This window comes from Amyelois transitella, chromosome 15, assembly GCF_032362555.1.
Source record: "Amyelois transitella isolate CPQ chromosome 15, ilAmyTran1.1, whole genome shotgun sequence".
NCBI lineage: Eukaryota > Metazoa > Arthropoda > Insecta > Lepidoptera > Pyralidae > Amyelois > Amyelois transitella.
The window spans coordinates 7,564,348-7,798,667 of NC_083518.1; the positions used below are offsets into that span (position 1 = coordinate 7,564,348).

Below are 234,320 nucleotides of genomic sequence, written 5' to 3' on the forward strand. Positions count from 1 at the left end.
ACATTAAATCAAATAAAATAAGTATGACTAATATTACATATTACAAGCTCTACATGTCGAAAAATAGATAGCGCGCTCCTGTGGAAATTTCCGTCTTTGTGTCAAACAGTAAAAAGTTATAGTTTTCGAATTAATTATTTATCTTTTCTCTTTAGTAATAGTAGGTACGGACGGATACCTGAGTATAGTAAGATTTGTTATATTTATTTATTTAAAACTTGATTGATTTAAGATAAACTTATTGCGAATAGCATTCTCTACCAGTCAACCTTCAGAAAATAGCAAACAGATAACATAATCAGTCAATTCCCGATCAACATCTTCCTATACTCCTTTAGGATTTATGGATTTTCAAACCTCGGGAACAGAATCCGTGTCAAAGCCACGTCCAGGCCATTGACCCATGTGGAAAATTTTCAAGGCTTGTGATTCATTCCGCTCGTCGCCATTGTGTTTAAAAACTTGAGATTCCCCGTCCTGATCGTAAAAGTGATCTTTGATAGACTTGAGTGAATAAAAGGCCTATAATTTTCGTGTAAATTGAGGCAAGAATTTATACTGTTTAACGTAATTTAACACACATTTTATATAGACTTCGTAATTTCTAAACAAAACAAAAACTACCATAATAAATTAAAATACTTTCTCGAATAATGAAAAAAATTTACGTGATTATTTGAATGAATGAACAACTCATAACATCAAGAGGATGTAAAACTTCTTTGATTAACAGCAATAGTTCTCTTTTTAATTATTAATCAACTTATTTTACATTGCGTTTTCTCAAATTAGTTAAATTTGAACATAGACCATAAAATTTCCTGTAAGTCAGCAGCAAAAATAGACTAAAACCTAGAAACGTAGATCAGTCTGAGACGACCGCGACGAGCAAAAGAAGTTCAATCCAGTTTGAACTGGATAGAACTAGTTTCTATGATCGTCCTGAATAGTCTTTCAGTAAGACATTAAAAACTAATAAACATTTACTTACATTAAAATATTAATTAATTATAATAAATGAATTATTTATTCATACTGCAACTGTAATCTTACTTTTCGTTTTACTATTTTGCATGCTACGTCTTTTACAAAATTTGTAGAAATAAAGATGTTTAAAATGATAAATCAAGGTAATAAGCCTATAATAAACAAAGCTATGATTTACTGGAGCGAAACTGGGGTACTAGAATAAATAAATTCTTATTTTAAAGTAAGAATAAATAATTTATTAGAAGTTGAGTATAGAGTATGATAATTAAGTGGATCCAAATGCTACAAAGATAAAGCATAAGCATGCCAAATAACTACTTTTATACACGCATAAAACCTACTTTTATTCAGCCAACAGAGTCTCAAAGCTCAGACTGCACAGAGCACTGCACCGGCTATAAAACATCCCGATGCAAAAATTGCATCGTTCGAATGATACTGCAAATTATGCAAATGCATTGCTATTTACACGACATTCGTTCGGTTGGATCGTTGATGCATTCATTTCGCTACTAGCTTTGGCACACGGTTTTGTACGCGTATCTATTTATATCTTTACATCAAAACATATATCTAATAAAACGGTAAGTCTTTACATAGAAAAAAAAACAAGTGTAATGCATTATTTGTATGCTTCCGAAGCCGAAACAATACTTTTTAGAATTTTTGTATGTTTGCCTGTTTGTGTTGTGTGTTCGCGATGGAACCAAAAACGGCTGAACCTATTTTAATGCGGTTTTCGTCAATATACCGAGGAATAAGATTAAGTACGAGACAGGCCTTATAATATTCGCAAATGTTCGGCGCCGTGTGGTTCTCAGTTCTTTAGAATAGGACCACTCCATCTTTTTCCCATGGATGTCGATAAAGGCGAATAAAGGATAGGCTCATAAACTTGGAATTGTCCTTTTAGGCGATGGGCCCTGTCACTATTTGAATCTCAATTAAGCCAAACAGTTGAACGTGGCATATTGGTATTTCCGAGACTGTTGGCTCTGTCTACCTCGCAAGGGATATAGACATCATCATATGTATGTATGTTTTCTCGAATAGCTGAGAATGAAATCATGAAATCATTAATATAAGATTATTGTTAGTCTAACTTTCGGCTCTATGCCCTAGGAACGATTACCTAGGTATTTAGGACATCAAACTCGATGTACAATGACCTCGGCGGGCCCCGGCGTGTTCGCGCCAACCTTGCGACCGACCGCCCGCCAGTGCTACCAGCTCGATTGTGATTACCCAAAAGTAATTGTGTTATTTCTTAACGAAATAAGCACTTAATTTGAATGTTATGATAACTTTTGAACTGTATTCGTTGAATTTTCAAAAGAAACTATGGAAATATATTTTGCGAGGGAATTAAATCCTGGTGGTTTTTCCGAAAAGGAAAAAAAGACACATAATAATATGTCATTTAAAGAGGCAATGAAGTAGAGTATGGAGAGAGAAATAAAGAATCTTAGGTAATTATAAGTATTTCGTCAAAGGCTATTAAGGCTATCTTAGCTATATATTATGTGTGTCGAAGTACTTGCTACACAGCTATAAGAGATAAAGACGTGATAACATGTGTATGTAAGTAATTGCTATCTTATGACTGTTTATATTCTCTTATATCTCTTCCTCCTCTTTGCGTCGTAATTCTCAGTGCTGAGGGCCGAGAAATAATTTTCTCTCTCACGATACTTTTTAACAGCGTCGGACCAAAGCAGTGGGATGTGAAGTAATATCTTATATCTAATGTACATGATTTTGTTAAATTAGAATAACAAATTAATTAATAATATTGTTACAGGTAGAATTTATCGGGAAAACTCCTTAGCGGGCAACACAGCTTGCCCGCTATGGTGCGCCGGCCCGGCCGTCGCATTCATGATCGCGTTCGAATTTTAAATTTTAGAACGAGACATAATTCTTTATTGCGATCCGAAAAGTGGATCAGTGGCCATGACCACTACGGTACTGCTGTTTTGGAAATTTTGCGATCGAAATATGTAGGTACCTACTAACATAATTATAGTTCATACATGGATATTTTTTTTACGTTAGGTTTATTAGATAATAACCTTTTAAGAAAATTTCAACAGTACCTCTGTTTTTCTGTTTTCCTTTGTTATATTAGAATAACAACTTAATTAAAAATATTGTAATAATCTCCGAACGAATGACGGAATCGATCGAAATACATATGTACTAACATAAAGTTTATGCATGGATAATATATATTTTTTTTTGGCCTAACCTTTTAAGAAAATTTCAACAGAGGTTCATTACGTGATTGAATGAATTGATGAAATTTTTTACATATACTTAAGTTCTACCTTTTACCTACAGCTTCGTCCTTCGAATTCGAAATACAGGTTTTTCTAAAATTGCACGGGAACTATAGTTATGAGCTTGATTAAAAGTTAAGTCCAGACTCGTTATTATAAATGAAATAAAAATGAAAAAAAAAAAACTAAAAATCTCATGAAGGTTGGTTCAGTAGATAACTCGTAAAGAGAGAACAAACAAACAAACTTACTTTGGAAATAATAAACTTATTTGGAATATAGTTGGGATTGGTATTATTCGCTAAACATTTCAAACTGCAAAAAACAATGCTTAAACAATGGCTGCCAATGCCAGATGCGCGGATAACCTAAATAAAGACAAAATTAACGATTAATTAACTCGCCAAGTGCGTTTTCCGCGTTTTAATGTCCACTGGTTTTACTTGAACTAAGTATTTTTAGATAGCATAGTAATGATAACACACAACTTATGCGTTTAAATTTATTTGATACTAGACGCCGCCCGCGACTTCGTCTGCATGGAAACCCTGTCAATACCGCGGGAACTCGGGAATAAAAAGTAGCCTATATGTTATTCTGGGTCACATACCAAATTTCATCGTAATCGGGTAACTGAATGTGTAGGTTTCCTCACGATGTTTTCCCTCACTGTTAGCAAGAGCTACGGTTAGCAATCTTACCAATGTAAGTACTTACTACTCAGAAGTACTAGAACTCTTTGAGTGATTCCTGTGATATAATATACAAATATACAATACATTATTAGTGTTTCCCTCTTGATTAAAAGAAAATCTTTATCCATTATAATCCACACTAATAATTAAAAGAAAAGATTTGTATTTTAGTATGTTTGTAATGAATAAACTGAAAACTACTTGACTGATTTTCACGTAATTTGTCACAAAGATAGAATAGACATTCGGAAATGACATTTGGCTACTTTTTTCTGAAATTCCTCACGGTAGCGAAGCCTAGCCCTAAAGCTAGTATTATATGAGTCAGTGGTTGCGATTACTTTTTTACTAGCAGTAGCCGCGACTTCGACAGACTTCAATCTATAAGCTTTAACTTAACCGTCATGAAAATCCGTTCATTAGTTTTCGCGTGAAGACAAAAGGCGGTCTTCACGCGTTCTGTAATTAATTTGTCATTCAGTCCAATAAAGATAAAGATGCCTGTCTTTAAAAATTATATCCTTTCTTATGAAAAGTTTACTACGGAGAGACGACGTCAAATAGCTGTTGAAGTACTTACCTACATTACCCACCTGCCCGAAATGCATTATGTAATTGCATCGGAAACAATGCACCGACAAAATAAAATTCATTCAAGTCGATTTCATGACATTCGATGATTCATTTTATTGAATGTGAAAAATTGGTATGAAAATGATGAGAAGGTAAAAATATAGGAAATAGATTAAAATAATAAAATATTTGCGCTGGTAAAGAAAAGATGATGCACGCTCAAAACAGACTGTCATTTATTTTTCTTATTTTAAATTACAAAATGTTTGTCCTTTACAAAGGAGTTCGGAACACTCTAAGGAGTTCGTAACACTTCTCATCATTTTCATACCAATTTTTCACTGGCAAGAAGATTTTTTTCTAACATCTATTGCGTGTCATGTCATGATGGCTAATCGTGAATCATATAAATCCAAATAACAAATTTATAAATAAATTTCATAGACAAGATTTCACTAAAGTGCCAAAAATTATTAAAATAATTATAATTTTGAAAAAACTAAACAATAAGTGATATTTTTGTGGGAATTATTATATTGCATACGCTAGATTATAAAAATAGATGATTGCTTGGTTTTCGGACTCGTTGACTTAAGTTGATTAGTATTATAATATGCTTACGGATTTTATATAACCCGTGTAAGGCTTAATTATAGGCACCTTGTAGGTGGTATCCGGCCTCTAGTTCTAAGGTAAGTACATCTGTAAGTACTAAGATACGTTACTTTACTTTCCAATTATGTGGAGTCTGTCGATATAATTATGTGCGGCATCGCATGACTGCCGTTCACACGGGGTTCATTCCAACGTCACCGATTTCAGGGCAAGATGGTGCGCTTGCGACGTGCGAGAAAGAGAGAGTGCCTTACACAGGTGTGCGCGCAGGCAGCCGGCCCATCAGCTGTTCGCCGCGTTCGCTCGTGCCCGTTGCTCGAATGAAATGCCGCGTGCATTGCGGGCAGGCAGTGAACCCAGTGCGAGTCGATAGCTGCGAGCGGTCAGACGCGCGATCCCGCCCGTTTGCCCGCCGATTCTCGCCCGACTCCCGCCCGCCAGCGCGAAGCGACCGTACACTACCGTATCCTCGGATGTATCAGTGTGCATGTTTGTGTATCGTGTCACTGACGCGGCTGAGCTCTTTGTCTTATTAGCAGGTAGGCAAATGCTTCACCAACTTTTTTTGAGAGCCGGATACATTCGGCTCACTTCTGAGACGGTTACGGTTTATTTCTTTCGTAATTGAATTTTATATAACTCCGACACAATGGACACTTTTTGAAGTACTAGTTTAGTTTCATTGAGCTCTTTTTGTTTTGATGAATTATAGCTTTGTTACAGTTGTTGAGAATACGATGAGTAAGTATGTTATAAGTTGGAAACAAAGGTTGACTACGTTTAAAAGCTGCGATAAAGGGGCCGAAACAGGTTTCCTGTGGAAAGGCATCTGGCACGCACTAATTGATATAGCATCAAATCAACTGTCGGCGAAGTAATGAGACGCAGAGGAGGTCGGGGCACGATACGGCCGGCTCCGGGAACCATTTCACGTCAATTTTAAATGCAATCTAAGTGCGTAGTGATGTCATCGTCATTAATTCATGTCGATTGAATCACGATTCACAGTTGTTATTATAAAGTATGAAAAGTTCTAAAGTATTATCTTAGCGATACCAACCTTGCGTTAAACGTGTGTAGCCAAGGTTGCTTTTAGTTTTGGCAAATTTAAACGATTGGCCTCGATTGTGAAGTCTCAGCCACAATTGATGCAAACGACGATCTTATTATAGAGCATGATTACGACTTGTTGAGTTGTTGTCAATCGTTCAAAGAGAAAAGAGGGCAAAAGGAAGTTGGATGGCGGGGGGTCGAGAGGAGGTCTCGGTGACGCCATGACGCAACTAATTGGTGTAATATTTAATAAAACGTACTCTTATCTACTTAATCAGTTAGTCAAGAATAATATGAATAATTAGGAACCATTATGGGTGGACTTAAAAGTACCTATACCTATACACAACTTTAAAATTTACTTCATCATATAAAAGACCTAATATTTCACACAATTACTTCGACAACTCCCTAATAGGTATATAAAAAATAACTAAATTGAAACACTATAAATACCTACCTCAATCATATTTTAATTCTTTCATATTCATTACATAATACTTTTTAAGAAAATTTATACCTATATGATAATGCATTAATGTTATTGAGGCTTAAAAGTTTGAATAAATTATTTTGAGAAACAACATGCTTAATAATAATGAACTTTGTAAAAAATCCCAAATAATAAATGAAGTTCATGGCCTGTATGATCGGTTATCGACAAATCAGTAATACCTACATGAAACTGAAGCAATTACTTCTTATCATACATTCGATGATGATAATATATGAATCAGTAGTACGTGTAGTGGATTGGGATGAGTTGAACATTCACGCCACGTTCACGTGCGTGATCTTTCTCATTTTTATGATAGGTAAACTAGCTGTGGCCCGGGGCTGCGGTCCTTTGGGAACTATCTATCTAAGTCAGTTGATGTGCTTATGTTCAAACCGCTGATTCTACTGATTTTGATAGGTTTTGAAATGACATTAGTAATGTAGAATCATTTGAATATTTTATTATTTATTTATAAGAGTATAATGTCATAAATACATTACATAAATGAAGGAATACATGATTCTGATTCTGATTCAAACAATGTTAACTAACCAATATAGTTAATACTGAAATCAAATTAGCATATAAATGAAGATAAGCCGTTATGAAATTCCAAAAAATGTTTATTTTCTAAGGGTGTGTCTTGGGAATATCTAGAAAGTACTTTGAATATCTTCATAAAACCTTCAGGCGTCGAACTCTGCGTCAGGTCACCCAACTCAGCCAGACAGTCGATATGTCTGGAAAATCTTTACCCATATTATGAAATTAGGATTCGGATGCAAGCTTGACTTACCAACGTCGAGGTGTGTGTGAAATAAGTTCCGGTGTTTCTAATGCCAGACCAATTGGCTCAAAGTTATTTACTCTAAAAGTAATCATAACGTTTTGTTATCTCCTACCAATTGATGTTGCCAGTCTTTTTTCAACGACAAAAAGTTTTATCTGTTATACATTCATGGCATTCTTGAGTCTTCAATGTTACAAGTATGCTCACTTGAATAAAACATAAAAAATAAACAAAATTTTACATCTTTGTTATGAATTACTTACTGCACTTGATTCCGTAATGACCGGTTAAACAGGAAGAGCGAATGATAAACCAATGTCAAAGATTAAATGAATTTCATCAAGCGAGGAAGGAAACTAAATGGCTGAATCAAGTAGATGCAATGGCGTGCTTTGAAGTTCGCTTTATAGTAATAAACTAGTAGGTTTTTCCTAAAATTCTTATATGTAGTCTACTGAATGATATAACTCAATATAACCCCCCTGTGGTAGTAAATTGTATCTTATACAGTGAAGTTTCAATAGCGACATAATTCTCCCGAATCTCCCCGAAGATTTACATAGCGATTACACTATACCAACTTACAACGACATTAGTGAACTTCAGGTCATACAATACAGGTGTTTTTACTAGAATAAAAGGGAAGAAAAATGTATTCATACATATAAATACCATCATCTTTATCCCTTATGGGGTGTACTTACAAGGCCCAATAAAGACTTGAGGGCCACGCTTAACGAGAATGAGATGGAGATAGTAGATATAATTGATTTTGTTACAATCAAAATAATCTTTGAGTGGTTTGCTCTCATAATTATCAGAAAATATATTATTTTTAAGTTACTATTTTTGTATTGTGAACGTACGGTTCATTTGGGATGTTCACATATTATGAATTACAATTATCGATCTTTTCGGCGAATAAAAAGTAAGCCAGTATCAAAAACCGATTCACACGCAATAACTACCCGTCTAAAGCCAGACAGATGGTTAAACACTGATCAATATATCAGTCAATTTTATTAATATACCTTACCGTTACGTGTATACACTGTATCTTTGAAACCTCGTCGATATTACTGTTGTACAAAAACAGATCGAGGAGTCAGCGCGCGGTTTTGTAGCAAATTCACGACTACAGATTAAAAGAAGGCCGCTAAGCGAGTGTTCGCGAAAGCCCGGGAGAGGGGGTCGCGATCACGCGAGCGAGAAGCGAGCGAGAGTGGGACTACGCGAACGGTAGTACTTACCCGCCCGCTTTTTGAATCTCCTGCTGGCATGATGCACACTATGTGATGTTGCAGTCTTTTTTTTTTAAATAAACTTATCATATTTAATTTTTTGATAAACTTAAGTCTTACTTAAAATACTTTTTGGCACTTCACAGAGTTTATACCACTGTGATTTTTCTTTATTTATTACTTGTTTTTTTCGGGTTTGACCATTTAAGGTAAATAAATAAAGATCTGTATCTATTATATAACATGGGTACAATACTTTATACACTCTATAAGAATATATATAACTATACCTACTTACATAACCAATGATCAGTAGATTTACTTTCCGTTCTTACGTTTTGTCAAGGTGAACAAAATCTTACTGTCATCTGGGCTATCATGGCCGCAAAGATAAGATGTTTACAAGAAAACATTTAATCTTATTTACATTTAACTACTTTAGTGTTTTACTTTAGTTTTTTTGTTAATGGGAATTTCTGCAATTATTAATAGCCTACCTATGCTTCAAAATTTCTAACCTGTTGTGTATATCTGCTTCAAAAGTCATAAATCTCTCGCAGAATTTACATACATATTTACATATAGTACCCTTGTGGGGTAGACAGAACCAACAGTATTGAAAAGACTGATAGGCCACATCCAGCTGTTTGGCTCATAATGATAGAATTGAGATTTAAATAGTGACAGGTTGCTAGCCCATCGCCTAAAAAAAGAATCGCAAGTCCAATAGTATCCATGGAAATTAGATGGAGTGGTTCTATTCTTTTTGTATAAAAAATAAAATTAAATATGGATTTGAAGAGGTTATCTATGTCTATTGTCTAAGTCAATATATGGTTCTTTCTTTAACTTTCAAAGACCAAATTTCGAATGTCATGAAAAAGGGAGATTTTATATGTAGATCCCGTAATCGTCGAATATGCAAGAAATGAGTAATGAGTGTGGAGGTAGCGGGAGAGGTCTGTAAGGATCGTAGCAAGTGGAAATTCATAGTCTCTACCTACCCCAATGGGAAAAAGGCGTGATGGTATGTATGTATGTAAAAATGGTTACCAAAGATTAGACAAATCACGTTTTCATCGCACCGTTGGTTGGTTGCGTCGGCGACTGTTGACAATGACGCGGTGACGACAACAACAAAAATAAAAGCGGTTTCTACTGAATATCAGTTAACTTTATAGATATACTACGATCCAAAACAAATTTACTGCACAATATCTACTGTCGTAAATGGCTTTTTTGTCTAGGTGATAATCCTTCTTTCTTCTCGGTTACATCTTCTGACCCCCTTTGAGAGAAGTCTAGGTAGGCGTCTGATCATTATCCTGGTTTGGGTTACGTAAGTTTTAAGACGAAGCACCTCCCGCCTGACCTACGCAACCTTCCAGGGGTATCCAATCCATACTTGATCTTGGTTATACATCCATATGCCTAATTGTGCAGGTTTCCTCGCGTTTTTTCCGATCGTTAAGCATTCAAATTAACGTAACATTAGTTACTCAGAAAAGAGTCTATAGTACCAGATTAGAATCTGTAGCTACCTGTTCATCATTTTTATTTAGAGACGTTCACCACTCGGCCACCGACGCGCCATAGCGAAGTGAGCAGTATTTCAATGGAAACTGCGCGGAATGTTGCCGTCGCGGTATCGATGCGACCTTGCTAGAGTGCGACCGCAAGTCATAACAAAAACTTTACTTTTGTATCTTTTTAACATCTTTCTATTGCTTCAGTTAAAGTTTCTACGATTTATTGACGGACGGAAATATTTGTAAATAAATGAATTCAAATACAGACTATACATAAAATCTTGCCATCACTATGCCGTGTGGTTACACGTATTATAGAATAGGACCGCTTCATATCTTTTGCATGGATGTCGTAAAAAGCGACTAATAGAATGGTTATAAATAGAGATTTATTTTGTAGGCGATGGGCTAGCATCAAAATATTCGAACTATTTAACTTAGGCACTTACATACTTTGTACCCGTTATTATTGAACTTATTAATAGTATTTCATTAACCCAATTAAATATCTACTAAGATTCAAACTCAAAATAACTTAAGAGATCCATTAGCACATTTGTAGTGTAATGTTTACAAAAAGTCAAATTACTTATCTAAGTTATTTTGCCGAAACGGAAGAACTGTATGGCAGACAATTATGACAGGACCTATGTATATTTGCCACCAAAATCTAGGACAATACCTCAAAATTTCCTGCATTCAATGGCGTTCTTTTCCATCAATATTCCATACGTCCGGCCGTGCTGTATCAATTAATTGATCAAACTTGCATTGCGGCGTGGTGAGACTGCGACAGAGTATTTGCCTCAAAAACCGTAATTTTTTTAGTTATTCCGTACATTAAACGCACTAACATACATATAATTACGTCTCTGACTCTTACGGGGTACACGGACGTTTGCTTTATGGCTTAATGATAATTCAACATATACTAAATGCACCTTTATACGAAAATTAAATAGAAAAACAAATATATACGGAACAAATTGCACAGATTGAGTTAGACTAGTTCGAAACTTAGGAGATACTTACTCAAGGATACTTTTTTTTATAATAAATACAAATATGGATAAACACCCGTGTGGTTCCCGGCACCAATACAAAAAAGAATAGGACCACTCCATCTCTTTCCCATGGATGTCGTAAAAGGCGACTAAGGGATAGGCTTACAAACTTGGAATTCTTTTTTAGGCGATGGGCTAGCAACCTATCACTATTTGAATCTCAATTTTATCATTAAGCCAAATAGCTGAGCGTGGCCCATCAGTCTTTTCAAGACTGTTGGCTCTGTCTAGCCCACAAGGGATATAGACGTGACCATATGTATGTATGTATGTATGTATGGATAAACACCCAAGACCGATTCTCACTACTATTTTATTAAGCCAAATAGCTGAACGTGGCCTTTCGGTCTTTTAGGGACTGCCGGCTCTATCTATCCCGCAGGGGATATAGACGTGATTATATATCTTTATGTTTGCAAGACCCAGGGCAATCGCATTACAAAGATAACAGTATCAATATTTTCAACAGTCCCTTCGAGAATATGTAAAATCGAGCAGACTGTTTTCTGTGTCCCGTCTAAAGAGCAAATAAACAAGTTGAGCGTCGAACAACATTGGTTGTCGAGAGAGCGGGCGACCTCAAAATGACGTCACTGAGGTCACGCAACGCTTCCTACTATGTGTCAAGTCGGTCACAGTCACTCGCTGTGCATTATATTGTATATGCACACATACATATAATCACGTACGTATCTCCCGCCGGGTAGACAGAGCTAACAGTCCTGAAAAGACTGATCTGGTCATGTTCAGCTGTTTGGCTTAATTATAGAATTGAGATTCATATAGTGACAGGTTGCTAGTCGCCCAAAGATTCCCAAGTTTATAAGCCTAGTAATTGTATAAATGACAAAATCTGTTGTTAGTCAAACCTGTACATTTGGTATTCAGATGATCACTTATCTCACACTAGCTGTGCCCGCGACTTCGTCCGCGTGCTATAGTTATTTTGGGCATCATTGAACCCTCAAGGATGAATAATTTTCCCCGTTTTTTTTACTATAGCCTCGATAAATGGTCTATTCAACGCAAAAAGAATTTTCAATTCGAACAAGTAGTTCCTGAGATTAGCGCGTTCAAACAAACAAACAAACTCTTCAGCTTTATAATATTAGTATAGTTGTACTGTATTGGTTTACCAAGCATTGACTTTATAATATTTGCGTTAATTTTACCTTTTTAATTATTAGGTATGTGGATATTCTTATAACTGATTTTAAATTTTCGTGTTGAATTATACTATTTGTTAAAATAATACGGTTACGGTTAGAGGTAAAATAACAGTAAAAAAAAGTAAATAATATTTAATTTTCTCCAACAATTGTTTATAAAAATAATAAATTGTTGTTACCAAAACCGATTTAAGCACCGAAAATAAAGGTACGTCGTCTTTAACAACACAACACAACAAACATATATTATTTATAACAGCCTAAGGTTTTGTGTACCCCGTGAGGTACAAAAACGTGAAATTATAATGTATATGTAGGCGTTGGCGTGTTGGTAGTCGACGTCTGCGTGTTAACTGGGTAACTACGATCTAGCTCATATCTTATTTATTGAATTTCCTTCGCTACAGTGTTTAAGCGACCAAGCGCTGCAAGTAATGATTTTTGTAGTATACATTATTTGAGTTACATTTAGAAGATTTTATTTATTAATGTACATCAAGGGGGGGCATTACTTATTTCTCGAGAAATTTCTTCTTGTAGCACGACAGGAAAATGAATAAAAGAACATTGGCTTTTGTACATAATTAATAAAATATAAACTAACATAAAATAACTGATACTAATAAACCTAAAACATGTTATCTCTAAATATCTTATAATCCAATAATACACTTTTTTTATATCTTTAAATGACAACGTTTCTTTCTTAGACGGGTAGAGAGAGACTTTAACTTTCCACTGGAGACGAACCTGCACCTTCTTTTGCTTTATGCACATTCATCATTTTCATCAGTTCCCAATACCTTTACCTTTGACATGATTTTTTTATAAGTAGGTCCCCGATAGGACCAATGTGTGTACAGTTAACTGCATATTATGTTACTCTTCATGGAGTTCTATCACGCGGTAATAAAAGCGAATTTACAGACAATTTAGTTAGGTTGATGTGCTGTTGACTGTACTTACATGTGTGAAGGAGAAAGCCTAAGTTCCGTCTCAACGTTTTAATTTACTCCCTACCTTAGCTCGTTTTATTTAAACACTATACAAATATAATTATATAAAATATCAAAGTACACAAAGGGCATTTACTGCCCCTTTAGCACCAGTATGTCGGCTATTAACAATACAATTTATTACGTTTAACACTGCATATTTATTGTAATTACAATTTTATGACTACGCGAATAAAGATCAAGATTACAATCCGACTGATCATTATTATAATAATAAAGTTTTCCACTAGACGCTACCGGCGTTTTGGGAGTGAACTAATAAGGTAACATTAAAACTGAATTAATGAAAGATATTTCGAAATGAATGATTTTGAGTTAAAACGATAAAAATTGCAAAAACTTTGATTTTAAGTTAGTTAGGTATTTATCCATTCGCGACAAACTACAAGACGAACCTAATTTTTACTTGAAAAATAAAATGGTTTTTTAATATAAAACTAGAACTTTATAAATGTCGAGTCATGGCGTCATCATAATATTCATAGCGGTAAGCAACCCTCTTACGGGGCCATACATTTGCCTGGGCCTTCAAAATTTTGTTACACCTATAAGAATTCTTTGCCAAATACTTTAAGAGGTGTATATTATTGGCGTAAATAAATTCAGTGGGATTTTTAGAATGAAAAGTCTGTTACTGCTGAATGTCATTCACGAAAATTTGCAATAATCATTAGCCTTTTCAAAATTTTTAACTTTGTTTATCCATAAGTGATATAGACGTGACATTTTGTATGTGTGTAAGCAGTAATATATTTATTTAAAAACAAAATAATTATAGTAAGGGTGCCGTGTGGTTCCCGGCACCAATAGAAAAAAGAATAGGACCGCTCCATCTCTTTCTCATGGATGCCGTAAAAGGCGACTAAGGGATAGGCTTATATACTTGGGATTCGTCTTTTAGGCGATGGGCTAGCAAACTGTCACTAATTGAATCTCAATTCTATCATTTGCCCAAGCGGCTGAGCGTGGCATTTCAGTCTTTTGATGTGTCTGTATATGTTCTGTCGGCTCTGTCTGCCCCACAGGTGATATAAAAGTGATTATATGTTATGTTAATAATAGTTAGTACGTATATATTTTAATTATGTGTGCTCAAAAACGGTATACTAAATAAGTAAGACCTATATTGTAACCATGTTCAAGGAATAAACCAATATGATTTATGATTTAAATATATATGAATAGCTACGGAAAATGTCACTGGTTTCACATTCAACTAAACTGTAATTGGTTTTACGACACACTGCATCGGTTAGCTATTGAAATGGGATTTGAAAATATTTCTAATAAATTTGAAAGTTTGTTAGCTTGTGTTGTGTTAACAAAATTTGTGCTGAAGATTTTGCGTGAAAGATTGACAAACGTTCATCCACGTTTGTCAGTCTTTGACGGCACAAATTTTGTTTAATTTAGGTACACACTATCCGTGTATATCCGTATATGAATTGTAACAATATTATGAATACTTTTCATCCTGAAATTTCCCGGGGCGTAGCTAGTAAAGGAATATTTCCGAGGCGGAACGGAATAAATACGTCCACAGTTCGTGGTGGCTTGGTCGTTATCGCCTCAATGTAAGTACTGGCCTTGCTGGTTATCAGTAAGTCAATTACGGCACGACTGCTTCCATGATCGTTGATTTACTTTTAGCGGTGAGCCCCTTTGAATTAAATAATTACTTTTGATTGTCTCATTCGCTCACGGGGTAGACAGAATCGTGTTAGTAGAAAATATGAAATGATTTTACATATATATAGATAGGTACATTCATACTAAAGATATACTTCACAATGTAATTATTTGTACAAAAAATTATTTCTAGAAGTGGCATAATCTTTTGTTGTTTTAAGATATTTAAGATAACACGAATAATGTCCATAAAAACTTATATAAATGTCTGTAACTTAACATTTTGTTATAGGTATTTACAAAAAAGCGTAAGTAGCAATCAAAATAGAGGTATCAAATATAAATTAAAATAATTAAAAATTCAGATGTGTGATCTCTTTGAGCTATAAAAATATCAACATAAATCAACGGTGTAACTGAAAACTGCGGCAATATATTAAATGCCAGTCACTATTCGCGCTCTTTTTTGCGACTGGCAACATTTTGGCATAAAAATAAAGAATGATCGCTTTGGCCCATCTTTTACACGTGTCCGTCCTACACTTTGTACTTTGCTTTTGAATATTTACATCAACAGTTTTATTTTTATTTCAGTGAAATTGAGGTGAGCTCAAAAATGTTTGTTACCATAAACGTCACTCTCTGCTGTTACTCATTCAGATTCTTAGCTCAATAGTAAAAGTGCAGCTTTATTATTTCCTAAAACAAGCTTTATCTATCTCAAATTATCCACTTTGTGAAGCTCAATCCCATCATTAAAGCATCTAACTAACGCGGCCTTCGACTATTTCAAACTATAACTCTAGCTATCCCGTTGGGGATGAGATTTATTCATGTAGGTAAAATAGCTTAATCTGTCATGTAGTTAAATGGCGAAATTTATTTATTTCTTATTTATGTATGTAGTTACAAGATTTAATACTACAACACAATAATAAAAAATAATAATACAAAAGCTAATTAATGCACATCATTTGGATTGTTGTATCTTTTTAAATTGACTCATTATAATATTTCTTATTTGCATTAACAATTTACACAGGCAAAATTAACAGATCTACTAATAAAATAGTCAAACAGAACAAAACAGATACTCCTGCATTAAACATTCGTTTGTAATTAAGATTTAGAGCATGCGTTAATGACTTATTTCTTAATGTTCTGTCGTAGCCTTGGGTATGCGCCAGTGTACTTAGACCTACTTCAATTCTCTGCCTTCGCTAAAGTTCACAAATGAACCTAATTCATTGCTTGCTACACAACAATAGTTCGTGATTTCTCATGTTGAAACTGCGTAGTGAACGTTTCTGTTTTATATCTCTCGCGTTGTATTCTGTTTGTGGTTCGGAGGTACTGACCACGAATCGCGATAAACGACCTACAAAATGGTTCAAAAAGTGGGTCGGCCTCAAACGAGAGTCGATGGCAATTAATTTTTACATTGCGGCTTACACCAGTATTATTGTAATTATTAAAGCTTCGGTAATCATGCTCATTGTATACTTATAATCTCTCGTTCAGTATAACATTTTTCAGGGAAATTGTTCAGACTGGCATAAGACTTATAATTACCCTACTACATGTTTTAATCTGGTAAGCATCTTGTTTATGATACAATAATGTTTTTCAATGGAATAAGAAATATTAAATTCAAATAAACATATTCTATTCTAGGCAGTATTTTTTGCCAAGAGTACACCTATTGTGATAGAGATTTGATTTAAGTACTTATTCGTTTATGTACTTACATAGCTTTCCTATTATCTTTTTAAGGCGTTATATACATTTTTAATTTGGAAAATTCTAACATGTTTCAGTTAGAATGTAATGTTAATCAACTCCGCATATTATTCGTGTTTAGGGCTGCAAATGTAACAAGTGAATACACAGATATTTTATTATATGGTCAACCTATTTTCTGAATTTTTCCTATGAATAGTAATGTAATGTATTACTATTGTGGTAATAAAATTAGATCACTCGCTTTAAAATTCAATTTATAACAAAGTTACATTACATCAATTGATATTATGAAACCAAACTTACACCAAATCAAGAATAACCATAAAATGATATACGAGATATTCCAATGACTTATATTCAATACCTATATCAATGTTCTCTTTGTTCAATATTTTGCAAGAGCAGTTTTTTAAACAGAAAAAGCTGCATTTTGCAAGTAATTTTATCAAGGTGTTCTGGTTACTTAGATTACATTTTACTTGACATTTAAAGAGGTTACACCCTGTTATCCTTCACACATGAAAATTTTTTTTCATATACATATGTAGTAACTCTATATTGAAAGTTGATATAGAAGGCACTCTTAAAGGCCTAAAATTATGTTGTTACTTTTTATTCGCACCAATTTCTCACTCTAACTGAACCTTTTATATAAAGTGTATAAATTTATTAGATATTGTAATAAAATAAATAACTTACGTACCATTTTTAAATTGCAAATACCCTGTAATAGTTCTATACAATTCGGCCTCTAAATATCAGGAGAAAAATACATAATTTGGCCTTATGGACAAAAGAAAAAGATACACTAAATACTCGTACATATATTAGTTAAACAAATATTGCATTCAAATTTTATATTTTAAAGATTTTAATTCGGTTAAGTATATAAATTCTAAAATTTATGTTTCACCTTAAGTACGTACTTTGTAGGAGGTACGTACTAAAATATAAACCGAAAATCCAAAACCGTTTTTCAGTAGACTCCGGCCGATGGAGTTCGAAGTTCGGACAGATTCCGGGATTTTGGGATAGGCGGGATTGCGGGAGACGCGGGGGCGCGGGACACCGGCTTAGCGAGGGGAGGGGTCGCCAAACTGAAGGTAGATTACGGATAACGAACGACCTGCCTTTAACACCATTTTTACTGTATATTTTTCAGTTTCGTTGTTTCGCAACATTTGGTATAATGTATCACTTTCGTAAAACATCCATACTTAGTGCTTAAAACTTATATTATATCTATTGATATAGTTAGTTTCCGTTACTTTTTTATTGATTTCTTTGTTCCCTTGTCAAGTATTGGTAACAAAATTTCTTTTACTTAATAGGTATATCAAAAATTCTCAAACTTAGTTGTATTTTCCCGATGGGCTGGAAGAAACTATTCTTCTATCACTTTTTGTATACAACAAAAAAACAAAATCAATGAAACCGATAACAATTTTAATAATCAGCCCTGTTCTCTTTTATTTATACAAGAGTTATTAAACTAAGTCTTTGGCAACGCCATATTTATTTATACTTTGTTGATATAATGTTGCATTATGCATGGCGCAATGAGTAATTTATTAATAGATACTCGATACGTATAGTGCACACTGAATGGGTAATGATTGCACCATTAGCAAGGTTTCTTTTGTCAGTAACAAAAAAATATATAATCCTTGTAGTTCTTTCACGACTAATCTTTCTCTCTCATATTTGCGTGTTCCCAGTTACATCATCTATTACTTTCCGCTAAAAATCCTGAACAATGTCAGCTACAATTCTACTTCAGGTGATCCAATGTTTTTCCAACAATTCTACTCCAGTGATTGATTATCGACTGATATTGTGTGATACTCCAAAGACACGGAATTCTAACAAGCAATATTGCTAGAAGTTACATCAAATAGATGTTTTATTTTAAATGAGGTTATCGTTCCAAGGAAGTATTTATTTCGTATTCGGAATGTGTAGTCTTTGAGGTTTAAGCACGTTCCAAATGGTGGATAAAACGTGTTGTAAGTACGGTATGGCGGTGATATGATACGCGTAGGTGCTATAACTTATAAGCTGGAAATCTGCAAGTTTTCAACCAGGGCCGTAACGAGGCAGGCTGGGCTACGCGAAAAGATAATTTAACAGAGTACACACATCAACAGGCTGTTGATTACTTGAACTAAGACCAATTTTCATGATTCACGAAATGATAGGGTATATATAGTAGGTATAGTAAGTACTGTCTCATAAAAGTATTTGAATTCCGTAGTATTTTTTAGTTTATTCATTACAAATAAAAAAAAATAATTGCTTGGAGTTTAATACTCCAACCAAAACCTTAAAAATTCTTGAAAAGTAGAGATTTGCTTAGTGCATTAAAAATTGGCTGCCTTTATGTCTTAATCCTAATAAATTTAAATACCCTGTGACACTTGTCTAGGACCCATAAACAATTAGGTCGTCATTACCCGCGTAGGGTAAGATAATCCGGCTCTGTTCAAACGCATGGTGAACGTAGCGGGGAGGCAGCCCCGCTTGTGAAATGAATAACAAAATCAAAAGCAAACAAGAACATTCTCTAATCCTCAGAAGGTGGCTTTCTATTATTTCTATCATTTATAAATATTTAGAACTGTCTTCGTGATGTACCTTGTTAGTTTACAAACTTAGGTATTACGTGATCAGGTATGCTATATCTTTTGGGTTCGATTCTCAGCGTGAACAAATATTATCACTACTGTGAATCTTAATAATGTGATTAAAATAGTTTTTCTCATTACGTTACGGAAAGTTATTTGTAAAGATGTATAAGTAACTGCAACAAAATTCAAGTTTATGTAGTTTATAATATTTAACAAAAACACGAGAAAATCGTGTGAAAATTATGATACCAATTGGAAATTTTATTCAAAATTCCCAAGACTTAATATTGCTTTAGCTACTCTTTATTTTATTTTTTTGTTTAATCTTTCTGTAGTTATTAAGAATAAATTAGCAAACTATCTGATCCCTTTTTGACCCTCTTTAAGCTGGCAATACAGTCAGGTGCACATTTTTACGAGTAACAGGTTTCATTTACATTTTGATGGGTCTATCCACGTTACGACGCGAACCGAATGCCAATCTGTTTACTTAATAATCTGTGACCTTATTTTGACACTGAAGTTTGTCATTGCATTTGATTTTGGAATAAATACTATTATTACTGGCTGTTTATTTTATGTTCCAAAAATAATCAAAATAAGCATCTTTCAGGCGAAGACTACTACTACTACATTCTTCTTTTATTATCGATTACTGATTATATTCTTAATAAAAAATAAATTTTACCTACAATTATTTGAGTAGGTACATAATTTTGACCTAACTCTTCTGTATCGTGGTCATAACCGTATCCTGTGTCCCGGAAGGGGCGTATCCGGGTTGATAAAAGGAAAAATTAAAAATAAATTTAACTACGAATAAAATAAATAAGGAAAAGTATACTCATCTATTATTAAACCCAGCAGACAAAACCATATTTCGGGCGAAAACAGATTTCGCTGAACTCTGAAGTAAAGATAAATAAATAATGACGCATTCATTCTAGACTAAGAATATGTGAACAAAATTAACACTTACTCGTTTTGAAAAATGTTAATTACTAAAGGACGCCTGCGGCTTTACCCGTCATTCCTGATTTCTGGAAATTTCAAGAAAATCCCTCTTAGAGCTAACCTACACCTAAACCCTAGAGAACCTAAATACCAAATTTCAAGCCCAAGTTTCGTTTGTTTGTTGTCTCTCAGTCAGTTAATCAGTAAGGCAGTAGCAGATTATTATCCAAAAACAATTTAATATCAGATCCTTATATAGTCTAAGTTTAAGTCAATACCTAGTCGCGCAGTGATACTGGCAGCAGAATACTAAACATTAATAAATTCGTATATTAAACAATGACTTGTATTATCTCGATTTAAAAAAAAATCGTTAATGCAAACATCCCTATTCTGTAATTTTCTCGCATTGAAAGGGGCCAAGATGTAATTAATCGGGAACTTCTGTCACTACTACCGTAGGGTTGCCAACTACCACGCCATTGTAATCAATTGACGTGTGACGTGACGCGGCCGTGACCAGTTGTCTAAAAATAAACCTAATACATATATCATGATTCTCATGTCAGGTACGTGACTATTTTAGATTCTGTGATGTAAAGTAAATGAAGGAGTAGCAATTTTTCTTTCTCTTCTATATTTTAACTTTACGTATCTACGATTAAAGATGAATCCCAATGTTTAAATATCTACTTAATATAATATTAAAACTTGCCTTACATACTTAGCTGTGCTAAAAGGTACTTTAAATATTTTATTACATATTTTTATTCAATGAGTAATATGTATTGTTTAAAATCTGATAATACATAAAAAATGAATAGCACTCACATATTCACAAGAAACGTTGTCAAATATGTTAAAAACGATTTAATCGTCATAGTAAAAATATTTGTTCCTATTTTCTAAGTGACAACCCTAGGTCACCCTTCCATATCCATAGCTTCCACGGCGCAGCATGAACCAGTGAATTGTGGCCCTAATTTTAACACAAAACAAAACACTTTAAACACAACTCTAACACAATGAATTTAGGATACATTTTCCTCTATTGCCTTCTGATAATACCAAGTAGTTTTTCAAATAAATAAATTGTTAGGGTTTGCGGCTGTTAGCTATCGACAATCAAATTATGGAGTATTGTACGGTTTTTCGGCTTAGTATGTTGATTTAAAAATAAAAAAAATGTTAGACAATCATAGTCAAGTTATACTACCGCAAATATTTTTTTCCTTTCTTAATATCAAACTTAAACTCTATGTGATTTGACCTCTAGGTATGATATTTAGTTATAGACACAGTTTGATTAATATAAAATAAGTTACACTACGGGGAAAGCTGTTCTGATACTTATGTGGAACCTGACCCAAATGTTACACCTTTTGTACAAGTGATGTTCTTGAACAAGGTCACGGAAGTCAGACCGTAGAAGAGAGTTGCTCTTGTCTCCTGAAGTACCCACTTCTAGATCGCAGCCTAGGCTGATTCCAGGACAAAAAAAAACCAGAACCAAATGCTAAAAAGACTGTTTAAAATATGTACGTACTTACTCTATATTATCACCAAATTTCTCGTCATTCGACAATAATAATCAATTGTTTAGAATATTACGATAAGGATACAATATCAGTCTGTGATATTCAAATATTATCTGCCAAATGACTGATAAGACTTTTTTCGCAAACTTTTAACGTCAATAACCTAAAATGTTGTAATAACATATTTGAAACTAGTATTTTATCGGTTTTTGTTCGGTTGCGATAAGATAAGCTCGTAGGGCGCTCCCCACAAGCGATAAAATTTATTATTTGTTCACTTTCCATTGGTCACTTCACAGATTTTGATTAGGGTCATTTATAGGAGCGAATTTTTTTAAATTATAGTTTCGTATTGTACATATTGTTAACTTTATTTTGATCGAAGCATCGCTCCCGGTAAGAATTTCGAAATAAAAAGTAGACTAAGTATGTACAGTAAATTTTTATCTACATATATGTAGGAAGCATTCTTCTTCTTCTTAAATTTAAGAGCTTACTCTTATAGGTGGAGTTAAGCGGAGCATCCTATGTTTCAGAAAATGGCGATATGTTATCGATAAAAATTTGTCGTAACCTTAAAACATAACAGACAGATGGTTGAAGGTGAGTAAATAAGAAGTTAATAAAAATAAACATACATATATTTAAAATAGTTTTGCAAATTCGAATAAAGTAAAGAAGAACTTCTCGGCGAATGCATAAAAAATCAGCAATACATGTAAATCAGCAATTGTATACCATGTCCTCATAAACTTCTCAATATGATGACCTCAGTAAATGGCGCTGGAATAATATAGTTAAGCCAGATAAACTTGACACCCCATTGCTTGATTTGTATGGATTGGGAAGTGACTCTACTTTAAGTTTTTCATATTCGCTACCGTTCCTTTAAAACGAGTAATAGCTTTCAAAATCTGGACTAAAATTCAACAGCTCACTAACCGGCCCTTTGTCGACGCGCGACAATGGCCTATTTGTGTGAGTATGTTTGTTATTGATAAGTTGGACTGTATGCTTGCCTACCATACACAGTAACATAGTATTAAATTATGTTTCTTGGGTTTTTGCCTCGTATATTGGTCGTTTCGTCCTGGCGAAAGTTCAGATGAAGAGTACAAATCGGCATGCTTGAATATAAACAGATGAACGTGCATAAAGTAAGAAAAGCCTGCAAGGAATCATTAAAATGGAAAGAAAAAAATCACAACACGTTTCCGATAGACAAAGGACTGCACCTTCGTCTATCGGAAATGTGTTTTGATTTTTTGTATATATAGCAGTCATCAGGTTGAATCTGCTATTTTATTGAATAGCAGTTATGTGTATATCGAAATTCCCACTTAAGCAAAACCCGAAGCAAAATTGTGTTCAAAATAAAATCCAACTTTAAATTAAAACAACGGATTATTCCTTTTTGTTAACGAACTGCGATCTATTTCGGATACAAAGTATCGACGATTGCATGAGTATTAATGCTGGCTGAAAGAATATGCTAAGTTAACATTTTTCTAACATTTTCTTCGTATAAATAAAGATAATTTTGAAATGGTCCCTTCACTTTTATTTCATAATGAAGTAATTTCAGCAGAGCAGATTGTGGTAATTGTGTTTTCTTCCGATATAACTACTGACTGAATAAATTGGAGGAAAGCCTTAGTTTAACAAAGACTTAATTGATTGAATTGACCGAAAACAAATCTGCAAAGAATATAATGCACCGTTCGAAACTTAATAAACAGATTTATAAATTGATATTTACCTAAATCACTGAAAGAGATGAAGTTGTGATGAGAATGTTCAAATCATAATACAATGAAAAAATTTAGGAAAAATTAAAAAAATACGTATTTTAAGAAAACTTTACTTAGCCACTTGTAAATGCGCAGATACGTATAATATTGTGGACTTGAGTCTGCTTTTGACATTGTTGTAGGTACTGTTAATTTTATTGTAAGTACCTATACTAGTATTTTACCACGTTTGTTGTGCCGAAAACCTCGCGGGCACGGTTTATTTTATTACGTCTTAATCCCTTACGGGGTAGATAAAGTCAAGTGTCACAAGCATCAATGGTTATATAGGTGCAACTTCCAAATGCAATATTAAATGAAAGTGACATTTATAGTATCGTTTGTAAACATTTAGCCTATCGCCTAAAAAGGAATCCCATAAATGCCTTGATTGAATTCATTCTTTGCTGGGAGAGAAGCGATGTTTCCTCTTAGTTATATTAGTTTGTCATACCAGTATGACTACAAGGATATACAGTAGCTGATATGATACACACTTTTGACGTTATATTCAGTTAGAATAAGAAAATAGATAAACTATAGTTACCTCGCTTTTTATTATAACGTGACGGGCAGCATTAGTTTTTCGCGTAAAAAAATAGAGTCGCGCGTTAATGCCCACGGGGACATCATTGGTTAAATCGTGAAAGGTTTACAGACAGACTGTCGCATTTATAACATTAGGTACTACGAAAGTAGTTATATTGTTCTAACCATTTTTTTTAATAAATTGTTTTCAATAACCGAAAATGTTTTCATAATTATGTTACAAAAACAGTAAATTAAATTTGTAAGAGTGTGGTTGGCATAGTAATTACCTTTTTACTAATAAGATGGGAAAGTAAGATCAAAGTTCGTGATATTGCGATGTAGTCGAAATTATATCGTGTGGGCGTTCGGGAGTAGTAAATAAATTGAGTTTTAATTAATTGCAAATATTAGAAAAGAGCTATATTGGTCTAGTGGTTAAGATAAATAATGCGTTAAAATTTCACAGGGTCAAGGTTCAAATCCTATTGCTAACCGATGTTCTTAAGGTAAGAGAAAACGCAAGGAAACCTGCACATCAAGTCAAAATTATGTATAATCATTATTCCATAAGCGTTTGGTTCCCTGAAAGGTTTCGGACTAAACGTGTCAAATCTGACTTATCTTATCCATGGTCAAGGTCACAGGTATAACTTAAACGCGTCCTCTGTTGAGAGGGAGGATGTAATCTGGACTAACATATTTATTTATGTATTACAAATGTTGTTTTAGAGTTGGAATTACTGCTGGTATGCTTGGGGAATTCTGTACAGTGAGAGTACATTACATTACTATGCAGGTTTATTAAATATTAACAAATAGAGATTTTCTTATTTAAGAATTATTTCAGCCTGATCTGAAACGCAAAACAAAAGCGGGAAAGAGTTTGCGCCTGGGTAACAAGGTCTCGGGTTCGATCCCCGACCAAGTAAAGAGGAGAAATTATTGAGGTTGTTCTGGGCTTTGAACGTTTATCTTTATAAATATTTATTTGTTATGGAAATTTATGTACCATAACACAAATATTAAACTATCTTGAGTTAGCTTCATCTAAGTTGTTTATTGTCCTGTAATTATTACATTTCACATATAGATATGCTCACGCGTACCCGGAGGAATAGGAAGAGGCTGCCTACATCCTTCCAACGCATGTTGCCCTTTGTTTTCGCGGCGTGATGATAGTTAGTTAATCAGTCAATCAGTCCTTTTTTATATTTTGAGTTATGCTGCTGACTGTACCCGATGTTCGTTTCCCAGCCATTGGTATTTGATAGCTCCTCAAGCTGTATTTCGGTATCTCGGTAACTCGTCTTGGTTTAGTATTATTGAGTTACAAAAGCTGTAGCTTAGATTTCTAACTTGAAACTGATGCTAAATGAATAACTTAGATTTGGTGAGATAAAGCAGTGTTAATATATATGACTTGTAAGTATTATAAATTGTATGTATCACAAGATTTAGAGCTGTTTCCTATTTTAATGTACACAGGTTTTTTAAAGCAGTATGCTGCAGTATAAACTATTCAATTTCTTAATGATCATGAAAATAAAAGCATGGTGAATCGAGAGTCTCCTCCATTTTAAGACGATATATAAGAAGAGTAAAATCGGATCAAACGTATGTATTTTAGCAAGTAGTTACAAGGATTTAGTCTCTACTTGCCCGTTCTCGAACAAGAAGTGTGATTTAACGTTTGTTTGTACTAAATTATTCTTACTCTTCCTCTTTTTTCAGTGCATTGGCACTGGCATCGCACTTGACAATACTAACACGTGATAACACACCTACCTAATAGATATATCTAAATGCAATAAACTTAGTTCTGAAACTCTTACTACATGTTAAAGTAATTTAAAAATGCACTTAAAGCTTAACGTAATAGAATTCTAAATTCAAACGCTGAGACACAAGCGTGGGTATCGTGTGGATTGTGCCAATCAGGCCGTTCGAAATTCAAATCGAAATGGAAGCCCAACTTGGATGAAGCACGAATAATTTATGGTATTCATAGACAACAGAGTGTGGTTAGCGGGATTTGTTTTCTTTTTGTCTATGGTGTCGTTTATTACATTTTTAATAATATTAAAAATGCGAAAGTTATCGAAATTACCAAAGATACCTTACACCTACATATGTAAGGTACTTATGTTTATTATTATTCAACGTATAATTTACAAATTTACTTTTAAACGAAAAGAGTGATTTTGATGAAACTTCGCAGTCATTTATAATCATACTTATATCAAATAAGTCAGGTTCTTCTTTCTCCTGGTATTTATCCTGGTTACATCCTAACCTCTCCCTGTCTGTCCTTCATAATCTTGTTACTAATAATAATTTAAGTATAATGATAAAATTATATACATGTAACAAATTTTTTATTGGTCTAATTCTCCAAGTAACAGTACCTTGATGGACTGCGTGTACAGCGAATACAAAACAGTCGAGTTGTTATTGAAGAACTGTAATAAGTTCGCATAATTATGTGACAACTATTGTCTCGAATCCAACCAATTCTGCCATACCAGGCCATGGGAGTAATGGGAATGATATGAACACAATACACAATAAAAGACTAAGCGTTTAAAAAGTCATAGATTATAGACCTGTTTAGATAAATGCCGTTGTTGTGTATGGAGTCCATGATGTTAAGTTTTGAATCTAAAACCAAATGTCTTACGCGATATATTCTCGAGAATTAAAAGCGGGAGTTTTCGAAGGCTCTTTTTACTTACACTACGTATTGGGACAATAAACAACGTAAACTATTTTTATAATTATTAAATTACCAAATTAAAAAAACATAATAATAACTGATAAGTTGCAACAAAATAAGAATACTTATTTAAACTTTGTACTATGCAAATATTTTTTTCTACACCCAGCCAGTCTTAATCACAAACCAATCTTGCAAATAATTAAGACAAAGAAAAACAAAAATGGCCGCATTTTATTTTCAGCCAGTGTCTATTCCGGAGTCGCGAATTCCCGCTCGCTTTGTGCACTAAGTCATTAAACTTGGTAGATATGGCCACGTAACGGTTCCCAGCGAGTGAAGAGTCGACCACCGACTCACCCGTGAAGCTCCTTTGCGCATGCGGTTCTTGTACGGTATTTTTTGCGCGAACGTTTGATTCGAGATTACTTTTTCTAGTATTCCAAGGAATTTCAATGCATGAACTCCTTCTCCCACAGTAGCAAACAGTTACTTACCGAATAGTTAATTAAGTCATCAAATACGGGGAGCATCACAACCAATTCTTGATAACCGAATCAGCTTCATAGCTATAGGTAACCTTTAAAGCTATCTCCTGATTATATGGGTCTTCAATGGAATTCACTCTACTCCGTAAAGAATAAACTTATTTTATCTATCCAATTTACGCCCTTTACATTTCTTGTCACGCAGACAATTAGGTACTGGCAGAAAAATTTAGTACCAAACAAAAAATATTTTGAATTTTCGTTCTGTTTTAGGTCATTTTACAAACCGTTGTAAATTAAATAGTGTAGGAAACATCATGAATTCTTGACACAAATGCTTGAAATTGTACTCTTATTACTTAGCGATAACGTTATATCATGATGTGGTTGTGTAAGAATTTATTATTTTATGGACGTTTCCGATATCACTTGATTTCACGTGTAAGTTCTTGAACTTGAATTAATATAATATTGATTAATATTTACTTAAAACTACCAATAACAAATCGACGAGCTTACACGAAATTATTTTTATTTAATTCAGATTAAATTAAAAGAATTAATAAAGAAAATACAGGAATCGTAAAGGGTGACGCAAAATGTAGCCTCTCATCTTAAATAATTGATATATCAAGGCAAATTCAAACCACTGGGCTAGAGAATTGAAATTTGGCTTGTAGGTTGTTTGTAATTGAATTCAAACAATAAAATTTTATTCGGAGGTTTTTACTATTTTAACTAGGTTTTTACTGTTTGTACTTATGGTTTGCCCTAAAGTATACACTTTAGATCTCTATACATACATACATACATACATATGATCACGTCCATATCCCTTGCGGGGTAGACAGAGCCAACAGTCTTGAAAAGACTGAATGGCCACGTTCAGCTATTTGGCTTAATGATAGAACCGAGATTCAAATAGTGACAGGTTGCTAGCCCATCGCCTAAAAGAGGAATCCTAAGTTTATAAGCCTATCCCTTAGTCGCCTTTTACGACATCCATGGGAAAGAGATGGAGTGGTCCTATTCTTTTTTGTAATAGTGCCGGGAACCACACGGCACTAGATAGATCTCTATCACAGCTACAATCCGCGCGGCTCGGCGTGTAAACTGTAATGATCTTGTTTCTATGCATATTGCTTGCACAATCGCCGCAGGTGAACACACACTCGTACATTGACGACTTTTTATATAATCGACGTTATTGTGTCGAATTTAGCTTTTTTTTTTAATTTAATACTGGCTTGTACCGTCGTTTTTTTTATTTAGCGTCATCTACAAAACGACGAATTATCGTCTACAAAAACAAAGGAATACAGGTTATCAGCAAATACTACGGGTACCTAACCTGACACTATTTGAATCTCAATTCCATCATTTAGCCATACTGCTGAGCTTGGTCTTTCAGTCTTTCCAAGACTGTTAGCTCTGTCTACACCGCAAGGGATATAGACTCGACTATACATATGTATGTAGTATCTTATACCTACTACAAATCAACATTGCTCCTAGCCCAATCTGATAAATTCATTTTAATTTATTTAGCCGACTTTAAAAGTCTGTGAGTGCATGAAGAATGTCCACATGACAGCCGGCAGGTCCGCCATCTGCCGCTCGCGTGACCTAACTCGCTTTCCCTAGAGTGCTACCGACAATCGATATTCATAAGGCATGGGTTTTGGCTGGAGAAGAACGAAGTTCATTAACCGTGGCGAAGAGACTTAATATGTAGAGTAAATTAGCGTTTTTAAGTAATACAGGTATTAAAATTCGGAATTCGAAAATCGAATTCCTAATTCAGAATTCGAATTTAAATTCGGATAACAAAAGCACACGTAACGTTAATTTTATCTAAGACGTTGTGTCGTGCGGTGACCACGGAGCATTGTAACGTGATTCGAAAAGTCCGAGATACGTGCGCGTTTTATAGCTGTTTTATTTATAAATACTTAGTATAATGCAACGCGAAAGTTAAAATATCAGTCGAATAATAGTGGTTACTAGCTGTTGCCCGCGACTTTGTACGCTGTTTTATAAGAATACATTTCCGTTATATTCCGATGCGCCGAACACACAAAATGCGTGACCACAGTGTAAAAGAGTATTTTTAGTATCTCGTAACACAAGTCTCAAACTTCGAGACTAACTCGGTATTTTTTTTTTGGACCATGGCTTTGCAACGGCTTTTTATGTAATATGTCCCATAACTTTTTATTAATTCCTCAGATATGTTACAGGTAACATAGTAGGCGGCTCTGCAAGCCTATCAGCGCTCTATATATGTATATTCCGTAATAAGCAGTCAAGTTAAATCCTATAATGGAAAGAAAACAATAGGTTTCGGATAGCTGCGGTGAGATTGCCTACGCTTCAACGCACCACTTAGAACAGAGAAAGCGTATTTGTTCAAGTATACATACTAGTAACCATATAATGTCAATCTATGCTACTTCATATGAAATTATAAAGGGAGAAAGTACATAAGTCAGAAATGATGGCAAAAGTGACGAATACTTAAGGTTTCTTGCTTCGAGTCTTATCTTTGTATACATACTTGTATATGCATATAATCACCCTTGAGGGGTAGACAGAGCCAACAGTTTTGAAAATACTGACAGGCCACGTGCAGTTGTCCGGCTTAGCGATAGTATCTATAAGATAAGGGCATGATATGTGTGTGTAACAAAATTTATTTATCAACTTTGTAACCCTTGTATTTATTTATTATATAGAAATTTGTTTCTTTCTACTATAAGTTAATTTATAGCCCTTTATTTCGCATTTTTCGTTTGGGTAAAACAATGTTACTAATATTTGGAACATATTTTGACTAAGACAAATAAATGGAGACTCGATTGTCATTTCCTTATCCTTTACAGTAAATAATCAAAACTCACAGAAGAAAGAATTAAAGAGAAAGAAGAAAAAATTAAAGTGTAGCCTCTGTTGGATCAAAAATTGCAAAATTGTCAATTAATTTCTGAAAATATCAACAAATAATCGTCTATTTGGCTCTGCGTCCGTTTTCCGTGCTTTCACTCTAAACTTTGTAGAAATTTTCCAGACACAAGATTAATTTTATTATATTTTTGTTTCAGGTAATTGAATTCATCTGCGTATAGGATACGGCCCAGGTCAGTACAGGGCTATGATTCTTTGGCAGTGACGAAATTCAATCAAGTAAATCTTAAAAGCTTCGCAGTGCTTCCTATGTTTAGGAATTGTTATGAATCTAGGTAGTCATTAATTTTCGTCTAGTAATTTTATCAGGTTATTAGGTAATCTATTGGTTGGAAACAAGATTGTAATCATCATCCAATATGAGTTAAGTTTCCCTGCAATGGTTGCGTACCTGGCAACCAAAAAGTTCTCATTTTTTTGATATTCATGATGTTTTTGAAGAGATATGAAAAAAATTAAAGCGGTAGCTCCAACATAAGTTTCCTTGTTTACATGTTTGCAAACCAAAAATAAAGGACATTTTATAAAAACATAACCAGCGACCTGCCCCGGTTTAGCACGGGCAGCATTTATACATATAAACATACAAAGATACGGTCACGTCTATATCCCTTGCGGGGTAGAGCCGGCAGTCTTGAAAAGACTGAATGGCCACGTTCAGCTATTTGGCTTAATTATAGAATTGAGATTCAAATAGTGACAGGTTGCTAGCCCATCGCGGAAAAAGAATCCCAAGTTGGTAAGCCTATCCCTTAGTATAAACATATAAACCTTCTCTAGAATAACTCTATCTATTTTTTTTTATACGGGACAAATTACACAGATTGAGTTAGCCTCGAAGTGAGTTCGAGACTTGTGTTACGAGATACTAACCCAACGATACTATATTTTATAATAAATACTTATATAGATAAACATCCAAGACCCAGGCCCATCAGAAAAAGTTCTTTTCTCATCATGCCCTGGCCGGGATTCGAACCCGGGACCTCCGGTGTCACAGACAAGCGTACTACCGTTGCGCCACAGAGGCCGTCAAAATCTATTGAAAAAAAATACGTCAAAATCCGTCGTGTAGTTTTAAAGATCCAAGCGGAATCCGGGAATTAAGCGACTTTACTTCATAGTATGGAGTGATTGTGATAAAAACTGAAGAGAAAACCATAGATTGCCAAGTTTGGCATCTTATTGTTATAGTACAGTCAACCGAATATGAAGTTATTGAATTAAACTCTATTACGCTTCCATAGTGGTGAGTTTGCAGTGATTTTCGATAGATTGAGATGTTGATTTTACATACCTAACCTACCACTGTATTATCGGGTCGGGTCTGATAATGACAGCATAACACAAAGATTTCAATTAATAATTAAATGTAAATACGAGTAGGTGTATATTTCATTAAATCACTGGTTGCGGATAAACATGTACTTGTTACAAAGTTTATCATTAACGAAATTATGAAAGAAAAGTGCATTTTTTATCCTACTAATATTTGTAAGTATGTGATGTATGTATATATTATTCTTTCAGGCAAAATCGATCTGACGGCTTTTCATGAAATTTAGGACACAAGTAGAATATAACTTGGAATAACACAATAAGTTGATATTTTTACCAAAAGTCCCATGAGAGCAAAGCCCCGGGGCGCAGCTAATAATTTAATAAATGGATTCACACTAGTGAAAGTAATCTGCTACTGTAGCGGTCGATTACGACGAGGTATATGTGTTGTCTCTCTTTCTTATAAGTTTTAGAGATTAAATAATAAAATGAAATCCCTAGATATCGACATTTTGATATCTTAATAAATAAGCTATACTGAGCCAACTGCCAACTACTGTCAAATCCAAATTTGAATTCAGAAGTCGAATTTAACTTTAACATTAAATAGCATAAAACCGTCACGCTAAAAACTTCTGTAGAAATCTGAGACCGCCCGAGGCAATACGAATTTACTGAACATTTCGACGCCATGAATTCAATTGTTGGCGTGTGTGGCGAATTGATGGAAGATCTCTAGAAAGACATGTTTTTAATTACGCAGTTTTTGCTGCAAGAAGTTCAATATGGTATTTAAACCATCGTATAAATAGCACACCCGGCTTTATTCTCAGCTTTTGTCTTCAAAGATCTGGGAAATGTAAAACTCATATTTTAAAATGATTTGGCAGTTTTACTGTCGCCTGTGTAAACTAAATACTAACCTGGATTATGGTATCATATTTTAACATATTCAGAGGAATGTTTACACAAAATTTTATTAAGTTCAAAAGTAGAAAGTAAGACGAGCAAAATAAGAAACTTCAAATGGATTTCCTTATCAAAACTCATTGTAACGACATGAATCCATTAAATTATACATTAAATTCTTGACAGGCTATCCTTAACGGTTGTCCTTAAAATGAGTTCAATATGTCACGTCGCGATGTTTCTAACTGTTCCCTAATTGAAGCTATACACGCTTCGGTCACCGCATCGATTTTAAAAATAGACGCTTGGTGCGTTTTCGATGTACTGCCTACGCCGCGATAAACATACTCCCAATATCTACACACCGCAAACCACTTGCTACCTTATCAAGACGACGAAGGATCCCATTTCATACAACAAGTCTCTACAGAACGCTGCGGTTGAATGGAATTTCGTATGATATGCCCGCGTTGAAACTCGAGTTCAAACAAATAGAATGCTCGATTTACTTGCGAGATATTATGAATTGGTACAGATGATTTGATTTGGTAAATTTCGATTTGATTGAAATTTTAATACGTTGCGTCTTTGAGGGACAGATTTTTCAAGTATATAAGATCAAGTAGGCAAAATTATCATTAAATATTATTATTTAAATTTTGATGTAGATGTTGAAAATGCAATTTATGTCAATACAACTGAATACAAATTTCGCAGAGAATTTGCAAGCCACACCCATACGAGGCAGATTAGAATACAAACTGGTGTCTAACTTGAACGCGCTAGATTGCAGGATTATGTTTACATGATGAAAGAAAATGTTATTCCATTGGTAAATTGTGAGTTTCGAAAGCGTTATCAGAGGAGCGTTGCGACTTGCGCTACAGGTGAACTGCGCGATCCATCATTCGTGACAGTAAGTGCGGCCTACCACGTCATTTTATGACGCTTTCTTCGCGTACGATTATTCAAAATCCCAGTTTATACGTGACCTTATTGTTAGAGCTACGAGAGAAGGATATATGGCTCTCAATTATGTTGTGGCTATCTCCCTGCGTGTGGCAGACAAGGTGACCCATTGACGTGTGGGATGCTCGGTATACGTAAATGGAATCTAAGGCTTGTCTGCTTTGTTTTTAAAAGTTAATACACGAAGTAGAATAATGAGGTCATGGAACACATTTTAACAAAAAGACATAAAAATACCTATATACTTAATAAGTAAACAAAAATGAGAAGGTGCAATAATCTCCTCTACTAATAGCAATAATGATAACTGTCTGTTTGAAGATATTGGCTGTCTGTTTATGTAAGCACGTAATTGTATGCTTGAATAATAACGGTCGCGATAATGTCGGAGATGGGGACAATAGGAAAGAAAAACAAAAGGCAAAGACATCTCCACATTGAGCCAAAGCGGGCATCGTCGCGATGCGTTCCGATTCACAGGTGCGGGAGCACGCGGAACGATTCGCATGCGATATTGATGTAATCGTGATGTTACGTTCGAAAAAACTCACTAGAGCGGGGAAAGTGACGCCGCGCCTCAAGATCGTGAAAGGTACTTAGTCGATCACCGTTCTACGCAGACCCGTTCCGTCCCTCCCGAGGAGAGGAAAAATATTTGGCGGCGAGGAGCTGGCTAATTTGTCGAGGCTCTGGTTTTGGTGGCCGCCGAACTTACGACACCGCATGGCGTTCGGAATTCGAACTACTTTCGCGTAATCTGGTCGCACAAAATATGGTGTTCTAGTTAATTTTTTGGATGAAAACTGTTGAAATACCATGGATTCTTTTGACGAGTCGTTGAGATGTTATAAAAATTGCCTAAATTTTTGTTTTAATTAAGTCATAGAGCGATATCTTTCTGGAATAAATGCTGCCACATCAACTTCAACTGCGGAACTATAAGTCATAGAATCTTTAATAAGTCGAACAAACACACACAAGGAAATTAAAAGCAGAAATATTGCCACATAGTAACAATTGTTTTACGAAGTCAGTGGGGTTTATAATTGAGACGCAATTTATAGTTTCAAAACTTTTATATTAATTTTTTAATCAAACAACATTGCATTAAAATCGGTATTTTTAATGATCCTCTTTACATTCTTATCAGCGTTTGAGCCAGAAATAAACAAATCGATCTTAACCTCAACATTGTTGACTCGAGTCTGAATCTGATTAAATATCTGTCACTAGATGGCGAATTAATATATCAATTGGATCCGTTTTCCCGCGAAATAACGCACCTGCCACCCCGCCCCTCAAGCGTGGCACGAGCATCTTTGAACCTCCGTAGCAGTCTTCATAAAGACTCCGCGCCAAACTGATCCACCGATGTCACTGTTGAACTCTCAGACTAGTCTACCGATCAGTTGACGCATCGGGTTCCGGACAAAGAAATCAGATTGAAATCCTTACACGTATCCGACGACCCGTCTGGCAACTGGGTAGGAATTCGCCGAGTTGCTCTACCAGTTAACCGAGCGGTCCAGTCTTTGGTACTATATAGCAGTTTAATTTACGGTGTTGAAGTGAAGATAATAGGTGCCGTTAAATTTGCTAAAATGCCGCCCAAAAGCTACTTTTTTGTTTCATTATATTGGCTGTTAAATTATTAATAACCATTATTGATATTTTAAATAGAGGTCATTTAGTGTTGAATTTTAAATTTGGTGTATTATAATTCGTAGTTTACTGTATAAATATAATACATATTGTTATCAATAAAGTAAGGAAAATATTCAATATTCCGCAATTTAGTTTATCAAAGCTACAAAGAATTATAATTTCTATAACAGAGTGGCAAGGTTGTAATCTGTATGCACTGCACTAGTCATGTTCTTTATTAGAAATACGATAAGGAAACCCTAAGAATTAAACATTAAAATTGTTGATGTCCTTTTACTTTTTTCAATGACCTGAGTATTTCGTCCTAAGTAATGCTCGACAAAGTAACTTGCGCTATAGCTTTGGTTAAAGATTAAGTCGAATTTAAGTTAAACGGTAACGATAACGGCGACTATAATATAAAATTTTAATGATGTAACGCATATTGAACTGTTTGTCATAGTTTGGTTATGTTATCACTTTTTAATATTAGTATGGATTAAAAGGAACTTATTTCTTGAAAACATCATTCCTGTAGAAACTGTCTTTGCATTACATACAGTTTCAATCACTTTAATCTTTCTCTTATCCAAGTGTAATCTCAATTACATTCTCAGCTGTTAGCTTCAAAGCTTACATTCTGTGTAAGGATTGCCTTTGAGGATAAATTTTCATACAATAAGTAGAGTCATTTTAGAAATTAAATATTAGATTTCCAGGAATCCTAACAAAAGTATTTGACAAAAAAAAAATTACGGTCGTTGTCTCTTTGATATTTTAAGAGTTTATTGTCCTTTTGTTATTTCCAATAAAGCACAGGAACGTAAGAGGGTTCCTACTCTATGCTTAAATTCACGAGGCTTTGATGTCAAATTATTAGCAAATACAAACATTATCCGTTAAAGAATCGATACAATCTATTCCATTTCTATTATCACCAATATAATTATTTAACATTATCGTTACCATCCCCATACATTACAGTTAATGTTCCAAATTCTAAATCTCATTATTAATTGGAAACGCAATGGTTACTTATGCAATGATTGCTTTCCCCTTGGCTTCGCTAGTGCAGTGAACTCTTCCCAACCCTACTCAGAATTGTCTGGTCTACATGGCCCAGACGTCTTTACGTAAATTATCTAAGTTTTTACTGCTATGTCGCTCTGTCTAACAAATTAACACTGTATTGTTAAGAGAATTTACCTCTCTAATGTTACTGATACGAGTAACTTCGAAACTCTTTTACTGATTCATATTAGTATTACAGAATTTAAAAATAATTCTAGTGCCATATGTTTAAAAGTAAAAAATATATGTGTAAGCATACACTATTACGAGTAACTAAAAATTAAAGTAATTCCGTAGTAGTAATATTTATTGATGAATGTCAATTCGTTATTTGAATTTTGTTTTCATTTTCTTTACTTTCATCTACTCTTTAGTGAAAACGGTCAGTCATTTCAAGACAAGGGTTATAAACGAGATTGTATGTTATAATAATCGTTATAATTTATGGAGCCCCTAATCCTAAATTGGTATATTATTCTCCAAAAAAAGAATTCTCCATCATTTGATAACTATACATTCGTGCAGATTTGAAGTGATTTACCAAACTCACGGTCGTTTACTGAACCCTTTGTTTCATAAACAAAATTTATAGCGTTTCTGTTAATCATATTTTTATCATTTTATTCGAGTACTTATCAATTGTGAACTAGAAGGGCTCCAAAGTGATCTCACCCCTCACATTAGGGGAGTAAGGTCCCCTACAGACGTATTTTATTACTGAGTATGGTGCCTTCACCCGTGTGAGAACATTGCGTTTAAACAGCCTTAGTTATTACTCGACGGATATCAATATTTTGTTTAATGTACTATTGTTTGGGGTAAACTAAAAATATTCAGAGGTCGTAATGTAAGTTAATGGCTAGGTAGAAAAAACATAGTGGCAGCTTATGAGGTAAGCTTTACCTAGAAGGATTGTGAACTTCTTGAAATACTCAAACAAATCGTTTTGTTTCGTAGTTTATTTATACTTTACATAGAAACGAAAGTAAAAAAAAAGTAATTTGACTGTAGCAGCTTATGAAGAGGGATTGTAAACTTCTTTTGAATACTAAAAAAAATCTTTCTGTTTAAACATTTATGTATAATTTGTGAAAGTGTATACTTTTCATAGAAACGAAAGTAAAATAAGAAAATAAATTGCCGTATTATTAACAAGTGGTTTTCGGTGTAAGGTTTTGAGCAATTAGGAAAAGAAAAGAGGTGAGGGTGAGACATTGTCTGAAGTCTGTATAACACCTTAGTCACACATATTTATACTGAAGAGTGTCGCACCTTTTACGTACATAAATAATTTTGTCGGTGATTTGAAATAATTCACTAGATATTCGTACTTTTGCATGCAGAGTAACAAGACTCCCCTAAGTTTTGGTTTGCATCAATAGAGGGTCATGTTTCTATGGAGGCGACTGTATCTACCTACGTGATACACACACATTCACACGTCTTCTTGGCAACCACACATCGACCTTGTGATTTGCGTTAGTCGCACAGAGCGCAGATGACACACACGAGACACACTGTCTATGTGGCCACAAGGTTGGACTTTGATATTTACGTAGGCAACATTTAGTTGTATTTTTTGGCAAATCAGAACAAGATGCCACGTACGAGGGGACGGTAGCGACTACATATATCCACTTACGGCAATTCCTGGCAAAAATAATTATTCATCTCTTTCCATAATCAATCTTTTCATGCAAGTTCATCGGTTTAAGGTACGGTTGGCTTGAACTTTCTCCAGAAATGATTTGATCAAGAGTACCTACTACTTAGTTATGATCACGTATACACTGACTCCTATTCAAAGCATTAATGGTTATAAGTTTTTCAATACTGATAAAACTCTTGATGGAGAAAATGGTAAAAATCTTACATAAGCAATATTTGTTGTAAATATTACTAGACTAAATTCTAGTAGTAGCAAGCATCACACACTATGTTTTAAACGATGAATGAGCTAACGGCAGGAATGCCCTTAATAAGAACCCCAGAATATTCTAAACATTTACACTTTTCTTATTACATTAAGTAAAACGTGACTCTTTTGCAGAGGAAAATTTCTTTTATATTTTATGTCATGGGAACAAAATTTTGAGGTTATTTTGGACAATAATTAATGTGTCTATATGGTGCCGATAGAGTACCCGCTTGATCTAGTGGTTCAACCTTAGGTTCCTTAGGTTTTTTAACTAACACATAGGATTTAGTCTAAGGGGTGCACCCACAAGAGAGATTTCTCCAGATTTTCCACGAGGACAGAATTGTTCATTTTACGCAGACGGAGCTGCGGGCGAAAGTTAGTAAAGCCTAGATATAATATGAGTTTGTGTAACTCAATGCGAATTACGTTTTAGTAAAAAGAGTCAGTGACTCTGTTGGCAAATATCACCGAATGTGATATCGGTGTCTCAAAATAATATCCATTTCTTTCTAAGGTTTGAAGATCTGTGAAAAGTTTACGTCATACATAATTATTTTTGTCAGACAAAGTCTTTCGAACTAAAGGTGAACGCCCTTCGTTCTTTCTTTTTGCTACTTGTTATAAAGCTATAAGTGATGTAGAACTCAAAAGCAAAACCTTTTTGGGACTAATTTATTGCTTTGTTAAAAAAACGACTATTGTATTTGTGACTCACACTGAATTTTAATATACTGCATATCGTTTGACCAACACATAGTTTATCGCCCTTCGGGCAAAAAATTTAATTACGAATATACACGAGTCTTTACGGGGAAGACAGGGCCAATAATCTCAAAAGGCCTGAATTGAATTCAAATACAGAAATATAGGTTTCTACAGCCCGTGGCCTAAATAATCTCAAGTTTATAAGCCTAGTTCTTTTTGCCTATGATTAAGCCAATTTTTGTCTTATTATCTTGAGTATGAGTACCGTGTGGTTCTCGGTACCAATATAAAAAGAACCACTCCATCTTTTTCACTTGGATGTCGTAAAAGGCGACTAAGGGATAAGATTATAAACTTGGGATTTTTCCTGTCACTATTTGAATCTCAACTCTATCATCAAGCCTAACAGCTGAATGTGGCCTGTCAGTCTTTCAAGACTGCTAGCTCTGACTACCACACAAGGGATATAGACATGATTATATGAATAAATTAATAAATATCCTGAGTATTTTTTTTGATACTATTGTACCAAACTGAGCTATCGATACCACCGATACTATCGATAGGCCTATATGGCCTGTATTGTGCCGTGTGGTTCCCGGTACCAATAGAGAAAATAATAGGACTACTCCATCTCTTTCCCATGGATGTCGTAAAAGGCGATTTAGGGATAGGCTTACAAACTTGGGATTCTTTTTATAGGCGATGGGCTAGCAACCTGTCACTATTTGAATCTCAATTCTATCATTAAGTCAAATAGCTGAACGTGGCCTTTCAGCCTTTTCAAGACAGTTGGCTCTGTCTACCCCGCAAGGGATATAGACGTGATGATATGTATGTATGTACATATGTATATTGTAGACGATTTTGGCAGTCGACTATCGATAATTCAGCAACACTAAATCTAAACTATACAAGATGGCGGTGACACATCCAGTTACACGTGCAGGTTTTCAGATTTCTTTCTCCCAAACCGTACAAACATCGGTTAGCAATCAAACCGATTTACAACACATACATACATACATATGGTCACGTCTATATCCCTTGTGGGGTAGACAGAGCCAACAGTCTTGAAAAGACTGATCGGCCACGTTCAGCTATTTGGCTTAATGATAGAAATGAGATCTAAATAGTGACAGGTTGCTAGCCCATCGCTTAAAAAAAATCTCAAGTTTGTAAGCCTATCCCTTAGTCGCCTTTTACGACATCCATGGGAAAGAGATGGAGTGGTCCTATTCTTTTTTGTATTAACAAACTGTTATTATTTGTAACATACAAAGAGCGAAGCATTCTCGATTGACGTATTGACGTGCCGGCTAAATTCTAAGAATTTGTAGCCTCCTAGAATCCGATCGTTGTTATTATACGGCAAAAGATAAAGTCTCGCTTTGCTACTAATATTGAACTGAAGAACCCTCACCGCTTTGTATGCGTAAAACGAAAAGTTCCCGCAGGAATTTCGGCAAATAGTAAGAGACTAGTGCATCATAAGGCCATATAAAGAACTTACATACATAAAATCACGCCTTTTTCTGGGAGGGTTGGCAGAGGCTACATCTAAAGAACCTACCTGCCAAATTTTAAGTCTCTAGTCCTAGTGGTTTGGGTTGTGCTTTGATTTTCAGCTAAGAAATTTACCTTCCATTTTTATATATTTAGACATTTATTTTTTCAAAAGCCTTCTTCGTAAAGTGTCTTTGCCTGTTACCAATTGAGTGCAAAAGAATTACTTCGTAGTATTTTCATCTTCATGATGCTTATAATACGAGTTACTTGTATTTAATGCCCCGGGCTAGCAACCGTATTTAACTCTGAATGTCAATTCAATATTATATAAGCTTAAAAGTCATGTTACAATAAAGCTCTTTTTACCCGTAAAGAATATAGACGTGATATTTGTTTTCATAATAGATAATATTAACCCCAGTCATCAGCGTCCTACCACAAGTACTTACGTCACTGCACCGCTACGGCCGGCGGCGTTCGGCTGTTTCCGTACAACTTCGGGCGAGTCCGCCGCCTCACGTAACGCAGCCAAGTCTTTTTGGTCACATTTGGGAATCCGGTAATCGGTACTCGATTGCCGTACTATAAACTATCCGTACTACTTCAAGGGTGAGGGTTTTTACAATCTTGTTTTGCTTTTGTTTTCAAAGGATGACTCGTAACGTTTATTTCCTTATGGACAGTGTAACTTGTAGCCCTGCAAACGTTTATCAATCCTACTAATGACTAGTAGGATCGTATTACGTATATTTTAAATGCGAGATTTTGTAAGGATGTGAGGATGTGTGTGTGTTTTATTACTCTTTCACGATAAAAACTAGTAATCGAATTTTCATGAAACTTTGCAGTTTCAGTAATAAAGCTTCGTCAATAAGTTAACATAATCAGTTGATCATAATATAACTATCAAGTAAGTCGGTAAACAATCAGCCTTGTAAGAGTTATGTCGGCGTTCCGTTGTTCACAGCATGACAACAGCTAAGCAGTTAAAAAAAAATAGTTACGGTTCCCTTAAGTTAACATTTGATAGTACCATAAAAATAAATGACAACGAATTAGAAAATTAACAAACATAAGGTTCCCTTATCGCATCTATTTCAGGAAACTCTTTTGTGTGAGTTACAAAAAAAAACCAAACTACTTAAATCATAAATACGTACTCTTACTCCATTGTTTATATTTTGACCGCAGAAACCAATTATATGACAAGAATGTGGTCTGTCTACTTCTAGGAAAAATGTCATTTTAATCCAATGTGTATCGAAACAAAAGCAAAATAACGTTGTTTGAAAAATACTAATTTCTAATTGCAGTCTTCAACACCGTTATAATGATAATTGTAAAGAGATGTTATGACTCGTATTATATTGAAGTGCGATAATTGTTTTATCGCATGTTGATGTGTATTTTTATTTGCCGATTAAATTTAATTACATTAATGATTAACAAATGTCGAAAGATTTCCTTAATTAACAATAATGTTCGATCGATTAATTTTAAATTTTTATTCTAATTACGGATTGTTACGGATTCTACAAAAAGATTTTGTAATCAGGTCGTCGTTATATAAGCACGCATGTATAGAGTGAAAGTTCATTGTATATAATAATAACTTTCTAATTAACCTAAATAATCAGTATGATTTTAGTGCATTTTAGTATTTATTCATACCTTTTATTTTTTATAAATAGCCTGTGTATTCCTGCATGTCCTATTTCAAAACTCAATACCCAATAGCTTGGGTATGGCCATTTATACATCAGTCAGTTAATCAGTCACTTTCTTCAATAATAATATAAAGACAGAAGATATAATCAGCTACTTAAATATATAAAGGGACAATACTATACAACATAACCCACTTGTTATAATCGAAACAGAAAGTGCCGCTGACAATATTAAACTAATCAAGGCGATATACTTCGGCGTTAAGATAATATTGTTATTTAACAAGTTGATACAACAACTTACAGTTATTGTAACGATAACGCAACGCGGCGATACCGTATGACTTTCTAGTCATGTAGGTATCACGGCCATGACTTCACTCAGTCCTTCAGATGCCGACCGTTCAGCCTATTGAGAGCCATGCAATAATGGTGTTTTATAATTCACGGCGCGACACGAAATTGTAAATAGAATTAAATTGTAAGAAGACTGATTGGAAGGCGTAGAGATGCTGAAGAAAGATGTACAGAAACGCTGAATGATATCGACAATTTAATTGGAGCTGCGTAACTCGTTATGATAGTTTTCGCTTCGACCGCCTGGTTATTGTGACTTATGTTAAGGCATAAACTTGACCCTCGCACTATTAATAATTTGTGTCTTAGTTTTAAATATGTTTTGATTTTAATAAGTATGTTTGTTTGCTTCCAATTAATGGGTGTCAAAAATTGGACAGTTTTAATTATGTATATCACAACCCGATTATTTGTTTATACTGGACTAGCCGGTCTAGTCCCAACTAATAAAAAAATGTGAAAGTAAGTTTATTGGTTTGTTTGTTGTCTCTTGACGCTTTATCTACTAAACCAATGAAATTTTGCGTAGGTATATATAATTAAGAGTCTGGAGAAGGGCATAGGGTACTTACCTTTCATCCTGGTAAAAATTATAGTTCCCGTGGGATATGCGATAAAACCTGAATTCTTTTGTAGGTTGTGTGGCGCTAAATTCGGTGCTGGTTAAAGTTAGTAGCAAATAAAAAGTGTGTGCTTCCCTTCCTGCTCGGAATGTAATTAATAATCTAAAGTGCCGTGTGGTTTCCGCACTTTACAATAGGCCCACTCCATATCTTTCCCTGGATGTTGTAAAAGGCGATAAAGGGAAAGGAAAATAAACTTGGAATTCTTCTTGTAGACGATGGACTAGCAATCTGTCACTATTTGAATCTCAATTTCACCATTAAGACATATACTTACGAATAATTACTGAACGCGGCCTTACAGTCTTTTTAAGGCTCTGTCAACCCCGCAAGCGGGAGGCAATATTCGGAGTCGGTATATCGAAGACAGCATTTTGTTTCATTCAGAATATCGTATTTATAGTGGACTGAATCCTGCATCGCGTCTCGCCGACGAATGTTGAAAAACATTGGCAGATCAACTTGCTTTGTTTGTGTTGTGGAAATTTCCAAACAACACACAGGTACTTATCTCGTTATATTATCAACCGAGCCGACCAAACGGTGCTCGGTGGAAGTCAAAAATGATGTAAAATAAAAACAAAAAAAATCGATTAAACATGAAAAAAAAATAAAAAAAAAACCATACAGAAATATCAAAATCCAAAAAAAAAATATTAAATTTTCCGTAGCCAGGAATCAAACTCAGACTTGAAAACCGATCACACTAACCACTTCACCATCAGTAAGACGATCGCGGCGCCGACATTATTGATCTTTAGCGACCATCTAATTACGGGATAATGATTTTGGGTGAAAATATGGGAACACGATTTTTTCTGAACGAAAGACCAACCTAGATATATTTCAAATTTCAACGAAATTGTCAAATCGCCAAATTTTTAAAACGCAAACAGATGAATTGATTTCAATATTCAACTGCGTGGGGTCTGAAACGGCCAGGTCTGAAAAGGGTAAAACCTTAAAAAAATAACGAAGATGTAAAAATTTTTGCTTTTGTCCCATTAACAATTTTTTTTTGTAATGTATTCCCATTTACGCATTGACATCCTTGTTGGCGAAAATTATGGTAGATCTTAATTTGCTAGTCTAAGAAAAATTTATAAACTAACTTGGCTAGCTTATCTATCAATGTTTTATATCACATCTTTTAACTGGCTATTATCTAGCGGTACGTAGGTAGTTTTTATCGCTCACGTCACACAACGAAAGCAAATTCCGCTGATAATGAACATTAGTAATCCCAATCTGTGTCCAAGTTTTAGTGACTCGACCTTAAAATTTATCGGTCGTTGTCTTTATATTAACGGAGGTTTTTGGAGCAATTCTTTGTGCAAACTGCACACTGAGAACAAATGTCTTGTCATAATGATGTCATCGTCAGCCAGGGATCAAACTCCGAGTGGTTCCAGGAACCAATACAAAAAAGAATAGGACCACTGCATCTCTTTCCCATGCACTTGGGATTCTTTTTTTAGGTGATGGTAGCCCATGTCATAAAAGGCAAGTAAGAGATAAGCTTATAAGTTTGGGAATCTTATTTTAGACGATGGGCTAGCAACCTATCACTATTTGAATCTCAATTCTATCATTAAGCCAAATAGCTGAACGTGGCCGATCAGTCTTTTCAAGACTGTTGGCTCTGTCTACCCCACAAGGGCTATAGACGTGACTATATGTATGTATGTATCAAACTCCAACTTGAAAACCGATCACATTTAGCACTACAGTATCAGTAATGCGGGGCCGAAATTATCTCTAGCGACCTTTTTATATGGCAAATGTATTTTGGGTGAAAATAAGTAAAAGACGAATGTTCCTGGATGACCCATCTAGATATATTTCAAATTTAAACGAAATCGTTATAGCTGGTTTTCGAGAACGCAAACAAATGAATTGATTTGGTTGAATATTCAACTGCGTGGGGTCTTAAACGGCCCGAACATTTGCAATAAGAAAGTCTATAGGCAAAAACATAAAAAAAAAATAACAATGATGCTAAAATGTTTGCTTTTGTCTTTATTTACAATTTTATGGTTATGTATTCCATTTTGTAAACTATTAAAAATCGCCTAAAATCATATTTTAGCAATGACTCACTCAACGTGGGAAAAAAAGTTGCCTTTTCTGCGTGACCCATGGCATCTATCGCTCGCTAAAAAAAAATGTGCCTGGATCTTATTCGCAAAACGATATGAATATTGCGTAGCGGGGATGTTCAAAATGTCAGGTTAACATTTCGCACGTGCCTGCGTTCCTGTTTATTTAGTTATAAAGGAGTCTTGAGCCATCATATCTATTAAAAGCATCGATTTAACGAGCGGAATGAGACGGTACACTCGGCGAAGTACAGTAAATATGGGTCGGCGGCAGGCGAGGTTAGCGTGCTCGCGCCGGCGGCGCCGACTGGCGATCTCATGTTTGTTGATAATACAACAAAAGGTGTAACACTATTCGCATCTCATATCGCTGAATAGATTTGACCATTAAAACACGTGCTTCAATTATCTAGATCACCAAACTATCCGATTATGTTAACATTCCTTAATCAATTTCCTCTTCAAAATTACTTATCGCCTTACTTGCAGAACTATCATTTCCTTGACTGAGTTACGTAATATTGGCCGATTTGGCCCGTTATTTTGACTGAGGCCGTTGCTCTGGCTTGCGTCGCTTTCCGAAATTCGTGTTGCAAAAGCGAAAGACGTCGCGAGCGGTGGTGTCGCTGGCGCGGCGGAAGTTACGGTGAGTGGAGGCTCGCGGCCTTGGCGGCTCGGCCGAGCGCCGAAGGTGAAAGTCTTGGCGGCCTGCAATTATTGAACCTCGACCTGCCATCCTCGTGTGTTCGGGTTACTGCAGCCCGAAACGCGTGCCACGCGCCCCCGGTTCCGCATTCTGAACTCGGGCTGACCTTACCCGACCCCATATTGAATCCAGAGATCAAAGTTCAGGCACGTGGCAAATTTAGAGTGAAATCTGAATATTTAGAACTTGTAGCCAGGAAACTTCCGAATGCAGTTGATAGGTACCTTCGTGCATGATTGAATCCATCTATTTGAGGGTCAATCTAGCAGCTGTACCGTCATTGTCAACAGTTGGCTCGCTTTCAAATTTGAACGGACTTACTGTTATATAGAGATGCCAGAAAGTAAGTAGAACATACATACATACATATGATCACGTCTATATCCCTTGCGGGGTAGACAGAGCCAACAGTCTTGAAAAGACTGAATGGCCACGTTCAGCTATTTGGCTTAATGATAGAACCGAGATTCAAATAGTGACAGGTTGCTAGCCCATCGCCTAAAAGAGGAATCCTAAGTTTATAAGCCTATCCCTTAGTCGCCTTTTACGACATCCATGGGAAAGAGATGGAGTGGTCCTATTCTTTTTTGTAATAGTGCCGGGAACCACACGGCACAAGTAAGTAGAAATTATATTAAAAAGTTTAGATTAGCTCTAAATAAAAGTCATTCTGTAAATCATTGGAATGGTTCGTCGCCGCTAACATTTTCTACGGAAGTAGGCCATGGAGAAGCGACCACACGCCGCGCTGTAATATCAAACAACGTTGACAATAGCAAGTACCGATTAACAATTGTTATTCTACCGATAGCCAATAATAATGTGATGTATTTATCTACATTCCACCTCATTCAAAACTAGTACACATTAGTGAATTGACATCATTAACAAATAGCTGACGATTATAAACGAAACCATTTTAATATTTCGACACTCACTCAGAAATTAAATAGGTGTCGTGATACATTTCAATGTAAAGAACAAGATAATATTCGATTTGCAATCTTTCAAACAAATATTTAACATACGTTACATAGATATCAATAAAAAATAAAATTGCTTAGTAATTATATAATTACTCGTAACAAAAGAACAAGCACAAATCGATTAACCTTATGCTTACACAAAAATTTCCTCTAAAAATCACTATTTTTAAATGTTAGTTAAGTAGGTACTATACTATTGCAAATATCAAAAATTTGATTCATTTTATATATGTCAAAATTAGGCAGATCTAGTTAGTTAAAAAGCTAAATTTAAATCAACTGATTAACGATTTATTAAACCATACTGTAAATAAACATCAAATTGAATTATTGTCATATAGAAAATGTAATATATATAAATTGAAATCGAACTGAAATGAGCAAACATTATTATTACATGTGTTCAAACTATCGGCACATGAGCGGTTATAAACCGTTTATTTGGAGACTAAATCTGTTTTTAATAAACTTATGCGTCGCTAATGTTGTTTGACATTTAATGTTATTAAAGGTAGGTACTTCAAAATGGCGCAACGTCCTACGATCGTGTTACTATTTTTGTTAAACCCAAAGAATGCTTTCAACATTTAGCAGTCCGCTTCTATACCTACAATTTATTTTCACAAAAGCGACATCCTAAAGGAAGTGGTAAGTTATGATCCCATATTAGATTCTAAATGTTAAGGAGTACAAGTCTTTTATTGCAATAGCATATCCATCCTACCAATCAGTGTTCATCGGGAAAAATATCACCAGTGATCAACCACAATGCGTATTTAACATATTGAAAACACAAGCACGACCTGTTTTACATACGACTCAAACAAACAAGCCACCGAGCTTATGAATCTCAAATACGTATATTACAAGAACATCCATACATACACCGTTTTTAAAAATTTTCATTTAATTATCTTCGTTAACTTTCGGGTAATTTCCACTGATGGCTAACGCATCTAGTAAGACTATCTCAAGTATTCGAATATCTAATTAATGCTAAAACAATTGCTCTCGCAACAAGATGGCCGGCCTTGAATACAAATTGGTTAACTTTTTTGTACCCAAATATGCGTTATTGAATGAACTAGTTTTATGGTGTCCCTTCAATCGCGTGATGCGAAGGGCCATCTAATTTGTTTAATGGAAAATCATAATTCGCTTTCGTACTCTCCAATATGCTTTCAAAGACTGTTCAAATAATGTTACTACCTACATCATTTCACAGCCGAACCTTAGTTTTCCCCAAATTAAAGAATCATAGAGTCATATGAATTTATACGGCCTTTTATAATTAAAAATAACAAGATCCGTATGGATTGGAACCAAAACAGCTCCTATTAAATGCGTAGATGCAAAACAATTTTCGCATACACCAGCATCTTCACCTTAACCTTAGACTGTTATTCGAAAAGGTCTACTATCACCCTATAAATAAAAATTATCAAAAGGCACACGGATTACTGTAAGGATAATGAGGTATCCTTTGCTGGGAAGGGGAGCTACGGCAGGGCCAGTGCGGCCCGCGCGCCCTCTGTAAATCACCACAACTTATGTATGGGATAGGCGATCAGTTTGGCGCGCGAAGCCGAGTCAGGCAGGCGGACGGCGACTGAGCCATTTAGTTATGTAGAAGCGCCGCGCACCTCTATTTAGACAAGTGCTAAGTTGATCGTTTCATGTGATACAGCTCTTTGAAGAGCATTATGCTATAAATTAACAATTCAATTTTTATTGTGTTTCCGTTCTGTTTTCAACAAGTTTTGTTAAACTGTACAATAAAGTGGATCACATTTTTGAGGATTTTGGAGATATATCATTCAGGTAACTTTTGTTTATTTAATTTATATTATTCGTATTATATTTATAAATTATATAATAAAAATTATTTTTTTTAATGTATTAAATATGGCTTAGTTAAAACATTACTTTAAATGTTTTAACTGTCCATGCCCGCGTTATAAGGAATCTAAACATAGCACTGAACAGCTCCGTACAATATTGAAACTATATTCACAGTCAATTAAATTCGTGCTCAAGCCGCTTGACGTAATAGGTTTCCTTTTTATTACTTTTATAGTTAAAAGCCAAGTTATTACTGAAATTTATTAAGTTAATATAAAAAGGCTGTTTAGATTCTATTATAAAGTAATAACTTTAGAAATAAAATAATTTTATTTTTGAAGTTTTAGTTATTTTAAAAAATTAAGTACCTAAGTAGGTTATTTTTTATATTTAGTTGTGTAACTTTGTATGTTATATAATTTATAAATATATATAAATTGATATTTTAAATTTCAAATACGTTTAGTTTTATAATTGCATTAAATTTTTATCAACTGTGTAAGAACAATAATCAACATAAATTAAAATTATTTTATTCTCAAATTATTTCATTAGTCTATTTTGTAAAAATTTCTTTAGGTTTAAGGTATTAGATATCTTATGTAATTTATTTAAATTATTTCCTATTAACTTAAACAAATTAGGTAGGTATCAAATGCGTGTCATGTGCTTAGAAATGTGGCAGGGTGACAACACTTAAATCGAGATATAAAGAATTTATCATTTGTTCTCAAGCAAATAGTCAGAATAAAACATCTAGGCTTGTTAAAATACGTTTTTCAATCTACCTGACCGGGGCCTTTTGTTCCTTATGCCGACATCGTCCCTCTCGCTCTAACGCCATGACGCAGAGCGGGAGAACAATATCGTTTCCCGAGATTAACACAATCGGGACCCTTTACGCTATTAATTGTTTCAAAGAAATTTATAGCACTCTTAACATCATAAGCAGGTTAATATTTTATATCTTGATGACTTATTAGTACTTAATCATTAAATTATGATCAATATTGATTGACACTTATGCAAATATGTAGGTATGCAATACCTATGAAGTAATAGATAGGTTAAAAAAAATCATGAAAGCGTTACGCATAATTACAAGTAGGTAGGTAACTTTATAATTTTTTTATAGTTATGGAAGAGAAGAATGATAATTTTGAGATATTTGAATCTAATATTAATATTATTCATAGGTTTCTCTAATACCAAGTTGGAGATTACAAATTATCTTGACCGCGCCCTTATTTTGTATAAGTCTTTCTAAGCACAAGGAATGAATTCATCCGCTCAAATCAATGGTGCCGAAGATTTTTTATTCAAATTACAAATCAGGTTTCACATTTTACTGTGCTAACCATTTTAACGCATAATGATTTGCAATCGGTTCGGTATTCATACTGTGTATGGATTCAACATCTGGAATTTTATTTTGAACTTTATAACAAAGGCGATAAGCGTGAAACCATGCAGTATTTTTCTTAGCCTTATTGTTATAGTTATAAAGTCGTAATTCAAATGCATTTTTCGATGATGAATAATAAGTACTTATATCATTAATGCGAACACTAATAATAATTACATCTTTGGCTTTGTTTCGATGACTCGTGGCGAAAGCAAAGCACGGCACCTTAGCATAAACGGATTCGTTAATTTTAAGAAATAATATCGACCATTACAACAATTTTATGTCTACTGAATTTTAAATTTTTAAGAATCTCTATTGTATTTATCACTTTTGGAGAAAAAAAAAAACAATAGGTATGCCACAGGTAGGTATAAGGCTAAATGGCAGTAGAGGTGTCGGTACTTTAGAATTGTATGACACTTTACAGCTTTGGGAAACGATCCAAAATTTTGGCTTTGGGATTTGCTGTAATTTGTATATATTTATTTATCATTATGAATGTATTATACTTGTAGGTACTATAAGTAATGAATGTTGGAATGAATATATTTTTAATTTTCGCTTCATTATTCAGTAATGATTTCAGTTCTTCTAACAAATAACATGATTATTTGTCTCCATCTTTAAAGCTTAATTTGTAGAAATCAACTTATAACAATTTATCTAAAAAATAGTGATTAAAAAGAAATGAACGAGCAAATAAGTTATATAAATAAGGCAAGCTGATTGTCGTTTCTCTTCCATCACTTACATAAAATTATAATTATATAGCTGAACACGTGTCCCTGCACTCTTCGACATATTCTCGTCAGCCGGCAACATGTTTCACATGACCACGTCTAAAATGAACTCTATTGCTCCTCAAACCGACTGAATAATGAAAAAACAGTATAACTACACCACGCAACCATACCACTGCTGATTTATCGACCGACGCCATGTCCATTGTCTGTTCACTTCTAACGGCGAACACACAGCGCAGAACGAAACAAGCCTTGTATATTGTATGTTAATTTTGATTAGACCCAATAAATTACATTAGCTTTTATGGCTGTGGACAATCTCCAGTTATAATTTAACGGTAATGTTCCATACACAAAATAGGATTTTGAACTAAACGTCAAAGCGTGAAGATTTTTCCATAAAAGTTTAATGACCATTATAACTCCTGTATCTATCATTAAACATCTTATGGTACCTATTTCTTCTTTCAATTGTAAACTATTTAAATATTTTGGTTAAAACAAATCTGCTATTGGTTTTATTACGCTGGTGAATTTCTGACTCATCAATGCTTAACCATGAATGTATTTATCTAATATCCTTGAGTTTCGTGAAGGTGAGGTTACAAAGCTTTTAAAATATATCACAAAGTACTTATTTGAAGAAGAAAAAAATGCATTTTTAAAGAAAATTTTTTTAAAACGTTCATTACAACAAGATAGACGACGGAAATTTTGTTGCTATTCAAACAAAATGTGTCACTTAATTCAAAAAGAATTTCATACAAAAATATTATTCGCTAGTCGACTATCTAAATTTACTACCATATGGACGGGTCGATATAGTATTGCTTTTCTTCATGAAAACATTCCAAATCTTGCAGAAGTTAATCTCACACTTAACTCTCTTGGGGATTTCCAAACTAAAATAACCATGTTTTTGTCTGCTTTTTGTAAAATTACATTAAAATCAGTACAGAAGTTTCAGAATTTATTGGTTACCAACAAAAATGTTTTTTTTATACCTATTGATAAAAAAGTTGCATTTTTTTATCTCTATAAGGCCCATTAGTATGGATGAAGCGCTTCAATTTGATTGACTACATTGTATCTGAAATCGTGTAAGTTCCGTGGCGACCTCGATCGTGTTAACGGGGTTTGCGATGCAAAGGTGGGCGCGTCTTTAGTGTGATGCCATACAGTAGATACAACCATCCTTTTCATGGTTTTTTATGTCATCTTTTTCTTCTGCTGGTGTTCACTGATGGTGTACTTCAAATCCATGGATCACTTGTCCCATTTTTTTCTCTTTTGGCCGTCATTACTTCATTTATCTCCTATCATAAAAACATGTATCACTTTCAAGAAATGAGAGGAATGATTTAAATTCCATGTTATGTTTGTTCTTAACAGATTACTCATAGTATCTTGGAATTGGAAGTATGTAGCATGATGTTCATGAACATCACTTTTAAATTTTCCTTATTTATCTCTTTCCTATTACTGTTGTACTGTTTTTGTTTTCTCAAAGTTTCATTTCTAAGTTTAATTTTTGTCGATAATTGATTGTTCATCAAAAGATATTATTTCCATGGTATGATATCATATGAAGGTAGTAACCAAACTAGTATCTCAATTATTATAATTGCCTGCATTTTGATTATTACTCTGCAAACTCCGCACTTAGTCATCAAGTTACTAGCAACAATATGGCCTACTGCAGATATTTGGGTAAATGTTTTAACATCAAAATATTACTAATCGTCGGTACGTCCTTGAGACGTTTACAATTTATTATTAATTGAAACATTTCAAATTCCTTATTCACGTTGTCCTGAACTGCTCCAGTCTTACAGACTTAATTATTTGTGGCTTCTGAAGTTCTGACCTAGAAAGGTAGCTGCACTAGATCAACGTGCCACTCATTACATAACCCCGCCTTTCGCTGCAGTTGTTAAAATTATTTGCCGATAACAACTTTATTTTTCGCTTTTTGTGTTTCTTGCAAATTGTTTAGAGTATTTGTATATTTTGTCTTAAGTGAATCCATTTTATAAACTGTTGCCGTCTCGGAAATAATTCGGTTTTTGATCTTTAAAAAAAACATTTTTATTTATTTCATATTATTCCAAAACAATATACAAAGTTGTCACAACGCCATAAGTCTTAATAGTAATAGGATAATCTTAGGTATTATTTTGACCTCTTTTTCACCTCAATTGTCTTTCATGAATATTGAATAAATTATTATCTCCATTTAAAAATATTGGTTCACATCACCTTGACTCGGGAACGTATCAAGTGTTGCAGTAGAGTAGCGTGTTCGTTTTCTATTTCTGATAGAAATCTAACATTTTCTGAGTCTGATTTTTAAATTTCTATTATTTGATGCTAGTCGCAATCTCGCCTCTCTGGAGGAGGCTGCGCAGGAGCTCTGACTTTACCTATGACCACGATCCTAGATTGGACTATTATTCGGGATTGATTTGCAATATTAACTCATTCTGACACTATTATTTTATTTACTAAGTAAAGACTGACCTTGTGCCACATATACGATAAACCAACAAAGCTGATTGTGATGACTCAACAATGACACTTTAATACGAAAATCATTTTAAGGATTATTTGAGTGGAATGAGGCACATTTTTCTGGTAATAACTAATCTAAAACATAATGACGACATTTCATTGTTTGAAGAACAAAACGAGCTTCACGTTCGCAGGTAGACATTATCACTGTACAATTAAGGGCATGCTAACGATATAGTGAAAGATAGAAAGTAGAAACGAGTAAACTGTTACCGTATCCGTCCGCTGAGTATTTCGGTAGTTACATCAAGGGTCATGAGGTGTCGCCCACATAAAAAAATCTACTTCATTTCAACATATCCGACCTTTTTTTAGATTGACCTGGGTCCTAGATATCAACTTTTTCATTTAATTGTTATTGTTCAATTAGTAATCTTTAACATGTCTCGAATACATTGTTAATTTGTAGCTAGGAAGATTTATGATAATTTACATGCATAATGAAAACAGATAGCTCAGTCTATGCGATTTATATAAACTATGTGGCTTTTAAAACACCAATCAAATTTGCTGAGCTAGTTAAGTTCATGGATCTTATCAACTTTTCGACTGGTATTGAAAATAAATTTATATCGAAAGTTCTTATATATGTATATTAAAAATTTTCTGATAATTTATTATACAACACATCAACATCTTCAACTTCAACCAATATCTGATTTGTTTATTTAAACACAACTTTGATGCAGCAAAAAAAAATGTCTCGTTTCGGTGGCATTCAAACACATCAGTGGCTCAGCGCAGCCCGTGTCAGACAGAGAAAAGAAAGTCCAGGTAGTGGGTAGCCTCGAGCAAGCAAGATTTATTAGATCGTAAAGGATCGTAGCCGAGGGGTCGGCAACACCGGGCGTCGTCGCATTCGACGCGAAAAAAAACTAAAAAACCACCCCAAATACAGCCGGTGACGATACCAAATGCATAATGAAACCAGATGGTTAGAAGTTATGATCGTAATTGTGAATACACAGATCGTCGTTTTGTCGCTTATAGGGTATACCGTGCCAATCGTCACAAGACTAAATGGCCAGCAAGATGGCTGAATGAAAGAATTGAGATCACGTCGATAGCAGGTCACCTAAAAATAGAATTTAATGTGAAAACATTGTCACATTTTTTTTATAAAATGGTAACTTAACGATGCATTACTTATTAGGGATACTTATATTAACATCAGGTAATCTTTAGATGTATCAGCATCAGGCGCAAAAAACTAACTTACGTAACATCCTTTCGTTTGATTTACTCTGCAATATTTGGACCAAACTTTTTATCATTATGAGATAAGTACAAGGTAAACGAATAACGTGCTGATATTGCGCTGGTTGAACAAACTTTGCAGCCGTTTGTTTGTACTCTTAGGGCATTGTTATATTTAGGAACATCAGTCTAAATTCAATTTCAGTAAATACAATAAACAAGGTTCACTTGTAGTTGGTTATGGCTGAGCTGGCAAAAGCACGTACTAACGTCTTTTCGATAATAAGATTGTAAAAGAAACGTGTTCTGACCAGGAACAACTTGCAAGAACAACGTTACAGAATATTTTGCCTTTCATAAATGAAGTTTTAGGGGTCCTAGTCCTAAAAAATAATTTCATGAAACTCTCCGTTTTGTTTTAAAATACTTACCTTTATTTTATATCAATTATTATTAGCATATCGTTGATAACGAATTAAATTTTGTTAAATTATTCGTTCTTGTTCGAAATTTATTAATATATTTTACAGATTTATTAATATTAAATTTTGTAGAATTCTGTATAAATTCATGGTAGAAAAAAAGAACAACTAATTTCCTTATTGTGATACTTTATATGAGTAGATATAGTATTCAATTTTCAATAGTACCATATAATACCTCGTTACACTATAACAAGCAGTTGCAACCTACGAACTTTGGGTTTGGAGTCTATGACATGACAGTTTTCAGAAGATTTCACAATCCAAATGTCATAATTATACATGACGAAAATTGAAAAGAGCTATATGAAATCTAGAATTCCAAATCACTGTACTGTATTATTTCTAAAAGTTTTATTACATAATTGACTGAAGCAAGATTTTCCTAAACTAACAGGAGTAATTATGTAACATTTGTGTTATACTATACTAACGTAACAAATTGCGAAGGTTAGAGAGCACATTGTTAAACCTCAAGTGTCCTCAATATGTTCTTGTTATCCTGAAGGATATTTTTTCCCCGGATCCTATAAAAGAGAAACATCTCTAACACAAATTTCAACATTGATATCCTTTGTGGCAGTTTGCGACTGAGCGTCATTGTGTGACCTTACATTTATTTTCGATGAGAATTGTACTACCTTGATTGTGTTCGGTGTTCATACAGCTAGTTTATGTACAAATTCATTTAAATAATCTATGTCTTCGTTCTTGTTTCTGACAAGTATAGTTATCTGTGCAATTACTTCTTATCGCATTTTTATTTTTGATTGATCGTGGTATACTCACAAATTCCTTACTGGATCTCTTTAATTACGTCTACTCTAAGATCATCTTTTGTAAGCAACTTGTTATTTTCTTCATATTAGGCAATTGATGGGTAACACCCACCTTTGTCCTGTAAAGAGACGAGTCATGACTACTAGTCGTCAATAGCGTCTAAAATGACGGCTAGGCCTACGTCACCCGTTTCCTTTCCACACGTTCGAACGTAGTCGTACTCGAATGACGCAATTGGCTTTTTCAATGTCTTATCTACACTATGGTATGTTGTCATTCGTCGAGTGACCGTCGGGCTGCGCACACGCTGCGCGCCGTTTTATTTTTGTTTCACCTTTACTGTGCTTTTTACTTTTTGTATTCGAGGACAAAGTGACGAATTGCTCCGCCGTATTGTGTCAGTGTTTTGAACTCCGCTTGTGACATTGAAGGATCCATTTTAATAATTTATAAGATCTTAGTAGGTAGATCACTTATCATGTTAATGTCGGGATGGTTCATAATTTCTCCTGATGTGTCATCCAGGTAGGTCTAGGTTTTTTTGATACTATTACATTGTTGAAGGTTATTTTTCTTTTTGATCGCACAAAGGTTATCAATGTCGTCTATATTTATTTCATTTATCATTTAAATACGAACTCTACCAATAATAACGACAAGTTGTGAACCTGATTGGCTTGAGCGTTGATGCATTGTTCTCGGACTGACCTACTCATAAGTCGATATTGTAATGTAACATACGTAATTACGATTTTTTCTTGAAAATAACATGGTTATTTTTTGGGAATGTGAATTCTTCTTTGTACCTAGTTTTAATTTAGAACGGATACCTATATGGCTTAAAAATGATTCTGAATAACGTGAGACAGTTATATTTTGAGATGATTTGAAAATTGTTTATCCATTTCGACAGAGTGGTTGGTGGTCGCTAACAAGTGTTAATTTCTCTACGTTTTTGTTACAGAATGACACCGCAAGAAGAGCGCGAGAACGCGCGCGGCGTGGATATCGCCGACGCTTTCGAGGACGACATGTTCGGGCCGCCGCGCTCCGAGCCCGCAGCTCGACCCAAACTCTCCATGATCTCAGCCCGGCTGCGCGCCAACGAGGAGCGCAAACGCGTCATAGAGATCTGCTCACAGAAACTAGAAAACATCGAAGACCCCGGCCGTGACCTTCGCCGATCAGTATGCATAAACAACACATTCTTCAGACTGAGCGAAGAAGTCCGCAAAGAAAAGGAGGCGAGACGACGTCGCGCGAGGGAGGAATGCGACGACTCCTGGATCGGAAAGAGAAGTCGACGCTCCGTCGAAGACGAGTGCCTAGCGTTGTTGGACGCGATTCCGGAACTAGGAGACGCGAATTTGGGCTGCGCGCAGTTGGCGCGACAGATGCCCCGGCAGGACGTTCCCCTGATGCCCTCTGGCCTGCTGGTGCTCGACTCATGACCGCGCCGTAGCGCGCACATTCACACGCCTCTGTAAAGCGAACTCGGCGATTGAAACTCACCCGAGTCGCTGACCGCTGCACGACGCTCCGGCGTGGACACTACGCCACGAGCCATGAGCACGGCGCACTCGGAAACGATCTGCTCTGAATTCGTCGCAGGATCGAGGCCGCGGCGGCGCGGCTCGAATACCGGACGATGTTTATTCGTTACCGGATCGGACGTACGCTTAGCCAATTCTTTGTTGTTATAAGAAGAGTACTTACTTTGTTAGTGCGTTTTTTTTATTATTTAGTGAAAGTTGCTCAGGCGCTGCCGACGGGCGCGGTCCAATTAGTGTTCAACGATTTATTTTTACTATATAATTGAAGACTTCAGTGAGTGAAATGGGCGTCGCGACGCATCGTGGCGACGCCGAGATAGAAGGTCAAATAATTTCTATCGGAGATATAGTTATAAGTGATAATTATTATGTTATTGAACTATAAATTAATAATATAGTGAGTTAAGGTATAGTGCAAAACGACTGGGAACGGTTGCGAGATGCGCCATCAAAAATCATAAGTGATTTGAATAGTATTAAGTGCATTGTACCTACTGCCTTTTGTGAGATTGTGATGCTGCGGCAAGCCGGTTTGTGATACCGCTTCCACCGACGACGCAGTGACACCTTTAAAGTGAAACAAGGAGTGTTAACATTTTACAATTTTAAAAGCGATTTGTTGACATTGTTCGATTCTTAATTTTAACAAGCTATCTTTTGATTTAATATCATTCTCATTCTTTGTGTCCACTGCTTCGTTCGGTTGATGACTCTTACTTAATACTCGAACAATTTCAGTTATGACCAGCAATTTGCAGTCTAACAAGCAAATGTTTGGCAAACATGTAGCATTTTATCACAAGTTTAATTTTATAACATTTCTGTTAACATTTCTGTTCTACGTTTATTTTATTAGTTTTTGTTTCGTGTTACCTTATTACACCATTATTATAAGCAATTGTTACCATTATCATAATTGGTTTATGTCGTTGATAAGATGTAAGCGAATGTTCAATGCATTGAATTGTTTATTCAATATTTAAAATTGTAACAAGTGTTGAACAAAGTTTAGTTGTGCAATGAATTTGCAATCAATATTGTGCAATCGGAGTGAACAACGGCGAAGTTCCTTCTTTTGAAATCTTAATTGTCGCAAAATATATTGGTAGTAGTCCGTTTTGCCCCTCTGAATAGTAAATAGGTACGTGGAGCGCGGGGTGGGGTGCGCGCAGGGGGGGGGGAGCAATGGGAGGAGGCGGGGGTATGAGGCGGCCGTTCCCAGCACTCCTGTGATATTAGCCTAGCCTGTGTGTCGTATTTGTGCTAGTTTCCCCAACCTTGTTTTGATCGCTGTGTATAAAAATGCTTCGAAAATTACTTACCCTCTTATTGGCCATTTTATACGGAACATCCGGATTTATAGCCGTTTGACCGGCCGTAGTTGCATTTAAAAAGTCACCGTTTTTTAACGTAGACGACATATCGTTTTATAATTTGCGTTTTAATGTCGCGTTCGTAAATTGTAAATTTAAAATAAGCGCTTATAATGCCGAAGTCGTTTTTGGCTTTCGGTTTAATGCAGTCAGTTAAGAATAAATTCAGAAAGCACACTGAATTTTCAGCTATAATTTCAACCAAAATATTTTACATAATGATTACCGATAATAACGCACATATACATTTTAAGTAGATTTTTCATTGTACCATATTGTGTAAGTCACGTTGAGAAATGAAATGATAAAGTATGTTTGTAATTCGAGACCAAATCGGTTCATGGGCAAATGTTAATTTATAGACGTGGCTTCCAATTTCCCATTGGGATCGTGAGATTTTTTAGAACATACAATAATGTTAATACAGAATTTTAATTTAAGTTGTTAAAGCAGCCTATAGACCGTGGTATCTGATATGATGATTATAAAAACTTAACCTTATGTGTGATATGCCGTAACTTATCATAAGGTTAACAATGAAGTTAAGTAATAAAATCAGTTTTATATCAAAAACAAAGTAAAAGTCTTAACTGCAAAATAAAATAATTATTCGTTTTAACAAAAGGAAATCAATTTCATCATTTTGTGATGCTGAGTGTCTACGAAGGGCACTGCAGGGAAAAATGAATAGAATATTGTACACTATCAGATTATTGGATCTGCACGAACATCCGCCATTTCTCTCACACCCTACTCGAAGAAAAGTGATAGACGATGTACAAGCGTCGATGGCTGGAAATTTAGATGTTGATGAGGAAGCAATAAGAGTATAGTATGCTTTGGAAGCTGTTGTAGATTCGGACCAATTTTTAAACGATATTAGTTGCAGTACCACCAAACATGAAGAAATACTACATAAGAGTGCTAACAGTATAAATTTCAGCCCGATAATATCTGATAGATGTAAAAATATATAAATTTAAAGATTCATTTGTTTTATATTTTAAAAATCTACATAAATTATATTTTAGCTGTACCCAAGTTAACGTAAGTTGTAAAGTTAACGGAGTTCAGTCTGAAAATCCTTTCCCTCTGACCAAAGTTGATTCAAATACATTCTGATTTACTCATGCCTTATAATATAAATGATATTATGATTTATACCTCTATCTACGTCTTTCATTGTTGGTCAAACTTTTTACGAGTCAATGACTACCAAATAGTGTAGTCACGGAGATTACTGATTAATTTAACTCATTGATGAAGAGTTTTTAAATGTATTTTTTTATTGTTTGATTCCTAGTCGGCAGAATCAAGTTTTTTTAAATATATCGTCAAAGTAGCGCATACAAAAACAGTACATTGATAACCTATCCTAATGTATGCGCTATTTTAATGATTTTAAAACTATTTTACGAGGATAAGGAGGATAAAAGTTCTGTAAATGTTATCATAATTTTATTATTGTGATTAGCTGCTATTTTATAAATGTTTCCTGTACTAAGATAAGAGATCATTAAATAAATATTAAATTTAAACCTTTGTGTTATTTCGAGAACCCTGTTAATAAATTAGAAGAGAAACTACGGATTTTAGACAGATTTCAGCTGTGAAAATGTTTTCATTTTGTTGGAAGCTTAACCTTGAGATGAAGATTGATTGAGGCTTGATAAATTAAAGTTTCAGTGAATTCCCAGTTCCAATTGACCAAGGTCTACATTTCTAATCTCATTGATTGAATCATGAAATATGAAATAGAATTCATTTAAAGTACCTACTTATTTGATTATGAAATTTAATACTGCAGTTTAATCCTAGTAACTTCAGTTATAACAGGAATACATACATACATAAAATCACGCCTCTTTCCCGGAGGGGTAGGCAGAGACTACCTCTAAAACAAAAAAATCAGAAGCCAGACCAAATTTAGATATTTTGTCTAGATGTCAGCATGTTGCTGATAATATCTACTGCCTAGATAAATTCCTGTCAAGTAGAAATTTTGAAGTTGCAAAATCATGAAATGATCATACATACATACATACATGTAATCACGTCTATATCCCTTGCGGGGTAGACAGACCCAACAGTCCTGAGCGGACTGATAGGCCACGTTCAGCTATTTGGCTTTAAGATAGAATTGAGATTCGAATAGTGACAAGTTGCTAGCCTATCGCCTAAAAAAAGAATCTCAAGTTTGTAAGCCTATCCCTTAGTCGCCTTTTACGACATCCATGGGAAAGAGATGGAGTGGTCCTATTCTTTTTTGTATTGGTGCCGGGAACCACACGGCATGAAATGATCATTCGTTACAATCATTATTAGCTGTGGTTAATAATGTTTATATCTAAAAGACAATAAGTATATTGTAGAAGATACTTTTAAAATATCATAATTATACATAATTATAGGGTGCAGAACGAACTGGTGAATTGATAATTACTTGCACTTAACTGCCATCAATTATAAATGTAACATTTCCTAGCTTAGTTGACAATTGTTATCTAATGAACACAATAGGTCATTAATTAATATTCTATTATTTATACTCCTTCCTGGCGAATTTAATAATTTGCTTATTCCCTTAGTCACCTATATCGACACTCATAAGGAATAGATGGAGTGGTCCTTTTCTAAAGAGACAGGAATCACGTGGCACAATTCTACTACCTAAAAATATATAAAAGTGTAAAAATTGCATCCAAACCACATATTTTTCGATTTTCTCTATGCATCCAAAAAAATGTATCCTTTACTTGAACTATGGTTCAAGTAAAGGATTTTGTACATTTTTTTGGACATTTTTTTACATTTTTTACATTTTTTTCGGATTTTGTACATTTTTTTCGCAACTGAGACTAATGCCAGAAGTATTATGATACTTCTGGCATTAGTCTCAGTTGCGACGTCACTGGATAGGACCCCGGGGTTTGCCTATGAGTAAGTCATGAAATAACACAAATTGATAAGTTAATATCCTTTACTGAATTCACCCATAAAACATTTAAACTTGGTTTTACAACCTTATATAAGCAGAAATGTAAAAATCGTACGATTTGACGCACCCCGACGCCCGCTGTTGCCAAGTCGATAAACTTCAAATAGAACCCTTGGAAATGAGACACGAACGAGAATTTAAGTAAGTTTACAGTTTAGATACTTAAAAGAAACGTTTGAATACCTATCTTATTCATTATTAGAAAATCATTGTTTGGAAATAACAAAAAATATAGACCCATCGTAAATTCTGTGAATAGTAATGCTGATAGATTGCGGAGGTAATAAAAATTACACGAACATCTTGAATTATTATTCATGGATATTTCTGTGATTGTATTGGAAGACAATTACAGAATTTATTCAAGAAAACAAAATAAATTTGTTGTTTTCGAGGCTCTTTTTGTCATATCAGAGGTATACAACATATATGTATATATTTTGATATTAGCAGATGCATGAAAAGAGTAATGAGTGTGGAGAAAGCGGGAGAGTTATGTGACGTCAATAAGTGATTGATACCTTGTATCCAATTTTGAAAATAAATTTATTCTATTCTATTCTATTCTGAAAGACGCTGTAAGTAATCCAAAGTCTCTGCGTACCCCCCAATAGAAAACAGGCGTGATGGTATGTATGTATATTATTTAAACTGTATTAGGTAACATTTTTATCAACGCCGTCAAAACTTACAAATAACATTATACCTTAATTAAAATACAAACGTATTAAATTTATCAGAAATGTATTATTAACAAAATATATTTCGCATGAGTCAGTGCCATTCTATTATGGTATTTTTTAATTACAGACTTAACAGAAGTTTAAAAGCAAAAGCACAGTGTTTAAGCATTTTCTGTATCATTTAAATATAATTTCATTTATCTATTAAATAAGTATAAGATTTTGATGTTTTTGTACCAACTTCTTTTCTTAATATAAATGATTAATTGTATAATTAATATTGGTTTATGGAATCTGACATTTTGTCGCCTGAAGGCAGGAAGCAGAGCACTGAGTAAAACAAAATGTAACACCATTATATCCTGTTTTCTCAAATAAAAATATATTGATTGATTGCAGGTGTATGGGCTGTATGTCAATCAAAGAAGTGAAATATTATAATAATATATCTATCGACTTATCTACTTCCTTGTGGTCGTAATTCTGGTAGAAATGTAAACCCCGTCACCAAGGTGTGCATTTAATATCCATTGGTAAGGCAGTTAAATACATACACAAAATCACGTCTATATAGCTTGTGGGATAGACAGAGCCAAAAGTGTTGAAAATACTGATAGGCCACGTTCACTTGTTTGGCTATACGACAGAATTTAGATTCAAATAGAGACAGGTTGCTAGCCCATCGTCTAAAATAAGAATCCCAAGATTATAAGCTTATCTCTTATTTGCCTTTTATGACATCCAGGGGAAAGAGATGGAGTGGTCCTATTCATTGTTTATTGGTGCCGGGAACCACACGACACTTAATAAAAGGATTTAAAATTTAGTTTACGTAAGTAACTCCAGCATAATGTTACCTAATTACAAAAATAAAAGGCCTCCAAAGTTTCGAGCTCTCAATAGATGACGTCATTGGTGTAACGTAACCTTTGGGCTGTGGGTTCAATTCCCCGCCTTGTAAATCTTTTTTTTTTTGTTTTTATACTTTGTCACTTAGCGTATCATCAGCTTAGAACGTGGTAGAATTATTTGTTGTTCGAAATCATCTGATTCAAGGATTTTCGCCTAATGCATTATTTTATAATTGCTTTTATTCTTAATAACTTTCGTGGTTGAACAGATATTTATTGAGGTCTTCATTCTAAGTTTACAAATTACACACTCTTATTTGATACCTCAGGTAGGTACAGGGGCAAATTGGATCCACAGATTTATCTTCTACAGAAAACTTAGTATTCGCATATATATGTAAGGTTGCTAGGGATAGGCTTATAAACTTGGGATTCTTCTTTTAGGCGATATGCTAGCAACCTGTCACTATTTGCATCTCAATTCTATCATCAAGCGAAAAAGCTGAACGTGGTCTATCAGTATTTTTAAAACTGTTGGCTCTGTTTACCCCGCAAGGAATATAGACGTGACTATATGATGTATGTAAGGTTGCTCCCCCAATTTTTATACTTCATATTTCGAAACAACTTTACCGTTAATAAAAGCTTAGAAACGTTTAAGGCTCTGAACTTTGGTTTAGTTTCGAGAACCTTGTAATTATTTACTGTACACGTCAAACTTGAATTCAACACCCCTCTTTTTGTGACCGAGTAAAATCAGAACTGATCTTGACTTTCTTTTCTAAACATTGACATAAACCTTACCGGTGTAGAATGTATTAAATCACAGCTGGAGGACCTCGATACAAATGTATGAATTTCAATTGTAAACATGATCATGTAACACCGCGCCTCTTAGCAACTCGGGAGTGTCTCGGAGTGCATTCATTTCACCGACATATAAATAAATATATGCTAGACAGTCTATTCAAGTAATGTGTTGTGTAGTTTCCAATATTTTGGAAAAGATCATTTATTATTATTCAATGTGAGTAATTTGTTGTGTGATTTCCAATACTTTGGAACATTTATTTTTCATTCAATGTGAATTAACATACTTACATAAGGTCACGTCTTTATCCCTTGAGGGGTAGACAGAGCCAACAGTCTTGAAAAGACTGAATGGCCACGTTCAGCTATTTGGCTTAACGATAGAATTGAGATTCAACTAGTGACAGGTTGCTAGCCCATCGCCTAAAAAAGTATCCCAAGTTTGTAAGTCTATCCCTTAGTCGCCTTTTACGACATCCATGGGAAAGAGATGGAGTGGTCCTATTATTTTTTGTATTGGTGCCGGGAACCACACGTCACCATGTGAATTAAAGGAATTGGCATTCATCTAATGCAGTCTTTACTATGACCCAATATGGGTTAAGTTCCGTGCAAAGGTTGCGGAGGTCAACTGGGAGAATGAGAGTGAACAAATCTGACTTGCCCAATCTAGGATCATGGTCAACATCTCATTTTTCATGCTCACCTCTCTAGAGAGGAACCCTTTCTTAACGAGAGGAGCCTGAGGTGCGCATTGTAAAGGAGAACATACATACATACATATATATCGTCACGTCTATATCCGTTGCGGGGTAGACAGAGCCAACAGTCTTGAAAAGACTAAATGGTCACGTTTAGCTATTTGCCTTAATGATAGAATTGAGATTCAAATAGTGACAGGTTGCTAGCCCATCGCCTAAAAAAGAATCCCAAATTTGTAAGCCCATCCCTTAGTCGCCTTTTACGAAATCCAGGAGAGATGGAGTGAGCCTATTCTTTTTTGTATTAGTGCCGGGAACCACACGGCATGTGAAGGAGAACTTTACAGAACAGCCTGACCCGCGTTAGATAACGATTTCATCCAGTTGCCTGAATGAACAGAGTTTAATTGCAATGTTTTTCTTTACGAGAATTGGTAAACGCATAAACCAATGTAAGTAATTACTCATTAATAAGCCTGGTATCAAGAGAAATTGATATATGGCCGAAGTACGATTTGAACCTGCACTAGTTACGAAACAAGTCCTGCCGCTATATAACTAATGAGTATAGTACCTATCTTCACAATCCTATTTATAAGATTAAGATCTGTCAACTTGTATACTTCACGTATTTCAACTTACGTGCCGCATTCTATAAATAAAGGTTTTAAAAGCAGACAACAAAATTAGTAGTGAAATTGTTAAACCGAATTAAATAGATAGCGTATTAACTTTCGTTGCTCAGAGCACTGAGATGCATATTAAACAAAAGATTAAATTTACTTTATGTTTCAAAACGATCTCGTGACAAAGATTAAAGTTTATTTATTTAAGTACGCACTGAAAATACAAGTATAATAAACAGATTTTTCTTTTCGTTTTCTGAGCTAAATATTACAAAAATGTAATAGGTAAGTAGACATATTGTACTTCAGTTTAATGATGAAAAAAAGGCTGTAGTTCATATATTGTTTTATTCACACAAAAAAATTATTTAGGTACATTAAAAGCTTGGGATAAGTCCGCCATTGTAAGAACATATTCTTATAAATCCAATGACTGTTTTGTAATTTCTTATATTTATTTTAATGTGCAAACAAAGAGCTAAAGTTAAATAGATATTAATAATTTATTAATTTCCATTTCAATTATTCGCTTGTTTATTAAATACTATAATTAATCCTCGACAAAACGTCTTCAACTGTTTCATTTTTGCTAAACTTCAACAAAATCGGTCAAGCAGCTTTGGCGGACAAAACCAAACAAGAAACATTTATATTTCGGTACCGTTTGTTTATTCAAAATGATTCCATTTTGTACAAATTTTATTAAATCAAGGTTTAAATTAACGACTAACCAAATAACAAAAGTAATCGTGTCATTACGAAATGCTGGACGTCTGAAGTGGACCGTCCGATAACTCCCTTCGGTGCGGAAATTCCATAGAGATGAGTAGTATGTCATTGTTATTATCACTATGTCGTTGTCTCTCTCCATCATAGAGTAAATGCGATCATTCTCTCTCTCTCGGTACAGTTCGCCGTAGGTAGTACCGATGCAAGTTTAGTTTCTTTTTATCGAGATAAGTTTGAATTTAGAAAAAAAAACTGGCAGGTTATAATTACTTTTAGAGGTTTGAACTAAGGTTTTGAATATTCTATCACAGTACTTCTCTACTGTTTTATCCCAGGGTACGGGTTTAAATACCAGTTCACTCATTAAAGTGAATCATTATCCATCTGATTTCTATGTTATGTTTTCTAGAGATGAGCCCGGGGTTCACCTATGATTATTCCAGTAGTGGAAAGGCAAGAAAATTCATGGCAGATTCCTCCAGGGGCCCAAAGGCATATTGCCTAGTGGATAAAACTATAAGTATGTAAAAAGGAACATGCAAGGATGAGAAAAAAATTTGCAACTATAGACCTAAACATATTGAACATAGTGTAACGTGTAAAAACAGAGTATACTTTGTAAAAAAACTAGTTTAACCGTAGGCGACGCCAGGTGAAAGTTCGTGGATATACAATTCTATACGCTTGAAAACGGAGAATAAGAAAGTATGGGATTCCCTTTAGTATTATAATATAATAAATAAAATAAATATATTTTAAAGGACAGATTACACTGATTGAGTTTGCCTCAAACAAAGCTCGAGACTTGTGTAACGAGATAGTAACTCAATGATACTATATTTTATAATAAATACATACATATATTCTTATATTTATTTTATATATAGATACCTAAACATTCTAAACCCAGGCCAATCAGAGAAAGTCTGTTTCTCATCATGGCCGACCGGGATTCGAACCCAGGACCTCCGGTGACACAGACTTTTGCCAAATCTCATCAAAATCATATTACAGTTTTTGACTTGAAAAGTACCTATCTAACAAACAAAAATATACACGCTAATCATATGTTGAAAATGTACTTACATATATGTGTCTGTTTCATACCGAAATGGATTATTATTTATTTAATAACTTTTTAAATCAGCTCCGCCTACTGAATGCTATTGGGAATTTATTAATTCCCAATTTTACCCTTATGTCAACGGGAGTGAGCGAGAGAAAATATAGACCTTTCTTGGACCTCAGATATTAACATAAACGTTATGTGCGTACCTAACAGTCAGACATGTCAGTACATACATTTGTAAATTAGTAGGATAACTTTTAGTAAGTACGGATGGACATATTTACATCCTTATTTAGCCTAAACGAACATACTTTGATCAACTGGACGAATAGTCAGGTCAAGAGTACGCTCCACCGACCAGCTTGCATAAAGAGAGAACGAAATAAGTATGCAGGGATCGTGACAAGTGGAAACATGTTGTCTCTACCTACCATTTCTTGAAAGGGACCCCTTTCATTCGACTAATTTTTTTTGTCCTATCTATCATAAAAACCTACCTATCCTAAAAAATAGTATGCGTAACTCGTTATGCCAAATATAGTTTGGTATGGTGGTATGGTATGGTAAGGTTATGCTAATAGTAGCTATGCTCACAGAAATATGCCTAAAAAGTTATGCCAAATAATATTATGCGTAACAATTATTAGGCTAAACAAAGGTATGCCATGTAAAATTATGACACAAAATTTTATGCTACCTAATAGATACAGAACCTTTCTTGAAAGGGGCGTGATTTTATGCATTTAGGAATATTCCATGGAACCTAGATTATTCAGTGTACCTACTTGCAGTGAATCAGTGCCACATCAGTGCTAAAAATAAGGTGGCCTGTTGGGAGCAATAACACAAAGAATTTATAACTTTTACTCATGCATTCTGCCTTTTATGATATCATCGGTCTTCAGTCTAAATGGACATAATACATACGAGTACATATATCTTCTTCCTGTCGTTAATCCCGGATACATCCTTCTTTTGAAGACGAGCCCCGGGTATGCCTTTATTTATTTAAACTTTATTGCACAAAAAACAGGATTTTGTATTGACCTTTGACCAGGATTGGGTATTATTTACACGTCTTTATCCCATACGGGGTTGATAGAGAAGCTGCTAGACCACAGATTAGTGTAAAAAAACGATTCGAAGTTTATACAATAAGAGTGAAGCGCTTTAGCCCTTAATTGATTTTTACAATCTGCGCTCGAAGATAAGTAACCAACATGGAATATTGAAAGAATGACAATATCAATTCTATCATTAAGCCAAACAGCTGAACGTGGCCTATGAGTCTTTTCAAGACTGCGGACTCTGTCTACCCTGCACGGGATTTCGACATGATTATATGTATGTATGATAGGTAGATACAATCAGAGTCGCCAACGTTGACAAAAAATATAACGAGCAATACAAATTTTGACTAAAATACTTACGTTATATCCCGAAGAAACATAAGTACTGCAAATAAAAATATAAACTAAAATGTGGAAACAAATTTTTCACATGAAATCGGTATCGATTGCCTCTTGTCACTAAGATTCAAAACGCAGCTTCGTGTATTGAACATACATTTATACATATAGGCACGTCTATATCCCTTGCAGGGTAGATAGAGCCAAAAGTCTTGACGAAACTGAAATGCCGCTTTCAACTGTATGGCTATATGATGGAATTGAGATGCAAATAGTGGCGGGTTGCTAGCCCATTACTTATAAGAGTAATCGTAAATTTCCTTAGTCACCTTTTACGACATCCGTGGGAAAGATATAGGTTGGTCCTATTCTGAAGTACCGGAAACCACACGGCACATGTTTTATGAACAATATACATCATACATCGGTACAGACGTTGAATATTCTTTGTGCAACGCGTATGCATTTTAATGCACTCGGCTACAAAGTAACTGAAGTACGGACTAAAACAGGAATAACAGTCAATACAAAATAAAAAAAATAATATCTATTTCTTTTTATTCAAAACTATTCTTTTTCCATGTCATTATGAACTAAGTAAGTATCAACATTCTTTTTTACACTGAACTTAGCACATTATGCAATGTAGGTCTGTACTTTAATATATGAGATATTATGTAATTACATGTTTTTTTACGCTTTTGAATTTAGAAGTTTATATTCGCTATTGCTTTTTATTCTTTTTTTAAATTGGGCGCTCCATAGATTTTTCCTTGTGCCCAGTAACACTTTATATTTTAGAAACCTATTTCTTAAATGTAACTTTATCTTTCAGTAACCTATTTCTTAAACCTAATTCTTAAGTGAAATTAATAGTGACGTAAAGATTCCCTCACGTGTGCGAGACCTGCTCATAGAATGCTCGCCATTTTAAATAATCCTGCGACAGGAAACTATCAAGTGCAGCATGCAAAAGACAACTTATATAAAGGAAGTTTGGGATAACAGTTATTGTATAATCACCGCCATAATAACACCTAACAAACAATAAAAGATTATCCGACAATCTTAATCAATAACCACATGTTACATTCACAAAATCAATTCATTTCGCAAACCATTAAATCATGTAGGTATCGTTCTTTAAATAGACCATTTTATTGTCACCCTCCACCCCTCTCGTGATATTACTGAAATCAGATCCTGCAGGGTGGGTAGAATGGTTTATCACAGTTCAAGTTATGGTGGCCGACAATAAAAGTTACCCTCATGGCATTACAATGCGTGGTGCAAGGGGCTGGGCCCTTGTAGAGATTATGGGGTCTGCCATGGAGGAAGCCATACTTGCTCAAAACGCTTGCGAGATGCATTGTCTATTACTAGTCAATATTTGAATCAATATTTTGATGGTGGTAGATGATAGGCTTTAAGCGCAAGTTAATGGTGTTAGAAATAAAACTGTTAATTTTGTTTATCCACATGTTTATTTGAATAAAAAATGGAATGATAGACGAAAAAGGTTGCGAAATAGAAAAAAAATTGAATAGTTTATTTTTAAGTTTATTCTTAATTATGTTTAAAGTACTTCATATTTGTCCCCCTTTATTCTTTCTTACTAAATAGGTACTAATCATAACGTTAATTGTATTTTCGTCACTATTACAGGGTCTATTTACGTATTCTGACAGCACGTATGTAATCAAATTAAACTATTTATTTATGCTGAATGCTTATACATAGATTTTTGGTAATGTCGAAAGCGATCATAGTATTAAAAATAACTGGTTTCAATTAAATGGCGTAATTTAATACATTTATAAAATTCACGACTGTCAACGATGGATTTCAATTATTGATAAATACGGCACGCCACCAGATCCAAAATATTGTCTGCTGGTGCACAGAATACGATATATAAATCTGTTAAACCTTATTATAATGTTTACTATAGTTTTACACAAAAGAAGCACTAATTCTCACCAATCTTCTTACTTAAAAGATTACAGAGAACTACGTATATTCGTAATTACGAATTACTTAATACCGGTACATTATTAGGTGCTCAGAATACAGATGTTTTTACTCTAGGTGTTGTTGTTTATTCAAAGACCAAATATATCATCGAACATCACAGGTTCCTGTACTTACCTACCGAAAACACGCAATATTGTCAACTAGTATTTCCACGTGAGCGACATCAAGCTAAATTGAACCCTATGAATGGGTACAGTAACGTTCTAATTGGAAAAGGTTATCTGCAAAGCAAATAAATATATACGGAATCACAGATTTGGAGACATATGTTATAAGATACTTATGACATTTTTGATTCCGTATGGGCAAACTTCGAATCATGCTCTGGCCGGGATTCGAACACCTGATTCTATGTGTCACCATAATACCACTGTGCCACAGAGGTCAACCTACTACACTGTAGGATGGTAACGTAAATTTCTACTTTCAAAAGCAAATATTTTTTAGCTTTGGCATTGTCGCTACTCTACGAATGAATAGTTTAGCCATACCGCTAACATCGGCGTTTACGTTCGGCTTTTGTCCGTGTTGTGTCCTTCCGGGAAGGAACCCAGGGTCCGCTTGTGACCAGGATTACGTAGTGGATAAGTCAGGTCAGTCACAGAGGAAACAATAGGCCTGTTGACTTGCTAGCTAAGACTAACTTTGTTGCACTATTGCCGAAGTGATTATTCCTTTTTTAGCTTAAAACCATGGAATAAATACGAGTACAACTGATGAACTTAACATAATGTGTCCTTATGGTGTCCCCATATAAAAAAATCAAGAGAAATCCATAGTCATCCGAGTTTGTGTGTTTGTTTGTTTATCTTTCATGTCAAAACATACTGATGGTGTGGAGTACGGATGAGGCGAAAGCTAGTTCGTATTTAAATTACAGAGAAAAAAGATATTTTCATCAGTAAGCACCGTTTCCCTTCCAGGTAACGTTACTATTAAATTGAAATGTTAAACATTTTAAACGAATATTTCAAAAGAAAATCACCACAGAGCAGAAACTTGAAACTGAGTGGGTCTGCTGTGCATTGTGGAAATGCCCTTTAAAGAACTACCAAATACAGACTAAAATTTTCAGATTAAAGTTGGTCCTCGTATTACGGGTAATTAAACTACGGATAATAACGCTTTGCCAACTATTTTGGCTAAAGTTTTCTTAATAGTATATATAATAGGTTGCATTAATTTGAAACCGACAGTTAAAAAGTAGTGTTTTGTTTGCAGTATACACAATACCTTAGAGTTTTAGATTTGTGAAACTACTAGTGGACATTTTGATTATTTTTTATGCCATCCATTCATACAGTTATTTTTAAAACTTGTTAAAACTAATAACAAATTGACCAATAACACAGATTGAGTAAACCTCGAAGTAAGTTCAAGACTTGTGTTACGAGATACTAACTCAACGATACTATATTTTATGATAAATACTTTTACAGATAAACAAGTAAGACACAGGCCATTCAGAGAAAATTTTCTTATCGTATCCTGGCCGGGATTTGAACTCGAGACCAACTGTGACTCAGACAAGCGCACTACCGCCGCGCCACAGAAGCCGTCAGTTGTGTTTGCTTAAACGTTGAATAACGGGTACAAGCATTGTTTTACAATCATTTTACTTATTGTAAAAAACCGTATTGACGATTGTTCTATGGCACAGAAGAGGTAATAGTCTACTAAGGGTTATAATAACAAAATCCCATCCCAATCCCAACTAGCATTGTAAATGCGAAAGTAAGTTTGTTTGTTTCTACTTCACGCATTATCTGCTGAACCAATCTTCTTGTAATTTCACGTGGAATTCAGAGTCTAGAGAAGGATATAGTGGCATTTCATCCCGACAAATACTTTAGTTCCGTTGTTCATAAATTTGTGAAAATCCAGTATTATTTGTAGGTTAAACTAAAATCACGCGGGCGAATCTACGGGTAAAAGCTAGTATAATATGATTTATATACTTACTATCTAAACATCAACACTAGTAATATACAGTCCGTTAGATTGTAACCTTCAGAACTACTCGGCCGATTTAAAAAATCTTTTACTAATGGAATGCAATGAGATGTTATAATAGAATGAAATTATCTCCTAGAGTTGGAATGCAGACTTTTTTTATGAAGAAGTTATTCACGTTGGCGAAACTATGAACTTACATAGAACTTACATAAATAGTAAAGTTTGTAAGGATGTGTACATATATGTATGTTACTCATTTACGCAAAAACTATTAAATGGAATTTTACGATACTTTTCAGTAACATAGCTTAGACATTTGAACCACACTATAAGTTTTAATTTAAGGTGGACGAAGTCGCAGGTAACAGCTACTTGTTTATATGTTTGTTTACCTCTAATCTACAGGGTGCGGTGAGGCGTGATGTTCATTACCGCTGATTACAGTTTTGTGATTATAGCATTTATAGCTGACTAACTCGTTATATATAATATACTTTAATAGGTATATCATTTGTCAAATTTATTAATTACATACACTATTTATACATCATTAAAAATTCTATACGTAAAAATGACATATTTTTTTAGATCAACCAAACATAAAATTCTTTTATAGTCAAATCGTGAGTAAAAATCAGTTTTACTCCCTACATTAGATTTTTATTAAGATTATTTATTCATTTAGATATTCTGTCTTGAACATCTCACACGAGCATTTTATAGTATATTTATTATTATTCCACTAGGTTTAGCATCCATTCAATTTGTATCAGACTTGTAATCGTAGATTCGTACGTGACGGCCTTAATTGGAAAAACACTTTAGTAACTTCAACGAATAAATCAGTACCTATTGAATTGAGCGTAGTCTGTGAATCATAAATTAAGCTTGTGGGTTCAATTTCGTTATTGAATGTTATCAAGTCTCAGTCCTTATAATATTAATGTAAACATAATGCCTCGTTTTGGAAGAGGTGGCGGGGTAGACAGAGACATCCTTGCACTTGCGCCGAACCCTATTTCCCTTTTTGTTTTCTTAATATTGATCCTGATGTATGATTATCCCAACTAATATTATAAATGCGAAAGTAAGTTTGTCTGTTTGTTTTACGTTACTTCGTCACGGGTTAGTATCTACTGAATTAATATTTTTTTAAATACTACATATCACGTATATATTATGATTAAGAGTCTGGAGGAGGAAATAGGGTAATTATCATCTCGTTAAAAACTATAGTTCCCGTGGGATTTGGGAAACACCTGTATTCTTTTATTGGCGGCGCTAAATTCGTCGCTAGTAGGTGACGTTTATTTTGTTGCTTTTTTGTAGATGGCGTTAAATTAAAAAGTTAGTCTTCAATGAAAATTTAGTAAAATATTTCACAGCCAATCCAGTTGATTGATGTGTATATTTTGTAAACAAATTTCATGGATTTAGATTTATTACAATTTCGGAACAGATGTAGCGAAATTCTAAAAACGACGCAGATGAAGTCGCCAAATTAACTTACCTACGCAAAATTTAAATTTGCATTTTGTTCATTCACAACAAACACATACCTACACATAAAAACACCAGCTATCATTTTCCTCTTCTCCTTTTTAAACACATCATATAATTTGTCTTTGTGTTCATAACAGCGTAATTTATTTACAACAGTCCGATGTCAACAAGCTGTGGGAATGTTAAAGAATGTTTACGTATATTCATGTAGCGCCATCTCTTATTTGGAACTGGTACTAATGAAATATTGAACAGCAGTGATGGATGTTTTTCGAAAGTTTATTAATATCGTCCTTTTTACGAGATGGCGCTTTCATTAACCTCGTCAAAAACCAAATGAAAACCTTTCGTTTTATATTAATTAACCACCAAATAATAAAAACAATTAACTAAACCTATAATATAAATTAAACAGATTATATCCAAGAGTGTCGTCTTTCTTTGTAACGTGTTTGTAACTTTTAATAATAAATTTATCAATAGCTACCATAATTATATCGTAGCATGTCGTAGACTTCGTAGAACCAATTTCGTAGCACTTCTACAAAAATCAGCATTTTCTGCGCACTTGTTAAATTAAACATTAATTGAAAAAAAAAATTGCTGTCGTATGTTTTTAGTTTATTATCAGATAGATAACTGAACGCCTGAACTTCTACGATACTGATGCCCAGGGCAGAACCCGGGGCTTCAGTCTCGTAGAAATATATAAAATAAGGTCCAATCAATTTAAGGGTTATTATAATTTACAATAATTCTTTACATTGTATTCACACTTCCTTTTTCTTTGTGTTTCCTCGTAAATGTAGTGAGTTTTCATTTCGCAAAAGGAATCGGTATTAAGTTATATCAAAACAGATTCTGGATGCACTTTTATGACGAAAGTATTTTGAAACTTTATGTAGGTATATGATTCTTTCTCCATACATCTATGAAAATAAATCATCTCAATTTTATTGATAAAATAATCAAAACTTTTTTGCTCAGTTTGAGCTTCCCTACAGTTAATGTGCATATAGGCAAATTTCTTAAATAATAAACTTAATTAATTTTGTAAAAAAAAAAATTATATGCTTTTCCAACGAGCTACGAAATTATTGCAGGTCGTAGAATTTCGTAGACTTCGTCGAGATCTTCTCGTAGCTCTTCTACGAAGTGTTTTTTAGTGTAAGTGTTCCTTCACAAGAAAGGCCCTTTGTGAAAACCCTTAAATTTGTTTCAGTCTTGTAAACAACATCTTTGCTGCTGTTAGATCAGATATCAGAATAATTATTACCAAAAATGCCATCATCTTGTCTAAAATTCTGTTCCGTTTTATACAAGCTTTTTTGTTTTAAACGCATGCTCAAATCTGACACCACTCTGACTAAGGTATTGAACTCTAAAAATGTCCTATGACGAGATCTCTAAATCTGTGTAATTTGTCCTGTATATATTTATAATTTATCAATTTATTTACCGAATAGTTTTAGCGAGATTCCTGCAGGAACGAAAATTAACGGTATTTTCCTTTTACGCTAGTTATTAATAATTGTTTTCTGCTGCTTAGAAAAATTTTCTCTATTAATTGAAGTGTCGATTTAATGAACTTATTCCGAAGTAGACTCCTTGCGGCTAAAATGGGGGATGTTGAAATAATAACACCGATATTTAAATTTCTATTTATTGATTCAATTTGAACTTCGAACTCACAATGAAATGCAGCACAGTAAACACAAATTTCATCAAACCATTATTTTATTTACTTATCAAAATACGTGAAACAGTGATAGGGAACACGGAAACTGGGTTCATGCACAACTAACATCGATATAGTTGACAAACGACGAATAACGTTATCGACAAAAACTGTGTTGACAAAAAGGGACTGACTTTTGAGCAAAAGTTTGATAAAAAAATAAGTGTTCGGCTTGTTTATTATCATTAGTAAAAATACACAGCGGATACTTGATGCGGGATTAAACTTACGTTAAAATACAGTGAGTAACTTATGTAAATGCCGTACAAGCCACGGGCGGGCGTCTGCTCCGCTCACTTCATCGCGATGCAATTCGATCAGCGCGCCATCTCTTATCCTATCCCGGTATTATTTAATACCAAACGTTACATTGCTTTTCATTCGCTGATCGTATTCACGCATCGCAACAAAATAAGCGTAAAACGCCGTGACGCATCTGATATGACTTCAAATTGTAGCAACGCCACTGCGCCCGTAAATAAATATAAATTGTGTATATAAATTAGCTTATGTAACAAATAAGCTTAAATGTATATAATACTGAGGCAGAATTACATCTTAACTACGACGTAACATTAAGTGTGGTACGTGGGATTAGACACGAGCGCAAGCCCTTACTTTATACGGACGAATGCGATATATAATTATATTTTGCTTTATATCTATGTATCTGACGCTAAAACATCTATATAATGTATTACTTTTTGTACATCTACTTATATATTAACCGTACATTCACTCACTAAGCTTATTCACCTTGCCCGAGTACCCAATGTGCGTACACAACCGTTAGCCGAAAACGCCTGAAATTTACCTCACAAACTTGACTAGAACAAAGCGGTCACATGTTATATTTGATACGTTTTAATGTCCCACAGAGCTGAAAGTAGCGGATATGCGCAAGAGTCGACCAATAGCACCGCTTTCTCTGTTCGATTTTTGAAGGCTCTATGGTAAAACTCCGCTTTGCAAATCGATTATCTTCTAGATATTAACCACACTTTGAGTACACGGCGTCTCACGACGGGTATCATCGTCCCGCGGGAGAACGAAGAGATAGATACAGTTGACAAGGAAGCGAAGGGGACTGATCCATTGAAAAACAGAGATCAAATCACTATACACAAAAAGAGCTCCTACGCAAGCTGAGGTAATGACTAGAGAAGACTAGAGTTCCCCCGCGCCGGCTTGGCCGCCGTCCCTTCGCTAAATACACATTAATTATTAAAATATATTTTCGCATTTTATTACATAAAATTCACGTTATGATCTACCTACGTTAGAAAAGGAAACGAAAGCGGGCTTTATGAGTAAGTAATTTAGGTTCAAATTTGTACGCGGAGCCTATGTACACAGCGTACCATGGACGTTTGTTCCGCTCGCCCCGCCGGTAGCATCCAAAGGTCTTAATTAAAATATAAAAAATAAAAAAATGAGATCATCGTGAATTAAATTATAATGACATGCATCGAAAGGTTACAAGACATATAAAAGGAACCACTCGACGTTACCGGGGGGCAGCGGGCCGAAAACTTAATTTAAAAACTCGACTACAATGTGACACTTATGACTCCTAGGACACTAGACAAGAACTTAGACCTAAATCTTAAATGATAATAAATATTTTGGTGCCAAAAAATTAACAGAATATAAAAGCATATCACTTAACCTTAAGTATTGTTTGACTGACTGCGAGTTGTCGCAAACAAAATTTTCGACTAATCACACAAAGCTTATAAAATTAAATTGATGATTCTTTCCTCCCGCTGTCGTCATTTTAAAACAAAAGATGACACAACAAAACTCCTTAGAGACACAAAGAAACAAAACTTATAAGTAGTTCCTGCAAAAAGGTTCCAGTGGGAGGACATCTGAAGTGGGGGGTTGGGGGAGGGATTTACTCCTTGACCTCGAAGTACTTGTAGGTGGGGTTCTCGTAGCCGTTAATCTGCATGTTGGCCACGTGTCGCTCTTCAGGAGTGGGGGCCACTGCGCCTGTCTGCTCCACCTGCAGAAAATATTATCAATAATTAACGTGAAATTCTTCTTCGTCGTTTCGCTTTCGGCAAAGCGGTCGTCGTCTCAATGGGGCCGACGCTTTCCTTACAATTTCCAGCCGTTTCTGTCTATTGGCGATATAAGGTGATATAAATGGAATCAATAATGCCGTTCTCTTTGCTTTTTAGTTATCTGTTTGTGCAGCCAATAATTTAAAGAACTTTCTGTCATATGTGTCGAGTCTTCGCTCACGTATTGTCCACAAATCTTGCTGCAAGTCCGTGTGTGCTGAGATTTCTAGGACCTTGTCTATCGAGCAGAATTTTGTTGAAGAAGGCTGAAGTTATAATATTTTAGGGGTTTTTCTGGTTTCAAAATCAGAATACTTTACTACAGTCGGAATATTGTCAAGTTAGTTCATCATCTGACCTGCACGAAGCCCATAGCGGCGGGGGCGCGGTCGCGGCGCCGCGCGACAGCCAGGGCGACGCAGGCCGCGGCCGCGAGCCCCGCGCCGCCCACGCACAGCGCGGGGTACAGGGCGCCGGCGCCGCCGCCGCTGGATGATGCGCCCGCGCCGCGGACCGTGTAGCCCTGTATAATATCATGATTAAAGTAAGAGAAATTTCTATCATCAAGAAGTTCCAAAATAAAAATGTGTCTATGTAAAACGGAAGCAACTTCATAAAGTTGGCTTGTAAAAATCATATTTTGTACAAGACATTCGAATCTACGTTGCTAGTAAAGCAATAAAAATTGAACAAAAAACTTTCGCTTTTTATTATGACGTTAAAAGGAACAGCGATAGTTTTTCATGCGATAAAAACGGGGCAGGAACCTTCGTGGTGAAAATGGGACCAGGAAGGAGAAGAAAACCAAAGAGGTCATACAAGTAAATCGGATCTATATGCTAATATGTAAATAAGTATACATACAGGCTGCGAGTGCTGCAACTCGTGTTTCAGCGCATGCGCGGGCGGCGGCGGCGCGCGCTCCTCCGCGTGCTCCAGCGCCGCGCGGAGACCTTCGCCTTCCGTCTGCGAGTCATTTTATTGCGTCACATTTAGTTCCAAGTAGCGATTTATTATGAACGAAGAAACAGGTTCGAATTCCACCTCGGCCATGTACCAAAGACTATTTTCGAAGTAATGTACATTAAGTAGATCGTATTTGTACTAACCGATGCTCTTGCGGTGAGGAAAATCATAGTGAGGAAACCTGCACATTCTCACAACTGGATATGTAACCATGATTTGGTTTCTAGTGAAAAAGGTTACGGAGGTCAGATGGAAGTCGCTTCGTGTAAAAACCTGACTTACCCAATTTAGTATACATGGTCAAGGGTGTACTCCAGACATAACCGGGATTATAGTCAATTTTTTTTATGTAGTTTACACAACCAAAACGTTAAATATTTTAATTAACACCTCTATTAGTTATTTAAATGTTAAAAATATATTTATTGCACCCTTACTGGGTAGGTATATATTCCGATATTGTATCATCTTTACATTATAACATCTGCAATTCAACAACATACGTACCTCGCTCGTGGATCGCCGACTAGAAGTTTCCCCGATGTCAGCAATCTCCGGAGTCTCGCTCTCTTGAGCCTCCGTCACCGTGCTGGTTATCAGTTCCTGTAAAACAGAAAAAAATGTAATTTGTATTATGTATAGGTATAATATATTACATCAATGAAATGTCGCTTTGTAAAACTTTATTAAAAAAAATGTGATTCTTCAAATTTGAATTTAACGTATAAATGTCATGAGTAAATTTTTCGTGTAAGACCACTCTTTCGTGGATAGGATGTCGAGTAATGGAACAGGCACATCGATCTAGTGTAGAACCTACCACTAGCCAATACTTTTTAGGTTCCCCCTAAATAGGTTGTGGAGATCAGAGGGTAGTTCTGGTCTAAAATGACAGCTTTGTGGCTACTTCTTCCGTGTGTAGCCATGAGTTAACTGGTAAGGTTCTAAGAAGCCAATGAAATTGTATTGCTATTCAATATAAGTAACAACCATATCTTCTTGCGATTTAGTTATAATTCAAGACAGTCCTCAAGTAAAAAAAGGCAATGAAAGGCTTATGCGGGGCAAAGATATGAATTCCAACTAATATTATAACTGAGAAAATAGTTGGTTTTCTCTTCACGCGTTATCTATTTAACCAATCTTCTTGAAATTTTCCATACCTATATTTAATTAAGAGTCTGAAGAAGTACTTTCAATCCCGACAAAATTGAAAGACTTACCGTAGTAGTAGACTCCTGCGCATAAGAAGCCCTGGTAGTGACGTCATTGACCGGGACAGAAGCATCGGTCAGATGTGACGACGGCGAAGCAGCAGCAGAGGAAGGCGCATTGTGGGTGGTCGGCAGAGAAGTAGTCTCGTCTCCCTCACTCACTTCGCTGGCCTCATCGTCGATTTCGTCGCTCTCTTTCACGCCGTTTGATGTCTGTGGGTGTAAGTTAGATGTTAGGACATCTTTGAATTAAAAATCTCAATTCAAGCAGATCTACACTTTGCTACTGATATTCTTTAGATTAGTGGCCGGAATTTAGGGTAATTCTTTCTTACTAACGAGAATGTTAAGAACAGTCCTATACCATCAAGTGGAAACGGGCTAACTATTGTAATAGGATTTCATCAGAAAGAAATCGTTTACGAAAAATGTCTGACTTCTAATAATAGTATAATGTGGTTTCCGGCACTGTAATTGGATCAATCAACATCTTTCCTTGCATCCATAAAATAGAAGCACCACCTAACTTTAGACCGTTCACTCTAGATGTCCTGCCTCTACGTGATGAGTTAGACATCATCATACTCCAGAGGATTGGAGTGGGATTTACAAAAAATATTTTGAAGGAAGGCGCTAAATTCACGCGTCTAGGTGGTAGGTGTACTATAAACATAAGAAAGCAATAGTCCACCTTCCCACAATTTGAGTTCGTGCAGATTAAAAAAGGCTTATTGTAAGTTAAAAAATATTAGTAACCAACACCTCACCTTAGCCCTTTCACTCTGGATGTCCTGCCTCTGCCTCGTGCGTTGGTCTCGTTTAGCACTAATCTGTTCCCTGGCCGCTTGTTCCCGCTGGACCTCCGCCTCGATGCGGTCCAACAACAGCTCTTCGGCTTCGGGGGTCATTGACATCAAAGACACAGCCATGTCGTCCTTGGATTGCATTGACTGAAATTGTGAATTTAAAGGTTTAATACAGGGTGGGCCATGAATTTGTTTACATTTGAATTTGACTTCGCGCGCAAACAGCAGAGGGGATTGGTGCGGGGAGAGGTCTAACAGCTAGCTCAGTTCTTGGAAATTTAGTTGACATATATTGCTTCACGGGACCGCAGGGTGCCTTTTGCGTAAAGCAATTTTATTTAAACAATAGTTCGCTCATCACTGTGCGGCGTCTATTTCGCGTGGAATTCCATTTACACGACCTAAATGAGTCCCCAAGCTCAGTTTTAATAAAGAAATGGGTAAACAAATTCGAAGAGACCGGATCGACGCTAAATGTGAAGCAAACCGGCGGCCCACGGACTTCACGGAGTGATGGGACGTGCAGAGAGTTTCAGCATCAGTTCGGCGCGATCCAAATTTGTCGAGTATTCGAAAATTTTCGTGTTCGTTTAGAGGAATGCCAACGCCGTGATGGTGGCTATTTAAATGATATTATTTTTAAAAAGTAATTTCCATTTTATAAGCTATTAAATAAATAATTTTTGATTTAAATATAATAGTTTTTTTTTAATGATTTTTTAAAATGTTAACTAATTCCTGGCCCACCCTGTATATTTCATGTTCACAGCTCAGTTTTTGTGCTTTCAGCGATAATAAGTTATTAAACGTCTCCTTTGATGAGGCCGTAGGCCAATGATCTCTGCTGTCATCTTTAGATGGCAGTCTACTTACAAACACGACAAAAAACAACATATTTTTTTTAAATGCTCATTACATAGAAGTTCACGTATGTACCTGAACATAGTCCTCGATAGCTGTACCGATGTTGGCATACAAATGTTGTCGGCGGCGAAGTGCGGTGAGAGCGCGCTGAAGAGCGCGGTCGGCGTCCTGACGAAATATTGAAAAAGTGATTGGCTGAACCGAAACTACTTTTTACATAAATACATATTAGTCACTCCTATATCCAATGCAACGTAGACAGGGCCAACAGTCTTGAAAAGACTGCAAGGCCACGTTCAGTCTCATGAAGCCATACAGCTGGTAGTTAGCCCATCGCCTAAAAGAGGTATCCCAAGTTTATAGCTCTATTCCTTAGTCGCCTTTTACGACTTTAAACAACCAATATGAATAAGCTGAGTAGGGTCGGAATTGTAAATCTATATCGATAGATAGACTTAACAACGCATACCCTAACCACTGTCTGTAAAGATTTAAACTTTGGCGTGTAGATTCCTTATGTGGTCTAGAGATGCACTAAGAGAAGATTTCTCGACATTTCCGCGGAATTCATCCTTTTACACGGGCGATACTTCTGCCGCACTCTTCTAATTTCAATAATTCTAGTGATGATGAGTATTATTGTATGGAATAAGAGAAAAATTGGTAGAGGCGTAGATGGTGATAGGACTAGCACAAACTTAGAAAAAGACATAGTTTTACTATAAACAATGAAGCACCAATAGTATGCCGGTCTATTTTACACGCCTCACAACCTCACTAATAGTAGCAATTACGTCATAGATGCATCATAAATCACTCACTCACGAAATGGCAAGTTTTGTCACTCACACATGCAAACGACGCCACCAATGCTTCACTTTTTTTCAAGCCACACTCCGTCCACCTTTTTTTCTACGACTATGAGTAGTAGTTACCTGTAGTCTATCAGCAGCACTGGCCCGCTCAGCGGCTGCAGCCTCCCTTCCAGCAGCTGCAGCGCGGCGCCATGCAGCGATGGCTCCGCTGCGTTCCGCTGCAAGCGCTCGGACTAAACGCTGGAGACACTTCTGGACACGGTGGGCCTGTGTCAAGATACATTTAAATTAAAATATAGGCACTACATTTGTTTTTCAATTTGGAAAGTAAACTTTCAAATTGGTTTCTGTTGCTTTTACACCATTATTTTGCATCTTTAACTAATCTAGATCGAAAATTAACTCGGACCATTTAGCAAAATGTGTTTTAAGATTTATGTCTCTGTCTACCCCAATAGAATTATTGTCAATGTATATATATTATTTATATTTGAAGTTTTATATATTGGAACTACTGGTGTCAAAAATACATTGACAATAAAGAGTAAATATTATTAGAAGGTTCGAGAAGATTTTCATATTTACATTTGGTGGAGTGTCTCTCAAAGAGCGGGTGTAGCAAGCGAGCGCGGTGCGGCGACGTTGAGCGAGGTGCGCCAACACTCTTTGTTGATGCAGAGCAGCCAATCGACGACGCTCAGCAACGCCTTCTTCTTCCAAAGTCTGAAAGAAATGACGCACAGATTATTCAAAGATTTGGCCAGTTTTAGATGATATGATACAGCCTAGAATAAAAACATGTAAAGTGGTAGTAATTAATGAGGATGAAGAAAAAGGTTAATTCAAGAATGCGAAAGTATGGAAGATTAATAGTGCAGATGCAGATGTATTGTGAATGTACGTATGATCATAGAAACAATTGAAAATCGAAATAATCCCAGAGATAGCATGAAACTAAAGATGAAAGAGAGCTTGTATCCTCTCTTTCTTCTTTCATGCCATCTCTCTACTATAGAAACTAGTGAAGGCTGTATATGTGGTTGAAACTTGGCAGTCAATCGCTGGCCAAAATTCTAAATAGAAATTAACGGTACGGCAGGAGATTGGATATAAGTACGTACATAAGATGAAATAATCATGAAGGAAAATGACAATGCGAATAATTCAGACAATGGCGTGAAACAAAAGATGACAAAGAGAATGAAAGAACTAAAGAAACTAGTGAAGGCACCTGTACATTGGCTTGGAACTTGGCAGTCATGCGCTGGCGGAAGGTCTGCGCGGCGGCCGGCTCGCTGGCCATCATCTGCTGGTACCGGTCTTCAAGCTCCGACCACTCTTTCATCACTTTGGTGATCTGTGGAGACCAACACAATCCGTTTGTAAAAGTATTTCTAATTCGAAACAAAAGAAGGTTATTATAGATGACCTTTCACAAAGCTGTAATCTTCTGGATTTTGTCACACAAACTTTTATATTGAAAGTTTTGTTTAAAATTTATTGTCGTAAAATAAAAAATTTAAATCTTTTCTTGCAAAACTTTGTACTCACATTAACATTTTTTTTAGTATGGGACTGTTATAATCCAAATAAACTAATCACGGGTTCAAAAAAACTCAAAAGTAAGATGCGAAGATCTTAATTTCCCTCGGTGAACAAATTTAAAAATCATTAGGATATATGTTATTACTTAAAAGCTATGTATTTGGGGATTTCATATAAATTACCTTTTCACGGTGGGTTTCTTCGAGTCGTTGTTGGGCGTCTTTGTAGCTCTGATGTTCGGTGCGCGGATCGAAGTGGGAGAAATAAGGATCAGACGTCGCCGTTGAAGCCTAGAAGTTAAAATAGTGTGTGTGTTTATAACTATTTATTTAGCTGTTGTTCTCCAGTCCTTAACGAATAACTTAATCGATGGCATAATTGTAGTCTCTGTTACACTATTCATGTTGGTATCGAAATTCAGTTATATTTTGTCCTATGTATCTATAGAAATCTAAATAATATAGAAGAATTGTTCAGTTTTCAGTGTTTTCTTCTCACCGTAGTCGTAGTAGAAGTTGTAGTGCTGGTAGTAGTCGTGGAAGGTGCTGGTGAAGAATCAGGTCGTGGCCACGCGTTGTCGTCACCGTCTGTGTAATCATCGTCCTCTGCATCATCGTCTCGAGATAAATCTGCATCTTCATCTTCGTCCATATCTGAAAGAAGTTTAATCATTATGATTTTAGTTTTGTTTAAAGATGACACTTTATTTCATACATATATAATTTGTTTAAAAATTTGGACAAAAATTTTGTAACACAACATTTTTGTCCAAAAGTTAGTAATTTGTAATTCCTTAACGTGCAATAAAGTTTAAATTAACATGATTTTAATCTAATAACTGCTACTGCTTTATGTAATCTTGCACGAGAATATTTCATCAGATATATTTACCCATAGTTGTATGATTATCAGGAGACAAACTAAAAGTAAATATACATATATAAATGTTTTACCGTCATCAGTGTCGTCGTCATCATCATCATCGCTGAGGTTGAGTGTGTCATCATCGTCGTCATCATCGAGGGCATCATCGTCATCCAGAAGGTCATCATCACGTTCATCCATAGCTGCCGAAGCTGCTAACATCTCTTCACCGCCAGGGCTGACTGGCACGCCAACGTCCATGGGCTTATGCAGTTTAACGTTTTCTGGAACGTAATCAAATTCATTTTTAGCTTTTAGGTTATATTTAGGTAGGTACTCGTACATAGGGTAGACAAAATTAGTAAAAATCTGGCAATTTATGTTGTTAACTAATTAGGATTTTTGTAAAAATCTAGGTTGACTGATATTAAAGCAAAAGGTAACTACCACGAACTCATATAATGTGCAAAGCCGTAACCACTAATAAGTTTAAAATATCTTTAATAACTTGGGCGAAAATCTATAATCTTAACAATATTCAATATTTTGTTTCATCATGACAACTCACCCTTAAAATGCTTAGGGCAGCATACGAACTCGACTCCTGAGAACAGGCTGATCCCACATGGCAGAAGCATGGCGAAGGTCCTCAGCCTCAGGCCCCGCTGTGCGCAGGCGCGGCCCGCAGTGGCGTTCCACCTGGCGAACTGCCAACACCGGCTCTGGTTGTGGATGTGGTCGAAGAGACAGCTCTCAGGGACCAGGAGCGCGTCCGATTGGAATGGACCTTCTGCCGCCAAATAAACTTTGTAGGCAACGGTGTTATCGTAAATAACGTAAATATAAAATAGGATGTAAAAGGAAATATACATACATATAAAAAATCACCCTCTTTCCCGGAGGAGAAGGAAGCGACAATAAGGCTACAAAAACGAGCAAATCTTCAACGTTTTTCTTGGATTATACAGAGATAAAACTTTAAAGTCGACTAAGGGAAAGGCTATAACTTGGGATTTTTGGGCTAGCAACCTGTCAATATTTTAATTCCAATAACATCATTTAGTCATTCAGCTGAAAGTTGCCTTTCAGTATATTCAAGGCTGTTGGCTCTGTCTACCCCGCAAGGGACAGTATGACTATGTATGTGTGTAGATAAACTTTGGAAAACGTTTTACAAAACTCCATACGAGCGAAACAAGTGGATATTTAGTCAAACTATAAAACTCTAGGAAGCCAAAATAGGAGTTACTCCTAATAACAGTGGTTACAGTATAATCCAAGAATTTACTTAAAGCTTGTATAAATAAAAAACAGGGTTTTGTTGTATAGTTAACTGAAGAAAAAGACGGATAATTAATTGATTAAAAAACACATATAAAAAACTAATTTTATGAATATGAAAAGGTAGTACATATTGTTCAAGAATACTTTAAAGAGTTATTTATTAGGGCCAACAACCTATAACTAAGTGTAAACATGAAAAACGAAGTGTCATTACTCAGAAGCCCCTCTCAGAATACTGATGGCTTTCATTAGGTAAACATTATCGAGGTCTTAAAGAGTATTGATGGTGCTGCGAAGATTATATATTCTTAGTATTGACATTCCAAGGACTTAAATTTAAAGGCAATCTTAGAGGCTTGATTAATTATTATTTTGTACAATAATGTGCCTTGTGGTTCCCGGCACCATTACAAAAAAGAATAGGACCACTCCATCTCTTTCCCATGGATGTCGTGAAAGGCGACTAAGGGATAGGCTTACAAACATAGGATTCTTTTTTTAGGCGATGGGCTAGCAACCTGTCACATATTTAATCTCAATTCTATCATTAAGCCAAATAGCTGAACGTGGCAATTCAGTCTTTTAAAGACTATTGGCTATGTCTACCCCGCAAGGTATATAGACGTGACCATATGTATGTATGTTGTACAATAAGACTGTGATATTCACATTAAATCTGTATAAGGTTCATTTTATGATTGAATTACCAGCTTTATTTTTAAACTTTAATTTAGTTAGGTTCCCCCGCTAAGGCGGATTGCAGACCGGTGTCGCTTCTTGTAAAAACCTGACTTGCCCAATCCAGGATCGTGGTCATGACCATACCACGGACTCCTTTCCGAAAAAGTGTAAATCCTTAGCTCCGGTAAAAGGGTGAGTAATACAGAAAGGGGGCCAATAAATTTTGTAGGGAGTTTCTTAAATAAAATTGATTAAAAGATGTTTAAAAAATACATATATTTAATGATTCCCTAGATGTCGTAAAAGGCGACTAAGAGATAAGCTTGTAAACTTCAGATTCTTTTTTTAGCGATGGGCTAGCAACCTGTCACTATTTGAATCTCAATTCTATAATTAAGCCAAACAAGCTGAACGTGGCCTATCAGTCTTTTCAAGACTGTTGGCTGTATCTACCGCAAGGGAAATAGACGTGATTACATGTATCTATGTATGTCAATAAAAGGGTGCAATCTTAAAGAAAACAAACACGAGAGAAGCACACTCCTCCCATGATTCAGCTGATATCTATAACCGGAAGGTTGATAAAGCTACGAGTGGTGATGGGATAGTAATAGTAGATACATACCAAGACAGCGGAATGGCTTGACCCACCGCGTGGTCTTGCACTTGGCCGCGTTGCCCGTCCCCAACTTGCACCAGTTGCTGACCTTGACGTAGTGGGAAGCCTCCACGATGTTGGTGATGTCGTGACTCGGGTAAACCTGGAGATTGGACAAGTGCAACTTGTTATTGAAGGTGTTTCTCAGCTACTTATATGAATCACTACTTTCACTTTATTGATAAACTATGATAGCTAGGTAGTTTAGACCAAATTTTTTGCGTCAGTAAAGCAATGATTGATAATAGGATCTAGAATATTTGTTTTTGCAGGCAAACAAATAATAACTAAAATAACCTTTGATTAATATTGATTAGGTAAACAATTATTGAACGACACTCCAAGCCAAAAATAATGGTTTGGAAGTTATAGGATTCCTGAGATATGGATAATATTAGATATACCTATCTTTAAAAAACAAAATAATGATACAAATTTAAGTGCAGTGCCAAGTGAATTTTTGCTTCTGACAAAGCTTACAGTTTGTTTTACTATACTGGCAAAATAAATCTCTCGAGCCAATTTTGAACGGAAAATACTAGAAGTAAGCAATTTCTAGCTTCAAATCGAGTTCCATTATTTATTTAGGTTCAAAGTGGCTTTTATCGCAGCTTTCACAGGTTCGCGACACGAAATAATTGGTTGCTGAGTGATAGTTAATGAGATTACTGCTATCCGATAGATGGGATATGAGGCACACAACGCTACTATATGTATGAGAAAAAAAAAGATTTCGCTTGGAATGAAAATAATAAAATGTTCGTGATATTTTTATGAGATAGAGACAACATGATTGACGAAGATATAAGAAGACACGAACTGATTGACATATCAAAGCACAGGCCAAATAGCTGGATCTAGAGATATGAAATTTGACATAAAGATAACCTTCAAAAAAATCTTCAGTGGTTTAAAGGATACACAAAGAAAGGAATTAAAATCGGGAAAGAAAACTAAATTTTTGTTTCTTTTTCGTTTCGTACTAAGAACAGTACAGAAAAGATGAACTTAACATTATATTATCAGGATTTAACATTAGTAGCCATTTTATGTTTAACCACGCTATGAGAAAAAAAATTATTTGAAATTAACCTTTATACATTTACATACCCTTTATTATGTCAAAAAAAAGATATAAAATTTAACATGACACAACTTTGTTTATAAGTTTCAATCTAATGTATTAATCTACAACACATATAGTAATGAACAGCACATACATATGTATGTATTCAATTTCACGATAACACAGAAAGCTTGTTTCCTATGGAAGTTACAAAGTTGAAATTTATAGTTTTGCCGAACCATCTCTGGCGATGGGCGCAAACGACTGTAATATACGGTTATAACAAGTTTGTCTAGATATTTACGACCCTTTGTTATGTGTACAACTAAGTTTAATGCCTAACTTACGGTAGAGATCCTACATGAGAATATATAACTTCTATCTAAGAGCTCGAGATAGCAAAATTACCTAGTTCCATTTGTTTCATTTTCATTCCAAAAAAATTCTGAATGAAATATTTTATTTTATTTTGCGTTGTCTTCTCATAGCTATAAATTAAACATTTTATCAAAAAACATAATAAGATTGTTTTTACTCTTATTTCAGTGCCTAAGGAAACGGACAACCTCTTTCGATTCGTTTAGCGACTAGGTCTATTTTTATTCAAAGAAATACTAATTTCCATGTTCATATTCAATGACACATTTTCATTGCTTTTATTGCAAATTATGATGTTAAAAAAATATAAAATTTACGTTTATAATATGACAACGTAAAAGCTGATTTTGTTTAATTTCTGTACTAGAAACCATAAACGTTATCAAAGGAAATAGCATCTATTATTGGGATGAATTTTGAATACCTATCAATTTCAATAACAAGCCTAACCAGAAATTGGAATGGCAGCTGAATTGTATACAAATCAAAACTGATGTTGTAACAGTATATTTCGAGCTTAATTTTCGATAATTGCCGCTCAATGATGCGGGTAACTACATTATTGTTTAAACAAATCAGATATTCAAAGCATTGGTTAGAAAAGGCAACTAATAAATCAGAGTATCTGGTAAATGTAGAGTTAAACTTTGAATAATAACATTTTGATTGGTTTTACATAAAAACATGAACTGAACTTTTAGTGGACAGGGTTAATGAAAATATTATTTAGTTTTTTGCTTTGTCGTAAATTGCATTTAACATTTTCATCGCAAGGATTCGTAATTATTTTTTATTTTTAATTTTTAAAAAAATAACATTCTTTTTTAAATTCGGCGCAAAGTTCGAGTCAAACCGGTCACCAATATTTTCTTAGTCTTATTGTTTAAATGAATTACTTTAAAATCTTTATCGCTGTTCTATTATCTACTCTGTACGATACCTATCCTCGGTAAAAGCTGAAATATTGCGCCCAATTTTGTGGTTTTATTACGCAAACCGGAACGTGCCTATGTTCTGGCTATCAGCCATTGCTATTGGTTTTATATTTGCTTTTATTGCTATTTCTGAATAGCATACTATGCTTATAAAAGAAAACAGATTCATATTGTTATTTTTCTAACGTAGGTATAAATTGAAATCAGCGATAATTTCAGAGCTTTCACATCATTGACAGCATTTACTAGTATATTCATAAACTATATAAAATTATACGCTTTTTTGAGAACTATTAAGTTTTATTCAAATCATATAATGTAAAACTGAGTTTAAGGAAAATCATAATTTTCCGCTTCTGTTCGTCGTTGCAGCAGCACAAACTCATTTGTTGGTAAAAAGAACTGAATCAATACAATTTTACAATATAAGTAGTCTCTGAGAATCTTTATACGAGTAGTATTTCTTTCATAAATTATTATATGGTTATAGCTATAATGTACCTAAAACATAAGTTATCTCTTTTCTTTTTCATCACCAAAAAAATTTTTATTTTACTCGACAAATTACACACATTGAGTTAGCCTCGATGTAAGTTCGAGACTTGTGTTACGAGATACTAACTCAACGATACTATATTTCATAAAAAATACTTATATAGATAAACATCTAAGACCCAGGCCAATCAGAAATAGTTCTTTTCTCATCATGCCCTGGCCGGGATTTGAACTCGGGACCTCCAGTGTCACAGATAAGCGTACTACCGCTGCGCCACAGAGGCCGTCGAAAGGCTAAAGAGAACTTACCTTTTTGCAGTAATCCAGGATCTCCATCTTGTCCTTCAGACAGTTGTGCGGCTTGGTGGTAAGGTCTGGCGTCCACCGGCCCGCGGACGACATGTACTGCGGGTGGTACGTGGAGCCGGCCTCGCATAGCACCGCCACTTGAGGCTCCGCGCCCGTACTCGCCTGGGGACAAGATATCTTAGTTACAAATTGGAATTTTAGAACCGAGACAGATAAGGTTATTTTTTTTTTCTTTGTATGTTTTGTTTTTTTATCACATTTACGCGTGACATGATAAACTTGATTTGTTAGTCGCCAATATTAGCTTTAATTTTTTTTGTATTTATAAATAGCTGTGCCCGCGACTTCGTCCGCGTGGAATAGTTATTTTGGGCATCATTGAAGCCCTCAAGGATAAATAATTTTCCCCGTTTTTTTCACATGTTCCATTGTTTGGCCATTGGCCTAAAGCCTTTCTCGATAAATGGTCTATTCAACGCAAAAATAATTTTTCAATTCGAACCGCAGTAGTTCCTGAGATTAGAGCGTTTAAACAAACAAACTAACTCTTCAGCTTTATAATATTAGTATACATAGAATTGTAAAATTGAGGCATAGTGGAGCTGGGATGTAGAACCAGCCTTGTATAAGATTGTATGAATGTTACAAAGTAAAAGAAATATGGATTCTTTTGGACTATAAACATCCAAACTATAAACATCCAAACAGTAAAGCACTTTACTCGCCTCAACGTTTTTAACGAGAGTTGAAAACATTAAACTCGCTGTGTAACTGTCAGATTCGTCTAGACAAACCCTGGGGATACTATAGTACTTCTACTACAAAATCTAAGCAATAGTCTCAAGAAAATCATATTTAAACTTGTGTGCAAGATATGTTTTTATCTATCAAAACGTTGCAAATAAAATCTGAAAAGTTATAGTTGTATAAAAATCATTCTTCTTCTTAGCTATTTTTGTAATTTTCTAACGAGAACAATTGATCGTACTTTTTTTCTTTCACGTAAGTGGTTACATTTGTTTTTTCTTTTGATCCGCTGATTACGCCATAAAGTAATTCAACTCTTTTTATTCCCGATTCACAAAATTATAGTAAGTTTATCCTTTACGACATTTTTTTGTTAAATTAAATTTGAAGAAGAATTGCAGTTTTTGTAAAGAAAGTAAGTGAACATACCGTACGTACGTTCATGTACTGCACGTATACGATATTTATTTAAATTATTTATGTTTTCGTCAGAAAGTAGACAGGTATAATAAAACTTTATAATTAACCTTTGTGCGCGGAATCACAATATGCGGCCTTACAGCATTAAAAGAGCTGTATGCTCAACCAAAAGTTACTCCAGAGTGCTTATTTGAATAATTTGAATAAACATGACTCTAAATTCAGGTACAAAATGTTTGGCCAGTTTAGAAAATATTAAACTAAAGTTCAATATCCTGAAAAACCTTAAGCTAGGGGTAAAATAAGGTTCTTCATACATTACAGGCTGAGTGGGGTGGCGACGAACGTGACGTGAAATTTTATAGGTAACGCATTTTGTGAACATTGTCTATTGTGAGCAAAGTGCCTACTCATTTAATTACAAAAATGTCTTGAAAAATTTTCTGTGGGGTTTGTTCCAACACTTCTCTGAGGCTTTAGTAGCAGTAGAATAATAAGTAGGAAATATGGAAAGGGTTATAACTAGTTTAGCGAAAATACTAAATATCGTATCAGGGACATTCTGGCGATATTACAGGTTAAATTAAAAGTACACGAAACCGACGAGCCTCATGCTCGTCGGGTACTTTTTGTTATGAATACTATAGTAGGTACTTCTACTACAAAATCTAAGCAATATCATATTCAAACTTGTGTGCACGGTATGTTTTATCTGTCAAAACTTTCGAATAGAATCTGAAAAGTTAAAGGTAAAAAATCGTTCTTCTTCTTGGTTCTTTATTTTTTAAGTTAATCTTGTTTTATCACGGGGACAATTGATCGTACACTTGCATCTTTCACGTAAGTGGTAAATAACTCTTTAAATACCCGATACACTAACTTATAGTTTGTTTATCCTTTACTACATTATCTAGGAATGTGAAAAAAAAATCGATTATGGAAAAAATCGATTAAAAATCGATTTTTTTTAAGTAAATATCGATTTTTTTACGTGATTTTTTTAAAATTAATAATCGATTAAAAATCGATTTTTATAATTATACAATAAATGCACTCCGACATTACGTTTTTGTCTTCTGGCTTGGAGCCCGGAACGCGAACTGCCAAAGAATACTATCATAGCTCCATAATATTACATTAACGCCATCTGTGCATTCTTTCTGTGCTCTTAAAACAGTTTAGATGATTAATTTACTTTATAGACGGCCTCTGTGGCGCAGCGGTAGTACGCTTGTCTGTGACACCTGAGGTCCCGGGTTCGAATCCCGGTCAGGGCATGATGAGAAAAGAACTTTTTCTGATTGGCTTGGGTCTTGGATGTCTATCTATATAAGTATTTATTAAAAAATTATAGTATCGTTGAGTTAGCATCTCGTAACACAAGTCTCGAACTTACTTCGAGGCAAACTCAATCTGTGTAATTTGTCTCGTATACATTTATATTTATTTATTTATTTTATCAAACATTCTCTAGATGGAATTAGTCGATGAACAGTATTTTACCGACATTCGGTTGATATTTTATTCATTATTCGTTGCTGAAACTTCATTTTTCAAACTTGATTGTTAAAAACTTTAATTTGTGTTGATTATATAAGAACTTACTGTTTCTATTGTTTATTTTTAATGAATCTATTGATATATTTATATGGCGTTTATTTTAACATAAATTGAAAAATTAGGAAAAATCTATCAATCTAATAAAATCGATTATTTTCTTAAGAAAAATCGATTATTTGTTAATCGATTTTTCATACTTAAAAAATAAATCGATTATATAAAAATCGATTTTTTATCAGCAAAGTCACATCCCTAACATTATCCAGAACGCATTGGAATTTTTTTTTGTGCATTAGCACGAAGCGAATATGCAGGGATTTTGGCAAATGGAAAGATGTAGTCAATGATTAATTCTCTGGAGAAGAAGCAGAGAAAAGAGGCGGAGGTAAGTAAAATATTGTATCGCATGTGACCTAACTAAAGATGATTCTGGGTTGCAGCAAATATTTAGCCGCAAATTACCTAACCCTTAATGCAAACCTCAAAGTTTCCGAGATAATGCACGCTCCGGTGTCTGCACTAGACACGTCATTACAAGTTACAACTTGTCTCGTTAGACTTCCTGGCTTTGGCAGACGTCACTCAGTGACAGGGTTGCCTAGTTTCCGAATCGGGAAGCTTTGGAAATGAATCAATTAGTTATAGTAGTTATATACGAGAGTGGATCTAATTCAAGATATATATATATATAGTAAAAGTTACATGGAAACGAGACTGTCGATCATCTTTGTTGGTCTAGTTGTGAGTAGTGTACTAAGTAGTGAATGTCCATTATTGAAAGCTTCTTTCACATGCAAAAGATGTGGAGGAAAAATGGGAGAATCTTCGTGTAAAAACTCCAGTGTTGTGGACATTCGCGTACCCCGGGCTCCAAAAGGAGATGTAGCAAATGAGACTAACGCCAGGGGATGTATGTCCCTTATATCTTTCTTAGGTTTAGTTCTGTTCCAAACTTTGGACTACGAAAATTAGAAAAAAAAGTAATCCTGGTTATTACAAAGGTTTTGCAGTGAATCTTGAACTCTGAGCTACGCAGGATGCAATCGAGAACATATTCATGAAATCGAATGGAACTGGACTATAATAATATCCGTACTCTATACCTACAGAGTATTTACAAAAATGCAAATTCATAATAAATTTGAGGGCGAATCGGTCCCTTAATCGTCCCCAAATCTGCCTAAGAGGACGGCTAAGCCAAACAAGATATAAATACAATTTGAATAAGTACTCCATTCCATTTAGACTTGTACCGACTTCGCAGAGCTAAGTGCAAACTGTAGTACGAAGCGGGAAGTTAGACGAGATGTACCGAGTCTAAGAACTTGGAATTTCTACATAGCAACCATAGCAATTTGGCTATTAGGTACATGCTATTAGGTACATATGTTTTGTTATGTGTATTCTACGTAATTCATGTAAGAAATATCTAGTCTCTAGGGAAAAAAGGCTGTAATTTTAAGTAATTAAGTCTGATCGCTTTTTGACTTAGAAAATATAAAATTTGCTTTGCACTTTTGCACGCCTATGGATGTAATTGCGTTCAATACTTACAATGCAGTGAGAACATTGTTAGTTAATGCAGAACTGAACTTAAATATTTAAGTAGAACAAACTAGATTATATTATTATAAAAAAGTATAACAACTAATTTTATTACTTGTTCAGGTCAAAATATTAATACAGTTAAGCTGTAACATTTACTGCCCAACTAATGTAATCTGAGGGAACATTTACAACGTATGTTTAATAAGAATTTGGACGTGTCGTAAAATACGTAAAGGCCTATCGACATTAATCAAGCTGTTTATGACACTCATAAACATATTGCCCGAATGCATGACATGACCACTTAAACCGTAGTAAGCATGCATACCCGGCCATTTTGGTAATTAAATTAGAAATAACGTTGTTAAGTAATTCTGTCAATATTGCCAAAGTTTAGTTGTATAGTCAGTATTGTTAAAAAATATAGCGTGGGGTAGACAGAGCCAACAATCTTGAAAAGACTGAAAGGCCATGTTCAGCTGTACGGCTTAATGTTGGATTTGAAAATAAATTTTTTATATTGATTATGTTAAACAGTATTAAAAAATATAATAAATTCGTACAGCATACTTAAATTTTCCTTGTGATTACGCTGTTACGTCTAAACAGCTTAACAAATAGTATTGGAATTTTGTATTTTTTTGGGTAAAATCTTACACGAGCGGAGTCCCGGATACATAAGTACACAGGAACCTTTAAATTGGATTCGTCTAATGAAATTTTCAGCTATTAACAGTACCAGCAACGGTTATAATATGTTCCCATTGCAGCCTCTCTAGGGACTTAACTGCCCGAGGCGAAGGCCCACTAGGTCGATAACTGTTGCTATTCACCTACATAAGTGTTGGTATTCACCTGCGATTTGTAATTCACCCATTGTTTACCCAGCCATTACACAAAGGGCTAGCACGATACTGAATAAATAGCAGGTATACTGCTTCAGTGTATTGGGTTTTGTTGTTAGTAGCGTAGTGATACTAAAAGGTTCATACATAGGTATGATCACGTCTATATCCCTTGCGGGGTAAAGAGCCAACAGTCTTGAAAATACTGATAGGCCACGTTCAGCTGTTTGGCTTAATGATAGAATTGAGATTCAAATAGTAATGGGTTGTTAGCCCATCGGCTAAAAGAAGAATCCCAAGTTTATAAGCCTGTCCCTTAGTCGCTTTTTACGACATCCATGGAAAAGAGATAGAGTGGTACTAATAGTTATATGGAAAATTTTGTTAATTAAATACATACAGGTATATAGCTTTTGCTTACCCAACATTGATAGTTAACATAAACAAAAAATAGGAATAAATTTTTAGTGTATGAATAGCTCTGTTGTGTTTTATTGTAATTTAAGGCAAGAAAAATTCAGTCAATCATGAATACGAGAGAAACTAAAATTTCGTAGATGTATGTATTTGTCCACCTTTTGCTGTAATAACTTATCTATTATTTCCGCTCAAAATTTACTGTATATTTTTATTTTTTACAGCCATTTAACAAATCGACAGTCGTACATTCCTTTCCATGGATCATAATTTCAAAATTACAACTAAAATTGAAAATAGATTTTCTTAATGACCGTGTCAGCACTACATCGTTTCGTACCTATCAATCTACTACCCACTTAAAAACAAACAAGTCTTTAATTAAATCCTTTAACAAAATCCAGTCATAAAAAGAAAACAAAAATCAACAGTATTCCAGGGGCACGACTCGCAAAGTCACAATCGACACTCGCCGTTTTAATATTGTACGGAATGCACTCCCGAGAGCGGTGTCGAGGGCGACTGTCGAGAGTCCCGACACTAACGGAGTGGCCGATATTGCTAAAGTTGTTTTTACGATGCCACCAACTTTTTTAAAGAAACTGTTCTGTTTTTGAAAATTTCTATGCTTGTTTATAAAAAAGAGCATAGAAGGTAATCTGTGAGAGCTGGCTTTTTTGATTTTGGGAAAACGCAACGGCTTTCCTATGGTGTGATGTTTAATACGGAACTTTTTGAAGGATTATATCGCTAATTAGTATGTTCTATTCTCTTCTACACTCTCAGAGAAACTAAAAGTACAGAAAGATGAGAAAGACTTTGCTCCTGCATTAAAACAAATGTTCGAGAAAAACTAAAACCTGATGTTCGAGTACAGAAGAAAGTCTACTAAACTTTGTTTTCCTAACAAAAGAGATAGAATCATATATTGTACTCACAATGTTTTTGATTACTCAATCAAGAGGTGGGGCCTGATGACTTGTAATATAGGTAATAACCTAGTACAGGCGTCAGCTCCCGCAAACAGGCTGTTTAGCAGTACTCCAATCTTTGTACCTTAGTATTAAGACACTTTTTTTGTGGTGAGAAATAAATAAATGATTAAATTAATTTAATTTTTAAAAAAAGCACTACATTTGCTCTCTCTTTTACTTTGAATTTTAGCAAAATTTAATCAGTTGTTTTAGCTTTGTAACGATATACCTAATGTTACTCTCCTTGGATACTAATTAAATAGGAAATTTAAAACAAGTATCTAAATAAGATGCCATTAGAACGAAACCATTTTATATGTATTAAACGCAGATGAAACTAAAGTACAACACTCCTTTTATTGGCACTCTGGGTAAAAAACAACTAGTACTGACAGTTCCCATATCAAAGGGAGAGGTTCCCACTCGCGAAATGAGAAAAGCCAGTACATACGTATTAAGGTAGTTCTGTACATTGGGCAAGCTGCTGGTTTAGGAGCCGAGTCAGTGCCACGTGCCAGTGTTAAAAAAATTCAAACCTTAACCTTATAAATTTCAAAGCTTATTGCGCAAAATTTAAAACAAAAAGCATTATAAATACTATTTGGGGAATATTTGTACCAACGGTAACTGGCGTTGCGTACAAGAATATGATAACAATGTCTTGGTATTTATAGTGATTATTTTAATAATTGAGCTGAATGTACCTATATCTTGAAAATAAATAAAAATTTATTGTATTTGTCACAAAGAGTAAAGCAAAGAACTAAAAGAAAAGGTGTATTTGATATCAATAAGTTATTCTGCACATTTGAAGTAATTTCTTCTGTAATTTCAGCTTTATGAACGTTATCATCAAAAAAGACACTGTTCTATTAACTGTCATATCAACGCACATTCGAACCCTGGGTCTTGGTCTTGAGATTCGAAATATGGCATGTAAGTTCCTTATTAGGTTCAAGGGTCTACGTGCACCTTTACCTCACAGTAGTTCAGTTTTCGGACCAGCGTCTGTCCCAATGTGAACCTTTGTCAAAACGAAGCCGCTTCGTGCCAGTTGGCATTTGGCACGGGACTCGGTACGTGAGGCTTCCACTCCTCGGAATTGCTCTCTGGATACTCAATAACTTTTCTGTATTGATCGAAATGTACTTATGTTGATCTATTTTGTGACTGCTACTATGTTGTCCAAGCACCAATTTTTTTTTTCTATTACTTATAATATATTGAATTCAACAAGAATTCGTTATAATCAATAACGAATTCTTGTTGTGATCCAAACTTGCATCAATATATGATTTTTGTTTGTGACGAGTAAAGTACTTGACGGATTTTAACGAAATTTAGGATTGGGAGAGAGCTTCAGGGAAAACCAAGACTACCTAAATGCCGTGAAGTGTAATGTTTAAAAATAATCATGGCTTGTAAATATTTGTAGAAAATGAAGTAAATGACAAAAATGCAAATAGTATATAAAGAGAAATAGTTAATGAAACAACCGATTTCAATAAAAAAAAAATAGAAAGAAACTGATTCAACAAAGAAATCGAAAATGCAAATAGTTATCCCACAAAGCATTTAAGAAGCAATAAAATTGCTGGACTAATAAAACTACCTAGTAGTGCACCGACGGACGGACAAATCAAAACCGCTTTAAATTCCCTTTTTATGCAAATGTATGCAGATTTTGCTCTGGCACCGACACTTGTCACAAATCAAGGATAGTTACAGAAAATAACTTTCAATTGTTACCTTTGACATCCTTTACTGTGATTTTCAAGAAAATTTACGTTGTTGATTGTTTTTGCTTTACAAGAATTCTACCATATACTTAATTTGAGCTAATCTGGCCATAGACTTGAGATGCGTTTCTTCGGTCGATGAACTTCATGGATATAAATATCCATAAGTTTAGTAGTACATAATTTTAATTTTTTTTAAAGCTCAGCTTTTATCTCTTTTTTTATGTATAAATTTTTTTAGCCACTTTTATTATGTATACAAGAAATGAAATACCAAACACAAATGTCTCTTCTGTACTTTCATTTTTTTTGTACTTGTTCGAGACATGGCAAGTTGTCAGGGTTGCCACGTTTAATTAATTTTAATTAGAATTTGAACACCGAAGTTACAATTTCTATTAACATTCAAATTGTGGTTTTCTTTCAACCATAGGATTTTGAGTCAAGGTGAAAAGGACTGAAATGTTGGTAATTTATTCTTTTCACTGTAAATGTCCGACATAAGCAAATTAGTTTAGGTGAGTAACCCTTTTCGGGTTTACAAGTAAAATGTAAATTATAACCAATCTAAATCAGAAGCCGTGTAGAAATTTGGTAGTATAATACTAAACCTGTCTGCTTGTGGAGATAGTGAATTTTGATACGGATTTGCGAGGTTATTATTGAGTATTGTACCGAATTGTAAATGAGATAGCGGATAATTAATATTAACAACATTGTTCTAAGAAGGATGCTCATTATTACTCGCAAATTTCGAAATATATTTTGCTATTATTCAGTAGGGTTAAAATATTAGTTAGGTAAAAATATTTTTTTAAACATATACTTACTTTCTAATTGATCCCATCCTAATCAGATCATAAAAACTAAGGGAAAAAAATAAGAGATGTTGAAATGGGCATGACATATAGTCAATTCAAATCAAGTCAGATCAAGATAGATGAACTAGAAGAATCAAGAAGTGATAAAAATTACAAACTATCTACGTATATAAAATCATTACTCTTTCCCGGAGGAATACACATACTACATATTTCCTTGCCTAGCTCTGCATACTTCTTTCGCTTCATCCACATTTATAACTCTCATGCAAACTCGTCGGTTTAATGACAATCTATGTAAGATGTAAAGTCTTTGAAAAGGATCGAACCTTTATTTTTTTATTTGCTTAATTAAAACCAGTGTTTTTGACAGCCCTCCCGCAGTCGCGGTGAGCCGCACTTCTCGAGTGGTGGTGGAATTCTCGAGTCTCTCTCCTTACATTCTCGCACTTTTTACTTCAGCTCTCCAGTTAAAAACTTGTCGGCGAAATTTAAGCGAACGTTATCCCGGGAGATAACTGCACTTAAATTGTACACTTAGTCAAATGACTTTCAGTTAAGAAAGTACTTTTTAGATGAAAATGTTTTTCAGTTTCATTCTCTCGAGCAAAACGTTGATTTATAAAATCTGAACCTGGGCAGTTTTCTATGTTACATTTAAATAATGCCAAATATTGGCCTGAAATGTTATATTGAAGGTCAAAATAAAACTTCAAGGGTAAATCTTAGGACACAACAAAGAACATAATTAAAGTAAAGATGAAGCGAGATCGTTACAAATGGAAAAATTTAGTCTCTGCCAACCCCTCCGGAAAAAAGGCGTAATTTTATTGTTTATATTAAAGAAAGACTCATTCGCATGTGGTGGCAGTGTTCAGATTCAGGTGTCTTGGAACAGGTGAGTTTTCGAGTCTGATACCTCAACCATTCAACCTCCGTCACCCTTCATAGTACGTCATAAGTATGACAATTGAAATAAATTATAATGGGAAGCGAACTCCCAAAGTTATACATCACAAATCGTTTTACCAAAACGGTCGAATGAAATACCGAATATTGCCCTCTGGCAATTATCAAAATCCTCATATTTATGTTACGAGTAGGGCTACAAAATAACGGCGGTCGCTATTGGCCGAAATACTGGCCATAAAAATATGGAAAACTGGATGTTAGTACTTTGGGCGCCTTTTGCTTTCTCAAAATTAATTTACGGTATGAGGTTCTAATACCCTTTCGAAATTTGAAATTGTGTATTAAATTCCTTTATATGGAATGACTGAAATATAAAAATGTTCTACTAAATAAAATTCAAACGGAATTAAAACGATTGACCTTGCCTCAAATTTAAATTTAGTTAAATCCTACCTGCTTACAATACTTAAATTAAATAAATGTCCCATATTTTCCATCTTAACCCAAACATATCAAATTGACTTACAAATATAAATAATCTAACAAAGTGTACCAAATGAGTTGGTAACTTTTTACTCAATCTTACAAAAACACTATGCCTTATCACACAACTTTCTCACGATATAAATTATCGCGTCACACCTAACATTCTAACTTTGCCTTACGTATCTTTGACCCTTGCTCTAACACAGAGCTGAGACCTCCTGAGCGGGCTTTCATTCTTTTCTCTGTGTCAAAAGGCGAATTTCTTTGTGTGTCGTGAGCCGGGTGGCTCCTATAGATTTCGCCAAGACATGATAAATGAAGGAGTTGACGCCGGTCCATTTGTCTTTTACGCGAATAACGAGCGAAAAAGTCGTATTTACATAATATACGTTAGTTTGGATATTCGACCACTATGTTTCTGTGTCACTGGCTTTTCATAGAGGTCTTAAATTATCTACCTGGAGATCAATATGGCATATTTTTTGTCTCTTCATTATCACAATATTCTCACCAATAAATTATAATTATTTTAGATCATTATAATATTATATGATATCTATATTACTGGACATAACACACAAAGGTCTACAAAATGTCTCCGTAGCCAGTTATAGTTAATATTTGCTGGCGATCAGTTTTAATTTTAGTTTATATCTATATAATTTATCTGAACACACAGGTCAATTTAGTGAAAACTTGACTGTATTGAACATAAGAATTTTTGAAGGAACACTGTAACACTGACTACCGATTCCCACCAAAAACGCTTCTTTGAAATCTATTAAAAATAAACGACCTCTTCACCAAATCAATTTACTGGTTAAACACCCGTATAATTTACGTTAACTTGCTGATATTTCACGTCAAGCTGTCGATAAATTAATTTGATCGCTCAATAAATTCCTAAGGTCTTAGTTCTTTACGTGTGTGTGTCTTGTTCGTGTCAATTTAAATAATGATTACCTTTCTTACACTCACTCCGTAACTATGAAATATTATTTTTATACAGTACAATGACAGCCTTATCGCTTATAGTGATTTCTTCCAGAAAAACAATAGTTTGTAAAAAGTACTTCATTTAATAACTAATGAATTGGAGGCAGGCAGAGGGATAGGCAGAGATCTTTTTACTAACTACTGTAAAATTTTTGCATCGTTCACAATCTACCGAAGTTTACCAAAACTTTGAAGGGTTTTTGTGTGCGTGACAAACGCTCATACACTCACCATTGATGAGAAATCGATACTTTTGTAGATATTCGGTACGATATTTTAGACAAAATACGAGGTACTCTTATATCATGGTTTCGATAAATTAATGTGAATAACAAAAACAAACGGCACACTCAAATTTGATTTTGATTATATTTTGTTCTCTTTAATAAAATAGTAACTATAAAAACGAATGATACTCGAAAAAGAATGAAAAGAAAAGAATGAAAGGTTCATATGAATCTCGTAGCGGGCTTCTAAGTATATAGACTACAGCCAGTCAGCTCCCAGAAATGTTTCCACAAATCATTTTACCATCTTAAAGTATTACAAATGGTCACGTCTATATCCAGGGGGGTGACACTTCTTCGACGCTGTCATTCGACAAAGATACAAGCGCCATCTGTATTTTCGCCCCTGTACCTTTAAATTAATTGCCAGTTAATTACATAAAATTATATTTTCCTTAAATAATTAATAAAAACAAATTAAAACGTAGAATAAATTCCAGTATTTATTATATAGGTTCTCGATTTTATTATTATAAAAACAGTTATACATTTAAACGTCTGATTAGTGGCAACACGATTGTGGCGATGTGTGTTGTAGTGGCGATTCCTCCCCCCGTTAATTTTAACTCTACTTTCACACGAAGTTCTACTGCCGTTGTGTTTGATAGTTTCGTGTGCTGTTTTCCCATATTTTCACATCAAACGTCGAGTTGAGCGTCCTGTTCCTCCGTTTTTGTGTCGTATCTGGAATCCTGGTGTGTTCGTGCGATAAAGACGCTTTAAATTGTGCTGTACCTGTTGTGTAAATTTTCGAAATAGATATTTCGGATTTATGTCAACTATGCCTCGCCGTTGTGCATTTGGGTGCAAAGCCACAGGTAAACCTTTTCATAATAAGTTATGAGGGTGAAGATAAAACTAAAACAGCAGCGCAAAAATATTATAATAAACATAAAAATTATAAAAACAGAAAATAAATCATCGATGTATTAAATATCCGTTTGTTTCATTTCGTTTTATTTTGTACCTAAAACATTTTTCTATTGTATGTATGTATACGAACGATACACATAAGCGCGACGCTTTCTTTTGACGTTTTCCATATTAAATTATATATCAACGAGTTATGTTGTCATAGGTAGATATTTCACTTGTAACATCCAAAACAAGAGATATATACCTATAACAACATAAGTTGTTGATATAATTTAATATGGAAAACGTCAAAAGAAAGCAGCGTGCTTGTGTGCATCGTTCGTATACATACATACACGCACACATAGAAAGCATCGTGCTTGTGGCCTTGTGTGCATCGTTCGTATACATACACACACGCACACATAGATAGAATTACTTCTGGGGCCAAGTTACAGATGGCGTTGAATCACGCATCAAAATAGTACGCACAAATATCTCGCAAGATGTATCTCTTTCCCCGTATATATTAATTTACTCTTTGTCTATATCCCTTGCGGGGTAGACAGATCCAACAGTATTCAAAAGACTGAAATGCCATGTTAAGCTTTTTGACTTGATGATAGAATTGAAATGCAAATAGTGACAGGTTGCTAGCCCATCGCCTGATACAAGGCTCCCATTCAAGTATAACAGCCTATCCCTTAGCCGCCTTTTACGACCTCCTTGGAAAAGAGAAGGAGTGAATGAAGAATACAACTTCATTGTTAAAAGAACTCCGTTTAGTCCGTTATGCGGAATAATTCGCAATTGCTTTAATTTTTTACTCTATTTTTCAACTTGTATTTCTTTACTTCTACCTAAGCCACTCCCAAAAATTCATGTAAGCATTCCTAAAAGAGAAGCAAAATACTAATTGAATAGACATGTTTTGATCAGTTTTGTGGTAACGGTAGTACAAGTTTTGAACATGCATATCCGAATGCGGTAATGTTATTAACATAGAAGCAATTCCCGACAAACAGGGGTATTTGTACAGGAACCAATACGCAATGTTTGGGAACACATCCCGTTGATTGAAGATCTTGCCTTGGGACTTTGTGAATATATCTATTATACACACGATGATGTCTTTATCCCTTACGAGGTAGACAAAGTCAAAAGTCAGAAATGAAACGTTCAGACAGTACAAATACGTTTATGATATAGGTATGTAGTATTTGTATGTATACTTGAAACCCTATTACGATCTGTCGTAATAGGTTTTCAAGTATATATGTATATTTTTTTTTAAATCCTCATGTAATTCAATAAAATTTCAATCGTAAATTCGCTTGTCCTAAGTTGAAGTTTTAATAAAATGTATTTTAAAAAAAATACACATTTATGTATATGTATTTTTTTTTAAAAACAGTCGTAAAGCTCATAGAAACAATGGAACATCATTACTTTGAGTTATCACACTACAACCATTTCACATCTCGTATCAATAACATTGTCAGTTCATCCCAGATTCGCTATCAGAAAGGGACGGAACTTGCTGAACTTTCCCCTCAGGGGCAGAAATCTAAACTCTTACTGGTACCCTGGGGAGCCGAAGGCATATCCCTTTTCTCCAACAAATCCAATTGTAGCCCCAAACTCGGATTAACACTCAAGAGATTGACAAAGGAAATGTAAATAATATTGATGTTTGATGCGCCTTTTAAACCAACTTAAAAAGAGATTATCAGTTTGACCTGATATTCTTTTGGTGTTTTGGAGCTCTTTTGTAATTGTTGGACATATTAATATAAATAATCACGCCTTTATCCGTTACGGGGTAGCCAGAAACAACTTTGACCTCGACTCTCGACATGACCAAACCATCTAAGCGTTCCCTTTTCTACTCCTGTCACTATATCTTCTTTCGCATCACAACATTCCCCTATCACGCTGTTCCTATAAAACATGGACTAATTAAATAGATTAACGCAAAAATATTAACCAAATTTATGCGAGTCGAGTCCCAGACAACATCTAGTCATAAATAAGTTCAAATTTCTTCCATAAAATTTATTTTGACGTCGGAATGAAGGGCCTTTATCTGCGAAATTAAGTCCAATGGAAGCTAAGGGAGTTTACCCGATTTATTTCACGGAAATATTTCCTGTCGCTTTCGAAAATTAGGCCTGGATGATTGGAATTGGGGATGTTTGGAAAAATTTAAGGGGAAAAGGTGAAAGGTATTTTTGTCGTGTTCATTTGGCGATAAAAGAATTCTAAGGCTCGACGGTATGTTTGACACACTGTAGGTGAAAATCGCTTCGTGTAATCTTAGCCTCACACCCAAAACCAATTAAGTACGTTGCTAATCTGACAAAATGATTTTCCGTTAAGAACAACTCTCCATTTTATAGTTCTCATGTTGTTGTTCATGTTATTCTTAGAAAAAGCTTGGTCCTCCGTAACACGAAGAAAGTCAATTATAATTTTCTTAGTACGTTGTGCCTAATAAGGTGGTTGCCTGGAAGAGATTGCATAATGTGATAAGGCCGCCTTTTAAATATCATCTTAGCAAATCTAAATAGAGTAAATAATTAAGTATGTTGTACTTTTTACATGCAATGAAGTGTTATTCATTTATTTATTCAACTCTGTTCAGCGACCTATACTTAAGGCAAACCTACACGCAAATGAAACAGCTGTAAATACCACCACCAAAATGTTTATTGTGTGCAATCAGCTTATTTCACTGATTCTCATCGAAACGATTGTTTGTTTCAGAACGGAATAATCTTATTATGAATTCATTTTATTTGGAAATCACGAATTTGTGTCACGTTTCTGGTTGATAAAGCTGCTACTTTGTGGAATTTAAATAAAATATTGCAACTTGAAATATGTTCTCTATATTATCTGTCAGGTTGTATATTAATGATAATGCTCTAAAGGGTTAGCAAGAAAAGTTGTGTGTGTACTTAGTGGGTGGCTGCTGTGTTGCCTTCTTTTCCCGCGTATATTGTAAAAGTTCTCTATTAGGTTCTTCTTTTGAGCAATCAATTAAACTATTTTTTTAAATGTTAATTCCATCACTAAGCAATGCCGTTAAACGTTGATTTCGAGTATTATTCTTAATTATGCAAATAAAGAATTATTATTGACTATTCGCTCTGTCAGGGATATAGACTTGATGTGTGTACTATTTATGTGACTCTTTCTCATCACGTCTCATTCCGTGGTTCCGATTCCATTTTCTCAGATATCCACAGGAAATCTCAGTCTTACTAAATGCCAATAGATGATATAAGCGTAGGTATGGATCAATAGCAAAATCACATTAAAAAAAAAACTAACTTTATAAACTATTTTATTTTTGTGTTTTTAATTTTGTTTATTAACCTTAGATAGAAATAAGTATGTTACGGGATTGTCCTATAGGAAGACCGCTGACCTGTCACATCATTGCACACGGCACCGATGCAATGAATTGCGCAAGTGAAGTAAAGTGCCGACGCAGCAGCACGTGCAAGCCTCGACGCCCGCCCGGAGACCGGACGCCTCGGCCACTTGGGCTTCACACTTCGACCCATGCACTTACTTGTAATTAGTCGTAATTATAACTTGTAATTTCATTCTTTTAATAAATTAGTATTTTAAATTTTGGTTTTTTTTGAGACCTCCGACTCGCTGGACCATAATTGGCGCAGTCTTGGTAGTAGGCTCGAGCTAGGCGTGCGCGATCGCGATCAAGATTTCCGCTGGAATTCAGCCCGAGTCCCGCGTGACTAGCTGGTTCTCGAACCTTCGTCGAGCTGACCTACTCATCTCTACTCGTCGAGCTGAGGGCGGAGGAGATATCCGATCTTCGATATCACTCAAGAAGGACCAGGTATCGAGACATGATACTGTAAGTACGCTACAATTTATTCGTGGTGTTGCTTTCCCTATTTCCTAATTTCCTAGTGTAGTAAACTTCCAAAATTTTTCACCCTCGTAAATTACCTCATAGCTCTGCATCCAGGCAGGCTAGAGACACTTTTATTGATAGTAATAGAGATTTAGATTCATTAGATTTAGATAGTAATAGCGTAGAAATGGCTCAGCAGCAAATACCATTAGGACAGCCGTCCACTGGGCATGTTGAACCTGACACTATAATTAAGGCCCTTCGATTGGCGCCTGACTTTGATGGCAATCCTCATACACTGCCTCGCTTTATACAATTATGCGATCAGATTGTAGGAGCCTATTGGACGGAGGATAACCACCTCACCAATCTGTTCTTGATTAACGGCATACTAAACAAGATAAAGGGCAATGCCGCATTGACTATAAATGCGAATGGTATTCCATCCGATTGGTTAGGTATCAGAAACCATCTTATTAATAATTTCAGTGACCAAAGAGATGAGACCACTTTGTATAACGATCTAGCTATGCAAGTTCAAGGTAATAGCTCTCCTCAAGAGTTCTACGATAGGTGTCAGACATTGTTTAGCACTATAATGACGTTTGTAACCTTACACGAAAGCATCCCCACGACCGTAACTGCTAAGAGAGACCTGTATAAAAAATTGACAATGCAGGCTTTTGTTCGCGGACTCAAAGAACCTTTGGGATCTCGTATAAGGTGCATGCGTCCAGAGAGCATGGAGAAAGCATTGGAGTTTGTTCAGGAGGAGTTAAATACTATGTATTTACAGCAACGTAATGAAGGACTCCCTAAAAACTTACAAGGGTCATCCGCCTCTAAACCTGTACAGACACCAACGCCATCGCCACAAACTCAACTACCTCAAATACCTAAACCTTTCACCTTTGGTCCTATGACACAATTTCCACCTCGTCAGAATTTTAATAATTATCAACCTAAACCTAATGCACAATTCCAACTCAATCAAACTACACCTCGCATGCCTACACGCACCCAACAGATGTTCGCAGCACCACCTCGAAATTATAATGCCAATAGTAATATGTTCAGATTACCAAATCGAAATTTTAATAATAATGCCGGTCCTCGCCCTATGAGCGGCGTTAATCATTTTACACCAAGAGTTTTACCACCTAGTGGCCATGACTGGACCAAACATGGCAATCCGCCTCCCACAAATTATTTCAAATCTCGAGATGTGAATCTGAACGAGTGTTATGCTTATGATTCTGATTATAATTACTACCCCGTGTATTACGAACCAGACTATAGTGACTATAATAACTATAACTACGTTGAACCTATTGACTACGACAGGACTAACTATAATGTTTTTGACGAAAACCTGTATACTGGACAAGGACCGAGTATATCGGAAGTGACTTATAATGGACAGACAGATAACCTTCCCCAGCCATCGTCTAGCCAAGCTGAGGATTTTCAGATAGCCAGCCTTACAAAAAAGTTAAAATAGAAGTTAATCTGCAAACACAACGACAGTTACCCTATGTGCAGATAACTGATCCCCCTCTTAAACTTCTATTGGACACTGGCGCAAACCAATCTTTCCTTAGTCCCATTGCAGCAAAGAAATACTACCCTCATGTGCAATTGAATTATGACCCCTTTCAAATAACTAATATACACGGTACTTCTAAAAGTGATCATTCTATAACTTTACCGTGTTTCCAAGAATTCAATTGTGATAATGACATTACATTATTCCTTTATGACTTTCACGAGTTCTTTGATGGATTAATAGGGTTAGATTTGCTCACCCAATGGGAAGCCAAACTTGATCTTAAAGACTTAATAATAGTAACTAGCAACGCGTCCAACCCTATCAAAATGTATAACTCGCGCAACGTTAACCTCTACGAGGATATCATACCAGCTAAATCTTCTAAGTTACTTAGACTTCCTATCAATGTAGGGGACGGTGATGCTTATATACCGGAACAAGTATTGTGTAACTGCCTAATTCATGAATGTATAACCTCAGTTAAGAACAATCGCGGTGTGATAGAAATTGAAAACCCATCCGATCACGATGTTATATTATCTTTGGATAGACCCGCGAATGCCGAACTGTTCAATGTCGATAGTGCTAGCATAGATCAGCAGCCCATGTCTAAGCGAACCCAAGAGGTTCTGTCGCGTCTACGTACAGACCACCTCAACGCAGAAGAGAAAGCCAACCTACTACAGCTTTGCTCACAATACTCAGATATATTTTATATTGATGGTGAAGCCTTGACATTCACCAACCAAGTTAAACATTCTATTAAAACCACGGATGAGGTACCGATCTACACTAAAAGCCACAGGTATCCCTTTATACACAGACAAGAAGTCCGTGATCAAATTCAAAAAATGTTAGATCAGGGAATAATAAGGCCCTCGGAGTCTGCATGGAGCTCCCCCATCTGGGTAGTTCCCAAGAAATTAGATGCATCCGGCAAACAAAAATGGCGTTTAGTTGTCGATTTTCGTAAACTAAACGAAAAGACTATTGACGACAAGTACCCTATACCGAACATCAATGACGTACTTGACAAGCTAGGAAAGTGTCAATACTTCACTACACTTGATTTGGCGTCCGGATTTTATCAATGCGAAATGAATCCACAAGATATACCTAAAACAGCCTTCAATGTAGAGCACGGGCACTTTGAATTCCTTCGGATGCCGATGGGATTAAAAAATGCGCCATCAACCTTTCAAAGAGTGATGGACAATGTCCTTAGAGGCCTTCAAAATGAAATATGCCTGGTATACTTGGACGACATAATAGTCTTTAGTACTTCTCTCCAAGAGCACATCCTTAACCTTGAAAAGGTTTTTCAGAGACTCAGGGAATCTAACTTCAAAGTACAAATGGACAAGTCAGAGTTCCTCAAGCTTGAGACTGCCTATTTAGGTCACGTCATAACTCGTGACGGTATCAAGCCAAATCCCGATAAAATATCCGCAATAGTTAAATATCCAATCCCCAAAACCAGTAAGGAAATCAAACAATTTTTAGGCCTCCTCGGTTACTACCGAAAATTCATACCAGATTTTGCCCGTATAACCAAGCCAATGACCCACTGTCTTAAGAAAGGTCAGAGAATATCAATTGATAATCCGGCTTACGTTAAGTGTTTTGAGACATGTAAAAGCTTACTGACAAATGACCCCATACTTAAATACCCTGACTTTGAAAAAGAATTCATACTGACTACAGACGCAAGTAACTTCGCAATCGGAGCCATATTATCTCAAGGGCCCATAGGTTCCGACAAACCTATATCCTACGCGTCTCGTACTCTTAATACCAGTGAGACCAACTATAGCACAATAGAGAAAGAGCTATTAGCCATAGTTTGGGCCACCAAGTATTTCAGGCCATACTTGTTTGGTAGAAAATTTAAGGTGTTAACAGATCATAAACCACTCCAGTGGCTAATGAGTCTGCGTGAACCCAATTCTCGGCTTACAAGATGGAAACTGAAATTAAGCGAGTACGATTTCAGTGTCATATACAAAAAAGGCAAAAGCAATACGAACGCCGACGCACTGTCTAGGGTAGAAATTCACAATGAAGAATTAGACCAATTGTTAGACGACCTACAGTCCATAATAGGTAATCCATCAGAAAAACCACAGACATTACAGGGTTCCACAACAGCCACGGTACATACCAGTGAGGAGAACCCGATATTAGAAGTCCCCATTACCGATGAACCCCTTAATAAATTTCACCGACAGCTCGTCATAACTATCGTAGGTGACGTAAAAAAGCGACCTGTCGTAACTAAACCATTTGATACACATACCCGAGTTTCAGTACAGATTTCGGAATCAAATTTAGAACAAGAAGTTATTAATACAGTCAAAGAATATGTAAATCCTAAAGTTAAGACTGGTATGTTGTTAAACCCCCCACTTGCGATGTATTCAATCATACCTATCATTCAAAATAATTTCAAAAATTCAGCTATGAACCTTGTACTTTGTAAAAGTGAAATAGAGAATGTCAAACAGTACTTGAGGCAACAAGAAATAATCAGCAACTATCACAATGGCAAAACTAACCATCGTGGTATAAATGAATGTTTCTTGTCCCTTTCTCATCGCTACTTTTGGCCCAAGATGAAAGAACACATCGCAAAATTTATAGGAGAATGTACCATATGCGGGCAGGCTAAATATGACAGAAACCCCGTTAAGCCACAATTTAATCTTGTCCCACCTGTGTCTAAGCCCTTCGAAGTAGTCCATATGGATCTTTTCACTGCCCAAAACGAGAAATATCTAACTTTCATTGACGTTTTCTCGAAATATGCACAGGCATACATCCTTAGGGATGGTACAGCACTCAGCATCCTACAAGGGCTCCTAACATTCTGTACCCATCATGGACTTCCCTTAACAATAGTCACCGACCAGGGACCAGAGTTTAATAACCAAATGTTTTCAGAATTCGTAAGATTACATAAAATAACACACCACAAGACCTTGGCCCATACACCTAGTGATAATGGCAACATAGAACGATTCCATTCTACCCTTCTTGAACATCTCCGTATTCTTAGTATCCAACAAAAAACAGAGCCCATTGTTAATCTAATGCCTTATGCTCTCATAGCTTACAATAGTTCCGTACATAGTTTTACTAAGTGTAGACCATATGATCTAATAAATGGCCACTTTAACCCCCGAGATCCCATAGACATAGATGTTACTGGACACTTAATGCAACAGTACCTACAAACACACAAAGACCGAATGAAGACAGTGTACGAACTAATACATGACTCTACCACCGTTGAACGTGAGGCTATTATAGAGAACCGAAATAAAAATCGCGAGCCGGAAATAGAATACCAACCCCAACAACAAGTTTTTATAACCAACCCTTCAGCCAGTAGGCAAAAGACAGCCCCAAGATATACCCAAGATACTGTATTGGCGGATTTGCCGATCCATATCTATACTTCTAAAAAGCGCGGCCCAATTGCAAAAGTTAGACTGAAAAGAATCCCCAAGTCAGCAAAATTGTTGCAGGTTACTCCTAACTCTGACCGTGACACGAGCGCAAGAAGTTCAAGTTGACAGCCTGGAAGACGGACCTGGACTTTTGCCCTTCAAATTGGGACCTACTAGACTAGTAACACATGACCACTCCTTCCTACAATACATTGAGCTTAGTAGCATTGAGAAACATATTGAACTTGTTAAACACCAAATCGTAGAACTAAAAGTTAGATTACCTAATGATACTTATCAAATATTTGAACACCAGGTAGATTACTTAAGTAACAAATTAAATAAAACAACATACGAACTGGACAGTCTAGAACCCCATCGTTTACGAAGAGGTCTCGTAGATGGTCTAGGGTCTATGATAAAAAGTATAACAGGAAATTTAGATTATACAGACGCTATAAACTATAATAAGGCCATTGAATCTCTTGAAACCAATCAAAAGAAATTAGCTAGTAACTATAATACCCACGTTAGCTTAAATAAGGAGTGGATGGCTCATCATGCGAGTGTATTAGTTAGTCTAGTAGAAAATCAAAAGAAACTTAACCATACATTGAATATTCTTCTAGACGACGAGATCCATAAGAATAGCAATCTGATAAAATACGCTAAGTTAGCTCAGTTCTTATCGATCGTCACCAATAATATAGATGAACTCTCAAACGAATTACGCAGAATAGAAGATATATTGGCGTTCACTCGTACATCAAGTGTCCATCACTCGATGTTAAGAGTCGACATTTTAAGTAAGATTATTAGAAAACTTAAGGAATTATATAATAACGAACAATTATTAGATATAGATTTAAGAGACTATTATAATATCATACAGGCAGGTTCATATTATATGAATAGACAAATAGTTATAGTTTTCAAGTTTCCAATACTTTCAACAGAAACCTATGATCTTTATAAATTACCTATAGTACCCAACCAATATAACCAAATCCTAATACCCCCTCATCCTTTACTAGCAACCAACGGTAAAGAGTACATGTACATAGAGGCAGAATGCCCGAAGATACAATCTCGATACCTATGTCAACCAACAACTTACCAGCAAATTAGATCGGATTCTGACTGTATCCAGACACTCATCTTCAGACAGGCCATCGACGACTCCTGCCAGCAGATCACCGTCAATCTTACAAGAGAGACGCTAGAAAAGTTGGATGACAGACATTACATCCTAACTCTTCCACGGCCAACCAAAGTACGATTTACATGTGAGCGAGATGAATACCGAATTCTGCATCGTAGCCATCTCATTACTATTCCACGTCGGTGTTCAGTTCAAACAGATGACTTCACCATCTACAACTCTCAAGATCGCGTCGAAGGACAACCCGTCAAGATATTCAACATCCCCGATAACCCGGACCTACACATCTCATCGCAGCCAGCGATAACTCTTAATTCTATCGACCTGAAGATGCTTCGGAACATTCAAGATAGAGTTTTATCCCAGAAACCCATGGAAATGGACGAAGTGAATACAGCATCCCTATACCACACTACAGTACCATTATATGTATTGCTGAGCATCACTGCAGTCGCAGCTACGGTTATATTAAGCCGCAAATATATGAACCGAAGACAGAATCCTGGAACCACAGACGATATCCCGAAGACTGAAGAAACTTCCAGATCCACAACTATATACAGCATCCCAAGCCCTGCAAACAGAATATCGAACGCAACATTTTCGTTAAAGAACCTAAAATAGTTGCGTTTCTAAGGGTGGAGGTGTTACGGGATTGTCCTATAGGAAGACCGCTGACCTGTCACATCATTGCACACGGCACCGATGCAATGAATTGCGCAAGTGAAGTAAAGTGCCGACGCAGCAGCACGTGCAAGCCTCGACGCCCGCCCGGAGACCGGACGCCTCGGCCACTTGGGCTTCACACTTCGACCCATGCACTTACTTGTAATTAGTCGTAATTATAACTTGTAATTTCATTCTTTTAATAAATTAGTATTTTAAATTTTGGTTTTTTTTGAGACCTCCGACTCGCTGGACCATAATTAGTAAACCTAAAAAATAAAGATGCATTAGTTACGTATTTCATCTTTACTTATAATTTAATAACACGTCCTTAGTATTCTATCAGCAAGTGACGTCATTAGTTGTCTTTAATCTGCTTTGCAAACTTCCTTTAGGTTACCGGCTTAACTCCCAAATCCCCAATAGAGCTATCTATAACGTATTGGGTTTAATTTCGCGGTAAAATAAACTATTTATGTGAGACTTTAATTATTGAAAGAAGTAAATTTTTAAAATAACTGTACTATTTCACTTGCTACTGCACGCGTATTGGAATGTGTGAGAAGACATCAAGTTACTAAAATAAATTGTACATGTTGGCTTAATGAGTGTACAAATTATATCAAATCAATCCAATGATTCTGAATATTATGATATACCTACAAACAATGAGAATAAAAGTATAAAATTAATTTAATAACTTGAGAAAAACAACTGAAACAAATAAAGGCCTATTTCCGTACCTAGTGAAGGCGTACTAATTTCATCTTTTTAATATTTAGATCACGTCGTCAACGAAACGACCCCATTTAATTAATTGGATTTTATGGCGGCGTTTATAATTTCTGTCGACTTTCAACCTCCTATATCAATATTCGTGTTATTATTTCAAATACTTACAACAAAAACTTTAATTAAAAATAAAAATGAAAATTTTCCTTCCATTTGTGCCCTTTCCGTTTTGATTCCTTTGAATATGGGGACATGTTTTTTAGGCTTTGGCGCAAAACGTCTCTTTCGCAAAATGTCCCCTGGTCGCAAAACATCTCTTTCGCAGAATGTCTCTTTCGCAGAACATCTCTTTCGCAGAATGTCTCTTTCGCAGAACATCTCTTTCGCAGGATGTCTCTTTCGCAGAATGTCTCTTTCGCAAAATGTCGCGCCAGGGACTTAGAATAAAATTTGATTCTCAAAGCAAAATCATTTATTACAATTATAGAGTAATTATGCAACCTTAAACTACTTAATTTTTGGGTCCAAAACAAACTTTGAGAAAAATATGAAACACTCCCCCGTGTTGACCTTAAACATAACTGTCTTCTCATTATGGCACTAAAATATGTTAAATAAAAAATAAAAATATTTTTATATAATTTTTTATTGATTAAAAAAATAAATTTAATATTAAAATGTCAAATAAACGAATTTTGGCATTGTAATTTACTTTAGTTACCAAGTATTGCAAATAAAATATATTTTAATCATTTTTATAAATGATTAACATATATTATTGATAAAAAGAAAATATAATTAAAATGCATCTTAATTGTGGTACTAAAGTTAACTTTGGTTAATTATTAAACATTGCGAATAAAATTATTTTTATCATTTTCATAAATGATTCAAAAAATAAATTTTCGCATTTACATTAACCTTTGTTATTAATTAAAATTTGTTACATAAATTATTTTTTTCGTAAATGATTAAGAAAATAAATCTTTCATTAAGAAAAATAAACAAAAATGTACTTATTTTTTATACTGTAAGGTACTTAATTGCTAATAAAGTATTGCTAATCAAAATAAACATTGATACCTGAAATGAGCAAAATGTAACGGTATAAAAACAGTAATAGTCAAAACAATATTAAGTTATTTGAACATATATATTATGTAACAATTTTAATTAATAACAAAGGTTAATGTAAATGCGCAAATTTATTTTTTGAATCATTTATGAAAATGATAAAAATAATTTTATTCGCAATGTTTAATAATTAACCAAAGTTAACTTTAGTACCACAATTAAGATATGCATTTTAATTATATTTTCTTTTTATCAATAATATATGTTAATCATTTATAAAAAATGATTAAAATATATTTTATTTGCAATACTTGGTAACTAAAGTAAATTACAATGCCAAAATTCGTTTATTTGACATTTTAATATTAGATTTATTTTTTTAATCATTTAAAAAATTATATAAAAATATTTTTATTTTTTATTTAACATATTTTAGTGCCATAATGAGAAGACAGTTATGTTTAAGGTCAACACGGGGGAGTGTTTCATATTTTTCTCAAAGTTTGTTTTGGACCCAAAAATTAAGTAGTTTAAGGTTGCATAATTACTCTATAATTGTAATAAATGATTTTGCTTTGAGAATCAAATTTTATTCTAAGTCCCTGGCGCGACATTTTGCGAAAGAGACATTCTGCGAAAGAGACATCCTGCGAAAGAGATGTTCTGCGAAAGAGACATTCTGCGAAAGAGATGTTCTGCGAAAGAGACATTCTGCGAAAGAGATGTTTTGCGACCAGGGGACATTTTGCGAAAGAGACGTTTTGCGCCAAAGCCGTTTTTTATGAGTATTCTTTTTTTGAATATTCTAAGATTTGTCTGTTTTTCCAAAGCAACTTGCCTACTTAAAATTATCATAAATTGTTAATAAACATCCTTAAAAGCCTACTTAAAACCTTATTGTAAAAAACCTTGTACTTAGTTTGACAATGATTGACCTAACGAATGAAGAATCAGTCATATTAGTCATTAAAATTTTGCAAATGCATTGATAATTAATCATATTCCTTAACACTCAGTAAGGACGGGCCAGCGTCGATGACAAATCATCGATAACAAAACGTCGATAATTGATCGGCAGCTATCGTGAGGCTATTAGTTAGTGCCCGCCTGGCTTTGGCGGTCACTGTCGGGATGACAGGTCGCTTATTGATAACGTCTGTGTCCATTATACCACCATGATTGAGATAGGGGCCAGTCGGGTTGTTTTATTTACCGCTGGATATTAGGGATAATGGATAGTTCTGGAGAAGTTTGCAGCTATTAGATAAATCATACCATTAGACTCGGCGCATTATAAAGTTTTCGAGTCCTTTGTAAAATTTTTAGTAGGTACACACTTTTTTACATTATGGGTATGGTATAAACAAGTAATCAATTTAGATGATACATGCTTATCAAATACATATTTTTTGAAATTATACTTTTAATATTAAACAACCTATATCAAAATTGATAGCGTGACTGAATCTTATTAATCTATGACAAGGTACTAAAAATAAATAAAAGAAATTTAAGTTTATTATCAAACAAACTCAGTTAATCAAACAATAGCTTCAAATTTATTTGAATAAGTTAATCGAAATCCAATCCAAAATCGTATTTCGCAAACTAAAAAATAAAACATGTTTACATATGAAGCCACATCTAGCGCGAACGTCCAACGACCTTCGATGATTTATATCGATAGCTGACCGTGACATCTCTAACTCATTCGCCCCGTACATTTGTGCGTAACGCCGAGGATATTGATTTTGTGTGCGCGCGCACCTCACCCCCGCTTCGGGGGGCGCGTGGGGCAAAAAGGAACAAGGGTATAGCGACGATTCGAATCGAACCTTTTTATGGGGCGATCCAATCCCTAAGGTTAATGCTACGATGTGTCTGACGTTGTAAAGTTCAGTTTTTGATAATTTACCAAGAATATGATGTTGATTATTTTAACGCTGTTATGATGTATGACGCTTTATATTTTAAAATGTTTATTAATGTATGATATATTTCTATCATTTTTTTCATAATAGAAGTTGTCAAGGTTGCCAACCTTTTTCTGCGCATTTTGTACTTTGATTTCATCTGCTTATGCCTCCTCCTTTCCAATTTTTAATTCCAAATTTCAATTTCCGAAATCTTGAGCTCACCCGAGTGACTGACTACATGTGTCGTACTGTATATAATGCGAAGACAACTGATTTGTAGTCCTCAAGGAACCCTTTATTTTTTTAACTTTCTTAATTAAGGCCTAATGCCCAGTAGCGTAACATAAATTACCGAAGAAAATTATGATATTTTTTTTGTTCAAACTTATTTATACAATGAATTTACGTTGTGAATTTTAAATAAATTTGAGCAAATATTGCTTACGTTTACTATTGTTTTATATTAAATGGAATATTTCACAAGTCCCGAGGGCATTATGTCCGTTTTATTATCAAAAGGCGAGTTAATGGATTAAACTATGAGATTTATAGCTTTTGGTTTTAAATGGTTTTGCTGTGTTCAATTGTTTATTGTGATTCAACGCGCGTCCCGCCGTATTTCATGAGTATTTATCCAATTGCAGCTGAATTTTTATAGAGCCTTCAGTTATGACATATAAAATTTAATTTACATAAACATGTAATCACGTCTATATCATTTGAGAGGTAGACGGTTCTTATGGTAGTGAAAACACCGGAAGGCTACGTACTCGTATGCTATGGCTTAAATTTAATTTAAGACGATAACCAACATGGCTACATTTACACGTGCCGATTTAATTTTTCCCTAGAGTTGTAGTAGATCTTTTTTTATCTTTAACATTCTGCCACCAAGAATCATGCTGTCACTTATTTGAATTTGTTAAACATTTGCATTTTGTAAAAATTACTGATGTTCTACTGATATTTAAGAAAGTATTCTTATTTTGTTTTTGTTTCCATGTTGTGTCCTTTGATTTCTTTTTTTTCTAATTTTTACATTTTCTGTCTGTTTTTTTTTTTAATTTTTAAATGTGCATATGGAATTTAGTGTGCATGTGGAATATATCTACTTTTACCCCATCACTTCGCCTCATCGCGATTTCGGTGGATTAATTCTAAACATTTCATATCATTAGCCGTTGCAACTCGTGTGGAAATTACACCATTCGAGTTCAAAAGCATGTTTGCATAAACAGCCATCGCTCATAAGGTTTCAACCATATCTCTCCATATTGAAAACAGATAAATGAGTACGAAGAAATGATTTAACAAACATACCAACTCTTTATAGGAGAAATATTAAAATATAAATTTGAATTTTAAGTACTTAAATGAGGAATTCAAATAAATATTACTCTAATGTTTTAATTTACAAGCTATGAATAAATTACTCTTCTGTTTCCAATTTGTTAAACAAATTCAAACTTTACTGTAGCTCGTAATATATTTTTGCTATAATTAGATCTCTTGTACACATTTGTGTTGGCCGAGGGCCTTATATTTGAAAGATATAATATGTCTGCCATTCATTTCTCTTGCAGACAGAACACTTGTTTTCATTTGAGCATTATAAAGTTAAAATTTCTTGTTAAATACACAATTCATAACAATATCGCCAGTCAAAGTAAATCCCGTTCAAAGAATAAAGGACGCTTCAAAGTTTAATTATCTTACGAAATTGATTTGAGAAATGAGACGGTACAAACATTTCAACTCGTAATAATTTATGAAATTGCAAAAGATCAAATTGTTCAAACGCTGACATTTTTAATGAAATCTTTCTCGGAAGTCTTAAAGGTGCGTCTCCATTGATACGTATAAAATGGGATTTGTATAGGTTATGTTTGGACTTCTTAAAGAAAAAAATGTCTTAGTATCTCGTAACACAAGTCTCGAACATATTTCGAGCCAAGTCAATCTGTATAATTTATCCATCTTTTTTTTAACTGTTTCTTTTGTGGAAAGAGAAATGGCGGATAGCGGACCACGCAGAGATGAGAGAGATTGTTATGCCCCGAATATTGATTTACAGTTTCGAGAACAAAAAGCAATAAATAAATTCTATCTTGTTTCTAAAGACTAGCTGGATAAGAATACTACAGAATATTATTCGTCCTGGTAAAGGGTCAGGTCAAAAGTACCCGAAACCGCCGAGCTTGCATGAAGAGAGTTATGAATGTGGATGAAGCGAAGGAAATATGCAGAGATCGTGGCAAGTGGAAAGAGGTAGTCTCTGCCTACCCCTCCGGGAAAGAGGCGTGATTTTATGTATGTATGTATTATTCACCTATTGGGGTTTAAAAGCTCAATTACATCTGAGAGATATAATACCCAATGTCGCTTCTTCCCTATTGCTTTTTGTTCTTTAAATAATGTTTCTCTATGATATTATCGCGTCGCACGCAGCTATGGAGTCGCTACCTATGTTGCCCTAATTTGCGGTTGAAACAAAGACATTATGGAAATAAGATTCAAGTACCATTCTCCCTCTTTATAAGATCACATTCTTTGTAGACGTTGTGTTCGTTTATTACCAAAAGCCGATTTATTTGGGATACCAATGTAGGAATAAATGTTTATTTACAAAACAAATTGAATACTTTTTACCAGTATTTATAATAGGTCATCCTTTTAGTGTGTTCTCATATAATAGTTTCTTGATTGCTTTTTTTTCTAAGCTTAGGGTTTAGGGGTTCATTTGTCGCAAACTTTGAAAGAAAATTAAGTGACTGTGACAATTTTATTTAGTCATTTCAATACATACTTTTTTTTTAGGTACTTTAAACCCAGTGTAAAAGCCTGCGGGTTCGCGTTATTAATTGGCGATTCGCGCAATTAATTAAAATCACGAAACTCATTACTCTGGGGCGATTGTCCTCACGTCGCGCGCATGACAAATCTATTGCACTTGTTTACTCGGATGCACCGGGTTATTCAATTACACTGTATAATTAAAATGCACTCGTCATTGTGAATTATGTTTGTAAATGAAAAACGAACGACAAATTTATTAAACAGGCATATTATTTTGTTCGAATATCATTCAATGTGTTTATATGTACTTAAACCGTTTATATTTTTATATTTACTTAATCTTCAATTTAACTTAAATTTAACAAAAAGGACGAACATGACACAAATTATATTACTGGGTATTAGATCCCGAATTAAGTAATAGAATAAACATATAATATTATGGGTATTTTCAAATCAGGAAATAAGTATTGATAACCAAGTCAGGTTGGTTGAATTATAACCATAAAAAAAAGAAATTACGAGACATCTCGCCTAACTTTATGAAATGGACACAAAAATTAGTAAACTTTTTGCATATTATGAAAGTATAATAAATACTATAATAAATAATTATTAAACTCAATACTTCGAATAAGTATCAAAACATATACGTAGTGGGCGGGCGGTAAACGGTTTCGGGGCGGGCGGAAATTGGCAATTCCTGCCCTCTGTGTACTGGACGCGGAGTCAGTGTGTAAATATGGACTCTACACTTGATTGCCAATACAATTATGTTTAATATGCAGATGGGCTCGACTCTTCCTTTATTTATCGATAATTCTATAGCAATTCATATAAATAAATAGCATATCCATTATAAAAATATAGTTTATAATGGTTAATTTGGTGTTTTTGTATAGGTTTAAATTATTATCTTTTAAATAATAATTGTAATTTTATTTCGTTTAAAATAATTCATGTCTGCGGCCATACATTAATTACTACGTATAATACTTACATCCCAACTAAAATTATAAATACGTGAGTGAGTTTATTTGTTTGTTACCACTTTACGGGTTATTAACTAAATTCATCTTTTTGGAATATCACGTACATATAATTGACAGTCTGGAGAAGGACATAAGGTATCTTTCATCCCGGTAAAAATTATAGTTTCCGTGGGATTTGCTAAAAACCTGCATTATTTTCTAAGTGGCGCTAGTTTAATCGTTTTTTTTGTAAATGACGTTATTTGTCCATTTTTTGCAGTAGCGCTTAATTCACGCGAGCGAAGCTGGGGATAAAAGCTATTAAGACATAACTTAAACACGAGCGAATGAGCGGACGTACGCTTTTTAGATTAACATCACCTAAAAATAAAAGTTCCGCTATAACTGGACGCAGAGGCATATCTTTCGTTATCACCACAGAATATATTATTATAGTTCTAGGCATATTACCGCCTCGGGTTTCAAAGCACGTAGGTAACTGGGATATGTCGGGTTCACAAAAGGCCTTCTACCCGTCACGTCCATGATTCAAGGGAACGCCCAGTTTGGTGGGGATACGTCTAGGCTAGGATCTGTCAGTTAATTGACACTAGAGCCGTGTGGTTCCCGGCACCAATACAAAAAAGAATAGGACCACTCCATCTCTTTCCCATGGATTTCGTAAAAGGCGACTAAGGGAGAGGCTTATAAAATTGTGATCCTTTTTTTTAGGCGATGGGCTAGCAACCAGTCACTATTTGGATCTCAATTCCATTATTAGGCCGAGCAGCTGAACGTGGCCATTCAGTCTTTTCGGGACTATTTACTCTGCCTACCCCGTAAGGGATGTAGACGTGACTGTATGTATGTAGAAGACGCCCGCGTGGAAATCCTATCATAACGTAACAATCAATCCCGCCGGAACTCCGATTCTATATGTTATTCTGGGTCTTCAGCTACCTACATACCAAATTTCAACAATTATCAATAACCCTAAAATCTGGCTATTTTATTTAGTAATCTATATTTCACCTGAGGTAAGTAATATATTATGACTTTTGAGTATGTCTTACATAAAAAATTCTCGTGTCACAATGTTCGTTCCCGTACTCCTCCCAAACAGCTTGCATGATTCTCATGAAATTTTGTAAGCATATTGAATAGGTCTGGGAATCGGCCAGCATCTATAACCCTTAGTGATATGGGTTGTCCACCCTTAACATTTTTTTTAACTAGAGCTAAAAATTATTTATATGGCAAAACGTTTGCCGGAAAAACTAGTATTTATTAAGTGCTCTTTTTGTAAGACTATACCTTACAAAGAGAGCCATGTTTGACACACGTGCAAATATCCTTCGTATTAATAGTAGGCTACTTCGATCTGAGAGGAATCTTATAACAATATTGAAACATAAAGAACATATAAGATTTAGGTCACACTACCAGGGACCTACCTTGTTGACAGAGTAGCGTGCCAATAGATCCCGCAATGCAGGCCGTGCGGCCTCCAAAATAATTTCCTAATGCTGCCAACGCGTCGGATCTGAGTATTCCTCGGTGACTATGTTTTTTCGCATCATTTAGGGGAAAGAAATTCTCGCTTGTATTAACTTTTTGTTTTTTTTTATAACATAGATGGGCAAAGCGAAACCAACAAAATACTAGTGGGAGAGCTTCAATTAAAATAGATTTTTATCTTCTCATTGTATCAATGCGTGCGCAAATCATCTGCATTAATTATAAGACAAAATATTTATATTTCTATAATTTGCATCTTAGAGGCCACGGGAATTTTACATGATTTAAAATGAGATCATAAAGTTGTCATTTCTGTCAGACTTTTCACTCTTACTGACAAACAAGATGGAGGAACAACGCGTGAAATCGCAATTTAAAATAAGAACACGTCAAATTCAAATAATGGCACGAATTGGGCGCGAATGACCCGCGAATCTTTCGAATTATCCTCACGTGCCAATTTTACGGATACTGTTCCCGAAACCCGGATCTAAGCCGTGTCTGCACTGCAGTATGCATGCGTAAGAGTGAATCTTTAATGGCCGCTTGTTCCAGCTAGATGATTTATACTGCAGCTAGGAACGTTTATATGGAAATAACGTAGTAAAATATTGTACTCGGAAGTATTACAATTATATTGCAGAAGAGTGTTGTGTGTGTGTTCATTTAAAAAAATCAGGACATTGTGCATATTATATCGAATAAGGAAAGGACATTTTATACACGGTTTAAATCTAAGATGAATGCAAAGGCCTTTTCGTTGAACTGGTCATACCAGATGGCGTTGTTACCAACATTTTTAGTTTTTTTTTTCAGTCAAAAGCTCCAAAGAAAGATGTACTAGTAATCATCTTAAGCTCAAAATTTCTTAATTCACGTTAATGATTAAAAAACCACAGTGTTGTTTGTTCTGTGGCTTCTACATTTACGCTTTAGAATAAATAAATAAATTTAATTAATAAAAACAAAAAAGAAAACTTTTGATTATAGTTGAATTATTTTGTCTTTTTCGAATCATGTTACAATGATCCCTGTTCAGCCAAGGACAGTCGTTCGGTGTTTATAAATAGTATAATACAACGCGAAAGCTTAAAAGCTTAAAGTTACATACGTTTCTGTAGAGAAATGTACTATTTCCTCTCAACAGTCACAACAAAATAACCGCAGAATAGCGTGAACGCCTGACTGTGGGCGGTCTCCGTGTGACTGTTCAAATCACAAAACAGTGAGCAATTAACAGTGTACATTGTTGTCTAATTAGACAACGATATATAATGTTTTAGCTAAATTAATGCTAAATACTTCGTTATATTCATCATATAAATAGGCTCATTCCCAGAGCCTATGTTACTCTTGATAGGTCTTGACTATCTCTGTGCGAAATATCATCAAAATTTGTCTATAATTCGGAGTTAATTTTTTACGATTGGAAGGTAATGGTTTGGTTAAATACTAGAAAACTAAAACAATTTTTGACCATGGGTGAAAATTAGTTGAAAATGCTTTACTACAGTTTTTTCTGATTTAATCTAGGTTTTCGCTTAAGTTTCATCCTCTATTCGTTTCTTAAAGCCGTAAATATTTAGTACTTATTTTTATTCCTCGCATCTACAACTATGGTGAAGATAGATTTTTAGCTTTTATTTTATAAAACCTGATTAATATGCATAGAACTCTAATGGAACACTGCCAAAACTTACGTGTATACGTACAATACGTACGTGTGTTCATAACCTAATTTAAGGGGGTGCACACACTAATGAGTCGTAAGTGCTCTCAATTAGTACTCTCCACAGGTGAACACTCCGGCTAAAATAGCTTCACATATTGAAATTAACTTGTTTTTTTTTTCTATAGCTATTGTTCCTCTATTCCATTTTCGATAGTTGCGTAAAAGGCGACTTAGGAATACATACTTTCAACACAAGCATCCAAGCAAAGTCCGAATAATATTACTAAGTCTTATGTTTTTAGGACTTTTTATGTTCGTGAATAATACCGGTTATTTCTTTCTCATTCATGTAACACGAAAAATAATAACTTCATACTTACAAAAACAACGAACAAAAAAACATTCGAAATTACCCTCTCTTTTCTTACTAAATCCAGTTAAAAAAAACAGTTAATAATTATTAATAAATGTAAGTACATTTCCTCAGTACAAGAATGAGCTGACTCACTGTATTCTTAATAAACACAAAGCAAAGTAGATCGCCCGATCGTGCTAGTGCTAGTTCACTACTCTGTTCTAATGGGTCTGAGTCACGCCCGACTACTGAGTAGTCTGAGTACAATCAATACTACGTCTAGACAAGTACCTTGCCCTAATACTTTAGGTAAAGCAGCTTAAGTTTGGTAAACACTCGGAATTTTTAATGGATTTCGACAGCACTGATCGATTCGCGTCCGGTCGTGTTTGCTCTGTGTTAGCTGAAGAAAATTCGTAGTACAATTATCATTTTTGAAATATTTTCAGTACTATCAGTAAGTTCACTTTTTAAAAACAAAGTATAATGACCAGAATTACTGGTTCATTAATGTAATACTAAGTAAATCCTACTACTATTATAAAGGCGAAAGTTTGTATGGATGTTTGTTACTCTTTCACGCAAAAACTACTGAACCGATTACCATGAAATTTGGTATGTAGGTAGCTGAAGACCCAGAATAACACATAGGCTACTTTTTATCCCAGAGTTCCCGCGGGATTGATAGGGTTTCCATGCGGACGAAGTCGCGGGCGGCCTCTAGTATTTAATATTCTTATTTATTTTCTTACAAGGCTAACTAAATTGAAATTCTATTGTGTACTTTCTCCTACAATTTAATAGCGGCTTTTACACGATCTTTTTGTGACCAAGATTTGGGATTATTAGCGAAGATTTTGTAAGCATAGCATGTAGGTGTTTGAGCACATTAACACTATTTTCAATACCATAAAAATAGGACAGGACATTTGATTACTTGTCAACTAAATTTTTGTCATTTATTTTCTCCAAATAAACAACAGGAAGAGAAAAAATGTTGGCTACAAAAAACTATGAAGTTCACAAAATATCAATGGATTTAAATGATTAACAACATTCATTCAAATCATGTAACAAACCTTACCAGTAAGTATGCAATTAAACTGTATACTAAAGTCTAATAGCTTTGTTCATAATAGCCAATATAGTTGGAGCCGAACTCCTAACGAAACAAGCTAATTTCACGCTTATAATCGCTACATTAACGTTATTTGTGTTGTTTTCACCAATATTCACACGTGTCGAGTAATTAAAGCTAGTAACTATATTTAACTTTTTGTAGTTTAGTAAAATTTTCTTTCATCGCAAATTAAAAATAAAAATTAAAAAAAAGACTATTTTATGCATAGACGCAACCCTAGAAGGATTCATATTTCGCTGTTAATTTGAACTGTAAGCGACTGTTGAGAAAATATTTTTTTAAATTTCTACAATTGCGAAGAACCTTCCAAAAATTGACTATCAGATTTAAAGCAACAAAATAAACATGTTAAATAAGACATAAACAATACGAGTAACAAAGCCCACCTTTTATATTATGTAGAATGCATAAAAATAACTGATGCATCCATTCAGAGTACTGCCCACTCGACTAGCAAGTCTACTCGAACAATATGAACATTCTGTTATCGCTTTTCCACCACAGCGAGCACTTCAGAATAACGTTACGAGGTTGTATCTTGTTCATACGAGCATCTCTTTATTTTCCAGCTTAGTAAATTACACTGCTCGTTGAAATTCAAGTATCGCGAATATCGCAAACAATATGCTATTTTGAAACGAGTCACGTTTTCGCATAAGGGTCTTCATTCGCATAGAATGAAGTTCTATACGTCGTACTTATATGATTGCTGTTTATGAAATGATTTAATCATAGTTAAGAACTCCAAAACGTTGACATAGTTTTTTGTCTAAGCCTACTCTACGTCCCTGTTTAATTTCAATTATAATTGTTTCCCAGACTGAAACTCGCAAAGATTACCTACGTAATATAATACAGTGTTTCTTAATAACTTATATTGTTTTCAAGTTAGATTTGATCATGTCGATCAATGATTGAATTGAAAAAAAAAACATTATGATTTATGAACGTCTCGTTATAAACAGGGCAAAATAAAGCGAATGTCGCACTTGATTGGAGCAAACATATTAAAACGCAATAGATTGCAAGCAATTAGCGCTCGTTTCGGAACGGGCCGCGGAAAATGGAGCAAAACGGTCGGTGCAATTTCCGAACGAGTGGTAGCTCTCGCAGTGCTGCCAACATTTTAAATAGTACAGATAACATGGAGTAATTGGCGCCTTTTTTTACAAATATTGGTACTATGATTCACCTAGAAATAGAAGACCCTTGTGACCCTAAAATGTTTGCTATGATTTATTCGACTGTTTATTTAATTAATTAATGTACCTATATGAAACAAAATTAAGCTCTGTCTACCCCACAAGGGACATAGACGTGACCATATGTATGTATGTTAATTTGCACAAAAAGAAAAATGCTGATATTTTTTCTAATGATTATTCATCTGTTTAGGTAAAAACATGTGATCAATGTTTCAATAGACACTATCAAATTATTTCACGGATTTTCAATGCAAGTAGGCACACATACGTAACACTAGTAGTGTGAACTCGTCAATGAAATGAATCCTGTCCCATCTACGGCCTGTCCTCTACAGGCATCGTATTGCTGCAAAATAAAGAGTTCATAGAAGAAAACCAACTTTTAGTTTCTGAAAACTTAGGCTAATGTATTTTATTTTTTCAAAAAATCCCAATAGTAGTTCAAAATTGTTCTCTTTTTTATATCCACTATCCCATATGTTATATATCTCTGTCTCTTTTGTGCTGTTATGTATGTATTATTCCTAAAACGTTTTCTATCTAACTATCCGCTCTTTAACTAAAAACATATTATTACAGAATCTCAAATAATACAAGTCAAATTGGCTTGATTGTTTGAAAGTATATAATCTACATTCTATTATAAGTTTTACTAGATGAAAAACCTTTCAGTTGAGTGCTATGAGCAAGGAGAGACTGAACTAAAAAGTTATCCTTGTACACCTTCAATAGTTTGTATCTAGTGATTGAATGTCCCGATTGGCTGAGCGCGCAGTTTGATTGGATAGCCCTTGATATCGTCGATGGAAAAACGTCTACGGTCCATCTGCGATTGATTTACCATTGAGAAACGAGGTATTTTTTAATTCTTGTAGACAAAATGATATGTAAACAAAAATCTTATGTTTATCAATTTCTACAGACAAATCAAGATTTTATAAAGTAAATTTAGTATTGAGCAGGCATCTTGTCCATATTTTTAATGTATTATTTTAGTTTTTGGTTTTTCAACTAGTCTCAGGTATAATACTCGTACTACTACTACTACTATATTATCATGTTGCGTTGTAAAAATGTTTTGTATGACAGTAAATAAAATAAATAAACTAGCTAACCCACCCAGCTTTGCTGTGATTTTTTTATTACTTCATTATTATTCAATCTTTACACAGTAGCCATAAATAAAAGTGTATTGTGATTGTGTGTGTACTAACCTATCTTTGAAGTTAGATCAAATTAAAAATGAATGTGAAATTAAATGTTTCGGCGTTTATCAGTGACATTCCCAAAATATTTTTTTTATAGAACCTAGTTCAATTTCCAATCATGAAAATACTTGAAATAATTTCAGGGTACCCCGCTTTTCAGTACCGGATGCGGGCCGTATCGCCGGCAGCTAGATGTATATCCGGCTGACATCTGCTTTAATTAGTTTTCACAGTTTTCGCTCCATGTGCTCGCTGCCCTTGTAAAACGGAAATTGATGAACCTACCCTATATTTTCAAGTTATAGTCAAAATACTCGTATAGTGATTTATAGGTACCTATTACTATACATTAGCATTCGCCCGCGGCTCTTATAAGCTTTCACCCTTCATTTCTCTTCCGTACTTCACACAACGGTGTTTGCAAAATTTCATGAAAATAGGTTCTGTGATTTAACTGTGAAGAGATAACACACAAACTTACTTTCGTATTTATATAATATATATTTAATTTTTATATTATAAGTATACGTGAATTGTTACCTAAATAATTATGAGAGTAATATAAGGGCGCACGTGGCTTTTCAGTCTTTTCAAGACTGTTGGTTTTGTCTACACCGCAAGACTTGACTATATGTATATATGTATGTATAAGGGTGCACAAAAACAGTATTATACCTAATGAATGTTTATTCGAGCTATTAGAATTATGTCGATCTTTTCTATGTACAGTAAGAAAAACTTTGGGTATTTGCAAACTGATTATTTTTAATCAGAACATCTAGTTATTAAAAATTCTATGCTGCACAAGTAATTTGTAAATAATATTCGGTAATATTTGTGCTGGATAACTCTTACATTTTCTAAAATAAACACTAATGAAACATAGCAATACATCCAGTCAAAATCCAGTTCCATTCCCTGAAAAAATATTTTTTGAAAGCCCATTACGGAAGTAACAAATCTCCCTTTTATATCGACAAACCGTCCAATCCAATCACTACATTTGTCCCTAAACGATGACACATTTCCCTTTTTTAATTCCCCGGTTTTCTATAGGAACCACACAGACGAGCTGCTATTTTTGCGTGGCACTTTAAATTATATTTGATAGGTAATTCTCATTGTAAATTGCGAAGTAAATTAAGGCTAGTGAAAATTGTCATAAAATATTTCGATCCCATAACTTAAGGTCGTTATCTGTTGATCTACATACATAAATAAAATCACACCTCTTTCCCGAAGGAGTAGACAGAGACTATATTTACCTGCCTCGATCCGTTTACTCCTTCGCTTCGTCCACTTTCATAACTCTTCATGCAAGCTCAAGGGTTAAGGGTACTCTGGACTTGGCCTTTCGCCAGGATATCCCCGATTTGATCAAGGCACGTTCTATTATTTTAAGTTAATTTAGTGCATTCAGTTACTGGCATTTTAATATTTCAACAAATACCATATGAATACTCCTAACAACGTTCGCTAAAAATCTTGGTGGACCATCTTAAAAAGTCGCTCGTCTGCCGCCACCCTCACAGAAGCCGCGTACCGAGCAAACCCGGCTGCGTGCTCGCCGGGCCTATTGACTCACTCACCTGAAACAAGGGGAGAATGCGTCATACGGTGTTGCCAGTTTATTGGGTTTGCATTTTTATGTTGGCCACGGGGAACAAGGTTCTCGCGTGTAAATATATACGCTTATTTGCATGTGTCGCAAATTTTTTGTTTGTATTGAATAGTGATTTTGATTTTGATGGTGATAAGTTGGTATAATAGTTATGTATTGTTTTGCACGTATTGATAAGTAATCTATTATATTTTAAAGAGAACACTGACTGACTAATTCTGACACATCAACGGAGATATGAAATTTGACGTGTAACCACACTGCCCAAACACTGAAATTATTGGGATTTGTTTGTCACTACACGATCAATCATGAGCTAAGCTTTTGTAACAAGCAATTTTAGCGCTCATAATAGAAGGGCACTGCTAATAACTAGCCTTTTGTGCAAAATAATGAAAATGCCAACTAAAATGTCGCCTGTTCGTGACCGCTGGCATTCACTCACTGCTTCACGTGACATTATAATAATGAGATTTTTGCAACACATAAATGCTGTATAAGCATTGAATGAAACTCTAACGGTTAGGGAAAATATTATGATCGAGCCTGCATGTCCAGGAAACTGGATTTGTAACCGTGATACCTTACAATGGTTGCGAAAGTCAACGGAAGACGCTTCGTTTAAAAACCGTTACTCAGGATCGTTTTCATAGGCGGACCCCATACACTTCTTGAAAGAGGTGAGACCGCAAATTGGACTTCGGCGATGGTAGATTGTTTATAGCCTTCTTTTTAATATTGATATTTCAAATAAACCTGATGAATGGATCGTTTTCACTACGTCTCTTTCTCCTCCCGGTTACATCTGGAGAGGAGCTCGGAATGCGCCTTTTTACCATGATCCAGATTTTTAAATCAGGTTTTTATCACCTTTTTCGCTTAATATTAATTCATAAACACGGTACTATTTATTAACGGTCTTTATAAAGATTTCCATCGTGTCCAGTCTCGCGGAAGGGCGGGCGCGGCCGCACGCACCAGCGGCCCTGAACCCTTACAATGCGTCACGCGATAAAATTTCCCCGTGTGTCATCGGTCGCCTTTATATCACTGCAGTTTTCAACAATGAAAATTCTAGCTTAAAACTTTTTTTTAGAACTGTTTACCTATATGTCCGAAAAGAACTGCTAAACCCTTACAATGTTTGGCCTCCAATCTACTATTCAAATGCATTAAACGCTAAGTTAAACCTTTGTGTTAAATCGTTTATACCGATTATAATGAAGATGGCACTATGTGTTTTACTTTCTTTTGTCAATATTTAATTAGCTTTTGTCTCAGATTTACATAATTAAACTGATGATGATATGGCAAATTATAGCTAATTGTGATATTCGCGATAGCATTGAGTTTCTAAATGTAGAATATTCACAAAGGACTCTTATTTATGGCAGTTTAAATAATAATTTAAAAAAATCAAAATGTTTTTAATATGCTGGTATTTTTTATGACTAGATATTTTTTATTTGAAAATTTGTAAGTTTAAGTGGATTATTAAAATAACGATTATTTTAATTTTGTAATGTAATATAAACTTTCGAGGTAATAAAACCAACTTTTTCCAAAGTGAACAGATTTAATCGAACTTTAATAGCAGTTTCAGTTCCGTAATCTGAAATTAATGACTTATATCTTACGCTCCATCAAATACCTTATATTTTAAATAATACAAAATAAAGGTAACTTCATTATAAAAAATATTTTATCTTTTATTGCATAAATTTATGTAAGTTTTATATTTAGGCTATTTGTAGATTTATCTTTTAGTTATCTTTAATTAGTTTTATTTTGATTTATTTTAGTTTTATTAAGGAAACTTACAATGTGTTATAATAATTAATTTATAAAAGTCATAAAAATATCAGAAAATAGTAACAGATGTTTTTTATTCAATCAAGTATTTGTTTGAAAGATATGTTTTTTTAAACCGATACGTCTACATCGAAATAAGGATTTGAAATACGAGTATTTTGAAGTAAATATATGTACACATATGGGAAAAACAAAAACTTACTTATAAATCAAATTTTTGGAAAAACTTACGTAACAACGAATGAACAATGAAGGTCGTAAGGAAGTACCGCAAGTGGCTAAGAGTGACTTGTCACAGTTAGTAATGGCGTGTTATTGTGTGGTTGCGTGAAACGAACCATTATCCTTTTTGATGCCTATTGTTCGTCGTAACGATGGCCAGTAATGATCTGCTACACCCTAGGAAGTTGGTCAATGTTGGCCAATATTTGGCCAAGTTATGATCGTTATCATATGAGAATCCATTTTGGTTATAGTCTGGATCAATCAATCTACTACGCATTTGTTATACAAAAAAGTAAACGAGTTTTGTTTGGATATCTTCTTCTTAAATTAAAGAGCTAACTCTTGTCTTTGACTTTGACTTTGACTTTGTCTATATTATGTAAAGATATTTTGTATAAGGACCCAATTCTTACAATAGCAACAAAAAAGGAAGTTTTGGTTTACCCTTTAAAAGCACAAAATACTGATAATACTTTAAAAAATGTTGAATGTAGATATTTTGTCACAAAAAAGTAGAACTTCAGGTAGTAAAACATACTAAAATGTCTCTTACACTGCAACACTGCAATATTCAGGCGGCAACAAGTGCATTAAAAATGTTCAGGCACTTTAAGCACGTAAAAATCTCTTAGTGAGTCGAGTGGGATATCCCGCAGAACTGAATAGAACTTCTTTAATATCTTCTAGATAGATTCCATAGGAGGGAGAGATCTTTTTGTTATTATTTATTGTATTTGTTTTAAAAAATTTCTTTAGTCTCCTGATTTGTATGCTATTTGATAGAACTGAAACCAGTTGGCTTGGGTTATCCAATACGAGTTAGGTTCCCCTGCAAAGGTTGCGGAGGTCAGACGTGAGTTGCTTCGTGTAAAAACCTGACTCACCCGGGCTCCTCTCAAGAGTGGTGAGGATGCAACCGGGCTTAAAGTCAGGAGGAAGAAGCTATAGGAGATGAAACATTAAAGCATATAAGTAAACTAGCATTATCATCGGATATCTAGGAAGATGACATTATTAAGAGATAAAATACACCTTGTAAATAAGAATTCTGCCAAATACATTTTACAGTTGACGGATTCTCGTCTCTGAACTAAAAGATCTCGGATTCGATTCATGGTCAGGTTATGATGGAAAATAAGCTTTTCCGATTGACCTGGGTGTTGGAAAAGCTCATTTTCCGTCATGACCTGACCACGGATCAGTATTTATTATTGAAAATAGTCAGTATTCCTTAACACAAGCCCTGAACTTACTTTGGGACTAGCTCAATCTGTGTAATTTTTTGCGTATGTTTTTATTTATTTACGTTACAATACGAGAGAAACACTACCTTATACTATCGATAACAGGATTTAGAATCGTTTGGAGATTTCCACCGTACTATTCGACGTTACACCCAAAATCTCAGAGCAGCCGTTATTCATAACTCACGAACTAATTCTAGAAGGAATGGTTTTACGGCCCGTCATAAATCTCCTTAAGCGTTGTTTTAAGAGAACTTGTGCACCCCATTTTAGGTGTTTCCAAACCGGTTATAGTTCTTAGTAAGATGCTTTTGAAACAGGTTGTATATCAATTTTAGAAATTTCTGAAATTTTGGTGTTAAATAGATAAATATTTGGATATTTTATTAATTAGGGATATATTCGTGACTATATGTATGTGTGTATATGTTTATTAATTCATTATAAATTAGTAAGCATCCATATTTTTGTAGCTAATATGATAGCTTTTGTGAACTGTAAGGTACAATTATTATTTAGGTGTAAAATCACTTTGGAGTAATGAATTAGTAATTTGATTTTAGTCTGTTTGTAAATACAGGTAACGTTTATTATATAAAACTATAAATTGGGTTGTTAAAAAAATATAAGTTATTCGAGATTGTTGGTTCTATCTGTTTGTACGAGTATACGTAAATTATAACCTTCTTAGAGTATCTAAATCAATATCATCAGAAGACCAATCACAAGGTCATGAGAACGTTGACAGAAGAAAAATATAGAGGCACAGCAAAGAGATGATAGAAAGCGTTGTAAGAAATTGAAAAAAGGAAACATTATTACCTAAATGAAGTACAATAAATGAAAGGAACATCTTTCACAATAGTCCAATTATTGTGTCATGTTCCAGCGTAACAAATTACTAAGGTATTTTACTCGGAAATAGCTGAAAAAATGTTTTTGTTTTGTTTTTTTTACGCTGAATTTTATCAAGTAATAATTGTTATGAACATGGAAGAAATGTCACAATTTCTTATTTCATACTTATAGCTGGGAATACATATAATATTTCCTTACTTTTATAACTTATACTTGAGAACGCTTTTAATGACTACATAGCACCTTTCGTTTAAGAAATATATTCATATTTGTCTCTAGTTCAATGTGCAATAGAGATAATATTAAAATAAATATAACACCCAATGAATATGCTATAAAGTACTGCGAGAGTCAAGCCACGGGAAAATGGTAGTAATAAAAACCTTCTATCCAATCTGACCAACATCGACCAACTGGGTTATAAGAAGTGAATATCACAATAAGCATTCTAGCAGTTCATTATTAAAGCCCATTTTAAAAAAACCGGGCACATTCATATATAGCACATTCCAAAACGCACTTTGATCTTTTAAAGTACCAAATTTTGTAACTTGGGTATTTATCTCAACACACTAAGAAGAAGTAAGAGTATGCAAAGAATATTTTAATATAGTAATTTACTTCCGGAATAAGCAAAAAGCTGTTAATTATTTACAGAAATTTCGGAAGAAAATTTAAGACTTGTATTACTTTACCTTAATAAATTAACTTTTTTTATTAATTCTTTTAAATCTTTATTTTGCAATTAAAATAAGATAATTTCATACTTGAAGGGCTCGGTTTCAGTACGTTTTGGAGTCTAATCTCGCTAATGGATGTTTGTTTAATTTTATCTCAGCCTCACTTTGAGTTTTGAGATTACACGAAAAGATAATTAATTTCGGCAACATTTCATTTCATGAATATTTGGTAATTAACCTCGCACCTTTTACATATTACATTTATACCTACAAATATTTAGGAAATCTCAAAGATAAACTGTCTGAATGAGAGTTAATAGAAGTTGACAGATGTTACCCGAAGTTTGGTTCCCAGGGTATTTTAGGAAACATTGACCAAAATTCAGCAAAATCTGTTGAAATTTGAAAACACGATGGTTTTATAAAAATTTTGTCGTCTTAAATATTTAGTCAACTACTTGATCACAAATACGTTGAACCTCTTACTTTAATTTATAAAAGTACATTATCTTATCAATATTATACAAACTGATTCTACTATATTCGTTCCGCCTTATATACAGCTTCCCCAAAAATGACTTCGCTCAGACCTATCAATTACTGATGCGATAGCTATATTATGATACTGTAACAGACACAAACAGGAACTCCTGTAAGGCTTCATCGTTGATTGTTAATCCAATTTCGATATTCTGCGAGAAAATTGATGTATATACTTTCCTTTACATACACAATAAGGTTTCCGGGAAAATTGTACCACTGCAAATCTACCCGCCAAAGCTTGTATGATATCAAACAGCGGGGCTATTCACAAACTTGGAAATATCTTATCATCTCTCTCTTTAAGTTGAAAAAACATTGCAAGTGAGAAAGAGGAAATAAAACGTATCAACGCATCTGGAAGCTGTTCGGATTTATAGAAAGTGCATTGTTATTGCAATAGTTGGACTTTTCATCGTTGGTTTTACACCACTATGGAGAGGATGTAAATGTAGCGACTCCCGTTTGACCTAGTCCTTTGCAGGAGTAACAAAGCCGTAATATTCTAGCCGAATATAATAGCCCACAATTATGAGCCTCTTATGGTCACCACAGTTGATTCGATAAAATCTACAGGTTGCGAGCCCTATGAAGATTAAACATATATATATCCAGATACGTGGGCCGCATTTTAGGAGAGATTCCGGATGGCTACCTGTTTTAATTAAATTCCTCTCGCGCCAGTTCATATCTTCGCATGGAGATGAGTGAACGACAAACTTAATAAATACCTAAAGGAACTGTCTGAAAAACTCCCAGCCATTCAGGGATTCAAATAACTTTTAATAATGAGGCTTTTACTGCCTCCGAGCGATCAATTAAAACTGGGGCGGATGGAAGTATTTTTTTGAGAGATATTCTTAAGAAGAATGGATTTTTTTCTCTTGGAAATTTTCATGTTATTTATAAACTTTTCAGTACATAGAAGAATCAAGTGGCTACTTTTTAAATGGAAAGTATAATCGACTTTACACACATTGAACACAAATCATCCTGCCGCCTGCAAAAATATAAACTAGTAAAATTGAATCCCGCGGAATTTTTGCAAAATCTATTCCGAATTTCAAATCTTTAGACCCAGCAGTTGACAAACACATCAGTCAATCAGTTAGTCAGTGTCCTTTTTATATATTTAGACTTAAGACTCTCAATTAGACAAAGGGAACCCTAAACACTATATTCTGTAAGTTCGTGTACCAAGGAATTCCCGGTACACTCCGAAGAACTTTTTTACTTTGTTTAGTAAAACTACACATTCAGGGCATAATGTACAGTTGAATACGAGTGCAAACTGACATTTTGTACAAAATGCAACACGAAACAGCACACGAGGCGACGTCTCTGGCCTTTGTTTGATAATATTCAGCATTTGTATACAAATTATATATGAAAGTGTAAAGTAGGTAGTATAAAACAGTTGGCTGTCATGCAATGAATGAAACCTAACTTTTTGTTTGGTATTTTTGAGTTTAGGATCATGATACCGCATACCTTTAAGGATATATAAAAATAAGGCAGTTTGAACTTGATTTTTATATTCAATTATAATTTTTTTGTGAAATACTGCTATATTATTATGCTAACCCTGCTTTAACGGTGATGGAAAACATCGTGAAACCTGCACATTCAGGCACCTGGATGTGTAACCATATGAGTGACCCAGAGTGTTGAGGATGCATCCAAGACTTAAGCCAGAAAGAAGAAGCATATTGTACTAACCTAAAGGTAATATCGAGATCATGTTATGAAACACTAACTCAATGACTAATATAGATAAACATATAAGACCCACGCCAATCAGAAAAAGTCTTTTTGATCATACCCCAGCCGAGATGCGAACTAAGCAATCTTCTGTTTTAAAGACAAGAGTATTTTCTACCCCAGAGGCCATACTGCAAACAAAATTCAATTCTATAACCAACAGTAAGTACCTCCATTCCTTCCTTCTTATATTGTGGAGTCCAATATACAAGTTCTTATCAATAATCCTATAAGGAGGACGCCTTTCATACATGCAGAGGCTCACCGTTATATTCCGCTATTATGCATCCCTAGCGATATATGTATGTCATATTAAATCTTCCTTAGTATCCTATGACATTATATATTGAGATATACTCGTGTATTATACGGTAAGCGTATACTTTTGGAACTACATAGAATATTTCTTGTTAAATCGTGTATTTCTTTATGACTATTGTCCCGGTTGTATCTTCCCTTGTTTATTCTCTCATGCACTTACTGTATTATATACTATCGAACAACCCAATCGCAATTTTTATTAAAAAAAACTGCATCAAAATCTGTTGTATAGTTTTAAAGATCTAAGCATACATACAGACATAGGGAAAGACGCTTTATACTATGTAGTGATGATAAATACGAAATTGATCTTTAAACATTTATTTATTTAAACTTTATGCACGTAAAATTGTTCAACAGGTGGACTTTAAAACAAGGCCAAACTGTGATGGATGTACGGGTTGGGCGATAACTGTAAAATAATATAAACCGATAAACCATACCATAATATGAAGTTAATAAACTAATCATTTCACATAATATTTTCCGCTCGAAACCGCGATACGTGCACTCGAGCACAAAGTTTTTATCTTGTGCTGTTTCCGTGTATATATTTCAAAGAGCTACCGTGTAACTTTAGTGGCGCTTTGTACAGACAACAGCAGGTCAACCTAACCAAATTCACTGCAAATTCGCCTCTATAACCGAATCATGAGGCCTCCACAGAGTTACATTTAAGTAAATAAAGACCTGATCAACAACGTTTGTTCGTGTATGTGTACAACTTTTGACAAAACTCAATATTTACATTAATTAATAATGATTTTGCTAGTTTTTATTGTGATAAAAATCTAAAAAATCATTTTCACCCAATCATTACACGACATTTATCGGCTTTGTTTATGTTTTGTGAGTTCATTTACATATTTTTTATAATGCACGAATTTTTGATTTTTGTGATTAATTTGTTTAAATGACAAAAACATTTAATTAACGTTAAAATCTGTCTTGAATACAAAATATTAATTATAATAAAACGAGAAAAGAAAAAAATCGCGTTATCATTTATTTTGTTGGTATTTTAATTATTTTTGTATGAACTTAAAATCTAACGAATTATCAAAAGTCGTAGAACAAACTTTGTTGCTTATCATGTGAACTATCTATACATGCGAGGTTTCTAGTTAATTAAAAGTAACCCCGTATAACCGCAGAGTTCCGTACTGGGTAACTTGATGTGCGATTGACTGTACACTAAGTTTGGTGCGCGCCTGATTTTCTTGTGCTGATTTAGAATTTAACTGATATATTTTACTGGAAAATCTAGCATTAAGATTTGGTTTGTGTGTTAATACACTGACCGATGGGGTATTGTTGTGTTTTGGAAAATACTGAAAGTCTATTAGTATGCAACATACATACATACATATAATCACGTCTATATCCCTTGTGGGGTACACAGAGCCAACAGTCTTGTAAAGACTGATAGGCCACGTTCAGCTATTTGGCTTTAAGATAGAATTGAGATTCAAATAGTGACAGGTTGCTAGCCCATCGCCTGAAAGAGGAATCCCAAGTTTATAAGCCTATCCCTTAGTCGCCTTTTACGACATCCGTGGGAAAGAGATGGAGTGGTCCTATTCTTTTTTGTAATAGTGCCGGAAACCACACGACACTTAGCAATAGTATGCTATTGTGATTTTATCACATAATTTTATTAGAACAGAACTATCGTTCGCGATGTTTAAGTAGGTATAATAGATTTTTATAATGGACAGAGTTAAAAATTAAATTATTTGATTCGTTGTCACTTGACTATCACTATCATCACTACATAATTATAAAGTCCCTCTATTTTCTCTGTCTGTATGCGCTAATCTCTGAAAGTTATGGACGGATTTTGTTCCTATTGGAAATGTTGGACAGAGGGTTTTCTGAGGAAGGTTTATATCTATAAATAATACCCGTTCGTAGTCGGGGTGGGTTGCTTATAATAAATAAAAAACAGGAAAAAAAAATTCATTATACTGCTGCTCACTAACTTATTCTTAAAAGTAGACATTTTTGTCTTTCACATTTTTATTTAAAAGTCAATGTCAGTGTTTATCTGCAAAGTTGTATTGGATCTACCGTTATTCGTTGGTTTATTATTATCTTCCTATTAGAATACATTTTAATGTATGATAATTTATTTGTTTGACTGTTTAACATTACGCTACAACCCTATCCCGGAAATTTCCGACGGGATTTAAAAATAAGGGAGAACAACAGAACAAAGGTTTTTCTAAATTTCATCACACCGGCTGTTTATAAAAAGTTTCCTATTCAGAAGTTTGGTTAATTTGATAAAGTTTAAATGATTTTGCAAGTTTATTACGCAATCGCTTTGGATGGCCGAAATATCAAGACTTGTAACATTTAAGGTTAACGTGGGTGTACTATAAAAATAAGTTTAAGACAATAAGACTAAAATTTTGTTTCGTTGCGTTTTCAATTACAAATAATTATTTTGTAAAACATAAAGTTTCTTTGTTAATGGAAAAGCAAAGTAATTAATCCCAATTTTTTTGTTTCCTGCGATCGATTAATTTGTCCTAAATATTTCAAATTAAAAAAATATATACGTAAAGCTTACTTCATTTATTGGTTCTGTCTATCCCGTTAGCACTAAAGACTTGATTATATGTATGTAGGTATTAAAAAATTAAAAAGAAAAAATCTCTCTTAAACGTAAGAACAAAAACTTATGAAATGACGGTAATCCCTTACTTTCCCCGGGGAGCGGCCGCTACTCCAGAAAATTATCCCGCAGCCACATTCTACGTAATAACAAGGAAATCTCGCCTCTAAACTGCGGAATTCATTACTAATATGAGGATTCCGCCAAGGTGTACTTACCGGGTGTAAATTTATTATTCCCGAAATATTGTGGCAATAACAGGGAAGTAAGGGTTGGAATGTATTTTTATATTTACCTTAATATGTTTTGCTAAGGTGTTATGTAGATTTTTTGCAAGTATTGCAATGAATTTGAATTTGTATTTAATTTTCAACAGAACTGAAAAACTACACTAATAAGATTATAAAAAAATATATATTCATACTATTATATTAAAAAAATAAAGCGGGGCAGTTGAAATTCTGGGTAGTAAATGTTAACAGTTAATATACGCAGAACATAAGTAGAATACTTTATGTTACACTTTTTATCTTTCTAGTGAGTATAGTTGCCGGGTTAAAAGGAGGTGCAGGTTTAAAAGCTATCGCGCACGAAACAGCGAGAAAGAACTTTATTTCGTACATAAAGACTATTTTTGTGTGAAAAGTAATTATGAATCGATATACCTAAGTAATAACAATTTTTCGTAAAGAAAATATATTTCATATACAATTCCAACGAAAGCTTTCCTTTGAAAACAGTAAAGACGAGCTTATTCCAACTCTAATTGCGTATCAAATAAAATTGTTTAGGAAATTCTATTGATGTTACAAAAAAATTAATGATACGTTTGAGAGAGCTTTCATGACATATGTAAAATTGTAGGTACACGTGTTATATAATCTTGCTTTTCACGTTATTAAAAACATTTTCGAGTGTTACTTGATAAGCTTTCTACTTAATATATAAATATTATTTTCACAATAAAATAAATTTAAACGTACACTCGAAAATAATGGATTTTCGGAAACACAGAGGCAATATTCAGATTCAGTAATTGCTAATATTGATTTATGATTCAACTAGCTAACCCCACCTACGCTTTACTCGTCTCAGTTATTATTAATATATTTTCCACAGTATACAAAAGATAAATAATTGATCCACCATGATGATACCCATGATTCTATATTTAGCGAAATAAATCACCATATTCAGACATGACAAGTGCATGTCAAATTTAATTTAATTATATTCCGTAGTTTCATTCATAAGAATTCACTAGCACACAACTAGAATAAATAGAAAATACTAAAATTTCTTACATTGATCTCGAAATATTGTGAAAGTCTACACAAAACTCGTAGCACTTTTCGTAGCTCGTAGCATTTCTACGAACCAATGACGTACGTAGATGACTTTCAAGGTACACGATTACTTGAAAGAAAAAATTCTGATTAGCCTGGGTTTTGGATGTTTATATATAAAAGTAAGTATTGTAAAATATAGTATCCTTAGGCTAATTCAATGTTTATTGTAAAAAAAAAAATCTCACATGGCACTTTCCACATTATTCGGCGACTTCGGCGATTTTTTCTCATATTACTAGTATATTTAAATTTTATTTATTAACAGAGCCTTCATTCTATTAAGAAAATTGCAGGGTACGCCTTGCCTATTTCTCAGAATACATAACACTGCTATGAGAACTTCATCTGTATTTAAATAACTAATTGCAAGTGTCGTGTTTATTATACAAATCTATTGTGTATATTCACAATGTTTTAGTACTAAATAGCAATCCGCGGTTTTCACGTCAAACATCCAGGAAAATAGGCTTTGTTAATTGAGCTCACAACGTAAATTGAGCGCTTTGGCTAAATTAGTAAGGTTGATAATCACGTCATTTAATTCTAAACCGCAATTTGGCACGCGCATATAACATGAAACATACTCATTCGACCATTTATTCGAATTTGAACTCTATTTTCATGGGGTGAAAAGCATTTATTTTTAACCATAGGCAAAAAGGGGAATAGTAAATATATAGGGTGTGTATTATTGTGCTAAAATAAATAGAAGACAGATAATTATATTGTGAAATTTTGGTTTAAGTGTAAAATCGACCCTAGATGGACAAACTGAAAGGATGACTATACTAAAATATACATAATATTTCTTGGAATACGGACGATGACTCGAAGGATGACGTTAGTCACACCATCCATTCATCACACTGAATAAACGATATTTGTATTTGTATATTTGTATCCATCCATTTTTGAGCGAGTAAGCGATGCGAATGAGGTCTACCAATCAACTCAGGACGAAACTTTTCGTTATTTCAAAATCTTTCTAACCGTTAGTTATTAGTTTTTATGTAGGATCTGGCAATATAATTTTTAAATTCTTAGGGAAACAAATCGGTCAAGTAAATTTTAAGATACTGATATTTTTTGTCAAAATAAAAGCGTTCGCGAAGTGTAATATTCGCGGCGAACGACACACATGTGTTAACTTCTTTTTTCTTCTTCTCCTTACGTCGAAAAGTCAAAGTATTTTAACTTTTTCACTAATAACTCTTTTTCTATTAATGCCTTTCTTCACAACATCTATCCATCTCACTCCTAGAGTACTCTTCTGTATTCACGTTCATTTATGTACGGAGTGACGTGGTATTTAATATAAGTCTAAGTGATTACTATGCGTACACGCTGCGGCTGTTACGGCCACTATGAAGGGGTTGAAAATAAAATATTCATACAAAATTCTTTGTTGTATTCTCATAGTATGAATCATAATGCTTTGTTATTCAACATTGAATTTGTTAATTATGACAAGAAAATATATGGGTGAAGACTTGTGTTTCAATAAAAAGATGTTATAAAAAGGTAGTAGCGACCCGAGATATTATACACCTACTTTTAAATCTTCCTCTTAATTACTGTTTCTATTATAGAACTCGCAATAAAAAACGTTGGGTAGTTTTAAAGATTTAAGCATACATATAGACAGACAGCTTAAAGCGACTCGTCATATACTATGCAGTGATAGTGATGTGTAATTTATTTGGCGACGTTAAGCCAAAACAAGACGAGTGTAGATAAAAAGATTGGAAGGAGTAAATAGGGGATGTTCTGGTAAAAGGTCTGGTCAAAGGTAAGTGGCAAGTGAAAAGATGCAGTATCTGCGAAAAGTCGTCATTTCCAAATGTACGATTTTGACATCAAAATTAATACAATAATGATTTCCGAACTAACGACTTTCAAATCAAAATTAATACAATTTATTAATACAATTTTGACATAAAAATTGTTAGTTCGGAAAAATACTTTGTTCAGAAAATAAAAGCTGATATCGGCAGCGTTTCGGCGATTTTATCATATTTTCGGATAAAAGTAAAACCTGTGAAAGCTAAGCTTTTACCGGAGCTTACGACTGGACTGCCGCATTGAAATACCGCATTGCACAAGCAAACAAAGCCAAATGGCTTTATTGGCTTTAAAAATCCTAAGCTCATGGCGGTCCAAGTCCTTGAAACTCAAGTAGTGGGTAGTTCGTATACTTAAATTAATATAATTTACCTATGTAAACATTGTAAAATTTTAATGCCGAAAAGACAACATTTATCTACTGAAACTATATTAGGTATATGATTAGGTATTATATGTTTTGTTTGGTTTTGTGTTTATTGTGCAATATCTAAAACTAAGGAACACATGCTTTTAAAGTAAATTTAATTAAACAATTACTCCTCAATACTGAAAAATTTTAGGTTTAATCTTATTTTTATTCAATTAAATACATCCGAATTATCTTCAGTAACAATTCCATTGTTTCATTTGAACAGACGTTTTCAGCACCATTATTAAGAGGCGCTGCTTTTCAGTACAACCGTTATCAAAGGCACTATTTTATCTTTTGTTTCCAGCCATTATCCGATTGATATTGTTGAATGCAACCAAAAAGTTTTCATTAGCGAAAAGCCAATGTCTTTGCCCGCACAGATAAAAAACATGTTCCCTTTTTTTTCTTTACAAAAGCAGAGAGGTTGCTTGAGAAATAATGAAGCGGCGAATGCAGGTTGGGAATTGTCTCTTGTTTTCTATTATGCAGGATTATGTGTGTGCTTCATAGATAATGCGGCGCCGGGAAAAGAGCATGTCTGAGGCAAAAATGTCCCGTAAAAGCGAAAATGAGGCACAAAATTTGATTGAAAACAACGTTGCCGAGACAGAGTAAATTGATAACGTTTTTATGAAAGTAATTTTTTTTAAGATAGCATTTGTTTTTTTTACATATATAATCATAAAAAGGTGACAAATGCTAATAACCATTCATGGTTTACAAATAACCTACTTTAAATACTTCTTTGTTTGTTTATGGAATCGTTATTGCACAACAAGTATGAATTTTAACGATTTAATATGCCTTTTTTTATTTATACATACATACCCACATACACATAGTCACGCCTATATCCCTTGCGGAGAAGACAGAGCCAACAGTCTTGAAAAGACCAAAAGATTTCGATTAATATACCTACTTTTAATGCCAAAAACATTTTTTTTTTATTTTCACATCATATATATTTATCTTCCTTTATACAGAAAACAGTACAGCTTTTACGGACACAATAAGAGCAGAAACAGAAATATATTAGGTTAATTTGAAACCCTACCATACCCTTCTCACACGAGGCTAAACGTCAAACATTGAATCTCCTTCTATCCCGATTCAGTGAAACAAAGTGTACAATATATATTCGTAGTATCGTATATAGAAGAGCACAGAATTACAACTTTTGTATTAACTACGCGTTATATGTGATTTTTATTAAAGTTTAAAAGCCCGATTTTCAGAATTAAATTATATCTAATATATCATATAGTCTTGAGAAGAAAGGCGCAATTTATATGTTAAACTATTGCTTTTGCCCAAAACTTTAATCTTCAAATGCCATATATCCAGTTATTGTGTGATATTCAGAAATTAACCTGTAATAAAATTAAAATTAATCTTTTCACTGGACCGATTTCAATGAAATTTGCCAACATACATAAAAATGACATGAGGCACTATAACGCGAGTGGTGCCGAGGGCGAAATGTAGTCAACTGTGTAGTATACACATAATTTCATCAAAGTCGGTCGATCCATCGTTTAAGCCGCTAAACGAATCATAGCTCAAGAAAAAATGATATAACAAAACAATAATAAAGCATTACTTGCCCTACGTTTAACTGAATAACAATTTAATAACAAAAGATACAGCTAGCACTAACATTTAAAGTGGAAATTCTGTCTATTTTTTACTTTGTAACACTACCTCATCGGCTAAAACGCTCGGGACATCCTATTGACTATGTATGATAGTTCACGGCCCTCGCATTGCGTGAAATGAGGTTATTTCAGGTTAAGCCCAGTAGGTCAGATGTTAAGTTGGTGCATTACGTAGAGATGGCGTGGGTTCTGGAGAAGAAAAGTTTATTTTTTATTTCAAAACTATGTGGTGGGATTCTGGTGTCGGTGGAAGTTTGGAAATGATTATTAATATAATAATAATAATAATAATAAACGTTTATTATCTCTTCCACAAAGTGATCCTTATAGCTAATAGGGTGTACATTTAGTTTGCGTTTGTGGACGTGGTCAACTTTGTTTGGAGACTAGTCCCTGAAATAGGTTCCTAGTGGAATCTGTGCCACAGGTGACTAGGCCCCGCCCTCAGATCGCATCGTCTTTGGATTTACAATATGTGGTGCTAAATGGGTAAATTAGGTACTAAAAACTACAAAACTAAAATTACTATAACCTAAGTTTAAATATTCCAAAAAAGGAAGCGAAAAATTTATATAAATACTGCTATGATGTGTATAAGTGTGGTTAGTGGGCTTTGTAGGTGTTTGTAGCTAAATAGGCGATAGAGTGTGTGTGTGGTGTGTTTTATGTGTGCGAGAGTAAGCGCGTGTAGGGAGATTGAGATATTGAGTGTGTATTACCTAGAGTTAGTCCATTTTTCGCTGGATAGTCTTGTATCATATAGTTGGTCTAAGTAGTTCTTCAGTGCTGTCGTAGTCCAGGCTTTTAAGGTAAGTGGTGATGGAAGCTTTGCATGAAAATTTTGGGAGGGGATATATATTAAGTTTTGAGTTAAGTTTATTATATAGGTATGGGCCGAGGTAGCAGAAGAAATGGAAGGAGGTAGCTGTTCTCAAGGGGATGTAGGGGCAGACGGCTTTTATTCTTCGAACGTCTGTTGTTGCCAGCTTAGGATCGAATTGAACTAGGGCATGCTGCTTTAAAATTGTGTGTAGTACGAAAGATTGCCTAACCGTCAGGACGGCCCAGAGTTTATATAGATCAGATGTAGGGTGGCGGAAAGGAAGGCCTGCCGCAACTTTGAGAACTGCTCGTTGAGCTCTTTCCACTTCTATAAGCGTGGTTTTAGCTGTTCCTCCCCAGGATGTTATGCAGTAGACTACCAGCGACTGGCACAGAGCATTGTATATCATCTTCATTACTTTACGGTCAGCGCAGTGTCTTAGAGTCTTGAAGATGTATATAAGCTTCCTCATCCTTGCGGCTAGTGACTCTGCGTGGGGAGTAAAGGTCAGCGTGTGGTCCACTGTAACGCCAAGGTACTTAAAGTGTTCCACTCTTTGGAGAGGCGGGCAAGAGCAGAGCGGGTGGCTTTGTAAGGAATTGTGGGCCCGTATTTCCAGGTTTAAGGGTGGAAGAAGATTGGTCTTTAATGCGAAGGGAACATATTTGGTTTTTTTGACGTTTAGGGTAAGCAGGTTCTGTGTTAGCCAATTTTGCACCTGGTCAAAACCTTTTTGCGCTCTTACGAAGGTGTCTTCCCACGTGTTGTCAGCAAAAAATAGAGCAGTGTCATCGGCGAATGCCAGGATTTTCCCCCCCTGAAGCTGGAGGCGACATAAGCTGTCTATGTAGATAAGGAAGAGGGTGGGAGAGACACTGCTACCTTGAGGCACCCCGAAAGAAAGAGAGATTTCGTCGCTAGACCACTCTCCGATCCTGGTAATTTGTGTTCTATGGGTAAGGAAGGAATATTATGATATAACAAATCCTGTTTGGCACAGTAGTAGTATTCTTGCTTTTGAATCATCGGTCAAGGATTTGATCCCCGGTTAGGTTATAACGGAGATAATTTTTTTTTCGGCATGTGTCTCGGATGTTCAATACTATTTTTCAAAAGTTTTTGATAACTGATCGTGGCTTTTCAAAAGTTTTGCCTCTGTCTACCCCGTAAGTAATGTAGACATGATTTTTTATATATATGTACATACAATCATGTCTACATCGTACGTCATAATTTTCGAATAGTGTTGCTAAAAAACGTGAATCGATATATTTTTTGTGTGCCATTGACTGCCTCAATCCAATGCAATATTTTAACATTCAATAATTATGTTTAATTGCATTTGTTATGTTTGTTCTTGCAGTTAACATTTAGGGTTCTCTGCTCCCCTTATTGACACAGCAGAATGTTTTAGTGAACACATTTACTTGATTGTTGCCCGAGGGTCGGAAGAAATTGGTTTAAATTAGCAGCCATTAATTCGCTCATTATTTGTATCTCCTTCTCTTTTAGCCTTGGTATACCTTTTGCTTAATATAGGTTGTGCGAAATTTGATCATTTAATTTTGAAAAAGTATGTCCCGAACAAAACCAAGGTGAGTTTACAACCATCTAGTAAGTATTCTTTAAAAAATAATTGTGTAGATATTTTTTCTCATGATTTTTATCTGATGATGAGAGAGATCATTAATGACTTTTTTTAACCTGGATTTTTTATCCCACTGCTTGAAAAACGTCTTCTCTTTCTACTTCCATAAATCTCTATGTAAATTAATATTTTTCTGATAAGCATCAACTGAGAAAGAAGTAGTCCATTACTATTTATCAAATTAGTCAAACTGGCTTTACATAGTAAGATGGTTTGATAAATACACCAAAATTACATTAACGTTCCTTTTCACGCGATGAAAAAAGCGCGTGCCCGCTTCAGATGAAAGTTCCGTTCCAATCCAGGCAAGAGTAACTTTTTGTTGGGCATGTTCCACCCTAAATAACAAAAAAGTCAGCAAAGTTCCCGAAACGTCCAGAACACCGGTCAAGTTATAAAAACTGTTTTCGTTATGTTAGGAAAAACGATATTAACATAAACATGAGAGGCTCAACATCATTTCGTATTTTAATTCTAATTTTACGGTCAATTAGAGATTTCAGAAAGTATACTTTATTATATTTAGTCTTATAAAAACGATTGTGTCAAATATAATTTACAGAATGAATAAAAAAGACCTCAAGTTTTGCGGAGGACATCTAAAAATGTTATCGAGAATAAACTAGATACTTAATAGGTTTTAAAAATTAAATTGAGTTTTCTAAATTAGTTTGATTACTTATCGAGGTTATTATGGTGAATGATAAAATCGCGAGGCCTGCACATTTAGGCCACTGGATATGTTACCACAAAAATTTGGATAAGATTCCCTTACAAAGGTTAATGTCGAACATAAGTTGCTTCCTATAAAAACCTGACTACTCAATCCAGGATCAGTAATCGTAGTAACAGGCGTACTCCCGGCTCCTGTCTACAACGGATGGGTAGGCAACCAGAAATAACATCAGGAGAATGATGAATTGATAAACTATTAATTACAGAAATCGGCGATTTGAATCAACGTTAAATTTGGCCAATGTTGGCTAGCTCATTGTTTGGTTCCATTGTCCTCCGTCTTTTGTCTACCGCAAGCTTCAGTTGCAACAATACTATTGATAATAGTGGTTGATAAGAGGGAAAATAGGTTGAGTAACTCCATAAAATGTGGAGTACGAAACAGATTTCTTTTTTTTTTGCCGTAACATATTAGAAATATGTGTTGTAAGTAAGCAAGTAAGTTAAATGCTTAGTGTCTCAAATTTTAAAGCTATGTTTGTAAAGCTTTAAAGAAGAAAACGAATTTCAGGTTTGGTCAAAATATTTACAAATTTCCTATTCCCATTGCACTTCACGGGAGAAATTGTAAGAGAATGGCGATGGAATGACTAACAGCCGGCGTTCCCCCTTAATGGCGCCTTAGTCCTTAATCTGCTTCACGTTTTTGTGGCGCTTACCGATCGTTCGTAACAGTTACAGCCATAGTTTTTGTGCGAATTAGGGCTGCCGATGAATTTTGAGGGACGTGAAATTTATTAAAAAAAATAGTGCAAAGAAAATTTAATATATTTTATAAATAAAATCAGAATTTTCTTAAACCAGTATATAAACCATCAAATTGGATCGATTTTTAATTTAATTATTTAATTAAGTTTACACATATACCTTTACACATGACCACTTTTGGCTGGACGGCTAATAACTTAGTTTATATAACTCGTTAAGCTATTTTTCAGCATCGAGCTAGTTTCCACATATTTTACAACTCGATTCGAAGTTAGTCAACAATTCCCGGTTTATCCCGTGCCCGTAGAGGTGTGAGCCGACACAGCTGGTAATCTGGTTAGAGACGGTACATAAATCCCTTTATAATAACCTCTCCACACAGCGGGACTCCCTGGATGTTTATGGGATTAGGGTTGCCAGCTAGTAAAAATTGAGATTATCATGTTAGTTTTTGAACTACCTGAATATTGTTTAATTATTTTCGGAACTCAAAAGTCATTTTATAGCAAAGTGCCTATGATATTTTTGCTACATTACCATTTGTCTGGTCTCCAAGTAACTCCTAGTTAAAATCGGTTGGTACCAATATCCCTTTATAAGTTCTATAGAACATTACCATACAGCGAGACTACTTGGATACCCTGTTTAAGGGATGAGGGTTGCCAACAAGTAAAAATCTACATTATCTTGGAACTAAGAACCACTTCATGGGATAAGTCCATCCCATTGCAAGTTATTTCTTTTATAACTATGTACTGTTTACTTGTTACTGTGTAAATTTCTGTGCAATAATAACAAATATTATATGCAAAAAGATATTACAAACAAACAAACATATTAAAAAAAACCCTTGAAAATCCACGCAAAAGGGCCATGAACAAGTGGCCTTAAAATGTTGTTAAACTTAAACTTTTCTTAATACTACTAGACTACTATTCCTACAACAATTTGTATAAATCAGTTTAGATATGATACATAAATCCCTTTATAATAACTTCCAGAACTACACAGCGGGACGCCATGGCCCTGTTTACAGGATTAGGGTTGCTAGCTAGGAAAAGTAGAGATTATTTTAAAACAGGTTTCGAACCTATAACAATATACATATATTGTTCTGAAAAACTGTAATGAACTGTCTTTATTGAGCTTGCAGTAAGTTTCATATAAAACTAATTTGAAATAATAATTATGCCATCTTTTTATTTTTTGCCTTTGAGCTGTTTTAATGGAGCTGCTTTCAATGATTTTGCGAACGCAAAAAACATTTGAAAGTTTTGAAAATTTAAAACTTTGCATAAATAGCTACATATTTTAGTATGTTGCAACCCTATTGTCAAGATTCTTCCCTCTTCCGCCATATTTCGTAAACCGAGAGTTGCTGTTTGAGATTTAAGAAGGCAGAGTGCGTCCAATTTGCAATAATGTACCAAATTTTAGCTCCGTCCTTAATATATTTCGTTTCGTTTAGATTGTTGTCGACATAGAATGTGCAAAAATATATTTCTAAGTGTGTGTATTATAAATATATCAAAATGTTTTGAAGTTATTCTTTTACTTACAAAAGCATAACTATAAAGAACTAGGGACCGCGACTGCTACTATCAAAATACTAAAAATAGTATTTTAGGGGTTGAATTTAGAAAAAAAAAGTATCCTATCATATCATCAAATTTAATTGAAAACGGTCCAACGGTTTAGCTGTGAAAGCGGAACAGGCAGACTGACAGAATTTCGCATTTATAATATTAGTAAGAGCTTCATCCCTTACTTAAATTATAAAGACGCATTTATATCAAATATACCGAAACCACATACAGTTAATCTTTTTCCTCCTTTTGATATGGTTACACACAATAGGTATTGGACATATCCCGAATCAACTAGCCTTCACGCCTCAACTGTAAGAACATTTTCACGCACTCACGGCGAATTATTAAAAAAAATCCTTACTTCTGGCTTCATATAGGTATGTATATGTATTTTTCAAATTTCCAAAGTTCATATATTTGCGCCCAACAGTCATCGAGACCCGACTATTACAATATTTTCTCTTATTTACGGAATTATAAAACCTTTTCCCATACTTCCCCCTTTCAAATCGGCTATAATACATATACACTTTCATTTCCCGTGAATGTCGTAAAAGGCGACTAAGGGATAGACTAATAAACTTGGTATTCGTCTTTTAGGCCATAGGCTAGCAACCTGTTACTAAGTATTTTAATTTCAATTCCATCATTAAGCCATGCAGCTGAACGTAACCTTTCATTCTTTGCGAGACTGTTGGCTCAGTCTAACCTGTTAGGGATAAAGACGTGATCTTACGGATGTAAGTATATGTCATATATTTACGCACAACAGTATTAACTAGCCTTCGCGTCCCAACGTTAATCGCTCCCTCAGGATCTCACGTCACTCCGGATTGGGGAGCCCCTGCTTTTCACCCCTCGTGTAAACACAAATTAAAGGAAATACCACTCGTTGGCTTACTTGATAACACTTGTTAGCAAAACTTTATTAGATTAATCAAAATTAAGATATACATCAAAGATTTTTGATGAGCATATGCTGTAGTCATTTGACAAGGTGTGTTGCTCTTAACGTACTGTATTTTTTATTCAAAAGCCATTGAAAAATTGACTAGCAATCAGTGTGATAGTCAATATTTAGTCCATAGTATACACCGATATCTGGTAAAGCGACAAATTTGAGGAAGAATAATAAAAATTTTACGTTCGCCATAAAACTGACATAAAATGCACTCGAGAAACTGTAACGTCAGCAACAACAGACAACTGTGGAAGACATTAAATATTATAAACACATTAAAAATATGTTTGATCAAGTATGCCGTGTGGTTCCCGACAATTTAGTTAGAATAGGAACACTCCATGTCTTTCCCAGAGGCGTCGTATTAGGTGACTGAGGGATAGGCTAATAATAAGCTTGGGATTCTTCTATTTGAATCTCAATTAAGTCATTAAGCCATACAGCTGAACGTGAAATTTAAGCCTTTTCAAAACTGTTGGCTATGTCTACCCCGCGAGGGATACAAATCTGATTATATGCAAGTATTCTTGAAAATTATGATCGAATTGTATGACCAAAGGTCATAAGGCTTGCCTATAACGAGCCTGGACTGCATCTAGGGTCCATAAACTAGAGTGAAACCTTCAGGTAAATAAATGTTAACTGGACAAAACCTGTTTTCTATTAAATTTATACAGGCAAGAAATTCTTCGCCACTTGTTCTATCTTGAGAGACGTGACTAACATAATCAAAAGTCACAATTTCCAAGCAATCCCATCTTGTACCGGGCGAATCGTTTTGCTGCAAAACAACTTTATTGATAAAGTATCGTTCGAATTGAAGATAAAACGTTTTAAACCACAGATTGCGCCTCTTAACGTCCTACACCACAATTCGCAATCACACTCCAGCTTTAAACACGTAAAGAGTCTTTTACACAAAAAAGTTTAAATTAGACTAGAGGACACAGAAACACTGCCAAATGGAGTTCCATTAAGCTAGGTACCAGGGCCCCAGAAACGAGCAGAAGTTAATTCGCGGTAGCATTCCTCTCGCTTATTTTGTCTGCTATGGGAAGATAAGGGCGCACTCCTATTTCATTCCTAATGGCTTAATAGCCCTCGGGGCGCGTGTGGGCACCATGCTACGCAGTAAATAAATCGTTTGTGTCCTTACCCTTATCTTAGCAGATAAAAAATAAATAAAGACCGCTTTATCTGTTTAGTAATATATGTGGAGCGCGAAGAGGCGTAAGCTTCCATTGCGGCATTTTATATGATTTCAAATCAATTTAATTTAGGGTAAAATTTAAAATATAAAGCGTTTTATGAAAATTCTAAACGCTCCAAACCCGCAAATCGCTCACACTTAAAATAATAGACTAAAGAACATAATTTCATACTCATTTTACTGAAACAAATTCAACGACGTGTTGGTAGTGAACTTATATTAAACTTAGGTATATAGCTTGATTTTTCGAATTTAATATAATTTGTGACCAAGCCTTATGATAAAATAGAATCTTTCTCAATTCTTAAACATTAATGTGTGTTTTTCTCGCCTTTAATATCACTAAATACTACACCTATAAAAAATACACTAAAAAGCGCAATGCCGGCTTCACAAAAGGCAAAGGCGCCTCGGCCCATAAAACCTCGTAAAAAACTGAATACGCTCATACATTTATGAGATCTCCCTTTGGTCAGGGGTATCGCAGTCCCATAGTGGCCATACAAAATTTATAAAGCCTGTTTTATGTCGCAATAACATCAAGTGCGAACTTACGTCACGTTTTGGCCCCATTCCGGACTGTTCGTCTGTAATTTTGGTGATGACGATCTTGAAATTCGCGGGAATTTTTGATATCTCTTTCAACCTCTTGCTTATTTTTGTTGTTTAGTGTGTTTAACTTTTTGAAAGACAATTAAACCTATTTCAAACCGCTATTACTGTGACACTGTACTGTGATAGTATGTTTTTGACAAACGAAGTTGATAAATGGTTTAATTTTAACTTTTAAAATAAAATAAATGGTAAATTTTTAAAATAAAATAAATGGATAAATGGTTTAATTTTAACTTTTGTAAATGAAAGTCCGTTATCAATGTTAATTCAGATAGAATTTTAAATATATATAACAAAACTAAAGAGTTTTGCAATAAAAAAAATATTATTCATATTACGATAAGAAGATTTTGGTTAATTCACGAACATAAAATCAAGTAAACAAACAGCAACAACAGTTTAAATATAGAGATAATATATAGAACCTTCTTCTTTAGTAAAAAGGTAATTAATAAATGATAATGCTTTATAGAAATGTAGTTACTTATTAGGATTTTCATTTCTCTGTCCTTCTATTTTTAAATCTGTTGAAAAGAACATAAATATGCATTAACTCCGAAATTCAGCTGAATTATTAAAACATCAAATATTTAAGACGAGAGCCCTTTGAAGTCAAACTAAAAGTATTTCCCTTGATCAAATTGCAAACACTGGATTGTTTTAAGTTACGGGATTTAATTAAACGTTTCCTTGTCCAAATTCTTGATGTGCGGCCACTTTTTCACTTACCTGAAAAAAAAAGAAATTATTTGTAGTAATTTACATTTGAAAAAATTCATAAAGAAGATTGAGGGTAAAGTCCGTATTTGATTTGATAAACAATACAATATTTTGCTCACTCTGGTCAAAAAGATTAGCTATTAGCTTGACCTAACGTTCATATCTGGACCAATCAATATCACTTCGACTGAGACGGTCAAGTAGGATTTATTTTTTGGATATATTTTATTCTTTTTCATTGAAAATATCTGAATTATTTGAGAGCGTTTTTAGATGTTCTAATTTAAATATACTCGTATTTAAAACATTGGAACATATGTTGAAACATATTTATATTGACTCGCTGTACTCTGCTAGGTTCGGTTTGCGACAAAATGATTACTTGTGTAATGAAATATAGTGAATAAAAACATATTATCTTTAAACTCTTAATATACTTTTATTTGTAGCTACAGTCACAAAAACTACTGTGGCGCAGCGGTAGCACGCTTGTCTGTGACACCGGAGGTCCCTGGTTCGAATCCCGGCCAGGAATAATGAGAAAAGAACTTTTTCTGATTGGCATGGATCTTGGATCTTTATTAATATAAGTATTTATTATAAAATAAAGTATCACTGAGTAAGTATCTCGTAACACAAGTCTCGAACTTACTTCGAGGCTTACTCGATCTGTGTAATATGTCCTGTACATATTTATTTATAATTTATTTATATATAAAAAATATATTCAAAAACACTTTCGTAATATTTGTAATATTCAAGAAACGTATAACCCTTATTCCTATTCAGGTCTGAGTCTCGTTACAAAACGTAAGTTGAAGTTGAACGGAAAACTTTGTAGGGCGAGCAAATAAGTTTATAAACACGGCGAATTCAAAAGCACGACTATTTTCTGTGTCACAAGGAAATTTTTCATGTAAAGCCTTAAACGCTTTCCTTTGGTGTATATGAAAATAATTTACATGTTATATTCTCTTTTGCAAACTCTCTTTGACTCATATATTTATAAAAATTGGTCAAAAATACTTGTAAGTTTAAAATTGTTATAAAGAGTTCTTTTCAATGCCTATTAAGCTAAGAGGTAGTCTCTGCCTACCCCTCCGGGAAAGAGGCGTGAGTTTATGTATGTATGTATTAAGCTAAACGACAGCGTGGCCTTTGTCACTAATGACTCTGTCTTACCTTAAATATACTAATTGGCATAAGAAAGGAAGTACTTACGAGCTTGCATGTGGATGGAGAGTCATGAATGTGGGTGAAGCGAAAGAAGTATGCAGGGATCGTGGCAAGTAGAAAGATATAGTTTCTGTCTACCCCTCCGGGAAAGAGGCTTGATTTTCTTTGTATTTAAATTTATATTTAATGTATACGGCAAAATATAATACCACTGCCGCTGTTTTTAATTTATACATATATAAAAAAGGCACCAAAATTTGCCGATTCGAACAGGGAATTGAAGCCAACTGAAATAATACGTATCTGTACTTGTTATGATGAGAGATCTGTTTGATATACCTACGTAATTCCTTTTAGAGAAGTACGTTATCCGTTTTAATTTACCCAAAAACCATTCTTGTACAAAAAAAAACGTTATTTGCAAAATAAAATTCTTTAAATAAGTTTAGGTTATCAAAGAATAAAACAGACTTGTTAGGCTACGTGAGCAGAGACTATTACTGAGGTTTTATTGGAAAATTAGTTTGTTTGTTTTAGGCTGTTTTCGTAAGATACATTTTCAATTTAATTCTTTTGATAAAAAAAAACAAAAGAGAGAAAGAACTAAAAATTAAATAAAGTATTTGAAAATTACGATCATTTATTGAATACAATAAAAATCTATTTGAAAACTTGGGACTCCTGTTTTCTAACGTATCAATTACGCCGAACAAGCCAAACCAGTCATCCCAAAAGTTGGTCAGAATACCCGTAATCTATTTAAACAAAGATATATCTTTTAAAGACATTAATTTCCAGTCTCATCCTACAAGGATAAATCAGGCGCGTTAAGGACAAGCACATTTGTAATCTCTCTCTCTCCCTTTTACTAATACGAATTTCTAATTGCATACCTGTATAGTTATAACCCGGCGTTTGCTTAAAAGTAATATGATACTAATATATCGCTCTCCGTTTATACTAATACTACTGATTTGATACTAACTCCGTTGATACTACTCCGTGTATACGCTAATGCGTAAAATGCTAAGGTTTTCACAGGTCACTTGCTTCATCTATCTTAACATTAACTTTTTCGAAAATTTTTAAATCTCTATTATTTGTCAATACTTCCGTTGAAGACTTTCTTCATTATTTGAAATTTATAAATATGTTCAATCAACCTTCACACTATAAGCCATCTCTAATTGTGGATGATGTTGAAACCCTACGTATTAGTATTAATACTTATGTCTGGTGTGATACCTTTTCTATAGCTCATTCAGTTGATACAATGCGATACGTGTTCATGCATTCCCGCAAATACCTTGGTCTATAAAGATTATGTATTCTACTAACTTCGCAATTATAATCTTTCGTGAGCACAAGTCACAATAGTCTCTTCCACAATATAGTATTTACCAACAAATTTGCCTTTTAACAAAACGAAACACCACAAAATCAGTTACCTCATCAATTCTAACTTTAATACCACCAACCGAAGGTTCACCAAATCATCAATATAAAGTTTCGTAACAGCATCTGTATCTAACCATTATATTGTACTCCAGATCCAATATGGCCTCTCCAAAGCCTTTGTTCCGTGAAAAACGCCGCACTGTCATATATAAATTCGATCAACCCGCCTATTCCGGCAGAATGCGATAAAAAACAATACCATACATTGACTGCCGTATTTTATGTGCAAATAACAGAGGGCACGCTTCCTATAAACTTTAACATACAACCTTTTTTTATTCGTATTAATTGTTTGTTTTGTTGTGAAGATACGTGGTTCTTATCGTGTGGCAGAGCAACCGATACTGTACGCCCAGATCATCAGAATCAACAATGGTTGAATTAGCCTCATTATTAGCCTCATTCAGAACACGAACTCATTCTACTTATGCGACAATCAGTACTAATTTATCAATTTATACCTTACTAGCAATTAATGTAGTCTTTCTGGCCTTTTTCCTAGTGTAATCTCAATCCAGGATAGGATACAAAAAAGTGACAAAAACATTTCCGTAACCACCTCTACAGGGAAACTTAGCTTAGAAAATGAAGCCAGAAATTACTTTAATAATTAAGACTAGTTTAATCACTGTGATATTGACCAATAATACGATATTTCAAAGTAAAATATATTAATGAATAATCAAAGTATTTAATTTCAGAAGCTAAAAGTATTGCAGTCGACCTCCTGTAAAGTATCAATTCTTTATTAAACGTTATTTATCAAGGCCGGTGCTGCAGCCTTGTAGAGTGCACGTCCCTGATGCGCGGACTCTAGGTCAAATACAATGTTTGTTTATCCCGGAGATTACTTTTCTATGATGATAAAAATATCTCTTGAGTAATAACAACTTCTAGAACATACAGTAGCCCTATGTTAACTTCTAATCTGTGTCCAATAGACTTTTTGCGAAGATGGTGACATTATGATCTACTTCTTTCTTTGAAGATTCTAGCTGCTGACCATCGTGTCTAGCTGTTTTAACTTATAATATTTATTTTTTCGCCATAACAACTAGTACTGCTTCTTTTTTGAGATTTATTATTTGAATCTGTAACGGCGTATATCTTTAGAAGCATAAAAATACACTTCAAGCGAATACAATTCATCTAACGAAGATTTATTAGCATTTATATTAATAACGTCAATCTACATTCAAATAACTTCATCACTCACATGGAGAGCTTGATAAATTAAATCAATACACGGACCAAGTATGGATTCCCTTTCAAATGACATCAGCGCTCACGAAAACGCCATGATTGAACAAAGCGTACAAATGGCACCCAATAATACAGATGTTGGCTATATCAAAGGAGCAAGATTTAAAATGGCCCACCATTCGGCTCTGGTAAATGTAATATACTTTTTCATTGTGAACTGACAGCGATGGATGTCAATTCAACAAGACAGCAGAGGAAATGGCCTCGTTTGATAGAAAAAAAGAGGGCCTTTTAATGCCATTCGAAGATCCCGCTTCTGAACTTTCCGATGTGCGAGTGGTTTGTTATTTATGTGGTGAATTATTGACGTTTTCACGCTTAACGACTGAATTATTCTGTCGTGGAAATTGTATTCTTTTTTTTCTTTTGAATATAGGAAAAAAACAAAAGTGATTTACGAATGATGAGATTACAATTGCAACAATTTTAAGACTACAAGTTTTAACTGTCAACGTAATCATATTTAACTCAAAAGATGTGAGTTTTTTATAGCAAACTATAGTTTCAAATTTGTGTAAAAATGTAAAATAAAGTCAGATTAGATGGGTTCTTAATGCAATAAATTCTTAACCAACCAACAAAAAACAACCAAAATGAATTATTATGCGCGAATGGACGATCTTATCGCATTATGCAATCTCCTCTTAAAGCACGTAATGACAGTAGCAAATAAAACAGTTCTAAATATATCACCGGGCTTTGATCATTCGTAATTTATTATAATATGCCGCATCGACCCACACGTTGGTCCTTACCAAATGCTAACGCTTGAATGAACGCTCAGCCGCCTGTGAGCATCTAAATGCCCCTTTGCCTACCCGCATTCAACCACTGATCTCTATTGAGACGAATTTAGGCTGTCAGTCATGGCTTACATATGTACATACATACATACATAAAATCACGCCTCTTTCCCGGAGGGGTAGGCAGAGACTACCTCTTTCCACTTGCCACGATCTCTGCATACTTCCTTCGCTTCATCCACATTCATAACTCTCTTCATACAAGCTCGGCGGTTTCGGGTACTTTTGACCTGACCCTTTACCAGGACGTCCTTAATTTGATCAAGATACGTTCGTCTAGGTCTTTTTCCCTCCATTTTTCCCTCCACACTCTCCTTGTATGTATATCTGCTTAGTCAACCTGCTTTCATTCATCCTCTCCACATGACCGAACCATCTTAACATACCCTTTTCCATTCCTGTAACTACATCTTCTTTCACATCACAACATTCCCTTATCATGGCTTACATTAGTGTGCTAAATTGACTAACCAATAAAAAAAACTATCTTCTTCAAAACTATCCACTTTTTCTAATTCCAACTTCACTTTGTGGCTAAAGTCCTCCAATGTTATCGCTCTAAGTGCCCACACTTCCTGAGAAATGACGTGGGTGAAAATGACAGCCCTTTGTGCTAGGAACTTTTATACGTGATTAATTGACGTCTCGCGATGCAAGTTTGTTCTGAATAATTCATTATAACTTTGCTATGAAATTAACTTTCAGCTATGAAATTCGATTACAAATTTCCTATCTTAATGTTCATGGATAAGAACATTTCGATATATGTTATCGAGAATGTCTATAATTGTATTTTGTGTTCCTTTCCTAGGAAATGTGACTGACATAATTTATTTCACACATTTCTTGACAATTTTGTGGGTTGCCCGAAGATATTTGTGGGTAGCTTATATTGTGTATTGATCGACCACGAGCTTAATAACAAAAATTTGTAGATGAACCTTTCTATGGACTTTCATTTGCGACCTCATTCATTCACTCATATAATCACTTCTATATCATTGCATGGCTGAACATTTTTTTTACCTGATTTATTTTAATATAGATTTAAATCAAGTCATGCAATCTGCTTATATTCATCGGAATTCAATTTGCTTGCATACTGCCTGCAAAGAGGTCTTAGGTAATTATAATCTCCTGGTACTTGATACGTCACAACAGCTGAGTGTCTCAGATAGCGGGATTAGACTGGCAAACTGATATTTAGGTATCCAAAATCTCAGTTAAATTTCAATCAATAGGTGTGACCTAGTTAACGTTCGTTTTATTTATCTTAAAATTTTTATTTGCATAATTTATTTAGATATAATCAATATACTTATACAATATAAACACCAAAAGCTACAGTTAAAAATAATATATTAAAACATAATATTTCTCGCTAAGTATAATGACTTGAATTGTCAATGTGTTTTATTTCTCGGTAATCCATTGCCTTACGTTCTTTGCGTCAGTACTACAATGTATTCTGTGTATACATTAAAAAAAACCCATGTATCAAAATAACCCACATCATCTAGAAGCGTTTCAAACTTTACAAAGGCATCCCGTCGCTTCGTTTTTATCGAGCGAGTGAAACTAATATGGTAATGTTTTTTATGTGACATACAAGGCTATGTGCATGCGATGACACGGAATAACTGGGTGAGCCCACGCGGGATCCCACGCAACTGACGGTGCTGCCTTTACACGTATCATCCACTAATCTGACTGACTTGTCTGCGACTAAGCGTAAACTCGCATCTGTGTAAAAACAATATGTTTATATAGTAACTGCCAGTCTTCTTGTTAGGTTACCACGAGAGAACATGGCTTCTTCTTCTCATATTTAAATCCTCTCTTGAGGCAGAGTGTTCTCTGTTTATGTATATAAAAAATTAAATAAAACAGAAAGAAAATTCAGTTTGTTTCAGTTCTTGCTTCATTTGAACAAAATGTTAATTAAATTCTTGATCTTTTTCTTTTTTTCTATGATTTTTTCCGTCGCCGTTGTTTTTAATAACTTGTAAATTAAGTACTTATTACTTATTTAATTTGACAAGCATACTTAAACGTTGTTTTGTTTATTCAAATTGGGTATCGTCTAACAAACAAGTCTCTTTTAGCCCCTAGGTGACCTGTTCAAACTGGAATCATATCTTGATTCATATTCAAGTTGGTTGAACTATTATTTCTCGTCACTCTTTTATTAACTTGACCACTATACTAAACGAGGCACAAAGCTCAAAGCTAGGAAACCGGTATAACACTCTATTAGAAACCTAGACTAGACGATATTCCCACACACTGTTTGTCATAGCGATATCGAGTCATTTAACTAGTTTGTATAATACTACTTCAACACTGGATTATTAAGTTAGAGTAACAAGTTTGTAGCACTTCAATTTATTAGATTTAAACTCGATACAAGTTTATGAACGTGGTTTTGTTGAATTGTGTAATTAGCGGTAGGTATTCGTTTATCAGGACTTTGAATTTGAAACAAACCATTAAAAGAAGAATTCAAAGGTCTACGTTAACCAAAGTGTCTTCAATGGCTTAAGCGTGGGTAAATTTTTCAGTTAAGAGTCGCGTAATTTTAATCGCAAAATTTAAATAATTGTAATTTCAGACGCGAAAATTCCGTCGCAAAATCGACTGCCATGGGGCAGCTCGGGCAATACCTAGTATTATAATAATAAATGTCATCTAAGTACAATGAGTTTGAAAGTCTGTTTGTAAACTCCCAAGTATTGAAGTACCTAATGCTACACAAGACTTCAAAGTGTTTCTCCTTCGATCATACTCCGATATATTCCGTTTATCAAACCAGTATCACGAAGAAAGAAAATAAAATTATTCACGGAATTGTAAAAATATACCAGTATCCTTGCACTAAAAATAAATAAACAAAACTATTCGCTTTCACCGTACTGGTACTAGTGCATTGCTGGAACTACATATTTTCCGCAAACAAGATGTATCGACTGGTCCAACGCTGACACATGTTGAAGCGTCCATTACTCTTCAAATGGATGGTCTGCAAAGTTACTGCTTTACTAGCTTCGCCATGGAGAGAGTGCATTATTGAAAATCTGCTCGAAGCTCTGACAGAAAATTCTTGGTACTCTACTGTCGAAAGACTAGGTAGTTATTTGTCTTATATGTTTCACAAACAAAACCGACATATGGAACTTTGTTTATATTTGTGTCTTTTGGACACATTAAGGTCATAGTGTTGTGCTGGACATTTAACATTTTGTAGATAAAAAATGGGACAAAATTACTAATAGAATTGGCTCATAAGACAAACGTCCATGAAACATTTTTATTTTTGTAAGATCTACTGATATTGCAAACCTTAGTAGCACTCTAGCTTATAATGTACAGTCAGTTTAGTACTCTCCTTCCATACATATTATATATATCACGTCTATATCCCTTGTGGGGTAGACCGAGCCAGCAGTGTTTAAAGACTGACAGGTTGCTAGCCGCCTAACAGAAGAATCCCAAGTTTATAAGTCTATCACTAAGTCGCCTTTTACTACATCCATGGGAAAGAGAGAACCACACTCTCCTTTGATGTCGATATGCCTTTCAAAACATTAGGCGAGTTAGGTTTTATCTCTCTCAACAATCAAGTTTTAAAATATATCCAATCTTAACTGAAAAATTTAATGAAAGAAAAATTCTTCCCACAAGATTTCAACCTACAACACCCATTTAAATGCCTTACCATTTACATTAAAAAGGCAGTTTATTAGGTACAACAAAAGGTCACTATATAAAAGCTTAGCTTCGAAATATTTAACTTCCATTAATAATGAAGCTTCATAAAGTACCTATTTTCAAAACAGACAGGCGGAAATGCCCAAAGCAGATAAACTCAAGATAAATTAACTTTCCCGACATTAAATTGAAATTCAGAAAAAATTGCGAGCTCTATTTAATAAAGATCCCATAATACGAAGCCAAGATTAATACATGTAATATTATAAAGCCGAGCGACAAAACGCACTTTTGGATAGAGTGGGAGTAAGCTATTGGAATAAAGATGTCTATATTTCATTGTTAAAATTGATTTTATTTTCTTTGGAACTGGAAATGGAAGCGTATAATTTAAATATAAGTACACAATAAACAGTATCTTTGGACAAGTATAAATTGTAAATGTATTATTTCCTTTTTACGGATTTTCTTTTTATATCTTTAATATCCAATGTATAATAAGCTAATTTGTTTACTGTTTCACTTGTAATATTAATGTAACACTTGAAAAGCAGTAGATAAAAAACAAAAAATCCTCCATCTTGGTATGTCAATGAAATCTCTTCTACATGAATGATAACACTTACCTGCTAATTACTCCTAAATTTTCATATCTTTTATTTTTCAATAGATCTCTTTATAAAAATACTAATTGAACTCGGTTTTCCGATGACCACCGCGGCGACGTCGACTATCGATATGTAAGGCACATCGTTATGGCGCCTCACTAAGGCAGCACGTACTCAAGGAATTTCTCATTTAGACTGCTCTGTGCACTTCCCGCGATCTCAAGGGAATCGGAAATGTGCGATTTAAGTGAGAGCATTCTTAGAATGTTTAGATCTAACTACATAATATATGACTATTAGTTGTGCTGTTATCGTAAAAGAGACGGTGCTAGACATATGTTAGACGATGTTACCTCAAACGAGGTGAAAAAGGACACAAACATTAACTTGTACATAAAAATTTGGAAGACAAACTGGTAACAGGTGGGTAGTCGATCGTTAAAACTTTGTTTATAAATCTTTTAGGTCATGTTAGTATCACACACAAACGGCAAGCATTGAAACCAAAATCTGGCAAAGACTTAGAGGAAAGTTAAACGTAACATAATAAAACTATGCTTTTCTTTTTATTCACATTTATGTCGTATTATTATTTGATGATATCTATCCGATCTATCAAGTAAGCCTCCGAAGACAATAGTCGATCACTAGAAATAGTTTTCTGCATTGCGCTATGAGGTGAGAATTCCCGATTCCCTAAGATATTCCATTCGAGAGCACGACTAGGAATCTGGAGTTTCTGAAACTTGGATAATCTCGATTAACTGGAACTTGTTGAAGTTCCATTCAAATCGATGCTTTGATAGAGGATGGAGTTTGACTAAGCACTCAACACTGATAATTTTGGTAGTATGATTTTAGTAAATTTTCGTTTTATCATAAATTGAAAAAAGATTTTTTTTGTATTCCAACGTTAACTTTGTACAAAAGGTCATTTTGTTAACAAATAAATGACAAAATTTCAGATTTTCATGATATTAAATTAAGTTTGATCAGAAATTACGGTGGAATCAACGGCGAATGTTATGTAAAGTCAACAGGATTCTCTCAAGTGTTTACGTAGCAGGTAATTAAAATTACTTTTTCTGTGTAATCTTCTTCCTCCTGGCTATAGTCTCGGTTGCATCCTCACCTCTCTGGAGAGGAGCACGGGGTATGCCTTTAACAATGGATCCTGGATTGGGTGAGTCAGGTTTTTACACGAAGCGACTGCTATCTGACCTCTGCAACCTTTGCAGGTAAACCTAACCAATATTGGATCCATGGTTAAACATCCAGTTGCCTAAATGTGCAGGTTTCCTCAGGATGTTTTCCCTCAACGTAAAAGCATCGGTTAGTATTCAAACTAATGTACATATCTGTATTCCTATACGTTTTAATTTATTTGTGCCTTTATACTCATAGACTTCAATAAGTATGGAAGAACGAAAATTACTAAAAATACACTATGCCGTATAGCGAAGTTAATTCGGAAGTAATAAATTTTGACCCAATGCTGTACTCCATTATCCATCAGTCAAAGTTTTAATAATTTGGAAATATTTCGGTGAAAACAAAGGTATTTAAACACAACAGATGGGCCATTGCTGTCATCGTCACTTCGCAAACGAGTGCACTCATGGCACGCACTAAGGAGATTACAGATACATTTATGTAAGTTCTATGTTTAAAAATCTATGAATGAACTTTAGAACTTGTGTGTAAGGTTTAGTATATAAAAAAATGTTTCGTTCAAATTTCATAAGATTAGTTATAAACAACCAATTAATGTTCATGTGTTCTGGTTTAGAGAAGAGTCAGAAGTCCGTGTTTTCGTTGACAGGTGTTCTTCTCGCTTTGAAAAAAGCATATAACTGTAATTATTTAGTTTCAAAACATTTTTTTTAAAGTAATTGGCTTGCAACCTGACTCAATTTAGATTCTAGAAATGACAACTAATGGAATCTCATTTCCATCAGTAATCCATCCAGCTGATTGTTTTTCCTTCGAGACAGTGGGTTATGTCACTACTGTAAGAGACAAAGAACTGATGTATGTACGCATGACGAAAGTATTGAATAGAATGGAATAGATTTATTTTCAAAATTGGTATCACTTATTGACGTCACATCACTTAAATCTAATTATAACTACTACCACTTCCAAAGCGCATGTGTAGAAGAAGCGGGGAACAAACTACACTGCAATATATTCATTACCTTAAAAACCGGACCATAACAAGATTAAAAACTGTCACTTCTGTTTCCTCAATGTTTTGCTGTGACTGACTGCGCTCTCGGAGGCTGTTGGCAATGATTCATGGCTGCCACGTTAATCCATCTCCGGTGACTGACGGTGGGTTTAATTCGTGGCTGCCATCCAACTGGCCTGCTGGTAGATCTAATAAGCATGCTAAATTACATTGCAGCATAGAAAGTTATGAGGTACGAAATGTGTGTATATTATAGACTTGCTAATAAGCGTTTGGGAAATAGAAATCGGAATAACTATTAGGTGTGGAATATGTTTTTTTTTTAAATCATCTTAAAAGTTCTTTTAACTTACTCTATAGTGCAAGAATGAGTAGATAACGTTATTAGAGTGATACGTACATGATTTGTTTTAATTATATTTTTATTTGTTTTTCTGTCATATTTCTCTACTGTAGACTGTACATGGCTGAACTAGGATCAAACCTGAGCATTTAAGCCGATAACACAGTTTTTTTAATGTCCGGTCTTTAACCGCTATACTACTAAGCGAATCGAATCAACTGGTATATGCAACTTTGTATTTCAATTTAATCTAAAACAGATGACAGTCGTTGCAGTTAAAATCTTACAAGCATAAAACCGCAGTCTAGACGTGGCAGTAAAACATGTAAATGTGATTCTGCGCCATTTTATTGCTAGCTATATTGATTGAGCTCTCAATATTGCTGTGTGCAACTGGGAATCTATTTTGTAGAATACTGATGTATGATTTAAAATGCATTAACTAATCAATGTTTTGCTTTGAATCTTTGATTATTTTTTTCTTATTAAGATATAGTTTTTAGTAATGGAGCCTATTTGATAGGAAGGAAACACTCTTACTAAGCAAATATACAATTTTCAATTACAAAAGGCATCAAAATTGACTCGCCATCCACTGGAAGAAGGAGTGGTCATTTTCGAAATGTTGGAAACAACCAACGGAAATATCTCAAGAAATATATGATTAAAAGCACCATATTCAAACAAACATATGCTGGAAATCTATCCATGGTTTGTCTGTTAAGCTGTTTAGCAATCGCGTTATCGTCAACACGCCGGAGATAAGCATCTCTCGCGTTAACGACGCTCACAGCCTCGTTTATTGTGTATGTACAGCCGCAAGGCATAGGCGACGGCAGAAAAATTGTAGTATTCAAAAAACTAAATAACCGAATCTTCTTTAAACACCTAAGTTTTGTAATTTAATTCTTCGTAGGTACAGCTTTTTAGCAGTCACGTTATCATCAACATGAATGAATGAATGAAGCCGGAATGCAGCATCTCTCGCGTTTACGACGCTCACAGCCCCAGAAGGCATAGCCGACATAAGAAAAATTTGAGAATACAGAAAACTAAATAACTGTATTTCCTTAAAACACTAAAGTTATGTTATTCAATTGTTCATAAGTTAACCAGTCGCGTTATCGTCAAGACGCCGGAGATAAGCATCTTTCGCGTTAAAGACGCTCACAGCGTCGTTTATTGCGTATCTCACAAATGCAAGTTACAAGTAAAACTACTGAATCAGAATACCTGAATCTCTTTGAAACATTCTTTTGTTTTGTTATAAAAAATTATCTATTGCAATCTTTATAAGGTAAGCTATTTAACACTCGCATTATCATTAACAGGAAGGAGATAAGCATCACAGCATCGCTTATTGGGTCTCTACAGCCGCAAGATATAGACTAGGAAAGATAGAAGTGAATATCTTTATTTTTAAATAAATTCAGAAATTCTTATGGGAGAATACACAAGAGCTGATTTGGCGAAATTACTTTAAAATCCTTCGTTGTATATTTTTATTTTTTAAGAAAGTTGGGCGTTAAACATGAAAACAAATAAATAAGTCATAGAATATTAAACAATGTTTGGCAAAACTTTTTGAGATTAAACTGAATTTTTGATATTATAATTTTCTCCGTACTTTACTTACTCTTGTTATATAAGAGCTAACTCTATTCATTATGAATTAAACTTTATTAATTTTTGATTTTTATTCTTCATTGTAACATTTACAATTTGTAAGCACAATAGTCGGACTTGATGCTATTGCATTATCTAACAGTCTATCATTGGGTTAAGCTTTACTTACAATACTATTAAATTCATAATGCAAAGCAACGTAACTTTTACTATTCACTATTTTGTTAATCCTTTAAAAATTACACAAATAGATATAAAAGTGAAAACTAACCAACAAATGACAGGTCGTTAACAACGATACAAATATCAAATCGCTTATCGCTTTTCCCTCACACCGCAGCCAATTGCTAGCTGGTGATTTATGCCTTTAGCTCCAACGTAATGAGCGCCTCTTCGGCTGAAATACGGCCTACCAATAACAATATTCGAATTATAGGGATTGGGATTATTACATAGGATATAGCTCATATTATGACCCCCGCTTGGCTTTTGTGTGATATCCAAATAGACGATGAAATAGATGAAATGTTATCAATATAATGTAATTACGTGGTTTCGGAGAAGTGATGTTGGACGTCTCTGTCTGTATATACTATATCTACAGGCTCTATACCAATTATATAAAATGAAAAATTTTTTTTTTTATTTTTGCAAGTAATGAACAAATTCCTGACTGATTTTAATGAAATTTGACATAGAGATAAGCCTTTCAAGAGAAATTTGGGGTTTTTCTGGAAAAATAGAGGACTATGGAAGCAAAGCCCCAGAGCACCGGCTCCGGTTTCATAATATATACTTAAGTATAATATGTAAGTACAAAGATATACGTACAGTACAAACCATTTTCGTTAGAAGTGATGAAAAATAATGAGTTTTACAAAATTGATCTCTCAAATTCAAGGGCGCGGGGTAAATTACCCAAGCTTTCGCAGTGGGAGGTATTTCTGTAATAAACGTGAAGGTTTGTCTTTTTAATATATAAAATTATATATATCTCATAAAAACTTAATTTTTAAATAGTTTTTGCACGAGGTTTCGCTCCATAATTTAAACATTCAACGATACGATATTATATACATACATACCTATATCTATATGTAAAATACGACTAAACGTGAAATTTTAGCCTTTTCGAGACAACCTACTCTGTCTTCCCCGTAAGGGATAGAGACGTAATTATATGTTTATATCTAAGCCAACCAGGAAAAGTTATTATTGATATGATCGGAGATCGAACTGATCGATAATGTAATTACTAAAATATCCGTTGACATTTTCGTGAACGCCGAAAATAACGCCTGAAATTTTTGCATCAATTTTAGTGACCTATCACCAAATTAACCCTTTGTTATTCAAAAGAGGTCACACTCCAATCCAGGTCGACCAGGTAATCAATATGCGTTCAACAGATTATTTATTGTATAGTCAGTCAACCGGTTAAAATCGCTATTCGAATACGTTTATACGACTAGATTTAAGGCGTTTGATATTAAATTTTTACGGGTTATATGTCGCTTCAGTATAGGAGTTATTTTTAAGAACGACCAGGATTACATTTAAGTTAACAAATAAGTCCTTCAGATAATCTGGTCGCATGAAGAGCACAAAGTTATCTCAACAGCGAATTCCCTTCAGATCTGTTCCTTGTAAATGATTTCAACAATACTTCTGAAAATTATTTCTGTAATTTCTATAATTATAATATTTAATCTATCTTTAAATAATATTTAGTGACGGTTCCTAATTTTAACTTTGAGTGAATTAATTGTAATTGAATAAACTGTTGGTGAAGGAATCCCTTCAGGATTTCGTTAATTTATTTACACACCTTCAATCAAAATTAGAATCTTTAGTGTATAATATTTAATGAAAGGTATTAAGAAACTAAAATCTAGAAAGGGAATAAGTAATGTCAGCTACCATTTTTATTAAATGCTTGATTGACATTGGATATTGCAATGTAACTTTTATAGTTGGATTTTTTTTCCATTGTAAGTCTAGTACCTACCTACACATGAAATATATCAAAGCATTCAAACATTAATCCCGCCTCATTTTAATGACATGCGTGCATACAAAGGTTCCCAAAGTAATTAAAATAAAACTACAGGTAACTAACCTAAATAAGCATACCCAAAACTACCGCCATGTTTGAAAATTTACGTACAATGAAGAGTGTTAGATTTCCCGCCACAGTTTACCCTTTAAATCCTGTCCTCCCACTCCCTAGAGCCGTCTAATGAATACAATCTTAATCGTGGGCCTTTTCTTAGGTAAATATTTAATTAGGCAGTGAATTCTCTGCTTTAACGACTTAATTGCGAAAATATGCCACTTTGAAGCCTCTTTCGGGAAAAATAAATCCGTTATTGAACTCATAATTTATAAGACGAGCACTTTGTTAAAAAAAATCTATCTTTTAATTATTCTTTAAATTAATTGAAAACCGATGTATATATAATATCTAATGCCGTAGAAAGAATAAAGAGTTTAAAGATAGTAATACATGAAGTTATGATGTCACTCTTTCCTTACCTACTTCCTTAAAATAGGTTTACCTACTTGTGACATATTTTAGTATTTATAAAGTCATGTATTTCCATTGCGCAAGGGGACGTAACTATATGTATAACACATTTAACCACTAACCGAATTTTCAGAAATACCAAAACGTAATTTGATGGTCAGAGTCTAAGTCCATATAAAAGAAATGCCAGTCAGTATGTCAGGGGCAACCTCGAAAGACTCTTAAGATAAGCCGCAGCCGGCAAGTGGCGCCTTAATGAGGCCGACACTTCTTACACTCACCACCGGGCAACTTGCGAACCGCGGGGAATTTTAAATGGCCGACTAGATGGAAAATTCTGGTAATTATGGATGTGCAGCTTGAGAACTTCGGGAGTAGCGTTGGGAAGGATATTGGTGAGGATTTACTTTGAAATTCGTTACTATCCAACTTTATATTACAAGATTATAAGTATACATACATACATACATAAAATCACGCCTCTTTCCCGGAGGGGTAGGCAGAGACTACCTCTTTCCACTTGCCACGATCTCTGCATACTTCTTTCGCTTCGTCCACATTCATAACTCTCTTCATACAAGCTCGGCGGTTTCGGGTACTTTTGACCTGACCCTTTACCAGGATTATTATAAGTATAGCTTGAACGAAAAGATTGATTAATGTAGATGAAGCATAAGAAGTATGCAGGGATTAAAAGCATAAAATTAAGAGAAGTATTACAATATTTTCTGATTTTTTATACATAAAATCGATATGAACATTGTGTTGAATACAAAGTACACCGAAATGACAAAACGACGTGGTAGGTACAAAGAATTCGAGGAGGAAACAATACGGCAAGAAATAATTGGGAACAATAAAGTTGTCGTAAGGACTTGAGAAATGAATACGAAAAGTTGTGTAACAAAGCTACCTTCCGAATACGTTTAAAAAGTTATCCCATTTCATAATGATTTATTTTTTTCACAATCGTTTCGTTCATACATCATTTTTGTGTCACACTTTTGGAAATGTTTGCTTTAAATGGGACTTTGATTATATTTTCAAGTTTGTTGTGACAACTTTTGATACGCACGTCTTATTCTATGTATGTTATCTCAGGGAACTTTATTTAACACTCACAATAAGAACACAAAAAAATACAAAGACTAGTACATATCAGAGTCCAATTACCTCTGACATTATTAAAAATGTTACACGAATGAATATTTCACGCGAATGCTTATAAATTAGACTTCTGTTAAATATAATAAACATAGCAAATATGTATATTAATCTTGACACTTTCATTTTGGATCTCAACCTGACTACCATTCAAACCAGGGACCTTACCGTTCAAAACACTGCACCACAGAGGCCAACAAGAAGAAGACAGATGACAACCAAACAAATCGATTGAAATAAACTAGACATGTTTAAAGTTAACAATCTTCAAACATTCTAAATATCACTTCCGCAAATCTGTGCCTGCGAAAAGTTAAAATAAATATTTGAATGAAGCATGCTCCAAGACAAATTTATCGCAAAACTTCGGCCATAAAGCCAGAGTAAACACAGTTTAAATCAGCGTGCAAAATGTAGCCAGTGACATTGTTCTGGAGGAGTATAGTGCCCGTACAAACCAAGTTCTCCGGACAATTCCTAGGTTGTATGCCCAGTTGCGGAGGAAAGTTAAATATCTTAGGTTCTCTTGTATAAGTTAACTCATGAGGAGATAGTAAAAGATCAGCCCATATAAAACTGCGAAGTGATTCAAAATTTTAATTATTTCCTGATAACATACCAAAATATTGCATTATTGCAATATTTTTTTTTGGGCAATAAAGATAATTTGTATTGTATTGTACTACAGCTTATCACTCTCACCTCCAAGTTGCACCTCAGCTTTTATGCTTCGAAGTTCGCGATCCACTTTGCGACATTTTTTTCAGTTTTGTAGATTATAATATAATGGCCCATGTTTTATCTTAAAATTCTTTTTAAAATTTATTCACTTCTTTAGAAAGTCTTAATTGGCTAAAAGTTTCGCAGATTTTCTGATTTATGGTCACACTACTCGAAGGAAGTTTGAGAGTAAGCAGTGCGACAGAGCGACAAATTGGACTCTCGCCGCAAGATTACCTCAGTGTGACACAGTACCTGTTACTGTTACCAAGTATACAATTGTACATTTAAATGCAAATGATCCAAAACAGATGTCTGAATGTGAAGCAATCCTCGTAACTAAAAGAGCAGAATCAGCGGCGTGCTTTAGGTTTCTTTTAAGGATTCAATTAATTTATAAGGAGAATAAGTTGGTTGAATTACTAGATAAATTATTTTTTCATAACTAGTTACCAAACCGCGAAAATGATTTTTCTTGTTAACTGGCTGCTTAGTTAGCTGGCTGGCAGTATAGTTAGCCAATTAGACGAAAGGTTGAAAATGGATTATCAATAAAGCTTAATTTATAATAGCATAATAAAAAGATACACAATAAAAGCCGCTTATGGCCATTATTTATTTGCCACATTATGGCCAATTTAAATTAAAGACTATGCACTTACGAGTAACTTATCACTTTAAATTAAGCACTGAAAGTCATTCCGACTACAACAGACCCAAAATAAACTGCTGAACTAAACAATTCTAACCTGGCCGTTATTCTAGTGAACATTCACCAAACTGAAGTCCTAAAAGCGGAACGATCTGATTAGGTTAGTAGCAAACTTCCTGAGACGTCTACGTAGGTCATTGAAAAGGTCGAGGTCTCTAAAGTTTTAATGAGAAGAGTCGGAGACGTCATTGAGGGGGGGTCAGATAAGAAGGGGGGCGGTAATCCTTGCCTAATTGATTCGGAATGCGGACTCAGGAAGGTCAAGCATCGCTTTAAGACAGTCATCGTGAAGTCAATTATTTAAAGGTTGGAATTAGATTTGGTCAACTAAGTTAGGCGTAAGTTAGGTTGAACGGCCTCTGTGGCTCAGCGGTAGTACGCTTGTCTGTGACACCGGAGGTCCCGGGTTCGAATCCCGGTCAGGGCATGATGAGAAAAGAACTTTTTCTGATTGGCCTGGGTCTTGGATGTTTATCTATATAAGTATTTATTATAAAATATAGTATCGTTGAGTTAGTATCTCGTAACACAAGTTTCGAACTTATTTCGAGGCTAACTCAATCAGTGTAATTTGTCCCGTATATATTTATTTATATTTATTTATTTATTTATAACCTGATCTCTATCAGAATTCCGTGATATTCTTTTTTGTAAAAATCTAGTCCGCATTTTGCTTTATCATCTGGTGTGGTAATATTTCATCTTAACCGGTGTCGATTCAGAATTCAGAAGACAGAAGTCGGAAGATCCAAAGATCCACTACCTAACACTTAGTTGATTTGATAGAGCAATTGACGTCTGACCTCCACAACAGAAAGATTTAGATAAAAGCAAAAGTTTTGTTATTTCATTCAAGACGTCTCAAATATGTGATTTATTCCAGTCTGATACTACTAAGTTTTGATCGATTTATTCCAGTCGGATACCACTATTTGTGATCCTCCTACCGTGAGTATTATTAACAATTTCTCGTCTGATCCCACTTGCAGTTTGTACGTCCCAACGGATCCTACTACATTCTTGCAAAGTTAAAAAAGGGGTATGTACAGTCAGGAAAAAAGTCATTCGTTAAAAATCAACATTCATTTATTTACAACAATTATCACAGATATCATAGAAAAATAAATCATCACAGAAAACACTTTACATTTAAATTAAAACTATCAAATATTAATTACAACGACTAGCTTCAAATCAACTTGTTATCTTAACTAAAAATATAGATAAGTCATTCATATAATCTGTATATAAAAATTTACAAAATAAGGAAATAAAATAAAAAGAAATCATAATCTTAACTTTTCCAGGCAGTGACCAACTGTGATTTTACCTGACAAAAGTTCATTAGTTACGTGTTTAAACCAGTTGTCGTTAGCAATCACTTTGGTTAGTCTTCGCTTCGGGTTCGGCAGCTCAAAATTATGCTTTTTAATGTTAACCTTTTGAAGACTGGCATCATCTTTTAAAACTTTTAAGAGTTGAAATAAATTGGGTTTCTTTGGCAGAGTACTGTTTAGTTTTTTATGCCAAGATTCTACAGCATTGGTTGTGCGGTGACGTTGATTATGAACACACCAAATGTTGACAAAATTTTCGTCTTCCAGCCATTGTGTCACCATATAATCGTTGAATTGTTGAATTTCATTAGATTCAGGACTGTCTTCCATTAAATAGCACCACCCGTCTGAGATGAATTCTCGAGGTAGCAGCGGCAGGAGAGCTGAGAGCGCTACATGTTTTCGGAGTCTCTTTTCTTTAGTTAAATTTAGCGCTTTAGCCTTCTTCCACACGTTGTGTGAAAAATGAAAGTAACATCCTTTTACTTCGACTGAAGGGAAAACTTTTGATATGGCATTCATAGCCGCTTGTTCATAATCTGTCACATATATCAACGGTTCCCAATCTGGAATATGTTCCTTTAATACTTGAAAAAGTGTTGTGTAAATTTCTTCAGTTTTTCTATTCAGCAACACGTACATTAAAGGCACTATTCTTGTGTGCTCTTCATTGCTTCCGAGATCGCCGTGTATAGAATAAAGTTGTACAAATGGTTTTGGGCAGCACTCAAAAGTTCCGTCACTAAAATAAATCTTGATATGTTTAATTTGTTCCAGGACTTCGCTATCAGCAAAAACTATAATTCGAGTTTCGGAAGATTCATTATAGTAGTCGGCAAGAACAAATTCCTTGAACTGCAAAGGAACTATAACTTCTTCAGGCAAATTGCATTGTATTTTTGTCACTCCGGCTTTCTTATTTCTGGCATTATATAAAGAAGATTTAATGTTTCCGAATGACGGAAGCTTTTTTAAGAGATCCAAGCCTGCATTTTCGAATTCTGACATAAAGTTGTTGTAAATATTGGGTATTGGTGAAAAATTCGAAGATAGAACCTTTTCTCGGCATTCATGTAATTTTTGATCTACTACATTTTTTATTTCGTCCGGCTTACATTGGTGACTTTTTTCTTTTATAATGTTGTTTTCCTGATGAAAAAAAAAACTTCAAGTTAGATTACACACTTTAATGAATAATAATAATACTGTTAGACTAATCCACACAGCGCCATCTAGCCCCAAGCTAAGCAACTAAATGCTTATGTTATGCGTGCTAGATTAACGGATATTCCTACTATTTATAATAGTTTTTTTTGTTGTATATATGTCGCAGTCATCTGGTTGAATCTACTATTTGATTGAATGACTAGCTCCTATATTGAATGACGATATTCAATTGAATGACTAAAGGACAATTCGTCAAGTCGTGTAACGTTTAACGTCTTGACTGAACGTCATTTAGCGAAGTCGTTGAATGGGATATAGCCCATTTTGTAATGTTTGGTTAGGATGACCATGAGTTCGCAACTTAAAAGTTAACCTTACTTTAAATAAAAATAAGTTAATTATAAAATATCTCGTTAAATAGAATCTGTACGACTTTGTAATATTTGATTAGGGTGAACATAAGTTCGCTAATTTCGTAAAATTAAAAAGGTAACCTTACTTTACATAACAAAAATGAGGACATGATATGTTGCAGGATAATATGGCACACCTTATTTATGATATCACAAATAAGGCACTTTAACGCTAATTTAATCGAAAAGAATTTCAATACAGTGCTTTCTGTGCAAGCTGTTTGACGCCACATTTGTTTTGGTGACTACTAGCGCTGCAGTGGGAAAAAAATGAACTAAATTTGAATCACCTGACTGATTTTACGTCCGCCCTGTTCAAAGAGCTATGTTACAATCAGCTAACTAGTTGGACGTTGAGTGACGCTTGTTCTATCAACGTTTAGCCTAGTGATTCAATTGAATATCGTCATTCAATAAAGGAGCTAGTCATTTAATCAAAAAGCAGATTCAACCAGATGACTGCGACATATACACATTATACATAGTAACACCCAGACCCATCACAGATAGTAAAATTCATCATTTCATTTTCTGCCCGGCCGGGGATCGAACCCGGGACCCGTGCATAGCAAACCCGCCATGGTGACCACTACGCTACTCAGGTCGTCAAAATGAATCAATGAATGAGCCAAAAAATTAAAGCAAGTCAGTTCGTTATTTTATGTGGATATAAAGTAGCTCATACCTTTATATTTATATATGCCGGGCACTTTTTGCGCCAATTCACGCATCTCCACGTAATACATCCACTTTTGAATGTTATTTTCTTAGTATATTGGTAACCAGCCCGCAACAAAACTGCACCACCGTTCCTCTGTATAATTGTGAACTCACCACCAGAGTTATTAGAGGTAGAGGGCTTGCTATTACCTTCTGACATTTCCTAAAACGAATAACATTTTCATTATTATACATCAATTAAAAACATAAAGTTCTAGGATAATGATGATAATAAAATTGATGTGTTGAAATAAACGTTAATCTTTTCTATAAACGAAATATAACTATTCTCTGCCATGCCTTAACTGTTCTATAACAATAAAACTTTGTAAATGAAAATAGAATTTAATAAATCTATAGCAATCGTTTAATATTACAAGATGCGTACTTACTGTCTAGTAATTCACTTCAACACGTCACGTACAATGAGATGCACATAATTTCACATTGGAAAGCAAAATGACGACTGGCAATTAGAATAAAGATAACCCCTTTCTCAAGGTCAACTAGCTCTAAGTATGAAACAATTCCTGGAAATATTAGTTATACTTGTCTCTGATTGGATGGACAAGCGCGCCTACTACGTTCGCAGGTAAAAAAGCTGCATGTATGGCTATTATTACTTTTTTTAAATTAGTATCATTATGATAGTAGAAATTATGTTACTGGCTGTACTAAAAATATGTTTAAACCACTAGTAGGATCAGAATGGAATATATAATAAATTAAAAAAAGTTGATCCCACTGGTATATTATGCAAGTGGTATCCGACGGGAATAAAAAAATAAATAAAATAATCGTGATCCCACTGGGATCAAAAGATTTATTCCAGTCTGATACTACTAAGTTTTGATCCCAGTGGGATCACGATTATTTTATTTATTTTTTTATTCCCGTCGGATACCACTTGCATAATATACCAGTGGGATCAACTTTTTTTAATTTATTATATATTCCATTCTGATCCTACTAGTGGTTTAAACATATTTTTAGTACAGCCAGTAACATAATTTCTACTATCATAATGATACTAATTTAAAAAAAGTAATAATAGCCATACATGCAGCTTTTTTACCTGCGAACGTAGTAGGCGCGCTTGTCCATCCAATCAGAGACAAGTATAACTAATATTTCCAGGAATTGTTTCATACTTAGAGCTAGTTGACCTTGAGAAAGGGGTTATCTTTATTCTAATTGCCAGTCGTCATTTTGCTTTCCAATGTGAAATTATGTGCATCTCATTGTACGTGACGTGTTGAAGTGAATTACTAGACAGTAAGTACGCATCTTGTAATATTAAACGATTGCTATAGATTTATTAAATTCTATTTTCATTTACAAAGTTTTATTGTTATAGAACAGTTAAGGCATGGCAGAGAATAGTTATATTTCGTTTATAGAAAAGATTAACGTTTATTTCAACACATCAATTTTATTATCATCATTATCCTAGAACTTTATGTTTTTAATTGATGTATAATAATGAAAATGTTATTCGTTTTAGGAAATGTCAGAAGGTAATAGCAAGCCCTCTACCTCTAATAACTCTGGTGGTGAGTTCACAATTATACAGAGGAACGGTGGTGCAGTTTTGTTGCGGGCTGGTTACCAATATACTAAGAAAATAACATTCAAAAGTGGATGTATTACGTGGAGATGCGTGAATTGGCGCAAAAAGTGCCCGGCATATATAAATATAAAGGTATGAGCTACTTTATATCCACATAAAATAACGAACTGACTTGCTTTAATTTTTTGGCTCATTCATTGATTCATTTTGACGACCTGAGTAGCGTAGTGGTCACCATGGCGGGTTTGCTATGCACGGGTCCCGGGTTCGATCCCCGGCCGGGCAGAAAATGAAATGATGAATTTTACTATCTGTGATGGGTCTGGGTGTTACTATGTATAATGTGTATATGTCGCAGTCATCTGGTTGAATCTGCTTTTTGATTAAATGACTAGCTCCTTTATTGAATGACGATATTCAATTGAATCACTAGGCTAAACGTTGATAGAACAAGCGTCACTCAACGTCCAACTAGTTAGCTGATTGTAACATAGCTCTTTGAACAGGGCGGACGTAAAATCAGTCAGGTGATTCAAATTTAGTTCATTTTTTTCCCACTGCAGCGCTAGTAGTCACCAAAACAAATGTGGCGTCAAACAGCTTGCACAGAAAGCACTGTATTGAAATTCTTTTCGATTAAATTAGCGTTAAAGTGCCTTATTTGTGATATCATAAATAAGGTGTGCCATATTATCCTGCAACATATCATGTCCTCATTTTTGTTATGTAAAGTAAGGTTACCTTTTTAATTTTACGAAATTAGCGAACTTATGTTCACCCTAATCAAATATTACAAAGTCGTACAGATTCTATTTAACGAGATATTTTATAATTAACTTATTTTTATTTAAAGTAAGGTTAACTTTTAAGTTGCGAACTCATGGTCATCCTAACCAAACATTACAAAATGGGCTATATCCCATTCAACGACTTCGCTAAATGACGTTCAGTCAAGACGTTAAACGTTACACGACTTGACGAATTGTCCTTTAGTCATTCAATTGAATATCGTCATTCAATATAGGAGCTAGTCATTCAATCAAATAGTAGATTCAACCAGATGACTGCGACATATATACAACAAAAAAAACTATTATAAATAGTAGGAATATCCGTTAATCTAGCACGCATAACATAAGCATTTAGTTGCTTAGCTTGGGGCTAGATGGCGCTGTGTGGATTAGTCTAACAGTATTATTATTATTCATTAAAGTGTGTAATCTAACTTGAAGTTTTTTTTTTCATCAGGAAAACAACATTATAAAAGAAAAAAGTCACCAATGTAAGCCGGACGAAATAAAAAATGTAGTAGATCAAAAATTACATGAATGCCGAGAAAAGGTTCTATCTTCGAATTTTTCACCAATACCCAATATTTACAACAACTTTATGTCAGAATTCGAAAATGCAGGCTTGGATCTCTTAAAAAAGCTTCCGTCATTCGGAAACATTAAATCTTCTTTATATAATGCCAGAAATAAGAAAGCCGGAGTGACAAAAATACAATGCAATTTGCCTGAAGAAGTTATAGTTCCTTTGCAGTTCAAGGAATTTGTTCTTGCCGACTACTATAATGAATCTTCCGAAACTCGAATTATAGTTTTTGCTGATAGCGAAGTCCTGGAACAAATTAAACATATCAAGATTTATTTTAGTGACGGAACTTTTGAGTGCTGCCCAAAACCATTTGTACAACTTTATTCTATACACGGCGATCTCGGAAGCAATGAAGAGCACACAAGAATAGTGCCTTTAATGTACGTGTTGCTGAATAGAAAAACTGAAGAAATTTACACAACACTTTTTCAAGTATTAAAGGAACATATTCCAGATTGGGAACCGTTGATATATGTGACAGATTATGAACAAGCGGCTATGAATGCCATATCAAAAGTTTTCCCTTCAGTCGAAGTAAAAGGATGTTACTTTCATTTTTCACACAACGTGTGGAAGAAGGCTAAAGCGCTAAATTTAACTAAAGAAAAGAGACTCCGAAAACATGTAGCGCTCTCAGCTCTCCTGCCGCTGCTACCTCGAGAATTCATCTCAGACGGGTGGTGCTATTTAATGGAAGACAGTCCTGAATCTAATGAAATTCAACAATTCAACGATTATATGGTGACACAATGGCTGGAAGACGAAAATTTTGTCAACATTTGGTGTGTTCATAATCAACGTCACCGCACAACCAATGCTGTAGAATCTTGGCATAAAAAACTAAACAGTACTCTGCCAAAGAAACCCAATTTATTTCAACTCTTAAAAGTTTTAAAAGATGATGCCAGTCTTCAAAAGGTTAACATTAAAAAGCATAATTTTGAGCTGCCGAACCCGAAGCGAAGACTAACCAAAGTGATTGCTAACGACAACTGGTTTAAACACGTAACTAATGAACTTTTGTCAGGTAAAATCACAGTTGGTCACTGCCTGGAAAAGTTAAGATTATGATTTCTTTTTATTTTATTTCCTTATTTTGTAAATTTTTATATACAGATTATATGAATGACTTATCTATATTTTTAGTTAAGATAACAAGTTGATTTGAAGCTAGTCGTTGTAATTAATATTTGATAGTTTTAATTTAAATGTAAAGTGTTTTCTGTGATGATTTATTTTTCTATGATATCTGTGATAATTGTTGTAAATAAATGAATGTTGATTTTTAACGAATGACTTTTTTCCTGACTGTACATACCCCTTTTTTAACTTTGCAAGAATGTAGTAGGATCCGTTGGGACGTACAAACTGCAAGTGGGATCAGACGAGAAATTGTTAATAATACTCACGGTAGGAGGATCACAAATAGTGGTATCCGACTGGAATAAATCAAATATGTTATATTCTTGTGCTCGAAGCATATCAGTTTTCTGTGTGTTAGCAAAACTGCCAATGCCTCTAAATGTGTCAAAAAAATCATTCAGCCGCACCTAACCGATCTTTTGTGAAGCGTCAAAGATACAAAACATAAATGGGGCCCATTTACCTTTGATAATCTCAGTCGGAGCCCTCTTCAAAAGTCACTGAGTCATTTAAAGAAAAGCGCTCGAGCCTAGTCAGCGCTTTGCAAAATCCGCTGAATGGAAAATGAGAAACACCAAGACGTTAGAGTTTAGAAGCGGAAACCTTTTGTTTATGGATGATATTAAAAAGTTTTTAAGCTATTTTTTGGGGCAATTATATACCATCACTACTTTATTCTGGCAGTTCCCGCGAAAAACAATAATTGTCGTTTATTCCCCATTCTCGTGGGAATTTCGTGATGTTCATCTCAGTAATTCACTTACACTTACCCAAGGAACCTTATATCCTTTGCGGAACAAACAGAGCCAATTGTCTTGAAAAGTATAGAAGGCCGCCTGTATGGCTATATGATGGAATTGAGATTCAAATAATGTTAGGTTGCTAGCCCATCGCCTACAAGAGGAATACAAATTGATAAGCCTATCCCTAGTGGACTTTTACGAAATCCATGGGAAGATATAGAGTAGTTCTATTTCTAAAATGCCGGAAACCACACGGCACTAACCGCCAAATTTCAGCTTGTTACAAAATACCACCGAGCATTCAAAATTATTCAAATTCCACACTCAAAATGCAGAACAACTAAAATGTAAATTCCAAATAGAAGTCATAAATAAACCAATAGAATTTCACTTCTATCTGCCCAGTGCGCTATGCAAGCGATGTGGTCTCCTCAGACTGCAGAACAAATCGTCCGGGGCATACAAAGTTGTTTCATCGACACTACACAAGCGCTAACTCCATTGAACCAGAAATGTGGAGCCAGTGTGATTTGTTTTTAAAAGTTCCTCGCAAAGCTTACAAAGCCTTACAGATTTAATATTTTAAGAGATTCAGTATTATCTTATATTATAGTTCTGGTCATAGTTCTGGTATATAATATTATAGTTCTGGTTGCTTTACTAGAGCCTAGTATAATTTCGGACCCACTTCAGGTCTTTGGTGAGGACCAACATATCTATTACAAAAATTACAATGAGATTTTACTAACAGATAAGTTTTGATCCCTTTGTTATCCCGTAGTTGCCTGATCAACCAGTACTGTTCAAATTCAGTCTTCAAGTATTAAATTTGTAAGTATAAAAACTAAATTCGAAAATAAATGTCTAATCATATTACATTATACGTACATTGTAAAGAAATCAGATACAAATCATTAATCAAAAAAGGATATATATTAAATAAATAAAAAAAGCAGTGCCCAGGAACACATGCTGCATTACCACGCTAGATAGCTATGGCCAATAAAGTCATATTTAAAAATAAAAAAAATACCCACTGATCAAATGCATCTCGCATTTACACGGATAAATTCGGACAAAGCAAGTCTGGTATTCCTAAATAATTGTGAGCTGCAAAGTCCGGTGCATTCACCCAGTGCATTGCTAACGTGTGAACATGTAGTTACTGCTAATGGTTCCCCTACGCTTATTTTGGAACCTTTTGGACATGCCTCCAATTCCGTTACGTGCTTCGCCTACAGGCTAAAATGACGTCTCTTTCCCTAAAGGATAGGCAGAGACTAAATTTTTATACTTACAACGATCCTTGCATACTACTTTTGCTTCATCCACATAACCTAACTCTCTTTAAGCAACTTTTTTTCTCTTACTTATATTATAAATGCGAAAGTAAGTTTGTTATGTCTTTACAATTAAAACAAAAAACCGAGTTTCATAAAATTTTGTAAACATAAAGTGCAGTGCGGAAAATGTACTTTTCATGCGGGAGGAGAGCCGCTTGCCTAAATCTAGTTTTACAATAGAGAACCTTATATTATTTAATGGCTAATGTAAGTTTTAGCCATCAAATAATAAAAAGGTTCTATATTACCAAGAACATGCCGTATGTTCGAACAAAGCGAGGCTGGTATTCCTAAATAATCGTGATTTACAAAGTCCAGTGCCGCACTTTGTCCGTTGCATTCACCCTGTACATTGCTAACGCGCGAACATGCAGCTCCTGCTAACGGTTACGTTTGTTTTTGAATCATTCCGAACATGCCTCCAATTCCCTCGTCGCCATTTTTGTTTCGCTATGCTTTAGCAAGCTTTATGGCCAAATTATCCAAAGAGAATCCTCATTTGCGGTGTTTAATGTACGCATTCTGTACAGCTGTTGAGTATAATTATTCTTATAAAACTGTTTGTGTAAAATCTGAAATGCACTTAGCATTCGCTGCCCGCAATACTCTTTTATTTCTGCTCTTCTTAATGTAGGATACTTTTCTGAGAGTTCAAAAAACTTACATAAAAATATTAAAGCATTATGTGTGTGGATATTACTCGTATAGTCAAATGTACGACTACCAAACTTTAATAACGATTTCATGAACATATCAAACGTTTTATCTGCATATTATCCATATAATGATAGCGTCGTTGGTCGAAACGGTAAGGTTAAAATGCATTATGCGCAGAAAGGCACAGGTTCGAATCCCACCTCCCGCCATGTACCAATGACTATTTTCAAAAGTCATGTATATTAGTTTGAGTACTCCATAACCCCGGGCGCCTCTCCAGTGAGGTGAGGATGCACCTGAGACTTAAAACCAGGTGGAAGAAGAAGATTTATATTAAAAAAAATCCCTGATTCTCCAGAAACTTCAAATAATACTCTAAGTTAAAGTAATATCACACTCTTCACTCTCTGAAATAATCAAAATGATTTAGCAACAAGAAACTGCGCTCTGCAGAAATCCGACATCATTCATTACCCGTAGATATCGTGTTATATTAAATGCCTTTCATTTAGCTGAGGCAATGTATAGCAAGCCTTGAGATGTCTTCGCAAAACCATGGCTTAGTTTAAGAGCCAATCAATATTCTGCTCGCATTGTTTCCTCTTATCCGACAAGATAGCGATACCCTGCCCACTCAGTGTTATTGTTTCTTCAGGATTATTTGAACACCCGTACAATAGTATAGGTGGCATATGGAAACCAGGATAATAACTCAAACGGTCAGATATAACTATCGTATTATTAATTTTATCCATAAGCAAATCATTGATATGTAAATGGTTAATCTTTTATGTACAGAATGTGGTTTTATCTGCAGGATATCATATTTTAATTAAATTTCCCGTTATGTGCCCACAATTAGTTAAGATTAAGATAAGAATGAGTTATGAATATGGAGAGTCGTTCAGAAAGTTACCTGCAACTAAGATTTATTTGTAAATATGTTGCAAAGTCCATATATTTAAATCATTACAAGTACATAACATTTACATATATGTACGTACATCCTTATCCTCCTCAAAAATTAAGAACTAAGAAGAAAGTGCCGTGTGGTTCCCGGCCCCAATACAAAAAAAGAATAGGATCACTCCATCTCTTTCCCATGGATGTCGTAAAAGGCGACTAAGGGATAGGCTTACAAACTTGGGTTTCTTTTTTAAGCGATGGGTAAGCAATCTCAATTCTATCATTAAGCCAAATAGCTGAACGTGGCCATTCAGTCTTTTCAAGACTGTTAGCTCTGTTTACCCCGCAAGGAATATATGTAGATGTGATTATATTTATGTATGCAAGTATTTATAGAGAAAATAAATTCTTTTAACCTTAATCAATGACGAAATTATATAATAAATACTTGCGAAAATCGCAGAACTTGAGCTTCACTAATTTGAAAATCCTCGCACTCAATAAAAAGTTAGGTCCGTGTTAACACCCGCATTTAAAATAAATCTAGAAATCAGCTCAATGGTTTAATTGAAACACATTAAAGTTAACATTCAGAATATGCAAATGACAAACTCGTTCAGTGAAAATATATTCACTTCTATTCAATATTAGTTCTGTGAAAATTACTCTGATTCCCGCGACATGCGAAGGAAAGGATTTTTTTAATAACTAGTAGTTTATGGGTTTCAATCAAATGTGTTAATTAACTTATAAGTGGTCTTATAATAGAATGGACATACATACATACATAAAATCACGCCTCTTTCCCGGAGGGGTAGGCAGAGACTACCTCTTTCCACTTGCCACGATCTCTGCATACTTCTTTCGCTTCGTCCACATTCATAACTCTCTTCATACAAGCTCGGCGGTTTCGGGTACTTTTGACCTGACCCTTTACCAGGACGTCCTTAATTTGATCAAGATACGTTCGTCTAGGTCTTCCCACTCCGACCTTTCCCTCCACACTCTCCTTGTATATCTGCTTAGTCAACCTGCTTTCATTCATCCTCTCCACATGACCGAACCATCTTAACATACCCTTTTCTATTCCTGTAACTACATCTTCTTTCACATCACAACATTCCCTTATCACGCTGTTCCTTATCCTGTCACTCAATTTCACACCCATCATACTCCTTAACGCTCTCATTTCCACTGCATTTATTCTGCTTTCATGCTTCTTTTGCCATACCCAACTTTCACTCCCATACATTAATGTCGGGACCAACACGCCCCTGTGCACAGCCAGTCGAGCCTTTTTGGATAGTTTCTGACTGCTCATAAAGGCATGCAAAGCTCCATTCACCATGTTCCCCGCGTTCACTCTCCTTTCAATATCACTATCATACTTGCCATCTGATGTAAACTTTGATCCTAGATATACAAACTCTTTCACTTGCTCCACTTTTTCTCCTCCAATCAAAATATTACATGCTGTCATTTCTTTCTCCATTTCAAAAACCAGTGTTTTAGTTTTACTTACGTTCACTTTCATTCCTTTCTCTTTTAAAGCTTCATGCATACAGTTTACCATCTCCTGTAACTCCTCCGCTGATGACGCCAGTATAACCTGATCGTCGGCATAGAGCAGACATTTGACGAGTAACTCATTCATCCTTAATCCACTTTTAGACTCTTTCAAATCTGTCAAACAGCTATCCATAAATAGGTTGAACAGCCACGGTGACGCAACACATCCTTGCCTAACGCCTTTCTCAATCTTAAACCACTCAGTGTGCGCTCCGTTTATCCTGACACAAGCACTCGAATCCTCATATAAGGATTTCAGTGCTCGTATTAAGAGACTGCTCACCCCATGCATAGAAAGTGCTGACCACAATTCATTCCTCTCAACTCTGTCATAGGCCTTTTCCAGATCTACGAATGTGCAATAGACTTTTTGACTCTTGGCCAAAAACTTTTCGGCTATGCACCGCAAGGAAAAGACCTGATCAGTACATCCCATTCCCTTTCGAAATCCCGCTTGAGCATCCCATATTTTGTCATCAGTTTCATTCCTGACTCTATTAATCAATACCTTAGCATACAATTTGCCGACGACGCTAAGCAGGCTTATACCACGATAATTTTTGCAGTCCAGCTGTGACCCTTTTCCTTTGTAAAGTGGCACGATAACAGCCTTACACCAATCTTTTGGTACTCGGCCGCTTCTCCAACACAAATTGAAAAGGCAGTACAACTGACTAGCTACTACGCCTTTTCCTGCTTTAAGCATCTCGACCGACACTCTATCACACCCAGCAGCCTTTCCCGCTTTCATACTCTTAAGTGCTTCCACAATTTCGAACATTTCAATTTCGCCTTCCATCTCATTCTCTTTTTCTTCGCTATAGCAGAAATCTTTCTTATTTCCTTCCTTTTTTTCAAATAAACTTTCATAATAGTCCTTCCATATCTTTAGTACACATTCTTCTCCTTTCACAACGCTACCATCCTGGCATCTGATCCTAGTCAGCTCTCTGGTTATAGTATTTCCTCGGGCTGACCTTACGGATTTCCAGAATACTTTCAGATTTGACTGAAAGTCTTCTGATAGCCTTTTATCAAAATCCTCTTTATACTCTTCTTTCTTTCTAATCACAGCTTTCTTAACCAAATCTTTCATTTTCTTATATTCCTTACGTGCTTCATTCACATCTTCATCTATAACCTCTTTTTGTGATTTTTTCCTTTCCTTCTTCTACTTACACCACACACTTCAACAGCTACTTTCACAATTCTTTCTTTAAATTCCTTCCATCCATCTTCAATATCGCTCATTTCATCTAAATCTTCAAATTCATCCTTCAGTCTATTAATATACTTCTTACCTACATCCATATCTTGCAAATTTTCTACTTTTACTCTTTCCAAAGCGCTGGTTTGCTCCCTTACCCTGTGCCGCCAGCGATTGAAGATACCCCTTATCCGGGATATCACCAGTAAATGGTCCGAGTCAATGCCAGCACCGCGATATGCACGGGTATCCAGCACTTTGTTCTTCAATCTTTCATCTACAATCACAAAGTCTATCATACTTTTTAAAATACCTTCCACTCTTGTGTAGGTGTGGATCTCTTTATGTTGAAACATTGAGTTCGACACAAAAAGATCCCACTCTAGACAAATTTCTAATACACTTCTTCCATTATCATTCACCTTTTCGTCACCAAACGCACCAAGCACCTTTTCATATCCATCACGCTTTACACCCACCCATCCATTAAAATCACCTAACATAATAATCTTCTCATTTGGCTTGGTAACTTTCAATACTTCTCTTACACTATTCCAGAACTCCTCGTTTTCGCTTTTTGCTGATGTTGTACCCCTCGAACCCACATCCCAAGGTGCATAAACACCTAGAACGAAGATCCGAGTGATTCCAACTTTCAGCCTAATCCATAGAAGACGAGGGCTGACACACTCATACTCATTCACGCACTCAGCCATTCGTGCAGAAAGAATTAGACCGACCCCTTGACAGCCTCGGCTGGTACTGGAAATTCCAGACCAATACGCCGTGTAAGGGCCGTGCTGCGTCGCGTCGCATCCTTTCCGCTTCGTTTCATTCACGCACAACACATCCAAACGTCTTTCATCCATCATCTGGCATACTTCCTCAATCTTATCCTTCATTCCTCCTCTTACATTCATCGTCGCAAAGCGGCTTTCAGCAGACCGCATACCGCTCCCGCCGGGAACGAGACGTGATGGGGTGCGGACACCATCGCCGCCATTTATATGCTTTTTAAGGTTCATAATGCGATTCCCACGAGACGCTAGGGAAAAATTTTGTCCGCCCCAGCAGAGCCCCGCATGCCAGGGTAAGGCTAGCCATTACCTGGGGGTCGCCCAACCCCATGGCGGAAGTGGCACGCTCGAGACTAGGCTCGCCCCTAGCCATGCATCCATCGGCGCGGCAGACCTTAGATTGGCAGGGATTTACATTAAAGAGAAATCCCAAGTCTATCCCTTAGTCGGCTCTTACGACATCCGTGGGAAAGAGATGGAGTGGTCCTATTCTTTTGTAATGGTGCCGGGAACCACACGGCTAATAGAATGGAAAGTAAATATATTTACATCTTACAGTTTTAATTTCGTATATCCGATTTCTCAACAAACCGCTCGTACTTCATTGTGGTGAAATTTTTCTTACCACAATCGGTTTAATCATCAACGTCGATCATAACTGTTTCTCTCCTTAATCGTGTTATCGGATTATTCGAATAATTGTCTGTGTGCATTCTTACGTAGAAGTCAACAAATTCCTGAAGTCAATTCACAAACGTTGACCAGGTAAATGCCTTATCTTCTCTATCTCTCTAACTTTTTACTTAAACTCAAAGTAAGCTATTTAACTTGTCTATTTCATAGTTTATTTATTTATTTTATAGTTTTAATATTTATTTATAGTCTAACTATTGAAATGTATAAAAATTATACCGATTTTTAAGAGTTCTTCAAGTGAAAAGCAACCCATATATTTATGAAATAACTTTCATTAGTTTCGTACTCATTGAGCCTGTTATGTAGTCACCTCGTGATTTATATCCGGACACTGATACCCGGATACCCGGGTGTAGCAATATAATACGCACGGCTGATGAGTCCAGCCGGTTGAATACTGATGAAGCGAAACGTTGACCCGGCCCGGATATACTCCCGGTTATATGTAGAGCGCGCTTAGACCAGTTTCTTTACGATGGATTTTTATAGAAAGTTTGAAGGAACATATGAAGATTATGCAGCAGAGTCCTTTAAAATGATTTATATTCCTTTTCATTTAATCGTTAACAACCAAACGACTTTCTATAAATATAATCGGACCTATTTTCTTATTCGACTTTGATTTATTTATAGGTTCTATAGGTAATCTAGTTACTCTAAGGGCTAGGTATATTAATCACTACACTAGCCATCCGCCTGTTGCATAATCCGGTTAAAAGTTGATCCAGTTATTCAGCTATTAGATAAGATCTTAATAGCTGGATTTTATCGAATATCGTTTTACTTCACTAATTCGTTTGTTTTTTGACAAGAACAAAAAACAATCCTTTATTAATATACTACATAGTCTGATATATGAAGACAAAATTAAGGAAAAATTCAAGACAAATACAGTTTTTTTTGTCTTACAAAGACAAAAAGAAATTGTAAATAACCAGCTATTTATCACTTGAACTAACATCATCCTAACCGCACAGCCCGTAAGGAAATAAATCGTTCGCAATTTCAGATAAAAAAATAAGAGAAATAGTAAGAGAAAATGGCGTCGAGTCAGTCTGATTTATATCCGGATCGCATCAGTCAAGCAATATCCGGGTAACCGGGCGTGTGAACAGGTATGGGAAATGAAATAATTTTTCAACCTTACGCCTCATTAATTTATTTTGCGATGCGGTACGAATGACTGTATTTTGCGATGCGATGCGACAAGTTAAGTAAATAATTATATATTATAAAAAAAAAAATAAAAGAAAATCCTTATCGCATTATGAAATTTCTTACAGGCAAAGTTTTGGATATTCGCTCGGTTTTAAATTTTATTAAAACTTTACTACGCCACTGGAGATTGGATATATTTTTCTTCTTCTAAGATTAAAAAAGCTTCATTATTTCATTCTTAATTGTTTGAGGTTTATATAAAGTTCATTTTCTTAAACAAAAATATAAAGAAAGCGGGAAAATACAAGAATAAGGTTTACTGATGGAACTAAATGGCCAATATATTTGGGAAGAAAAATTTGACGTTTGTTGAAGCTATGTGAACACGTCCGCCCAGCAAATGAGGTCTGGAATAGGGGTCTTGAACATAACATTGCTTGTTGAATTTCTGGTCTCAAATTTATAAGAAAGAATCTTAAAAAATACGAGTATAAAGAAGATCCTTTGAATGGAGAACGGGATTTAATAAAAAGATTGTTATATATCGAATGACATATGTACACACATACATTTGTCCTTTAAAGTTCGACGAGGCCGGCCCTGTCACTTTACATCATATGAATTTAACAATATTAACTTTATATAATACATAGGCTTTTAACTATATAATTTTTATACTATACAATTTTAACTATAACTACCGTATACAATATGTACCGTTAATTTTTCATGAATAAGGCCCTTTTAACTTAAAAAGTCCGCAACACAATTATGTTTGCAAATGCTTTTGACAATATAACTTCAGCCGCATTTATATTACTTTAGATACGCGTTGTTCAAACACAAATTCGAATTTCATTCGCATTGTTTACAAACAAAAATAATTAAGAAGGACGACAGGCGAAACAAAACGCGGACATTCAATTTTCGAGCTAACTGCATTGTCACCGCGCCCGCAATCACAAAACAAAACGAGTACAGAAATTAAACTTCTATTTTGACAAGTGTTTTATTGTTGTTACTTTTGAGAGGTGTGCTCTTTTCAAAATATAATTTTGAACACTTTCGTTTGGCGGTGAGATTGTTTATTAAAAATATAAAAATATTTTATCGTATCCTTGACACCAAGCCCCCAAAAAGCCTTAAAGTAACGTATGTTTTCGTACAACATCTTGTAATGTTTTAATGCGATGCATTATATGTTGCAAATTTTTAAGGTTTCCTTATAGGCTAGATATCGTTAATATTTTCAAATGCAAGAAAGCAGACCACGGACTTCGATGAAAAATAGTAGGTATAGGGTGAAACCGGGAATTTGCGAATATGAGAGAGACTTAGACCGTTTATGTATATAAGTATTCCATATTTTTAATTTGCTGTTTTCGAAACCATAAAAATGTATTAACATTTTAATGAGGCCACTTGAGAAATTTGATTTTAGAGAAAAGGTCTTTTCTATCCACCCTTTGTTTTACACGCAGGGCTCATTATTCGAAATTAGGTTAGAGAGACTCTAGAAAAATAATGGCGGATCTCTTCATTGGATGAATATTCAAATTGTTCAGCGACCGCCGACATGGGCTCCCGTGGGATAATTAAAAATAATTAAAATCCTCACACCCGACACCCTGTTGATTTGAAATTCCGCATACGCTCTTTGAACATATAAATAAGTTCTACATGGAAATAATTTTGGGAAAAGAACTAAACAAGCTTATCAAACTAATAATGCCGCACGATAGCCACCTATTAATTAAAATAGCGTTAAGAAAATCAACTAACTAAAACTATTGAAGTCAATAGTTTCAAAAATAAAGTTGTGTCGATAATATTTTATAGCCGTTTTGATGCAATACTTTTGATGCAGAATAATACTGTCAATATTTTAAATAGGCATATCGATAGTATGGCCTTTTACCATTAAAACAATCGATTGTAAAAGTATCTATCGGCAACACTAATGCGATCTATGCATTGTTATAAAAGTATAAAGATATTTGTGGTTAATGAATGAACATTTGATTACAAGATATATAAGGTATCAAATTGAAACATTATTTTAATTAAAAAACTCTAGGGTTGAGATATTGTATTTATAAATTATAATACTTACGTTAATCCGAAAGGAAAATTCAATACCAATTTACATACCTGAAAAAGAAAAGCAGACATATTACATAGTGAAAATTTAATTATGAAATTCTTTTGACAATGTGTCATCATTGTACTAATAATTTAAGGACAATAAAAACCGCATGAAACCAATAAACAGTCATGTGTAAGTAGGTAAAATGTTACGATTAATAAACTTGAAATGTACTAAGGTAATATGCAATCACTTTCAAGCTGTAATAAATAATCGAATTTACAACGAATACTTTATCTTACTATTTAAAAGACAATAACTGTACATAAATTCAGTAACTTAATTCATTCCCTCAATCTGAAGTGGAGTGAATGGACTTATCAAAGTGGATATCGCGCACCAGAGGCGTATAAATGGAATAACATTTATTGAAATCGGTTGATCCGCTGTCAACCTGAATCCTTAAATCCCGCTCATTCCGACCGATCCGATTCAACAAACACATACGCCCTTTGTTTTAGCGTGACGATGCAATATCCCGGCACGCTCCAATAGGATTACTCTACTACTGTACGACTGTAACATAAAATAAAATAAATGCGGAATTAGCGCGTCGTGCCGTAACAAAGCACAGCAGCGTTCTCTTTAGAAATATAAGTGTAGTGTGTGTGTAAAAATAACACGAAACTAATTTAGATACATTTTAATATTTCATGGTTATTATTATACACTTGTGCGATTAAAGAAGAAAGCATGGCTGGATTTGTTAGCAGCAAAAGCTAACTTAAGAATGCAAGAGGTTATAGATGAAGATGTGAATGAAGCACGTAAGGAATATAAGAAAATGAAAGATTTGGTTAAGAAAGCTGTGATTAGAAAGAAAGAAGAGTATAAAGAGGATTTTGATAAAAGGCTATCAGAAGACTTTCAGTCAAATCTGAAAGTATTCTGGAAATCCGTAAGGTCAGCCCGAGGAAATACTATAACCAGAGAGCTGACTAGGATCAGATGCCAGGATGGTAGCGTTGTGAAAGGAGAAGAATGTGTACTAAAGATATGGAAGGACTATTTTGAAAGTTTATTTGAAAAAAAGGAAGGAAATAAGAAAGATTTCTGCTATAGCGAAGAAAAAGAGAATGAGATGGAAGGCGAAATTGAAATGTTCGAAATTGTGGAAGCACTTAAGAGTATGAAAGCGGGAAAGGCTGCTGGGTGTGATAGAGTGTCGGTCGAGATGCTTAAAGCAGGAAAAGGCGTAGTAGCTAGTCAGTTGTACTGCCTTTTCAATTTGTGTTGGAGAAGCGGCCGAGTACCAAAAGATTGGTGTAAGGCTGTTATCGTGCCACTTTACAAAGGAAAAGGGTCACAGCTGGACTGCAAAAATTATCGTGGTATAAGCCTGCTTAGCGTCGTCGGCAAATTGTATGCTAAGGTATTGATTAATAGAGTCAGGAATGAAACTGATGACAAAATATGGGATGCTCAAGCGGGATTTCGAAAGGGAATGGGATGTACTGATCAGGTCTTTTCCTTGCGGTGCATAGCCGAAAAGTTTTTGGCCAAGAGTCAAAAAGTCTATTGCACATTCGTAGATCTGGAAAAGGCCTATGACAGAGTTGAGAGGAATGAATTGTGGTCAGCACTTTCTATGCATGGGGTGAGCAGTCTCTTAATACGAGCACTGAAATCCTTATATGAGGATTCGAGTGCTTGTGTCAGGATAAACGGAGCGCACACTGAGTGGTTTAAGATTGAGAAAGGCGTTAGGCAAGGATGTGTTGCGTCACCGTGGCTGTTCAACCTATTTATGGATAGCTGTTTGACAGATTTGAAAGAGTCTAAAAGTGGATTAAGGATGAATGAGTTACTCGTCAAATGTCTGCTCTATGCCGACGATCAGGTTATACTGGCGTCATCAGCGGAGGAGTTACAGGAGATGGTAAACTGTATGCATGAAGCTTTAAAAGAGAAAGGAATGAAAGTGAACGTAAGTAAAACTAAAACACTGGTTTTTGAAATGGAGAAAGAAATGACAGCATGTAATATTTTGATTGGAGGAGAAAAAGTGGAGCAAGTGAAAGAGTTTGTATATCTAGGATCAAAGTTTACATCAGATGGCAAGTATGATAGTGATATTGAAAGGAGAGTGAACGCGGGGAACATGGTGAATGGAGCTTTGCATGCCTTTATGAGCAGTCAGAAACTATCCAAAAAGGCTCGACTGGCTGTGCACAGGGGCGTGTTGGTCCCGACATTAATGTATGGGAGTGAAAGTTGGGTATGGCAAAAGAAGCATGAAAGCAGAATAAATGCAGTGGAAATGAGAGCGTTAAGGAGTATGATGGGTGTGAAATTGAGTGACAGGATAAGGAACAGCGTGATAAGGGAATGTTGTGATGTGAAAGAAGATGTAGTTACAGGAATAGAAAAGGGTATGTTAAGATGGTTCGGTCATGTGGAGAGGATGAATGAAAGCAGGTTGACTAAGCAGATATACAAGGAGAGTGTGGAGGGAAAGGTCGGAGTGGGAAGACCTAGACGAACGTATCTTGATCAAATTAAGGACGTCCTGGTAAAGGGTCAGGTCAAAAGTACCCGAAACCGCCGAGCTTGTATGAAGAGAATTATGAATGTGGACGAAGCGAAAGAAGTATGCAGAGATCGTGGCAAGTGGAAAGAGGTAGTCTCTGCCTACCCCTCCGGGAAAGAGGCGTGATTTTATGTATGTATGTATGTATGTATGTTATTATTTTTTTATTAATTAACAGTGTATTTATTAATTACACTGTTGATAAAACATTTTACTCGCCAAAATTTAATTATTAGGCAGTTAATTGTCGATTTATTTTGTTGGTAGAATAAAATACATGAACACGTCACTTGATGGCACGAAAGATGACCTATTCATGATAAGCGTCTAAAAACCGTCTTAAAGAACCCTCAAAGATCTCAAAACACAGTGGTGGAGGGTACAACTGGGAATACATTAAAATGGAACAGAGAAAGACAAACGTGATCACTATGAAAAAAACAACCACTTGTAAAATATTGTCAGATAACAGTATCTAATCAAGAAGCAGTGGTTGTTCGTCTGTATAAATATTGTCATAAGGTAGGAAACTTGCATGATTACGTTACGTAAAGTGATATCGAAGATATTTTCTAGAAATAACCTTATTTTATTTCAATCGTTTCAATATGCAAGAAAGGCGGAACGTGTCGATGCAAAGTGTAAGAGATAACTTTGTACGAGCGTCGCTAACGGTGCAAAAGCTACAAATAAATAGAACGATTTGACTTTGCAACGGCGTCGCATTGCAATGTATAGATGCACATCTGCCGGGAACAACGAGAAAAGATATTTATTTTTCTTTTTCATAAACTCGCTATACGATCCCTGGCTGCAGTCGAGACAAAACGAATCACAAGAGAAATCTACGGAGACGAATATACAATTTTATTATCATTTCCTGGAAAGAAAATGGTAGATGGAATCTTGCGTCGTTTTTGCCCTTTGAGAATAAATTCCATTGAATAATATTACTTCTCAAGCTTTTAAAAAGTACGATAAAATACATATACATGCTACTTAATTACTTACTATACTTAATCATGTACATTAGATCACCCAAACACATTTAGTCACTCAGTTTTAAGGCCCAGACCTTATACAATCACAAGGCTAGATGATGGAATTGAGATTCAGAGGAAGTGACAGGTAGCTTGCTAAAAATACATCCCTTCCCATAATCGACTTTAACAATCTGAGGGAAGAGAAGGACATGGCATATACTATGTATTTTATTCAGTACCAGACCAACATGGAAGCAATAGAATATACTTATAAGACATATTTTATTCAAATCAGCATAATATAAGGCTTTTATCTTCTCTCATTTAGACATAAAGAAAAAATATACATTTTTAATGGATAATTTTTTAAGGGGCAACTCCAACATTAAAGTATAATGATAGTCGTCAGGCAAACAAAGAGCCGAGAGGCCTACTTAATTAAAAGGCTAATAAAACGCGGTCCCAAAGTTATCGAGTAAAAATGCCTTAAAAGAAAATTCTTCCATTGAAGCACCATTACGTGCTAAGTAGAATGAAAGAGCAGTAAACTTGGAAATGAGTCTGGCAACAAAGTACTACATGTCACAAATAAGGAAAATATAGAAGGGTACCTTCTAAGTCCTCCTATCAAGTTTTTCTATTTATTAAATGTAATAAGGTTACTGCTGTACGATCACTATTTATAACTATATGTATATGTAACTATATAACTGTACCTTTAAGTAATGTTACTTAGATTAATTTAAATAATTGAAAAAAAATGTTACCCAGATATTCTAAATAATTGTTTACATTTAGTTTCTGTATTTAGAACATTTAAGTTTCAATGACATCGCTTACAAAAGCTTTTTACGTTTCCATTTACTCCGACAGATAAGCGATGTTCAGAAGCGTCTAAAAATGAAATTTAATCTGCTCAACCCTTGCACTTGATTTTATTTAAATAATCTAATTGGTATAAATACGTAAGTACCTCATCTAATCTGCGTTATGTACGAGTATGCGATACCGACCATAATTCTATTTCTATATCATCGTTGTTTTATGTTTTTACGTTTGTTCAGATATATTTCACGTTCCGCTTTAATTTAAGACATCAAGGGTCTTATCGCTGTAGTTTCAACTTTTCGAGAATATGCAGTGAGGGATATTTCAGTACAGATGTGAAGACAGATACACATTTGCAAGAAGCAAATATTTCACATAAACTTTGTAGACACGTGTCGTTTGAATCCTTTATGAGCATAAGAAGTTTTGAAATTAAATTGTATTACTTTTACACGATTGCTCGAACGTAATGTCAGTTTATTTATTTTCATTTTACAAACTAAAAACATCAAAAAGTGAACCTATATAAAAGCTTGTTTGTATGCCCCGTAGGGTTCTTACTTGACCAAAAGTTGCGTTTTCCGCATGCGCCTCTGATCTGTAATCTCTTTTTTTAGACCTTTGGGGGAAAATGAACTACGCTTGATTTTTTTCCTTTAAATTTGTGCCAAATATTATCAAAATCAGTTCAGTAGACTTAAACGAACAAAAAAAAATCTTTTTTATCATAAGTATATGTATATGTAAGTATGGATTTGTATTGATACATATATAAGCGCTAATACAATTAAATCACACCTTTTTACCGGAGGGGTATTCACAGACTACAAGCGCTAATGTTCACAAGATTTTCATTACGAAACTAGAATTGAACCGATGACCCCATAAGCCTACAGATAACATTGTAACTGGTATGTAGCCAGCATGTAACCCGGCCTACATCTGTAGCTGGCGGAGTTCCAGGATTGTCCAACTTGGACGGAGTTGCCAAAAAAATGTGGGGCGGGTTTTATTTGCCGAGGCCTGATTACAAATGACAGTTGGAAACTACCCACTGCTGTGGAAGAAATGATGAATAAATAAATGAGGAAGTATGATTCGGATTACTTATATTTTCTAACATGAAGTCTTGAAAGGTCAGGTCAAGTGAACCTTACTGACGACCCTGCATAAACTGAGGAATGTGAATGAAGAAATCATTACGTAGGGGTCGTGGTAAGTGGAGAGACGTAGTAAGTAATAGTCCGTGGATGAGGCGTAATTATTTATGTATGTATGTCAGATGAATGCGTCATATTTATAAGTGTTTTTGTGTATGTGTAAATTCGATCATGATAGCGTCACCGTCATTTATTCCTTTGGAATCCACACATAATAAGGGACAGGTTAAACAACACGTGTTCGTGCACGTGTGATGTGATTTACCAATTTCTACTCAATATTTCTTTTTTTTCGTTTATTGTAGCACAAACAGTTCATTTCTCTTTTAAAAGCTTTTATAAAAACAAAAAGTAACAGCAATCTTATTAACAACATCGACGTCTTCTTTCAGAATCTCATGGCTGTAATAAAAATAAAAAAGACACTAGAAAATTAAAGATTTAAAGAGGCGACTGGCGAGAGTCTACTGAATACAATTTTTCCGCAGTTATTGGCCGACTAGCTTCCGCCGACAGACCGGAAATGAGTTTTACCCCCTCCACCGAGCTGACAGGGGACAAGGAAACACTCCTCATTATAAAACTGGCAGAAAATTCAGTTGGCTTCGATGCATTTGGAATTTTAATTTATTTTTTCAAAACTTTTAATTTTTTTAAAACAACAGGTTAATGCTATAAGCACAGTAAATCTTTAAATAATAGTGTAAGCAACGGAGAGATAATTGTATTGAATTCAATTCATTACTATTACTTTAAATGTCATTAAAAATGCTTCGATGATCGATTATTTTTTGATCGGTTGAGAAATGCGACCACTTTAAGGAAATAAATAGGCATATTTATCAAAGCATCTATGCTGTGCTAAAATCGAGATCAAACAAGCAATTTCTATCTATAAAATTAACTACGAACAAAAAAAAACAGTTAGAAAATAGTCATCAAAATAAACAAATCAACATTTTCCGCCGATGGAAACTGAAACAGATCTCTCATAAACCCCAATTACAAATTCAAAGCACGGCGACTGTTCAATAAATTTTCCGAAACTAGAATGGACGGGGCGTATCGTACATCCTGATCTGAACGTAGCGATTATATAAAGAACTACGAGCCATTGTTGCGATATTTCTCGAATATAGTAAATTATTTACTGAACTGCTAGTAGCATTCATTTTGGCTACCGATGGCCTTATTAGTGTCTGTAATTTATGTGAAAGGGATTAACAGACTTCTAATCAACTAATAACTAGCGATGGAAGTATGCAGAGATCGTGGCAAGTGGAAAGAGGTAGTCTCTGCCTACCCCTCGGGGAAGGAGGCGTGATTTTATGTATGTTTGTATGTAAGAACTATATATATCATGTACTACTTATTATGTACAGGGGGACTGTAGGATTCAATAGGAGGCAGAACACAGGGAGCAAAAATAAAGAGTTATTAATTTTTACGCGCATGTAACATACCTTTATTTTATTTCGGATGTTTCGAATCATGTAGCAATGATCCGTGGGTCATCGAGTCCATAATAAAATACGTACGTTACGCACGCGTTTAATACCTGTATTATTTATAAATATGATAGTATAATGTAACGCAAAAGTTTAAAATCAGTTATTATTAATGCTTTCTTAAATTTCATTTATACATTTCACGTTTCGTTTACAGAGACTTGTTAGACAAAATCTAGGCGTTAAGCCAATTTCATTCAAAGCAAATTTATGACCTCTTGAGCATTACAGTTTATCAGCAATAGAAAACTCTAGGGGTCAGCTTATATACCTCGCAACGCTCATGGACTGAACTCATGGTACCCATAATACCAGACGTAAAGCCATGTAACAAGCAAAAGTAATGCAATCTTCGCCCGAAGTTAGTAGTTAGTAACTGGATCTTTTGAATTTATGGATTAAAAAGTTTCAGTTACCACATTTCAAAAGAATTAATTGTTGGTCTGTTTTGTATCTTTCATTAAATTTCATGAAAACTCATTAACATATAATAATTATTACCTTTGATAATTTGAAGCCCACATAAACATATTTTATCTACAGGAAATATTTAATTTTCAACCCAGGATCGTAGATAATAGAAGTCGGAAAATACTGCACAGTAAAGTCAACGTATATTCGACAAAATTAAAAGGTATCTTGGAATACAGCCAGTATCTTAGGTTATATATCGTATCCAATGCCTGGCCAAATGGAAATCAAATAAAACCTTCGCAAATCTATTGAGTTTATATTTATTTTATTCTAGATCCATATCGCGTATTGGCAAAAAATATATATATTTCGAAATTCGGAAATTCAAATGAAAACAAATAAAACGCAATGTTTATATGTATGTATCTGAAAATGTGTTCAGTTTTAAAACCTACTGAATACCTACCAAGAAATAAACCTACCAAACATTTTCCATGAAAAAATTTCTTTTAGGGTTGAATGAGGGTATTAATTTAAAACCATTTTACACTGAATCGTGGTCCAGCTAAACGTCGCGCATTTCGAGATAATTGACTCTGCCCATCACATAAGGAATTCATATTTTCTAAGAAATATAAAAATTTTCTAATTTCACAATTTACTGTGTTAATAAGTAATGTGATATACCAGGCGAACATAGGTGGTTAGTTAGTGGGAAAGACACAAAACGCTAGTGCGCGGCAGCCGCGAGCCCTCGAGTCGCGTGCTGTCGAGGGCCGCCAGTGATTAGAGCGCGCTAACAAAGCGCGGAGGACCCTTAACCTACATGCTCCGTTTCACAGCAACGCCAGTGACACTCCTTGCGACCGCTGCTAGCCTGGTACCCGACCACTTGCCGACAGCTAATCTCACCTTACTTACTCGACTTTTTGTATTTTTTTTTCTCGGTTTACTCACCTAAGGCAGAAGATACGCCGTTTTCCGTATGATCTCCATGCCGAATGCCGTGTGGTTCCCGGTGGTTACAAAAGAATAGGACCACTCCATCTCTTTCCCACGGATGTCGTAAGAGCCGACTAAGGGATAGACTTGGGATTCCTCTTTAATGTAAATCCCTGCCAATCTAAGGTCTGCCGCGCCGATGGATGCATGGCTAGGGGCGAGCCTAGTCTCGAGCGTGCCACTTCCGCCATGGGGTTGGGCGACCCCCAGGTAATGGCTAGCCTTACCCTGGCATGCGGGGCTCTGCTGGGGCGGACAAAATTTTTCCCTAGCGTCTCGTGGGAATCGCATTATGAACCGTAAAAAGCATATAAATGGCGGCGATGGTGTCCGCACCCCATCACGTCTCGTTCCCGGCGGGAGCGGTATGCGGTCTGCTGAAAGCCGCTTTGCGACGATGAATGTAAGAGGAGGAATGAAGGATAAGATTGAGGAAGTATGCCAGATGATGGATGAAAGACGTTTGGATGTGTTGTGCGTGAATGAAACGAAGCGGAAAGGATGCGACGCGACGCAGCACGGCCCTTACACGGCGTATTGGTCTGGAATTTCCAGTACCAGCCGAGGCTGTCAGGGGGTCGGTCTAATTCTTTCTGCACGAATGGCTGAGTGCGTGAATGAGTATGAGTGTGTCAGCCCTCGTCTTCTATGGATTAGGCTGAAAGTTGGAATCACTCGGATCTTCGTTCTAGGTGTTTATGCACCTTGGGATGTGGGTTCGAGGGGTACAACATCAGCAAAAAGCGAAAACGAGGAGTTCTGGAATAGTGTAAGAGAAGTATTGAAAGTTACCAAGCCAAATGAGAAGATTATTATGTTAGGTGATTTTAATGGATGGGTGGGTGTAAAGCGTGATGGATATGAAAAGGTGCTTGGTGCGTTTGGTGACGAAAAGGTGAATGATAATGGAAGAAGTGTATTAGAAATTTGTCTAGAGTGGGATCTTTTTGTGTCGAACTCAATGTTTCAACATAAAGAGATCCACACCTACACAAGAGTGGAAGGTATTTTAAAAAGTATGATAGACTTTGTGATTGTAGATGAAAGATTGAAGAACAAAGTGCTGGATACCCGTGCATATCGCGGTGCTGGCATTGACTCGGACCATTTACTGGTGATATCCCGGATAAGGGGTATCTTCAATCGCTGGCGGCACAGGGTAAGGGAGCAAACCAGCGCTTTGGAAAGAGTAAAAGTAGAAAATTTGCAAGATATGGATGTAGGTAAGAAGTATATTAATAGACTGAAGGATGAATTTGAAGATTTAGAGGAAATGAGCGATATTGAAGATGGATGGAAGGAATTTAAAGAAAGAATTGTGAAAGTAGCTGTTGAAGTGTGTGGTGTAAGTAGAAGAAGGAAAGGAAAAAATCACAAAAATGCGTGGATGAGTAAAGATGTGCAAGAACTTGTGCGATTAAAGAAGAAAGCATGGCTGGATTTGTTAGCAGCAAAAGCTAACTTAAGAATGCAAGAGGTTATAGATGAAGATGTGAATGAAGCACGTAAGGAATATAAGAAAATGAAAGATTTGGTTAAGAAAGCTGTGATTAGAAAGAAAGAAGAGTATAAAGAGGATTTTGATAAAAGGCTATCAGAAGACTTTCAGTCAAATCTGAAAGTATTCTGGAAATCCGTAAGGTCAGCCCGAGGAAATACTATAACCAGAGAGCTGACTAGGATCAGATGCCAGGATGGTAGCGTTGTGAAAGGAGAAGAATGTGTACTAAAGATATGGAAGGACTATTTTGAAAGTTTATTTGAAAAAAAGGAAGGAAATAAGAAAGATTTCTGCTATAGCGAAGAAAAAGAGAATGAGATGGAAGGCGAAATTGAAATGTTCGAAATTGTGGAAGCACTTAAGAGTATGAAAGCGGGAAAGGCTGCTGGGTGTGATAGAGTGTCGGTTGAGATGCTTAAAGCAGGAAAAGGCGTAGTAGCTAGTCAGTTGTACTGCCTTTTCAATTTGTGTTGGAGAAGCGGCCGAGTACCAAAAGATTGGTGTAAGGCTGTTATCGTGCCACTTTACAAAGGAAAAGGGTCACAGCTGGACTGCAAAAATTATCGTGGTATAAGCCTGCTTAGCGTCGTCGGCAAATTGTATGCTAAGGTATTGATTAATAGAGTCAGGAATGAAACTGATGACAAAATATGGGATGCTCAAGCGGGATTTCGAAAGGGAATGGGATGTACTGATCAGATCTTTTCCTTGCGGTGCATAGCCGAAAAGTTTTTGGCCAAGAGTCAAAAAGTCTATTGCACATTCGTAGATCTGGAAAAAGCCTATGACAGAGTTGAGAGGAATGAATTGTGGTCAGCACTTTCTATGCATGGGGTGAGCAGTCTCTTAATACGAGCACTGAAATCCTTATATGAGGATTCGAGTGCTTGTGTCAGGATAAACGGAGCGCACACTGAGTGGTTTAAGATTGAGAAAGGCGTTAGGCAAGGATGTGTTGCGTCACCGTGGCTGTTCAACCTATTTATGGATAGCTGTTTGACAGATTTGAAAGAGTCTAAAAGTGGATTAAGGATGAATGAGTTACTCGTCAAATGTCTGCTCTATGCCGACGATCAGGTTATACTGGCGTCATCAGCGGAGGAGTTACAGGAGATGGTAAACTGTATGCATGAAGCTTTAAAAGAGAAAGGAATGAAAGTGAACGTAAGTAAAACTAAAACACTGGTTTTTGAAATGGAGAAAGAAATGACAGCATGTAATATTTTGATTGGAGGAGAAAAAGTGGAGCAAGTGAAAGAGTTTGTATATCTAGGATCAAAGTTTACATCAGATGGCAAGTATGATAGTGATATTGAAAGGAGAGTGAACGCGGGGAACATGGTAAATGGAGCTTTGCATGCCTTTATGAGCAGTCAGAAACTATCCAAAAAGGCTCGAATGGCTGTGCACAGGGGCGTGTTGGTCCCGACATTAATGTATGGGAGTGAAAGTTGGGTATGGCAAAAGAAGCATGAAAGCAGAATAAATGCAGTGGAAATGAGAGCGTTAAGGAGTATGATGGGTGTGAAATTGAGTGACAGGATAAGGAACAGCGTGATAAGGGAATGTTGTGATGTGAAAGAAGATGTAGTTACAGGAATAGAAAAGGGTATGTTAAGATAGTTCGGTCATGTGGAGAGGATGAATGAAAGCAGGTTGACTAAGCAGATATACAAGGAGAGTGTGGAGGGAAAGGTCGGAGTGGGAAGACCTAGACGAACGTATCTTGATCAAATTAAGGACGTCCTGGTAAAGGGTCAGGTCAAAAGTACCCGAAACCGCCGAGCTTGTATGAAGAGAGTTATGAATGTGGACGAAGCGAAAGAAGTATGCAGAGATCGTGGCAAGTGGAAAGAGGTAGTCTCTGCCTACCCCTCCGGGAAAGAGGCGTGATTTTATGTATGTATGTATATGTCTCCATAAGAATAATTTCTACTTCTCACTTTTTATCATAGATCTTTCACCCGATTCCCCTCTAATGACACCCTAAAAAAAGTAATAAAGACGCTACCGAAATAAGCGGACGACAATGCTATTGTCGCTTGATGTCGTGACAATATAATTCACAGTGAATCGCCAAAATATCCTTATCAAGATTCTTCACCCGATGCAGAACAATAAAGCGAAAGGGGTCCCCATAATACAAACGACTGGCCATAAAACCGTGTCGCTACCGATACATAAAACAACAGACAATGTTACATGGCAGCTGTAGATTTCCTAGATAAAACCGAGAGGCTAGAGCTAGAGTTCTCGAAATGGTTTATTACAAAAAAGAAATGTCATCGAGAAGCGACAGTAAATATAACATTTAATAAAAGTAAGTTAGCAAAGAGCTACGTTTGAGACATCTGTGCAGCACACGGGACATCTTACAAGTCGACACAAGCTGATATTGATTTCCACAGCTCATTTCGTGCCTGTCTCGAGCGTGAGCATCGGATATTGATTCTTTAGCGTTTTGAGCGCGCTGGCAGCTCGTCAAGTAATAAAGCGGTTATCGAGGCTCGTTTGCACTGAAACGGAATTGTGATATGCCCTATATACCGCTGTAAAAAGAGGCAGCTCACATTCCGGAGGATGCCACGGTAATTAAGGGGAACTTCCAAGGTACGAGGTAACTTTACGCCCGTAATTTGTTCCTAAACTTGGTTAATGTTCCCCCTGACAAGATAAATTCATTAAACGTACCGGTTGGAGTGTTCCCTAACAGAATCGACGTCGTCGCCCTGTAATGACACCCTCTGTGAACTATATTAAGCCTAAATTGGTCTTGATGCATAAATGGTATTCAAAGGTAAGTACTAACAACACAGTTAATGGTGTAATAAGGCATATTTTACCATAGAATTGTACCTTCGATTTATAAGAACACATAAAAGCGCGTATGTTAATAGTTATATCTGCTTTCAAATAGCGTACATACAATTTTGTTGTGAAATCCGATAGTTTAATCACATTTGCTATAATTATTATACTCGGCACACGCAAATTATGTTTACAGCTACAAATTGTACTAAGGTAGAATAAGTTCGCTTTTCATTAGACTCGTAATTAACTAAGAGGTGTCAGTACCAACTTCTATATGATATGATTGATATTCTTTGTTATTCTTTGTTATTATAAAAAAATTTATAATATGAATTCTTAACGTCTTCAATTTAGACAGAATGATTGAATCTGATTAATAAAGCAATTGTAAAAATGTTGTAAGCTTCAATAATTCTCAAAATAACACACTTTACTAACACACTTTAATAACACACAAGTATTAATTTAACATAGTTTTCTATTTTATCGATTTTGCCGTTAGATAAAATTGCTTAATTTTATTACTTTCCCCAAAACTTTCATAAACTTACGAGTACTTAATACTTTGGCAACCAGCAGTCAGCAGATTATCGCCAAAATAACAAGGCTGGCATTTTCCAATTTGATACTTTATACACAAAATTATTTTATTGAAAGAGATAATTTAGTTCAAATCTACATACGAAAATACGTAATGTACTATGTAGAGTTAGAAGAGAAATTCAAAGCTCAATAACCATTAGCATTAAGATCGGCCTGCATCACAAACTGATGGGAATGCCGGACGCATTAAATTTTCACAAAGCTATTAGTCCTACGGTCACTGGCTTCAGACTCCAGACATTAGGCCGAGTTCATACAAAACGATACAGATATAACTACAAATGCATCAGTTCGTTAAAAGGTATTTCACAATTTAAAGCTGATTTATTTTAAGCTGAATTTAATTTGAATTGAATTAAAGTAAAAATGTAAGTGGTGATCAGGTTATGATGAGAAAGAGTATTTTGGATGACTGTCACTGTCTCTTAGACCTTACTATTTCTTGGTCTACCGACTTCAAAAAGGTGAGCTTTCATTCGTAGCATATTTGGTCTTTATAACGTACTAGCAGTTTCCACGTCAACTAAGCGCCTTCGTGTGATACGTGATATTTCAAAAAGATAAATTCAGTTCAAATAAACAAACAAATAAATAATCTTACTTACATGTTTATAATATGAGTTGGGATTGGGGATTGCTTCAATATACAGTTCTGGTTACATTCTTACCTCTTTAGAGAGAAGGAACCTGGGATGCGTCTTTGACCATGATTCTAGATTGTGTAAGTCACGTTCCAACAAGAAGTGACTCCTTTCTTGTGTACCACCCCTTATGCCTTCGCCCTTCGCCATTCAGCGAACTTTTTACTTGGCAATTGTCAAAATTAACCGAAGCTGAATTCTGAGACAGTTAATGAGGGGTAACCATGTCCTTGATTACTTGAGCTAAGTGGAAAGTCAGCACCAATTATTATCCCTGAAACATCTTCGTTAGAATGTTCCTTCATGGAATTACGTCCTACTTAGAAATATCAAATCTATAATCTGTCTAACCTTATGAGACAGGTTAGAGGTTAGTTTTAATGTGTTGGAACTAAACGAATATTGTAATGAACATAAGATATAGTATGAAAACAAAAAGATTGTCTAATTGTTTTTATAAAAAATAATAGTTTAAAAAAAACTAAAAAACTACGCTTTATTGCTAATCAAACTAAAAAATAGAAAATAAAAATTAATGACAAAGGCATTATAAAACAGTAGTAGTAAGTCGAACAATCAGTTATAGTCAATTACCTCTGATTAAAATTATAACAAAATTAAATTTATAAACAAAACAATTTAAATCAGAGTAAAAAGCGTGGGGTGCATTTTACTTCATTTTCATAACTCTCTTGTCATAAATATATGCTAATAGAATGATTTTAATATTTACTACATCAGGCACCCCACGCTTTTTACTCAGATTTAAATTGTTTTGTTTATAAATTTAATTTTGTTATAATTTTAATCAGAGGTAATTGACTATAACTGATTGTTCGACTTACTACTACTGTTTTATAATGCCTTTGTCATTAATTTTTATTTTCTATTTTTTAGTTTGATTAGCAATAAAGCGTAGTTTTTTAGTTTTTTTTAAACTATTATTTATTTTCTATTTTTTAGTTCGATTAGCAATAAAACGCGTAGTTTTTTAGTTTTTTTATACAATTATTTTTTGGAAGTTTACACTTCTAGTATAACTATCTTACTAGAAAAGCTTTTAGCAACCATGCGCCCATCGCCGGAGGTTTTCACAACTAACTTTCTTAAAGTTATATGTGGCCTGATTGGATTAAATCTCATAATATTCTCATAATGATGATTCTTTTTTAGGCGATGGGCTTGCAACCTGTCACTATTTGAATCTCAATTCTATCTTAAAGCCCAATAGCTGAAGGTGGCCTATCAGTCTTTACAAGACTGTTGGCTCTGTCTACCCCGCAAGGGATATAGACGTGATTATATGTATGTATGATGATTGTTAAACCCAGTTGAAAAGAATTTTATAGTGATAAATCACTGTTAATAATATTTTTGACTATCCAGCAAACATAATAATTTTCGATTGTGGCCTTGCCAGGAATCAAACCACAAGATTAAGAGGCAGATTGATACAGGAACAAAAATATTTCAAACATACCTCCACTGCCTTTACAACCAGGAACGCAACAATGTTTATCGGAAGACATCGTGGCACTTTCGTTGTAAAACTGTCTTTCACAAAAACAAACACAAACTTGGGACTCCTATCTCAAATAATCAGGTACTTTTTACAGGAGTTCTATCTGCACAACACAGTGAACACAGTCAGAGTCCAATCTCAGATGATAAAATCACACGAATATCCGGAAGAACAAAGCTCGACTCAACGGAAGATTCCAAACTACAAATAACGACAAGTTATCAGCACAAAACAAAGTGCAAATAGGTAAATACACAGGCACCGGTATAAAAAAACAGAAAGAAAGTTTACAGGTTTTCTAATCGAATTCGAAACTTACTGCAAAACTTATTTGATATAAATAAATGTCACTCATTTCTTAAACGAGTATTACAGTGTTGCTACTATAAATAGGCAAAAGATACCTAATGTTAATTCAAGAATTGCATTAATATGTTAAATACGTAGATATTAAATATCACAAAGTTCTGTAGGTAGTAACTTTATTCTTGTATTGTTGTAAATTTAGTTGTTCAATTTTCATTTATTACTTTTGTTTTATTACTTATATATTTTTTATTGTTTTAAAATATTCTACTAATTCTACTATTGTTTCTAATGGTAATTCTAAATGGAGCGATGCGATGAAATAAAAAAGTCTCAGGTTAATAGTAACATTATATGGAAATATATTACATCTCTTTTTGGACTCCTTATACGTCAGAACTTCTTGGTTTCTTGTATAGAGATTACTGGCAATGGTGCTATCTCTGTCTCTCTTACTCTCATACGAAGGATCTAAAAATGAATTTATTAATCCTGGCAGTTTTAATAAGGATAATGAGAAACTCTTATCAAAATATTGCATTGTCATCGGTCCTTGATACGTGTGCAAAGTTTCAAGTTGATCAGACGTTTAGAAATCAGTGAAAATTAAGCTCAAAGATTCCGTTACATACATACATACATACATACATACATACATACATACATACATACATACATACATACAACCCAAGCTAATAAAAGCGTAGTAAAAATCGGTTCGTAAATTATTATCCTTACTCGATTAATGTTTGCCAGTTTTATATCCTCAAAGAATATAATAAATAATTGTAACCGCCTTAAAGGAGAGGAGAGATTTAAAGAAATGAGCTGTAGCGAATCAAAATCGCATCATGGTCAGTTTATGTATAATAAAAGCACTAACAACTATTGAATAAAAATATAAACAAAGTATTAAGATAACTTAAAAAAATCCAAAATAACATTTTATACTGAACAAAACCCCACTGAACGGTTTATGTACACCATAAATTATCAAAGGGAATGGTGGTAACCAACTGCAATTTTATGATGCGGGATAAAATGATGTTACAAGCTTACGATAAACCACTTGAGCTAAGCCGCGAGCAAAAGCTCGGCATTTGAAAACCACAAACATAAAGCCAGAAATTCAGGAAGGCCCTATTAATTCAACACAATCCATATTCTGGCAAACATTCCGCGACTACTACATATATCTACTACAGTTCACCTCTAGGCCTTTATAAGGCAAATTGATTCCGGGCGAGCCTACTTGGTCATATTAAATGAGGCAGCGGCCGTATTCAGGGATAACAAATGTTAATATATACGGCTGCTTGTTAAAGTAACTAAACTATTGCCTTTATAGTGTCTTTGATTTGTTGTTTAAGGAAGTTGATATTTTAGCTATGATTCTGATGTTAGCTCTTAGTAGCTTTAGCTTTTAAAGAACTAAAAAAAGTACCTATAGAACAAACTAATGAATTGGAACTAAATCCTACCCCACCCGTTGTTGATTTCATTTATTTTGCAAATGAAGTTTTGTAAATAAATGAACCAATACTCCAATCCACGAGATAAAATTCTTAAATCTGGAAAAAAATAAGTAGGTAATCCGGAAATATCAGAGAGTAGGCATCCAAAAATTATAAGAAGCGGAAAAATAAACGTTATTGTTCGTAAAGCTAATCCCTAAAACAGTATTTATTTTTATTTATTGCATTTAATTTTTAGCTACCACCCTCAACAAGAAGTAAACGTTTTCAATGATTAAAAATTATATAACTTTGCTTGGCATGGTGAATAGATTTAATTCTTATCACTTAATAGACTATCTATTTTATTGGTATATTTGAGCTTTTAGGAAGCTTTTTGCGAGTCAATGATTAAGTAAAATCACTTTACATTTGATACCTACATATATACATAAATCACGCCTCTTGCCCGAAGGGGCAGGCAGAGACCACACCCTTCCACTTGCCACGATGCCTGCATACTCCTTTCGCTTCATCCACATCTACCATTACACTTCCTTTTTATATTTGCTTAGTCAACCTGCTTTCATTCATCCACTTGACATGAACACATTATTACGATTAAACAGTGTAATCGATCATATATAACGTTGTATTCATACCTACCAAGAGAGAACCGATGCGTGAAATTGGAATAATCATTTGGACAAACACAAACAATTAGATTTGCATCAGTTAATTGCAGTTATGACAAGCCTCGGTAGACTATTTCAGGTATAATTTGATGCTAATCTAGTCATTGCATTACTGGGGTTGATTGCTATGAGATGTTTGTTCAAGAAAGATAAACTTATTTTGATAAAATTGACAGAAATTTTGTGTGACACTATAAAAACTGAATAAGACCAGGTAAAGCATATTGAAATATGTGTAGTGTTACTATTTTTTAAAGTTAAGAATACCTCACAGCAATTTTTGAAACATTCAAATATCTATTTTATTCTTAAATCAAATTGTTAAGATAGCTTTAATTATTTATCTATCAACAACCCTTCTTCAGGTCTAGAATTATCGAGGCCTTATACACACAAACTGTCCGACAAAGACATTAGCTAACTTCAACATTGAAATAGTACCCGGCCAAGCGCATCCAGGCCTCCAATAGGAAGTGGGTTTGACATCTGGTATTGACTGAAGGCATTGTGACGACTGCACGCTCCACTGCCTCGTAAACTGACGCTGGTATTAGTGCTACATATGTGGTCATCAGAGTTACTGGCTTATATGTTAATTTGGAAACGAGAATTTCAGAACTTAGGATTAAATCAGTATCAGATAGAAACATTCAAATGTAAAAAATATATTAACTGTTTATATAACTACTAGCTATCCCGGTAAAAGGATGTTTTGCCATATAAATATTTTTTAAGCAATTTCTAGTTAAAAAAAATTATAAGGGTGGACAACCCTTATCACTAAGGGGTATGCAAAATAGGCGTTGGCCGATTCTCAGACCTATTCATGAGAATCGGTCAAGCCGTTTCGGAGGAGTACGGGGACGAACATTGTGACACGAGAATTTTATATGTCAGATATCAACTCTGTTTATAAAACTACTAGCGACCCGCCCCGGCTTCGCACGGATACTAAACATATCTCTAATAGAACTAACTAAAGGACCGCCCGCAAAGCGGCTAACTAAGTCTTGCTCACTTCGCAACGGGCCGTGCAGCAGAAATCGTAATATTTTAATTTCACCACAACTTCAAAACCAAACGTCCAATTTTAATCATTCAAAGACCAAATATTATCTACATAAACTGTACTTATTGATGAAATTATTTATTTTGATAAGGATTAATAGCATGAGTAAAAAAAAACGCGTTTAAATGTAGACCAAAAAAATTCAAGATTTTTAAATAAAAATGTGGTTGTTGTGCCTCACTCGACATAGATAGGTATAGTGTGTCGCGGACTTTTTTGTAGATATTTATAAGATCTACAATTAATTAAAACATTTTATGGTTCTATCTTTTGTAGTTTAGGCAGCGTACGCAAAATAAGGAACTTTTTGGTTGATTTTTTTCAGTTTGTGTCTGAAAAATCCAAATATATTACGGAACCCTATTTTTTTCCAAAATAAAATATAGTCTATGTTACTCGTGGATAATGTAGCTTTCGAATGGTGAAAGAATTTTTAAAATCGGTCCAGTAGTTTTTGAGCCTATTCATTACAACCAAACAAACAAACAAACAAAGTTTTCTTCTTTATAATATTAGCGTAGATAAGTTGTTTCACTCTCGGCAATATTTGTGACAGACAAAAAGAGGACTTCAGAGAAGCTATGAATACCTGTTTATTCTAAAAAAGGGTATGTGAATATCAATGTAATTTTATAGATACTGTAAACCGCCGCAACCGAGTTGCGGTTGGAAAAAATAAAAAAGCTCGAGGAACATTAATTATTAAGTAAGTAAAGGCACAAAAATCTTTAGATTAAAGGTAAGATAGATTTAAACATTTAACAATACTCTTGTTAGAAGGCACGTACTTACATCTATAAGATTTCATATTGACTTGCGAATAGAAACTGGATTATCTGACAATGGAACTGACTGAATGTGGCGCAGACGAGCTATTGTCACGAGGAACGCCTACGCTCCGCAAACTCTGACTGACGTAAATTGGCAGATATTTGTAACTCGACTCTATTCTTTGACGACCTGTGCGACATAAAGATTACCTTGGAAGTCCTAGAAGGTAAAGTTGGAGCGAAAATACAGGCGGGTCTTTCAACCACAACCAATTTTCTGAGCTAGTTCGTGAGTCATAAGTTTTTATACTCATTCACATTTTTAATGCAGACAATGTGCATTCGTCTACGATTAAGATTTAAGAGATCTATCTATATTTTTAAATTAACGCCAGATGAAAATGCTCCAGTGTAGTTACAAGCCTGCGATAAATTTTAAAAATTAATCTATTCTATTCTAATCTAATCCTCGAAAAAAGCTCAAGCGTATAATAAAATATTATTTCTTGCTACACAAACTTAACGGTTAGTTGATGCAATTACATATAAAAGTTAGTACATATCTAAAGTTGTCAGAAAACTTCTATCGGAAATCTTAATCTTATTTTGAAATTTTGCCTCCAAGCTCTACACGAAATTAAAGAGAATATTTTAGGTAGACTTTCCGATCAGTAACATTTTTCCGCACGTACTACCGCTTCATGAAACTTCTAATCCTAAATTCCAAAAATTTCGAAAGTCTTCCTATAAAAAGATCTTAAAATCAGTTTCCCCTGTTAAACAAAATGCAATAACGAAAGCGTTGTTTCTTTAAAAATTACCTCGGATAAGTGAACTTGTAAATTATTCAGCCTCAATTTACCTCTTGAGTATGAAGCGAAATTCATTTTTCACAGGCTGAGGCTTGGAATAAAATGTAGGTACGAGATTAGTTTATCCCTGGCGAGGGTCGGGAGCCGTCTATCAGTGTTTAGGTCCGTCGCTATAGTAACTGGGGCAGAAGAGCCTATTTGACGCTCCATTGGGCATTTTGTACCTCTAACGATACGATGTAATATGACTATAATGAAGTTGTAGCTATTTTGTCACTTGCAAGGCCTTTTTCAGAAGAAGGTTAGAGTTGATCGCTCATCAACGAATAATTATAAGATTAGAATGATTTGATTGAAATAAAAATATTAAAAAGATGCAGGGTTAATATTAAGTGTTAATACAAAGTTTTTCTCTTCAAAGACAATAAGCAATATTACTAGACCACTGAACAAGTATAACTCGTATATGATATAAAAATGTTAACAAAAGGATGTAAAGTTTTGCAGTTATAAAAAGCAGAAAAACGTTCATAATAGCTGTAATCATAGAGCATACTGCTATGGTTACAAGGATCCTCTCATTAACTGTACAATGAGTAGAGTACTTGCGATAAATTACAGTTCTATACATTACGTAAACGAGTTTCCTAATTAGGTACTCTATCTATAGATATTGCAATAAAAATTCTTATATACGCAATTTTATTGTCATCGCTCTTTGTTCTTTTATTTCATGATATATCTAATCTCTCTCTCTCTAAACCTAAATCTAATCTAAAATATCTCCTGTCTAGTCAAATAAATAAAACAGACTCAGTTTACTTTATGAATTAATTCTTTATTAAAAAGAGTTAGACTTACATTTTTTGGTCCAACGTCATAATGATCCTCCTAAACCTAAAGTAAAAAATTTCGACATTCGACATATTGCAAAATTTTTTTTTTGATTATTTACTTTTTCTTGAAATTGTTATTATTATTTAAAGAATCTTTGGTAACTTTTATAATTAAGCTAAATTAAAATACTTTTATTTAGCAGACTGTACTCAATCCGCAAATAGTTCATAATTACTAGACGGGCAAGGACAGACAATCAGGTACAGTTAAACAGGCTCCGTCGGTATCCAGCAATTCTTTTTTTGCATATCATACAAGAAGTGAGAATGTTTTTTTTTCACTTTGGACTACATTCGTATACGCAGATGTTACTTTATAAAATGGATTGGATGAGTAAAAGCTACTTTGTAATCTTGAATGCAAAGTTGACGTAAATTATCTATAACAAGGTTTTTTGTGGGTTTGGTTTGTATTGTTCGATAAGAGGCAGTCAAGCCAGCTGTATTCATGATCAGAGTAATCTTTCACAAAAAATAATAGTTTAAAAAAACTAAAAAACTACGCTTTTATTGCTAATCAAACTAAAAAATAGAAAATAAAAATTAATGACAAAGGAATTCAGTAGTAGCAAGTCGAACAATCAGTTATAGTCAGTTGTAGTAGTAATTACCTCGGATTAAAATTATAACAAAATTAAATTTATAAACAAAACAATTTAAATCAGAGTAAAAAGCGTGGGGTGCCTGATGTAGTAAATATTAAAATCATTCTATTAGCATATATTTATGACAAGAGAGTTATGAAAATGAAGTAAAATGCACCCCACGCTTTTTACTCTGATTTAAATTGTTTTGTTTATAAATTTAATTTTGTTATAATTTTAATCCGAGGTAATTACTACTACAACTGACTATAACTGATTGTTCGACTTGCTACTACTGAATTCCTTTGTCATAAATTTTTATTTTCTATTTTTTAGTTTGATTAGCAATAAAAGCGTAGTTTTTTAGTTTTTTTAAACTATTATTTATTTTCTATTTTTTAGTTCGATTTGCAATAAAACGGGTAGTTTTTTAGTTTTTTTATACAATTATTTTTTGGAAGTTAACACTTCTGGTATAACTATCTTACTAGAAAAGACTTTCGCAACCATGCGCCTATCGCCGGAGGTTTTCACAACTAACTTTCTTAAAGTTATATGTGGCCTGATTGGATTAAATCTCATAATATTCTCATCATCATGATTCTTTTTAAGGCGATGGGCTTGCAACCTGTCACTATTTGAATCTCAATTCTATCTTAAAGCCAAATAGCTGAACGTGGCCTATCAGTCTTTACAAGACTGTTGGCTCTGTCTACCCCGCAAGGGATATAGACGTGATTATATGTATGTATGATGATTGTTAAACCCAGTTGAAAAGAATTTTATAGTGATAAATCACTGTTAATAATATTTTTGACTATCCAGCAAACGTAATAATTTTCGATTGTGGCCTTGCCAGGAATCAAACCACAAGATTAAGAGGCAGATTGATACAGGAACAAAAATATTTCAAACATACCTCCACTGCCTTTACAACCAGGAACGCAACAAAGTTTATCTGAAGACATCGTGGCACTTTCGTTGTAAAACTGTCTTTCACAAAAACAAACACAAACTTGGGACTCCTATCTCAAATAATAAGGTACTTTTTACAGGAGTCCTATCTCAAAATATCTGCACAACACAGTAAACACAGTCAGAGTCCAATCTCAGATGATAAAATCACACGAATATCCGGAAGAACAAAGCTCGACTCAACGGAAGATTCCAAACTCCAAATAACGACAAGTTATCAGCACAAAACAAAGTGCAAATAGGTAAATACACAGGCACCGGTAAAAAACAACAGAAAGAAAGTTTACTTACAGGTGTTCGAATCGAATTCAATCAAAACTTACTGCAAAACTTATTTGACATAAAAAACTGTCACTCATTTTCCAAACGAGTATTACAGTGTTGCTATTATAAATAGGCAAAAGATACCTAATGTTAATTCAAGAATTGCATTAATATGTTAAATACGTATTAAATATCGCAAAGTTCTGTAGGTAGTAACTTTATTCTTGTATTTTTGTAAATTTAGTTGTTCAATTTTCATTTATTACTTTTGTTTTATTACTTATTTATTTTTTATTGTTTTAAAATATTCTACTAATCTACTATGGTTTCTAATGGTAATTCTAAATGGAGCAATGCGATGAAATAAAGAAGCCTCAGGTTAATAGTAACATTATATGGAAATATATTACATCTCTTTTTGACTCATTATACGTCAGAACTTCTTGGTTTCTTGTATGGAGATTACTGGCACTGGTGCTATCTCTGTCTCTCTTACTCTCATACGAAGGATCTAAAAATGAATTTATTAATCCTGGCAGTTTTAATAAGGATAATGAGAAACTCTTATCAAAATATTGCATTGTCATCGGTCCTTGATACGTGTGCAAAGTTCCAAGTTGATCAGACGTTTAGAAATCAGTGAAAATTAAGCTCAAAGATTCCGTTACATACATACATACATACATACAACCCAAGCTAATAAAAGCGTAGTAAAAAAAAGGTCTGTATGTATGTGAATTGGAACACCGGTGACCGGTAGAGCCACCGAATTTCGTGTTTTTAACACTGATAACTAATTTAAACCGGTATGTTGTAAAATTACTTTAAGTGATTTTAGTATAAAAACAAGATTATCTTTATAAACCCACATAAGAAAAAGCTGGCTTCTTTTTGAACGAATATAAGCAACATTTTAAAAATTCACGCTACGACCCTGACCTAACTCCAACCCTAGGTAACATCGTTCATCTACTATACATATAAAGTGTGCGCCTCCCTCCTCGAGCCATGGCCATTCTTGTCAAACAAAAGACTTCTACACAAACTGCATAGTCGGGAGTTACTGAAGACGCTGTGCGATCGGGCCACGAAAAATGGCAGCTTAATATTCGTTACGAGACCAAACATCTAGTGACTATTCTTTAGCTTATTCGACTAGTTGTGCCTTACGACTCTGCGTCTTTGTAATTTTTAATTGCAAATAATGTAAGGATTTTATCATGATTACTTGTGAAAACAGAATCCCTCGAAAGAGTGCATAAAGTCGAATCTGAATAATATAGAAATGGTGAAAGTAAATTTTTCAACACCAAGGCAATATCAAAGATTTTTCAGGACTTTTACCTACCTAATTTGTACCTTTTACTTATGAAAGAAAAACAAAAGAAAACTAAACCTTATAACCAGCCCAAAAACAAAACTACAACAATATCATTTAAGGAAACGCCACTTGACAGAAGCTGTACTTTCATTGTGGTCTAATCGATTTGCACTAAAACCTTCCGAATTTGACTTCTCGTCGGCGACCCACTAACCTCGATCAACCTTTTTATACGCAGGCAGTATCCGGCCTCTAGACTCCCGAATCTTTTTAATAAACATGAATGAACTAAGTAAGAGGTCACATGCAATATCACGAGCGGCCAAAACTTTTTGTTTTACATTTTTTCTACAGTAATAATGATAATAACAATGTCCACGGCATATGTTCATTCTCATTTGAAATGTTTTCTATAATTAGAATCAACATGAAGTTTGAAATTTCACATCTGATTATGGTAATGTTTTAAATGTAAATAATCCACCTTATATTTCATGGCCCCAACGAGTCTAGGCTTAGCGCTAGTGCAGGTACGCCATCTTGAAGATGTGGGATTAAATTTCAAAGAGGTGTTCTTTCTTAAAATTGTAGGCGGCGAGATTGTGGACAGAGAGCTTGTTCTGTTCCATTGTTGGGGCGAAGTTATGAAAACCTGTTTGGAAAGAAACCTAATAAAAGCCGCCAGGAACGCTAACTCGTCAAATTAGTTTGCCGTCGTAAAGCTGAATATATTTCAGAAGCTTATTTCGGGACATCAATTTCATGAATGAACGTAAAAAAGATGTTTTTGTTCAGGAGATGATCCTGTTTGATGGTGTTCAATTGCGAATTTCAGCTATTGTAGTAAGAAAGCGCATACTTCTACAAAATAACATAATCCGAAGAGCCGTATCGTCATTCCAATAATATTTTGTTTTAACAAATAAATTTTAGGCTATAAAGCTGTTAGAGCCTAAGAGTCTAAAATGCTTACCCAAAAATAGCAAGGTTTGAGAGTAACATAAGTTCTATAATGAAGTTTTCACGACATAATGACAAAAGCCCTATAATTAAATTTCTCATTTGAAAACTTGTCAAATTTAATTTCAATCTTACAATCAGAGAAGTTTTAAATTTTCTTTCTGCTTCTTTGAAGATTTGCAAGTTTCAAAAGAATTGTGAATTGAAAGTTTAAGTTTACTTCTTGTGAATTGTTCATAAACTAAGATTGGAATAAATTTAAAAAACAACTTTTATTTTTAGATAATTAGAACTATTATAAATGCCGTATGGTTCCCGGCACCAATAAAAAAAGAATAGGACCACTCCATCTCGTTCCCATGGATGTCGTAAAAGGCGACTAAGGGATAGACTTATAAACTTGGGATTCTTCTTTTAGGCGATGGGCTAGCAACCCGTCACTATTTGAATCTCAATTCTATCATTAAGGCAAACAGCTGAACGTGGCCTATCAGTCTTTTCAAGATTGTTGGCTCTGTCTACCCCGTAAGGGATAAAGACGTGATCATATGTATGTATTATATACTAGGCATCTCTCTCTTATCTCTTCGTGTTTCACCTTTCGCCGCTACTTTAGGGCACAGGACCCCCTTGCATTTCTCTTTCCAATTTATGCATAATATCTAATTAATTTTCATCTTCATAACATTTGACCCGGTTACATCCTTTCTTCTCTAGAGCCTTTGTATAGCCTTGAGTCATTGTTTCACGGCCATGGTGGGATTTAAAACCTGTGCTTCAAGGGCGTCACGCATTAAATTCAGGCACCTTTAACGATTCGACTTCAGAAGCTCTATGTGAAACCCACATGAAGCAAATTCCGCCTGACCTCCATAACCTTGATATAGGGGAGCATTATCATTACTTATATCTTATTTAAAACAAAACAAATTTACTTGTCATATAGCCCATATTTGGGATGATATAAATAAATTTATCACTTAACGGAATCTGAATTCAGAAAACGATGTTCTTAATAAAGTAAGTATTCCTAACGATACATAACACAAAGATATAAATGATAGTTCGTCAAACACAAACAGCTAACCGTATCTTTATGAACTAACAGCATAAAGACAAACTATACCAACTTACTCCAATGAATGTCAAATTCAAACTGCACTGAATAAGTTAGTCTGCAGTGGTCCGATTTCAAGCTACCTGCTGTGCATAGCCAAGTTTTCAATGGACCACGCACTGCACTGGAACACAGTATAACTTTGGAGGAATTATTTGAAGAGGAAATTTTCTCACAGCCTCGTAATAATATCGTGGATGAATAATAGAGTACAGTATTTTTGGTTGGCAGATGCTGGTCAACTTATTTCTGCAAATGTATTTCACTTTCAAGTCGCAAAGCAGATTTGAAACTAACCTACACCTATCGTTAAACTAACCCAAATTGGGTTTTCCCACGTTCAGTAAACATCACGGTTTACAAAATATTTACCACCTTTTTCCAAAACCCCTCACCCCAATTACCAAATAAAGTACATAATTAATCAGACCCTACAAACTCCAACATCTTATCAGTTATCGCACGCATCTGACACAAAGGATACGCGAGACCGTTTTCAAACAATACCACAGACCCTATTAAGCCGCCCAAATCCTTTAAAAGAAAGAAAGATAAAAGCGTACCAACACCCGCGGTGTTGCCAGAAAATTCATTTTAATCCCCACTCATCGCATTCCAGAATTAAAAACTTGATTAACCACTTTAAAAGCCTCGCCCGGAATATATCTGGGTTTTAAAACACTTAATTCCTCCTAGATTCTATTACTAAAGCTTATTTCTTCCACACAATACTATTTGCAGCTACTAAAGTTTCATCAGATACCAACTAGATGGTTTTCCTACAAAGAACCTTTCGTTTTGTGTTTGCGCTGGGAAAGAATAATGGAATTTTCTCGTACTGCTTAAAAGCTCGAAGAATTCAGTGTTCTACTTTGAGATTAAATTATCGTAAAATAGGTTTCTTTGCTCGTTTCCACTAAGGCCCTAATCACTGATAAATATATTATTAGCTTAAGTAAAATGAAAGATTTAGAACCTAAATCTTCCAACTATTCTTTATATTTCCGTGAGTATATTCTTATTATACATACCTTTTCGAATTGTTTAGGTAAATCAATATTCACATGTCACCCGGACCACGTCAAAGGCTGACAAGGGCAAACACCGAACATTTGCCTGGGAGACTTATGATCCTATCAGTGAACTACAAACAAACATACCAATTAACGTTCCACAAACAGTGGTTGTGGACACAAAACTATCTAATGAAGACGTAGGTAGATAAGTCGCAATTATGATTTACATACTTTGATGTTATAAAACCTTTCTAATATGTAGAAGAAAATAGCTAGCCTCAGGAGAAGATTTACATACAGCGATCAAATCATGTAATGATTACGCGTGAATTAAAAGTAATGACCAGCTATATAACATAGGTATAGACATTGCTGATGCACAAAATGCCATAGAACAGAATCACTTCAATAAAACGGCTGTAAAGAGCGAAATAAAGGAGACTACTATCAAAGTAGTGCTCTTTATTTTATTACAGATGCTATAAACGGGCCGGGTTATCTTGCACTCGTGCAAAGTCAAGTAAAATACACCCCAACAACCTAATTCATAAAACTACGCCAGTGGTAGGAGTAAGTAACGGAATTGCAAATTTGTAAAAGTTTTTAAAAATCTACATCTCTTTAAGTATTTTATGCTCCTAGTGTATCTATAACTCCGAAGAAAAATTATGATAAATGTCTTCTTATATATTTGGCTTAGCTGAATCCGGGCACAGAACATTCCAAGATTCATACGGCAATAAAATATGGAAATCAGATGAGTTTGACTGATTATTATCAGGAGGATATATTTATTATACAAAGCGAATGTTAATTAGATGAAATACATGCATAGATATAATTAAAAAAAATATATCTTTTTTTTAAATTACATATTTACAAATTACATATATAGTCACATATATATAGATATATATATATATATATATATAAATCTCTTTTTTTTAAATTACATATTTATAAATTACATATATATATATATATATATATATATATATATATATATATATATATATATATATATATATATATATATATATATATATATATATATGTGACTATATATATACTATATTGCAAAGACTGATAGGCCACGTCTTCAACTCTAAAATATATATAAAATACAACACACAACGGAGACAAAGACTTGAAAACGAGGAACGAATGTAACGATACGTTTTATCGTGAGTCGGCCATTAATCTATCGGAAAGGTTTGAAACTTCAAACGCTTTCAAAGCCCCGCATATATTCCGGTAGCGGCGGCTAGCACTGACTTCTCAAATCGACTGAAAACCTCGGACTTACTTTAACGACTGTTACATGTGAGCCTGGGTTTCAGAAGGCTTCACTTTATACGAAATGGAATGGAAAAGTTTGAAGTTATGAGGTAATTTATAGTTATTTTTATTTTAGTGGTCGTCCTTTATGTGGTCCAATAGTGGTTTTTCTGAATTTAATTCGTATTCAGGAACAGTTTCTTCAAAATATTTTCGGATGGAAATGTTTTTGGTAATTTTAAACAGATAATTTTAATAAACTCTTTAGTATTTTATGCAGTTTCAAATTTAATACTGAGTCTAAATTACTTTTTAATAAAATCTGAAGTAGTAGTATAGTACATACATAGGTACTTATTGATATATCTTACTAATGACGTAAACAGAGCCTCAAATAAAAGAACAGAAACAAAATACTGACGATAACTACATTGAGGTGGCAATCAAAAGGAAAACTGAAATTTAATATACGTAGGTACACAACTTATAATAGTTGAATTAAACAGCTGTTTTTAAAGCCTAATGCAAATTTCAATGTAATCTGAGACGCACTAGAAGCCAGTCGTAACAAGGGTTCAAGTAAGGGCAACGAACAGATAATTCGCGATGAGGGCTCTCAGAGCCTAGTCGAGACTAGCACGGAATCCTCTGGGGTGAATAAAGCTAATAATTTACAGAAGGTGTTACATGTAGTCTTCAAATTATAAGTTTTATTTTTATGCTTTGATCATTGTACATCGAAAAGAGGTAGTTCTATACTAGATCCAACACCGCAAAGTGAATCTAACAAAAACTCTTTTATTTTCTGTTCGTAAAAAATTTTGCATGTCATCAACTATTTATTCGCAAGAAAACAAATGTTTCTCTTTATGGATCTATCTATTAAGCTATGTACAAATTGTGATACAATCATTATGTCATAATTCCTTCTTAACCATTAAAATCAAAGATTCACTGATAGATAAATCTTTATTGATGTACCCATTAAATGTTTTCTTTAACACATAAAAGTTTACTAACGACAGGAACAACTTCAAAAAGATATTTTATAAGAAGTTCTAGACTAGACTCCAAGCCAACTGGATCATGAGAAATAATTCAGTTAGTGCTTAGTGCCGACATGTAAGACATAAAATGTAGTTGTCGCGTCTTAACCGAGTTACGACGACGCGCCAGCACCTAATTGGAATGAGTCGCCCATTTTTCTCCTTTCATACTTGGGTGCAGTATTGTAGGGTTTATACATGTTTCGTCATCTAATCGTGGTTTTAATTTCAAATTATTTCATTTTTAATATATTTAAATTTATCTAAGACTAATTTTGTGAGCCAACATTTGTTTTTGTTAATTTATTTATTAATATATAATTCGATCTCATTTGTTTCTGATCAGTTTGCCGTTAGTTTTACGAATCCTTTGAAAATTAAATTAAGTCTTTATTTATAAGAACCTCATAATTTATCTTTTTTTTTATTCATAATTCGGAATGGAATGATTAAAACCAATTTGTTTACTATTTTTTCATATGTTTAATTAATTTCATTAAACTTATAGTTTAACTTATAGATATCAGTATTGTTTTAAATATTATACATTTATTGATAGAATATAAATATCCCTCAAAATAAAAAAAGGAAAACCAAGATTTTTCGTTAACGATATAATATAATGTTCTAAAACTCAATTAGAAAGAATACGAAAGAGCTTAATTAAAATTAGCAATACGTTGCTGGAATAACATTTGCCAATGTAGAAGAACTACCCGACTTCCAGATTCCAGGAATTCAGTTCGAATTGAACTACAGTCAAATCGCAATTTAATTTAAAGTCCGCGACGGTAAGGCCTCGATGCCTTGCAGAGGATTCTAATCTGCTTCTCGGAAGTATATTAGATTCGAATACTTTATAAACAGCTGCCTATTCACCACCATGATGTTGTCTTATTAATCAGAGCGTGTCTGGATTTCATAACATCCTTCTTAAAGCCCATTCAGACTCTATGGACCAAACATGAACTGTTGAAATATACCATGACGTTCATTTTACTATGTTTGAATGCGCATGACCTAATATTGGGTATGTTACGCTATTTTGTTTCCGGCAAAGCACTATAGGGTTTCTCCTATATAGAAATTGATATATAGCATAGAAAAGGATGATTTGATTGAAATTATTAAACTATGGTGGAAAAATAATAATGACGAACTTGCTGCAAAAACTTAAACTTTAGTTGGTAAACCAAATCATTTACGTTGGTTTTAGAACCAAGACATGTGAGATACAATCGGTCAAACACAAATACGATTAACAAAGTCATGTTTAAGTTCACATTATGCATGTTTTTTTTAACGTAAGTTTTGCCAAATTTTATTAAATACTTCTGAAATTAATTCTCTCTAAAGCTCAGTTTCAATGAACATATAAGGCGCATTTTGAATACCTTTGTTTTCCTGTGATGTTCAATTTAACTTTTTAATATACAGTCGATGGTACTGTGATAGTGATGTAATCTTTGATCGTTAATAGTACTCTAATTACTAACCAAACAAGGTCATCTAGAGCAGAGAAATAGATGGACCACGCATCCTATCACAGTTGAGATGAAACCATTTTGTAAATAACTTCTTCATATTCAATGATATAAGGTTTAAGATATATTGAACTACTTCTATTAGATTTCATCTCATTTTTATACATTTTTCTTTTTGTATATTTTTTTCCTTATATCGTCATTATTTCCTCCGTTACTTTCTTACTTCTAGATCCCATGACTATTGTTGTGATATCTAGAATTTTTGAAATATTTCGTCTTTGATTCGGAGATTGATGACGTCAGAAAACCTTAGAATGTTGTTCTTTTTCTCTAAGCTCAGGACTTTTTAAGCTATTAATCGGAACGTTCTCAACGATGATAATATAAAGGATTATGGCTATCATAATCCTTTAACTTAAATTGTTTTTAGTAAGTTTTCTTAGTTTTTGAGTTATTGTTTATACGTCAACCTCCTCGAATTACTCAAATGATTTTTTACCTTGAGCGAAACAAGTGCAGCCTACCTATAAACTTGGGGTGTAAATGACTTTTTAAAAGACATAAAAAAAACATTTTTTATATGTATGTTTGTAACGCGATATCTTACGACCCGTTGGTCTGATATTTATAAAATTTAAAAAGTATGTAGATCAGTCAATAGAATTTTAAAGTTTGTAGGGCATCAAAATCGGTTAAGTAAGTAGTAAAAAACAAACTTGTCCGCGAGGTCTAGGTTTGCGGAAAACGACTGGTATTTTAAATTTAAGATCTGTATCAATTTCTTTTGGGATCTTAAATTGGTATTAAATCCATACTAAGTTAGAATCTGGATCAAAATGGATCAATTTAAGTACAATTACAGTGTGAGCTCTATGCCAGCTTAGAATTTTCGCTTGAAGACGTTGATCTCAGTAGTTATGCTAAATCTTCTGTACTCTGAAGCTAAGTCAAATGCCTCAGAGCCGCTTCAATATCTGATATCATAGCGTCCACTATAACAACGATTAATAGATAGTCCATCTTAAAATGTTAAGTTACAAGTATATGTTTAACAGGATTCAAGCTTAAAAATTTTCCTACTCGTTTTTAATTTGATCGCTTTTCTTCAAGCAGTTCTTACTGTTTTATCTCCATTAATATTTAAATCTTTAATTTCATTACTATCATGCACATTATTAATGAGTTTAAGTATAGAATGTTCTAGAATACAATCGAATACTGCTTTTGCATGTATGGCTTTACCCGGAATTTAATAGCTTAGGGTAACATTAACCCGCCTGGTAGTGTTTAACCTATACCCTTTTGATTCTTGCCGTGGAGAATAATCGCAAACAAAAACGCTACCAATGTTTGGTTTTAACGCTTCTTGTTTTAAATTTAATTCAAATCAATAAAAATAAACATTAAAAATTATATTTCATCGTCTCGTTAAGCATAACTAAGATCAACTTAATGTGACGTTGCCGTATTACGCAATGGACCGTTTTCTCTATAAACACATCAAAAACCGTCATGAAATGCTTAAAATAAAAACTTTTACGGCATCAGCGTCTCAACAAATCGGCTCTTTTCAGCGAGCCACTATTTCACACCGCGGTGAAAACATTACCGAACGCGTCAATCGATTTTCGACTTAGTGGCCCCGGCATGGCAACGCTGTCTATAAATTATTTAAATACATCAAACTATTTATATTAAATTGTGCATCTCACCTGTCCAGCATGCAGGACGTCCAAAAATACGGTAAAAACACTAATAAAAAGCACGGCGCGCGACATTTTTGCGGCCGCGGTGTCTCGTATCCAGCACAGCTACTGACGTTAGTATCACACGCCAGAAACCTGCGTACTAGCTGGACGGTACCGTACCGTAGTCGTACCTAGTCGTATAGATCGACCCTCCCGGGAGTGACAGGGACGGGAGACTTCCCAACACGGGCGGGAGGGAGAGGCAAGTGGGAGGATAACGCACGCGCAATGGCGTTAACGCAGCGTACAATAAGGACGGTTATCGGAGGGAATCGCGAATGTGTCCCCGTCTGGCTTTGTCTGGATTTCCCGGCGATGATGCATCATTTTTAAACAGCCGTGAACCGATGCTAATACGAATCTAATCGGGAGCCATTTCTCTCTGATGGAATTCTTGCTAAGTAACTGCTGAATCAACATAGGTATACTAAGTACATTATAATAGGTAGCGATTTTGAACTGACGTATTAAGTAGATTGCGTACTAGCTCAGTCTAAGCATATTAGCTATTCTTGTTTGATAACAATTAGAAGTTTAAGTATACGGCTATAATAAAATATTCATACCTAAGCAGTTTATTGTTAATTTGTTTCATTATATTGATTTATTTTACACGTAAATAGTAATGGACATATTTGTTTTTTGGCAGCCAAAAGAAAATTTGTTTTTACTGTATTTTATTAATTATTTCCCCTCAACTAAGCACAAGCCTTATTAATCTAAACCGTTTAATTAAGAAAATGAACTCCGATGTAAACATATTAAATTTCCATCACCTCTTTTAACGTGGGGGTTAAATTAGTAGCAATGATATTTCGCCTATCGCATTAAAATATCAAATAACAATATCCTTAGCCTCCGGCGAGCTACGATCCGATGTATCAAGGACTGCCGTAATCTTATAATAGTGTAGGTTCATCGGAATAGAATAATCTCCTCGTAATAGTGTATTAGTATGACCAATATCGGCAGATTTGTTTGTCTATAAATGTAGGTAAAGTGATTGGACTTTGTGGATCTTTACACTTATGGAGTAATCCCTAATATTAATTATATTAGCTTACGCATGATCGGAACTAATTATATTGCTAATCGTTAAAAGAGACTAAGGGAATAAGCACCTTCATCTGGTACAACACCACGACCCACGCTCGTTGCAGTTGTTTAGATTCCTTCTTCCCGTCGGTAGGTGCCTTAAAAGCAGATCATCTAGGGAAAATAAATTATTTTGTATTATATATTTTTTTATTACCTAAGACAATGAACTTAATTTTATCTATGGTTTATAATACAATCATAAATTATAATTAGGTACATTTGATATCTTCAATGAAATTGCTGCAGAGGTATTTATTCCGCCGCTTCTTCTATACTTGCGCTTTGGAAGTGGTAGTAAGTATTGAATTGGAAGGTCTTAACTGAATGCGTCAGGAACCACACTACAAAGTTTAAGAATTCTTTCATAAAAATAAATAGGGAAACAGTAACTACTATATAAAGTATGTGCCCGCGGCTTCGTCCGCGTGGAATAGTTATTTTGGGAATGATTGAAGCCCTCAAGGATAAATAATTTTCCCCGTTTTTTCACATTTTCCATTATTTCTTCGCTCCTCAGTTGCAGCGTGATGTTATATAGCCTAAAGCCTTTCTCGATAAATGGTCTATTCAACACAAAAAGAATTTTTCAATTCGATCCAGTAGTTCCTGAGATCAGCGCGTTCAAACAAACAAACAAACCCTTCAGCTTTATAATATTAGTATAGATGATCCCTAACCTTAATCTAACGACATTTAGCTACTGAGATATCCTGTTAATTACATGTTGGGAATAAGAACCAAAACTACTTAATCTAAACGAGCTTATTATGTATGCTAATACGATATTTAAGAAATTTAATTAAAACGCCCAAGTAATTTATACACAAGGACAACTTCAATACAAAGTGTGAATTATTCAAGCGTTAAATTTAATCTTGACACAATTAAATTTATATTTCCAAAGTTAAATTTATATTAGGGAAAGGTTTTCTTAATAATAAATAACTATAGAGAGAAAAGATTGGTGTTCTTAATTTCCTGCCAATAAATTTATTGTTGAAAAATCAAAAACGAAAAATGATATATTGATGACTTTTGGCATGAGTCAGCGGTTCACAAAGGCGTAGATAGAGCAAATAAAAAAGCAGATAAAAAGCATTGCCCCTTTGATCGTGCATTAGGGAGGGTGTCACCGTAAACAGATTTTTCAGAAACACGACACCGAAGGGAACTACCCTCTGGGTTCTACTACGAATCTGCTACGTTTTAACGTAGTAACTTCGAACTTTAGCGAACCAGCAAATTAGCATAAATTTGTATCGAAAGATTTGGTGTACTATGTAACAAAATAATTATTTCAACTGGTGTTTAAAACCTCATTCGACAAAACGAAATAAACAAAAGTAAATTAACTTTTTATTTAGTAAGTAAGTATAACTAAGTAAGTATTACTAAATAAGAATAAAGACGTTTGCTATTGCAGAGCAGAATGTCATCATCATATTTCGCTAAACCTATATATTTATTCATAAATACAAATTTTATACTTAATTACTAAAATTTAGAAAAGCTAGAAAAACAAGGAGTAGCTTCATAAGAAGCTCTACGTACGAAAATCGTTACATGTTCATAGTAAGGGCACTGCCCCGCTGCGACGACTACACCAACCGTTTTGTAGCCAAAAATTTGCCCATTTTGATAACGTCAACACTAACATGAACACACATTTACCAATATGATATTTAGGTAAAAAATGTGCCTGATGTGACACTATACGCTTTATACCATGTACATATAGCTATCTCGTTAGTTCATATGGATAAGGAGTCAGGTTAATAAGCCTCAGACTGTACATAAAATAAAACAGAACATATCAATCACTGGGGTAATCGGATCTATCTGGGCAATAAGTAAGTCATTTTGCAGAATTTGACTAAAATCGATTAAACTTTGTAATTTTAGAACTAAAATTTTAAAGCATTTTAATAAAGAAATATATTTAATATTGGTCTACCAAATTGAAAGGTTTTTTAATTATGACCACCTTTCTTGTACACTGCAAATCGTCATATTTTTATCAAAAGTCTTCTTGCTATCTGCCATTATTAACAGAGGTCCGAACATAAGAATGAACAAAGTAAAGTAGACCATAAAAAGAAATTGGAAACATTTCACTTGTTATGGGTAACCGATCCACAAACAGTCATAAATTACCCAGAGTCCCCATAGCCCTTAGCAATGGCACAGGCACTCAACGCCCTTACAGTCTCTCCCCTAGTGAATTCTGAAGCTGCTACGGTTTCTTGTGTCACTGCATAAACTGTACAAGGTTTATTTTTTTTAAATCTCTCTGTAATCGCTCATAAAAATATTAATATCTACATATATCTTGAGCTTTAATGTACAATTGCTTTTTATCATATTTTACTGATTAATTTAGCGAGCTAATAACAGACTCTTGTAGATTTCTAAATCATAACTATAAATTCTGGATTCTTCTTTCAGGCGACGGGCTAGCAACCTGTCAGTATTAAAAACTCAATTCTATCATTGAGCCAAATAGCTGAACGTGTCGTGTCAGTCTTTTCAAGACTGTTGGCTCTGTCTACCCCGCAAGGGATGGAGACGTGATTATACGTATGATATTTGCATTTACGTCACATCATACACTTTTAGTTGCGTATAGTTATTGTTTGTGTTAAAGTGAAGTGATTTTGTTTTAATACTTTTTAAGTTACTTTTACTTACTTTTTAAGTTCACTTAAAAATTTGGTGGAATAATGTACAATAAAAAATGGGTAACATTTATAAGAGTAATTCTAGCATTATTACAAAAATATAAAACAAAATATAAAAATCATTAAACTGAAACACATCACCATCTCTAAGACTCTTAAATCATTAAAAATTGCTTTAAAGCAAAACTAAATTTAAATGCAAAAAGAACCACGATTTCCCGTTTCACGTCATAATAAAAAGCGAAACAGCGATAGTTTTTCGCGCGATAAAAACGGTTTCGCGCTTGTTTAAAGATAATTAAATCATATCAGCATTATATAATAGACTGCAGTAAACATGACAGGATTCATACATGACAGGAGGACAGAATCATACAGAACACGACAGCTCTCCTGAATTAAAAGTGCTCACGATTTTCAGCGAACAATTTTACATGGGAATTTCATAAGCGAGGGAAACTGAACTTTAATAAACTGAACTATTTTCAAGGAGACTGTTTTACTTTTATTTGTACCTAGATTGTTCATGTTGTTTGTCAGTTACATATCTACAATGTTTTGATGAATTATTGGGTAGGAAGTAAGAATACAGCTATTAAGTGCCATTTCATTAGCATTACATAAAGTGAAAGGTTTAAAATAAACAAATTTTTGGTAACCTAAGAATCTTCTAATTTTAAATGATAAATATGTATGTATTTGCTAATATGATTATTACGAAATATGTAAGCCTCTAGGAAGGTTTTATTTATATGGAACCATTAGATATTTCAAAAAAGCATTTTGTCAAATATGTAGACTTAACTAATCTAATTAGTATCAACTCAAAACCAATTGCATTAATTTCAAAAAAAGAATCCCAAGATTTACAGTACAGAATCAACATATTCGAACCAATCATCAAATTACTATGGAACCAATATTTCAAAAAACCCGTAACATTTCGCCCGGACACATTCCACCCCGGACACGGAAGTCTGGCTTATGATCGTTCGAATATTGATCAGTGTGACGCCGGCGAAGCGGACCCAGGTAATATGCTCGATTGAGGTTTTGTCCCGTTTTCGTCCCATATAAATTATAATGGACGTGAGCACCTTCATTCCGTACACCAAATAGCTTTTAAAGTGATCATGATTTATTTGTTCACTTGACGTTCTTATCACATATTAGTTTTTGTATCATACATAGTTACTTATTTCTTTTTTAATAAAATTTAACGCAAACAGTTTTAGAACCTTCCTCCCGAAAAAGTTTTAGTGTTTGATGTCGTCGACATTCTTGATTAGTACGAATTTTTTTCTCAAAATTTCGTATTTATTAACGTTACATTTTGTCATAAAAGTTGTTTTGAACATGTTGTCTTCACATTGATTCTTGTTATTTATTACGACGCTCTTTATTACGCATTTTTTCCCAACACTACGACCTAATTGACGTAACTGTACATCTACGAGGAAATATATCCGACCGACCTACTTAAAGTTAAGCTTCCAGCCTCCAAAAAAGCCGTTTAAAACGACTCCGTTCGCCGCAGCACTAAATTAATCGCGCTGCGGCATCCGCATACCTATTTAGTCAGTAAACTATTGAAGCTAAACTTACACTAAATCCTATAATAGAAGGTAAATGATGGTTTTGAACAAACGGAGTTGGTGCACCACGGATTATTGGTAATATGAAGGTTTAGACCACTTGGAGTGAGACTTTGCTTTACCTCGCCGGTCTTTTGATTAAATAACCAGGAATCTTTGCTATTTCGCACAAAACTTCAAGTAGAAAGATTCTGTCTCTAGTAGTACTTAGAAGGTATAAAGTATTGAGAACTTGAAGAAAATTTGCAGTGATGTTTTCGGTAGAATATGAAAAACAATGTTTTTTCCGAGGTTGTCCTTGTATGCTAAGATCTGGTACTAAGAAACTTAGTGTACAGAAGTGCCTAAGGCGAGATGCTGGCAGCCAATTCTAAAACTTTGCCAATTTCTATACTCCCATGCAGTTTTTCTATGAGACAACGAGGTATTGCGTCAAAGGTGTTAAAGAAAAGAGAGTGAACATCAAGAGAGAACATTTTCTAATGAAAATCTCACACAAGCATGTCGTCGAAGTAAACGCCTTAGCATCTCTCTGCATTAGAGAACTCTCAAGAAGTCTAGACAGGAACGTAGGCTATTTGCATGTGCGTCTTCTGACGTCACCAACTTCCGGCGGCGCCAATGTAGACGCCTAGAACAAAAATATAGAAAGTGCAGAAGGATAACTCATTTGAACTGAATTCATACATATATGACATCACGCCTCTTTCCAGCAGGGGTAGGCAGAGACTAGATTTTTCCTCTAACAACAATCCCTGCATATGATACTTTTTTCTCTTTATAAACATTCATATTGTTAAAATGTGGACTGAACTGTACGAGTATAATTAGATGAAATAAAATTGATTATTATTATGAAAAATGGTATAACTCGTAAACAGTCGAATTGGTGACAGACAAAATATAGAAGAAAACATATAGAAAAAAAGGTTTTTATAAAAAGCACTTCACAACCCTCTATATGGCAACTCCGTGATTTAGGGTACTTTTGACCTGACCTTTGCCAGGACGTCCCGATTTAATCAAGGTACGTTTGTCTAGACTTTCCCCTGTCAACATTCCCATTCACACCCTCGTTGTATTTCCTTAGTCAACTTATTTTCACTCATCCTCTGTTTAGGTATATCCATCCACCCTAGATCTGATTTATTTATACCTTGCTAAGGGGCTCAATGTTTCTTTACATAACATGTGAGTCTACCTATTATTGCAATGTGCGATTTCTTTCATCATTACTTAAATTAAATGCGACATTTATTTGCTACAACATCATCAGTTATTTTGGCTAAAAGTCCTCCAAAAAAACAATTACAGTTCTGCAATCTCCTTTTTTTACAAGATGTTGCCACACTATTTATGTTTACCTAACAAGCCGTGAAATCAATTTTCTTTACTCAACACGAACATTTGTGTACGCTGTAACTGTTATAGAATAGTTTATATTTAAATACTTAGCCAATAAGCTGAAAGTGGCCTATCAGTCTTTCCAAGACTGTTGGCTCAGTCTACTCCGCAAGAGATATAGAAGTGACTATATGTATATATGTACATATGTATTTAGCATTTATTTGACGAAGAAACAAATTTGACATAATGTAGTATGATTTCTCTTGCAGGCGATGGGTTAGCAACCACTGTCACTTTTTGAATTTCAATTCCATTATGAAGGCCTTTCAGTCTTTTCGAGGCTCTGGCTATCCCGCAAGGTATAAAGACGTGACTATTACGATAATATTGTCAATCATCGCATTCATCTGTACTAACATTAAATAGGTTAAGTGTATACCTTTGATTTTTCATTCGTAAGGGCTAATCTTCGCAAATACTGAACCGATAATGAAAATTCTTTCACCATTAAAGAGGTGCATACATTATCTGCGGGTGTTATAGGCACAGGAGAAGCCGTGGCGGGCCACTTGTCTTAAATACATAAAAGAGGACACTTATTAAGTGCCTCTAAACACACAGACCAAACCGCTAGGTATTGATATAAAAATATTTTTTTATTGAGTTTTGTATTTATTTTTCTTATGTACTTAGTTGCCCTAGACTCCCAATAGGATTTCCCAATATTTTTTTTCGTGAGCGGAGTCGCGTTCTTATTCGAGTATTCAATAAACAAGTTTAATAACTTTTATTTTATCCAACAAGTTGTATCTTGATGGTCTCTCTGTAAGACAATGTTCCGAGTTGAGGTTTAATAGGCAAACATCCTCAGAACAAACTTGGCGTCGATAAGCGAACTTCCCATCTCAAGTCTGGAATTAAACTACACCGATCTAGATTAGAGCTAAGATTGTGTTTTCCCACTCACCCGATTTAATTAACTGGCAAATATGTTGAACAAATTGAAACGAAGACTCACAAATAAATTTAACATACATATAATCACGTCTATATCCCTGGCGGGTAAACAGAGCCAACAGTCTTGAAAAGACTTATAGGCCACGTTCAGCTGTTTGGCTTTATGATGGAATTGAGATTCAAATTGTGACAGGTTGCTAGCCCATCGCCTAAAAGAAGAATCCCAAGTTTATAAGCGTATCCCTTAGTCGCCTTTTACGACATCCATGGGAACGAGTTGGCGTGGTCCTATTCTTTTTTTTATTGGTGCCGGGAACCACACGGCGCGGCAATAAATTTAACATGCCATACTTACTTACCTATCAAACCTCGATTCTAACGAAATGTAGTAAAGGAAACAACTTTATTTTTTATTTCATTAATATTTTGAACGTTTTTGTTTTTGTTTGTACGTGTTTCATGTCAAAACCACTGAAACGATCTACATGAAATGGGTACCTTTAGTGTGGAGTACAGAGAAGGACATAGAGACATTCACACGGGCGGAACAGTTTTCGTTTGCATAGCTCAATTAAAGTTTGTTGTAAGCATAGAGTACTAAAACTCGTAAAAAATTGTGTTAATCTCAAAGTTTAAAGTAAATTAAATACTGGTCTCGAACTGCGATAATCGAAAATTTTTGTTACATGATATTGCAACGTCAAAACCACAGCCCTCCCCCTTTTGGCTAATGTTTCCACGACATTTGGCTAATACGCGCTCGTTCCCTCGTATTGGACTCCTGACACGCTAGGAGTATATACTGCTCTGGAGAAGGCATGGACTTTTGTGTCAAACGTACGTAACTAGTAAATAATGGACTTTAAATTAGACTCAAGCTTTCTGATTTTCTATTTGCTAATTGAAATCATTGTGAGGCATAACTATGAATTGGTTGAAACACAACAATTCCCCAAAAATGAATCTGTAAATTTTCCCAATAAAACACATTTAATTCTATCCCATTTTTGTGATAAGTAAAAGTAGGATTTGTTCATACAATGATTGTAAAATTCCATTTAAATATTTTTATTGTCCGCTTACAACACTATGGGCACCTTATTGAGAAACAATGAAACTCATTCACTAAAGTTTTAATGTGAATTTCAATGGTCGATTTTAATGCTTGTTTTAAAATAGTAATGTAGTAGGTAGTAGGCAAAAAAAATGCGCGCATGCATTCTCCTTTTATTATTTCCTCCGTGGATTCCCTCGGAGCCACAATTCCGCGGTCTTAATGAAATGTCAAACAC

The 234,320-nt window shown here is 34.7% G+C and overlaps 4 protein-coding genes across 10 annotated transcripts; 2 read left to right on the forward strand and 2 right to left on the reverse strand.

Annotated features, from left to right (window-relative positions):
- The first annotated feature begins 5,501 nt into the window (after positions 1 to 5,501).
- LOC106141864 (uncharacterized) lies at positions 5,502 to 60,411 on the forward strand. Of its 3 annotated transcripts, none has more exons than XM_060948182.1 (2): positions 5,502 to 5,691; positions 56,925 to 60,411. In XM_060948182.1, the coding sequence occupies exon 2, from the start codon at positions 56,926 to 56,928 to the stop codon at positions 57,409 to 57,411; it is 486 nt and encodes a 161-aa protein (XP_060804165.1). In that variant the 5' UTR covers positions 5,502 to 5,691; position 56,925; the 3' UTR covers positions 57,412 to 60,411. The 3 variants fall into 3 exon arrangements, with proteins under 3 accessions (XP_060804165.1, XP_060804164.1, XP_060804163.1); XM_060948181.1 differs by lacking the exon at positions 5,502 to 5,691 and adding an exon at positions 48,505 to 48,758; XM_060948180.1 differs by lacking the exon at positions 5,502 to 5,691 and adding an exon at positions 56,221 to 56,485.
- Positions 60,412 to 75,941: 15,530 nt separating this feature from the next.
- LOC106130319 (amyloid-beta-like protein) lies at positions 75,942 to 225,446 on the reverse strand. 3 transcript variants are annotated; one of them, XM_060948262.1, is made up of 17 exons: positions 225,318 to 225,446; positions 90,943 to 91,104; positions 87,727 to 87,862; positions 85,705 to 85,923; positions 85,226 to 85,420; positions 84,771 to 84,925; positions 84,455 to 84,562; positions 83,959 to 84,084; positions 83,313 to 83,450; positions 82,848 to 82,994; positions 81,985 to 82,080; positions 81,010 to 81,192; positions 80,252 to 80,455; positions 79,536 to 79,631; positions 78,927 to 79,028; positions 78,421 to 78,585; positions 75,942 to 78,001 (listed from the first exon to the last, which is right to left on the reverse strand). In XM_060948262.1, the coding sequence occupies exons 1-17, from the start codon at positions 225,381 to 225,383 to the stop codon at positions 77,891 to 77,893; spliced, it is 2,409 nt and encodes an 802-aa protein (XP_060804245.1). In that variant the 5' UTR covers positions 225,384 to 225,446; the 3' UTR covers positions 75,942 to 77,890. The 3 variants fall into 3 exon arrangements, with proteins under 3 accessions (XP_060804245.1, XP_060804246.1, XP_013184591.2); XM_060948263.1 differs by having other exon boundaries at positions 83,965 to 84,084; positions 85,705 to 85,926; XM_013329137.2 differs by having other exon boundaries at positions 85,705 to 85,926.
- LOC132902553 (uncharacterized) lies at positions 174,015 to 177,550 on the reverse strand. 2 transcript variants are annotated; one of them, XM_060948249.1, is made up of 3 exons: positions 177,133 to 177,550; positions 176,706 to 176,903; positions 174,015 to 175,589 (listed from the first exon to the last, which is right to left on the reverse strand). In XM_060948249.1, exons 2-3 carry the CDS (start codon positions 176,898 to 176,900, stop codon positions 174,390 to 174,392), a joined length of 1,395 nt encoding a protein of 464 aa, XP_060804232.1. In that variant the 5' UTR covers positions 176,901 to 176,903; positions 177,133 to 177,550; the 3' UTR covers positions 174,015 to 174,389. The 2 variants fall into 2 exon arrangements, with proteins under 2 accessions (XP_060804232.1, XP_060804231.1); XM_060948248.1 differs by having other exon boundaries at positions 176,706 to 177,550.
- Positions 177,561 to 181,112, forward strand: LOC106142574 (uncharacterized). 2 transcript variants are annotated; one of them, XM_060948247.1, is made up of 3 exons: positions 177,561 to 178,015; positions 178,245 to 178,442; positions 179,559 to 181,112. In XM_060948247.1, exons 2-3 carry the CDS (start codon positions 178,248 to 178,250, stop codon positions 180,756 to 180,758), a joined length of 1,395 nt encoding a protein of 464 aa, XP_060804230.1. In that variant the 5' UTR covers positions 177,561 to 178,015; positions 178,245 to 178,247; the 3' UTR covers positions 180,759 to 181,112. The 2 variants fall into 2 exon arrangements, with proteins under 2 accessions (XP_060804230.1, XP_013199835.2); XM_013344381.2 differs by having other exon boundaries at positions 177,561 to 178,442.
- Positions 225,447 to 234,320: the final 8,874 nt, after the last annotated feature.

What these genes read in the sequence shown, in the direction of transcription:
- LOC106142574 (XM_013344381.2), top strand. Translation starts at nt 178,248, where the DNA reads ATGTCAGAAGGTAATAGCAAGCCCTCTACCTCTAATAACTCTGGTGGT. An exon ending in CGGCATATATAAATATAAAG is followed by an intron (nt 178,443 to 179,558) that starts GTATGAGCTACT and finishes TTTTTTCATCAG; the next exon opens with GAAAACAACATTATAAAAGA.
- LOC106141864 (XM_060948180.1), top strand. Translation starts at nt 56,439, where the DNA reads ATGTTAATGTCGGGATGGTTCATAATTTCTCCTGATGTGTCATCCAG. An exon ending in TCTCCTGATGTGTCATCCAG is followed by an intron (nt 56,486 to 56,924) that starts GTAGGTCTAGGT and finishes TTTTTGTTACAG; the next exon opens with AATGACACCGCAAGAAGAGC.
- LOC106130319 (XM_013329137.2), bottom strand. Translation starts at nt 225,383, where the DNA reads ATGTCGCGCGCCGTGCTTTTTATTAGTGTTTTTACCGTATTTTTGGAC. An exon ending in TCCTGGATTACTGCAAAAAG is followed by an intron (nt 87,863 to 90,942) that starts GTAAGTTCTCTT and finishes TCCAATCTCCAG; the next exon opens with GTTTACCCGAGTCACGACAT. An exon ending in AGTTCCAAGCCAATGTACAG is followed by an intron (nt 83,451 to 83,958) that starts GTGCCTTCACTA and finishes CATTTCTTTCAG; the next exon opens with ACTTTGGAAGAAGAAGGCGT.
- LOC132902553 (XM_060948249.1), bottom strand. Translation starts at nt 176,900, where the DNA reads ATGTCAGAAGGTAATAGCAAGCCCTCTACCTCTAATAACTCTGGTGGT. An exon ending in CGGCATATATAAATATAAAG is followed by an intron (nt 175,590 to 176,705) that starts GTATGAGCTACT and finishes TTTTTTCATCAG; the next exon opens with GAAAACAACATTATAAAAGA.